Source organism: Hoplias malabaricus, chromosome 4 (assembly GCF_029633855.1).
Source record: "Hoplias malabaricus isolate fHopMal1 chromosome 4, fHopMal1.hap1, whole genome shotgun sequence".
NCBI lineage: Eukaryota > Metazoa > Chordata > Actinopteri > Characiformes > Erythrinidae > Hoplias > Hoplias malabaricus.
The window spans coordinates 8,064,661-8,297,613 of record NC_089803.1 but is presented as its reverse complement, the minus strand read 5'-3'; the positions used below and the strand labels follow the sequence as shown (position 1 = coordinate 8,297,613).

Sequence of the window (232,953 nt, the reverse complement as noted above, 5' to 3'; positions counted from 1 at the left end):
TTCGGCTCCTAAATGGCTCTTTGTTTTACCAATTATTTCCACTGGTACAGAACAATATTACCTACATTTTATATGACTATATGGACAAAATATTATTGTTCAATTTTAAAAATAATAAATAGTGTTGCAATGGCCAATTGTTTTTATGGCTGTCTTGTAATAACTCACTGATTGCACTCACACATTCAGTTGTATAAATAACTGGATTTTTATTTAAAGACCTTAATAAAATATCACTTGTAAACTCTGAAATACAGCCAATGGAACCCAAAAGGTAGGTATTACAAAATAGTTTATTAAAATAATAATCATCCATTTCTGGGAAATAAACAAATACTCTGCAAAGTGCAAAACAGCAGCACTCAACGGTAGTGATTAAAACACCCACAACTGTCAACAAACATTTAACTGATTTAACATTTTCTTCAACTATTTTTTGGAAGGCAGATTGACATTCAGGAAAACCAAGAGTCTCAGCTCGGAGGGTTGGAGGGTTGGAGCTTGCTTGTTGTTCTCTGATTGGTTGAATGACAAGCCTTAGAAAAAAAATGGCTCGGTCTTAGACGGGAACCGGCTCTCATCGTTCACTTACAAGAGCCGGCTCTTTGAACCGGTTCGTTCGCGACCGACACATCACTAGTCTTTATTGTCATTATACGTGAGTATAACGACAACTCGTTTACAGCCTTCCCAAGCAGCAGAGCGTTTATTTACACATTTACACGGACGGCATAATAGACAGCAATATAATATATAAGTCTTTGAGGTAGATATTACAATATAAATGTCAGTTTTACATAAACTGCAGGGTGGGTAGTGATTTCCAGATTCAACATGACAGCATATGTTCTGTACCAGTTCCCACCAACAGTTGAGAGTTGTGTTACTGTGTAAATAAGGGGCAGTCTGTATGTCCATCAGACAGTGCTAGAATCAGAGTACACACTGATAAGAGTTACGATTAATAAATACCACTGCTTTAAAGTGACGGTGCACTTACTGAGTGCTGACTAAGGCTGTAAAGATAAATAACGACTAATGTCAATTGCTATCAGTCACAACGCTGCAGGAGACACACGGTTGTTTACTGCTGCTGCAGCAACCAGCGTGACAGAAATATCCAACAGAAACAGAAAGTTTGACTCTATATTGACTCAGGTTACTAATCTTTATACCATACACAGATAGAGTAACATTACACATGTCCTTCCCTAGTAACAGGGCCCACGAACCCACCTTACAATACTTTATTTAGGTTCTTTTGGACTGAGTTAACAACAACAATTACTTTGCACAGTGCACGTTATTTCTTGTCTTTTGTAATTTGTGATTACTTACACATTTTTAATCGCACTGTTTTTGGTCATTACCTCCATAGTGTGTGTATTTTTATTTTTGTATGTTCCTCTAACATTGGTTTGTTTTGTATTTGCAATCAATGCATAAATAAACCTGACAACGGATGACCATAAGATCAGTGACCTCAGGAAAAGTCTGTAAGTATAATTTTATTGTTGTTTCATATAAATATAAATATAACTACCAATGTTCCACAGTGACAGCTTTTCTTTTTTCATCATGTCTTTTTTGTTGTGCTTGTGCTAAGTCATTATTTACACTGTTTACCCTTTCATTAAAATAAAACATTATAAAATATGAATTTCCCTAAAGCACTTTGTGTATGAAAGGTGCTGTACAATCCATCCATCCATCCATCCATTATCCACTGCTTATCCGGGTCCGGGTCGCGGGGGAAGCAGTCGGAGCAAACAAACCCAGACCTCCCTCTCCCCAGCCACCGACTCTAGCTCCTCCGGGGGTATACCGAGGCGATCCCAGGCCAGTCGAGACATATAGTCTCTCCAGCGTGTTCTTGGTCTGCCCCGGGGCCTCCTCCCCTTTGGACATGCCCGGAACACCTCTCCAGGAAGGCGTCCAGGAGGCATCCGAACCAGATGCCCGAACCACCTCAACTGGCTCCTCTCGACGTGGAGGAGCAGCGGCTCCACTCCGAGTCTCTCCCGGATGTCCGAGCTCCTAACCCTGTCTCTAAGGGAGAGTCCAGACATCCTGCGGAGAAAACTCATTTCAGCCGCTTGTACCCGCGATCTCGTTCTTTCGGTCACTACCCAAAGCTCGTGACCATAGGTGAGGGTTGGAACGTAGATTGAACGGTAAATCGAGAGCTTTGCTTTTTTGCTCAGCTCTCTCTTCACCACAACGGACCGGTACAGAGCCCGCATTACTGATGACGCTGCACCGATCCGCCTGTCAATCTCACGCTCCATCTTTCCCTCGCTCGTGAACAAGACCCCGAGGTATTTAAACTCCTCCACTTGAGGCAGGATCTCACTTCCAACCTGGAGAGAGCACTCCACCCTTTTCCGGCTGAGTACCATGGACTCGGACTTGGAGGTGCTGATCCTCATCCCTACCGTTTCACACTCGGCTGCAAACTGGTCCAGCAAGAGCTGGAGGTCCCGGCTCGATGAAGCCAACAAGACCACATCATCTGCAAAAAGCAGACATGGAATCCTGAGACCACCAAACCGGACACCCTCCGCCACTTGGCTACGCCGAGAAATTCTGTCCATAAAAATTGTGAACAGAACCGGTGACAACGGGCAGCCCTGACGGAGTCCAACTCCGACTGGAAACCAGTCGGACTTACTGCCAGCCATACGAACCAGACTCCTGCTCTGTTTGTACAGGGACTGGATAGCTTGTAACAAAGAGCCCAGTACCCCATACTCCCTGAGCACCCCCCACAGAGTACCCCGAGGGACACGGTCGAATGCCTTCTCCAGATCCACAAAACACATGTAGACTGGTTGAGCAAACTCCCATGCACCCTCCAGGATCCTAGCGAGGGTAGAGAGCTGGTCCTGTGTTCCACGACCGGGGCGGAATCCGCATTGTTCCTCCTGGATCCGAGGTTCAACTATCAGTCGGACTCTCTTCTCCAGTACCCCTGCATAGACCCTACCGGGGAGGCTGAGGAGTGTGATCCCCCTATAGTTGGAACACACCCTCCGATCCCCCTTTTTGAAAAGGGGAACCACCACCCCAGTCTGCCAGTCCAGAGGCACTGCCCCCGATGTCCACGCGATGTTGCAAAGACGTGACAACCAGGACAGCCCCACAACATCCAGAGCCTTGAGGAACCCGGGGTGAACCTCATCCACCCCCGGGGCCCTACCGCCAAGGAGTTTCCCTACCACCTTGGCCACTTCAGCCCCAGTGACAGACGAGCCCCCCCCCGGGGTCCCCAAGCTCTGCTTCCTCTGTGGAAGACGTGCTGGTGGGATTGAGAAGATCCTCGAAGTATTCCTTCCACCGTCTGGTGATGTCCCCAGTCGAGGTCAACAGTTCCCCACCCCCACCATATACAGTGTTGGTGGAAAACTGCTTTCCCCTCCTGAGTCGCCTGACGGTTTGCCAGAAACTTCTTGGAGCCGACAGAAAGTCGTTTTCCATGTTCTCACCGAGCTCCTCCCATACCCGAGTTTTTGCCTCAATGACTGCCGAGGCCGCAAGCCGCTTGGCTCCCCGGTACCTGTCGGCTGCCTCCGGAGTCCCCTGAGCCAACCAGGCTCGATAGGACTCTTTCTTCAGCTTGACAGCCCCCCTCACCCGGGGTGTCCACCACCGAGTGCGGGGATTGCCACCCCGACAGGCACCGACAACCTTGCAGCCACAGCTCCGTTCAGCCGCCTCAACAATGGAGGTCCAGAACATGGCCCACTCGGACTCAATGTCACCTGCCTCCCCCGGGATGCAGTCGAAGCTCTGCCGGATGTGGGAGTTGAAGATCTTTCTGACAGGTTCCTCTGCCAAACATTCCCAGCAAACCCTCAGCACACGTTTGGGCCTGCCAGGTCTGTCCGGCATCCTCCCCCGCCATCTGATCCTACTGTACAAATAAAGATTATTTTTATTGTTATTATTCCTCCTTTGTTTGTTGTGGCTTTACTACATTTTGGAAAGAAACCCTGGTTTGGACCTTTGTATTATTATTGAAGTATGGACCTAAATGGACATGATTATCATAATAAAAGGTGCAATCAAGTGTGTCTCTTCTGGAATAGGGGGACCATTTGTCGTATTTAGCATATGAACAAAACAAGCAGGAAGAGCTGCAAAGGTTTTCACTGTAGGACAAGGTAGGTAATCAATTTAAAGGGAATGTGATAGTGAGTGATCAGCGACCATCACAGTCAAAGGGAACTAGTCAAGACATGAAGTTAACACAGTTAGAACTGAGGTGGTGATTCCATATGAACTGCACTCAAACACAACTGACATCACATTGTTCACATTAGCTCAGGTGTAAGAGGGTTTTTTCAGTGTATGAATGGTGTGATCTATTAATCAAGATTCAGTCCAGCTCCACTGGATCTGTGGTACATTCATGTTTATTGTAATAAATATTTATTACAAGAACAGACCAGGCCGCACAAAACCTGGTGGAAGCTAGCAGTAAGTTTTGAACTTGATTGATTAATGCGTTATTTGTAAAAAAGTTGTTGTGCCTTTTCCTGGGGTGTTGTGTTGTGGGTGATGATGAAGAATCTCTGCCAGACACTGTCTAGAGTTTAAATACAGTTTTTATTTCACTTAAGAACAGCATCTTATCAGCCACAAGGAAGTATCTCTCCCACTATCTCTCTGTGTCTCTCTCCATATCTTTAGTCATCTCTCCCTGTCTCTCTAGTCGTCTCTCTCTCTCTAGTCTATATGGTCCTTTACCCTTCCAAATATGGTCACTTTGTCGCTGAAGAAGTCTGGTCTACATTTTCACATTCAAAAGCACAGAGAGAGAGAGAAAGATTGATAGTTTCCTGTCCTTACTGGTAGCTTATCCTAAACGTTTCCTTCTTCGTGACACAGACACATAACGTACATATAAACTCAAAAAGAGAAACATTTTTTAATGCTGCTCTTAATATCATATGTGCATAAAATACACATCATAATTTCCTCCTTTCAAGACTCGTTTAGAGTTTCGTAAATTTAAAAGTAACACATACCTGTTTATAGTTATAACAAATTAATGATATACCCTACACATAGTTCCTAAGTAGACTTAAGTAAATGTATATAGTGTATTTTTGTAGCTTCAGAAATTACTCTACTACTATTCACATAATGCTCTCTATTTAACACAGGCTTCTGAGTTATGTTTACTTCCTTTTGCAATTGAAAAGATGTTACTTCTGGAGTTGGGGTTACTTTTACAACATTCATAGGTGATATTGTTATTGTTTCCTTTATAAAGGTTGTAGTAGATTCAGATGTACTAGAAGCAGAATTTATCATCGGTAGTGTATTAACATTCATCTCCTTTAATGGCATAGTTAAAGTAGTAACCTGATTTGTTGCATTATTTCCTTTAAATATTTCTGGAGCTAATGTGATCAGCTTCATTTGTGTTTTATTAACCTTCAGAGTAGTTGATATAGTATATTGGTCCTGAACTCCTTTAGCAGCTGTATAAACTTCCATACGACTCAAGTCGTATTTTTTCCTAACTATAACTGTACGAGTTATAACTGTACCCTTCTCTCCACACAATAAGTACAAGTGTATTCCCCTTGGTCCTCCCATGTAACATTATGCAAAAGAACTGAACAATCATCTTTAACTTTGAACCATCTAAAGGCATTAAACAAAAGATACTTTCTCTGGTCACGAAGCAAATGATCTACTTCAGGTCCTGTTAACACCACATCCTCACCTCGACTACTTTCCCACTTAGGGGGACTAATACTCCCTGTATTAAATCTTTCACATTTACAGGTAAGGTGAACGGTTTTACCTAATTTAACTCTAATTATATCACCTTCAAAGGTGATGACGTTGCTGAAATCAACACTAGTGTATACTCCTACTTTGCTTTTCCAAGCTCTACGGCACCTCCTCTTTTTTTTGCTTGTCTGAAACTTATGTGGATATTCTTTTATTTAAGTTAGTTAGTTATAAGACATATGCCTGCATTTCATCTTCTAAAAGGGCTAAGCCTGGACACTTTCCACTTGTACGCAAATACGGTGATGGCATTCGTCTGCCCGTCATCAACTCATGAGGAGTCAATCACACAGCTCACTTGAGCGACACCCCATTAATGCTAATGGAAGTGCTGAAATCCATTTTAAACCCGTGTGCTGACAGATTTTAACAATCTGATTTTTCAAACACCATTCATTTTCCAAACACCGCATATTTTTTGCTAATTAATTTCACTGTTTAATCCACGAACTCTTTCCCATTATCTGAGGATATCCGATCTAGAAGTCCCCACCTGTTTACGACTTCTCTACAACAAAACTTGGAAACAGATTGTGCATCTTTACCCTTAGTTGGACAAGCCTCAGGCCATCATGAAAATCTATCCACATATACTTTTTACCTTCAAAATTTTTTATTTATTTCAGAATTCCATTCAAAAAGTGAAACTTGTATATTATACTCATTCATTACACACAGACTGATATATTTCAAGTGGTTATTTCTTTTAATCTGATAATAATAACAGACAACTAATGAAAACCCCAAGTTCAGGAAACCCCAAATTTAATTTGCCAACTTCAGAGAAATCAAACATTAATATGAAATATCAATTTACACCACTATTTCCCCCCATTTTTAGTAATTAAACCCTCTTTAAACTTGTCTATATTTAAGCAAGAATTGCTTAACTCTGCAGAGAAAGAAAACACAAACCCATATAAACTCAAAAGCACTCCTATAAGGGATAACTGTCACTGAATGTTTTTTCAACATAACCTATTTCCCAAGTGCACACTTCACCTCAAAACAGCAAAGATCACAACACTAAACTCCCAATTAAACCCCAGCTTAATCAGAACAAACCTTGCTCAAAGTAATAACCTCACAGTTTACAACTCTTAATGGAAATACAAACCTAATAAGTATATTATCTTAAATGAACTGCATGAGTCAACCTATTGCCAAATTTTAATAAGCACTTATTAATAAGCTATGTCATATAGACTCTCATATGCCCATACACAACTGTATATAGTCTATTAATATACAGTTGTGCAAATGTTTATTTAATCCCCTCCAAGTTTCACCACATGGCAATCCTCTCCATATAAGACCATCACCCAGTTCCACCGGCCAAAAACAATTACCCCAAACAATGTGCCTCTATTTTACCAAACTATTGAATTCAAAGAGAACACAAACAAATTACTGCTTCAAAAACTCACTCACACCCACTATGTTATATAAAAATGATCCTATATTTCCCATTTATTTCAGATTATTATACTTTTATGTCTACTATAATCACATACAACTCCAGGCAAGCACCACACCCACTGAGAAGCAACAGTTCAAACACAGACAGTCTTCTTAGGTGCCCAAACCTCTGCACAGCACTGCACATTATATATCTTTATATATATAGATATATACACACCCCTTTTTGGTGTCCTCCATAATAGTCAGCTTAGACCCAAACAGGCTGCTGTGATGTTCTTCCTAATATATCCTAAACACAACCCCAAGGAGTACATATATATATATATATATATTTTTTTTTTTTTTATTTGCCCCAGTAACTATTATCTTATACTCTCTATTTAAACCAAATGAATGTGGCTTTCATCAGTAGGTCACAAGTCAAATCCTGTCATCTCTCTGTCTTTATTTAAAATTTTCTCCTTTTTTCCCCCGAATACTTATTTTACCTTTAATGCCTGTGATTAAACCTTACTGTTATGGAGCTCATGTCACTAAATAGAGGCTTATAAAATCTCAAGTCCCCAAGAAGGCTCATAATGTTAACTTACTGTAATCACTTATGAATTGATTTTAAAAAAATCCTCTTTTCAAACTCATAATGGGTTAACGGAATCAACAAGGTCCCCACAAAGAGGCTCATTAGGGTTTAACAATTACAAATGGCTTGAAAAGAGGCTCATAATCATTACACCTATGTTTCATTATTTATTTATAAATCTCTTATTCATAATCACGACCCATACATTCTTATTCAGTCTCTTAGCTGAGACTTTCAGCACACACACACACACACACTCTCTGGACGGACAAAAAAGAAGGGAGGAGGGATGGTTTTCCACCTTTGCACTTCAGCACTTACAAACATAACTCTTCCCCCTTAATCGAAACAGTAAGCACACACACAAACACACACACACACACACACCATCCAACAAATTCTACAGCACCCCAAACCTCTGCACACACACAGGCAGACAAACCAATTGAACTCACACACAATACACACATCATTTTCAATATTTAAGACAAATCTTTCACAGTTGACACCTTCACACTTTAACAGCATGCTTTTATTTTCACTGCTGCTCCTTAATTTCATTTTTTAATTTATGTTACCCTAATGAATTATAATAATTCAAAGACAGGCAGCAGCAATACATTGTTTTGAGTGAGCACCCCAAATTAAATCTCAGTTTACACCTCCAGTCCCTTTGAACTGACACAGTAATCACCTAGGGATTTTTACTTAGTGATTTTTCAGGACTTAAGGCCAGTCTTACCCCGCCTCTATATAAAAATAGAGGGCTTTAAAAAAATTAGCTGCTTCCTAATCTCTGTTTAACTCACTTTTCTCTCTTTTTCTTTTATTATTTCCTCTTCAATTTCCTCTTTTCTCTTCTATTTCCCTTACATTCCTTCACTTGTAAGTTTACATCAATTTTAACCAAATGCCACTGAGCCCCAGGGCTTCTAACTATTTTAATATAATCCAATCCCACAATAACTCAAAGCTGACTTTCACAAAATGGCTAAAATACAGTTTTAAGCAAAAAAGGGCCTGTCTACTAAAACTCTCATGGCATTATTAGCACAGCTTATTGTTACTAATTATGCTATTCTTCATTTTTTTTGTGATAAATTTCTCATTGTTTTAACAAGGACAGTAACCAGTACTACAAAGACACATAACACAAACACAAATCTCACGTATACACACACACCAGAAACACGATTACAGACATCGACAGAAAAAAGAACATAACAGAGGGAAAAAAATGGAGAGGGGGGGTTGTTTTACAGCATATTCTTCAGGAAGGCAATTGCATCATACCAAATATTAACATATGCTTCATTAGCACCATTAATTCTGGCAATAGAGAGTTCCATATACATTATGTCCATGAAAGAAAAAGTCCAGGCTCTAATTGAGAGAGAATGAGGAAGTTTCCAATAAACTGCAACCAATTTCTTTGCTGCAGTGAGACCTGCTAGAATAATACATTTCTTACTTTAGAAAACATAGAGTTCTGAAAAGTTATTAAGCAGCAAAGTAGGTATGGTGGCAGGTAACTCCAGCGAAACAAGATTTGAAAGCCTAGAAGCAACCTTGCCCCAAAATGAAGCTACAGGAGGGCATTCCCAATACATGTGGAGAAATGTACCACAAGCCTTTGTAAAACACAGTGTGCACATAGGGTTATTAATGATATTCATAAAAGAGAGTTTGCAAGGAGTAAGGTAGGTTCTGTGTATATAGTTCCAATGAATTAACTGATGATCAGGGTTCCAGGAAGTTTCTTGAATATTAGACCAGACCTCAGACCAGTCAAAATCATCATCTAAATCAGAGCAATCCCATTTCCAAAGTGTGTATGAAGAAAGAGGTAGATAGGATGCTTCCAAAGAAAACTGATAAAGCCTAGATACTAGACCCTTAGTTTTATTAGAGGTACTAAAGATGTTGTGAAAAGGGTGGGTAGATAAACAATGTTGTAATGATATACCATTTGCTCTAAGGGCAGATCTAAGCTGTAAATAAAATAAAAATTACAAAGTGGCTAAATTAAAACTACATTGAATATCCTTAAATGGAAGTAAGCCCCTATCATCAAAAATGTTTCCTAAATGAAGAATACTCCTATCGGCCCAGTGAAACGCAGTAATAGGCCTTCCTCCAACTAACAGGCCTCTATTATTAAAAATTGTTATGCCACTTGCAAGATATATTAGGTAGTTTTTCCATGTCCCACCAAATCTGAATGAGATATGAAATAATAGGCCCAAACCGTAGTTGGCACTGTTTGTTACTAACTTTTGCGAAGAGAATATATTCCAGTTTCCAAGTATTTACAGCATTTTGCTCAATCGGGCGCCAAGTGACACTAATTTTAGAGTCCAACCAGGAAAACACTGGCCTCAGCACAAATGAACAGTGGTATAACTTAAAATTAGGAACTGCTAAACCACCTTCTTCTCACCGCCTTTATAAAATGGACATTTTTAGACGAGATCGCTTATTCCTCCAAATAAATTTAGATGTAACAGAATGAAGTTTTTCCCAGTAATCACAGGGAGGAGGAAGGGGAATCATTGAACTTATAAAATTAATTCTGGGAAGAAGATTCATTTTTACAATTGATACCAGGGGCTGCAATGAAAAAGGAAGATATGTCCAACTTTCCAGATCCTTACACACATTGCTGAGTGTGGTAGAGCAATTGTACTTGACAGTGTGATTAATGAAAGGGAAAATTTCCACACCTAAATAATTAAAATTCTGAACCACTGGAACATTGGCCACAGTAGGTGTATTGGCAGCCGCTTCATTTAAAGGTAGCAGAGCAGACTTAGACCAGTTGATTTTAAAACCAGAGATATGACCATTTTCATTACAGATAGACAGGAGATGAGGGACAGATTGTAACGTATCACCTATACAAATTAAAACATCGTCAGCATACAAGCTACATGATGTTGAGTATTGTGAATAGAAATGGGGATCACCTCAGAAGACTGATGAATCATTTGCGCTAGGGCAGGGGTCGGCAACCCACGGCTACTCTTTGATCCCTCTGATGTGGCTCAGCTTTTGAAAATAATTAATGAGTATTTAATTAAAATGTATTTTATTTTAGTTTGTTCATTTTCAAAATGTAATTCTATGAAGATTATGGCAATCTTGTAACATCTAAAATATTTAAAATATTACAGCCTCCCCTCAATAGGCACAATTTACATAAAAATAAAGACACCAGTTTAACAAGAAACCACAGATGGTCTGTGACCAAATTTGAATATGGGGCAGCAAAAGTGACTCCAGCTGGACAAAACTTGCAAAGTAACCAGAACAGAAAAAAAATTCCCATCAGGGTGTAAGAGCTGTGTGTTAACCAGTGTAGCCACAACCCAGAGATAGTGTAACATTAAATCCAAAGGTAAACTGACTCGTTAACTGGGGTGTAGCAGAAACAAGAATAACCAGTAACTACCGGTTAGTTAACACAAGTTAACTTCGCTTAACAAGGGCTTCAGTTTCACCCAGTGTCTGAAGTCAAGGGGGTGACAGCAGCAGACGAATTAGGTATTGTGTTCAGAAAGTCCTCTGCCTCCTTGGAAGACGTGAAGGAGCGAAACTAAGCTCATTCTTTAATCTTCAATGTGGCTGGGTAGAGCAGGAAGAATTCTACCCCCTTGGCTCCGGCTGTTGACATGGCAAGAGAGAAGGCATGCCGTCGCATCTGTGTGGTTACTGAAAGCTGGCGCAAAGTGGATGGTGCAGCTATTCAGCGTGAGGGGCTCCTTTTTGGCAGCATGCAGTATAGCTTGACGGGTGCGATCAACGTGCGATTCTCCCCACGTTTAGATGCTGTTTCTTTGTAAATCCGATGAGCACGCATAATCTCTATCGAGAGAGAGGCGAAACACTGCAGGAGTGAATGCATGAGGAACTGGGTAGCGTTAGCACCTTCAGTGTCTTATTTAGGCCGATGATTTGAATGTTGCACCTCCTGTTACGGTCCTCATAATCCACTAACTCGCATTCCATCACTTGAAGAGCTTTTTGATGACACTTAATGGCACTCGAGTCGGATTCCACCACAGTCTTCATCGCATTCACCTTGGAATTTATCGTTTCAATGCTAGCCGTTAGCATGTCCAGCTTAGCCTGAATCGCAGTTAGCTTAGCCTCAGTGTCCCCTGCCAACTGCTGTATCTGTGAGAGCCGTGGCTCCAGATAGTCCCGCTGCCTATCGAGTAACTTTTCCAACACAGCCTTGGTTATTGACTCAATGTCAGAGTGGGAGCTTTTAGATTTCGCTGCCATATCGACCCAAAAAATTGTACCAGCACTTGGGTGTAACCTAATATTGTCTGACAGGAGAAAAACAACAATTAGGTGTTGTTGAGCCGGGAGCCAAAAACATAAGTTGCCATCATATTCAGTCACTAACATGACTTCCAGCTATTCTACATTTATACTTCAACTTTTCCTTTCCTCTGTTACATGTTTATTTACCACTTTTACTTCATTGTTTCCTTTTTCTTTTATTTCTATTTTTTTGTACTTGAGTGTACCCAAATTTAGAACAGAGGATCTTCCCCAACAATCCACAACCCCACTGTAGTTGCACAAGTTCTTATACAGTACAACCCCACACCTAATCAGCTTAAACAGGCCCATGCTCACCGTATCTCTGCCGGCTTGAAGCGGGAGTCTGCTGCTCGTCAGCTAGTCAAGGTCACAACCTCTATACCATTCTTGTTACCATTTGCTGTTGTGCCTTTCTGGGGTGTTGTGGGTGATGAAGAAAAATCTCTGCCAGACACTGTCTAGAGTTTTAAATACATTTTTATTTCTTCAAAGAACAGCATCTGACCAGCCTTAAGGGCTGGGAGAGAATCAAGTCAATTCTCTCCCCATATGTCTCTCTCCCCTCACTTGTATAGGTTTTTTCTTCCCTTCCAAATACAGTGAATATGAAGTTTGGTTTACATTTTCACATTCAAGGGACTGAGAGAGAAAGATTTATAGTTTCCTGTCCACACAGGAAACTTACCCTGAACATTTACTTCTTCAGGCAACATCCATAGATCATATGTATAAACTCAGAAGAATGAACATTTCTTAATGCTGCACTTAATAACATATGTGCATAAAATACACATCAGTATAAAGTCCAGCCCCAGAAATAGGGAGGAATGGTGATGATGGAGGGAGCCGTCCAGGACTGTCTCCTCCCCGAGCTCCAGCAGAAGCTGCACTGAGTCAAAGCAATGCTCCAGAACCTCCTCAGAGTTGGTCAGCTGTCTCGAGCTGACATTCTCCAACTAGGTCTGACAGTAACATGAGACTTTGTCAGCTCCACACTGTACCTATGTACATATTTATAAAAACAATAATAGAGAATAAGAGGAGCTGCCATATCTGTCACCAGTGGGAGGAAAAAAAATTGTGTGCAATACTGCAATCAACTGCAACTCATAGGGTTCTTGTAAATGTAGGACTTATGTATCTGTTCTCTCAATGCTTCAATTTCCTGTAGCATGCCTTCGTAGTGTTTAAGGTCCACATAATGTTTACGACTACACTCTTAATCTGAACACAGTATTCATGGTACACAATGATTGCCACCACCTCCTCATCAGTTTGCTGGATTATCTCCTCTGGTTGAGCGGTGTGTTGGGCTGTGTCTGTGGTTTCATGTTGTTCATTCATTCATTGTCTGTAACCCTTATCCAGTTCAGGGTCACACCCTGGAGGGGGCGCCAGTCCTTCACAGGGCAACACACACACACACACACACACACACACACACACACCTACTGACACTGAGTCTCCAAACCACCTACCCAGAGGAAACCCATGCAGACACAGGGAGAACACACCACACTCCTCACAGACAGTCACCCGGAGGAAACCCACTCAGACACAGGGAGAACACGCCACACTCCTCACAGTCACCCGGAGTAGAACTCGAACCCACAACCTCCAGGTCCCTGGAACTGTGTGACTGCGATACTACCTGCTGCACCACCCAGTTGTAGTTGTTGTCATGTAGTTGTTCCACTGAAATAATGAGGGAACTGCTCCAACTTTCAGCATCCTCTTTCCATGTGATCTACTGATAATTTTGTCACTACTAAAATGTCTGCTGTATACATTTGTGTGACTTGTTACAGTGAAACAACCTCGTCTTTTTTGTTTAACAACTTGAGACAAAATTCAAGGTTTTTAAGAAAACAGTGGAAGCTCAGTACGGAGTTGAATCATCTGTAATCGGAGCATAGAGGAACATAACATTGACTGTGTAAATGAGGGGAAAAAGGGATCTGTAATAATTAATTCTGAGGCCACAACTTGAAAAAAATAAAATAATAATAATTCATAAGCAACATCTGATATCAGTTATACATTACATATTAATATTCACAGTTCAATCACATGTCTCCAAATCCACAAACACAATTCAGTTCTAAGGATATTTTTTACATTGAATGTGACCCAATAGAGTAATTAAATCAAAATCTCTGAAGGTAATCCCTTACTCAATGCTACTGCTTCTGTTCTGGGTGAACACAGTAATGTTTCTGGACAGAATTCTGATTAGTAAAATTCTTCCCACACTCTGAACAGTGATACGGTTTCTCTCCTCTGTGAATGCGGTTGTGTTTTTGGAGACTACCCATTCCAGTAAAACTCTTCCCACACTCTGAACAGTGATACAGGTACCGAGTCTACTGGGAATCACTGGGTGCAAGGCGGGGACAGACCCTGGAGGGGGCGCCAGTCACATTTACACACTCACAAATTCTCTGACATCTATGGGCACTTTTGAGTCACCAATCCAACTACCAACGTGTGTTTTTGGACTCTGGGAGGAAACCCACGCAGACACAGAGAGAACACACCACACTCCTCACAGACAGTCACATGGAGGAAACCCACACAGACACAGAGAGAACACACCAAACTCCTCACAGACAGTCACCCGGAGCGGGACTCTAACCCAGAAATCATAAAATCATGAATGAACATTATTTTCAATGTCAATTTCTGTATTTTGACACTGATTCAACATTTTAATAAAAAACAGGAACATGATGTAAAAAATTACAGCATATTAACCGTTAAAAAACCCCTCCTTGGATCACCACCTTAACGTGGTGGAGGGGTTTGTGTGCCTGCGTGAGCCTAGGAGCTATGTTGTCGGGGGCAATAGCCCCTGGTAGGGTCTCCCAAGGCAAATTGGTCCTAGGTGATGGGCCAGACAAAGAGTGATCTATAAAGACATGGATGAAAAAGAGAAAAACGTGGACACAGCCTCCCTTGCCCGGAGCAGGGTTACCGGGGCCTCACCCTGGAGCCAGGCCTGGGGGAGGGGCTCCTTGGCGAGCGCCTGGTGGCCGGACTTTCACCTATGGGGTCCGGCCGGGCTTAGCCCGAAGGAGATACATGGGTCCACTCTCCCATGGGCCCACCACCTGTGGGAGAGGTAGTAATCCGGGTCTGGTGCATTGTGGATCGGGTGGCGGTCGGGGTCGGGGGCCCTGGCGTTCTGATCCTCGGTTACTGAAACTGGCTTTTGGAACATGGAACGTAACCTCTCTGGTGGGAAAAGAGCCTGAGCTGGTGCATGAGGTTGAGAGGTACCGGCTAGATATAGTTGGGCTCACCTCGACACACAGTATGGGCTCTGGAACCAATCTCCTTGAGAGGGGCTGGATGCTCTTTCACTCTGGAGTTGCCCAGGGTGTGAGGCGTAAGGCAGGTGTGGGCTTACTCATAGCCCCCTGGCTTAGCGCCTGTACGTTGGGGTTTACCCCAGTGGACGAGAGGGTAATTTCCCTGCGCCTTCGGGTTGGGGAAAGGGCTCTGACTGTTGTTTGTGCTTATGCACCGAACAGCAGTTCAGAGTACCATGCCTTCTTGGGGACCCTAGAGGGATTGCTGGAGAACACTCATTCTGGGGACTCCATTGTTCTGCTGGGGGACTTCAACGCTCACGTGGGTAATGACAGTGAGACCTGGAGGGGCGTGATTGGGAGGAACGGCCCCGCTAATCTGAACCTGAGTGGTGTTCAGTTATTGGATTTCTGTGCTCGTCACAGTTTGTCCATTACGAACACCATGTTCGAACATAAGGGTGTCCACAAGTACACCTGGCATCAGGACACCCTAGGCCGCATTTTAATTATCGACTTTATAGTCGTATCATCTGACCTGCGGCCATATGTTCTGGACACTCGGGTGAAGAGAGGCGCTGAGCTGTCAACTGATCACCACCTTGTGGTGAGTTGGATCAGATGGCGGGGGAGGATGCCGGACAGACCTGGCAGGCCCAAATGTGTGCTGAGGGTTTGCTGGGAACGTTTGGCAGAGGAACCTGTCAGAAAGATCTTCAACTCCCACATCCGGCAGAGCTTCGACTGCATCCCGGGGGAGGCAGGTGACATTGAGTCCGAGTGGGCCATGTTCCGGACCTCCATTGTTGAGGCGGCTGAACGGAGCTGTGGCTGCAAGGTTGTCGGTGCCTGTCGGGGTGGCAATCCCCGCACTCGGTGGTGGACACCCCGGGTGAGGGGGGCTGTCAAGCTGAAGAAAGAGTCCTATCGAGCCTGGTTGACTCAGGGGACTCCGGAGGCAGCCGACAGGTACCGAGGAGCCAAGCGGCTTGCGGCCTCGGCAGTCGCTGAGGCAAAAACTCGGGTGTGGGAGGAGCTCGGTGAGAACATGGAAAACGACTTTCGGTCGGCTCCGAGAAGTTTCTGGCAAACCGTCAGGCGACTCAGGAAGGGAAAGCAGTTTTCCACCAACACTGTATATGGTGGGGGTGGGGAACTGTTGACCTCGACTGGGGACGTCACCAGACGGTGGAAGGAATACTTCGAGGATCTTCTCAATCCCACCAGCACGACTTCCGCAGAGGAAGCAGAGCTTGGGGACCCCGGGGGGGGCTCGTCTATCACTGGGGCTGAAGTGGCCAAGGTGGTAGGGAAACTCCTTGGCGGTAGGGCCCCGGGGGTGGATGATGTTCACCCCGGGTTCCTCAAGGCTCTGGATGTTGTGGGGCTGTCCTGGTTGACACGTCTTTGCAACATCGCGTGGACATCGGGGGCAGTGCCTCTGGACTGGCAGACTGGGGTGGTGGTTCTCCTTTTCAAAAAGGGGGATCGGAGGGTGTGTTCCAACTATAGGGGGATCACACTCCTCAGCCTCCCCGGTAAGGTCTATGCGGGGGTACTGGAGAAGAGAGTCCGACTGATAGTTGAACCTCGGATCCAGGAGGAACAATGCGGATTCCGCCGCCAGCTCTTTACCCTCGCTAGGATCCTGGAGGGTGCATGGGAGTTTGCTCAACCAGTCTACATGTGTTTTGTGGATCTGGAGAAGGCATTCAACCGTGTCCCTCGGGGTATTCTGTGGGGGGTGCTCAGGGAGTATGGGGTACTGGGCTCTTTGTTACGAGCTATCCAGTCCCTGTACAAACAGAGCAGGAGTCTGGTTCGTATGGCTGGCAGTAAGTCCGACTGGTTTCCAGTCGGAGTTGGACACCGTCAGGGCTGCCCGTTGTCACCGGTTCTGTTCACAATTTTTATGGACAGAATTTCTCGGCGTAGCCAAGTGGCGGAGGGTGTCGGGTTTGGTGGCCTCAGGATTCCATGTCTGCTTTTTGCAGATGATGTGGTCTTGTTGGCTTCATCGAGCCGGGACCTCCAGTTTGCAGCCGAGTGTGAAGCGGTAGGGATGAAGATCAGCACCTCCAAGTCCGAGTCCATGGTACTCAGCCGGAAAAGGGTGGAGTGCTCTCTCCAGGTTGGAAGTGAGATCCTGCCTCAAGTGGAGGAGTTTAAATACCTCGGGGTCTTGTTCACGAGTGAGGGAAAGATGGAGCGTGAGATTGACAGGCGGATCGGTGCAGCGTCAGCAGTAATGCGGGCTCTGTACCGGTCCGTTGTGGTGAAGAGAGAGCTGAGCAAAAAAGCAAAGCTCTCGATTTACCGTTCAATCTACGTCCCAACCCTCACCTATGGTCACGAGCTTTGGGTAGTGACCGAAAGAATGAGATCGCGGGTACAAGCGGCTGAAATGAGTTTTCTCCGCAGGATGTCTGGACTCTCCCTTAGAGACAGGGTTAGGAGCTCGGACATCCGGGAGAGACTCGGAGTGGAGCCGCTGCTCCTCCACGTCGAGAGGAGCCAGTTGAGGTGGTTCGGGCATCTGGTTCGGATGCCTCCTGGACGCCTTCCTGGAGAGGTGTTCCGGGCATGTCCAATGGGGAGGAGGTCCCGGGGCAGACCAAGAACACACTGGAGAAACTATATGTCTCGACTGGCCTGGGAACGCCTCGGTATACCCCCGGAGGAGCTAGAGTCGGTGGCTGGGGAGAGGGAGGTCTGGGTTTGTTTGCTCCGACTGCTTCCCCCGCGACCCGGACCCGGATAAGCGGTGTATAATGGATGGATGGATGGAACCATTAAAATACAGACATTTTTTATAGTGAACATTTATGTACATGGATATTCCATTATGCCACTGGGTTTAGTCCTGAAATCATATTTCATTAAGTAGTTAATATTGTAACAATTACCCTAAACGATATTGTTAGAATGTTTGCTACAAAAAATATATGAGGGGGATACCACATGGGACTGCATAAATGCCACAGTGTTAAATGAAGACAAGGTAGCTGAAACGAGACCTTTTATCTATTATAGTATTTACTAATTATTATACTCATTAACAACATTAATGATAAGCAAAAAAAAAATTATATATTCATATAGCATCAACATACAACAAAAAAACCTATACAAAACCAACCAATCAATCAAACAAACCAAAAGAAAAAACCCCCAAACAAATAACCCCTCAAAACACAGTCCTTTGTCTTTGTCCTTCCTTTTTCCTTTTTTTTTATCCTATAGGAACATGGGCTTAGTGGTAGATCCTTAATGGAAAAGAAGATAATTAGTCCCACCAGTTGTAATGCAGTCCAGAAAGGATGAGCAGCAGGCGGAAGATATAAACTTGAAGGAACTTGGGTACGGCAAAACCTCCAAGCAGTTCTCAAATCCCAGTCATTCGCACATTAAGAACCTCCTTCTGTATAAAAGAGTGAAAATGAATTCCCCAACTACCATGTTCTTAACACGTTATCATTAGCATAGTATACTCGTACTCCAAGCAGCGAGTACATGTGCCTGTAGGTCAACTCTCTCTCTCTCTCTCTTACCTAGCTTCCCCTATTTATACCCCTAGACATGTTAACCTCCCTCCTGCCCCCTAGAGGATAGGAGGAGGTATACCACAGTTAGTGACCAGGTTGGTTACATACCCCTCCCCCCAAGAGTCGACCCGGCCTGACCATAGTACCGCTTGAGGTGTTCTATATGGACGGTGTCGGCCTGTTTGGGATTATTAAGGTAAGTTACATGGTAGTTTACTGGATTGAGTTGTTTTACGATTTTGGCTGGACCTTTCCATTTTTCCGCTAGTTTGGCTGAAAACCCAGAACTGGCTCGAGATAAAGGATGGGACCTCACCCAGACCAGATCATGCTCACTGAACTCCTCTTTCTTACGGCGACGGTTGTAATATTTGGCCTGTTTATTCTGAGCTCTTTCCATGTTCGCTCGTACTTGCTGAAACAGTTTTTGTTGCCTTTGGATGACTTTGTAGGTGGCCTGTTCAGGGTCAGGTGGCTGGCTCAAAAGTCTTTCCAATGGTCCCTTGAGCTTCCTCCCTAATGCCACCTCAGCTGGAGTGAACCCAGTGCTCTCCTGCCATGCAGTATTAATAGCAAACCGAAACTCAGGGAGCCACTGGTCCCATCGTTGGTGCTTATCCCGTATGAAGGATGTGAGCATGGTTTTGAGGGTCCGATTGACTCGCTCAGTCAGGTTGGTTTGGGGGTGATAGGCTCTGGTGAGCTTCTGCATTATGCCCCATTGCTGACAGGTGGTATGGAGCAGGTGGGAGGTGAATTGAGCTCCTTGATTGGACATCAGATAGGCAGGTGTACCCCACCGGGTGAAGATCTCATCACTCAAGATTTGGGCGATTTGGGGTGCCTTAGCCACTCGGATAGGGAACCACTCAACCCATTTGCTACAGTAGTCCACCACAACCAATAGTTGTTCATTCTGCCGTAAGCTCTTGGGTAGAGGGCCCATGAGATTTACACCCAACATATATCCCGGCTCGACGACAGGAGTGGACTGTAACTATTCGCTAAGCTTGGAGATGCGTGGTTTGTACTTTTGGCAAATCTCGCAACCATGACAATAGGTCCATAATTCCTTCCGAATGGAAGGCCAATATGCTACCTCTAATAGCTGTAGAAGTGTCTTTAGTTGCCCCAAATGTCCACCCAATGGGTTGTCATGGGCGTATTAAAGAAAAGCTCTTCTGAACTGGTTTGGGACCACCACTTACCATGTTTGACCCTGATGTCGCTTGGGCACCTCCCTGAATAAAACACCATTCTTAAATACAAAACGGATCCGGTCTTGCCTCCCATGTGGGTTTTTTGCGTCGTCTCGTAGTGGCTGGAGAGAATCATCCATTTCTTGTTCCCTAGTGAGGTCTGTCCAATCTACTGGCAAGTCTTCCACCACCGCTCCAGCTACCTGGTAAGTGGCTACCATCCCCTCCACCTGACCAGTGTGGATGCGAGAGAGGGTATCTGGTACCATGTTGCACCTTCCTTTTCGGTAGCGGACAGTAAAGTCAAAACCTTGCAGACGTATGGCCCACCGGGTCAATCTTGATGATGGTTTAGGGTGGTTAAAAACCCAAGTGAGTGCGGCATGGTCGGTGATCACTTGGAAGTGTCGTCCCTCTAGGTACACCCTCCATTTTTCAACGGCCCACACCACTGCCAGGCATTCCTTCTCTGCAGTGGAGTAATGTTTTTCAGCCCTTCGCAGGAGTCTTGAGGCATAAGCAATGACATGCTCTTGCTCATCTATGTCTTGAGAGAGTACAGCACCAAGCCCCTCCTCACTTGCACCCGTCTGAATTTGGAAGGATTTACTGAAGTCTGGGGAGATCAGGACTGGGGCAGTGATCAAGGCTTGCTTGATGTCCTCAAAATCTCTTGAGCATTCTTCCATCCATATCCAGGTAGAATTCTTTTTCTTCAGGGCATTGAGTTAGAACACACCAAACTCCTCACAGACAGTCACCTGAAGGAAACCCACACAGACACAGAGAGAACACACCAAACTCCTCACAGACAGTCACCCGGAGCGGGACTCGAACCCAGAAATCATAAAATCATGAATGAACATTATTTTCAATGTCAATTTCTGTATTTTGACACTGATTCAACATTTTAATAAAAAACAGGAACATGATGTAAAAAATTACAGCATATTAACCGTTAAAATACAGACATTTTTTATAGTGAACATTTATGTACATGGATATTCCATTATGCCACTGGGTTTAGTCCTGAAATCATATTTCATTAAGTAGTTAATATGATTCATACACACACACACACACACATATACATTTTGCTGGTGCTCTTGAACCAGTCATCCATCAGAACCTGACCTCATTGATGTTTGTGAATGTGGTTGCTATCAAATCCTCACAGTAATGTTCTGACATTGTTTTCACAGTAATGTTCCGACGTCTTCTCAGAAGAGCAGAGACTGTTACTGCTGTACAGAGGAACACTCTCCTGATTAACACCCTTATGTGAACATAACACAGAAAGCAGGCTGAGTCCTATATTGATTAAATGAGCTGGTGATCTGAATCAGTTTTGGACACAGTATCGACAGAGCAGCAGCTCTCCAGAAACATAAAGAGACTTTAGCTGCACCATCTTGGTTATTAATTTCCACTCGTACAAGACCAGGCCTGTCTCTCTGAACAGAGACGGAGCTTTAAACCCGCAACTAAAAACACAGGATCAACTTTTACATTACTCTTCAAATCTGACAGAAATCTTAATAAGAGTTTGTAGCATTCGACTCCATCAGCGCTGAAGAGTTATTGTGTTAAACTAGTTCTGTTCACTACTCCACAGGGACAGTGTGTGTGTGTGGAGGGGTGGTGTGAGAAATAAACCTGTTTATTTGTGCACTGTAAGAGCAGATCTGAAATTTAACAGCTGCCTCTTGTGAAGGGAATTTTTAAACGCATGCTTCTTATCCTGCTCATTGAATCACCAGTGTTAAATGATAATCACTAATAATTAGTAGTAATCACTGACAATTAGTAGAAGTCTTTGTTTTATAGGAAGATGAGTTGTTTTATGAAATGTATGTTGCATTATTCTGTTGTCTCAATGTGTTTTATTAACTGAGTCTTTTGTAGAAAAGGAATGTGACGGGAGGATATGGGAGAGCAGCTTGAAAGAGTTACACTCCGGCACACAGGAGCTCAAGGACTTTTTTCATTCTAACGAGCACGGGATGTAGCTGGTTCTTAGAATTTAGTTTTTCCACAAAACTGTTATCTCTTTCTTCCCTTATAGGTGGTTCAGTTACAAAATAACTCCTTGTATGATGGTGTGTGTAGGTATAAAACAGGGTTTATTCCTTTTGATAGGGTAGAGGGTTAGTGCATGGTTTTAGCTGCTCTCAATAAAGGTTACTCAAAGACCACTTTCAGTCTCATTTTTTATTCGTTGATAATTTCCATGACACTCTTTAAACACTCTCTGTGATGTTTCTGATGATGAAATGGTGTGTGTGTGTATGTGTGTGTGTTGTAGTGCTGGAGAAAAATGTCTCCTCTGATTCTCAGTAAGACATTTCCAGCAAAATTCCCCACATGTTCTGCCACAGATTAGCTTCAATGTGGAAGAGGCTACGTAGGGATGTAGGGAACTAAAGTTACGTAGGGAAGATGTACTCTTGCTGGTACCACTACAGTGACAGTTTTTTCTGAGTTTAAAACACAAATATGTCACAGTGTAATACCAGGATCAGAGTACGTGAATTTAGCCAGATTTTGTCCTATTTCCAGCTTCCAGGTGGAAAAACAAAACAAAGTGTTAACACATTACCACAAGTTCTCTTCACAGAAGTCTTTTCTCTCCTCCTCAAGACACACAGGAACCGGTCCTCGCACAGTCATGTTTTCTTCTTCTTTTTGAACACAAAACCACCAGCACACACAGCTTCTGTAGCAGTGATTGACAGTTTCTTCCCAGTCTTCCCAGGAATCTCTGACCTCACACAATGACATGAATGAAGAATGGTCCGTCTCAAATGTGTAGTGTCCCCAGTCTCTGACCAAGACACGAAACAAATTTATGAAAGACAAACATATTGTGTAGTCTGATCTGAGCATAAGCTTTATTAAAGATAAAAGCCCAAAGATTTACAATATTGTGACTAAAGAACTGGACTGTATTTTGTAAATATAAACACACTGATAATTTGACAACTGCCCCACACAAAAAAAGAAGGAATGGAGACACATTCCCTGCTCTGTTACATTACATTTCCTTTGACTGACACTGTTTATGTGTTTGGGAACTGAGGAGACTAATCGCTGCAGTTCTGTGAGTGGAGTCCATTCTCTTGTTACAAGACTCCAGCTGCTTCACAGTCTGTGGTCTCCATCGTCTGTTTCTCGTCTTCATGATGAAGACAGGTCACAGATAAGGACAGCACCGTTGTAGCACCTGCAGAATAAGGCCTTGCACTGTCCTGCTGAGTGACAGAATTTTATTTTGTCTTCATTATTTCTCATTGCTTCTTAAGTTTTGATTTTATTTTCTCTTAAATTTGAGTTATTTAAAAATTGCCTGCTCTAGCACCCTAGATAATTGTAAATGAACAGCCTCTGTGGATATCAACCATTTAGAGTTCATTCGTATATATGTATTTATCAGACCTGTTTATTTTTCATCAAACATTGGATTCCACAGGAAAAGACATCAATCTGGTGGTAGATTCTGTGTCTAAAATCCCAATAAATGGGATTCCACAACAATATTTTCCCACATGCGTAAGTCTGCCAGGACTTAGACTTCTACATCTTTGGCTCGTAAGAGTCTGGACTGCTCTTTTCTTCTTTGGCACAGAACTCAGTGTCTACTTTTCACAAAAACAAACTTGAACATGTACTCACGTGATCACTGCCCAGGTTTCCACTGTGTTTTGGTCCGTCTGAGATCAGCTCAGGTCCAGAGAACTCTGTAGAATCTGATGGTTTTCACCGTGTGTAACAAAGTGTCAGGTTGCATTTATCAAACTATTTTAAGTGACACAGCAGCGTGATGATTTCCTATTCAGTGCAGTCTGAGGGCTCAAAGGTCATTCACCTTCACATGCACATTTTTAACTGATTGATTGACAATCCTCTTACCAAGTGTGGTGTCGTCTGAGGGGGAAACATGCCCCATTTTCACTGAAGTAGCTGAGCGTCTGATGGATGCTCCTTTTATACCTTTTATATTCTTCTGCTTATAGTGGGATGGTTCAAAATAGTGGAACATGAATATTCTGTAAAATATTCACTTGTTTGGCCTTTGTCTCAACTTCTGTGTTTCGCATATTATTTGTACAAGGTTTAGGGTTAAAGTTTTGCTGTACTTTTAGGATAAAAAGAAAGTAATGCCAGAATTTTCCTAATTTAGTTGAGTTTTTACAATGGAAGCTCTCATGTTTATATAATGCCTTCTGTCTGTTTATGTATAAATAGAGAATATTATGTGTTTCTTCTGTGTATTCCTTGTTCCTGTTTCAATAGCAGGTGAGTTTTTTTAATAAATAGAATTGTTGTGCTGGTCATTTCCCAGCTGCGAACATCAAATTCTCCAGAAACTACTGTTTTGTGTTTGTGTTGTGTGGCTTACAAATTGTATTTAGACTTCAGGCTGATCTCACATCTGTCTGTAAGAGGAGAACACACAGACTGGGAAAACTGAATATTCATGATTTTTTTAGGATTGTGCAGATTGTACATATAGATTTACAGATTCCAGATTCCCTCCCACTGTTCTGCAGACTGTGTGTTACTCTGAGAGGGAACAGACTCAAATCAGATGTGACTGAGACGAAGAGAAAGAAAAGTAAGCTCCACGTTGACAGTAATGATCTAAAACATAAACCTGGTTATGATCCAGATTCAGTAGAACTTCTGCTGAAATGTGAACAGTGCTAAAGAAAACAGAGTGGAGCTGAATACACTAGAGACAGAGTAAGATCAGAGCTGTGGATTTAATCTCTTCACAGATTCTGCTGTGAACCTACTGTAAACATGGTAAACCCAGTTTGCGTGTAAACTGTAAAATGGTCCATGGAGAAAGACATTTTGTTCCAAGTTAGTTGAATGTAAAAATAATAAATACTCACTTATGGTGTGTTACTTTTTGATATGCCCATGATTAATACGAGCAGCATGATGTTGAGGATGACAATGCTGATGATGTGTTACGAACCTGTCTAAGGGTAAGAGGGCCATAACACATGAAATAAAACAAAAATTGATGGTGTCATTGAAAAATACTAACCAGGAACATGCAGACAGTTTAGTTTCACAAATATTTTATTATATCCCAAAAAACCACAACCCCAGTAGAAATAAAAATACATCACCAAAAAGAAAACAAAAAAGAAAAACTACACTAAATACCTAACTAACCAACGAGAAAACCACAACCAATGAAAAAATATACACAGTGTATACATAAACAATATTTAAAACACACTCTCAGAAAAAAGGTGCAGTAGGGGTACAATGTCGGTCACTAAAGGTACAAACTGTAAATGTACCTTTAAAGGTACAACAGTGTTTAAAAATCCAGTTTTGTTCCTTAAAGGTACATTACATTCTCTTCTCTAGGAGGAGAGATATGTTTGTAATCTTTCATTATAAAACTGTGTCATATAAAAAAATTTTATGATGTCCCTCTCCTTCTGGAGAAGACAATGTAATGAACCTGTAACCAACCTTGTTACCAGTCATCTAGACTCTCCACAATTTTGGGTACAGTACAGAGGAATCTGTGTTTGCTGCCTGTTGTGTTTTTTGTTTATGTGTAAAAGTTGCACTGGTGCTTTTAATGTTAAAGTTAAGGAATTAGTTGCTAAAATGCTAAATATTGTGTTAAACTATACTGTATTAACTAATGTAACTGCTAAGCTAATGCTAGTAGTGTATTTGTTAAATGCTAATGCTCTAGGTGTTTATTGTTCTGTTTACTTACACTATCTGTAGAACTACTTGACTTTTGGTTTTAGACTGTTTTCTTTTTTTTACGCAAAAGGAGATGTTATTTACCATAACTCTGTGGACAACTCTGTGTTGGTGCTAAGCATTTGCTGATCTCCTAGTTCTCCACTCTACCTTCATTTGTCCACTCCTTCAGCTGCTACCACCTGGTGCTGTCTGTTTTCCCCCTATCTCAACTACTACAGGGGCCTCATACAATAACTGCTTACTGCCTGGTGGCAACAAGTAAAACATACTAGCCCTACAACACTGCAAAGTAACCTATGGACCTTATTCACTTTGTATATATTGGTTGTTTGTTGACTGGTTATTTGGGAGTTGTGTGGGTTGGGGGAGTATTGTGAATTACTTTATGTGGTGTTTCTGTTTGTATACCTGTACAATATATTCATACTCTGCATTTAATTGTCGTGTGGATGTCTATGCCTCAGTAGACTACTATAAAATACATCACTCTTAGCAGCCTCCATCCATACAACTTATACACAGTCCCAGGTGATACCCTCCCTCATAAAGTCTTTGAAGCTGGCTTAAGGGACATTAGACTAGCGGTTACAAACCTTTAGGGAACACAACTGAACTTTAACACCACTTGTGTACCTTTTAAAGATACAGTACACTGTGTGTACCTTTAGTGACAACAATGTACCTGTACCGTACCTTTTTTTTCTGAGAATGCTGAATGCAGGGAGAACAAACAGAGCACAGTGAGGAAATCTCCTTGTAGTGGTGCTTTTCCACTGCATGGTATTGCTGTAAATCTACTTGGCTCTACTCGCCTGATCAATGATTGGTTTAACAATATAAAGCCCGCTTGCCTCGAAATGTATCTGGTACCGTCTCAAAACCCTGTCTCTAGAGGGAACGGCAGGCTTTGGAAACCACAACGGCAGCAGTATCGTTAAGCGTTGTTCATTCACTGTATATTGGAGTGTTGTTGTTTGAGACCGCACACACTTTCCACATTCTTTCATCGGCCACCGATCAAAGGAGCGTTTGAACCTCTTCAAAGGACCAGGCTATCATTTTACGAGCTGCCGTCGCGAGTCGGATAAAAACAAATGTGATCTCTTCTGCAGCTGGATATTTTACAGATGGAGAGATTGTGCTGGATGTTTGTGATGTGACATGTAGAGCACTCTCACTGCCCAATCAACGCTCTACAATGTTTACATTCAATGGTGTGAGTTGGAACGTAAAAGTACATGCTTTCAGGGACCAGATTTGCTTCATGGGAAACAAAAGCAGGGCCCAGCCGAGAAGACACCATGCAGTGGTAAAAACACCATAGGTTCTCCTGCCATCTCGGACAGTACTCCTGCTTTTAAGTACAGGAAAATAGGAAATAAACCACAGAATGGAGTAAAGAACCAGAGGACAACCTGCACGGGAATATAGAACTGAAACACACACCAACAGAACAGTGCAGTATGTACACAGTGTGGTTTTATTTACAGTGACAATCAGTAGAAAAATTATAAAATCATTACTGAGGGTGACTCTATGACCACCCAGAAGTTAACAGCAGCTTAAGGATAAACAATAAACACCACAGAGAATCAAACTCCAGCACTTTGTGCTTAAACAGTAGAAACCCCACTCTTTCAGGGGATATACAAAATATAATGCCAAGCAATTTTAAACAATATCTTAGGTACACATTTAAAGCTTATCTTTTATGTTAATGTTATAAAAAACACTGAAATGTATCAAACGACAGAGAGAGAGAGAGAGATTTTATAACATTAACAAACTGTAAACATTAACCCTTGCAACGAAGAACCATTTGTGCAAAGTCTGAAATAACATTGTTCAAATCTATAAACAATAAGTTTAGTGTACAGCATTAGTGTATTTATTTAGTTCACTGGGCACACACCTACACACCTCCTCCATCACACACACACTCTCTAGGGCCAGTTAGCGCACACACACTCTGAGCAGTTAACTCACAAACTCTGTGCATTTACTGCACACACACACTCTCTCTGTGCATTTAGCATGCATGCACACACAAGCATTAGGGGGGCCTTGCTCAGGGCACCTCAGCCATGGATGTTGTGGGAGGAGACACTGGTGTTCCTCGCCTCCCCCACCCCCAAACATCCTGCCCATTATGGGAAAGGAACCTACGTTTTTACACCAATATTTACACCCTGGCTGCCCCCGTGGTATGGCTCTTCGTTGCAAGGACTCAAGCTTATTTTCAGAAACACTGGGTTGTATCCAGTTCATAAATTTAAAACATTTGCACTGAATACAACAACATTTTTCTTCATCATAACAACAACATAAATAAATAAATATCACATTTAAACAATAAATACTTCAATTATATCATCAACTGAATAATAATAATAATGTTCATCACATTTAAAAAACACTGTTGTGGTCTGAGTGCAGTACAATAATCTACAGTAACTTGAAAGCCCCCCCAACCCCCTTCTGATCCTGTTCTTCCTCCTTTTCTTCTGGACAGTGTTTTCTAAATGTGCTCAAATCTCATAAATACAGTACATTCCTTTTCTGTCAGAAAGTGATCAAAAAAAAAAAAAAAAAAAAAAAAAACCCACCACCAAAATAAAGCTTTTATCATGACACCTGCCTCAAGTTTAACGGTGACCATTTGGGAATCCGCTGTATCCCCATCACAACACTGGAATACAGACCTCATTTTCTTAGGCCGAATAAGACACTAATTAAAACCCTCCTCTAATATATTTGGGAGAATATAGGGTGTAATTTTAACATTTGTTCAAATAAACGTTCTACATCCTGGTGATATTGAGGGGTAAGGTGTTGGTGGCACTGACTATTCTTTATTAGTAAATTAGAGATTTAGTTTGTGTGATTTTTAGTTTACGTTTGTTAATTTTTTATATTTTCACATTTAAATGTATTTGTTTATTATTTAAATTAATGTTGTGTTTTGTTTTCTCTGTCTTGTGTTTTATATTAATCAAAATTGTCAGCTGTTGCATTTTATTTTTAAAAATCTAAAAGAAATACTTCATAAATCGCCCTTTTTCAGTTAATGACACAATTGAAGTATTTCTTCAGTGATCTTTTTAAATCTTTTTTTTCTTTCTTAGTGTCAAAATCTGTCAACGACCCTCATATATATCTCCACTCCCTGCACCCTTCTTCAAACCCCCCCCCCCCCCCACCCCTTATATCCTGCATTCTGGACCTAAGAGACTGGATGCATGCTGCTCATTGGTCGTAGGTCAACATTATAAAACCTCTCTGATCTTACACTTAACGCCAGTCATTTGCAGTTTCATTTTTCTTTGAACCTCATTAGAGTCCTGATAATTTTTTTAAAAATATAAACACCACCTTCACAATACTGCTTGCCTTTGTCCTACACTGTCAGAAAAACTGTCTGTGGTGGTACCCTCCAAGGTTCATCTTCATTACCTTTAATTAGGGAACATAAGAATTCTACTATTACCTACATTAATTGTTCATTTTTAATGTGTGGTAATTTCATACGCCCAATTCCATCTCCAGGACTTGTATTGTGTTCTTTTATTCTCCACAGTTGTATAATGAAAGATTACAGAGATCCCCCTCTGCTTCTGAAGAAGAGAATGTAATGAATCTTTAGGAAACACAACTGGACTCTAACACCACTGCTGTACCTTTAAAGATACACTACACTGTTCATAGCTTTAGAGACAGTAATGTACCTGTACTGTACCTTTATTTCTGAGAACGTATGCTCTCAACAACTGACTTATTACCAACTAAACCAGTATTATTACCAATGAGCTAAATCATAGCTAAAATACTGACTGTAAAGTGGACTTTTAACACTGGAGTAAAAAGGCAGGCTCTCAGAGGTGGTTAGATGACATTTCATTAATTGGAGTGACACTGAATTCTCATAGGATTCAGAGCTCAGTGAAATCCCAGAAACCAGACTGTTTTAGTCACAAAGAAGTCTCAGAATCAGGGATAGATCTAGGCCCTGGTTCTGCACCGAAATGTCTTCTTTGTGAAATGTATGGTCTACTGAGAGATGAATCAGGGACCCAACTGAACTCAGGGTTAAAATCAGACTAAAGTCACATAGCGTAACCTCAGCTTTAAAGGAAACTAACGCTCTCCACTCTCTGGTGTCTCTCCACAATTTTAAACTGAGTCTCTAACCAGGCTTCACTCTGTTACAGCTCATTTCACTCAGTTCTGGGTCGGTTCACTCAACGTTTGACTTTGTTATTTCAGTTTTATTTTGTGTTATTTTTACTTTGTCACTTTGTATTATTTTACTTCTTTTTAAATTCTCTTTTCATTTTCATAGCGTTTGTTTTAAAATTGCTCATTATACTTCTTTCCTTTAACTCTTTTGTTATTTATTTATAAAATCCTCTTTTTTATTCTTTTATCTGTTTCCTCTGTTTTCCTATTGTTTACCTTCATTCAGCTGCTTGTTTTCTCACTGTTGCCCTGTCACACTGAAACCCCTCCTCAGTGTATTTCTGAGTTGGGGGTTGGGGGTGGAGATGATTCAGTGTCTTTTGAGAGAACCTCCTCTTCCCTGCTGTTGACGAGAGGATCAGCCTCTGCTTCAGAACCAGTTTCTACTGACTGCTCTGACACTGCAAAAACACACACACACTTTAAATAATTACATTGAACAATCTCAGTGTACTCACATTACAGACTGTGTTCTTTAACCCCAGTTACTCCAGGATTCAGAGAGAAGTCTTTAACTACATTAGGGTTCAGTAGCTCTGTAGTAGTGCTGTAAAACCCTTGTACAGATGTCTGTAAAGTCACAGTAGGGTACTGAAGGTTTACCTTGTTCTCCTAGACCTCCAATTTCAGCTCTGGACACACACACTGACATGGCTGGTCCTTTTATTCTCTGTTCCTATCCACTGGGGGACGTCTCTGTTGTTAAACTGAGTCTAAGCCTTGTTAGTCTCTGTCCTGGTCCTGGTCTGGTTTAGTGGATTCTCCTGAACCTCACCTTTCTCTGTGTTCATGGTCTGCTTTTGTGTTGAGTCTCTAATCTCCTCTACACTTTAATCCTGACTCGCTGCCTCTAACTCTACAGCAGTGAGGTGACACTGAGTCTGAACTGTGTGTTTGATGAAGTCTTTCAGTGTGTATCAACAATCGCAAACATCTCTGAAGTTTATCTATGAACTCAGAGATGAAACATTGATTTCTGAGATCAGTCTCCTTGACAAAACGTGAATCTTGAAGGGTTCTAAGTATCAGTGAATGTAAATATGATCATTTCTGTTCAGTCCACCTTTCCTCCCCTTTCAGAAAGTACTTTACAGTGTAGTGTTTCTACTGTAGATCTGTATTTTCAGGTTTATAAACAATTACCATCATCTGTTCTGTGGGGGGTCATCAAACTATATCTCTCTGCTCTTCATTCTCCAACATTACTGTGTTTTCATCAGGTTTGTTCTCAACACTGGAACCTGAAAGAAGACGAGACGACGGTAGTAAAAATATCTACAGGGCTAGAGTTATTAAAAATCAGTGCTCTGTTCCAGAAACAATGTTTAAAGTGGGTTCAGTTTTATTTCATTTCACAGAGAACCGAGAAAAACAGCTTCACTAATAAACTGTTACGTTAACACTGTTGTATTACGCTCAAAAATGAAGCTGGAGCTGAAACAAGGACTTTACACTTTGTAGAGTTCACTCAGAGCTCAGAGGAGAAACAAACTATAACTCAACTCACAGTTTACTGCAGGCTTCAGAGGAACAGGACTCACACCTGAAAGAGCAGGATTTAGAGAGAGTTGAGTACAGATGTGCAGTAACATCTGCTGTGTCCTGATTGACTGGTTCCACATTCACTCATTAACCCTTCACTGACTCTAAACATGTTCAGCACAGTCTCAGTGTGAATGTGAAGGACTCTGATTGCTGAGGAAGCTCAGGCTGGAGTGGATCTCCAGCACTTTGAGGGAGATGAAGAAATAGATCACAAACAACAACTTGGAGAACTGGAGAAATCTCTGTGTTCAGATGAGGATCAGGAGAATTAATGATTTAGAAATGATACTAAACACAAACAACTCCATTTATCGTGGAGTACAGAAAACAACAGCTGAAATATTACAAAACACAGTTGTAAACTTAAAGCGTCAAGATCAGTTTTGACAGAGTAGTGTGTTCTTAAAAAAATACAGTAAATCACTTAAACTCATAAATAATAGCAATGCAGTGATGTGTGTGGCCTGATGTCATTAATGTTTTTCAACCATGAGAGACTCCACTTGGACTTGCACAAAATGACTTGTGAACGTCTGACACTCACCGCCTGCTGGAGGAGACTGGGGTGGACTTTTACTTTTTCTTCCTTTAAATACAGTTTAAAAATGAACATTATCACCTTTTATACAACAATGACCAGTAAATGACTGTACATTTAATATATTTATGTATTATGGAAATTCTGAGTGATTTATAAAACTAAAGTAAAATTATCATACTCACTTTTACAGACAATGATCCCAATCACGATAGACACCACCACCACCATCACTCCTCCAATGATCCATCCGTTAACACCTGAAGAGCCACCATATGTCCCGTCTGTAAACAGAAAAGTGAGGAATAATCTTCATAACTTCACTTTTTGTATAAGAATAAAACCCTACATTGAATTGAACAGAATACAGTAATAACACTGGGATATTCTCTACTCTTCTGGACTCTCTACTCTTCAGTGTTTCTGGATTAAAATAAACCCCTGTAAGAACTGTAACTACTGTAAGAACAGTGGGATATTCTGAGTCTAATGGAGGACTCTACTCTTCAGTGTTTCTGGATTAAAATAAACCCCTGTAAGAACTGTAACTACTGTAAGAACAGTGGGATATTCTGAGTCTAATGAAGGACTCTCTACTCTTCAGTGTTTCTGGATTAAAATAAACCCCTGTAAGAACTGTAACTACTGTAAGAACAGTGGGATATTCTGAGTCTAATGGAGGACTCTACTCTTCAGTGTTTCTGGATTAAAATAAACCCCTGTAAGAACTGTAACTACTGTAAGAACAGTGGGATATTCTGAGTCTAATGGAGGACTCTACTCTTCAGTGTTTCTGGATTAAAATAAACCCCTGTAAGAACTGTAACTACTGTAAGAGCAGTGGGATATTCTGAGTCTAATGGAGGACTCTACTCTTCAGTGTTTCTGGATTAAAATAAACCCCTGTAAGAACTGTAACTACTGTAAGAACAGTGGGATATTCTGAGTCTAATGGAGGACTCTACTCTTCAGTGTTTCTGGATTAAAATAAACCCCTGTAAGAACTGTAACTACTGTAAGAACAGTGGGATATTCTGAGTCTAATGGAGGACTCTACTCTTCAGTGTTTCTGGATTAAAATAACCCCCTGTAAGAACTGTAACTACTGTAAGAACAGTGGGATATTCTGAGTCTAATGGAGGACTCTACTCTTCAGTGTTTCTGGATTAAAATAAACCCCTGTAAGAACTGTAACTACTGTAAGAACAGTGGGATATTCTGAGTCTAATGGAGGACTCTACTCTTCAGTGTTTCTGGATTAAAATAAACCCCTGTAAGAACTGTAACTACTGTAAGAACAGTGGGATATTCTGAGTCTAATGGAGGACTCTACTCTTCAGTGTTTCTGGATTAAAATAAACCCCTGTAAGAACTGTAACTACTGTAAGAACAGTGGGATATTCTGAGTCTAATGGAGGACACTCTACTCTTCAGTGTTTCTGGATTAAAATAAACCCCTGTAAGAACTGTAACTACTGTAAGAACAGTGGGATATTCTGAGTCTAATGGAGGACTCTCTACTCTTCAGTGTTTCTGGATTAAAATAAACCCCTGTAAGAACTGTAACTACTGTAAGAACAGTGGGATATTCTGAGTCTAATGGAGGACACTCTACTCTTCAGTGTTTCTGGATTAAAATAAACCCCTGTAAGAACTGTAACTACTGTAAGAACAGTGGGATATTCTGAGTCTAATGGAGGACACTCTACTCTTCAGTGTTTCTGGATTAAAATAAACCCCTGTAAGAACTGTAACTACTGTAAGAACAGTGGGATATTCTGAGTCTAATGGAGGACTCTACTCTTCAGTGTTTCTGGATTAAAATAAACCCCTGTAAGAACTGTAACTACTGTAAGAACAGTGGGATATTCTGAGTCTAATGGAGGACTCTACTCTTCAGTGTTTCTGGATTAAAATAAATCCCTGTAAGAACTGTAACTACTGTAAGAACAGTGGGATATTCTGAGTCTAATGGAGGACTCTACTCTTCAGTGTTTCTGGATTAAAATAAATCCCTGTAAGAACTGTAACTACTGTAAGAACAGTGGGATATTCTGAGTCTAATGGAGGACTCTCTCTACTCTTCAGTGTTTCTGGATTAAAATAAACCCCTGTAAGAACTGTAACTACTGTAAGAACAGTGGGATATTCTGAGTCTAATGGAGGACACTCTACTCTTCAGTGTTTCTGGATTAAAATAAACCCCTGTAAGAACTGTAACTACTGTAAGAACAGTGGGATATTCTGAGTCTAATGGAGGACTCTACTCTTCAGTGTTTCTGGATTAAAATAAACCCCTGTAAGAACTGTAACTACTGTAAGAACAGTGGGATATTCTGAGTCTAATGGAGGACACTCTACTCTTCAGTGTTTCTGGATTAAAATAAACCCCTGTAAGAACTGTAACTACTGTAAGAACAGTGGGATATTCTGAGTCTAATGGAGGACTCTACTCTTCAGTGTTTCTGGATTAAAATAAACCCCTGTAAGAACTGTAACTACTGTAAGAACAGTGGGATATTCTGAGTCTAATGGAGGACTCTACTCTTCAGTGTTTCTGGATTAAAATAAACCCCTGTAAGAACTGTAACTACTGTAAGAACAGTGGGATATTCTGAGTCTAATGGAGGACTCTACTCTTCAGTGTTTCTGGATTAAAATAAACCCCTGTAAGAACTGTAACTACTGTAAGAACAGTGGGATATTCTGAGTCTAATGGAGGACTCTACTCTTCAGTGTTTCTGGATTAAAATAAACCCCTGTAAGAACTGTAACTACTGTAAGAACAGTGGGATATTCTGAGTCTAATGGAGGACTCTACTCTTCAGTGTTTCTGGATTAAAATAACCCCCTGTAAGAACTGTAACTACTGTAAGAACAGTGGGATATTCTGAGTCTAATGGAGGACTCTACTCTTCAGTGTTTCTGGATTAAAATAAACCCCTGTAAGAACTGTAACTACTGTAAGAACAGTGGGATATTCTGAGTCTAATGGAGGACTCTACTCTTCAGTGTTTCTGGATTAAAATAAACCCCTGTAAGAACTGTAACTACTGTAAGAACAGTGGGATATTCTGAGTCTAATGGAGGACTCTACTCTTCAGTGTTTCTGGATTAAAATAAACCCCTGTAAGAACTGTAACTACTGTAAGAACAGTGGGATATTCTGAGTCTAATGGAGGACACTCTACTCTTCAGTGTTTCTGGATTAAAATAAACCCCTGTAAGAACTGTAACTACTGTAAGAACAGTGGGATATTCTGAGTCTAATGGAGGACTCTCTACTCTTCAGTGTTTCTGGATTAAAATAAACCCCTGTAAGAACTGTAACTACTGTAAGAACAGTGGGATATTCTGAGTCTAATGGAGGACACTCTACTCTTCAGTGTTTCTGGATTAAAATAAACCCCTGTAAGAACTGTAACTACTGTAAGAACAGTGGGATATTCTGAGTCTAATGGAGGACACTCTACTCTTCAGTGTTTCTGGATTAAAATAAACCCCTGTAAGAACTGTAACTACTGTAAGAACAGTGGGATATTCTGAGTCTAATGGAGGACTCTACTCTTCAGTGTTTCTGGATTAAAATAAACCCCTGTAAGAACTGTAACTACTGTAAGAACAGTGGGATATTCTGAGTCTAATGGAGGACTCTACTCTTCAGTGTTTCTGGATTAAAATAAATCCCTGTAAGAACTGTAACTACTGTAAGAACAGTGGGATATTCTGAGTCTAATGGAGGACTCTACTCTTCAGTGTTTCTGGATTAAAATAAATCCCTGTAAGAACTGTAACTACTGTAAGAACAGTGGGATATTCTGAGTCTAATGGAGGACTCTCTCTACTCTTCAGTGTTTCTGGATTAAAATAAACCCCTGTAAGAACTGTAACTACTGTAAGAACAGTGGGATATTCTGAGTCTAATGGAGGACACTCTACTCTTCAGTGTTTCTGGATTAAAATAAACCCCTGTAAGAACTGTAACTACTGTAAGAACAGTGGGATATTCTGAGTCTAATGGAGGACTCTACTCTTCAGTGTTTCTGGATTAAAATAAACCCCTGTAAGAACTGTAACTACTGTAAGAACAGTGGGATATTCTGAGTCTAATGGAGGACACTCTACTCTTCAGTGTTTCTGGATTAAAATAAACCCCTGTAAGAACTGTAACTACTGTAAGAACAGTGGGATATTCTGAGTCTAATGGAGGACTCTACTCTTCAGTGTTAGTGGATAATCAAACACAGATAAATTTACCCCAGGGTTTAATCACTGATCCATTGAAGGCGTTGTGTTCCACAGAACAGTCGTATCCTGCTGTATCTTCCTCCTGGACGTCCACACTCTTCCTCAGCTGGTAGGTTCCATCACCATTGGGTCTGACTCCTGAGGATGTTAGTAGATGATCAGGGAGTGAAGTGGTGAATATCCTCAGTCTCATCTTCAGGTCTTTGGGGTAGAAGCCCGTGGCCAGGCAGGTCAGGGTCAGTCTGCTGGACTCAGTCTGAGATTTCTTCGCAAACACATACACATCTGGAACAGCTGCAGAGAGGAACAGTGTAAACACACAATGTGTTTCAGAATTCAGATCCATAAAAACAGCTGGTGTTCTTCCAGCTTTGATTCCATTTTGTGAATCCAGTATAAACACACTTAAAATTGGACTCCTGCAGCACTCCTAACGTTATTCAAAATGCTACAGGGATCGAATTCTAAATTTAGAGAGCTCTAATAACACAATTTTTATTCAAATACTCACTCAGTCTGGTGTCAGTGGTATTGTATTTTAAATAAATCCCCAGCCACTTCTCACAATCCTCAAATTTATAATGAAGAGCTTTCTGTAAATCTCCTTTTTCATTATTCCACCTCTTCTCCAGGTCACTGCTCTGAGAGGCTGAGACTGTCCACTTCCTCAGGGTCCAGTTATAAGAGATTAAATATTCTCCATCGTAGTAAAGATCATTAATGCGGTTTAAACGTGAAACTGATCCGTCAGGAAGTGTTTCCCCCTCACAGCCGTGTCTCCACTGAAGAACATGACGCTCTGAAACAGAGGAGAACACAGTCCACCAGGAATCATCACCAGACTCTACACTGTATACACACCTGAACACACACACACGTCACGATCATGAAATTTTAACTGACAATTATTTGTCATACAAGTAATTGCAATTAACGATTTAATTGTCCTTTAAATTACACCCCCAGTATTTTAATAGGCCTTTATTCTTAATGATAACATAATAATGTACACACACTATTATGGTAAAGAACGTCAGTTTATTGAACAGTTTTATTCATAAATATATGTAAAGATATTTGCCCCTTGTCCTGTTTTTAAATAAAGTTTGTTTGAAAAAGATATTTACAAATTGTCAAAATAAGCAAAAAATCAAATGTACTACGGCTTAAACGTGTGTTGTTTACTGGCTTGCCATATTCTGGGCAAGGAATACTAAGGCTACATTCACACAGAAGGTAAAGAGGCCCAGTCATACGTGACACGGATGTGTTGTACATGTGGCTGTGAGAACAGAACAAATCACACTGAATCTTACTTTTTCACATCAGATTTGGGACACTTTCATATGATCCATGTCCATCTGTGGAAATTTGACTCTGTCTGAAAAACCAGGTCAGAATTCATGTGACTTTTACATCACTTCAGCTGCTGAGAATAATCTCCGGACTATGGTCCAAAGCATTTATTTCATTTTAATTTGAGGTGTTTAGGAAGTGGAAATGACCTGGTGAAAGGATTTACGTTTTGTAAAAAATACTGGGAAATGAAAAACCTGTGAAACTCTTGAAACCAGGTTCCTATCTCTCATTTACGAGGAAATAAAACACGTGGAAATTTATATAAAGGTGTTTTTTTTAATAAAACAAACAATAGAAGACTTTTTAGTCGTTCTATATCAGGTTGATATTGTTGGTGTCGGTATGAAGCTGTATAAATGTGGCTCCTGAAACAATAAACTCATTATGTCTGTTCTCCTCTTCTCTCTTGAGGCTTGTGTTTGTGAGAGACCTGGGAAATGTGCTCTTAGAGTGAAAGAAAAATCATTTCATGTTTTAATATTAAATACATTCATTCATTCATTATCTGTAACCCTTATCCAGTTCAGGGTTGCGGTGGGTCCAGAGCCTACCTGGAATCATTGGGTGCAAGGTGGGAATACACCCTGTAGGGAGCACCAATCCTTCACAGGGCAACACAGACACATTCACACATTCACTCACACCTACGGACACTTTTGAGTCACCAATCCACCTACCAATGCGTGTTTTTGGACTGTGGGAGGAAACCGGAGCACCCGGAGGAAACCCACATGGACATGGGGAGAACACACCACACTCCTCACAGACAGTCACCCGGAGGAAACCCACGTGGACACGGGGAGAACACACCACACTCCTCACAGACAGTCACCCGGAGGAAACCCACGTGGACACGGGGAGAACACACCAAACTCCTCACAGACAGTCACCCGGAGCGGGAATAGAAATCACAACCTCCAGGTCCCTCCACAGATTCCAGGTTTGGAATAAAGAAAAGGGAGGTTCTGTGACACAGTTCTGTAGTAAAACACCAGTCCAGTCCCATTCCTTCATTTAAAATACGAAAGTGCTTTGTATGAAACAGACAGATATTTCCTTCTGGTCAGCGCCTGAAGCATCATTCTTTGTCGTGTGGCTCAGTTTAAAAAATCTGATTTGGTCACTTTCACCTGCTGTGTGAACGTAGCCTAAGATACTCAACTGAGAGCCTCCAGAAGAGCCAGCTGCCGGGAAGAATCTGTTGATGCCGTTGTCTTTCCAGGTTCAGCAAACTACGGTGGTGGCTCCACAGATGATTTCTCAGGTCTGTTTTAGTGGCACTTTTTACAGCCACCATTTTATAGCAAATAGCCACATAATGTACTTTTATAATTACAGTTGCTTAAATAAACCACATACTCTGATAAAGTGTATCAAAAAATAATAATAATAATAAATAAATAAATAAATATAACACATGCTGCCAACAGAAATATAAGCATGAGATGTGCACAGCCTAAATCTCCTTACTCATTTGTCTCACCATTTGTTAAAAATATACACGTAGTTGAAGTTCTGTTTGTTGTGATTTAAATAAAATATGATCGCAGTCAGAACAAATAATCCCGATCATGCAATTATGTAATAATCGTGACTGGTCTAACACACACACACACACACACACACACACACACACACACACACACACACACACACACACACACACACACACACACACACACACACACACACACACACACACACACACACACACACACACACACACACACACACACACACACACACACACACACACACACACACACACACACACACACACACACACACACACACACCTGTAATCATCATATACAGTGATTGTTGATAGTGAGAGCAGTGATGGAGTGTGTTGTGTTTATTCTGTGACTGAGATGAAGAAATGAAGAGCTCTAATCAGAGCAGTGTGTGTAAATCTACAGACTCTTCTTCCTCTGAGAGGAGGACGTACATCTTTAAAAAGGAGAACAGCAGCAGTTTCTCACCTGACGGATCATGGCCAGAGAACTCCATCTGTTTGTTGAGAAACTGGTGTAAAAGATACCCATCATGATACAGCTTCTCAGTTCCTGTTCTCCACTCCCTCTCCTTTATTTCCTTCACCCAGCTCTGTTTAGGAGTCCTGATACCGTCCCGACTGCTGTAGAAGTCCAACTGTGTGTCGTCCAGCAGAGTCTCTACACTGAACTGGTAGATGTTATTCACAGAGAGGTCTGACTGGACGATGTAGAGGAAAACCAGAGAGTGTTCATCTGTGGGAAATTAAAAAAAATAGTAGAACATTAAGCGTTGATAATTTAATAATGTGCAATTATTTGTCATTTGTGCAATGTACAGAAAAATGTGTGTTCCACATTTAACCCATTTGTGGCAGTGAACACACTCGTGTACTAGGGCCTGTGAACACACACCCAGAGCTGCAGGCAGCTATCCCCAGCACAGTTGTGGGTTCAGTGCCTTGCTTAGGGCACTTCAGCCATTGATGTTCCTATCAGTCCTGAAGACTGAACCTGCAACCTTCCAGTACCAAGCCCACACAGAGGGTGCCTTGTTCACCTGGCCACATCTGTAGATGGGGCTGCATGTGTGTGTGTGGATTGAGTGAAATGCAAAAGTAATTTAACCGAGTATCAGCGGTGATATCAGTCGCACTCGGCAGGCACTCGAGCAGAGTAACAGCGGGGAAGGCAGACCCACTCAGTCGGTGTCACAGCAGAGTAGCAGCAGGGGAAAGCACCAATTTGGAGACACTCTAAAAGGTTTCCCACTTGTACAATTATGTTAACAGAATAATAACACAAAACCTCACCAAAGACACAAAGACATGCATAGGTTCATATGCCGTGCCATTTTACTGTGTATCTTCTGTAAAATGACAACCACAGTTCAGAGTAAAACTAGCAAACCAGCAGTTTTAAAAACAGCAAACGGAATATAAAATAGAACTAAAAAGACAAAACATGTCAATAGTATTTTAATTAACCATTTGGTTTAAAACGTTAACCCTTTCTTAAATACATGGACTGAGCTTGATATTCTTATTGTAAGAGGTCCACAGTTTAGAAGCAGAAAATCCTCTCCACTGTCTCTGTAGTTGACTCTAAGGGTCTGGAGGAGTCCAGAGAATGCTAATCTAAGACTGCGTGTTTAAAGTGTTAGACATTCAGTTATGTACGCAGGTGCTAGGCCATTTAGCGCTTTAAAAAAATAATACAAATATTATAAAATATATCCTAAGATACAGGAAGCCAGTGCAGTTCTTTTAAAAGTGCGGTTTAAACTGCAGAGAACAGATTGTATTCTTAGGAAGCCCAGTAAAAAGAGCAACAGTCCGCATTATTAAAGAAGTTAAAACGTACATAACTTCTAAAACACTTCACAGTGCTCTGTGGTGTCTGGAAGATCTTGCTCAGCAATAATTAAAGCTCTCTAAACAAGACCAAAATGAGAATGCAAAATTAGCAGGGGTCCTACATTAATCTCAACAAACAGATACAAGTTGTTCTAGTTTTCTAATAAAGCGCGGGCATGTCATTTCTGAAACCGTAAAACTATACACAGTAGGGTCATAGCAGTGGGCTTCGCAGAGGTTAAGACGGAGCGGAAAACTCCAAGTTCAGCGTCGTCCATTTTAGCTCCTTCTGAAGGAAACTAGAATTCCTGCCTGGCGCTACATTAAAAATGAAAGACGACAGACAAACACTGAGTATTCACACCGGTTTTAGCTTTTTGACTTCAATATATCAAACCTGGGTTTAAAACTGACCTCATTTATTACATAATTATGAACTCCAAATAACTATAAATAACTATACATTGACGTTGGAGAGAAACTCACCTCCGAGGACCATTGGAAGAAACAGCAGGAACAAAAACATTGCTAAAATGGTCGAAGATACAGAGGTTTTACTAGATATCTCATTAATGCTAACCACTAAAATCTGTGCACAACTTGTCAAATAAGTCTACTAATCTACTACATTAAAAAACGTCCGCCTGGTCGTTGTAGAAATTGAAAACGGCGCACACATATGTAATAATAACACGTCACCGCGAACAGAGAGAACGATTGGCTTCTACAGCTGATCACAGCTGGAGGAAACTCTACGTCACCTGTGCCCAGTAGAAACTCGGTGTTTAAATCTGTCATCTGTTTCTAGGCAGATAACTTCGCCAAGGTTTCAGTTTAAACTGGGTCAATGGTCAGAGGTCCGGATAGGGCAGCGTGACTGATCAACTATTAAGTGCTGCTTAAATTTGAACACAGTGTTTTAAAATTATAAAAGCTCTTTTGGGACACTTTCGGGATGACGGTGTTTTGTGAGGAAAAATCAGAATCTTTAACAAGAAGGGTACGATTACCGTTTGAAATATTCTCAGGACACTGAACATGGATTCTGAAAAAGCCTCTTTATTTACAGTATTTGTTATTTGTAATTATTTATAAAGCAGCAGAATGCTGCAGCAGGTAGTGTCGCAGTTACACAGCTCCAGGGTCCTGTCTGTGAGGAGTGTGGTGTGTTCTCCCTGTGTCTGCGTGGGTTTCCTCCAGGTGACTGTCTGTGAGGAGTGTGGTGTGTTCTCCCTGTGTCTGCGTGGGTTTCCTCCGGGTGACTGTCTGTGAGGAGTGTGGTGTGTTCTCCCTGTGTCTGCGTGGGTTTGTAGGTGGACAGGTTGGTAGGTGGACTGGTGACTCAAAAGTGTCCATAGGTGTGAGTGTGTGAGTGAATGTGTGAGTGTGTGTCGCCTTGTGAAGGTCTGGTGCCCCCTCCAGGGTGTGTTCCTGACTTGTGCCCAGTGATTCCGGGTAGACTCCGGACCCACCGCGACCCTGAACTGGATATTAAATGATCTCCCTCCTTTAAAATAAACTGATGGGTCCCTCCTTTTGTTACATAGTGGTCCAGGAAATGTATACAATGCACAGAATTGTGTTTATAATGTGCGGCAGAGCAGGTTAATATTATGAAGCCACTGAGAAAGCAGCATATTTCTATTGCACTGGCTGTTTAAAGTTATTTAAAATGTGAAAAGTGTCATTTGTAGTCAATGTTCAGCAGTAAAAAAAAAAGACCTCTGCATTTACCCTGTCCATGGTAGAAACACACACACACAATTATGGGTAGTCAACACACAGTCAAACCCCTCTTGGCGCCAGGGGAGCAGTTGGGAGTTAGGGCTCCACTGTGTATTTGAGGGAGAAGACTGATTCTTCACTTGGTGATGTTCCTAATGCAGACAGAGATGTTTTCTTCTGTGGAGCTTTAATGATCATCATCTGCTGGTCCCTTTCTCAATCATTTCTCATCAATCTCTTTCTCACTCAGTTGTGTTGAGGTTCTGTTCATAAATGTCCCCCGTCTGTAGGAACACTGTGAGATGGTCCAGTTTACAACCGGTGGAGCCTGGAGAACTGAACACCAAACTTTAATTCTGATGAAGTACAGGTTCATGGAACACTTTAATTTGCCTTTAACAAGTTGATATTTCTGATTGCAGTAGTTTTGTTTCATTCATGTGAGATTATCATTATTATTACTACATCTCTGTGTGATTTAAACATTTCTAATGGAAGCTATTAGCTAGAAGTTATCATGGTGCAGTTTACATCATGAGAAACCTCCAGTTCCTTTAAAATAATAATTTGGCCAAAGCAACAAAATTAAAAGGGTGTTTTATGTTATGTTTAATGTATTCTTCTGTGTCATAAATTGGCACTAAGTTCTTTAATAACTTTCATAAATAAGTTTTGTTACTATGTGATTAGTTTAAAAATGATTTATCACTATTATTAGGAATAGAAAAAGGTTTATTGAAGTATTAATATTTACATAAGGGCAGTGCAATGATGATTCACTTAAGTTTTCAACATTTAAAAGACAATTTATAAATAAAATGTACACAATTTGTGAAACAATAGCAAAATCATAGCTTTGAGGGTGATTTGGTCATTCATTCATTCATTGATCATCTGTAAGTGCTTCCTGAAATCACTGGAGACAAGGCCAGGCATAAGGTGCACGCCCTGTAGAGGACACCAGTCCGTCACAGACATTCCAGCATTTCTATATTAAACAATTTATACAAAATATACATATTTCATACATAACATCAATAACATATTAACGCTCAAACATTTGAATACAGTTTGAAGTTTTTGTGCGTTCTTGTTGATTATCGCTGGTACTGAGACATGCGAGTTTGTACGGTCACCAATATGTACATGATCATCATTTATAACAAATGTAAAAACACTGCTTTACAAATGAAAGAGCAGATTTGTCCCAGACTCAGTTCTCCACCTCCCCTCAGTCTCATTAACACACAACACATCCAAACTCCATCATACAACAGACACAAAGAACACAGTCCAGAGAAATGTGTCCCAAACTCTTCCAAAAATGTTTGTGCAGCAAAAGAAAAGGCCTGATCTCCTTCAAGTTCAAAGTTCATGGAACTGTCAGCATTTCCTGAGAAGTTTTCCTGGGAAAGTACAGAAAAACAGGTCAGAATAAAGCTTAGATTTTTGCTTTTGTGACAGTGTTAAATTACACAGTTAATCTCTATACTTCTCTCAGCTAACGATAACTACACCTCAGAGTGTAATTTACTGATTATACATTTCAAAGTTTATAATGTTTGACCTAATTTATGACCTGAGATTCTAATACAGGGTTCTCATAAGTTTTCAGCTTAAATTAATGTAAAACACCAAAGTCTGGAGGCAATCATTTTAAACAACAGAGCAGTAAAAGCTCTCAAACTGCTCAGTGACAGTGTATGAAAATGACAGCATTCCTGTCCCCTCCATCTTGTCTGTCACTTTCAGAGAGATGTTTATAGTTTGACGCATGTCTAATGAATGTGTGTATTTTTAATTACATAGGAACAAGTTTATAAAACACTTACAATAAATCAACAGGGGTTTATACTGTAGGGGTCAGTGTCTGCTGTTCTTCTGGAAGCTGATCAGTTGTATCAGGATTATTGGAAGGTTCCTCCAGCATCACAGTGGTTTCATCACTTTTCCTCTCACGGAAACCTAAAAAATAATTAATTTGTTGTTAATATCAACAGAACAGTTAATATTTTTGGGGAATCAAAATAAAGGGGATCTAAGGGGACATAAAAACACACTTTTGAGTGCATTAAGACATTAATATGGGGATCTTGAGCTCACCAACCTACACACTATGAAACAAGACCACCCAGTCTTGTACAATGTAGCACAATAATGAGATCTCTGGATATATCACATGATCATTTTGTCACCACTTAAGAATGGCCCCACCCCCTCAACTAAGTCTCTCCAATCATAGCGCTGGACCAGCTTTTACTAACACAGTGAGAACGCAAAACTAACACAGTGATCACAGAGAAACTGGGTTTTAGTGAATTTTGCTTTGGCCTTTTTCCCAGTGTTTCTGCTCCTCACTCCTCAGTCCTGGGTGCCTTGTACTTGAAAGTAATGAGAGGCTCATTCTCAACAGGCACTGAAACTGGTCTTTCTGACCTGGGCTGTTTAGACAGAGAGAGAAAACGCTGTGTTGTTCTTTTTTTATGAATTTGAACAAAGCCACACAACTCCAAATCTGTCTTCACTTGTGAAATAAAGGGTATAATTTGTCCACTTTAAAAGGTAAAATATGTTTATCTTTTTGTCTCCTGATTGTTGGAATTCATCTTCAAGTTTGTAGATGTTGCTTGTGTAATGGAACAGCCCAGTTTCTCCTCTGTCCATATATATTTATTTATCCTCTGCTCCTCCCTTGCTCCACCCACATCATGTGCAGCACCTCAAAGCCCTTACAGAGATCTACCAATGATAAACAATGCACTGCCATTAAAATCTAATATGTTGTAACTTGAGTCTAGGAGAAAAGTGACCAGTGTCAGTTGATGAGTGAATTTCATCACTTTTATTGTTGCCGTTGTTTGATCCAACACTGTTTCCCACTCCTGAAATACAAACACAGCATAAAACTCTATCAGAGATGAGTTACAGTGAACAGCCACACATTTATACCAAATATTATCAAATCCACATGTTTTAAATATTAACTATTACCGGAGACATCACCAGAATCACCAGCCTCAGGATCTAGAGGAGAATCCAGTTAAATACACATTAAAATAAGGAAAGAGCAGAACAATGATCAGTAAAAAGAGCTGTATTTCCCTATCACTGCTCTATTCCAGAAACATTGTTGAGAGTTTAAATGGGGTTCAGTTTTATTTCATTACACAGAGAACAGAGAAAAACAGCTTCACTAATAAACCGTTACATTAACACTGTTGTATTACGCTCAAAAATGAAGCTGGAGCTGAAACAAAGATGATGAGAGAAGTTGAGAGTGGGCAGCCATGGCCTAATGGTTAGAGACCGAGCTTGGACTTGGTAGGTTTGATCCCCATGACCGACGGGAACATCCACGGATGAAGTTCCCCGGGACAATGCACCAAACCCACATCTGACCAGGATGACTGTCCCCCCCCACTCTGGGTGTGTGTTTACAGCCTCTAGTGCACTATAGTGTGTGTGTGTGGTTGGGGGGGGGGTGTATGTGTGTTTAATGCCACAGCTGGGTTAAATGAGGAAGACACATTTCGTTGTACATTGTACAATGATAAATAATGGCACATTGTTCGAATGAAACTTAAACAGATCTCACCATTTACGATGACCCATCGAACTTCAGAAACATGTTTCTTCACACCTGAAAAGAAATGTTAATAAAAAGTTGAGTACAGATGCGCAGTAACATCTGCTGTGTCCTGATTGACTGTTTCCACATTCACTCATTAACCCTTCAATGACTCTAAACATGTTCAGCAGTGTGAATTCTCAGTGTGAATGAAAAGGATTTCCAATGTTGTCCCTGATTAACGCTCTTGTATTTTGTAAAGTACAAGGAGACACTATCTGTATTTGGTTTTCAACCCATTGAGTTTTTGGCAGTTTTGAAAATGTGAATAAGAAAACGAAATGAACAAGGCCCAAAGTTCATTTAATGTAACACCGCTAAAGGCAACATTCATGATTCTAATGAAAAAAAAAATACTTTTTATAAAATTCAGAAGATATTTCTTCACTGTTTGCTGCTCTCCAGTCTCTTTGCGAGGTAGAAACTGGTCTAATATGTTTATGAAGCCCCAGTGTCAATAAATGAGTAAAAAAACAAACAGTCTCAGTCCGGTATGCAAGTCTTTCTCTCTCTCTCTGCTCACAACACAGAAAAGGCATCTGCAGTTCTTTTAGACAATGGAGAGAACTCCAAACATTGAAAAGCACAAACCAAGATGAAGATATTCCTCTGTTTCTGCTCCATAGGTGCCTAATATTGATTTATTTTTGTATCACTTAAGATGGAAATATCTCCAAACTTAGGAGATGGCTAAGTGCATTACCAAAAGTGCTACAAAACTAAACAACACGGGTTACAAATGAGATTCTGTGGTAATTCAAACAGTGAATAAAATCTTACAGAGAAATTAAACTTCAGCCACGTACAAACAACAGTTGTTTTTCTTCTCAAACATACCACTCCACCTTAAAAGACAGAGTGCTTCTGAACATAAACAAAACAGCATTTCCCCACAGTCGAAGACGTCCTCATTAAGTATTTACTTGTTGTCTGTTCACTTGAGGTCACAGTGCTGCCACGACATGGTCAAAAGAGAAATGTGTTTATTTTCTTTATTTTCTTGGAAATTCACACAGCATTTCATTTTTAAGCAATAAAATGGGGAGCGTAACTTTGGTTGGCCAGCTACTGACTTGCTTTCAGCTTCCAAAGAAGCATAGAAAACATATTAAAACATGGACTCCTCCAACCACAGCACACATTAATTTCTTTTTGAACATGTGAGATAAGCTTAGTCCCAGAGAATTTGTTAGAATTTACACATAGAATCAATGTATGGTTTCAGGTTGCTTTTCTTGATGCAGTGACAGACTCTGAAGTGACAGACGTACTCCAAGGATGATGTGTCTATATTTATCATTGTAGCATAACAGTTTCTTTCTTATGCAGTGCCATCTGAGGGCTCAAAGGTCATGCTGTTTCAAAACTAGCCTCTCACCTTACTCCACAGGTACTGGTATTTCTCCACAATTATTTCCTAAATGATTTCACGATATTAAAGGGATGTCTATAATTGTGAGGAACTTCAGTTCTCTCTGGTTTGTTTATGTTTAGAAGCTCTGCATCTTTTAAGGTGGAACGGTGTGTTTGAAGAGAAAAACAACCCTTGTTTGTACGTAGCTGATGTTATAACTTGTCTGTAAGTTTATATTCAATGTTTGAATTACCACAGGAACTTGTTTGTAACTTGATTTGTTTAGTTTTGTCGCACTTAATTGTTTACTTTTCAAGCTGATAATTAAGAGTGTGTTCCTATCTGAAACAGTAAAAAAATAGGTCAATATCACCCTCATATGAAGCGGGAATTAAGCAGTATCCTCATCTCTTTTCATGATTTTCAACAATTTGAGGGCTCATTGCCATTTCTCTGAGCAGATAGAGAGGAAGCCTAGTCTTTATTGGCACTGGGGCTTTGTAAAAACATTAGCAAATGATGATGAAAGAACATCTGATTTTTATAAAAGGTTTTTGATTACAATTGTGAATTTCATCTTTAAGGTGTGGTGCATGATGAAGGACCTAAATTCGTAGGAACTTACATTGAATAATGTTGCTTTAATGTTCTGAAAATTTCTTTCATGGAGTTTGGCATAATGAGGCCTATTTTACTACAAAACTGAGCCTTCAGAGGATGCTCCTTTTACATGTTTTACATTCATCTGCTTATAGTGTAATACTCTTCAAAATAGTGTGATATAAATTCTCTGTGAAATTTACATTCTTATGTTGCAGGCATGAGATATAAAAAGGTTGTATTTACAAAACACAATGGACTTATTCATGAAAAGTATGAAACCGAGAGAACTGCAAAAAAAAATCACAGTCTTATTTCATTTTACAAAATATTCTAACATTTCTGGAATAGGTGTTTGTATTGAAATTCTCATTTAGACTAGTAGAAAATATATTAATATATTTTAATAATCAATATTTTAAGTTTACAATGTTTAATAATATACAGAGTGTTCTGGACTATAGTATCTGATATTTATTTCCTTATATAAGTATCTGTATCATAACTTACTTATTGCTGTCTTATTTTTACGATCGAAAATAAGCCCAAACACATAAACCACCAACACCACCGGTCCAATCACCAGTCCAAAGGTCAAATCCTGAACACCTGAAGAGGCAAAGTGTATCCTGTCTGTAAGCAAGGAAAATAAGGAAAACAATAAGAAACACACAATTTCTGGATTAAAATAAAAACTGTAACAACAGTCAGAACAGTGGGATATTCTGAGTCTAATGGAGGACTCTCTACTCTTCAGTGTTTCTGGATTAAAATAAACCCCTGTAAGAACTGTAACTACTGTAAGAACAGTGGGATATTCTGAGTCTAATGGAGGACTCTACTCTTCAGTGTTTCTGGATTAAAATAAACCCCTGTAAGAACTGTAACTACTGTAAGAACAGTGGGATATTCTGAGTCTAATGGAGGACTCTCTACTCTTCAGTGTTTCTGGATTAAAATAAACCCCTGTAAGAACTGTAACTACTGTAAGAACAGTGGGATATTCTGAGTCTAATGGAGGACTCTACTCTTCAGTGTTTCTGGATTAAAACAAAACCCCTGTAAGAACTGTAACTACTGTAAGAACAGTGGGATATTCTGAGTCTAATGGAGGACTCTCTACTCTTCAGTGTTTCTGGATTAAAATAAACCCCTGTAAGAACTGTAACTACTGTAAGAACAGTGGGATATTCTGAGTCTAATGGAGGACTCTCTACTCTTCAGTGTTAGTGGATAATCAAACACAGATATATTTACCCCATGGTTTAATTTCTGGTTCTTGGAGGGAGCTGTGTTCTACAGAACAGTCGTATCCTGCTGTATCTTCCTCCTGGACGTCCACACTCTTCCTCAGCTGGTAGGTTCCATCACCATTGGGTCTGACTCCTGAGGATGTTAGTAGATGATCAGGGAGTGAAGTGGTGAATCTCCTCAGTCTCATCTTCAGGTCTTTGGGGTAGAAGCCCGTGGCCAGGCAGGTCAGGGTCAGTCTGCTGGACTCAGTCTGAGATTTCTTTTCAAACACATACACATCTGGAACAGCTGCAGAGAGGAACAGTGTAAACACACAATGTGTTTCAGTCAGAATTCAGATCTATAAAAACAGCTGGTGTTCTTCCAGCTTTGATTCCATTTTGTGAATCCAGTATAAACACATTTAAAATTTGACTTCTGCAGCACTCCTAACGTTATTCAAAATGCTACAGGGATCGAATTCTTCTTCCAGAAGCAGCACATCCTCCTCTGATCATACACACACAGGTTAAAACAAAAAAGTACTTTGTAAATACAGTATAAACACATTTACATTTTAACCACTGAAAATCTTTATTTAAATATATATATATTTAAAATTGTTGACTGAATTGGGAAAATTGGGACTGAATTCTACATTCGGTAAATTAGAGCTCTACTCACACACACACACACACACACACACACACACAGAATTAAAATATCCTAATACTCACTCAGGATGGTATCAGTGGGATTGTATTTTAAATAAATCCCCAGCCACTTCAGACAGTCCTCATATTTTTGACTGAGAGCACTGTGTAAATATGTATTTTCATTATTCCACCTCTTCTCCAGGTCACTGCTCTGAGAGGCTGAGACTCTCCACTTCCTCAGGGCCCAGTTATAAGAGATTAAATCTTCTCCATCGTAGTGAAGATCATTAAAGCCATTTAAAGGTGAAACTGATCCGTCAGGAAGTGTTTCCCCCTCACAGCCGTGTCTCCACTGAAGAACATGACGCTCTGAAACAGAGGAGAACACAGTTCACCAGGAATCACCATCAGAATCTACACTGTACACACACCTGATCACTCTCTCACACACACAAACACACACAAACACTCCTACTTCTCCTGAGCAATTTATTACTGTGTTTTTTTGTGGGTTTTGTTGTTTTTTGTATTTTGGTGTTTCTATTATTGGGTTTTATTGTGTAAATGTGTGAAGATTATTTGTGGTGGGTTGTATTTTTATGTATTTTTTGGTTCTTTTTTATTCATTGCTTGCCACCTCCAATGACCAATAGGGAAAGACCCCTTGCTTGGTTTAATGAAGTGACGTGACTTTGGGAGGAGGAGACTTTTGTTTTTAAGGAATTGCAGTAGACCAGAAGGAGAGAGCAGAAAGGAGCAAGGGAAGGCAGGAGAGAACGGAGAGACAATAACGGCAGAAACTTACACAGCGCTGGTGCTCAGCTGTAGGAAACAGAGGAAAGGATCAGAAGTGTAGTGATGGAGTGAGCTGGGGAATCAAGCCGCTGTGAGCGAACCTGAGGGTGACCAACGCAGCAGCTGCCTGAACGAGTGATAATGGAACTGGTGACACTAGGGGAGTGTCCAGACTCTCGCATAAGACGCGGGACGCAGCAGACTCCGAGGCTGGTTATGATCAGCCTCTGTACGGTGTGAGTACCACAGCCTTCAATTTTGTGATATGTGACGTGGCCTGAGTTGTCACCAGTTGCTATAGTAGTCGTTAGTTGTTCATGATAGCCTTTGGTTTTTGTTTCCTGCTCGGAAACCCCCTATTATACAGGATTAAGTAATTTTAGTTGTGCCTGTATTAAGGGCTAAGGGACTACTGGCCTTGGCCTACCAGAGTTTATCTCTCCCCTTTGCCCCTGCTTTGGACAGCTATAGTGACTTGAATGTATGAAATTCAAGATTTGATTAATAAATTAACCATTTTATTTTCATATGCCTATTTTAAATCTGAGACTGTTCATCTCAGTCACATTCTTCAAACCTCTCCTTACTCTGACCCTGAATCTACTCTGTAACTCACTTCAGAACTGAATCTGAGGAGGGGTCTGTTCTGTTCTGTAGTGACGGAGAGGTTTAATCTCTGTTAACTCTACTCTGTAACTCACTTCAGAACTGAATCTGAGGAGGGGTCTGTTCTGTTCTGTAGTGACGGAGAGGTTTAATCTCTGTTAACTCTACTCTGTAACTCACTTCAGAACTGAATCTGAGGAGGGGTCTGTTCTGTTCTGTAGTGACGGAGAGGTGTAATCTCTGTTAACTCTACTCTGTAACTCACTTCAGAACTGAATCTGAGGAGGGGTCTGTTCTGTTCTGTAGTGACGGAGAGGTTTAATCACTGTTAACTCTACTCTGTAACTCACTTCAGAACTGAATCTGAGGAGAGGTCTGTTCTGTTCTGTAGTGACGGAGAGGTGTAATCTCTGTTAACTCTACTCTGTAACTCACTTCAGAACTGAATCTGAGGGGGGGTCTGTTCTGTTCTGTAGTGACGGAGAGGTGTAATCTCTGTTAACTCTACTCTGTAACTCACTTCAGAACTGAATCTGAGGAGGGGTCTGTTCTGTTCTGTAGTGACGGAGAGGTGTAATCTCTGTTAACTCTACTCTGTAACTCACTTCAGAACTGAATCTGAGGAGAGGTCTGTTCTGTTCTGTAGTGACGGAGAGGTGTAATCTCTGTTAACTCTACTCTGTAACTCACTTCAGAACTGAATCTGAGGGGGGGTCTGTTCTGTTCTGTAGTGACGGAGAGGTGTAATCTCTGTTAACTCTACTCTGTAACTCACTTCAGAACTGAATCTGAGGAGAGGTCTGTTCTGTTCTGTAGTGACGGAGAGGTGTAATCTCTGTTAACTCTACTCTGTAACTCACTTCAGAACTGAATCTGAGGAGGGGTCTGTTCTGTTCTGTAGTGACGGAGAGGTGTAATCTCTGTTAACTCTACACTGTAACTCACTTCAGAACTGAATCTGAGGAGGGGTCTGTTCTGTTCTGTAGTGACGGAGAGGTTTAATCTCTGTTAACTCTACTCTGTAACTCACTTCAGAACTGAATCTGAGGAGAGGTCTGTTCTGTTCTGTAGTGACGGAGAGGTTTAATCTCTGTTAACTCTACTCTGTAACTCACTTCAGAACTGAATCTGAGGAGAGGTCTGTTCTGTTCTGTAGTGACGGAGAGGTTTAATCTCTGTTAACTCTACACTGTAACTCACTTCAGAACTGAATCTGAGGAGAGGTCTGTTCTGTTCTGTAGTGACGGAGAGGTGTAATCTCTGTTAACTCTACTCTGTAACTCACTTCAGAACTGAATCTGAGGAGGGGTCTGTTCTGTTCTGTAGTGACGGAGAGGTTTAATCTGTTAACTCTACTCTGTAACTCACTTCAGAACTGAATCTGAGGAGGGGTCTGTTCTGTTCTGTAGTGACGGAGAGGTTTAATCTCTGTTAACTCTACTCTGTAACTCACTTCAGAACTGAATCTGAGGAGAGGTCTGTTCTGTTCTGTAGTGACGGAGAGGTTTAATCTCTGTTAACTCTACACTGTAACTCACTTCAGAACTGAATCTGAGGAGAGGTCTGTTCTGTTCTGTAGTGACGGAGAGGTGTAATCTCTGTTAACTCTACTCTGTAACTCACTTCAGAACTGAATCTGAGGAGGGGTCTGTTCTGTTCTGTAGTGACGGAGAGGTTTAATCTCTGTTAACTCTACTCTGTAACTCACTTCAGAACTGAATCTGAGGAGGGGTCTGTTCTGTTCTGTAGTGACGGAGAGGTTTAATCTCTGTTAACTCTACTCTGTAACTCACTTCAGAACTGAATCTGAGGAGGGGTCTGTTCTGTTCTGTAGTGACGGAGAGGTTTAATCTCTGTTAACTCTACTCTGTAACTCACTTCAGAACTGAATCTGAGGAGGGGTCTGTTCTGTTCTGTAGTGACGGAGAGGTTTAATCTCTGTTAACTCTACACTGTAACTCACTTCAGAACTGAATCTGAGGAGAGGTCTGTTCTGTTCTGTAGTGACGGAGAGGTTTAATCTCTGTTAACTCTACTCTGTAACTCACTTCAGAACTGAATCTGAGGAGGGGTCTGTTCTGTTCTGTAGTGACGGAGAGGTGTAATCTCTGTTAACTCTACTCTGTAACACTTCAGAACTGAATCTGAGGAGAGGTCTGTTCTGTTCTGTAGTGACGGAGAGGTTTAATCTCTGTTAACTCTACTCTGTAACTCACTTCAGAACTGAATCTGAGGAGGGGTCTGTTCTGTTCTGTAGTGACGGAGAGGTGTAATCTCTGTTAACTCTACTCTGTAACTCACTTCAGAACTGAATCTGAGGAGGGGTCTGTTCTGTTCTGTAGTGACGGAGAGGTTTAATCTCTGTTAACTCTACACTGTAACTCACTTCAGAACTGAATCTGAGGAGAGGTCTGTTCTGTTCTGTAGTGACGGAGAGGTTTAATCTCTGTTAACTCTACTCTGTAACTCACTTCAGAACTGAATCTGAGGAGGGGTCTGTTCTGTTCTGTAGTGACGGAGAGGTGTAATCTCTGTTAACTCTACTCTGTAACTCACTTCAGAACTGAATCTGAGGAGAGGTCTGTTCTGTTCTGTAGTGACGGAGAGGTTTAATCTCTGTTAACTCTACTCTGTAACTCACTTCAGAACTGAATCTGAGGAGAGGTCTGTTCTGTTCTGTAGTGACGGAGAGGTTTAATCTCTGTTAACTCTACTCTGTAACTCACTTCAGAACTGAATCTGAGGAGGGGTCTGTTCTGTTCTGTAGTGACGGAGAGGTGTAATCTCTGTTAACTCTACTCTGTAACTCACTTCAGAACTGAATCTGAGGAGGGGTCTGTTCTGTTCTGTAGTGACGGAGAGGTTTAATCTCTGTTAACTCTACACTGTAACTCACTTCAGAACTGAATCTGAGGAGAGGTCTGTTCTGTTCTGTAGTGACGGAGAGGTTTAATCTCTGTTAACTCTACTCTGTAACTCACTTCAGAACTGAATCTGAGGAGGGGTCTGTTCTGTTCTGTAGTGACGGAGAGGTGTAATCTCTGTTAACTCTACACTGTAACTCACTTCAGAACTGAATCTGAGGATAGGTCTGTTCTGTTCTGTAGTGACGGAGAGGTTTAATCTCTGTTAACTCTACTCTGTAACTCACTTCAGAACTGAATCTGAGGAGGGGTCTGTTCTGTTCTGTAGTGACGGAGAGGTTTAATCTCTGTTAACTCTACTCTGTAACTCACTTCAGAACTGAATCTGAGGAGGGGTCTGTTCTGTTCTGTAGTGACGGAGAGGTTTAATCTCTGTTAACTCTACTCTGTAACTCACTTCAGAACTGAATCTGAGGAGAGGTCTGTTCTGTTCTGTAGTGACGGAGAGGTGTAATCTCTGTTAACTCTACACTGTAACTCACTTCAGAACTGAATCTGAGGAGGGGTCTGTTCTGAGTAAATCCCCAGTGAAGGTGATGACAGTCTCCAGGAGGAGAGACCACTGTTAGTCGACTGTGGGCTGATGGAGTGTGTTGTGTTTATTCTGTGACTGAGATGAAGAAATGAAGAGCTCTATTCAGAGCAGTGTGTGTAAATCTACAGACTCTTCTTCCTCTGAGAGGAGGACGTACATCTTTAAAAAGGAGAACAGTAGCAGTTTCTCACCTGACGGATCATGGCCCGAGAACTTCATCTGTTTGTTGAGGAACTCGTATAAAAGATACCCATCATCCTTGAGCCTCTCAGTTCCTGTTCTCCACACACTCTCCTCTATCTCCTTCACCCAGCTCTGTTTAGGAGTCCTGATACCGTCCCGACTGCTGTAGGAGTCCAACTGTGTGTCGTCCAGCAGAGTCTCTACACTGAACTGGTAGATGTTATTCACAGAGCGGTCCGAGTGGACGATGTAGAGGTAAAACAGAGAGTGTTCATCTGTGGGGATATTAAAAATTAGAGATATTAAACAATGAGTAAATTACAACACACGGTGTGGAAAATTTATTTAAATCATTCAAAGAACTGAACAGCTCTCTCATCTAATTAGTGTTAGTGTTAGTGTTTACTGCAGCAAATAGAAACAAACTCCTGGTTGGCTCCATTCATTTCATAAGAAATATTACATTACAAGGTGTGCACAAAATTTTTGTCCATGAAACATATGGTCCTAATATTACATCCCTGTGGGTGACCACCTCCCATTCTGTTCACCTTCCTTACCGCTGCTCACGGCTCTGATTATAAGAGTTTCATCATCTATTCTGATGACTTCTGAGACCAACTAGTGCTCCCTTTTCTTCAGCCTGGTCAACTGCCTTTTCAACCCTACATTTCATCCCTCATTTTGTTTTAAGTTAATTTTTGAAAACACATATATATTCCATATCTTTGTATATAATTAGTGTGGATTGATGAGTAAAAATGACAGTTGTATTCAAAATCCACAACACAATCAAGTTTGGAACAAGTAAATACTTTCAATACACTTTATTGTATTATTACACCCAGGGGTATATTCCACACAAAAAAGGTTTCTCACTTTAGCCAGATAAGTGAAGTCCAAATTTCAGCCTCTCCAATAGGAATAGACCTGAACAACTGAATCCCAGTTAGACAGATCTTAAATTTAGGTTAATCTGTTGAACTGGGAAATTATTCTTAGTGGAATACTCAATATTATCCAGAGCGACTTACAAAGTTACTGGTATTACAGGTAGGCCAGTGCAGTGTTAGGAGTCTTGCCCAAGGACTCATTAGTGTAGCACAGACTGGTTGCCCAGACCTGGGATCAAACCCAGGTCTGTCACATGGGAGCCAATGGTGTTACCAATGTTACACACCACCGTTTGTTAATATTTTATTTTTTTGTGTGCATGTGTGTGTGTTTGCGTGTGACCTGTTCGGTGTCTAGTGGAGGTGGACAATTGATACAACCCACCTACACCACATGCAGGACCTGAATATATCTCTCTCTCCTAAATTAATATAAAACAATAGAACCCCTTCTATGTTAGGATTATAATTCTGTGACACAGTGTCTGTAAAATGGTCAGAGGTTATTCAGTGATCAGTAATTTTATGTTAGAAGTAATTGGTTTTTAATGTAACTTACGTATGAGTCACTTTTTAGGGTGAAACACACAAACACTACACACTGAAACTGAGCAAAAGTCCTCACACAAGTGAAACTTATCCAAAGTGATAATAAGGAGGTTGTGTTTGTGTGAGTGTACCCATTTGTTTCATTGTATATTGTGAGCAGTGTGTTTGTGTTTGTGCCAACAGTGTTTCAGTGTATCACAAGCGGTATGGAGGACAAATAAAGGCACAAGAATAAGTGAATGGACGAATGAATAAGTAAATTAGCTTTTTACAACTGCTACCATGTGTTTACTGATACCAAGACAATTTTTCTAAACAACTGTAAATTGTTAAGTGTGATGTTCACAATTTTAGTTAAAAAAAAAACAGTGTATAAAACTCTGAGTGTGTATCCTCTCCATGTGCTGCTCTACAGTCAATTTGCCCTGGAAACCGCTCTAATGTGTTTACGAAGCCCTGTAAAAAAAAAATTTAAAAAATTTTTTAAAAACTGTCTGGGTCCGGTGCTAGGTTTTCTCTCTCTCTGCTCACGGCACAGAAACGCCATCTGGAGGTTTTTAGACAACGGAGAGACTCCAAACGCTGAAAAGCACCAACCGAGATGAGGATGTTGCTCTATTCCTGCTCCATAGGGGGGTAACACTGACTTATTTTTGCTGTAGATGGAACTAAAGCTAAATTCAGGAGAGCACTAACTGCATGAAAATAAATACAGAGTGAAAGTGTTACAAAACTAAACAGCTCTAATTTGTTTCTGTGGTCATCTTCAGCCACGTACAAACAACAGTCACTTTTCATCTCAAACACACCGTTCCACCTTAAAAGAGGCAAAGCTTCTGAACATAATCAAACCTGACAGATCAGCATTTCTCCACAAACATAGATGTTCCCTTTAACTTCCGACATTAGTCACAACCTATAACTCAACTTAGATCAGGTACTAAACAGAACCATCCCTAATTCATACTCCATCAATTTAAAGAACCATTTTACTCTGTAATGAGCCATGCAAAATGTTCTTTGAGTGTTCAGGGTTTGACATTAAATTATTTCTTTACTAAAGAACATAATTTTTAAGCATGTAGCAGCTCAGGGTAACGTTAACACTGGAGAAAAACTCACCTCCAAACTCCAAACACCAAGAAAAACAAAAGTTCAATGGGTCCCATCTTTAAACCTAGGGTAGGTGATTTTGTACAAACCAGTCAGTGTGGATGAGGTTGAAAAAGAAATCCTACTAAAAAGTCCCACCCCATTCTTTCAGCCCTCCTTCTAAATCCTCTCCCCCAATTTAAACGTGAATATATCCACAGAGATTAGTAAACACCGAGAGAGTGCTCCAGACAAAATCATCTTTATCGTACCTATAAACAGTTTTATACAGTCTATTACTCGTTTAAACTTCCTCAATCTCTGAAGTTCCTTAGTATTCCATTCCACCTTAAAAAATAACTAAGTTGAGTTCTTCAAAGTTTCAGTTCCACCTGCCGCTATATTCACACAATCACACTAACGCCAGCATATTTGAGGTTTAGACTAATGATTAATCCTGTCCTAGTCCTGTTCACTGTTCACGGTCCAAGAACTCAGGAATGTACCTATTGGCTGTTGTAAAAATCGCTAGATCTCGCTAAATGACGTCATCGTCTAATCTGCATAATTGTCCATTTTTAATTGACTGTAGAATACAGGAATAACATTGTGGGAGAGACAAAATTTGAGTAAAAAAACACTCCATATATGTTTAGATCTACAAATTAACTTTCTTCCGTTGATTCTTGGTTTTAATTTTGTCATTGTCATTTTGTCATCACTTCTCAAAATAATTTAACAAAAAAATTATATATATATATATAAACTCTTCCAGAGTGTCCCTTTTAACGTCACTTTGCCGGTCCCAAGTCCGGATAAAGGAGGAGGGTTCCACCCCATATGTATTGTGATTAAACGTAATGTTCCAACATTTAGCAGTCCAGTTTCAAACCAAATGTACACACGTCGTGCTGGTGTCCCAGTAAACATTTAGCCGTTGACTCAATGTTGAAATAACGTAATGACTGCCGTCGAATCTCTTAAGGTTGAAAATGAAAGTTGAAAAGACGTCCAAACACAGACATTGAAAAGACGACTATTAGACGTATTTTGGACGTCCATTGACGTTAATAATTGGTCCCGAAATAAATTACTTGTATAAAACGCCTTTTGGACGTCCACTGACGTTATTGATTGGTCACCACTTGATAACTAACTTATTAAGATGGATTTTGGAGGTCCATTGACGTTTAAAATATGTCCTCGACGGACAGACTACTTTTAGACCTATTTTGAACGTCCGGGGACGTTCCTTGTTTACTGGGGTAGGTCATCTGACGGAGTCTGTCTGAGTCAAATGCAGTGATATAGTGTCACACTAAAGAATCATTTACATCCCGCTCTGTAAACCAGGGCGGGATCTTTGGCGGCTTTGGGCACACGCGGTTCATCTGCACTTTGGACGCGGAGTTTAGAGTTTTTTTGGGGTGATGCTCTCTGCTCTGACTGCAGCTACTGGGAGACTGACCGCCTGTGAGTGCGTAGGGACGAGGGAGGGGCTCTCCTGCAGCACCCACCGCTGGTTGAGGACAGTAAATGCAGAACGATGTGCTGTCACCTCCGAGTCTCCAAAAGTCTACAATAACACCGGAAAAAGTCGCTAGAGTCGCTGAATACTCTCTGAATATAGCGGCATAGTTGGCAACACTGGAGCTCACACACGTGACACCGCCTTGTCGAGAGAACTACTATCGTATAGCTTACATTCACTTGCCTGCCGTCACAGATTAAATCTGTTCAGGAGTCAGAATGATCTAGGTTTCAGTCATCTGAGATGTCACCTCGTGAATTTATTAGTTTTCGAAAATTAAACTGAATTCTAATGGTGTGTTTGGTTTTGTATAAGTGAGTTCAGAAACCATTAAGAAGTTTCACTTATTGTAATCACAGAGAGACGTTGCATCAGCTGCACTGCTGAGAGCAACAAGGAAGCTTAAGGAAACGTCGTTTATCTGTGACGCTGATCAGCTGCTGTTTATTGTAGTAAAATAGTCTGTTTTCCAGATGTAATAAAACTGTCTGAGATAAAGAGTGTTGCCCATTCATTTTATTTCAATTAATGTAAAACACAAACGCTATATTCACAGATCCAGGGTTAAAAATGAAACCCGCCCTCTCTCTGTGCCAATGTATTTGTTTACACTCTTACAAATGATGTTCTTCAAGGGTTCTTAGTAAAGGAAGTGGTTCAATATTAAAGAGCTTTGTGAAAGCCTTCTTCAAAGTAATGGAAAATGTGCATCTACACATTTCTACATCGCACCAAAAGAGTTCTTCTGTAGTTAAAATGTCAAGCTTTTTACAATAGAAGCGCCATACAGAACCCATTTCTAAAAGGTACTTAATAGAACCATCTGTAGCACATTCTCCATCAGTCTGAAGAACACTGTCACTGTGCAAAAAAACTATTTAACCACGCGTTTTGAGTGTTCAGGGTTCACCATAAAACTAGTTCTTTCTAAAGAACATCATTTTTAAGCATGTAGCTGCTCAGGGTAACTTTAACACGGGAGAAAAACTCACCTCCGAGAGCTGGAAGAACTCCAAACACAAAGAAAAACAAAAGTTCAGCGGCTCCCATCGTGAACTGCTCACTGATCCAGAGATTTCCCTTCACATTTTGGGTCTTTAGAAAGTGTAATAGACTAAAGATTTAAAAACACCAGCTTGAGTCTGAGCTTGGTTCGTCCTAAAGGATCATGTAAACACTGACATCCGATGTTTCTTTCACCACACAACCACGTGACTGCTTTCGGGTCTGATTAAAAGTGAAACCTAGTGGTCTTTCGAAGAGAGCCAGTGAGAAAAAAAGAGGGTTTTCTGAACTTTGGGAACATTTTGAATTCCCATCACGTAAAATTTAATATTATTCAAATAAGGACTTGGACTTCCTTCAAATTTGTCACAAAATGTCCTTGTCTGTGTTTAATGCCTCAAACTGCAAGCCAACAAGGGCCTATGAAATAACAGGCAATAGACTGTGGCTGTGATCAGTAGGTTATAGACATGTTTGATGATCAATATAAGAGCTATAGATATATTAACAGAATTATTACCTGTCAGTCAGTGTCCACCAGTTGCAGTGTGAATGTTGTAGTATTTAGACCAACTTTCTCCAGTGTGCTTTCTGGAGTGTTGTGAGATTCTGAAGACATGTAACAAATGATTAAGTTTTATGAGTTCCCTTTATTTAAAAAATGTACTATTTTAATACACAGGAGCACGCTTATATAAATACATCTCTCCGTCAGATACACAAAGCGCTTCGTGATTTTGGCCACCAGATGACGCTACCGTGTCATGAAGCTTCGAGTATTGGAGCTTCTTTTATTTACACATATATTTTCTCTCTCTCTCTCTCTCTCTCTCTCTCTCTCTCTCTCTCTCTCTCTCTCTCTCTCCCCTGGTGGAGCCAGACTGAGACCATTACTCACACAGGGGTGGCACAAAAAATGATACCTTTTTTTTCTATGTGAAATTGCTGTGGATCTAGTAGTGTTTGTTGATCACGCATTCCACCATCTCTTTCTTCTGAGAAATACTTGTTTGAGGTGCGCTGTTAAGAAGCACCTCCAAGTGGGAGGGACAACCTAACCCTAACAATAACCACACACTTGTCGATATCCGCCCACACTTGTCGACCCCACACCCACCCACCCACCCCACATGCTGCTGTCCCGCCTGTATTTCCCGCCCACTTGCTGTTCTCCGTCCTGTAGAGATATGTAGCTGTGTGGTGTGGTGTGTGTTTGTACAGAAACGTTATGATTTGGTGACAGTGAAGGAGGAAGTGCATCTCTGTCTCCACCTCTCCACTCTCACAGTGACCACAACACTCTCCTCTCCTTTAGTCTGGCTCTGGTTCTCCCAGTGTTCTAGATACCTGTTCTTATTCTTAGTGAAGATCTGGTTCTCCCAGTGTTCTAGATACACTGTAAAAAAAATCAGTAAAATTTACGGTAAAATACTGACAGCTGTGGTTGCCAGAATTTCACCGTAAAATATACGGTCACGTTTTTGGCAATCATACATTTTACATTTAAGGACTGTTTTGTTTACAGTACATTTCTGTTAATAAAAACAGATATACACTGTAAAAAAAACATGGTATTTACAAAAAAATAACAAAGAAACATTGTTGTGCTATAAAATAATCTTCTTAGAGGTGGCCGTCCCACATCCTGTCCACTGGATCCCATTCCTACCACCCTACTGCAAACAATAGCCCCGTCCATTGTGTCCGCAGCCACTCATGTAATCAATTCCTCACTAACCTCTGGAACATTTCCAAACACCTTCAAGCAAGCTCAAGTAAGACCTCTACTCAAAAAACCTGCTCTTGCTCCTTCTATAGTAGAGAACTACCGACCAGTCTCTCTCCTCCACTTCCTGTCTAAAATCATTGAAAGAGCTGTCTTTAAGCAGGCAACAAAATTCCTCTCCCAACATAACCTTCTTGACTCGAACCAATCCGGCTTCAAGAGCGGCCACTCGACGGAAACTGCACTTCTGTCAGTAATGGAAGCTCTTAAAAATGCAAAAGCAACAGGTCAATCCTCAGTTCTCATTCTGCTCGACCTATCAGCAGCGTTTGATACGGTCAACCACCACATCTTACTAAACAAACTCACTGACATGGGCTTCAAGAACAGTGCACTCTCCTGGTTTGAGTCTTATCTCACTGGACGATCCTTCAGTGTGTCATGGCTTGGACAAACATCAGCGCGACACCACCTCACCACAGGTGTGCCCCAAGGCTCGGTGCTGGGACCCCTCCTCTTTGCCTTGTACACTACCTCTCTAGGCCCAATCATACATTCACACGGCTTCTCCTATCACTGCTATGCAGATGACACACAGCTCTATTTATCCTTTCCTCCAGGAGACACTTCAGTGGCAACTCGAATCTCTGACTGTCTCTCTGACATATCTACATGGATGAAGGAACATCACCTCCAATTGAATTTATCCAAAACTGAACTACTGGTCCTCCCAGCCAAGCAAGCTATTCTCCACAACATCAGCATCAAGCTAGGGTCCCTATCAGTGGCTCCCACCAAGGTTGTAAGAAACCTAGGTGTCATGGTTGATGACCAGCTGACCTTCGCAGATCACGTTACCGCTGTAGCTCCATCGTGCCGCTTCTCCCTATTCAACATAAGGAAGATTAGGCCATACCTAACTCAACATACAACACAGCTCCTCGTTCAGACGTTAGTAATCTCCCGTCTAGACTATTGCAACGCCCTCCTGACAGGTCTTCCGGCCTGTGCTGTGAGACCGCTACAGATGATCCAGAATGCGGCAGCACGCCTGGTCTTCAACCAACCAAAAAGAGCACATGTCACGCACCTATTAGTTGAGCTGCATTGGCTACCCTTAGCTGCTCGCATCAAATTTAAATCACTAATGATGGCCTTCAGAGTATTCACTGGTTCTGCTCCCATCTTCCTCAATAGACTCTTAAAACCATACGTTAGCGCCCGCCCTCTCCGTTCCTCAAAGGAGCGCCAACTAACACGACCAACCCCCCGTACAGGTCAGTTGAGGCTATTCTCATCTCTGGTACCACGCTGGTGGAACGAGCTTCCAAGCACCAACAGAGCAACAGAAACCCTCTCTGCATTCAAGAAATCATTGAAAACCCAGCTCTTCCGAGAGTATCTTTTGCACTGAATGTCTTTCTTTAATGCACTTATTACTTCCTGGAATATTGCACTTAATGTAAGGTATTTTGTAAAATTTGTGCTGTAGTTCGAATGTTAGCTCCTCTTTTGTAAGTCGCTTTGGATAAAAGCGTCTGCCAAATGCATAAATGTAAATGTAAATGTAAATGTAAAATTAACATGTAAATTGTGTGAGAAATTAGAGAAAGGAGACTGAGATATAGCCGTATTTAGATATAGCCATCCTGCATCCTGTATTCAGCCCTTAAAAGGAGATATTGCTGAAAGGACTAAAGAAATGTTCGGTATCTGGGTGCCACACGCAGAACAGAGGCTGATGGTGAACTTTCCTGACCAACACACGTCTCGACATAATATACACAGAAACACAAACACACACAGTGATCACCCCAATGCAACCCAAAATCAGTAAGTCTCAAAGACAGAAAAAAAACAAAGAAACTCTGAAATCACAGAAAATATGGAGAAGCAAAGCATGCTGGGAGCTCCCTAATGAGTCTCAGCTCTTCCCAGTCCTTGGACACTTGTACCGCCCCCTAATGGTTTGTGTGTTTAACAGTGAAAAAATGTATATTTTACAGTAAAGAGATGTAAAAAATTGTATTTTGGCTGATAAAAGTATTTACGGTATATCACTGTTACAGAAACTGTTTTCAACCTTTTTAGAGTTTACAGTCATTTACTGCCATGGTTTTACAGTTTTCCACCGTAAAATTCACAGACATTTTTTACAGTGTACCTGTTCTTATTCTTAGTGAAGATCTGGTTCTCCCAGTGTTCTAGATACCTGTTCTGTTTAGGATGATTCCAAGGGCCTGTGTCTGAGAGGGGCCCTAACACTGTAATAGTATTAAAAAAAAGTAAGTAACTATAGTAGTAAAATATTCATAGGACATTCCTTGTTTGGCAAAAAGTGAACCTCCAGAGCCTCTGCACTGCCTGATTTGTCACACACCTTTTTTCATGAAAACAATTCAACCTGATGGTATTACGAGAAAAATGTACAAACGACAAATCACAACATAAGTTTGAGGTGATGATTATGCTGTGGGGAGTTATTTAACCTGAGAACTAAGACGTCATGTTTCGGTCAGTTTGAAGAATGGAAGGAGTAAATGTGGACATATCTGAGACATCATGTTCTCCAGCACTGGAAAAGTCACAGGCTTGAGTTTCTGTCTGTCACACGATACAGGACCAAGAGAAGACATGATGAGGTGTAGTATGATTTAATAGTAATACAAAACACAGCACAGTGACAACAGACGAAAAGTACAGAGCTTATATAGAGAAACACAGCGGGAAAGAACCTGTGAGCAATCACCCTCAGGGCGCATATGTGCAGGGTGCGGCTGAACAGAACGGTTAGAAGTGCTTGTTATTTTTCTGATTAAATGTTCTAGTAAACTATCTTTATTGGTCATTTAGACTGTGTCTTTTCTATGTGGCAGAGCCTACAAACTAAAAGCATTTTAAATCAAATATATATATATTTTTTCTCTGAAAAACCTGATGTATAAAATCAGATACATTCTCTGCTCCTAGTGGATTGTCCAAGCACTGCAAACACCAGCCATGAAATCAGCCATGAGCCACCTGTGTATTTACTGTGTAACTGTGACAATTTTAAAAGAGTTAAACTAAGTAAGTAATAAAATAATAAACATTTAAAATTATACCTCAACATGAATATTTACTTGTTTGATGCAAACTGTATTTAGATCATGTTTTGGGATTTATTTTATTGTAAAATCATGTTAAAAATGGGTAAATCATATTTTATCTCGAAGATGTCATGTCCCGAAAGTAATTAGACAGTGATTGAAGTGGCACATAGGGAAGGATAAGTTCAAGTTGATAAGGAAACTGGGTAAGGACATTCCTTCACGGTGTCCTCCCAATGAATGATGCACTCCTGGGGGTTTCATCACGGTTCATAAAAAGAAAACAGGAAAAAACTGTTTGGATCAATTTTTGCCAAATTCAAAATCATGTCAGCACAATTACACCTTTAGCAGTTTGGGCCAACTAGGCTTTAAACTGCTCCTTAAGGAAAATGATCAATTTTACTGCAGGAAATAAAGTGTATAAGTAATCCAGTCAAAGTGTACTTCTTTTTTTCTAAGGCAAACTTGTAATAAGAACAAAGAATTGAACTGAGGACATTTCTAATGGGTCACTTCACCAACTACTGGATTTGAACTAACAGCTGTTAAGCTACAAAGTCAACAACTAACAGGGTGCTCCACCTATGGCAGGAGGCTTTTTTGTGGTGCTTTCTTTACAATGTTTGAATTGGGATCAATATGCAATCAAACATGAAACACACCAAACCAATCAGCCACTGGATTCAAGCCCGGTTCTTCTTGTTCCAAGGTCAAGCACTAACAGCATGCACCACACCATTCCTCGTGCTTTTTACATTTATTTTGTGATTTATTGATTCTGTAATATTATTATGAACATTAAAATACTTCTTTTTCAGTTTAACACACTTTGGTAACAGCCTCTGTGTACAAGGTTGCCAAGCCATTCATGAACACATTTTTCTGTGATCCAGCAAGGGGCTTGAACCCTGGACCTATGGGACATGAGAGCAGTAGCTTTCACGTTACTCCACAAGTGACTTGTGGAGCCCTGGCACATCTTGAGCCTCTATAACAAGTATTTCAACAACTTTGAATTGTTATCATTATAGCAAAATGTAAATATATTTAACATTCGGTTTAAGGTTGATATTGGGGAAAAATGTTTGATCACAATCTGAAAATCCATAATAAAGTTATAGAAAATATTATTTACAACAATGCTGCACTGCGCTGATTGATTTAGGTACTCCAGCCAAACAAAAGATGCAATAATTATTTTACTTTGAGACCCCACACATTACTCAGTAACGGTTTTGAGAAAATCTGGTTAAAACTCAGATATTAGTTTAAAATGGAGAATTTTCAAACTTTCATAAACTACACAAAAACTATCAACTATCATTATAACGGACATGTGTTTGTAAAAGTGTCAGGCTTGGGGTGCTGTATGAGTGATGCTTTAGCGCTACCTGGTGGCCAATAATATCACCATTAAATTACATCATTAATGATTACATGCATTCAGCTCAGAAATGCAAGTATGCTCATATTTGAATGGAAACTGCTCTGGGTTTTTATGTAACATGGACACGTGGTATTAGCAGATTCAGAAGAACCTGAACTTTAATAGTTATCAAAAACATTTAGACTTTCATCACTGTGTGGCTTGAAGGCCCCTCCTAGTGACCAGTGGAGCATGTATTCAATAAAGCACAACAATAAAGCTGTAACTCAGGAACCCTTTCCCCAAACATTACAAAACGTCATAGGCTTCATCCAAATATTTAATTCACCCTCAAGCTGTAGGTAGAGAATTAATTATAGGCATTCAGCTTAAAAATGCATACACACATATATTTGAATGTAAACTACTTTCTGGATCTTTACCAAACTTGGACATATGTGGATTTAGCAGAATCCTAAGGACCTGAACTTTTAGAATTATCAATAAAATGTTGAACTTTTATCACTGTGTGGCTTCCAGACCCCTTCCAATAACGGGTGGAGCATGTATTCAACAAAGCGCATAAATAAAGCTGTAATTCAGGAACGCTTTCCCCAAATGTTACACACATTTGTAAAGGCTTGATCTAAATGTGTATCAGATGACATGATTAAATTGTGGTGCAACTGCAACACTAGGTGGGGCTATAATACACAAAAAACTCATGCAATAATTTATTAACCAACCAATTAGCACCCGTTGCAGGTGGATCTTGTTCATATTTGACATGCATCCTCAGGGTATATATATATATATCAAGGTTGGTTTCAATTGGGCTTAATTTGTTTGAGTTACAGCTGGAAGAATGTATAAAGCTCTACCCACTTGGATTTATTGACATCTTGCAACGACAGCATGTTCAAAAGTCATACCTTTGGATAATAATTTACTTCCAAACTCTGCAGATTGCAGCAAAAACAATTATTTGTCTATTGCTTAAAAATAGTTCAAAAATCTCAGTTTTCTGATGACTTAGAAAAAAACATGCACTTTTTGACAACACATGTAATTGTAATGTTGTGAGACATTCTGCAGAGTATATTTTAATCTAAATTCCATATTATCATATTCGCTGAGATATTCCATATTTTCATTTTAAAAATCTGAATTGCGCCCCCTAGTGACTATCAACACGAAATTTCGTAGGTACATAGGAAGTGCCTCCATGGACATACCATTCAAATTTCATGACGATTGGCCAACGTTTAGCCTGTCAAACAGCTGCTGAAATCTGATTGGCCAATTACATTAACAATTTTGTGTGTATCGTGACATTCATAATTTCCCACTTATAGCGTCACCCACAAAAGCAGCATGCAAGACGACAGCTTTATCTGACATTTGGATGCTGAGGAAAACCTACCTAGCTATTACAGAGCCCCCCTTAGCACTTTGTGCGCCATCTTGGACATGCTACCTCAGAATCTACACTGCAGGAGGTTTCGTTCAATTTGAGTAAAATATGCAAAAGTTATAAGGGTTTAAGTAAAATATGCAAATGACAGAGGAGGTTTATTTCCATATGGTGGCCAACATGTTAACAAACCTTATCCAAAAGTTTTTTGGATAATTATTCAACGTCAGGTTTGTGCGAACATTTTGACACCAAGATCTATAGTCTATATTAAAATCCAGGGACTAGTTCACAAAAGTAGGTTTTGCATTTAATTAAAATTAGCTAATTTTAAATTAGACAGACATACATAGTCCAAGGTGCAAAGTTGTTTGCTTTCACAAAAGGAATCAGGAAAAAGCTACCAGCGTTTAGGAGTTATGAGGCAAAACATGTTTAGCTAAATTATAGCACTTCCCCCCATTGACCAATCAGTGTCATTTTTGTTATCCACTGAGATGCACACAAACTACAGCTACCCACCAGTTTTGGTGTCTGTAGCTGTTACAGTTTCTTCTGCAGGAGAAAAAGAACAATCCAAACAAAAGCAATAGGGTTCTATGCACTAGAGTGCTTGAACACAAATTAGAGGTGAACAGGAGTCATATCCTCAATATTATGGGCGGAGCAAGAACACATCCAGGGATTTGAACTGTACTTGACTAGATGTGGACTTTTAAATGGAACAGTACTTACATTTTCATAAAATAAATAAACAAATAAATAAACTGTAAAAGTGATGCTAGAAATATTTTTATTGTAGAAATGATTTTGGTGTGTATGAAAGGCAGAATAATAAAGTGCAACTTAGTCTCAGGAACATACTTTGAACATGTTTCCCATCATGCCACAGGGCTTCATTATTTCACAGATTCTGAACTCAATTTTAAACATGGCCACTCCAGTTTGGCCATTATTTTCAGCTCTTTGGAAGACTACATTCACAACAGTGCCCCTTTCTTTAGGGAGATCAAGTACACGCATCATTAAAAGACTAAATAATTGTTTTCTCTGATATTTTTTCACAGAATGATAGTTTACTGACATTATATTGACACCTAGTGATCTGAATATACACAGGGTCAACCCAGTGTGGAGACCAAAATAAATAATAAATACCAAAATAATAATAATTATTATTATTTCACATCATTTCTGGACTGAAAACTGATTACCCCTTTAATATATTTTCAGTGTCAAATATTTGTGCATTTATGTCTGTTTCAGTGTAGACTTTGGGCATGGTTCTACTGAGCAGCCATCATCATCGTCATTGTCATCACCACCATCTACTGACCCAAAGATACTGCATTTTACAGCGATCCCAAGAGTGAAATCACTGACCCTAAGAGACCTCTGAGTGACCCCAAGATACAGCACTTTACACTAATCCAGCTCCAGTGTAACTTTCATATGAGAAGGTAGGAAACATCCTGAATCTGGAGACTGTTCATCTAGAGAGATACAGAAACATTACACTGAGTGCAGTAAAGTTCTCCCAGATTGTTTATGTATATAAAAGGCTGAGAGAGTGATCTCCAGCTCCAGTGGGGGACAGTGGGAGTTGATATAGAGGAGGAAGTATGGAGATGATTCAGTGATGGCTTTAAGAGTCAGACTGACAGGATCTTCTCTTTTTCCTGTTGTTGATCACAGGAACGGCTCCCGGTGCAGAAACATTTTCTGAGCCTTTTCCCTCTGATTCTGCAAGAAATACACACATACGTCTAACTCAGGAAAAGCAGGGTTGGATCATAATAAACTGATATTTTTATTAATTCTGTACGACATGTTTGTAAGTAAATATGTTGAATCACAAAAAGATTTATACAAACTTAAATTCAGTGAATTCATTTTCACATGAGAAATATTTTAAAACTCATACGTATTGGGTAGCACTTAATGTGTGAGGGTCAGTGATATGGGCTGAGCTAGTCCCCTCATATTTCAGTCCTGCTCTGCCTCCTCCCTGACCTCTGTGTGTGTGTGTGTGCCAACAATCAAAAATCTAGTCTTAATTAATTTTAAGTACAATAAACCTATCTCAGTTTACAGAGCAGTAAAGGACACACTGCTGAAAGGTAGTGAATTACACCATTCCCCTGTCCTGTCAAAGTAGTCTTTGTCTTTCAGAAAGTAGTTTATAGTAATGCCCTGTATGTAACAGTTTTAATTGTACATTTATAGCATGTGTCCAGAGACAATGTATGGTATAGACACAATATATGAACAACCCATCTGCACATGTACAGATATCACTCATCCACTTCAGCCCCCTGTACATGACCTTTTTACTCTTTTTTCTTTATTCTATATTCCCTTAGTTTGATACTTAGTACAGACAAGACTAAGTTAGTTAGTCTCGTCTGTGCCTCTCTGGTCTGTTTTGTATGTTACACGTGTTCACTCCTCAAGACAAATTCCTTGTGTGTCTAACATACTTGGTGAAATAAAGTGATTCTGATTATGATTCTGGGTTTTTTTTTTCCAGTTACATAAACACTTACGATTATTCATCTTCCTGTCGATCATCCTCCAGCATCACGGGGTCCACGTCTTTTTTTTTTTCCTAAATCTGAAATCAGCAAAATGTGTGTTAAGAAATCTTCACAGCAGTTCATTCATTTAGAATCACAAATGAGGTTCAAGTCTCTTAGATTTTTAAAGATGTTTGGCTTTCTTTTTTTCCTCTGTATGTTTGGACTTTCTTAAATGTTTATGATGGAGTTGTTGCTGGTGTGTGTCGTTGAGCCTCGCTGTGGGTTTTACTCCTTTCCTCTCAGTGTGGGGTACAGTGTGAAACTTTACCAGAGTTGAATGATGAGCGAGTATTAACACTTTCAGTGCTTCCCATTCCTGAAAATAAAAAATAAAGCCACATCAGAACTGAACAACCATCATTTATTCCAATGATTTTCAAGTCGAAAGGTTTTAAAATGTGGATCTTTACCAGAGTCAACATTGGAGTTACGATCACCAACCTTAACCATAAGCCCTAAAGGAGAACAAAATAAAACACAGATTTAAATATGGAAACAACATCTGGATACAGAGAGTAAAGTTACAAATCCCAAAGTGTAGAAGCGTAACACCGCTGTTTATTAATCAGTGCTCTGTTCCAGAAACAATGTTGAGAGTTTAAACTGGGTTCAGTTTTATTTCATTTCACAGAGAACAGAGAAAAACAGCTTCACTAATAAACTGTTACGTTAACACTGTTGTATTACGCTCAAAAATGAAGCTGGAGCTGAAACAAGGACTTTACACTTTGTAGAACATCTATGTTCTTGTAGTGGAGTATGAGCCAAATATGAATATCGGACAATCAAGAAATGAAAAGTTTTGAACTAAAACTTTTCCAGTCTGCAGAAGACTTTTCGTCTGCAACATAGCAGCCCCCACACACACACAACCAATCTAAAGACATCAAAAGAACCCTTTTAAGTAACACATGGCCCCAACACCCCCCTTCTCTCTTTTAACTAACAGGAACTGTCGAGATAACTAACTTAAAGAGACAGGAACCTCAAACAAAGAAGAGAGCTTTTACGGCCCGTTTTTATGACAATGGCACCTAAATGTCTAATCCTTATCTTTCACGGAGATCAACAGATGTTCAAACCAAAGTGACCTCGAGTGAACTCCCGTGAACCAACAGCTGAAACACGGATTAACAACGACACCAAATGGACACTGGCGGAACTACACCTCGCTCGGAGTCGCCGCAAGACAATAGCGAAAATAGCCGATCTCTGAGTTATTTGTGTATAAACGAACGTATGAATGTCACTTTCTGTACCCTCAGATGAATGCCTACCTTCTAATGAAATGATGTATAATGCCGATTGTTTCTATTACAAAGATCAGTTTTGTCTCTGAATGAGAGAAAATGGATTAATGTTTTATTTTTCAGCGTATCATCACGAATTGGACGTGAACAATGTACTCAAGATGGGACCTTATGTAAATGTCTGATATTAATAGTCCAATGTACTCATTGTTATAGGTTGATAACAGGTATAAGAATTTTGATACGAGAAACTCATATTCCTTATGTATGAATCACAGAGTCAAAACCCCCTCCTCCTACTCTCTCTCTCTCTCTCTCTCCCTCACGAGAGTCACGTGAGTCTGGACTCGCGTCCAATCAGAAAGAGGACGCCTCCCATTAGGGCGTGACCGCGCCAGCCTTGAAAAGGACAAACAGTAAGACAGACAATGAGTTCGAAGTTTGAAGAGTCGCGAGGACTCTGCAGAAGTAACGGACCACGAAAGGAACTGGAAAAGAGAGGACGCCGACAACAAACAAAGGAACCCTCTCAGAGACTTCAGAAAGCTTACGAGAGACGTCTCGAAATTAGCTAAGAGTATGAAGTTTAACTAATAAGTCGAATAATTTGAATATCTTTCTTTTCCTTTAATCTTGTTTATGTTTATTACCTATCGAAGTGTGATCTCACGAATGATCAAGGCGGGTGAAACTTATTTGTGGCCAAAGTAAGGTATCAACCGTTTGAGTAATCGATAACAGATATATTAACGTTATAAGCTGATTCCTGAAGACATCAATCCTGGAAAACCAGCTACGCCTGTGAAAAACCGAAGAAGGGAAATCTCGATCGACGCAGCTCAGCTCGGAATCGAGGGTCTTCAAATCGACTGTAAAGAGATCCTCCATAAGCGGGCCTGCTTCTCACCACGTGGGAACGACGAGAACACCCCGGGACACGGAGATTAAACAACAGGACGCGACGGCTCGGTGAAACGGCGAACGAGTAAGCTAGCGTATTTAACACCTTTTCAGTAGCTGATGTCTAAACAAACCCTCTTTATAATTTACCATTTAATTAAACCTTAGTTAGTAACCTTAGTCACAAGTTAGAAGTGCCTAGCTCACCTTAAGGTCAAAATCAGTTCCCCCTGCCGGACACCGTGAGATTACAAGGTTGTGCTATGTTAACTAAATATCTTCTTTTTATTAATAAAACTCTCATTATTTGAAGTCACAGTGTTTGCAATTTATTCATTAGAATTTCTGAAAATCCTGAAGAACTCATTTAGCATGATTATTATTCATTCTCAAACTAATTATTAATGTTCTAATTGCTTAAACCAATTATAAATCTTAATTAATATCATTAAGTCAAATATCAGAGGTTGGAGGAGTTTGAATAAGGTCAAGGCTATAAAACAAATTATAAAATTATATATATATGTATCGGGGTGTATGACCAACATCCACTACATATAAAATATATATATTTTATTGGCGCCCACGCGAGGCCGGAAAAAGGCTTTTAATGAACAAACTGCAAAACACTGAATATCAGCTTGGGTTTATGAAATACTTTCCGCTGTTTGTGTTGCTGAATAACGATTGAGATTCAAAGCTTGATGTGGGTAATTTCGTGTTGTGTTTGTTACTGCTGAAAAACTGTTCTGTGATATATACCGGTTAGAAAATAAGCTTGGTTGTTTTTGAAAGAGCGCGGCTCTGCGCCATTTTGCATGCATTAAATTGAGGCCTGGGCACGTCTGAACTGCGCGAAATTCCGCTGTGAGACTTTGCCGTCGGATTCGACCTCCCGCCGCGAAATCCCGGCGAAGAGAGACCACCGAACCGAATACCCCCGTTCGTTTTAAACTGGGTCGCTACCAGCGTTAATAACGAGATCGCGCGCTAGGCGATTGGGAGGTTATTAAACAGCCGAAAATACGGCTTGTATGAAGAGCAGTCTGCTCTCGTCAGCTGTTCCTGTTAAACTGAAATCATATTCAGAAAGGAACGAACCCCTTTGAAGGGGCGGAGCTGAAACTAAGGAGGGAAATTCAAAACGCCCCCAAAACAGAGGAAGACAAATTCCCTCTTGTGGTATAAGTGCGTAATTGCAGGGAAAAATACTTCATAACTAGCGTCTATTGAAGCGTGTCCTCCCTTGCTCCTCCTTGTGGTCAAGTGGTGCTACCCTTGACGTTTGATTCCCGTACACCCTCTAGTGGTTGGGAGGTTGTCCGCCGAGACAACATAAGTGTTTAGCAGCCCTCTGGTGTTTAAAAGTTGTCATTACAGATGAAATTCTTTTAAAATACCTTAGTGTAAAATCTCTGTTCCCCTTTTAAAATTTTAATTTTTATTTTTTGATAGAGTATCTGAGCGTTTAAAATCTTTATTCCATTTTAGATTTTAATCTGATAACACCCTCTAGTGTTGAAACTTCCCGCTACAGTGGAAATTCCCATTTGTGTTAGTGTATCTGCTGGTACCGTGTCTATTGGGACTCTCACCAGCGCCGACTGGTGTCCATTGCTGCTATTGCATTGTAACTTGCTTGTCGCCCTCTGGTGTCCTAGTCTGGTATTACAATTTAAGTTCAACTTAAATACTGAAGCTCGCTGTTGCCATTCAGACTTACCTTCAGTACCCTCTGGTGGAGAAAACTTGCTATCGCAATTGAAATTGTCGACCAGTTCACACTGATAAGACCTGGTATCACAGCTCTAGTGGCTGTCTCTAAACTCTGCACATCTGAATAATTACAAGTAAAGGCTTGGAAGCATAATAAGTTGATACAACTACAGCAGACAGTGTGCAGTAATTAGAGATTGACACTTTAACTTGATACCAGATCACAAACGCAGTTAAAAGAGAGAGTCTTTTAATCTCGCTATTCTTAATAATTCTTTAATTCGGAAAATTCTTTTACTTTCATAATTCCTTAATTGGAAATTATATCTAATAATAAAACTCACTTAATATTAAAATTCCTTCATCCAAATTTTTCGACAATTCTTTAATTCAAAATTTTTAATAATTTTAATTATTGAAAAATTTTTTTTTCTCTTTCTCTCTTCTTTTATTCACTCGCGCATAGCAACTTTCACTCCACCCTCTCCTACTAATAGACTTCCCTTAGAGATTCACAAGTGAACTCTAACACCATACATACTAGCAGTTACTCTTAGAGCACTCGATACAGGTGAATTTAGTTCAGATTTAGTTAAGAAAAGGGATTAGCGGAATTAATCCTAACTAAATAGAAGTAAGTTACACCTCGCGGTTAAAACACAGCTAACATGGCAGAAGGGACTTTTTCCTCGGAAGTATATATAGAAGGTTTGTGGGATGAGGCATTCTCTGTTCTGACCAGCATCACCAGTGATGTGATGCCGGGACTCGCAGAAACTGTGCAGAAAACCTCACAGGCCCATCGTGACCACATGGTGGCTAAGTGGGTAGAGAACCACTTAACCGACATCCTCAAGGGCAAGCCCCTAACTGAGGCCTTAGGTCAAATAGCCCTCCTCGCTGTAGTACAGCTCAGAGCCAGCGAACGTGAGCTTGACGTGTCACGGCGACAGCAGGCAAAGGTAGAGGCAGAGCTAAGTCGACTTCAAAGCGAAATAGCTGAAGGGAACACGCTGCCCCAGGTCACACCCGATGTGCCACCTAGTGCCGCTACAGAAAGACAAGGCCAGCAGGAAGATAGTGAGGATCAGGAACCAGACTCAGGGACCGTAACCTTTAGAGCTGCTGCAGCACCTCCTCTGGTATCAACGGGTATTTCCCCTTCCCTTGTGTCTCCTGTCAGTCGTCCCTTACAACGCCCTGCTAGACCCAGAGCACTGCAACCCAGTGTCTGGTCCCCTCAACCTTTACCCTCTCATGGTCCCTCATACAAGGACCTAGATAAAATCGCGCGTAATATAACCCGCTTTGATCCCAAACCTGACGGTTCTAATGATATCTTTTCCTACCTAAAAGATATTGACTTCTACCTCCAAAGGTTCCCCGGGATCACCATAGATGACAGACTATATGTGATTAAACTGACCTCCAACCGAGACGTCAGTAACTTCATTGAACGTCAGCCAGACTATGTAAAAGCGCGATATGATGTGCTGTGCCAAGCATTGGAGGAAGAATTCTCCAATCACCTGTCACAGACCGGACTGGCCGCTGCTTTGAACATAAAACAGCAACGCCAGGAATCCCCTCAGCAATATTATAATCGACTCAGACAGGCGTACTTCGGACCTAGAAATGACTCCGGAATGGAGGAAGAGTTAAATTTCAAATCACTATTTATCCAAAACCTCCATCCCCACACCAGTCATCAGTTGGGAGTCTCAGCTTGCCCTCGCACCCTGTCTAGCAGGCAGCTGCGTGATTTAGCACTCAGAGGTTTCCTAAAATCCCAACAAATCCCCAACAGGCGGTCCGAAACACCCCAAGTCTTCAACGTCGACTCCAACTCCCCACATTTAGAGTTAGAAGGTGCCACCCAGGCCGATCCACAAAGATCCGCCCTGGACCCTTCCTCCACTCCGTGGACCAGTGAGGGCCCGAAACCTCATCCGCCCTCACACCAATACAAGCGCTACCCTCCTCGCAGGCCAGACAGAAATCACGACAAAGATTTCTGGAACCCTCGGGACAGGGCTGGGTATGGTCGTGACTATTACCCTGTAGAAAACCGCGGTGCGGGCCGTGGAAAACCATCACATCCCCATAAGGGATATGAGCGAACAGCTCCGAACCAGCTTTCTAATTCCTATAGAGAAAAGAAAGAAAAATACTGGTATCAAAATAAAGAAAATCACGCTAAAGACAAGCTTAAAGACAAGGAACTCAGCTCTAAGGAGTTAGAGGACATCCGCCGAATGCTTGTAATGATTTGCAAAGAGAAAAAGAAAAAACCTGACGTTCTTTCTATCACCTCTTCGCGGTCTAACCCAAAGCCATCCTCTAACACCCCAGAAATGTTAGAAAGTTATGTAGGAGAAGTGACAAGCGAAGCTCCGTCTTCTAGCGCACCGTGCAATCTCCTCGTGACCCAAACAAACACTGAAAACCCGATGATACAGGGGGGTGACTCGCAACCACCCTCCAGTGCTGTTTTAGTTGTTCAGTTAGACGGTAAAGAAGGTTTAACGCCAAATGACCCTTCAGTCATTGAAGGCGACACACCCGTCCGACAATTCATGGGACACTTAACTGAGAAAGGGGTTGCACGCAAATTCTACTTGTCCACCATTGTGGAAAGAAGGCTAGTACATGAGGCCCTATTGGACACTGCATCAGATGTCACGCTCATGTCTTCCGCCTTATTCCACCAGGTTCGAGCCATTGCGCGGCGTGAAAATCGCGAGATACAGCTCCAAAACTGTTCTCTTAAAATTCAGCCGTATTCACATGCAGGCCTCACTATCCAGTCTATGGCACTAATACACTTAGCCATTGGACCAATGACCTTAGTGCATCCAGTCCATGTGTCTCCTCTCGAAACAATTCCCTTCCTCATCGGCAAAGATCTCCTTAATCGCTTCGAACCACTGATTGACTTCAAAAGGTCAAAGATCTGGGCACAAGTGCGTGAGCCTTTACCCATCTGCACCCCACACCACCGGGAAGCTCAGTGTTGCCGTCTCGAAATCCGGCCTGAATCAATAGGAGATCCACCAAGTCAGATCCCTCACTTCGAGGAAGAGGAAACTGAGCCCATGGCAGCCACACCAGAGACAGCAGTCTCTCCCTGGCCCCCTAGTGCCATGTTAGAACAACGGAACACATTCCTGTGCACTTTCACACAGCCGTCCACAACAGACGCTCCAGGCCTTCCCATCGTGAATGGTCTCACAATGCAGGACTATCGTGTAGACAATGCAGTTCTGGCTCTATGGGCCGACCAGTCCGCCATAAGCCAAACCCTCTTTAACACTCTGCGCCTCACTCAACCAAATATTCCTTTGGTGAGCAGTCCTTGTCGCTTTCCTCTTAACCTGGCATCAAAAGCAATGTCACCCACTGATGGAATTTGCGCTTTAACCGTCCAGTGGAACAAAAGGGTAATCACCCATTATTTCTTAGTCGTCCCTAACTTGCCGCACGACGTTTACATTGGTAGTGACTTCTTGGTGCGCCTCGACGTCCACGTAGACACCCTCAATAGTGTACTGTGGTCTTTGACTGATGTTTCAACGGAAACCTGGTCCTCCGATCTCAGCAACCTAGGCTCAGGACAAACTATTCCCGAGGTATGTCAGGTCGCTAACCAAGGTTCACTTGTGGTACCTGCGAACGCAGCAAATGTACCCATCCGCTTAGTCATGCGACCTGGCCAACACTTAAGCCACGCGCATGCACTTTTCCAACCGTCACCTCAGTTCTTCGAACTAGGCCTCACCCTCGAAGCCACACCTTTGGTGGAGACGCGAGCAAGATCCACCTATCTATTCGTACGGAACGAAACCACTCAACCCTTGACGATCCCTCACTCATCTCCTCTGGGTTGGTTAGTCAGTACGAAATTCCATGACTTCGAGTTGCGAATTCCGATCATAGGACCAATGCCTGAATCCCTGCTTCTTGATCATGCAGAATCAAAGGTGTTCTACACTCATCCGACACGAGCTGTTGCTCTCTTCTCAGCTCTGGACATGAGTAATGATGCCATTTGCAGGATAGATCTCGCTGACGACAATCAAATGACGATCACGGTCCTTTCCATAGATTCATCCCCGGAATCCTCCCGGGAACCATCTCTTCTTCCCGAAGCGGGAGAAAACACTTCAAATCCGCGTACTTCGAAAGAACTATCTGACTCCGAATTTCGTATCCAAGTCGAACAAGTTCTAAAGGAGGCCGACGCCCTCCAAAGCAAAGAAGAACGTGAGAAACTCTGTGAAGTGCTCCTTAAATATCAAAAATCTTTTTCCAAAGATTCAACGGACTGTGGTCTCACTGACATTCATTCAGTACGTATTCCCACTCGTCCGGGAGCACCACCCACGTTTGTCCGCCAATACAAAATTCCGTTGGCATCCTATGAACCGGTACAAGAAATCATTAATGACTTGCTGGAAAAGGGCATAATTCGACCCTGTAACAGCACGTACTCGGCACCATTATGGCCCGTCATAAAACCAAATGGTAAATGGCGCTTAACCATCGACTATCGGAAACTAAATCAACAGGTTCCCTTGTCTCGATGGCCGATGACACAATTGGAGCAAGAGCTTCCCTCGGTCCGAAACGCTAAATACTTTTCCACCATCGATGTAGCCTCTGGCTTCTGGACCATCCCGGTGCAAGCAGAAGACCAACACAAGCTCGCTTTCACTTTCGCAAACCGACAGTACACATTCACTAGGTGCCCTTTTGGATATGCCAACTCACCCGCGGAGTTTAATATTTTCTTAAACAAAGCATGCCCTGATGCCCGCGAGCGAGGCACCCTCATATATGTGGACGACATACTCATGCGTAACCACTCCCTACGGGCACACATTGACGAGATTGATCATGTTCTTGACCAGCTTACAACAGCAGGTGCGAAAATATCACTCTCCAAATGTCAGTGGTGCAGAACAAAAGTGAATTACGTCGGTCTGCTCGTAAGCACTGATGGTGTTGAACCACAAGTGAGTCGAGTGCAAGGGGTAACAAACCTCGCAGCACCCACCAATCTTAAGGAACTCCGCAGTTTCTTAGGAGTATGCAACTACTCACGACAATTCATAGAGAACTACGCGGACCTAGCTCGTCCACTTTATGACCTCCTGAAAAAGGACACTCCGTTCACCTGGGGCGAAGCCCAGGAACACGCCATGCAGGCACTAAAATCGAAACTGTGCACGGCCCCATGCCTTGCCTACCCTGACAGTAGCAAAGAATTCTACCTAGAAGTAGGGTTCTCGGACCACTGTCTCAGCTCCGGTCTGTATCAATTACACGATAGAGACAAACGTGTCATAGCCTATGCTAGTAAAACTATGCTGGCTGCCGAAAACAAATACAGTGACTGCGAAAAAGCACTACTAGCAACAGTGTGGGCAGTCAAACATTTCTCCAACTACCTAGGTGGTCAGAAGGTGATTGTTGAAACTCATCATCAACCAGTCACTTTCCTAAACAGCCAACGAATTCGAGAGGGTGTAGTAACTAACGCTCGAGTAGCGTCATGGCTAATGGCTCTCCAAAGCTTTGACTTAGAGGTGCGTTACGCGCAAAACTACAAGAGCCCCCTAGGCACAGGCCTTGCTTCCTGCAGGCGATGCGAAGGAAACATTCCTTCCCAAGTGCCACAAACTCCAGAAACCCTCTTACCCACCGTGGCTAACCACCACTATTTCGATCCTAACACATGCAAAGACCTTGTCACTGCGTATGTAGATGGTTGTTCGTTCCGCCGAGAACACACCCTGATGGCAGGGGTGGGTATTATCGGAATAAACGGATGGCCTCACGAACCCCTAAGTTTCAAATTGGGTGCTCAGTCCTCCCAATATGCTGAAATAGCAGGAATTCTTATCACAATCCAGTCTGCAGTCCAGAAAAGCATAAAAACGTTGGTGATCTGCACAGACTCCAACTACGCGCGCCTAAGCTTCACATGCCACTTGAGACTGTGGAAAACCAACAACTACACCACGTCAAACAAAAAGCCAGTTAAACACAAAGAGCTTTTCGCGGCATGCGAACACTTGGTAGACACACATGACCTGCAGATCTACTGGAAGAAAGTGAAGGGTCACTCCCGAGTCCCGGGAAATGACAAAGAATTCAATGATCAAGCAGATAGCTTAGCCAAGCAAGGGGCCCGCGAAGGCACATTGTGGACATTCGATCCCTCCCTTTTTCCAAACCCACCCGACATCGAAGTCCTAGCTGTCACACGGTCTCGAACTGTAACAAAGGCGTCGCCTGACAATGCCAAAACTACCATTGTCTCTATTAACCCCGCTTTTTCGGACGCTGACTTAGTTACTCTCCAAGCTCGAGACCCATCCATTTCGAAAATGCTTAGCCATGTCTCTGACCCATCTACTAATCCCATTACAGCACAAGATCTTGACACCATACCAGGCCTTAAAGACCTATACGGCGCCAGGGCGTCCCTCCAAGTCGTCAAAGGCTTGCTAGTTCATGCCACTGACTCGCACACTTCACCTACGTTCGTGGTTCCTCAGTGCCACAGGGGGGTGATGCTGATGCACGCCCATGACTCCCCATCTGCGGGACACAAAGGGGTCAAAGCAACACACCATGCGCTCAGGCAGGTGGCATATTGGCCCCACATGGTAAAAGATGTGGCTGACTACATTAAAGGCTGTCTGGTATGTTGCCAATTTCAACCCTCGAATCCTCTTCATAGAGCCCCCTTGCAAAAGAAAGGAGTATCCTTCCCTTGGTCAAACCTCCAGATAGACTGGGTTGGACCACTCACTCGAACAGTAAGAGGTAACAAGTACTTCCTCACAGTCACGTGTGCATTCACTAAATGGGTAGAATGCCTCCCCGCACCGAATGACACAGCGCTAACCACTGCATACTTACTGATGAACCATGTCTTCTCACGGTTTGGCCTACCCAGCCGTGTCGACTCTGACAGAGGGACACATTTCACAGCTGAGGTCATGCAGCAGCTCTGGCAACTCTTAGGAGTAAAAGCCAGCCTTCACATTAGCTACCATCCTCAAAGCTCAGGTCAGGTAGAGCGAGCCAACCGAACTGTTGTTAGCATACTGAAAAAGTACGTAGCAGCAAACCAACGAGACTGGGATGTCAAACTTCCCCTCGTACTGATGGCCATACGGGCGACCCCACACGACGCGGTCGGGGTCTCACCCTTTGAGTTGATGACAGGGAGACAAATGACTCTGCCTCTACATCTGTTATATCAGCCAGGTGAAGCTAGCATAGCCGTAGCCTACACCACTCATCAGTATATGGAGGACCTACAGAAACACCTCAAAGCTACTTTCGCCTTTGCCCAGCAGAAACTGGAAAGAAGTGCAGAAGGTCGCAAAGCGTACTACGATCACAAAGCATCCCACGATGAACTCCAAATAGGGGACAAGGTATGGTACTACATCTTTGTCCAACCTGTTGGAAGGTCGCGAAAAACAGGGGGGAATTTGGCCCGCAAATTCCTACCCCGATGGTCCGGTCCCTACAAGATAACAGACAAACTGTCCCCCGTTGTTTACAGGATCAAAATAAACAAAGCTCGGGGCAGTACTGAATTCAAATGGGTCCACCGCAACCAAATCCGACCACACATAACCCCCATGGGACTTGTAGGGGATACTAACGCTTGTGTTAGATCATAAACGGCAGAACCAAAGGCAGGGAGGGTGTTAGTTAACAAACAACTATAACCTTCTACTCACACCTTAGTTCTCCTATCCCTTTTCCCTTTTTCTCTCACTCTTTAACAGGCAACGAGCTTCTAACCAGACTGAGGACACTCAGGGTGCAAGACCCTAGTCCCTCATCGTCAATTATTATAGAGTGCTTACCCTAGGAAAATTTTATCAAAAGGGGGGTACCGTGAAAAATTTTATAATTTGTCTAAACGACTCGCCATAAATACCCTAAATCTAACCATGAGCATCTCTTCCGGTAGGATGGCCCCGCTGCTCATTCTCCTGATCGTCGGCTCCCTAGGAACCGCCGTGCTCCCTGAAGTGATTGAACCAGGTCCTGACTCAGGAATAATACTGAAAGACCAGCCGGGACTGCTAATCACTAATTGCCGCCTCCATACCCAGAGAGTATTTGTACGGTTGAATCCCGCCGAAGCGTGTAGCAAAAACCTACCGATAACCACGCTGCAGACTGGCCGGAATGGAGTTAGATGGACTGAGGAAGCTATCAGCCATGCTGAAGCCGACGTAACTCACATGCTCCGCCAGTTACAAAAGTTTACCGTAACGCAATCAGAACTAAATGGTTTTAATAAACGACCTAAACGCCTCATAGGCGGATTGTTAATGGCAGCTGCAACTGTGGGATCACTACTGAGTCTCGGAACGTCCGCCGTCAATGCCGTCAATGTAGCCACTGTTAAACGTCAAGTAGGGGAATTGCAAGCGGAAATTCCGAACATTAAAACCCAATTAGACAAACAACAGCAGCACCTGCAAACCATTGGGCAAACCCTACGTGACACCGTCGTAGTGCTCAACGCTCACAGTGTCGCTTTGAACAAAACGCTCCAGACTGTTAACTCCATGCTCTCAGTAGTACAACTTGACCTTGCCCACATCCAGCTTGTGAATATGTTATTGTCTGATATGCTACAAGAAATCAGCTCCTCTGTAGATAGCCTAGCCATGGGGAGAATCCCTCCCTACTTGGTGCCCCTATCCTTAGTACAGGAGATTTTATCCACAGCAACTCGAGAAGTAGTTACTGATCTCCAGGCCCACCTAGCCTATACCTTAGGTAGCGCCATCCCAATTTATGTTAATCCTCAAGACCGAGAATTAGCATTCATTATTAACCTTCCCATAATGGCGCCTGAAAACATATACCGTTTGAAAGATGTTGTCAACGTTGGTTTCTGGCAAGATTCTGCCTACGTTCGTGTGAAAACAACATCTCTTGTAGCATACCAAGACGATAACCCTGACCTATATCTGGTACCCAATTTGCTTATGTGCACACTCACTAAAGACATTCACTACTTGTGCCCTAGCAAACCTTTCATTCGTGACAGCGCAAATGGGATCTGTGGCCTTAAGCCTATGATGAGTAATACTCAATGCCCGGTAGTCGTCACGCCCCGACGTTTGGTAACCAGTACTCAAGCTGAAATTGTTGGAAATCGTTGGTTGGTTAACACCCCCTTTAGAGAGGCCCTACTAACCTATGATCAACATGACACCTCAGAAAGGGTACTCCTTCCTAGCCAAACCTTCTGGGTAGACGTCCCCGTAAACGCAATCTTACATGTAGGAGACCTGGCCCTGTATCACCTAAACCCTGACCAATATGAGAGCGACATAGAAATCTCAGAGTTCTTCTCCAAACACACCATCGAGCTAGATACTAAAACCCTAACTCGCCTAGAATATGAGGGAACCCAAGTCATTGACCTGACCCCCATAGATAACACTCTTAGAGAACTGTCGTCTCAACCCCTATGGCCAGTTCAGCCTGTCACCTATGCATGGTCCACCCCGGACACCTTACTAGTTACCCTGGTAGGATTAGGATATCTTTTGACCTTTGGTATAGCTTGGTTCTATTTCAAACGCACTCGAGCCCTCCAGAGCAGGTTAGAAACTTGGTCTAATAAAATGGTCAAATTCGTTAGACATAAGAGAGCCCAGAGAGGTGAACCCCCAAGTTTTAGATATGAAGCCGAAGGCCATGTCGAAGAATCAGCTCTCGAGGTTGCGTTTGAACAAGACCTGCCCCTAAATAATTAGGATCCCTTCAGCATGCAAACATACACATTCCATATACACCCATACACTAATAGGAATACATCAGCTCTGGAAATGTGTTTGAATATGCTTGCTGACCTCACCTTCCTCCACAGCAAAAGTTCTTTTCAGCTCCATGATCCCTGACGAACCATAAACTGAAAAGAAAGGGGGGAATGTAGTGGAGTATGAGCCAAATATGAATATCGGACAATCAAGAAATGAAAAGTTTTGAACTAAAACTTTTCCAGTCTGCAGAAGACTTTTCGTCTGCAACATAGCAGCCCCCACACACACACAACCAATCTAAAGACATCAAAAGAACCCTTTTAAGTAACACATGGCCCCAACACCCCCCTTCTCTCTTTTAACTAACAGGAACTGTCGAGATAACTAACTTAAAGAGACAGGAACCTCAAACAAAGAAGAGAGCTTTTACGGCCCGTTTTTATGACAATGGCACCTAAATGTCTAATCCTTATCTTTCACGGAGATCAACAGATGTTCAAACCAAAGTGACCTCGAGTGAACTCCCGTGAACCAACAGCTGAAACACGGATTAACAACGACACCAAATGGACACTGGCGGAACTACACCTCGCTCGGAGTCGCCGCAAGACAATAGCGAAAATAGCCGATCTCTGAGTTATTTGTGTATAAACGAACGTATGAATGTCACTTTCTGTACCCTCAGATGAATGCCTACCTTCTAATGAAATGATGTATAATGCCGATTGTTTCTATTACAAAGATCAGTTTTGTCTCTGAATGAGAGAAAATGGATTAATGTTTTATTTTTCAGCGTATCATCACGAATTGGACGTGAACAATGTACTCAAGATGGGACCTTATGTAAATGTCTGATATTAATAGTCCAATGTACTCATTGTTATAGGTTGATAACAGGTATAAGAATTTTGATACGAGAAACTCATATTCCTTATGTATGAATCACAGAGTCAAAACCCCCTCCTCCTACTCTCTCTCTCTCTCTCTCTCCCTCACGAGAGTCACGTGAGTCTGGACTCGCGTCCAATCAGAAAGAGGACGCCTCCCATTAGGGCGTGACCGCGCCAGCCTTGAAAAGGACAAACAGTAAGACAGACAATGAGTTCGAAGTTTGAAGAGTCGCGAGGACTCTGCAGAAGTAACGGACCACGAAAGGAACTGGAAAAGAGAGGACGCCGACAACAAACAAAGGAACCCTCTCAGAGACTTCAGAAAAGCTTACGAGAGACGTCTCGAAATTAGCTAAGAGTATGAAGTTTAACTAATAAGTCGAATAATTTGAATATCTTTCTTTTCCTTTAATCTTGTTTATGTTTATTACCTATCGAAGTGTGATCTCACGAATGATCAAGGCGGGTGAAACTTATTTGTGGCCAAAGTAAGGTATCAACCGTTTGAGTAATCGATAACAGATATATTAACGTTATAAGCTGATTCCTGAAGACATCAATCCTGGAAAACCAGCTACGCCTGTGAAAAACCGAAGAAGGGAAATCTCGATCGACGCAGCTCAGCTCGGAATCGAGGGTCTTCAAATCGACTGTAAAGAGATCCTCCATAAGCGGGCCTGCTTCTCACCACGTGGGAACGACGAGAACACCCCGGGACACGGAGATTAAACAACAGGACGCGACGGCTCGGTGAAACGGCGAACGAGTAAGCTAGCGTATTTAACACCTTTTCAGTAGCTGATGTCTAAACAAACCCTCTTTATAATTTACCATTTAATTAAACCTTAGTTAGTAACCTTAGTCACAAGTTAGAAGTGCCTAGCTCACCTTAAGGTCAAAATCAGTTCCCCCTGCCGGACACCGTGAGATTACAAGGTTGTGCTATGTTAACTAAATATCTTCTTTTTATTAATAAAACTCTCATTATTTGAAGTCACAGTGTTTGCAATTTATTCATTAGAATTTCTGAAAATCCTGAAGAACTCATTTAGCATGATTATTATTCATTCTCAAACTAATTATTAATGTTCTAATTGCTTAAACCAATTATAAATCTTAATTAATATCATTAAGTCAAATATCAGAGGTTGGAGGAGTTTGAATAAGGTCAAGGCTATAAAACAAATTATAAAATTATATATATATGTATCGGGGTGTATGACCAACATCCACTACATTCTATTACGAATGAAATATTGACATTTGCCACCTCCACATCATTGCATTCAGTTTTTATTCACAATTTGTTTAGTGTCCCAACTTTTTTGGAATACGGTTTGTAATATTTAAATTGAGTGATTTATAAAACTACAGTGAAAGGATCATACTCACTTTTATAGACAATAATCCCAATCACGATAGACACCAACAACACCACCACCACCACCACTCCTCCTCCAATGATCCATCCGTTAACACCTGAAGAGCCACTGTATGTCCCGTCTTTAAACAGAAAGTTAGGAACAATCTTCACAACTTCACTTTTGTATAAGAATAAAAGCCTACATTGAAATGAACAGAATACTGTAAGAACACTGGGATATTCTGAGTCTAATGGAGGACTCTCTACTATGGAGTTCTATTTGGTGCAAAACCTCTGGGCACCTGTGACAGTGAGATTGGTAGTTGTAGAAACTAGTCACACATGTGTATCAGTAAATTTGAAGTCACAAAGAAAATCACTTCAGGAATTGCAAACCTGCACAAACACAAGTCAGTGACTGCACCTGCGAGTCTCGAAAATGCTGTTTCCTTCACTCACACGTGACTACTTCCACGTACTCTCACATTTGCATCAAATATATCAGATGGAGCGCGGCGCAGAGCTGATCTGTGCATCTGTAGAACTGGAAGGAGGGCACTGTTCGGAGTTTAACCCTTCTGACCAATCAGAGGAGGACGTTTGTGTGCATGTCCCTTGGCGCCAAATACAGGGGGGGGGGGATCATTCGGCATTGCTGTAATTGAGGAATGCAGTGTGTTGCTGAAGTCATACTATGGGATAGATTTCAGGAATAAACACTCAGTTCTCTTCCACATCAGGACCACAGTGTAATTAGTGTTTAAACCCTGAATTGGTGCACGAACCCTTTTATTAAGAAGAGGGCATGTAGTTTCATAGGATACAATTAATGATCACGAAAGTGACTGATCCAGAGCAAGTGTAACTCCGGCGTGCCCACGAGGCTCCATCGCGTTACGGCTCCGACTCGTACAATAAACTAAAGCCTTATGCATCGCAGTCAGGGGCTGCACTGATGGGGTCATCATGTCGTGTGAATACATTTAATAAATAATTCTGTTCACTTCACTGACTGGTTCTTTCTTTCAAATAAATAATAATAAAACAAAACTGTTTCTCTAAATTTTCTGACTATATTCTCGGAATGATACAGACATTTTTTACTCAATAATTCCAAGAATTTTCTCAGAATTCTGACTTTATTCTTGGAATCATCTTCTTATTTTTTTTTCCTATGCCGCGACCCTAAAACCCCATCATAGGTGTCAGCAGCAATGTCGAATAATTTTTTTCCCCTTCTTTATTTGGCGCCAAAGGACATTCGCACCAACGTCCTCCTCTGATTGGTCAGAAGGGTTAATCTCTGAACAGTGCCCGCCTCCCAGTTCTACAGATGCACAGATCAGTTCTGCACCACGCTCCATCTGGTCATTTGGTGCAAATGTGAGAGCGCGCAGAAGTAGTCACGTGTGAGTGAAGAAGACAGCATTAGAGACTCGTAGCCGCAGATTCGAGCAGGTACAGTCATTGACTTCTGAGGAGACTTTCTACAGGAGTGTAACTCACTCTGCACAGATTCACATGTTGGTTTGCGAATATGCAAGTTTTATATGAGTGTGCGAATGTGTTATGCACCATATTTACTGCTACAACTGGAGCAAAACTGTGAGCGTATGATATTTTGTGCTTGGGTGTGAAGAACTGGATTTGTGCAGCTGCAGTGAAGGGTGTGTGAAGGTGTAACTGTTAAGCTGTACTTGTGGGAGAGGAAACAAATCCACAGGTTTGTAACTCCTGAAGTGATTTTCTTTGTGACTTCAAATTGATACAAGTGTGACTATTTTCTACAACTATAAATCTCACTGTCACAGGTGCCCAGGGGTTTTACACCAAACATACCTCCATACTCTACTCTTCAGTGTTTCTGGATTAAAATAAACCCCTGTAAGAACTGTAACTACTGTAAGAACAGTGGGATATTCTGAGTCTAATGGAGGACTCTCTACTCTCCAGTGTTTCTGGATTAAAATAAACCCCTGTAAGAACTGTAACTACTGTAAGAACAGTGGGATATTCTGAGTCTAATGGAGGACTCTACTCTTCAGTGTTTCTGGATTAAAATAAACCCCTGTAAGAACTGTAACTACTGTAAGAACAGTGGGATATTCTGAGTCTAATGGAGGACTCTCTCTACTCTTCAGTGTTTCTGGATTAAAATAAACCCCTGTAAGAACTGTAACTACTGTAAGAACAGTGGGATATTCTGAGTCTAATGGAGGACTCTCTCTACTCTTCAGTGTTTCTGGATTAAAATAAACCCCTGTAAGAACTGTAACTACTGTAAGAACAGTGGGATATTCTGAGTCTAATGGAGGACTCTACTCTTCAGTGTTTCTGGATTAAAATAAACCCCTGTAAGAACTGTAACTACTGTAAGAACAGTGGGATATTCTGAGTCTAATGGAGGACTCTCTCTACTCTTCAGTGTTTCTGGATTAAAATAAACCCCTGTAAGAACTGTAACTACTGTAAGAACAGTGGGATATTCTGAGTCTAATGGAGGACTCTCTCTACTCTTCAGTGTTTCTGGATTAAAATAAACCCCTGTAAGAACTGTGACTACTGTAAGAACAGTGGGATATTCTGAGTCTAATGGAGGACTCTCTCTACTCTTCAGTGTTTCTGGATTAAAATAAACCCCTGTAAGAACTGTAACTACTGTAAGAACAGTGGGATATTCTGAGTCTAATGGAGGACTCTCTCTACTCTTCAGTGTTTCTGGATTAAAATAAACCCCTGTAAGAACTGTAACTACTGTAAGAACAGTGGGATATTCTGAGTCTAATGGAGGACTCTCTCTACTCTTCAGTGTTTCTGGATTAAAATAAACCCCTGTAAGAACTGTAACTACTGTAAGAACAGTGGGATATTCTGAGTCTAATGGAGGACTCTCTCTACTCTTCAGTGTTTCTGGATTAAAATAAACCCCTGTAAGAACTGTAACTACTGTAAGAACAGTGGGATATTCTGAGTCTAATGGAGGACTCTACTCTTCAGTGTTAGTGGATAATCAAACACAGATAAATTTACCCCAGGGTTTAATCACTGATCCATTGAAGGCATTGTGTTCCACAGAACAGTCGTATCCTGCTGTATCTTCCTCCTGGACGTCCACACTCTTCCTCAGCTGGTAGGTTCCATCACCATTGGGTCTGACTCCTGAGGATGTTAGTAGATGATCAGGGAGTGAAGTGGTGAATCTCCTCACTCTCATCTTCAGGTCTTTGGGGTAGAAGCCCGTGGCCAGGCAGGTCAGGGTCAGTCTGCTGGACTCAGTCTGAGATTTCTTCACATACACATCTGGAACAGCTGCAGAGAGGAACAGTGTAAACACACAATGTGTTTCAGTCAGAATTCAGATCTATAAAAACAGCTGGTGTTCTTCCAGCTTTGATTCCATTTTGTGAATCCAGTATAAACACATTTAAAATTGGACTCCTGCAGCACTCCTAACGTTATTCAAAATGCTACAGGGATCGAATTCTAAATTAGAGAGCTCTAATAACACACAATTTTTATTCAAATACTCACTCAGTCTGGTGTCAGTGGTATTGTATTTAAAATAGGTCTTCAGCCACTTCTTACAATCCTCACATTTCTGAGGAGGAGCTTCCTGTAAATCTCCTTTTTCATTATTCCACCTCTTCTCCAGGTCACTGCTCTGAGAGGCTGAGACTCTCCACTTCCTCAGGGTCCAGTTATAAGAGATTAAATCTTCTCCATCGTAGTGTAGATCATTAATGCAGTTTACAGGTGAAACTGATCCGTCAGGAAGTGTTTCCCCCTCACAGCCGAGTCTCCACTGAAGAACATGACGCTCTGAAACAGAGGAGAACACAGTCCACCAGGAATCACCATCAGACTCTACACTGTATACACACCTGATCACACACACACACGTCACGATCATGAAATTTTAACTGACAATTATTTGTCATACAAGTAATTGCAATTAACGATTTAATTGTCCTTTAAATTACACCCGTATTTTAATAGGCCTTTATTCTTAATGACAACATAATAATGTACACACACTATTATGGTAAAGAACGTCGGTTTATTGAACAGTTTTATTCATAAATATCTGTAAAGATATTTGCCCCTTGTCCTGTTTTTAAATAAAATTGTATGTTTGAAAAAGATATTTACAAATTCTCAAAATAAGCAAAAAATCAAATGTACTACGGCTTAAACATATGTTGTTTACTGGCTTGCCATATTCTGGGCAAGGAATACTAAGGCTACGTTCACACAGAAGGTAAAGAGGCCCAGTCATACGTGACACGGATGTGTTCTACATGTGGCTGTGTGAACAGAACAAATCACACTGAATCTTACTTTTTCACACCAGATTTGGGCCACATTCATATGATCCATGTCCAAACGTAGACTTTAACTTTTAACTTCGGCTGCTGAGAATAATCTCTGGACTATGGTCCAAAGCATTTATTTCATTTTAATTTGAGGTGTTTAGGAGGTGGAAATGACCTGGTCAAAGGATTTACGTTTTGTAAAAACTACTGGGAAACGAAAAACCTGTGAAACTTCTAAAATCAGGTTCCTATCTCTCATTTACGAGGAAATAAAACACGTGGAAATTTATATAAAGGTGTTTTTTTTAATAAAACAAACAAAAGAAGACTTTTTAGTCGTTCTATATCAGGTTGATATTGTTGGTGTCGGTATGAAGCTGTATAAATGTGGCTCCTGAAACATTAAACTCATTATGTCTGTTCTCCTCTTCTCTCTTGAGACTTGTGTTTGTGAGAGACCTGGGAAATGTGCTCTTAGAGTGAAAGAAAAATCATTTCATGTTTTAATATTAAATACATTCATACATTCATTCATTCATTATCTGTAACCCTTATCCAGTTCAGTGTCGCGGTGTGTCCAGAGCCTACCTGGAATCATTGGGCGCAAGGCAGGAACACACCCTGGAGGGGGCGCCAGTCCTTCACAGGGCAACACAGACACATTCACTCACACCTACGAACACTTTTGAGTCGCCAATCCACCTACCAACGTGTGTTTTTGGACTGTGGGAGGAAACCGGAGCACCCGGAGGAAACCCACACAGACACAGAGAGAACACACCACACTCCTCACAGACAGTCACCCAGAGCGGGAATAGAAATCACAACCTCCAGGCCCCTGGAGCTGTGTGACTGTGACACTAACTGCTGCGTCACTGTACCGCCCATATTAAATACAGTCTTTAATTAATACTCTGTTTTTAACACAGAACTCATTTGGAAAAAAGAAAAGGGAGGTTCTGTGACACAGTTCTGTAGTAAAACACCAGTCCAGTCCCATTCCTTCATTTAAAATACGAAAGTGCTTTGTATGAAACAGACACCTTTCACCTGCTGTGTGAACGTAGCCTAAGATACTCAACTGAGAGCCTCCAGAGGAGCCAGCTGCCGGGAAGAATCTGTTGATGCCGTTGTCTTCCTAAGTTCAGCAAACTGCGGTGGTGGCTCCACAGATGATTTCTCAGGTCTGTTTTATCTGCACTTTTTACAGCCACCATTTTATAGCAAATAACCACATAATGTACTTTTACAATTACAGTTGCTTAAATAAAACACATACTCTGATAAAGTGTATCAAAAAAAATAATAAAATAAATAAATAAATAAATAAAACACATGCTGTCAACAGAAATATAAGCAGGAGATGTGCACAGCCTAAACCTCCTTACTCATTTGTCTCACCATTTGTTAAAAATATACACGTAGTTGATGTTCTGTTTGTTGTGATTTAAATAAAATATGATCGCAGTCAGAACAAATAATCGCGTTTAGCTCAAATAATCCCGATCATGCAATTATGTAATAATCGTGACTGGTCTACCACACACACACACACACACTCCTGTAATCATCATATACAGTGATTGTTGATAGTGAGAGCAGTGATGGAGTGTGTTGTGTTTATTCTGTGACTGAGATGAAGATGAAGAAATGAAGAGCTCTAATCAGAGCAGTGTGTGTAAATCTACAGACTCTTCTTCCTCTGAGAGGAGGACATACATCTTTAAAAAGGAGAACAGTAGCAGTTTCTCACCTGACGGATCATGGCCAGAGAACTTCATCTGTGTGTCCAGGAACTTCTTTAAGAGTTTCCCATCGTACTTCAGCTTCTCAGTGCCAGCTTTCCACTCCCTCTCCTCTATCTCCTTCACCCAGCTCTGTTTAGGAGTCCTGATACCGTCCCGACTGCTGTAGGAGTCCGTCTGTGTGTCGTCCAGCAGAGTCTCTACACTGAACTGGTAGGTGTTATTCACAGAGAGGTCTGACTGGACGGTGAAGAGGAAAACCAGAGAGTGTTCATCTGGGGGAAATTAAAAAAATAATAGAAAATTAAACAATGATAATTTAATAATGTGCAATTATTTGTCACGAAAAATGTGTGTTCCACATTTAACCCATTTGTGGCAGTGAACACACTCGTGTACTAGGGCCTGTGAACACACACCCAGAGCTGCAGGCAGCTATCCCCAGCACAGTTGTGGGTTCAGTGCCTTGCTTAGGGCACTTCAGCCATTGATGTTCCTATCGGTCCTGAAGACTGAACCTGCAACCTTCCAGCCCCAAGCCCACACAGAGGGTGCCTTGTTCACCTGGCCACATCTGTAGATGGGGATGCATGTGTGTGTGTGGATTGAGTGAAATGCAAAAGTAATTTAACCGAGTATCAGCAGCAATCTCAGTCGCACTCTGCAGGCACTCGAGCAGAGTAACAGCGGGGAAGGCAGACCCACTCGGTCGGTGTCACAGCATAGTAGCAGCAGGGGAAAGCACCAATTTGGAGACACTCTAAAAGGTATCCCACTTGTACAATTATGTTAACAGAATAATAACACAAAACCTCACCAAAGACACAAAGACATGCATAGGTTCATATGCCGTGCCATTTTACTGTGTATCTTCTGTAAAATGACAAACACAGTTCAGAGTAAAACTGGCAAACCAGCATTTTTAAAAACAGCAAACGGAATATAAAATATACCTAAAAAGACAAAACATGTCAATAGTATTTTAATTAACCATTTGGTTTAAAACGTTAACCCTTTCTTAAATACACGGACTGAGCTTGATACTCTTATTGTAAGAGGTCCACAGTTTAGAAGCAGAAAATCCTCTCCACTGTCTCTGTAGTTGACACTAAGGGTCTGGAGGAGTCCAGAGAATGCTAATCTAAGACTGTGTGTTTAAAGTGTTAGACATTCAGGTATGTGCGCAGGTGCTAGGCCATTTAACGCTTTAAAAAAATAATACAAATATTATAAAATATATCCTCAGATACAGGAAGCCAGTGCAGTTCTTTTAAAACGGGGCTGAATCTGTGCTGCTGCGGTTTAAACTGCAGAGAACAGATTGTATTCTTAGGAAGCCCAGTAAAAAGAGCAACAGTCCGCATTATTAAAGAAGTTAAAACGTACATAACTTCTAAAACACTTCACAGTGCTTTGTGGTGTCTGGAAGATCTTGCTCAGCAATAATTAAAGCTCTCTAAACAAGACCAAAGTGAGAATGCAAAATTAGCAGGAGTCCTACATTAATCTCAACAAACAGATACAAGTTGTTCTAGTTTTCTAATAAAGCGCGGGCATGTCATTTCTGAAACTGTAAAACTATACACAGCAGGGTCATAGCAGTGGGCTTCGCGGAGGTTAAGACGGAGTGGAAAACTCCAAGCGTCGTCCATTTTAGCTCCTTCTGAAGGAAACTAGAATTCCTGCCTGGCGCTACATTAAAAATGAAAGACGACAGACAAACACTGAGTATTCACACCGGTTTTAGCTTTTTGACTTCAATATATCAAACCTGGGTTTAAAACTGACCTCATTTATTACATAATTATGAACTCCAAATAACTATAAATAACTATAAATAACTATACATTGACGTTGGAGAGAAACTCACCCCCGAGGACCATTGAAAGAAACAGCGGGAACAAAATCATTGCTCCCATGGTAAAATGGTCGAAGACGCAGAGGTTTTACTAGATATCTCATTAATGCTAACCACTAAAATCTGTGCACAACTTGTCAAACAAGTCTACTAATCTACTACATTAAAAAAACGTCCGCCTGGTCGTTGTAGAAATTGAAAATGGCGCACACATATGTAATAATAACACGTCACCGCGAACAGAGAGAACGATTGGCTTCTACAGCTGATCACAGCTGGAGGAAACTCTACGTCACCTGTGCCCAGTAGAAACTCGGTGTTTAAATCTGTCATCTGTTTCTAGGCAGATAACTTCGCCAAGGTTTCGGTTTAAACTGGGTCAATGGTCACAGGTCCGGATAGGGCAGCGTGACTGATCAACTATTAAGTGCTGCTTACATTTGAACACAGTGTTTTAAAATTATAAAAGCTCTTTTGGGACACTTTCGGGATGACGGTGTTGTGTGAGGTAAAATCAGAATCTTTAACCAGAAGGGTACGATTACCGTTTGGAATATTCTCAGGACACTGAACATGGATTCTGAAAAAGCCTCTTTATTTACAGTATTTGTTATTTGTAATTATTTATAAAGCAGCAGAATACTGCAGCAGGTAGTGTCGCAGTTACACAGCTCCAGGGTCCTGTCTGTGAGGAGTGTGGTGTGTTCTCCCTGTGTCTGCGTGGGTTTCCTCCGGGTGACTGTCTGTGAGGAGTGTGGTGTGTTCTCCCAGTGTCTGCGTGGGTTTGTAGGTGGACAGGTTGGTAGGTGGACTGGTGACTCAAAAGTGTCCATAGGTGTGAGTGTGTGAGTGAATGTGTGAGTGTGTGTAGCCTTGTGAAGGTCTGGTGCCCCCTCCAGGGTGTGTTCCTGACTTGTGCCCAGTGATTCCGGGTAGACTGCGACCCTGAACTGGATATTAAATGATCTCCCTCCTTTAAAATAAACTGATGGGTCCCTCCTTTTGTTACATAGTGGTCCGGGAAATGTATTCAATGCACAGAATTGTGTTTATATTGTGCGACAGAGCAGGTTAATATTATGAAGCCACTGGGAAAGCAGCATATTTCTATTGCACTGGCTGTTTAAAGTTATTTAAAATGTGAAAAGTGTCATTTTTAGTCAATGTTCAGCAGTAAAAAAAAAAAAAAAAAAAGACCTCTGCATTTACCCTGTACATGGTAGAAACACACACACACACACACACACACACAATTATGGGTAGTCAACACACAGTCAAACCCCTCTTGGCGCCTGGGAAGCAGTTGGGAGTTAGGGCTCCACTGTGTATTTGAGGGAGAAGACTGATTCTTCACTTGGTGATGTTTCTAATGCAGACAGAGATGTTTTCTTCTGTGGAGCTTTAATGATCATCATTTGCTGGTCCCTTTCTCAATCATTTCTCATTAATCTCTTTCTCACTCAGTTGTGTTGAGGTTCTGTTCATAAATGTCCCCCGTCTGTAGGAACACTGTGAGATGGTCCAGTTTAGAACCGGTGGAGCCTGGAGAACTGAACAGCAAACTTTAATTCTGATGAAGTAGAGGTTCATGGAACACTTTAATTTGTCTTTAACAAGTTGATATTTCTGATTACAATAGTTTTGTTTCATTCATCTGAGATTATTATTATTATTACTACATCTCTATTACTACATATGTAATTTAAACATTTCCAATGGAAGCTATTAGCTAGAAGTTATCATTGTGCAGTTTACATCATGAGAAACCTCCAGTTCCTTTAAAATAATAATTTGGCCAAAGCTACAAAATTAAAAGGGTGTTTTATGTTATGTTTAATGTATTCTTCTGTGTCATAAATTGGCACTAAGTTCTGTAATAACTTTCATAAATAAGTTTTGTTACTATGTGATTAGTTTAAAAATGATTTATCACTATTATTAGGAACAGAAAAAGGTTTATTGAAGTATTAACATTTACATAAAGGCAGTGCAATGATGATTCACTTAAGTTTTACATTAGTTAAGTTTTTACACTATATTTAAAAGACAATTTATAAACAAAATGTACACAATTTAGGGGCGGCACCGTGGTGCAGCAGGTAGTGTCGCAGTGTCGCAGTCACACAGCTCCAGGGACCTGGAGTTTGTGGGTTTGATTCCCGCTCCGGGTGACTGTCTGTGAGGAGTGTGGTGTGTTCTCCCTGTGTCTGTGTGGGTTTCCTCCGGGTGACTGTCTGTGAGGAGTGTGGTGTGTTCTCCCTGTGTCTGTGTGGGTTTCCTCCGGGTGACTGTCTGTGAGGAGTGTGGTGTGTTCTCCCTGTGTCTGCGTGGGTTTCCTCCGGGTGACTGTCTGTGAGGAGTGTGGTGTGTTCTCCCTGTGTCTGCGTGGGTTTCCTCCGGGTGACTGTCTGTGAGGAGTGTGGTGTGTTCTCCCTGTGTCTGTGTGGGTTTCCTCCGGGTGACTGTCTGTGAGGAGTGTGGTGTGTTCTCCCTGTGTCTGTGTGGGTTTCCTCCGGGTGACTGTCTGTGAGGAGTGTGGTGTGTTCTCCCTGTGTCTGTGTGGGTTTCCTCCGGGTGACTGTCTGTGAGGAGTGTGGTGTGTTCTCCCTGTGTCTGCGTGGGTTTCCTCCGGGTGACTGTCTGTGAGGAGTGTGGTGTGTTCTCCCTGTGTCTGCGTGGGTTTCCTCCGGGTGACTGTCTGTGAGGAGTGTGGTGTGTTCTCCCTGTGTCTGTGTGGGTTTCCTCCGGGTGACTGTCTGTGAGGAGTGTGGTGTGTTCTCCCTGTGTCTGCGTGGGTTTCCTCTGGGTGACTGTCTGTGAGGAGTGTGGTGTGTTCTCCCTGTGTCTGTGTGGGTTTCCTCCGGGTGACTGTCTGTGAGGAGTTGGTGTGTTCTCCCTGTGTCTGTGTGGGTTTCCTCCGGGTGACTGTCTGTGAGGAGTTGGTGTGTTCTCCCTGTGTCTGTGTGGGTTTCCTCCGGGTGACTGTCTGTGAGGAGTTGGTGTGTTCTCCCTGTGTCTGTGTGGGTTTCCTCCGGGTGACTGTCTGTGAGGAGTTGATGTGTTCTCCCCGTGTCCGCGTGGGTTTCCTCCGGGTGCTCCGGTTTCCTCCCACAGTCCAAAAACACACGTTGGTAGGTGGATTGGTGACTTAAAAAAGTGTCCATAGGTGTGAGTGTGTGAGTGTCTGTGTTGCCCTGTGAAGGACTGGCGCCCCCTCCAGGGTGTATTCCCGCCTTGCGCCCAATGATTCCAGGTAGGCTCTGGACCCACCGCGACCCTGAATTGGATAAGGGTTACAGATAATGAATGAATGAATGAAAGAATGAATGTACACAATTTGTGAAACAATAGCAAAATCATAGCTTTGAGGGTTATTTTCTCCTTCATTCATTCATTCATTGATCATCTGTAAGTGCTTCCTGAAATCACTGGAGACAAGGCCAGGCACAAGGTACATGCCCTGGAGAGGACACCAGTCCGTCACAGACATTCCAGCATTTCTATATTAAACAATTTATACAAAATATACATATTTTATACATAATATCAATAACATATTAACGCTCAAACATTTGAATACAGTTTGAAGATTTTGTGCGTTCTTGTTGATTATCGCTGGTACTGAGACATGTGAGTTTGTACGGTCACCAATATGTACATGATCATCATTTATAACAAATGTAAAAACACTGCTTTACAAATGAAAGAGCAGATTTGTTCTAGACTCAGTTCTCCACCTCCCCTCAGTCTCATTAACACACAACACATCCAAACTCCATCATACAACAGACACAAAGAACACAGTCCAGAGAAATGTGTCCCAAACTCTTCCAAAATGTTTGTGCAGCAAAAGAAAAGGCCTGATCTCCTTCAAGTTCAAAGTTCATAAAACCGTCAGCGTTTCCTGAGAAGTTTTCCTGGGAAAGAACAGAAAAACAGCTCAGAATAAAGCTTAGATTTTTGCTTTTGTGACAGCGTTAAATTACACATTTAATCTGTATAGTTCTCTCAGCTAACGATAACTACACCTCAGAGAGTAGTTTACTGATTATACATTTTAAAGCTTATAATGTTTGACCTAATTTATGACCTGAGATTCTAATACAGGGTTCTCATAAGTTTTCAGCTTAAATTAATGTAAAACACCAAAGTCTGGAGGCAATCATTTTCTGGGCTTATTCTGAATAAACAACAGAGCAGTAAAAGCTCTCAAACTGCTCAATGACAGTGTATGTAAATGACAGCAAAATCACAGTTTTATTTAATTTTACAAAATATTCTAACATATCTGGAATAGGTGTTTGTAATAAAATTCTCATTTAGACTAGTAGAAAATATATTAATATAGTTTAATAACCAGTATTTTAAGTTTACAATGTTTAATAATATACAGGGTGTTCTGGACTATAGTATCTGATATTTCCAGAAAATTTTATTCCATATATAATTATCTGTATCACAACTTACCTATTGCTGTCTTACATTTACGATCAAAAATGAGCCCACACACAAAAACCACCAACACCACCGGTCCAATCATCAGTCCAAAGGTCAAATCCTGAACACCTGAAGAGGCAAAGTGTATGCTGTCTGTAAGCAAGGAAAATAAGGAAAACAACAAGAAACACACAATTTTTGGATGAAGATAAAAACTGTAACTACTGTAAGAACAGTGGGATATTCTGAGTCTAATGGAGGACTCTCTACTCTTCAGTGTTTCTGGATTAAAATAAACCCCTGTAAGAACTGTAACTACTGTAAGAACAGTGGGATATTCTGAGTCTAATGGAGGACTCTCTACTCTTCAGTGTTTCTGGATTAAAATAAACCCCTGTAAGAACTGTAACTACTGTAAGAACAGTGGGATATTCTGAGTCTAATGGAGGACTCTCTCTACTCTTCAGTGTTTCTGGATTAAAATAAACCCCTGTAAGAACTGTAACTACTGTAAGAACAGTGGGATATTCTGAGTCTAATGGAGGACTCTCTACTCTTCAGTGTTTCTGGATTAAAATAAACCCCTGTAAGAACTGTAACTACTGTAAGAACAGTGGGATATTCTGAGTCTAATGGAGGACTCTACTCTTCAGTGTTTCTGGATTAAAATAAACCCCTGTAAGAACTGTAACTACTGTAAGAACAGTGGGATATTTTGAGTCTAATGGCGTGCTTCTGGCTCAAACTCGGCCGTGGTTCGGTTATCGCGGTTTAGTTATGGCTTGACGGACTAGGGCCAAGTCATTTGAGTTGCGCCTCAGCCACAACACTCGGCCGAGTCTGGGCTGAGAGTTTCCCAGACTCGGGCCAGAACTATCGGCCCACTCTACGGCCGTACATCACGGCCGAGACAATGTCAACTTCGCGTGCCGGCATTGGGCCGAGTGTTTTTATTCCGCCGTGTGTGATTCGGCCTGAGGGTGGGCCGATACAATTTTGCTAGCTGGGAATAATGCTAAATAAATGTTTACTTAAGTTCAGCAAAAAAAGTTTGAAAATAAGAAAAATAAGACGGTGTACACTGTTTAGAAGCCCAGCTCACGCTAACAGGCACTTGTGGATTTTTCAGAGAACTGAGGCTCAACACACACATATTTAGAGGATAAAGAGGATAAATTTTATATATATATCTATTTGGCATATATACATGATGATTTGGCATTGTTAAGCCTGTCAATCCTCAGCAATCTCCGACCATTATCTAATTTCATATGAGCTACGTCTTAGCCATAATATATGTAAGACCCCTCGCTATTCTACAAAGCGTATAATAAAACCATCTACCGCCCTACAATTTATAGAAAACCTCCCAGAAATATCAACACCAGTTCCCACTCCATCAGACCCAATGGACCACTTAAACATAAAAGTATAAGACAGAAAAAGCTCGCACCTTGGTATAATGATAAAACCCGTACTTTAAAACAAACATTACGGACTAGTAACAACTAGAGCGGAAATGGCGATCAACCAAGCTTGAAGTGTTCCATTCTGCCTGGAAGGACAGCCTTATAGAGTATAGAAATGCCCTCACTAAAGCTCACTCAGCATATTTGGCCTCGCTGATCTCCAATAATAAAAATAATCCGAGGGCACTGTTTAGTGTGTTTTCTAGAATTACAAAAAATCAAGCAGGTTCCGAACAACTAATTCCAGCAACTCTCACCAGTAAAGATTTTAAGGACTTTTTTAATAATAAAATTGATAATATTAGACAACAAACTCAAGCCACAGGATTAAAACCGTCCTGGCTGCCACCCGATGTGACTGATATAAAACATAATGTAATTGTAAAAGGAAGACTTGAAACCTTTTACCCACTCCCACGGTTAGAACTAGAGAAGATTATCACCTCCGCAAACTGTACAACTTGCACACTTGATGCAATTCCCACAAAATTGCTCAAAGAAGTACTACCAGCTATTATTGATCCTCTTTTAACAATAGTAAACTCATCCCTTAGCCTGGGCCATGTACCCAAAGCTTTTAAACTAGCAGTTATTAAACCTATGATCAAGAAACCAAATCTTGATGCTAGTACACTGTCTAATTACAGGCCTATTTCTAATTTGCCATTTCTGTCCAAGATCTTAGAAAAAGCCGTGGCCCAACAACTTAATTCATATCTACATAAGAATCATATATATGAAAAATTCCAATCTGGATTCAGGCCACATCATAGTCCAGAGACAGCTCTAGTCAAGATAACAAATGATCTTCTTCTTGCCTCTGATCAAGGCCACATATCCCTGTTGGTGCTTCTTGACCTAAGCGCAGCCTTCGATACAATAGACCACAATATTCTCCTAGAAAGGTTAGAAAACATGGTTGGAATCACAGGGACAGCCCTATTATGGTTCAAATCTTACTTAACGGAACGTTATCAATTCATAAAAGTAAACAATCTAAATTCAAATTATTCTAAAGTAAGATTTGGAATTCCACAAGGCTCTATTTTAATAATAATAATAATAATACATTTTATTTTTGGCGCCTTTCAAGACTCTCAAGGTCACCGTACATAAGAAAATCAAAGCAAAACAACAGGTATAACCAAAGCCAATTAAAGCAGGCTAATTAAAGTTACATAAAATCAAAAATCAAAGGACTAGGCTAAAGACTATATGCTGTCCTGAACAGGTGGGTCTTGAGGCATGATTTAAAAATGTCCAGGGAGTCAATATTACAAATGTCCGGTGGGAGGGAATTCCAAACATGGGGGGCGGTGCGGCTAAAAGCTCTAGACCCCATGGTGGTCAGACGGGCCACGGAGGGACAGTGAGACTGATGGATGAGGAGGATCTAAGAGTCCGGCAGGGTCTGTTTATGTGGAGGAGCTCTGTGAGGTATGGTGGGGCAAGGTGATGGATGGCCTTAAAAGTAAGCAATATGAGTATAAAGTCAATGCGAGATTTAACAGGGAGCCAGTGGAGCTGTTGAAGAACAGGGGTGATGTGATCAATGGATGGAGTTCTAGAGATAATACGGGCTGCAGCATTCTGAACCAGTTGCAACTTATGAAGGGTCTTGAAGGGGAGACCAGATAAAAGAGAATTGCAATAGTCCAGACGGGATGTGACCAGGGAGTGGACCAGGATGGCAGTATTGTCAGGAGTGAGGGAAGGACGGAGGCAGTTGATATGATGAAGATGGAAGTATGCAGAGCGAGTGATGTTATTTATATGGGTTTGGAAAGACAGAGTGCTATCAAGGACGACACCCAGACTCCTTACCTGAGGGGAGGGGGAAACAAAAGTATTGTCAATGGGGATGGAGAAACTGTTTACTTTTGCAAGAGTGGATTTTGAACCAATGAGGAGAACCTCTGTTTTATCACTGTTGAGTTTGAGAAAATTGGAGGAGAACCAAGACTTGACTTCCTCTAAGCAATTGCATAGGGAGGTGGGAGGGAGAGAGGAAGTGGGTTTGCTAGAAAGGTAGAGCTGGGTGTCGTCAGCATAGCAATGAAACTGGATGTTGTGTTTACGGAAGATATGACCAAGGGGGAGAAGATAGATTATGAAGAGAATGGGACCAAGGACAGAGCCTTGAGGAAGACCGGAAGTGAGAGGAGATGGCTGGGATGTGAATGTCTTTAACTGAATAAACTCAGTGCGGTCAGAAAGATATGAGGTGAACCAGTCCAGTGGTGTGTTGGAAAAACCGATGGCTGATAGTCTATGGAGGAGGATAGAATGGGAGATGGTGTCAAATGCTGCACTCAGGTCAAGAAGAATGAGTATAGATAAAACACCAGAGTCTGCTGCAGTCAGAAGGTCATTTGTTATTTTGAGGAGAGCTGTTTCTGTACTGTGATGAGGACGAAACCCAGATTGAAACTGTTCATAGTGGTGGTTATTAGAGAGATGGGAATGAATCTGAGAGGCAACTGTCTTCTCTAGGATTTTTGAAAGAAAAGGTAGGTTAGAGATGGGACGGAGGTTATTGAAGTTGTTAGGATCTAGACCGGGTTTCTTAAGAATAGGGGTGACTGCAGCAGACTTTAAAGACGAAGGGACAGATCCAGAAGTGAGGGAAGAGTGAATAATGGCAGTTATCAGAGGCAATAGTGAAGATAAACATGCTTTAACCAGGGGTGTTGGGAGAGGGTCGAGTTGAGAAGTGGAAGGTTTCGATTTATGGATGAGATCAGAGATATTGGAGATAGTTGGAAGTTGAAATGTAGTAAATGGGTGAATATAAGGGGCTGGAACTGGAGACAATAATGTACAGAGAGTGTCAGGAAGCAATTGTTGGTGTATCAGATCTATTTTGGTATTGAAGAATGACATTAGTAAGTTGCAATGGTCGGCAGAGTAGAAATGTGAAGGTAAAGAGTCTGGTGGGCGGAGAGTGGAGGTGACCAAAGAAAACAGGGCCCGTGTGCTTCCATCACCAGCTCTAATTAGTTGGGAGAAGTATTGGGATTTTGCTGTGCGAAGTTTGTCTTTATATAGAAGGAGATGGTTATGATACAGATCCTTGTGGATTGTGAGTCCAGTTTTCTTGAAGAGGCGCTCCAGCTGGCGTCCAGTAGCTTTGAGCTGACGTGGGTAAGATGTGAACCAAGGAGCTGAATGGGTGAAAAAGACAGTCCGGGTTTTCAAAGGAGCGAGTGAGTCCAGTAGAGAGTGAAGTCCAGTGTTATAGAGTTGAACCAAATCATCAGTAGTGGCTGAATTACTCGGATTAGGAAGACTGTCAATACCTGATAAAAGTGAGGTTAGATTAACATTTTTGATATTCAGCTGGGAAAAGTCCCCTGGTTGTTGCCACGTCTCAGTAAGACAGAGAATGTCAAACTTACGGTCGAAGAGGATGTCCTGGAGGAGAAGGCTTTTACCCGTGAGGGACCAAGTGCTGAGAAGCCCGACGTTAACATCACAATGGTCCGTGGATTCAATGAAGTTAGCCGACCTAGCTATCCTGACTAAGACAGCACGGTCCACTTTCCTGTCAGGGTTTCTCCAAGGGCAACGAGATTTAGACCAGATGGTATTTATGGCCAAGGAGTCGTCAAGGTGGAAGTTCCGTCGGGATCCGCGGTGGATGTATCTGCGTCGAGGAGGCCGGGCGATGTCCGGGTAGATGTGAAGTACTGGCGGCACAAGGGGCAGGTTGAACCGCAGCCTGAGAAGTTCAGCAGCTGAATACTGGTGTAAGGTTGCAGATGGATGAATTACTGTGGACAATACAGCCCAAGCGAAGACAAACCTTACAGCCAAGTCATTAATCCACATGGTGAAAACGTAGAGATAGGAGACAGCAGACAAATAAATATATAAATAAATAAATAACCGGAGAGCAGCGGCAGCTACACGCGCCAGCGTTCACTCTCTCGCACTGTGATTCTCTTTAGGACCATTATTATTTACATTATACATGTTACTGCTAGGCACAGTTATAAGAAACCATGACATTAAGTTTCACTGTTAAGCAGACGACACGCAGTTGTATATTTCAGCCAAGCCCCATGACAAACACAGATTAAAGAAAATAGAGGACTGTGTAAAAGACATGAAAGGCTGGATGTTGCGTAACTTCCTCCTTCTAAACAGCAACAAAACAGAGGTCCTGCTTTTGGGTCCAAAAGTGGCAAGAAATAAATTATCAGATTTAATTTTAAATCTCGCTGACTTTCCAGTTAAACCTGGTTCAGCAGCAAAAAATCTTGGTGTCATAATTGACCCGGAATTATCATTTGATCAACACATAGGCAGTAATCACTAGGACAGCTTTTTTGCATCTTCGCAATATTGCTAAGATTAGAAATGCCTTATCCCTTCAGGACGCAGAAACATTAGTACATGCCTTTATTACTTCAAGGCTTGACTACTGTAACGCACTACTGTCAGGATGCACCAGCAGCAATTTAAGAAAACTTCAACTAGTTCAAAATGCTGCAGCCAGGGTCCTCACTAAAACTAGAAATTTTGAACATAGCAGTCCTGTTCTGTCATCACTTCATTGGCTGCCTGTTAAATTCCGCATCGACTAAAAACATATAAAGCTCTACATGGGCTCACTCCTGAATACCTTCAAGATACAATTTCCTATTATGAGCCTCCACGTTTACTCAGATCACAGAGTACTGGATTTTTAATTGTTCCCAGAATTCAGAAGGCCTCAGCTGGGGGAAGAGCCTTTTCTTATAAAGCCCCCAAACTCTGGAATGATCTTCCAGAAAATGTTCGGAACTCAGACACAGTCGCAATCTTCAAATCTAGGCTAAAAACACATTTGTTTAGTTTATCTTTTGGTAGTTAATGCTCCCCCATAGATAAAGGCGGCAGATCCGGGGGGTCCATGGACACAGGGAATTATAGTAAACTGATAATTATAGTAAACTGGTGTCGGCCCACCGCTTCACGCGATCACTCAGGTTTGTTGATGGTGGAGCGGAGGGATGCCAGTGTTTCAGGATGCTCCCGTGTCTGTGTGTCCTTCTGGTTCTCTCCTTTTAGTTAAAGCTGTCATAGTCAGATCTGCCGGAGTCATTAGCCACACTCTGTAAATGTTCACATCACACCAGAGGAGGATGGGTCACCCCTTGTGAGCCTTGGTTCCTCCCAAGGTTTCTTCCTCAGCTGGGGGAGTTTTTCCTTGCCAAGCCCCTGGCCTCGCTCACTTGAGGGTTTTTACGTTTTTTTTTTTACATTTCATGTCATATCTTTCCTTTACTGGAATTCTGTGAAGCTGCTTTGTGACAACATCAGTTGTGAAAAGCGCTATACGAATAAATTTGATTTGATTTGATTTGATTTGTCAAACACCTACTGAAATTTGATTGGTTGATGACATTAATCATTTTGCTCGTATTGAGTTGTCCTTAACCTTCCAAGTGTATGCTTGCTCACAGAACCAGCATTCCAATGTCAACTTAATACACCTGATGCTACAATATTGCCAAAAAAACATAACTATTATAGCACACCCTATAATATTCCATGCACCAACATATGCCTGCTACCTCAGAATCACGTCTTGAAGCAATATCTGAAATCTTATCTGATTTGAGTACAGTATTTAGGAGATACAGGGGTTAAAGTAAAACATGCCATTAACGGTACAGGTTCATTGGCATATGGCAGCCATCTTGATTTGAAAGCTCCTGATTGTTTTGATAAATATTGACTGGAATGCATCTGCAAACGTTTTGACACCAAGTTTTTGAGAATTATGAAAATTGGTGCAAACTAAACTTGGCAGAGCTTAGTGATTGTATCAATATTTTTGATTTATTGAGAACCAAGGATTATGTAGAAAAAAGAATTAATCTCTACACCACGGTTTGGGCTGTGTGACTCGTTTAAGGTAGATTATTTATCTTTTTGCAGCAGAACAATAAAACCCTGAACAATTACAATAGGTTTCCTTGCACTGTAGTGTTCAGAACACTAATATTAATGTGCAGTGATTTCTCATTGTACAACTCACAATATAATGTGCATTCCACATTTAACCCATCTGTGGTAATGGACACACACACACACACTCTGTGTGCCATCAGCAGCAGCCCTTGGATAACATAATTTACACTCACCAAATGCCAAAATCATTCCACAGATAAAGACTCCCACAGTCATGAAACACAGCAAGAGCCCAATCAGCAGTTTAATGAATGAAGAGTCAATTCTTCCGTGGCCTGTAAACAGAAAAAGTGTAACAACTATTAAAAATACTAAAAGATAAACAGACCGTTTGGTGAAGTAGGAAACAAGAGAAACAGTTAGAAAGAGAAATTTACTTTGGGAGTATTAGGACATTTTGGTATAAGATTGTATGACTTTATTTTCTGTAAATAAAAAACACCTACACTCACCTTTTATAAACTTCTTTAGGATGAGCCCGAACCCAACCCCAGTCACCAACAACACTCCAACCACTGCTCCAATTAACACACCCCGAACACCTGAATAATCACTGTGTTTATCCTCTGTAACCAGAAAAATGAGACAGTGTTTCTAGATTAAAATAAACCCCTGTAAGAACTGTAACTACTGTAAGAACAGTGGGATATTCTGAGTCTAATGGAGGACTCTCTACTCTTCAGTGTTTCTGGATTAAAATAAACCCCTGTAAGAACTGTAACTACTGTAAGAACAGTGGGATATTCTGAGTCTAATGGAGGACTCTACTCTTCAGTGTTTCTGGATTAAAATAAACCCCTGTAAGAACTGTAACTACTGTAAGAACAGTGAGATATTCTGAGTCTAATGGAGGACTCTACTCTTCAGTGTTTATGGATTAAAATAAACCCCTGTAAGAACTGTAACTACTGTAAGAACAGTGGGATATTCTGAGTCTAATGGAGGACTCCTTCTACTCTTCAGTGTTTCTGGATTAAAATAAACCCCTGTAAGAACTGTAACTACTGTAAGAACAGTGGGATATTCTGAGTCTAATGGAGGACTCTCTACTCTTCAGTGTTTCTGGATTAAAATAAACCCCTGTAAGAACTGTAACTACTGTAAGAACAGTGGGATATTCTGAGTCTAATGGAGGACTCTACTCTTCAGTGTTTCTGGATTAAAATAAACCCCTGTAAGAACTGTAACTACTGTAAGAACAGTGGGATATTCTGAGTCTAATGGAGGACTCTCTACTCTTCAGTGTTTCTGGATTAAAATAAACCCCTGTAAGAACTGTAACTACTGTAAGAACAGTGGGATATTCTGAGTCTAATGGAGGACTCCTTCTACTCTTCAGTGTTTCTGGATTAAAATAAACCCCTGTAAGAACTGTAACTATTGTAAGAACAGTGGGATATTCTGAGTCTAATGGAGGACTCCTTCTACTCTTCAGTGTTTCTGGATTAAAATAAACCCCTGTAAGAACTGTAACTACTGTAAGAACAGTGGGATATTCTGAGTCTAATGGAGGACTCTTTACTCTTCAGTGTTTCTGGATTAAAATAAACCCCTGTAAGAACTGTAACTACTGTAAGAACAGTGGGATATTCTGAGTCTAATGGAGGACTCTCTACTCTTCAGTGTTTCTGGATTAAAATAAACCCCTGTAAGAACTGTAACTACTGTAAGAACAGTGGGATATTCTGAGTCTAATGGAGGACTCTACTCTTCAGTGTTTCTGGACTAAAATAAACCCCTGTAAGAACTGTAACTATTGTAAGAACAGTGGGATATTCTGAGTCTAATGGAGGACTCTCTCTACTCTTCAGTGCTTGTGGATAATCAAACACAGAAAAATTTACCCCAGGGTTTAATCACTGATACATTAAAGGAGCTGTGTTCTACACAACAGTTGTATCCTGCTGTATCTTCCTCCTGGACGTCCACACTCTTCCTCAGCTGGTAGGTTCCATCACCATTGGGTCTGACTCCTGAGGATGTTAGTAGATGATCAGGGAGTGAAGTGGTGAATCTCCTCAGTCTCATCTTCAGGTCTTTGGGGTAGAAGCCCGTGGCCAGGCAGGTCAGGGTCAGTCTGCTGGACTCAGTCTGAGATTTCTTCTCAAACACATACACATCTGGAACAGCTGCAGAGAGGAACAGTGTAAACACACAATGTGTTTTAGTCAGAATTCAGATCTATAAAAACTGATCACAAACTACAGTGTGGGCCATTTATATGGATACACCTCAATAAAATGGAATGGTTGGTGATATTAACTTCCTGTTTGTTGCACATTAGTATATGGGAGGGGGAAAACTTTTCAAGATGGGTGGTGTCCATGGCATCCATTTTGAAATCGGCCATTTTGGATCCAACTTTTTGTTTTTTCAGTGGGAGAAGGGTCATGTGACACATCAAACTTATTGGGAAGTTTTAACGTAACTTTATTATTTCACGAGTTATTTACAAGTTTCTCTTTGTTTACAGCCACTGACATGTCACGGAGGTTAACACGTGAGGAGAGGATAGAAACTGTGTTGATGTCTGGTGAATGCAGTAACCGGGTCATTGCTGCAGATTTCAATGAAAGACACTCTAAGAGACCACACATTTCCCATGCTACAGTTAGCAAACTGCTTGCCAAGTTTCGTGAAACTGGTTCAGTGTTGGATTTGCCAAAATGTGGATGCATGAAAAATGTCACTAATGAAGAAACATCAGTGGCTGTCCTAGCTTCATTCAGCAAGAGCCCACAGCGTAGCATTCGCCGCATGTCACTGGACAGTGGCATCAGTCAAGCATCCCTTCGGCGAATATTAGCTACTCACAAATGGCACCCTTACAAACTCCAGCTGCTGCAGCATCTTAACGAGGATGACTCAGATTGGTGCACTGAATTTGCAGAATGGGCAAAACAAAAATTCAAACAGAACCCTCAGTTTACACAGAAGATTTTGTTCAGTGATGAGGCAAACGTTTATGTGAATGGTGAAGTTAAACAAAACCACCGCTATTGGTCTAACCCACATTGTATAGATCCCTCCAAGACTGTTGCACACCATTGTTTTTCTTGTGAAATTCCCAATAAGTTTAATGTGTCACATGACCCTCTTCCCATTGAAAAAACAAAAGTTGGATCCAAAATAGCTGACTTCAAAATGGCCGCCATGGTCTCCACCCATCTTGAAGTAAAAACTTCAGTAAAAACAGAAGTCTGTTCTGAAGTTTAAATTAATGATAATAAAACAAAGTAAAAATTTCCAGTGTTTTCACTGAACAACTCCGTTGTGTTTGTGAGTAGTGTGGCCCATCTTTTTTTTTTGTGGAAGTGTGATTATAGGCACGGCGGCATGGTGGTGCAGCAGGTAGTGTCGCAGTCACACAGCTCCAGGGGCCTGGAGGTTGTGGGTTCGATTCCCGCTCCGGGTGACTGTCTGTGAGGAGTGTCCGCGTGGGTTTCCTCTGGGTGCACCGGTTTCCTCCCGCAGTCCAAAAACACACGTTGGTAGGTGGATTGGTGACTCAAAAGTGTCCGTAGGTGTGTGTGTGTGTTGCCCTGTGAAGGACTGGCGCCCCCTCCAGGGTGTATTCCCACCTTGCGCCTGTAGTGGAGTATGGACCCAGGTCAAGAAATGAAAAATTAAGACTCTGACTCTCCACTCTGATGATAAGTTTTGGAACAAGACCTACATTCCACAGAGTGTGTGTGTGTGCTGAGAGACTCTGCATCCCCCCCCCCCCCACACACACACACACACCTATGTCTGACAACAAAGGCTAAGCAGAACACTTTTCAGTGACCCCCTATTTCTTCTGGAATGTAAAGTGAAAACACCAAGTTTATGGCCCCACTAAGCCTAAAAGATAAATCAGAGCCTTAGAGACCAGAATTAAAGAACCCCCAGCTTTATTACCATCAGCGTCGGGATGGCGACCCCTATCTTATCCAGAAACAGATGGCCCAGGACTGCCAATGGTGACCTCCAACGCGAGTTTAAAGTAGACAAACAGCATGGACCAACAGTGCCCCCAAGTGGACATTTGCGAAATCACTTTTCGCCCTATCTCCCTCTAAACACATAACGGACGCATATGGGCCACTGTTTATAAACATGTTTTATGCAATGTGTATTAATGTTATCCTCTGTTATTCTCAGGTGACTGTCTACTAACTAACCGAGTGATGTGAATTACTGTTTCAATCATGAGGAAAAATTCCTGTCTCCATTTAGGAAGATGAATTAATTTCTAACATCTAGAATAGTTGGTAATGTACTCAATATATATATATATATATATATATAGCCGACTCTTCAAAGACTCTTAAAGAAAAGAACTTCACGCAACTTCCAAGGGATGCCTTGTGTCAGTTAGCAGTGCAATACAGAAACTAAAAGAGTAAACGTTAATTAATTGTCAGTAATCTTTTCTTTCTTTTTATTTGTGTTCGTGTTTGTAGCCCAATCCAAGTTTAATTTTACGACCGATCAAAGCAGGTGAAACTTATTTTGGCCAGAATAAGGGCCACCGTTTAAATCGTAAAATAAGCTAATTAATTCATAAAACAGCTTCTGAAGATCAGAGGAAAAGAGCAAACTTATTCTGACGTCCTTTCATCGGGAAGGAGAATACCAATCCCGAAAACCAGCCAGGCCAGCAGCTCTCTGTGAAGGGAATCCCAGACTGACGTCACACCGTCTAAAGGACGCAGAAAGTGGCTGACTCATCCTGGAGGGACTTTCCCCCACTAAGCAGCCTAACTTCAGCCGTGACAAGTCAAACACCGTAAGAACAGAGCGAAAATCTGCTGGACCCATCGGCTAAGTGATCATAACGGAAAAGGTTGAATCGTGGAAAAAAGTAAGCTAAATTCCTCATTTTCAGAGCTGAGATCGAATTAAATCTCTTGGTAAAATTATACCCTAATTAAATCATTTAGCAACACCTCACTCACAAGTCATATAGCCTAGCCAATTACTAAATTCAAACTGGTTTCACGAGCGTTGATTCCGTGAGACTTTGATGATTGTGCTATGTTTATCAAACTATTAACTTTCTTTTAATAAAGTGTTTCCATTATTTGAAATAATACAATGTGTGGAGTTTGTTCCTTAAGAGTCTGAAAATCCTGAGAACTCACCTAGCGGTGACAGTATTTCCCTCTCTAATTAATTGTTAATATTTTTGTCATTTAATTCAGTAATAATAACTATTATAAGTGATAATCACCATTAAGCATAACCAACTCGAATACTGTTACTCCGCTACACGCCCAATGATTCCAGGTAGGCTCTGGACCCACCGCGACCCTGAATTGGATAAGCGCTTACAGATAATGAATGAATGATTATAGGCATCAATTCTAAATTTTCTTAATCTCTCTCACACACACACACACACACACACCAAATACTCACTTGGTTTGGTTGGAGTAGGATTATATCGCAAATAGATCCTCAGCCACTTCAGACAGTCCTCATATTTTTTACTGAGAGCACTGTGTAAATATCTATTTTCATTATTCCACTTCTTCTCCAGGTCACTGCTCTGAGAGGCTGAGACTGTCCACTTCCTCAGGGTCCAGTTATAAGAGATTAAATCTTCTCCATCGTAGTGAAGATCATTAATGCAGTTTAAAGGTGAAACTGATCCGTCAGGAAGTGTTTCCCCCTCACAGCCGAGTCTCCACTGAAGAACATGACGCTCTGAAACAGAGGAGAACACAGTTCACCAGGAATCACCAGACTCTACACTGTACACACACACACACACACACACAGTGTAAAATATACACACAGCGCAATGGTTCACACCAAATGGTACTCTCTCCTCACCCACACACCTTTTATTTTAGATTGTAAACACAGTGATGATTACTTTGGCAGTAACTAGGGTTATAACGATGCACTCTGCTCAAGATTCAATGTAACACTCTGGATTCATGATTTTCTTTTCTAATAATTCCTTAACAATTTGATCCTCACTATATTTGATTTAATCTGATTGCTGTGTTTCTCTTCTCCTAGCGGCGTGTTGGTTATGGTTTGGGAAGACAGCTCAGTGCTCAAATCATCAGCTCTCAGTGCCTTTAGGTTTCAGTAGATGGCGCTTCTAGTGTTAGCTAACCCCCTGAAGTCTGAGCTCCTGCAGCTGAGATAAAACAGATTCTTTTATACAAAATATTTAAATACATTTGTGCATTTTTGTCCTAGGGCGGCACGGTGGCGCAGCAGGTAGTGTCGCAGTCACACAGCTCCAGGGGCCTGGAGGTTGTGGGTTCGATTCCCGCTCCGGGTGACTGTCTGTGAGGAGTTGGTGTGTTCTCCCCGTGTCCGCGTGGGTTTCCTCCGGGTGCTCCGGTTTCCTCCCACAGTCCAAAAACACACGTTGCAGGTGGATTGGCGACTCGAAAGTGTCCGTAGGTGTGAGTGAATGTGTCTGTGTTGCCCTGTGAAGGACTGGCGTCCCCTCCAGGGTGTATTCCCGCCTTGCGCCCAATGATTCCAGGTAGGCTCTGGACCCCGCGACCCTAAATTGGATAAGCGGTACAGATAATGGATGGATTTTTGTCCTAGAAACATATTAAATATATCCCTAGAAACCTTGAACAGCCCACATTTCAAATCGATTCAGACTGAACTCAATGTCTTTAGGACGTTGTGAGTTAAACTGAAGTAACAAGAGTTTTTTGTTTCTGGAAACGGGGAAATCTAAATGTTGCCACACTTCAAAACACGACTGGGCATCCTCAGTCTCCCCTCCCCCAGGTTCCTCTGCAGTGCTAACAAGGGCAGGAGTGTGGTGTGGGATGTGTGAGTTTGAATAATCTTCTAATGTTCAAACAATGCAATTCACATTTGTGCATCTTACATTTTGTGATGTTGCTTGTTGAAACCCTCTCTTTAACTGGTGTTTTACAGTAGAGTGTGTGTGTGTGTGTGTGTTAAAATGTTTCTTTTGTGTGAAATTAATGTTCTGGTTTTTTACTTCAAATACGTTACTGCTGTTAATTTATTTAATAATTTCAGAACTGAATCTGAGGAGGTGTCTGTTCTGTTCTGTAGTGACGGAGAGGTGTAATCTCTGTTAACTCTACTCTGTAACTCACTTCAGAACTGAATCTGAAGAGAGGGCTGTTCTGTTCTGTAGTGACGGAGAGGTTTAATCTCTGTTAACTCTACTCTGTAACTCACTTCAGAACTGAATCTGAGGAGGGGTCTGTTCTGTTCTGTAGTGACGGAGAGGTTTAATCTCTGTTAACTCTACACTGTAACTCACTTCAGAACTGAATCTGAGGAGAGGTCTGTTCTGTTCTGTAGTGATGGAGAGGTTTAATCTCTGTTAACTCTACTCTGTAACTCACTTCAGAACTGAATCTGAGGAGGGGTCTGTTCTGTTCTGTAGTGACGGAGAGGTTTAATCTCTGTTAACTCTACTCTGTAACTCACTTCAGAACTGAATCTGAGGAGAGGTCTGTTCTGTTCTGTAGTGACGGAGAGGTTTAATCTCTGTTAACTCTACACTGTAACTCACTTCAGAACTGAATCTGAGGAGAGGTCTGTTCTGTTCTGTAGTGACGGAGAGGTTTAATCTCTGTTAACTCTACACTGTAACTCACTTCAGAACTGAATCTGAGGAGAGGTCTGTTCTGTTCTGTAGTGACGGAGAGGTTTAATCTCTGTTAACTCTACACTGTAACTCACTTCAGAACTGAATCTGAGGAGAGGTCTGTTCTGTTCTGTAGTGACGGAGAGGTTTAATCTCTGTTAACTCTACACTGTAACTCACTTCAGAACTGAATCTGAGGAGGGGTCTGTTCTGTTCTGTAGTGATGGAGAGGTTTAATCTCTGTTAACTCTACACTGTAACTCACTTCAGAACTGAATCTGAGGAGGTGTCTGTTCTGTTCTGTAGTGACGGAGAGGTGTAATCTCTGTTAACTCTACACTGTAACTCACTTCAGAACTGAATCTGAGGAGAGGTCTGTTCTGTTCTGTAGTGACGGAGAGGTGTAATCTCTGTTAACTCTACACTGTAACTCACTTCAGAACTGAATCTGAGGAGGGGTCTGTTCTGTTCTGTAGTGACGGAGAGGTGTAATCTCTGTTAACTCTACACTGTAACTCACTTCAGAACTGAATCTGAGGAGGGGTCTGTTCTGTTCTGTAGTGACGGAGAGGTTTAATCTCTGTTAACTCTACTCTGTAACTCACTTCAGAACTGAATCTGAGGAGAGGTCTGTTCTGTTCTGTAGTGACGGAGAGGTTTAATCTCTGTTAACTCTACTCTGTAACTAACTTCAGAACTGAATCTGAGGAGGGGTCTGTTCTGTTCTGTAGTGACGGAGAGGTGTAATCTCTGTTAACTCTACACTGTAACTCACTTCAGAACTGAATCTGAGGAGAGGTCTGTTCTGTTCTGTAGTGACGGAGAGGTGTAATCTCTGTTAACTCTACTCTGTAACTCACTTCAGAACTGAATCTGAAGAGAGGGCTGTTCTGTTCTGTAGTGACGGAGAGGTGTAATCTCTGTTAACTCTACTCTGTAACTCACTTCAGAACTGAATCTGAGGAGAGGTCTGTTCTGTTCTGTAGTGACGGAGAGGTTTAATCTCTGTTAACTCTACTCTGTAACTCACTTCAGAACTGAATCTGAGGAGAGGTCTGTTCTGTTCTGTAGTGACGGAGAGGTGTAATCTCTGTTAACTCTACACTGTAACTCACTTCAGAACTGAATCTGAGGAGAGGTCTGTTCTGTTCTGTAGTGACGGAGAGGTTTAATCTCTGTTAACTCTACTCTGTAACTCACTTCAGAACTGAATCTGAGGAGGGGTCTGTTCTGTTCTGTAGTGACGGAGAGGTGTAATCTCTGTTAACTCTACTCTGTAACTCACTTCAGAACTGAATCTGAGGAGGGGTCTGTTCTGTTCTGTAGTGATGGAGAGGTTTAATCTCTGTTAACTCTACTCTGTAACTCACTTCAGAACTGAATCTGAGGAGGGGTCTGTTCTGTTCTGTAGTGACGGAGAGGTGTAATCTCTGTTAACTCTACACTGTAACTCACTTCAGAACTGAATCTGAGGAGAGGTCTGTTCTGTTCTGTAGTGACGGAGAGGTGTAATCTCTGTTAACTCTACACTGTAACTCACTTCAGAACTGAATCTGAGGAGAGGTATGTTCTGTTCTGTAGTGACGGAGAGGTTTAATCTCTGTTAACTCTACTCTGTAACTCACTTCAGAACTGAATCTGAGGAGAGGTCTGTTCTGTTCTGTAGTGACGGAGAGGTGTAATCTCTGTTAACTCTACACTGTAACTCACTTCAGAACTGAATCTGAGGAGAGGTCTGTTCTGTTCTGTAGTGACGGAGAGGTTTAATCTCTGTTAACTCTACTCTGTAACTCACTTCAGAACTGAATCTGAGGAGAGGTCTGTTCTGTTCTGTAGTGACGGAGAGGTGTAATCTCTGTTAACTCTTTACTGTAACTCACTTCAGAACTGAATCTGAGGAGAGGTCTGTTCTGTTCTGTAGTGACGGAGAGGTATAATCTCTGTTAACTCTACTCTGTAACTCACTTCAGAACTGAATCTGAGGAGAGGTCTGTTCTGTTCTGTAGTGACGGAGAGGTTTAATCTCTGTTAACTCTACTCTGTAACTCACTTCAGAACTGAATCTGAGGAGGGGTCTGTTCTGTTCTGTAGTGACGGAGAGGTGTAATCTCTGTTAACTCTACTCTGTAACTCACTTCAGAACTGAATCTGAGGAGGGGTCTGTTCTGTTCTGTAGTGACGGAGAGGTGTAATCTCTGTTAACTCTACTCTGTAACTCACTTCAGAACTGAATCTGAGGAGGGGTCTGTTCTGAGTGAATCCCCAGTGAAGATGATGACAGTCTCCAGGAGGAGAGACCACTGTTAGTCGACTGTGGGCTGATGGAGTGTGTTGTGTTTATTCTGTGACTGAGATGAAGATGGAGAAATGAAGAGCTCTAATCAGAGCAGTGTGTGTAAATCTACAGACTCTTCTTCCTCTGAGAGGAGGACGTACATCTTTAAAAAGGAGAACAGCAGCAGTTTCTCACCTGATGGATCATGGCCAGAGAACTTCATCTGTTTGTTGAGAAACTCGTGTAAAAGATACCCATCATCCTTCAGCTTCTCAGTTCCTGTTCTCCACACACTCTCCTCAATCTCCTTCACCCAGCTCTGTTGAGGAGTCCTGATACCGTCCCGACTGCTGTAGGAGTCCAACTGTGTGTCGTCCAGCAGAGTCTCTACACTGAACTGGTAGATGTTATTCACAGAGAGGTCTGAGTGGACGGTGAAGAGGTAAAACAGAGAGTGTTCATCTGTGGGAAATAAATAAAACACATGAAGCAATGACTAAATTAAACACACAGAGGATAATGAATGTAAATCAATCAGAGATAAAGATCTGATCAGTTTCTCATCTGAGCTACAAGTGTCCTCTGGAGAAAACAAGGAAATTAAATGAAATGAGGAGCTGTGTTTTCTGGAGAAATGGAGCTCCCTCCAACATCTGGAGAGAGTCAGAGTGGTGTCTGTGATCCACAAATAAAACCAGCTCTTACTGCAGCAAAGAGAAACACTCTCCTGATTAGCAGCATTTTCAGAAGAAACACTGCTTTAGCTGTGGACAGCTCCATTCATCGTATCGTGTTTGTGTTCAACTTTCATTTAAAAATGAGAAGAAAAAAACATATGAAAATCATATAAAAATAAATTAATTATTTTTTTGTTTTATTTGAAAATAGTTTATAAATCTACTGTACACTGCCAATTACCTACAAAGCTGAATGCATTCTGTTACATTTTTATATAATTCATTTCTATTTTATTTTCAATTACACTGCAACTCTGAAATGGATCAAGCGAAAAAAAGAAGAAGATTTTAAAGCACATATTTTATGTTTGTATCTGGACTGATGAGCAAAACACCAGTTAATTTAAAATCAAAACCACAACACAATGAAGAGTGGAACAAGTGAAGGGTGTAAATCCACTGTAAAGTAGAGACCTGTAAATCTAGACCTAGTGACTGTATCAACATGATTTTTATTGTAGGGACTGAGGAGAGACTCTAGTGTCTCACACACACTGTAAACTCTTCTTACTCTGTGTTACATTCACACACCACCAGCAGAGACTGTAGCTACTGTTCTGTCAGTTCACCTCAGAACACACACACAGCCTGAGACAGGTTCAAATGAAGCTCATATGTCAATATGTTCAAAAAGACCTAGGCTTTCATGGGGCGTCCTAACTTTTTCACATGACTGTATACCCAAAGTTCATGTTTTCACATACTCTAACATGTCACATGCCATATTCACAGGGCCATGACAAAAAAATTCCACAGTAAAATTTCTTCATCTTCAGGATATCAATAGTCTGTTATATTGTGTCTTCAGTGAGCCTTTCAGATTTTTGAGACACTTAGAAATTAAAGAGATAATGTACAATGAATTAGGCCAAAAAAGCAATTTCCCCACATTCTATCATGTCCAGTGCCATTTCAGTCCGAAAACCTGTCCTTCCTCAGTGTTAAACTTCCTTACTACCTGGCAAATATAATAAACATATGATTAATATTTTTTATATAATTGTAAATATCAATTTATAGCATTTTTTCATAGAGTATTGAGCTGCTGTGGACTAGTTATGTTCAAACCATTCTAATTCTAATAATCTGTTATCAATATTATGAAGATCATTTACAGATTCTCAGGATATGATACACAAATGGACTATAACACTGGTGGCAGGTGTGTTCCTTTTATTTTAAACGTCTTATCAGCAGAACTGATAATAAACTGCTGGACACACAAACACATATTTTAGATAATTGTTCCTACCACAGTCGCAGGTACATTCTCTATTATCTGGTTCAATTTTTATTATAATCATACACAAAAGAAGATGTAAAATATTCTACGCCAATCCATTAGAGCTGCACATAAGGCCCACCACACTCTCTTCCTACCTGCAGCCACAGAATTTCTATTGTTCCTATCTTACAGCTACACCCCAAAGTTGCTGTGGCCATTTATGATCCGATCAGCAACCAGCTCTCCTTAACAACTACGGTTACTCATTGAGCCCAGCCCATGTGCATGCTCTCAAATACGTTCCCCCTCAGGCACAAACATAATCACTTTATTACTACTACCACTCGTCAATACATTTACCTCTAAGCGTTAGCTGTCCAACAAACATGCTAAAACTCTTAGCACCTGATTATGTCTCCATGTATACCGACGCTGTGACAAACTAACTTTATATAACTGTACATCATCTACAACTAGGATCTTCACCTACCCACTATCCAAGATTTTGCGGTGTTGGAAGGACGTCATAAGTTGCTCCCAGCAAAAACTTAATGATTTGTCTCCATCACACACAGTTCTTGCCAAGTGATCTTCTGGCCCCATTTTGCCTGTGCCGCTGCTGTTGCGCCTCATATTCCTGCTCGCGAATAAATCTAGTCATCATTTGCCTTCTCTCTGTGGTCTTACTAAAAGATTTCCATGTATCACCTGACCCAAGGCCTGCTCTTCCACATTACATTTGGCCAATCACATACCTTAGTTCTAATGAGCTCCTAGCTACCTGCACTGCCACTCGTGGGTTCCACTTCCTTCCTGCTTTTGTGACTGGCACTGCTGCTTTTACCACTGTATCCTTTGATCCTGACAAAGCCATCTCACGACTCACCTTTGCACATTTAAATTCCTCAACTAAACTTGTGAGTGGTAACTACAGTACCCCTCTCCCATACCATAACATGCTACTTAAAGACTGTTGCACCTCTAGCCACTTCCTTATGGCCTTGTTTATAACCCTTTCCATCCTCCCTACTTATTTGATCGAAATGTCATAAGCTGTCAACGGCCATCTAATATGAGGCAGTAAGCCAAAATGCAGACAACACAATTTCAACTTCCCTGGCAGACATGATCTATCACTGCTATTAATAGCCTCCACCAAATCAGCCTTTATTCCCACAACTTGGTCGGTGTCATTTAGTCCTGCACTATACCATCCACCTAAACTCTTCACTGGTATCTCCAGTACTGTAGGGATCATTTCTCCTTCTATCACAAAATTTTCCTGTACAAGTTTTCCTTTGACAATCGACAGACTTCTAGACTTGCTCAGTTTAACATTCAGCCTAACCAACCTTAGATTATCATTTAAATTCCTCAGCAACTGCCGTATGCAAGCCACAGTAGTCGTAAGTGTCGTCCATGTAAGCCCTGATTGGGGAAGCCGAATGCCATCATGCACCCTCTCCCCCCCTACATCCCACTTAGAGGCCCTGATTACTACCTTTATCACCATTGTAAATGCTAATGGTGAAATCCAGCCATTACACCTATTTCTAACCGCTGCCATGATGTAACAAATTCCCCTTTAACAAGCCTAGTAACCTTATCTGTCACCTGGATAAATTTAAAAGCTGTCCACATGAGTTTATGTGGCACTGAGCCAAATGTATTTGCTAAATCTAGGAAACCAACATGTAGAGCTCTACCCTCTTTCTCTGCTGTATAAATATAAATAAATAAACCCAGAAATCACTGTCTACGGTCATTTCACTACAGTACACAGACAGCTTTCCTCTCAGTCTGTTCATCTGCGCTATTCTACAGATAAAGCAGTTATTGATTAAGAAGAATGAGTTCAGCATTTAGGACTACTCAAATTTAATTTTTTAAAGGGCCTCTGGTCACATAGTTTTCATCTTTCTCTCTCACCTGAATCTGGCTGTTTTTTCCTGAAAAACAATAGAATGTCCATAGCTTCCTGGCTGACCACACACACACAAGACACGTCAAGAGTTGGGAGAGGGCATTTTTGTGTGCATGGATGTGAAAGTAGTGAGAATGCTTGTGAACAGAGCAGTCAAGGTGCTTTTATTGTGGGCAGTGATCATTTAATTTAATGGATGTGATTATGGACTTGTAAATGTGTCATTCAATTTTTGTTTAGGACTAATCTATTCCCCACAACTTTTAAACCATATCATACATTTAAAATAGTGCACATCTTTGCATTAGAACAAATTCAAAATATGTTTTATCACAGGACAAGCTTGGTTTTATAACGACACTATACACAGGAAAAATATTAAACTGCAAAAAAACTTTTATATATTTAAATAAGTTCTGAATGGTGCACATCCTATCATTTAACAGAACTGATAACATGCCTTCAGTTTATAAGACAGTGATAAAATGATAAAATGATGATATATCTATGAAAACCAAACCCCTTTTTTGTGAATGTAACTGTATTTGTACAAACTGCAGACTGTGAGACACAGAATGTGATGTATTCATTGGTGAACAGTGAAACATATTTGTGACTTGTGTTTAATTAATGTGTTTTACGCATTTGTAAAGTATTTTGAGACTAATCTCTCTCCATACTGTGCTCCCAGATCTCACAGTTCACAGATCAAAATGAGTTGTGAAAGTACAAATTGTGCTGCTAAAGACATGTTTGCTTTTTTTTACCTTTCATTTATTCTTTTTTTCTGAACTTCTGAACTCTGATCACATACTTAATTGAGACTTTCAGGTTTATTCAAACAGTGAACACATATTGTTACACCAAATTCTGTGACCCTAGAGGGCGCTACTTTATAGTCTTGGCACTGAATCTCCATATAAACATTCATGTTTAAGTATATTCATGCAATTAATATTCTGTGGTGTCACAAATTCTGACGGCAAGCCAAGGCTATGAAGTAGCACCCTCTAGGGTCACAGAATTCGGTGTAACACTTAACAAGCAGATTAGTGAGAACAAACACCCTGACAGCAAGGAGACTGCGGACCACTGTTGTCCCACTGATGGCAAATTTGGAGGTCCACTAGTGTTTTACACAGCGTTTTCTGGGCGGACCGCTGGTGATTAAACAGAATTTTAGACAAAAATTACACATTTTAGCACTTTTCCATTCACAGTCCAATTTACATTTTTTTTTCTTCATTAGGTTCTTTTTGTTATTCTTTATAAATAAGATTAGTAAATAATTTTAATCAGCACAGTGTCAACATTTTTATCATTTAATCATGTTATATCAGTCTTATACTCATTATTATATCTCTCATAGTTGTTGGTAATATTTGTATTAGTGTGTTTTCCAGAATAAAAGTCTCTGTGAATGTAAAATCTGTTGGAGGAGATTATAAATGAGTTCTATCCTGTACAGGACAGTAATCTGAGTGGTCCTATGGTGGACCAGCAGTGGTCTACAGTCAGTGGGGTGCCAGCCTTTTTATGCCAGTGGACCGATCCCAGTAAACAAGGAACATCCCTGGACGTTCAAAACAGGTCTAAAAGTAGTCTGTCCGTCAAGGACATATTTTAAACGTCAATGGACGTCCAAAATCCATCTTAAAAAGTCAGTTAAGTGGTGACCAATTCATAACGTGAGTGGACGTCCAAAATACGTTTTAAAAAAGTCATTTATTTCAAGGCCATTTAATAATGTCAATGGACATCCAAAATACGTCTAATAGTTTTCTTTTCATTGTCTGTGTTTGGACGCCTTTTCGACTTTCATTTTCAACCTTAAGAACACGTTGATTAGACGGCAGTCATTACGTTATTTCAACATTGAATCACTTGCAAAACTTTTACTGGGATATATGCTTGCTGTCTGACTGCGGTGAAGTTGGTTTCATATTTGACATTGGTTTGAGATTCGGAATTTCACTTTTTTTTGCCAGTTACCAAACGTATATTCACCAGTACAGTTGCAGATTCCTAATGTAACAAAGGAAACAAAAAAATGACATCCATAGCCTTTATTTACTAAACTGTACTTGCTGAGATTAAGCCAGAAACGCACATCTGTGGAGGCACTGTTAATGCTGAACGATATTTAAAAATTTTGGAGCAACATGCTGTCATACAGACAACATCTTTATCGGTTGAAGGCCTTGCTTATATCAGTAAGACAAGGCCAATGAGCAGCATGGCTCCTTAATAAAAGAGTCCAGGAGCTAAACTAGTTCAGACCTGTCACCAATTGAAATCATCTGCTGCATTATCAAATGAAAAACGCTATAACTAAGACCCTGAGCTGTTGAGCAGCTGAAATCTTGTAACAACCAAGAATCAGAAACAGTTCACTTTCAAAACTACAACAACTGGTCTCCTCAGTTCTTAAACACTTACAGAGTGTGATGTAGCACAGTGGTAAACATGCCCCTGTCCCAACCATTTTGGAACGTGTTGCTGGAATTATATTCAAAATGGGCAAATATTTTTCAAAAAGCCATAAACTTCCTCAGTTTCAACATTTAAAATGTTGTTTTGCACATCATTGCATTTTGTTTTTATTTACGTTTTGCACAATGTCTCAACTCTTTTGGATTTGTAAATTCATTTGGATATTAACATCATTGTAAATCAAATAATCTATAAATTAAATAAGTCTTGTAGTGTGTAAAGAATAAATGTTGTTCTGTGTTGGTTTGACACCATTAGGTCCAATAACGTGAGAGATTAATAGATTTTAATCATTATAAAATGAATGCCTGAATTTTTCACCAAAACAAATCAAATCAAAATCAAAATCAAATTTATTTGTGTAGCGCTTTTTACAACTGATGCTTTCAAAAAGCAGCTTCACAAGAAATCCGGTATGTAAAGAATGTAAAAATCCTCAGGTGAGCGAGGCCAAGGGCGACAGCGGCAAGGAAAACACCCTCAACTGAGGAAGAAACCTTGCGAGGAACCAAGGCTCACAAGGGGTGACCTATCCTCCTCTTGTCAATCTACTGGTGATAATAGATATCACTTTGTTCTAACTCCAGTTAAACAGAACAAACTCTATATGAACCAGGTTTTACATTAGTTTAAATGTAACCACTCATTTAACTTGTCCTAGTCGTTGCACAATTAGATTCACTTCAGAAACAGCGGATTAATTCAGAAAATAAAACTCACCTCCGAGAACTGAGGGAAATACAGACAGAAAAAGAACTAAATATGTAACAGTGCCCATCTTTTGTCAGTTCATAATCCAGGTTTATTCCATATTCTAGTTGCTGATGATCTTTCCCTGTACGTTCTACACCGCGTGTCAGGTCATTGCAGGAACTTGTGTGTTTTAATAGCTGAAAAAAAATTCTTTCAGACCTTTGCCCCTCCTTCTGCTCTCTACATGTTTATCTCTGCTGAAATACCGCACTGTTTCCTGTGGCGCTCTGCGGTGGGGCGGGTCTTCTCTCTCTGCACAGTGTTTACAAACACATTCGTGTCACGTGAGTTTGTTTTGAAACAGCGAACAGTTAAGGTCGGGCCGAAAGGTCTTAACTAAATAAAGAATAGACTGAAACATCCTGACAATTTTTAATGCATTAGTCTAATAAAGGGATTTTTAAGGAGTGAGAGTTGCGCATTCCTGAGATTATTTTAAACAGATTGGACACGGACTTTAAAGACCATCGTCAGCAAAATGTGAAGTAAACTGTGGATCAGTGACAAGTTGACGATGAGAGACGCTGAACTTTGTGTTTTTGTGCTGTTTGGAGTTCTTCCAGCTCTCGGAGGTGAGTTTTCTCCAAAGTTAAAGTTAACGCACAGCTCTTTGTCTGAGACAGTTTTACTGCATGTGGAAAACCGAGTGAGTGTCCTTCGTTTTACAGCAACAACCAGGACCCCGTCAGCATTTCAGATAAAAGGCTTCTCGTTGGGTTTTCTGCTTCTTGTTTTTGCTGCGGTCAGCGCTTCCTGTTTATGTTCATCGTGTGTTCATCTCCTCAAAACCAAACGTACCATTACCATTCAGAGTTTTGTTTTCGGGATCAAAGAGACTCATTAATATTCATTCATTGTCTGTAACCCTTATCCAGTTCAGGGTCGTGGTGCGTCCAGAGCCTACCTGGAATCACTGGGCGCAAGGTGGGAATACACCCTGGAGGGGGCGCCAGTCCTTCACAGGGCAACACAGACACACACACACACACCCCTACGGACACTTTGGAGTCGCCAATCCACCTACCAACGTGTGTTTTTGGACCGTGGGAGGAAACCGGAGCACCCGGAGGAAACCCACGCGGACACAGGGAGAACACACCAACTCCTCACAGACAGTCACCCGGAGGAAACCCACACAGACACAGGGAGAACACACCACACTCCTCACAGACAGTCACCCGGAGGAAACCCACACAGACACAGGGAGAACACACCACACTCCTCACAGACAGTCACCCAGAACGGGAATCGAACCCACAACCTCCAGGCCCTTGGAGCTCTGTGACACAACCTGCTGTGCCACCGTGCCGCCCACTCATTAATATTGAGCTTGTAAAATGATTTTCAGAAATAATTTCCTTTTGTGTGTTTGTGAAACCAGTTTGTGAATGTGTAATAATGAAACATGTCCAGTGTATAATGTTCTGAACAATGTCTTTTGGGAAATTTTGTATAAAATAAATACATTATATTGTTGAACAGTTAAGCATGTATTATTTTGGTGACTGTCTGTGAGGAGTGTGGTGTGTTCTGCCCGTGTCCGCGTGGGTTTCCTCCGCGTGTTCCCGTTTCCTCCCACGCTCCAAAAACACATGTTGGTAGGTGGATTGGTGACTCAAAATTGTCCCTAATGTGTGTGTGTATGTGTGTGTGTTGCCCTGTAAAGGACTGGCGCCCCCTCCAGGGTGTGTTGCTGCCTTGCAACCAATGATTCTGGGTAAGTTCTGGACACACCGTAAAATGACATTTAAGGTTAAACAGAGCGTGGAATTTAATGTGGAATGGGCGGCGGGTTTGTAATTCAGGCTAGAATGCATTATTTTTGACATGCCACATTTTATTTGTTGTTAAAATGAAATGACGTGACTAAAGCAACACATTTATACAGTCACACGTGCCTACAACAGCATAAACAGTTAATGTTAGTCCATTAACAACTCCTCAGTCTTCACTCACTCCAGTGTGGTTCCAAGTCTCACCTCCCATGGTTTTGAGAGGTTCCCAGAACGTCCTTGGAGAATGAAATCAGGACGGGGAGGTGAGATTTGTCACTGCACCATGTTTCCCCTGACCAACCAAAAAAAAAAAAAAAAACATGTCACATGCGGCGTGGCACTGTGGCCACTGGGAATCTGTTCCTAAATTAACTTAGGGCTAAAAAGAGAATCTCCCTGTAATACTGCCCCAGACCTACTTCCCAAAGTTCATCACTAACGGACTAGTTACATTTCACCAAACACTCCCTAAAGAACTCTGAATGAGCTCAAACAGATTAGATCAAGTGTTGACAGTTTGATTAAAAATGGGAATACAGGTTTGTGCACTATTAATTCAGAACATACTTTTAAACGATTCATGTTTATCAACTAAATAAGAGGATTATGTCACACCATATTGCATTTACTATGAATGTGTATGTAAAGAAAAAGAATAGTATTCTAACTTTTTCAAGATAATTCAGGCAATAGAAAACCTCAGCTCTATCCTATACTGGAGAAGTAATGTCAACACATAACCCTTCAGCAGCAAGGTGAGTTGCTCTCTCGGGATTATCTGCAGGGTGAGAAAGACAACATTTGTTCATTAATTAAGATTCCCATTACTAGAATACACCCTGGAGGGGTGCCAGTTCTTCACAGGACCGTTATAATAATAATAACAACAACAACAACAACAACAATAATAATATGTTAGTGTGGTTCATTGGGGTCATGTACTGTGTGAATCTAAAACAGTATATTTGACAGTAAGAACCTTTCAAATGTAAGGGGTTTTGCATTTTTTACCAAAGTGAATTCTACCTGATTAATAAAGCTTCTTCAACAGTTCTTTAACACAGTGGATTTAAATATCCAGAGGTCAGTATTACACATAAAACACCACTCCTTTTGTTCCTCTCCTTTTTTAACCACAATAATTAGTGTGACCAGTCTCTACAATGCCCCGGTTCTTTAAATGTTTCATGCAACTTGGCTGAAATATTACTGATTTTTAATTTTTTAAAAATTCAACAAAAAACAAGAATTTTCCATCCATCCATTAATTTATTGCTCCAATAAATAATGTGCATGGTGCTAAACAGTGTACAATTTATATAACAAAAATAATAATAAAGGATTAAAAATAAACAGGTTCCAAAAACAGAATTGAACAGATAAATGTGACATATGATCTTTATTCTCCTAAAATACAAAGGAAATTATACTTAGTCTTTCTGCTTCACTACTTCTTTCAGTCTCTTGTAGTGTGATATGATGAATGTGTATTAATTTCTAATAAGAAATTGTGACTTTCTGAGAGTTTATTTTAAATACACAAACTTTAGCTGGTTTCAGAGACATCTCCACACAAGCCCAGATGGGAATTTCACATAACACAGAGCAGGCTCGTAAACCACTCTCCAGGGACCTTTTTTATGACCCAAGGCCAAGCAGGATCAAGAGAAGAATCTTTTGGGAGACACTTCTGAGGATCAGTTTGTGCTCTGTATGAACTGCTTAATGAAGAACTTCTCAAACTATAGAATTAAACCTTAATTCCCATTGGTTTAAAACTATTTGAAGTTACATATGTGTACCACTGTGTGAAATTAATTCCATTTGGACAATCAAAATGGGTGGGATTAATTTACATGTGTTTAAAGTCAATTTTGTTTTATATGAATTTATGTAGAACCAAGGTAAACACATACTACCAAGGTACAGGAAGCAGCCAATCAGGAGCAAGAGAGGCTCCAATCTTATCCAATTGGTAGTAAAGGCAGGTCTTCTAAACTCTGGTTAAAAACCCAGTGGAGCCAAATGACACTCCCTTCTCTTCTGCCCTATTTCTTCTCTATGCTTCTTCACTTCACTTCGCACTTTTTCTCTTTTAGTCTTTTTCAAGGCTAAAGAGGAAAATGACTCTGCAGGCATCAGACTCATGGCTTTTTTAAACAGTCGTGGGCCCCACAAGCGTGGTCCAGACAGAAGCTCTATTGTAATTTTATCTCTTGTAGAAACGTATAGATTAAGAAAAGCTATAGTTTAATTCTAGCAAGAACTGAACGCCACACCCAGAGCCTGAAGGAAACCTTACACCTCTGACCCTCAAAAGGACGACAAAGCTTCCAGACCGGCAATGAAGAAGACAGCCGCACGCACCCTTAGCATGACCTTCAGAGACGAGGCCCCAGGAGAGACCTGCTTGGACTGTCTCTCATAAGGCGGCAGATCAGCGATGACGGAGAATCCCCACAGAGACCTTCAGAACACCACCAGCTCCATCAGAGGGGTCGCCGTGTCTGAAAGTGTCGGGAGAAAAGGAACCCCCATGGCTGCAAACTGCATGGCCCACATTTGCAAATCTCCAGGAAGTCTCACCGGAAAGCACCGTGCGTCAGCAACATACTCCCCGCTATCTTCAGTCCATCTCCACGGATACGTAAGGTCACATGGTCTCATGTCTCTCATGGCTCATGGGTTGGTACTGAAAGTTTGCTGGGATCAACAATAGCCTTTTCTAGAACTTAGGGCAATAATTATCATAGAGAAATTCCCTCATATATTAATTTCACTGTTCCCTTATATATCGCAGTAATCCATTTTATTAAATGAATGTATAATCAATACACATTATTTGATATTACAATTAATAAACCAGTGTGTGATAAAACAAATCCTTAGTTATTTGTTTGTGTGTGCACCTTTCTTGTATGGAATTATAACTTCTAGTTCAGATTCCATTTCAGAGTCAAGAACCCACGGCGGGTCAATGAGCATTATTCATTAATAATAGTTATTTCTATCTAATTCTGCTGTATAATATGTGAAGATGGCCTTCTTGTCTGAGCTAAAATTAAGACAGATAAAGACACTACATATTAGTTAATGGCTCCCAAACATGGAGCTTAGCAAAATGAATTAAATAATTAATTATTAATAAAATAATAATAATTAATTATCATTGACTCCGCTATGTAGTGCTTATGCCACCGCAATGTGTGCATAACTATTTCCACTACACTCTGCTACATTTCAGTGTATCCACCATCCTACCTGACTCTTCTTTGGTGAATCAGATCAGAGAGAGAGAGAGAGACCTAAATCCTGAAGACTACATTTAACTGTTTATGAGAGGTCAGTATGAAAACTGAGTTAGTGAACATTCTTCCCCATGACTCTGAGTAACTAACACAGACAAGCTGTTTATAAACACAATGAGAACAAAGCTATTGAGGATTGTCGGTCATCTGTTGTCAACGGCAACAGGAGAGTATGTATTTTATCATATTAAACCAAATTAGGCTGAAAGACAGGGGTGTATTTTAGCTTTTGAAAGAAAAAGGAGAACATATAAATGCATCAGAGGGTGTATAAAGACAGGGGGTGTGGTTCTATGTGTTCGTACCATTCAGAACATAACCCTGTGGCAGATATAATCTCCTTTTGAAAGGTTATTGATGCTGGAAACCAAATATAGAAAAGAAAATTACGTTTACCGCGGTTATCCTGTGAGGTTTTGTTTCTGCCAGGCTTTTCAGGTTTGAAACGTGCATGCACAACATCATGACAAATTTGGAAAGTGGTAAAAGGTTGTTTATACCTCACATTTCACATAACTCCTGTATCATCTTAAATCTTGTGTTTATCATTGTTAAATAACTTTGTCTACATTTTGGACACAATTTATGTGTGGAAGCATTTTTTTACCAGTTTCTGACAGCACTCAAATGCAGCAGAACTCAGTCTTATTATTGACTGCACATGTTCACAAACATGTCTTTCAGTGGCGGATGCTGGTCTTTCAAGGAGGGGAAGCTCAATTTCGGCCTACATCATAAAATGTGTCGGTTTATTTATACATAAATTCTACCCTCTGTTCCTTTTTAAGAAAATGATCTGTGACCCTGTCGTACCAACAAGGCGTCTCTTCCAGGGACTTGACTAGTGTTCTCTCAATGGCCAGCAGAGCTAGGCTTAAACGGCCCTGGCCCATGTGAAGTGTGTCCGCCTGTGAGTGCTTTGTGACGGTGGAGGGGCTCAGCAGCACCCGCTGGACAGAAACTGTGATAGAAGTCAGAAAGAGTGATAGAAGTCAGTCTCCAAACACAAGCAGCTACAAAAAAACACCAGAAATAGAAGCTCGATTTGTCACTAGTCGTTTTTAACAAAGAAAATGCTGCTAAGAGGATTAAGAAAGTCTCAGGTTCAACTCAGAACAGAATGAAAATGTAATGCTCCCACGGATCTTTACACCAAAGGATCGCTGATTCGCTCATTTCGCTGTCAATCAAAAAGGGATTCAGCCTCAGACAGATCATTCAATCATCATGCAGAAGCTGAGCGTCCGGGCCAGCCGAGGCCCGCCCACTGCCCCATAGACCCCCAGAGACGCTGAGCGTCCGATGGGTGGGACAAAGCCCAGCATTTATCCAATGACTCATCTCGTTTCGCTGCACTTCACTGCTTCGCTATTGAGCTCTGTAGACGCTCAGCGTCCTCACTGTTTAAAGCACTGTGAAGCTGCGGGAGTGACTGAGAGGAAAGCCGTGTCTTTACCAGTGATAAGAAGCTGATTCTGAACAAAAGTTGAGCGCGTTGTAGTGCATATTTATTCAATGACATGTACACACAACAGAATATATTTGATCACCTATTTTTTGACATTTTAGGAGAAGCTGAGCTTCCCTTGCAGTCTTAGAGCAATCGCCACTGATATTTTTAGTTTTCATTTAGTTTTCTCCACATACCTGAGCCCTCAAAAGACGTGATGGTAAATAAAACAAAATGGTGGACAAGCACATTATTCATTCTGAAACTATAAACTACTTAAGGGTCTGTGGATTAACAGCTTTACAAATATATTGTGATGTTACGCCAATTTACATAATTTCCCAATGTTAGCATCATTTTAGAATCATATTCTCATCTCTCTTATTAGGCTTCAAGCATTCTAGTGCATAGAACCCTATTGCTTTTGTTTGGCTTTTTCTTTTTCACCTAAAGAAATATATCTGCAGAAGAAACTGTAACAGCTACAGACACCAAAATTGGTGGGTTGGCGTGGCTTGTGTGCATGAAGTTGAATAATTATCCAAAAAACTTTGAAATTTGTTAACATGTTGGCCACCATATGCAAATTAACCTCTCCCATCATTTGCATATTTTACGAACGAAACCTCGAGTTTTATTACAGTGTAGATTCTGAGGTAGCATGTCAAAGATGGCGCACAAAGTCCTATAGGAGGCGCTGTAATAGCTAGGTAGGTGTTTCTCAGCATCCCAATGTTGGACAAAGTTGTCGTCTTGCATGCTGCTTCTGTGGGTGATGCAATAAGTGGGAAATTATGAACGTCACGATACACACAAATGGCCAATGGAGGCACTTCCTATGTACCTAAGTAACTTTGTGTTGATAGCCACTAGGTTAAAAATTCAGATTTTTAACATGAAAATATGGAATATATCATGTAACATACTGAGATGGAATTTAGATTAAAATATACTCTGCAGAATGTCTCACAACATTACAATTACATGTGTTGTCAAAATGGTCATGTTTTTTCTAAGTCGTCAGAAAACTGAGATTTTTGAACTAGTGGATTTTTAAGCAATAGACAAATAATTGTTTTTGCTGCAATCTGCAGAGTTTGGAAGTAAATAATTATCCAAAGGTATGACTTTTGACTGTCGTTGCAAGATGTTGATGAATCCAAGTGGGTAGAGCTTTATACATTCTTCCAGCTGTAACTCAAACAAATTAAGCCCAATTGAACCTTGGTAGATGTGTGTATATATATATATATATATATATATATATATATATATATATATATATATATATATATACCCTGAGGATGCATGTCAAATATGAACAAGATCCACCTGCAATGGGTGCTACAATTGATTAATTGTTTTTGTGTGTTACAGCCCCACCCAGTGCTGCAGTTGCACCACAATTTAATCATGTCATCTGATACACATTTAGATCAAGCCTACAAATGTGTGTAACATTTGGGGAAAGGGTTCCTGAGTTACAGCTTTATTGTTGTGCTTTATTGAATACATGCTCCACTGGTCACTAGGAGGGGCCTTCAAGCCACACAGTGATGAAAGTCTAAATGTTTTTGATAACTATTAAAGTTCAGGTTCTTCTGAATCTGCTAATACCACATATGTCCATGTTACATAAAAACCCAGAGCAGTTTCCATTCAAATATGAGCATACTTGCATTTCTAAGCGGAATGCATGTAATAATTAATGATGTAATGTGATATTATTGGCCACCAGGTAGCGCTAAAGCATCACTTATACAGCACACCAAGCCTGACACTTTTATAAACTCATGTCCATTATAATGATAGTTGATAGTTTTTGTGTAGTTTATGAAAGTTTGAAAATTCTCAATTTTAAACTAATATCTGAGGTTTAACCAGATTTTCTCAAAACCGTTACTGAGTAATGTGTGGGGTCTCAAAGTAAAATAATTATTGCATCTTTTTATTGGCTGGAGTACCTAAATCAATCAGCGCAGTGCAGCATTGTTGTAAATACTTTTTTCTAAAACTTTATTATGGATTTTCAAATTGTGATCAAACATTTTTCCCCAATATCAACCTAAAACCAAACGTTAAATATATTTTCATTTTGCTATAATGATAACAATTCAAAGTTTTTGAAAAGCTTGCAAGTCTGGTGCTTGAGTCCATATTACTTCTCCATTTCAAGAGGCTCAAGATGTGCCAGGGCTCCACAAGTCACTTTTGGTGTAATGTGAAAGCTACTGCTCTCATGTCCCATAGGTCCAGGGTTCAAACCCCTTCCTGGTTCGCAGAATATGTGATCATGAATGCCTTGGGAACCTTATACACAGGGGCAGTTACTAAAGTGTGTTAAACTGAAAAATAATTATTTTAATGTTCATAATAATATTGCGAAATCTGGATCAATAAACACAAATTTACAAGAAAAAGCTTGACAAAAGGAATGTTGTGGCGCATGCTGTTAGTGCTTGACCTTGGAACCAGAAGAACTAGGTTTGAATCCAGTGGCTGATTAGTTTGGCGTATTTCATGTTTGACTGCATATTGATCCCGATTCAAATGGTGTAAAGAAAGCACTAAAAACCTCAAGCCATTGAGTTTGTAGCATTTGACTCGTTCAGTGCTGAAGAGTTATTGTGTTAAACTAGTTCTGTTCACTGCTTTAATCTCCACAGGGACAGAGAGTGTGTTTGTGACACATTCGCTATAAAAAGATGTACATATGTATATGTATATATATATATATATAAATTCATTCATTCATTATCTGTAACCTAGCGGTGGCTTGTTCGCCTGCTGGCCACATTTGTGGATCAGGCTGCATTTGTGTGTGAATACTTATATATTCATTCATCCATTCATTATCTGTAACTGCTTATCCTGTTCAGGGTCCAGAGCCTACCTGGAATCATTGGGCGCAAGGCGGGAATACACCCTGGAGGGGGCGCCAGTCCTTCACAGGGCAACACAGACACACACATTCACTCACACCTACGGACACTTTAGAGTCGCCAATCCACCTACCAATGTGTGTTTTTGGACTGTGGGAGGAAACCAGAGCACCCAAAGGACACGGGGAGAACACACCAACTCCTCACAGACAGTCGCCCGGAGCGGGAATCAAACCCACAACCTCCAGGTCCCCGGAGCTGTGTGACTGCGACACTAACTATATATATATATATTGTTACGCTGCGCTGTGTATATGTGTGTTTTTGTATTAATTTCAACCCATTCCTCATTCTGTTACGGCTCAACCCTAGACTGGGTCGTAACAATATATATATATATATATATATATATATATATATATATATATATATATATATATATATATATATATATATATATGTGTGTGTGTGTGTGTGTGTGCTGGTCATAAAATTAGAATATCTGAAATATCGGAATATATGAAAAAGTTGATTTATTTCAGTAATTCCATTCAAAAAGTGAAACTTGTATATTATACTCATTGATTACACACAGACTGATATATTTCAAGTGTTTATTTCTTTTCATTTGATGATTATAACTGACAACTAATGAAAACCACACTTTCAGTATCTCAGAAAATTAGAACATTGTGAAAAGGTTCAATATTGAAGACACCTGGTGCCACACTCTAATCAGTGAATTAACTCAAAACACCTACAAAGGCCTTTAAATGGTCTCTCAGTCTAGTTCTGTAAGCTACACAATCATGGGGAAGACTTGACAGTTGTCCTAAAAATGACCACTGACACCTTACACAAGCAGGGCAAAACACACAAGGTCACTGTAAAGATGTTGGCTATTCACAGAGCTCTGTGTCCAAACGACACATATGTAAGACATGGGTTCTAAAAATCCTTTTTTTTTGTCTTTGTCTTAAGTAATACTGTAGTTAAGTAGTACTGAATTTAGGGTTTTCATTAGTTGTCAGTTATAATCATCAAATTAAAAGAAACTTCTCATTGAAAAAACAAAAGTTGGATCCAAAATGGCCAACATCAAAATGGCCACCACCCATCTTGAAAAGTTTCCCCCCTATCATATACTAATGTGCCACAAACAGGAAGATAATATCAACAACCATTCCCATTTTATTAAGGTGTATACAAATAAATGGCTCACACTAAAAAAAACATTAAAAAACATAAACATACAAAGCCCATTTTCAGAAAAGTTGTGACATTCGGTTAAAGGCAATAAACAGGAATTCATTTCGGTCAGTAAATAAATACCAAAACACAAAACAGTGTTACATCACATTTCCTTTGACTGACACTGTTTGTGCTTGGGAACTGAGGAGACTAATCGCTGCAGTTCTGAGTTTTGTCCATTCTTTTGCTACAAGACTCCAGCTGCTCCACAGTCTGTGGTCTCCATCACCTGATTCTCCTCATTATGATGACCACAGGACACAGATAATGACGACAGGCCGGTCAGTCTCACACACTGTGTGTGTGTATAAAGTCACACTGTTGTAGCACCAGCAGAATGAGGCCTTGTCCTGTGGTATCATTATATTTTGTGATATTATTTGGAAGTCTTCTTCAACCCATAGACTTCCCATGAAAAGATGTGACTTTAGGGGCAGCTTATTTCCCTAAAATCCCAGTACATTTCTCCACATCAGAGACAAGTTCAGACACACATAGGTCCCAGACAAACATGACCCATGCTGTGTCACTGATGCCTCCTTAATTCCATGAGAGAAGTGTGTTTCTTCAGCTTTAGCTGATAAAAGTCTGGACTATACCTTTAGTCTTTGGTAAAGAGAAATCTCAACATGTGTTTTTCCCAAAAACAAACTCAGTCGTCTGAACACAGCACAGGTTTCCACTTTGTTCTGCACTGTTTGAGATCAGCTTGAGTCCTCAGATGGTATTGCGTAAGAAATGGTCATGCTACTGTGATAAACATTGCTAAACAGAGGGTCAGAAGTCCTTTGGCAAATGGTTTGTTTCTTCAAACAGTTTGACAAATACAACTTGAACCACTTCTACAAGGAGAAACCTTACATCAGTTCAATGCAAAAATGCTGCTGCGTTCTAGGGTTCAAAGTTCCTGCACAGTGAAGGACATCTTTGTCAGCCCTTTGTGATTAAACAGTAGAAACACCGCTCATACTGGGGTTATACCATTTATAACACTAAAAAAAAGTATTAAACTAAGTAACATCATGTTCATTTGTGACCATGTTTAGTTCACTACATCATTTGAACAGCTGTCCTTCAATAGAAACGCTCCAAAATTGCTCTGAATAAAACCTTTTTACATTCACTTCCACTGAAAGTTAAGGTTTTTTTTCCTATGCCATTTTATATTAAAGTAATATTTACAAATAATATCATTAAATGGTAACATATCTACAGCTTGACACGCAACTATACCCCTTCCTTGATCTTTGTGTTGCCCAAGTTGGCCACTCCTCTAGTGTGAGGAAGGACAAGAAGCTGATCCTTTTTTGATGATAATGAAGAGAAAACTGATTTAAATGATCAGACTCATGGTGTAAGACTATAGAATAAAACTGGATTAATGAAGAGATTAAGATGGGCACTGTTACACATTTAATTCTTCTGTTCTTTGATTTTCCCTCAGTCTTCGGAGGATGAAACTATCTGCTCTTCATCCCCCAACATCACAGTGATTTCATCAGCTGTTTTCCCAACACTGGAACCTGAAAAAACAATGGATTTGTTAAATTACAGCTGGTGTGTGATGCTGAGTTTTGCTGTGTTTTAACTCTTCATCTTGGTGTTGAGACTTGGTCTTTCTCCTCTACTTTTACAGTGTTTGTGTTTGTCTCTGGGTGAAGTGGATGGTGTGCTGTGAACATTTATCATTTCAGAATAAACTCTGCAGGTGAATCCCTCTCTCCACTCGTCTGTTTTTAATCTCAGTTCAGGATCAGAGCCTCAGACACTACAGACGTTTACAGAACTATACACAAGTGGATTCAGGAGGAGTGTCACCACAGAGGGATGATGAGGCTTTATTAACTTTATAATACTCACTTCTGCTTTTGTTTGATTCAATGCTTCCACATCCTGAAAAAAGTGAAATATAAAGTCAAGTCAGGACTAATATATGGTGGAATCACTGAAACCAATAATAATTATTCACTCCAAACAGTGTAAATACCAGACATTTTAAATATGGATTATTACCAGAGTCTGAACCAGAGTCAGGAACACACTCCTTGTTCCCTAAAGGAGAAAGCAGTAAAATAAAGAGAAGATCAGAGCACAGAGAAAATAAACAGTAGAAATTTAAAAAGTAGAAATGAATCAGTGCTCTGTTCCAGAAACAATGTTTAAACTGGGTTCAGTTTTATTTCATTTCACAGAGAACAGAGAAAAACAGCTTCACTAATAAACTGTTACATTAACACTGTTGTATTACACTCAAAAATGAAGCTGGAGCTGAAACAAGGACTTTACACTTTGTAGAGTTCACTCAGAGCTCAGAGGAGAAATAAACTATAAATCAACTCACCGTTTACCACAGACCTCAGAGGAATCTTCACACCTGAAAAAGAAAGATTTAGAGAGAGGTGAGTACAGATGTGCAGTAACATCTGCTGTGTCCTGATTGACTGGTTCCACATTCACTCATTAACCCTTCACTGACTAAACATGTTCAGCACAGTCTCAGTGTGAATGTGAAGGACTCTGATTGCTGAGGAAGCTCAGGCTGGAGTGGATCTCCAGCACTTTGAGGGAGATGAAGAAATAGATCACAAACAACAACTTGTAGAACTGGAGAAATCTCTGTGTTCAGATGGGGATCAGGAGAATGAACAGACAGTGACACTCACCAATGACCTGAGGAGACGGGGGAGGAGTTCTTTTTCTTCTTCCTTCAAATACAGTTTAAACAACGATACATTATTAACTTTTATATATTTTTTATTTTTTATATAACAATGAATAGAAACATACTGTAGATTTATAATATTTGTGTACAATTAAAATTGAGTGATTTATGAAGTATATTAGGAATATCATCATACTCACTTTTCACCCTCTGTTTATAGACAATGAACACACACACTACAGCCTCCAACACCACCACCACCACTGCTCCAACCACTGCTCCAATCATCACACCATTAACACCTGAAGAGTCACTGTGTTTCCTTTCTGTAAACAGAAAAGTGTTTGGAATAAAATAAACCCCTGTAGCCCTGTGAAGGACTGGCGTCCCCTCCAGGGTGTATTCCCGCCTTGCGCCCAATGATTCCAGGTAGGCTCTGGACCCCCCGCGACCCTAAATTGGATAAGCGGTTACAGATAATGGATGGATAAACCCCTGTAAGAACTGTAACTACTGTAAGAACAGTGGGATATTCTGAGACTAATGGAGGACTCTCTACTCTTCAGTGTTTGTGGATTAAAATAAACCCCTGTAAGAACTGTAACTACTGTAAGAACAGTGGGATATTCTGAGTCTAATGGAGGACTCTCTACTCTTCAGTGTTTCTGGATTAAAATAAACCCCTGTAAGAACTGTAACTACTGTAAGAACAGTGGGATATTCTGAGTCTAATGGAGGACTCTACTCTTCAGTGTTTCTGGATTAAAATAAACCCCTGTAAGGACTGTAACTACTGTAAGAACAGTGGGATATTCTGAGTCTAATGGAGGACTCTCTACTCTTCAGTGTTTCTGGATTAAAATAAACCCCTGTAAGAACTGTAACTACTGTAAGAACAGTGGGATATTCTGAGACTAATGGAGGACTCTCTACTCTTCAGTGTTTGTGGATTAAAATAAACCCCTGTAAGAACTGTAACTACTGTAAGAACAGTGGGATATTCTGAGTCTAATGGAGGACTCTCTACTCTTCAGTGTTTCTGGATTAAAATAAACCCCTGTAAGAACTGTAACTACTGTAAGAACAGTGGGATATTCTGAGTCTAATGGAGGACTCTACTCTTCAGTGTTTCTGGATTAAAATAAACCCCTGTAAGGACTGTAACTACTGTAAGAACAGTGGGATATTCTGAGTCTAATGGAGGACTCTCTACTCTTCAGTGTTTCTGGATTAAAATAAACCCCTGTAAGAACTGTAACTACTGTAAGAACAGTGGGATATTCTGAGTCTAATGGAGGACTCTACTCTTCAGTGTTTCTGGATTAAAATAAACCCCTGTAAGAACTGTAACTACTGTAAGAACAGTGGGATATTCTGAGACTAATGGAGGACTCTCTACTCTTCAGTGTTTCTGGATTAAAATAAACCCCTGTAAGAACTGTAACTACTGTAAGAACAGTGGGATATTCTGAGTCTAATAGAGGACTCTCTACTCTTCAGTGTTTCTGGATTAAAATAAACCCCTGTAAGAACTGTAACTACTGTAAGAACAGTGGGATATTCTGAGACTAATGGAGGACTCTCTACTCTTCAGTGTTTCTGGATTAAAATAAACCCCTGTAAGAACTGTAACTACTGTAAGAACAGTGGGATATTCTGAGACTAATGGAGGACTCTCTACTCTTCAGTGTTTCTGGATTAAAATAAACCCCTGTAAGAACTGTAACTACTGTAAGAACAGTGGGATATTCTGAGTCTAATAGAGGACTCTCTACTCTTCAGTGTTTCTGGATTAAAATAAACCCCTGTAAGAACTGTAACTACTGTAAGAACAGTGGGATATTCTGAGTCTAATGGAGGACTCTCTACTCTTCAGTGTTTGTGGATTAAAATAAACCCCTGTAAGAACTGTAACTACTGTAAGAACAGTGGGATATTCTGAGTCTAATGGAGGACTCTCTCTACTCTTCAGTGTTTCTGGATTAAAATAAACCCCTGTAAGAACTGTAACTACTGTAAGAACAGTGGGATATTCTGAGTCTAATGGAGGACTCTACTCTTCAGTGTTTCTGGATTAAAATAAACCCCTGTAAGAACTGTAACTACTGTAAGAACAGTGGGATATTCTGAGTCTAATAGAGGACTCTCTACTCTTCAGTGTTTCTGGATTAAAATAAACCCCTGTAAGAACTGTAACTACTGTAAGAACAGTGGGATATTCTGAGTCTAATGGAGGACTCTCTACTCTTCAGTGTTTCTGGATTAAAATAAACCCCTGTAAGAACTGTAACTACTGTAAGAACAGTGGGATATTCTGAGTCTAATGGAGGACTCTACTCTTCAGTGTTAGTGGATAATCAAACACAGATAAATTTACCCCAGGGTTTAATCACTGATACATTGAAGGAGCTGTGTTCCACATAACAGTCGTATCCTGCTGTATCTTCCTCCTGGACGTCCAAACTCTTCCTCAGCTGGTAGGTTCCATCACCATTGGGTCTGACTCCTGAGGATGTTAGTAGATGATCAGGGAGTGAAGTGGTGAATCTCCTCAGTCTCATCTTCAGGTCTTTGGGGTAGAAGCCCGTGGCCAGGCAGGTCAGGGTCAGTCTGCTGGACTCAGTCTGAGATTTCTTCTTCAACACATACACATCTGGAACAGCTGCATAGAGGAACAGTGTAAACACACAATGTGTTTCTGTCAGAATTCAGATCTATAAAAACTGATCACAAAGTACATAAAGAATCATTATAAAATGGTAATAAACACTAACACTGTTTCTAAAATAGTGAAGTGTTGTGAACTGAAGCAAAAGCAGGAGACTCACTTGGTTTGGTTACAGTAGGAACATACGGCAAATAGATCCTCAGCCACTTCACACAGTCCTCACATTTCTGATTAACAGCACTGTGTAGATATGTATTTTCATTATTCCACCTCTTCTCCAGGTCACTGCTCTGAGAGGCTGAGACTGTCCACTTCCTCAGGGCCCAGTTATAAGAGATTAAATCTTCTCCATCATAGTGAAGATCATTAATGCAGTTTAAAGGAGAAACTGATCCGTCAGGAAGTGTTTCCCCCTCACAGCCGAGTCTCCACTGAAGAACATGACGCTCTGAAACAGAGGAGAACTCAGTTCACCAGGAATCACCATCAGAATCTGCACTGTACACACACCTGATCACACACACACACACACACACACTCTGTAAAATACACACACACTCTGTAAAATACACACACAGACACTGAACTAACTCTTCCTGAACGTTATACAGCACATCAACTCTTACAGACTCTGGGTAAAACACACCAAAGTTTATAAACACACTGATGACGACTGTGTCTGTAATAGGATTATAACAATGCACTCTGCTCAGGATTCGATTTAACACTCTAGATCTGATCTGGATCTAAAATACCCGTAATATTTTAACAATTCAATCCTTACTATATTTGATTTAATCTGATTGCTGTGTTTCTATTCTCCTAGCGCTGTGTTGGTTATGGTTTGTGAAGAGAGCTCAGTGCTCAGAGTTACAACGCTCAAATCAACAGCTCTCAGTGCTTCTAGGTTCCAGTAGATGGTGCGTCTAGTGTTAAACCCCTAACCCACTGAAGTCTGAGCTCCTGCCGCTGAGATAAAACAGAGTATTTAAAATACCTTTGTGCATTATTAAACATATTAAACATATCCCTAGAAACACTGAACAGTCCACATTTCAAACAGATTCAGACTGAACTAAATGTGTGTGTTTAGGACGTTGTGAGATAAACTGAAGTAACAAGACAGTTTCAGTTGAATATTTTCTTTCAGGAAACAGGGAAAACACTAAATGTTTCCACACTTCAAAGCACACATTGCATCCTCAGTCTCCCCTTTTGCCCAGGTTCCGTTGCAGAACGAAAGCAGCTGCAGTGCTAACAAGGGCAGGAATGTGGTGTGGGACATGTCAGTTTAAACAATAGCGACCTCTAATGTTGCTTGTTGCAACCCTCTCTTTAACTGGTGTTTTACAGTAGTGTGTGTGTGTGTGTGTGTGTGTGTGTGTTAATAAATGATTCTGTTGTGTGAAATAAAAGTTCATTTTTATTTAAATTCATTGATTCATTCATTCATTCATTATCTGTAAGCGCTTATCCAGTTCAGGGTCACGGTGGGTCCAGAGCCTACCTGGAATCATTGGGCGCAAGGCAAGAACACACCCTGGAGGGGGCGCCAGTCCTTCACAGGGCAACACACACACATTCACTCACACACTCACACCTATGGACACTTTTGTGTCACCAATCCACCTGCAACGTGTGTTTTTGGACTGTGGGAGGAAACCGGAGCACCCGGAGGAAACCCACGCAGACACAGAGAGAACACACCACACTCCTCACAGACAGTCACCCGGAGGAAACCCACGCAGACACAGAGAGAACACACCACACTCCTCACAGACAGTCACCCGGAGCGGCAATCGAACCCACAACCTCCAGGACCCTGGAGCTGTGTGACTGCGACACTACCTGCTGCACCACCATGCCGCCCTATGTTTAAATACGTTACTGTTATTAATTTATTTAATAATTCAGAAAGACTACAAAACATGCAGAACACAGGTCAGTAACGTTGCTGCTTTTAGACCCTCTGCTGTTTTAAATCTACGAAAGAAAATTGGCTCAACTAATAAATGTTTGGTTTGACTAAAATTTTTTATTTTATCTTTTTATAATCCCTCACAAGAAAACAATGACTCATACAGTGCCAACAGCCAACTGCTAACTCAACTGTTCTGAGTGAATCCCCAGTGAAGATGATGACAGTCTCCAGGAGGAGAGACCACTGTTAGTCGACTGTGGGCTGATGGAGTGTGTTGTGTTTATTCTGTGACTGAGATGAAGATGAAGAAATGAAGAGCTCTAATCAGAGCAGTGTGTGTAAATCTACAGACACTTCTTCCTCTGAGAGGAGGACGTACATCTTTAAAAAGAAGAACAGCAGCAGTTTCTCACCTGACGGATCATGGCCAGAGAACTTCATCTGTTTGTTGAGGAACTCATTTAAAAGATCCCCATCAAGCTTCAGTTTCTCAGTTCCTGTTCTCCACTCCCTCTCCTCTATCTCCTTCACCCAGCTCTGTTTAGGAGTCCTGATACCGTCCCGACTGCTGTAGGAGTCCAACTGTGTGTCGTCCAGCAGAGTCTCTACACTGAACTGGTAGGTGTTATTCACAGAGAGGTCTGAGTGGACGGTGAAGAGGTAAAACAGAGAGTGTTTATCTGGGGGAAATAAATAAAACACATGAAGCAACGACTAAATTAAACACACAGAGGATAATGAATGTAAATCAATCAGAGATAAAGATCTGATCAGTTTCTCATCTGAGCTACAAGTGTCCTCTGGAGAAAACAAGGAATGGAGTGTCTGTGATCCACAAATAAAACCAGCTCTTACTGCAGCAAAGAGAAACACTCTCCTGATTAGCAGCATCTTCAGAAGAAACACTGCTTTAGCTGTGGACAGCTCCATCCATCGCATTGTGTTTGTGTTCAACTTTCTTCTTATTTAAAAATATATATACACAAAGTAATAAAAATAAGTTCATATTCTTGGTGTACGATATGAAAATAGTTTCTAACTCTATTGTATACAGCCATTTACCTACAGAGACCCTGTAAATCTAGTCCTAGTGACTGTATCAACATGATTTTTATTGTAGGGACTGAGGAGAGACTCTAGTGTCTCACACACTGTAAACTCTCCTTACTCTGTGTTACATTCACACACCACCAGCAGAGACTGTAGTTACTGTTCTGTCAGTTCACCTCAGAACACACACACAGCCTGAGACAGGGCGAGTGACACCAAGGAGGATTACATTAGAGTTCAGAGCTCAACAAGGAACCGTTCTTCAAAGTTTTACTTTAACTGCAGTCAGGGCTGGACTGGGAACTAAATTCAGCCCTGGACTTGTTTGTAGACCAGCCGACTACAACCACACTACAACACCAAAGTAAAAACATTTAGCACTCCCCCTACGTTCATGTTCCACATGTGAGGAAGACTCCAGTCTAGAACGAGTAGAACACAAGTAACCAGTAAGATGTCAAATAATGTTAGACACTAACACATGTAAAGATATAATATTCTCTCTGTGTTCTGAGCAGAGTCTGAGATTCCACAGAGCAGCACTGAGGTTTACTCTTTTGTTTTATAGACAGAGTCCAATGATGAACAGGACTTCAGTACACTTTGAGTTCTGATGTCTTTATTTGTAATAACACGGGGTTGTTCTCTGATAATAATTCTCATATCTGAAACGTACAGCTGTAGTGTTCAGAAATGAAGATTATGTCATAAGTATCCAGTCAAAAGCGGTGCTGCTATGTGTTATATTCTGATACCCAGAGGATCTTCTGTTTATTGTTGTCTACAGACATCTTTGGGCACTGGAGAGAGGGGAACTTTTGATGTTCAACACTGATACACCAGGGATCTGCGGCTCATTGTTCAGAGAAATTTATGAAGACTTGATTGTGTGAATGAGGGGTTGATTGGGGTGTGGGTGCATATATATATATATATGTGTGTTATAGGCTTAACATTTAAAAATAATAATGTTAACAATGCTATACGTAATAGCACTGGACTGTAACACCACATTAGTAACTAACCAGTACATCACAGCTGCACAATGCAGCACTGCCTTGTCTGCCTCTACTACCCAATCAGATCAAAGAACCACGCAGTGTTCAATAAAAGTGCAAAGGACTGTGTAAGGAACTGGGAAACAGTCATAAACCAATCAGCTTCAAAGAGACGAAAAGAAGAAGGGTCATAGCTGATGAAATAAAGAGTACTATAAAACTTTACATTTTGAACAAGTTATTAACTGAATGAAGAAGAACATTCAAATGAAAGTGAAACCTCTGTATAATCTACAATGTATAACTGTAGTCTACCAGTCATTCACAACAGTAACATACACAGAGAACCTCGATGGAAAATAAACAACAACATACAGCTGAAAAATGAGGGAGAGTCGTATAAACCCTGTCAATAGGTTACGAGGCAGATTTATATCAAACACTTTAAAGTATTTCTTTAAAACCTCAGAGTTATATGCTCAGTTCCAGTGCCACACTGTGCGCCTTGAAATGCCGGAGTGTGGAGTGGGCGGTGTTTTGTGGGCGGAGCGTGGAGTGGGCGGTGTTTTGTGGGCGGAGTGTGGAGTGGGCGGTGTTTTGTGGGCGGAGCGTGGAGTGGGCGGTGTTTTGTGTGGGCGGAGTGTGGAGTGGGCGGTGTTTTGTGTGGGCGGAGTGTGGAGTGGGCGGTGTTTTGTGTGGGCGGAGTGTGGAGTGGGCGGTGTTTTGTGGGCGGTGTTTTGTACACTGTTTGTCCTAATTTCTAATTCCTAATATGTTTAATACTGATGTTATTATAAAACACGGTTTACTTTTTACATGTTCATGACTCAAAATGAATAAAAATGCTGTGCTCTAAACGATATGAAGAGAACAATGTTGTAATAAAGCTAAAACGAAGGGTGTGTGTGTGTGTGTGTGTGTGTGTGAACAGAACCGAACAGAAGTGAGAAACCACAGATGGTGGTGGTGGGGGTTGTTTGTTCTAACTCCAGTTAAACAGAATAAACTCTATTAGTTTAAATGTGACCCAATGTAGGATCAAACACCTCGTTTATTTGTAACATTTCCTAGTCGTTGCGCAGTTACATTCTCTTCGGTTGGTGTTAGTTAGTGACTTCTGTTCCTCCGCGATTAAGAAAATTACATTTCAGAAATTTTAGGACGTTGTTTGTGAGCGAAAGGAGGGTCGAAACCCGACTATCATCCTAACTTTACCGACCTTATTTACTTCAGAAACAGAGGATTAATTCAGAAAAACTCACCTCCGAGGACTGACGGAAATACAAACAGCAAAGCAGCAAAATGTGTAACAGCGCCCATCTTTATCTCTTCATTAATCCAGGTTTATTCCATATTCTAGTTGCTCATGATATTTCCCTCTATCCAACACAGTGAATCTGATAATTTCAGGCAGCTGTTTTTTCATTATCGTCAAAAAAGGACCAGCTTCTTGTCCCTCCTCACAGCGGAGAGTGAACTAAATATGCGCAGAGATCAGGAAATGTATAGACGCGACAAGATTTTCGGTTGTTTAAACCACGCCCGTCTTGTTCTCAAGGACGAAATGTTCTCCAGGACGAAAAACAGGAAATGACGTTGCACATGGTGTTTGTCTCTGTTCACAACGGTCCACACACAGACATAAGACATTAGAGCTATAGATAACAACAATAAAGATTATAACCTCTACAATTATATACTTCAATAGTAAATGTAAATAGTAAATGAGTAATAATTCCTGAGTCATTGTAGTGTGTTCTGTTACTGGTAAATGGTTTGCTAGAACAGGGGGTAAACACTGAAATGTGAGTGTACTCCACAACCATCTCATCTTCTCTTGATCTAATTCAGGGACTAGGTACAGGACAAACACAGAGGACCACACCTCTCTCTTCCCCCACTGCTCCCTCTAGTTCCTCCTGAGAATCCTCTGACATTGGTGAAGTAGTAGCTGACACTTTCAGACAGATTAGTCTTGGTGTCGCTGTTGCAGGGTCCTACGGTGGGACCGGAGCCTACCTCTAATCATTGGGCGCAAGGCGGGAATACACCCTGGAGGGGGCGCCAGTCCTTCACAGGGCAACACAGACACACACACATTCACTCACACACTCACACCTACGGACACTTTTGAGTCGATCCACTTACCAACGTGTGTTTTTGGACTGTGGGAGGAAACAAGAGCACCCAGAGGAAACCCACGCAGACACAGAGAGAACACATCAACTCCTCACAGACAATCACCCGGAGGAAACCCACGCAGACACAGGGAGAACACACCACACTCCTCACAGACAGTCACCCGGAGGAAACCCACGCAGACACAGGGAGAACACACCACACTCCTCACAGACAGTCACCCGGAGGAAACCCACACAGACACAGGGAGAACACACCACACTCCTCACAGACAGTCACCCGGAGGAAACCCACGCAGACACGGGGAGAACACACCACACTCCTCACAGACAGTCACCCAGAGGAAACCCACGCAGACACAGGGAGAACACACCACACTCCTCACAGACAGTCACCCGGAGCAGGAATTGAAACCACAACCTCTAGGCCCCTGGAGCTGTGTGACTGCTGCACCACTGTGCTACCCAGTTTAAATGATTTTACTTAAGTCAAATTAAAGTGGACTAAACACCTCAGATAAATGAATCCTATATTTCTCTCAGTCCAGATGAAAGACCATTTAAAACATTACACTTCCTGTTCCATTTTTCACACTTAAAGACTAAAATGATGGTTCTTCAGTGGTTCTTTTTTAAATGGTTCTGTATAGACTCTGAACACTCAGAACCTTGTGTGTGATTAACTGGTTCTCTGTACTGTGAAGGGGTTCTGATGGAGAATGTGCTATAGATGGTTCTATACAGCACCTTTTAGAAAAGGGTTCTCTATTGTTACAGTGTCAGGTTTATTACAGACACATTGTCAGATATCTTTAATCTCACAAAGGACGTGCTGTAAAATTGAGACTCTCAGCTTGAAGCTGTATTTCTAGTATATTCTGAGCTGTTTGGAGCTAGTTCCACCTAGAGTTCTGGTTCCCCATAATTGTGTCTGCGGAAATACCCTTCTCGAGTTTTTCATTTTGAAAGCAGGTCTACATCACCAGTGTCCAGTAGAAAATCGGGATTGTCCTCTGTCATCTGTTTCTAGGCAGATTACACAGTCTGAGGTTGTGTCTGTTTACTGCAGTATTTCTCAGTCCTGGTCCTGGTGGGACATGGCACATTTTAGAGATTCTAATGCTTCCAAGAACCCTGATATGACATAATGAGCTCAATAACCCCTTCAGAAGATGAAGTGGGTGTGAATGAGTGAGGAGTAAAGTATAAACAGAACAGAGAACTTCTGGTTTACTGTCATGTGTAGGCACAACAGCAAAACCTTTACAAGAATTATTAATAATAATATAAATTATAATAACATTATTGTTGTTATAATTATTAATAATAAAACCTGCGGGCGAGGATATTATTTAAAGAAAAATAATAAATTATTAAAACATCAATAACTTATGTTTATAACCAACTTATAAATAATAATTGTGTATATTAGTAAACCATATACCCTTAATATTTTTCATCAGCAAGTTTCAGCTATATAAGAAAGACTGCACGAAATGGATGGGCAAGTTTTTGAGCTAGAGATGAAGAATAGTTGGCTAGCTACAGAGTTGCAGAAGAGAGCCATACAGTGTGAAGGGCTCGAGAGAACAGTACAGGATTTGGTAAATCTGGACAGGCATCTTAACCTACGGTTGATAGGAGTCAAAGAGAGGCTTGAAAGAGAGTGCATTAGGCAGCTGAAGTGCTAGGAGTTGAACTAGTGGAGAACAAGCTCCAGTGTGTGCACAGAGACTTGGTTCCCTTGCTGGAAGATTGATACCCTCCAAGGCCAATAATTATGTGATTCCAACAAACCTGAGAGTGGGAAAAGGTCGTAGAGTGGGAAAAGGTGATCTCTGCAGTAAGGCAGAAAGTTAAGAAGAAGACTGAGCCGAAATGGCAAGGTTGCCAAACCTCCTTTACCCCAGACATCACCAAAGACAAGCCAGGTAGAAATTCACAAACTGGACATTCGTGAGTAAAAAATATGGAATGATCAAGAAAGCCAACCTGGACCTGGGGGGATCACAGGGGAAGGGTGTTTAAAGGCAGTAGAAACATGACCTCAGCACCAGCTCAAGAATGAAAAAAAACGGTGCCTCTGCTGCAGCTGAAGCCGGAGACCATCACATTTCCCCCTGCACCTGAGAGAGGCTGGGATCACCCGCTCCAAAAAGGAAAAGTTTTCTCTACATATCTGTGTGATTTGAGCCTCAGTTCGCTGGAAAATAATCTGCTGTGGTGTACAAACCCCAAGTGTCTGTTAGCTGGCCAGCTATGTTTCTAAACAGTATAGAACGTCTTATTTTACTTATTTTATAACTTTTCTGTTCCTCCAACACCAGTCACTGAAATTTACTCTCTCAGGATTTTTATCATCAACATCATAACAAATAATAATAATAATAATAATAATAATAATAATCATAATAATAGTAATAAAACTTTTTTGGTGCTGTATAGAACCGTTTTTAAAAAGATGCTGTATAGAACCATTTAAAGCACATCTGAAGAACCCCTTTCATGATGCAAAGAACACTTTAATCATGCAGAAGGTTCTTCAAGTGTTCAAGGTTCCATACAGAACCATTTTCTTTAACAAAGAACCCTTGTAGAATCATCATTTTTAAGTGTGTGCTTATAGTTTATCTTAATCATTTGTAAAAACCTTAAAAGTCAATAAGAATCATTGTTTTTTTGTCTAATAGTGGAAGTGTCAGAGATCTTACTGAAAATGTTCCTGTAAAGAATAAGCGCAGACCTGAGAATGTGAATTCAGTTGTTTCACATGTTAAGGTCCACACCACATTATCACTGTTTTATATAAAGACACTCTGTTGATTCATTCATTAAATGGTTAAACTTATCAATAAATATATTATGAAGACAAAGCTAAATGCCGACTAATGTAGAAGACAAAGTAAGGTGAGTATCCAGCAAGATCTGAGGTTTAACAGTGAAGATGGATGTGGGGGTCACTATTTGGCAAATAATCTTTCTATCTATGTGTTATAACTAATTATTAATGTTTATTAATGTATTAACTAAAAAATAACTTTAAAAATGATTTTAAAACATTTATAAAGGTCTTTTTCTGAAGTGGTACCGAAGCACAACATTCAGAACCAGGCTTTTTGGGCCATGTATGTTCACATGCATAAGGAATTTGTTTTTGATTCTAGTAGCTCACAGTGCACAGATTTCTCAGGTCTCTTTAAATAAAGCCACACACATTACAGACAGCTAAAACAGATATGTATGAATATAGACAAACAGATCAGAACAAAGGCTGTAGCTGATCTAGTATCTACTTGCTTTCATAGATATTTCACATGCATCAGGGGAGTGCAGAGTGTTACTAAATTATCCATATGAACCTCATACATGGCCAGTTATTTACATGTGCTGACTTCACTAACAGAGGATTTTAGGATCCATTTTCCACAGTTTGTTATAAAATGGTCCATCCTTAGCTGTTATGTGAATGTAAGCCTTTACATTACATAAATCTTTTAGTTACTTGGATGCTCCTGTGGATATTTGAAATTGACAATATAATATTTTTATCATATAAATAAGATCAGATAGTGTGGTTTCTGGAGTTCTGAACTGGAAACCCTAGTCACGGTTCCCTGCTGCTGCTGATACACTCTAAAACCTAGACCTAGTTTCTCCTTCTAGGTTTGAGCACTGACTGCATGCTGTGTATTGCACTTACTATGTTTTGTTCTTTCTCTTTATCAGCACTGGGCCTTGTTCTGACAAGTGTCTGAGCTCAGAGTGAGTATGGACTCTAACCTATTTGTACGAGCGAGGACACACACTCTGTCTGAACACTGCATAAGATCGCTCTGCTAAATGCTGTAAATGTAAATGTAGAATAAACACAATTAAGTGAATAATTTAAGAGTTCTTGTTGTTTTGATGTTGTGCTCTGTGCTCCAGAACATTAACAGTCTGTCTTTTAAAAAAAGTAATCACTTATTCTTCACTGTTGTTTAGGCTGTAAATCAGGTTTTTAACCACTCTGATAAACCGCAGTGTGTTGTTTGGGGACAGACACTGAGCACATGACCACCAACCTTAGACTGTGCTCTCTGCCTAGCAACAGGTGAGAGAAGAATAATCGTGAGTTTCCATTGGTTACATTAAGCTTCTGAAAGCGTATGTACTGCCTGTGTCTCTGCTTGTGCCTCATCTTCCCAGATCTAGTTCTCTACAAACATCCAGACTAAAACCAGGGTGTCTGTAGATGTAAACAAGTTATTAATTCAAGAGTTTTAACAGCTTTTTACTAACACAGCCTCAGCCCTATATATATATATATATATATATATATATTCCCTGCGAACTCATGTAATTTCCGTGTTAGACGGACAAACTCACTCCCACCTGCACGGTCTCAACCCTTTTTTTTATTCATCTATTCAGCTGGGGTTTATAACGTTTACACAAATTATAAGGTCACATTAAACTTAGGAATATAAATATAATATAAAGGAATATAAAGAAACAGATTTCTGTAGGGGGAACACTTTTAGACAGGTGAAATTTCTCACTTGTACTTAGTTCAGAAAGCTTTTTTTTAAATACATATAATAAGGATAAACCTTTTCACCTTTGATCAGCATAGTTCATATATGTACATTTTTATTTTATTTCCAGGTCTTATTTAGAACAGCAATATGTCCAGTGTTATAGGAACAAAACAAAAAAAACAACAGTATTAACAATACACTATATACAGAATTAACAGTATTAAATTAGTAACAATTAAAACTATTTCATTATATTATTATTTGTTTTAGTTTTCTTATACGCATGCTGTGCACATGTATTCTTTATCCAGTGCTGGATTATCAACACAGCTGGTATGGAACCACCTTCCACATCTGTCACAGGCAATCTGTGTAACACATTCATGTTCAAAACATCAACAACTGTCTGATATATTTATTGGTCTTTATGCTAATTTTTGATAAGTCATCAATTTATTACTTACCCACAAATCTTCTGCAGCTGACTTATCATTTGTTGCTGTCTCCCCACAGACCTGGCATAAACTGCTAATGTCATCTAATGATTTATCACAGTGTTAATCCATGTCCATATACATTTTTAATGTTTTCAACAAACTGATTTTTTAAGTAATTTAACATCTCTTAAGAGGAAGTCTAGTGGGATTTATTTTAACTACATTATGAGTGATTAAAGTGATTATGACAGGGGAACAGATCTGGACAGATGTTTTTCACCTGTCTAAAAGTGTTCCCCCTACAGAAATCTGTGTTTTTATATTCACTTACATGAATAACAGTGTATTATTAATTAATAATGACTAAATGTCTCACACACATCAGTACTAGATCACAAAAGACTACTTTAGAGTGATTATGACAGGGGAACAGATCTGGACAGACTATTTCACCTGACTAAAATCCAGCCTCCTTTTTGTTTGTGTTTTATTTTATTTTAATGATAATAATTTCACTGTCTCCATAAAATGTCTTTATAGTACTTAATAAAACACACAAATCATTCCGTTAGCTTTTTAAATTATATTAGACAATATATTATTAAGAAAAGTCTGCATAAATCATCTTTTTTTTTTTCAAAGCGGATTTTGTTATCCGTTATTTAGTACTTCTTGTTGTGTTTCTGCTTCCGTAGATGTAGGACTCGGTCGCGCGCAGGGTGATTTCTCGAATGCGCGTTCTTGCAGACTCAAGAAACTTGAACTGGACGGGGAAGTGAATCGGCCACAACACCGGACGTGGCGTTTTTAAGGGCGTCTTCTGACGCGTATGCGCTCTTCGCTCTGAAAGAGGAAACGAAGCACGTTTAACACTGAGGACGGACGGGGTTTGGACTGAACTCGCCACAGGACGAACAAAGGAACACAATCACTAAATAAATATGGACTAAATCTGCGGAGTATTTAGGAGTTGACCATGGAGTCTGTTCCACCGTGGATTTTACTGCTCTTTAGATATCTACCAGTTCTCGGAGGTGAGTTTTTCTCTGAATTAATCCGCCGTTTCTAAAGTGAAACTAAGCAAGTGGAACGAGTCGGAAATGTTACAGTTTAATAAAATAATCACAGGTTAAATTTAAGCTCTTGGTTGGTTGTGTTTGATATCATTTTATTGATAAAATAAATCATGTGCATGATTTCAAACACAATGTACACTTTATATTAAAAAATAAAGGCTTAACATTTAAAAGAACAGATTCCACAAACAGAATTACAGTTAGAACTTTAACATGCTCTTTAAATAAAGCTTTCTGCTTCACTACTTCTCACAGTCTCTGGTTTTCTTCACTGTGTCCACAGTCCTCACCACCTGACCCCTCCTGGGTGAATCAGATCAGACAGACAAACAGAGTGAGAGACAGACTGAGAGTGAGACAGACTGAGTGAGTGAGTGAGTGAGTGAGAGTGTGTGTGTGTGAGTGAGAGTGTGTGTGTGTGAGTGAGAGTGTGTGTGTGTGTGTGAGTGAGAGTGTGTGTGTTTGTGAGAGAGAGAGAGAGTGGTGACAGTAAAGTACGTGTTTAATCGTATTTAAGCAAATTAGGCTGAAAGACGATGGTGTGCAGTGTTGTAGACAGAGTCTAGAAACGAATGCACTTTGCTGCGATGTCAAAAACGGTCTGTGTTTTCAGCTGTTGAAAGGAAAAGGAGCATTTATCAAATGCACCGGAGCGTCCATAAAAACAGTGTGCGTTGTTCTCTGTGTCTGTACCGTTCAGAATCTGTAACACTGTGTCAGATATAACCTTATTTTGAAAAGTTATTGACGCCGGAAAACCGAACATCGAAAAGAAAACTAACTTTACCGTGGTCATCAACATTCCCCACAGTGAAAAACTTCAAATACACAAAGTTAGTGTTAACACGTTCGAAACGCATTAACCCGTAAGTACATTAGCATGTTAACACAAAATTAACACAGAGAATCCAACACGTTTAGAGCCCAACCGCGTTTCATATTTCACTGCCGTCTGCCCTTTGTTCGGTTCTCTTCAGAGGAAACACGAACTCTGCTTATTACTATTTTATCTTAGTTATATTTCAACATTGTTCTTTTACATCGTTTATATCACTACATTTATAGACTTCAGACATGATTTTTATGTTAATATCTACAATGTGTGTATATATATATTTAGTGAATACTGAGTAGTAATAGTAACAGTGATAATTTTTAGTTCTTTTAAGAAAATAAGGTCAAATATATACACCATCCAGCCATAACATTAAAAACATTGCCATGTTTCTACACTCATTCTCAGCTCCACTGTCCACAGGATCACTTTGTAGTTTCACAATTACACACTGTAGTCCATCTGTTGTTCTGCATACTTTGTTTGCCCCTGTTCTTCAATGGTCAGGACCCCTACAGAGCAGGTGAGATTTGGGTGGTGCATCGTTGTCAGTGGTGGTGTGTTGGTGTGTGTTGTGCTGGTGTGAGTGGATCAGATCAGATCAGTACCGCTGCTAAAGTGAGAATTCATTTATGTATCTAACTAACTCACTGTAGTAATTAATTTAAAGTTTTATAAGATCATGTATTCTGGCTGTTATGTATTCCTGGTGGTTGCTAACAACATCCCAGCACCACCTTGCAATATCCTAAAAATTATTATTATTTGAATTATTACAGCAACCAACTATAACACCACCCTAGCAACAACCCTGGGATATCAATGCTACTACCAAACATAAACATATCAGATGCCATAGCAACCACCTGGAAAATGCAAATACACTTTTAATCCTCAATTTTATATCACCATATTTTAAATGTACATGTATTTTTATGTAGTGACAACTTTTAATTTATTTTTTAAAAATATTTTATTCCCTAGTCTTTGTATCTGCAGAACCACCAATCAACATCACTGTCAGTGTGGGTTCTACTGCTGTTCTCCCTTGTGATTGGAGTCATGTATCCAGCACACTGTCGTCCAGTGTGAGTCCTCAGGTGGAGTGGCGTATCTCCTCTGGAGTTGTGTTTGAGAGACTCCCACAGAAGCTGTTCCAGGGCGAGGGGTATGAAGGGCGTGTGGATGTTCCTGAAGATCAGCTGCTGAAGGGGAACTGTTCTCTGGTTCTGAACAACGTTAGACCTGAGGATGAAGGAGAATATGAATGTAACCTGCTGCTCCAATCTAAACGTGTCTTCCTCCAGAGGGTGAAGCTCTCAGTTGTTGGTGAGGAGATCAGACCTGGTGTTTATAGAGGGTGTTTTTTAATGATATTTTTTTATCCCAAAGACCCACCTGACCATGAAAAAGGATAAGGGAATGTTTCCATTAAATAATGTTATATATATTCTTATAAATAAATATTGTTGCTGTCCAATAGAAAACATGTACCTGCCAAAATAATAATGGAAGTCAGTGTAAAAAAGATTTCTATTGGTCATTCATCAGGAAATGTACACACAGTGTGAAGGACAGCTGCTGTGTTCAGATGATGTGGTGAACTAAACATCCTCAAACACAGAGAGATGTTTTTTTTTTTAATTGGACAGGGATGATATATTAATATATATATATATAATATAATAAAATAATATATAATGTAATTCAGTTAGTTCATCAGTAGAGTTATTAGTGTAATGTGTAAGATTCTGTCTAACACATAGAAATAATGTTTCTATTTTCTCTACAGTTAATACAGACAGGAGCCACAGTGCAAGGAGGGGTTCTTCTGGTGAGTCCATTACTGACTTAGATTTGTGTTTCTAGGTTATTAGAAATGGACTTGTTTATAAATGATCTGATGGGGTCTGATCTGTTTGTCTCTAGGCCAATCGCCACTAAACACTGTCCTTTTCTGATCCACCGTATTTAGAAACACGTTCGTAATGAGTTAAAAGAAGTGAGAAAGATCTCAATAAACCACACAGACAGAAACACTGAGTCTTGGCCACATCCTCAGAGCATCATCCAGAGGGAGGGGGACACAAAGAAGAGGCGTAACACACAACAGAAACCTGAGGCACAAAAGTAGTGATCGACCGATACATCATTTTTTTTATAAAATCGGCACCGGACGATATATTAGCGCAAGAGGCCGATATTTACACAATGCACACAGGCAATACTGTGGGCAGCTCCGTCATTCTGGCTGTTAGAGCGCCCCTTGTGTTCATTTTGCCATCTTACAGACAGACATCACTGTGCACTAGTACAGGAGTACAGGCCTCCAACCTGTAGCTGCATGTGTCTCATCAGAGAAAACGGTCTGAATTATTTTCTCTTCTTCAGCTCTCACTATTTGTTACTGGCTGCTCTTTGTAACATACACTCAATAATCTGCATCATAAATGACTGAGTGGATAGTTGTAACCTAGAAACCCAGCATTATTTAGCCTCTTATTTCACTCATTGGTCAGCGGTGCCTATAAAAAATAATATCACTCATTGTTTTATCCGTCAGTATGTCTCAAGTACTACAAGTCCAAAGTCGACAGTTAATGTACCAAATTAAATCTTAAAGTCACTGATTTTCATTGATTTAATCATTTTATATATAATCCAGTGATAAATAAGTATTTTTGGTCGAAATATACCTTGCCAGGAAATTGTTATGAAAAAATATTAGTAACAGTACATATTTTCAGATTTTTCACAGTGCCATATTTGAGTAATGAGTAAATATCATACACCAATCAAACAGTCAGACTCTCAGGATCACGAGGATATACACTAAAATGTAGGACTAAGGATTTAAAGCTGAAAAAATAAGATATTCAAAACCGCTGCGTCTCGAAGCCTGAAGAGCAACACAAGCGGCTCACACACAAAGTTAGCACAGCAGCGCTTACCTTAGATAGTCCCCTTCAAAACGAGACTAAATCTGAGTAATCCTCATGTTTGTGTCAAGAGTGCTGGCCAAAAAAAAATAATACACATTTTCAAAAAATAATTAAAATATGATCCCCATGGCTTCTGCGTAGAATAGACTCAGCTTTCCAACGACATGTCAATCAAGTCTGTAGACCAATCAGGGGCAGAGTTATGGCGATGTGCACCCAAGGAGGAGGGACAAACACGCAGCAGAGCGTATGTTTTCAGCTCCTAACGGACCCAGACACGGCGAGAGAGACTCACGGTTCTGTTTAACAGCCACAAGCTCCACAAACAATAATCAAGTCAATAAACATGTTCCAAAGCTTAGATGTCTTTTACTAGTTACATTTCCCCACTGAGGACATTTAGATGCAGCGGGGGTGTGGAGGAGGTTGCCTTGCTCTACAGCCAATCACAGCGCAGCTCTCGCCTTTTAACACGTCAGTCATTTAAAGGGACACTGTAGTCAGTGAGAAACAAGTGTAAACATCAGAAATAAACTCAGTAATCAGAATAAAACACACCATGACTAAGGGTTTTTACTGATTGGTGAGGGACAGGAGATGAGTTTCTCACAGAAAGTAAAGAGAAACACTGAGATGTTGACATTAGGTCTAGACCAGATATATACACTGTATTACTGCAGTAAAAGTAATCATTTTCCTTATGGAGAGCTTGGGGTCTAAAGAGACACTTGGAGAGGCCATCTGTCCACTGTCTGCTCCAGCTTCAATAACTTCAAATCAGTAGGAGGTATCAACTCCACATTTTACCTGATACAAGTTTAAAAAGAAAAATGTAACAGGACTCATGAACGCTTCATTTTTTTTTCATAACTAAGACAAGCGCCTACATTTTTTTTGTGGTTCTCTAAGCTTTTGGCTACTTCATATGTATTTCAGGACTCTAAATGGTTTCTTTTACAAATTTTAAGTTTTTTTTTGTTTTTTTTTTTTTTTTAAATAAATCATGATAATGCGTCTAGTTTATTCACTGCCTGAGGAATGGGAATATCGGCTTTATACATATTGGCCACTACAGCTGTCTAAATATCAGCATCAGCATCGGCCATCAAAAAACCCTTAACGGTCGATCACTACACAGAAGACATAACACAAAGAAGAGGCCAGACATAACACACACAGAGCGGCTTAACTCTTTAATGTCATCTTCTGCAGAGAGAGGGAGACGACTGCCCATCTCCCAGAGTCTCAGCCTCTCCACTAATGTTCCCTCTGATTAATAAACAGTCATTGCTGAAAGTGTTGGGAGCCCTGAAATTCTCCAGATAATGAAGTATTTCTCCCAGACAATTATTGCAAATACATGTTTTGTTTTACACAGGATTATTTCCTTTGTGTGAATTGGAACAACACAAAAAAAACTGTTTTTCCTGTTTTTGTGTTGCTCCAATTCACACAAAGGAAATAAACACGTGTTTAACAAAATATAACAAGACATGTAATTGCAATAATGTTCTGGCAGGAATACTTTCAGAAGTGCCAACACTTTTGGCCCTGAGGGTATGTGTAATTCCACATTTACAAACCGGATTCCAAAAATGTTGGGACACTAAACAAATTGTGAATAAAAACTGAATGCAATGATGTGGAGATGGCAAATGTCAATATTTTATTCGTAATAGAACATAGATGACAGATCAAAAGTTTAATCTGAGTAAATGTAACATTTTAAAGGAAAAATATGTTGATTCAAAATTTCACAGTGTTAACAAATCCCCAAAAAAGTTGGGACAAGTAGCAATAAGTGTCTGGAAAAAGGAAACTGAGCATATAACGAAAAGCTGAAAGACCAATTAACACTAATTAGGTCAATTGACAACATGATTGGGTATAAAAAGAGCTTCTCAGAGTGTCAGTGTCTCTCTGAAGCCAAGATGGTAAGAGGATCACCATTTCCACCATTGTTGCGCAGAAAGATAGTGCAGCGATACCAGAATGGTGTTACCCAGCGTAAAATAGCAAAGACTTTTAAGTTATCATCATCAACCGTGCATAACATCATCAAAAGATTCAGAGAATCTGGAACAATTGCTGTGCGTAAGGGTCAAGGCCGTAAAACTCTACTGGATGCTCATGATCTCCGGGCCCTTAAACGTCACTGCACCTTAAACAGGAACGCCACTGTCAAGGAAATAACAGAATGGGCTCAGGAATACTTCCAGAAAGCATTGTCAGTGAACACAATCCACCGTGCCATCCACCGCCGCCAGCTGAAATTCTACAGTGCAAAGAGAAAGCCATTTCTAAGCAAGCTCCACAAGCTCAGACGTTTGCACTGGGCCAGGGGTCTTTTAAAATGGAGTGTGGCAAAATGGAAGACTGTTCTGTGGTCAGATGAGTCACGATTTGAAGTTCTTTATGGAACACTGGGACGCCATGTCATCCGGACCAGAGAGGACAAGGATAGCCCAAGTTGTTATCAACGCTCCGTTCAGAAGCCTGCATCACTGATGGTATGGGGTTGCATGAGTGCTTGTGGCATGGGCAGCTTGCATGTCTGGAAAGGCATCATTAATGCAGAGTACTATGTTCAGGTTCTAGAACAACATATGCTCCCATCTAGACGTCATCTCTTTCAGGGAAGACCCTGCATTTTTCAACAAGATAATCCCAGACCACATTCTGCAGCAATCACAACATCATGGCTACGTAGGAGAAGGATCCGGGGACTGAAATGGCAGCCTGCAGTCCAGATCTTTCACCTATAGAGAACATTTGGCGCATCATAAAGAGGAAGGTGCGACAAAGAAGGCCCAAGACGATTGAACAGTTAGAGGCCTGTATTAGACATGAATGGGACAGCATTCCTATTTCTAAACTTGAGAAACTGGTCTCCTCTGTCCCCAGACGTCTGTTGAGTGTTGTAAGAAGAAGGGGGGATGCCACACAGTGGTAAAAAATGGCCTTGTCCCAACTTTTTTGGGATTTGATGACGCCATGAAATTTTGAAACAACATATTTTTCCCTTAAAATGATACATTCTCTCAGTTTAAACTTTTGTTCTGTGGTTTGTGTTCTATTCTGAATAAAATATTAGATGTTGGCACCTCCACATCATTTTATTCACAATTTGTTTAGTGTCCCAACTTTTTTGGTATCCAGTTTGTAAATTAATACATACATAAATATAAAAACACATTAAATGAAAACTGATATAAATATATAACAATAATATTTGTAATTTATTATGAATAATTAGTGTTAATATACGTCATTAAATATAAAATGTAATTTAAATGTAACCATATCTGTGGTTAATTTATATCCAGAATTTTTAACCAAAGCTGAAGACCTTCTTCACTGTTGGAGGCAGATGGAGCTTGTACGAAGTAATTATCTTGTTTGTGCCAGTGATTATCCAGTTATTGTCCGGGCTGCATTTATATATTTATTCCTTTTTTTATGAACACACACACACACACACACACAAAATAAATAAATGAAAGTAAAAAACACAAACCGTGTTGGAGATATTAACTCTGGAATTTAATCCTGGATATTTTATCACACAAGCGCTGAGTGCTGTGATTTTACTCAGAGGAGGAGTGAGAAAACACTGCAATGCAGATCTGGATGGAAATAAAACACACTAAAATACAACAATAAAAATATCTTCAGGATGTAATCCCACCTGAATTGGGAATTAACTGCTAATTAATTGTGAAAAATGAAACACAAGGCGGCACATTGGCGCAGCTGGTAGTGTCTCTGTCACAGCTTCAGGGACCTGGAGGTTGAGGGTTCGAGTCCCGCTCCAGGTGACTGTCTGTGAGGAGCGTGGTGTGTTCTCTCTGTGTCTGCGTGGGTTTCCTCCGGGTGACTGTCTGTGAGGAGTGTGGTGTGTTCTCCCTGTGTCTGCGTGGGTTTCCTCCGGGTGACTGTCTGTGAGGAATGTGGTGTGTTCTCCCTGTGTCTGCGTGGGTTTGCTCCAGGTAACTGTCTGTGAGGAGTGTGGTGTGTTCTCCCTGTGTCTGCATGGGTTTGCTCTGAGTGACTGTTTTTGAGGAGTGTGGTGTGTTCTCCCTGTGTCTGCGTGGGTTTCCTCCGGGTGACTGTCTGTGAGGAGTGTGGTGTGTTCTCCCTGTGTCTGGGTGACTGTCTGTGAGGAGTGTGGTGTGTTCTCCCTGTGTCTGCGTGGGTTTCCTCCGGGTGACTGTCTGTGAGGAGTGTGGTGTATTCTCCCTGTGTCTTTGTGGGTTTCCTCCGGGTGACTGTCTGTGAGGAGTGTGGTGTGTTCTCCCTGTGTCTGCGTGGGTTTCCTCCGGGTGACTGTCTGTGAGGAGTGTGGTGTGTTCTCTCTGTGCCTGCGTGGGTTTCCTCCGGGTGACTGTCTGTGAGGAGCGTGGTGTGTTCTCTCTGTGTTTGCGTGGGTTTCCTCCGGGTGACTGTCTGTGAGGAGTGTGGTGTGGTGTGTTCTCCCTGTGTCTGTGTGTGTTTCCTCCGGGTGACTGTCTGTGAGGAGTGTGGTGTGTTCTCCCTGTGTCTGCGTGGGTTTCCTCCGGGTGACTGTCTGTGAGGAGTGTGGTATGTTCTCCCTGTGTATGCGTGGGTTTCCTCTGGGTGACTGTCTGTGAGGAGTGTGGTGTGGTATGTTCTCCCTGTGTCTGCGTGGGTTTCCTCTGGGTGACTGTCTGTGAGGAGTGTGGTATGTTCTCCCTGTGTTTGCGTGGGTTTCCTCCAGATGACTGTCTGTGAGGAGTGTGGTGTGTTCTCCCTGTGTCTGCGTGATTTTCCTCCGGGTGACTGTCTGTGAGGAATGTGGTATGTTCTCCCTGTGTCTGGGTGGGTTTCCTCCGGGTGACTGTCTGTGAGGAGTGTGGTATGTTCTCCCTGTGTCTGCGTGGGTTTCCTCCGGGTGACTGTCTGTGAGGAGTGTGTTGTGTTCTCCCTGTGTCCACGTGGGTTTCCTCCGGGTGACTGTCTGTGAGGAGTGTGGTGTGGTGTGTTCTCCCTGTGTCTGTGTGTGTTTCCTCTGGGTGACTGTCTGTGAGGAATGTGTTGTGTTCTCCCTGTGTCTGCGTGGGTTTCCTCCGGGTGACTGTCTGTGAGGAGTGTGGTGTGTTCTCCCTGTGTCTGCGTGGGTTTCCTCCGGGTGACTGTCTGTGAGGACTGTGGTGTGTTCTAACTGTGTCTGCGTGGGTTTCCTTCGGGTGACTGTCTGTGAGGAATGTGGTATGTTCTCCCTGTGTCTGCGTGGGTTTCCTCCGGGTGACTGTCTGTGAGGAGTGTGGTGTGTTCTCCCTGTGTCTGCATGTGGGTTTCCTCTGGGTGACTGTCTGTGAGGAATGTGTTGTGTTCTCCCTGTGTCTGCGTGGGTTTCCTCCGGGTGACTGTCTGTGAGGAGTGTGGTGTATTCTCCCTGTGTCTGCGTGGGTTTCCTCTGGGTGACTGTCTGTGAGGAGTGTGGTGTGTTCTCCCTGTGTCTGCGTGAGTTTCCTCTGGGTGACTGTCTGTGAGGAGTGTGATGTGTTCTCCCTGTGTCTGCATGGGTTTCCTCCGGGTGACTGTCTGTGAGGAGTGTGTTGTGTTCTCCCTGTGTCCACGTGGGTTTCCTCCGGGTGACTGTCTGTGAGGAGTGTGGTGTGGTGTGTTCTCCCTGTGTCTGTGTGTGTTTCCTCTGGGTGACTGTCTGTGAGGAATGTGTTGTGTTCTCCCTGTGTCTGCGTGGGTTTCCTCCGGGTGACTGTCTGTGAGGAGTGTGGTGTGTTCTCCCTGTGTCTGCGTGGGTTTCCTCTGGGTGACTGTCTGTGAGGAGTGTGATGTGTTCTCCCTGTGTCTGCGTGGGTTTCCTCTGGGTGACTGTCTGTGAGGAGTGTGATGTGTTCTCCCTGTGTCTGCGTGGGTTTCCTCTGGGTGACTGTCTGTGAGGAGTGTGGTGTGTTCTCCCTGTGTCTGCGTGAGTTTCCTCTGGGTGACTGTCTGTGAGGAGTGTGGTGTGTTCTCCCTGTGTCTGCGTGAGTTTCCTCTGGGTGACTGTCTGTGAGGAGTGTGATGTGTTCTCCCTGTGTCTGCGTGGGTTTCCTCCGGGTGACTGTCTGTGAGGAGTGTGGTGTGTTCTCCCTGTGTCCACGTGGGTTTCCTCCGGGTGACTGTCTGTGAGGAGTGTGGTGTGGTGTGTTCTCCCTGTGTCTGTGTGGGTTTCCTCTGGGTGACTGTCTGTGAGGAGTGTGGTATGTTCTCCCTGTGTTTGCGTGGGTTTCCTCCAGGTGACTGTCTGTGAGGAGTGTGGTGTGTTCTCCCTGTGTCTGCGTGGGTTTCCTCTGAGTGACTGTTTTTGAGGAGTGTGGTGTGTTCTCCCTGTGTCTGCGTGGGTTTCCTCCGGGTGACTGTCTGTGAGGAGTGTGGTGTGTTCTCCCTGTGTCTGGGTGACTGTCTGTGAGGAGTGTGGTGTGTTCTCCCTGTGTCTGCGTGGGTTTCCTCCGGGTGACTGTCTGTGAGGAGTGTGGTGTATTCTCCCTGTGTCTTTGTGGGTTTCCTCCGGGTGACTGTCTGTGAGGAGTGTGGTGTGTTCTCCCTGTGTCTGCGTGGGTTTCCTCCGGGTGACTGTCTGTGAGGAGTGTGGTGTGTTCTCTCTGTGCCTGCGTGGGTTTCCTCCGGGTGACTGTCTGTGAGGAGCGTGGTGTGTTCTCTCTGTGTTTGCGTGGGTTTCCTCCGGGTGACTGTCTGTGAGGAGTGTGGCGTGTTCTCCCTGTGTCTGCGTGGGTTTCCTCCGGGTGACTGTCTGTGAGGAGTGTGGTATGTTCTCCCTGTGTCTGCGTGGGTTTCCTCCGGGTGACTGTCTGTGAGGAGTGTGGTATGTTCTCCCTGTGTTTGCGTGGGTTTCCTCCAGGTGACTGTCTGTGAGGAGTGTGGTGTTTTTCTCTCTGTGTCTGCGTGGGTTTCCTCCGGGTGACTGTCTGTGAGGAGTGTGGTGTGTTCTCTCTGTGTTTGCGTGGGTTTCCTCCGGGTGACTGTCTGTGAGGAGTGTGGTGTGTTCTCCCTGTGTCTGCGTGGGTTTCCTCCGGGTGACTGTCTGTGAGGAATGTGGTGTGTTCTCCCTGTGTCTGCGTGGGTTTGCTCCAGGTAACTGTCTGTGAGGAGTGTGGTGTGTTCTCCCTGTGTCTGCGTGGGTTTCCTCTGAGTGACTGTTTTTGAGGAGTGTGGTGTGTTCTCCCTGTGTCTGCGTGGGTTTCCTCCGGGTGACTGTCTGTGAGGAGTGTGGTGTGTTCTCCCTGTGTCTGGGTGACTGTCTGTGAGGAGTGTGGTGTGTTCTCCCTGTGTCTGCGTGGGTTTCCTCCGGGTGACTGTCTGTGAGGAGTGTGGTGTATTCTCCCTGTGTCTTTGTGGGTTTCCTCCGGGTGACTGTCTGTGAGGAGTGTGGTGTGTTCTCCCTGTGTCTGCGTGGGTTTCCTCCGGGTGACTGTCTGTGAGGAGTGTGGTGTGTTCTCTCTGTGCCTGCGTGGGTTTCCTCCGGGTGACTGTTTGTGAGGAGCGTGGTGTGTTCTCTCTGTGTTTGCGTGGGTTTCCTCCGGGTGACTGTCTGTGAGGAGTGTGGTGTGGTATGTTCTCCCTGTGTCTGCGTGGGTTTCCTCTGGGTGACTGTCTGTGAGGAGTGTGGTATGTTCTCCCTGTGTTTGCGTGGGTTTCCTCCAGGTGACTGTCTGTGAGGAGTGTGGTGTGTTCTCCCTGTGTCTGCGTGGGTTTCCTCCGGGTGACTGTCTGTGAGGAATGTGGTATGTTCTCCCTGTGTCTGGGTGGGTTTCCTCCGGGTGACTGTCTGTGAGGAGTGTGGTATGTTCTCCCTGTGTCTGCGTGGGTTTCCTCCGGGTGACTGTCTGTGAGGAGTGTGGTGTGTTCTCCCTGTGTCTGCGTGGGTTTCCTCCGGGTGACTGTCTGTGAGGAATGTGGTATGTTCTCCCTGTGTCTGCGTGGGTTTCCTCCGGGTGACTGTCTGTGAGGAGTGTGGTGTGTTCTCCCTGTGTCTGCATGTGGGTTTCCTCTGGGTGACTGTCTGTGAGGAATGTGTTGTGTTCTCCCTGTGTCTGCGTGGGTTTCCTCCGGGTGACTGTCTGTGAGGAGTGTGGTGTGTTCTCCCTGTGTCTGCGTGAGTTTCCTCTGGGTGACTGTCTGTGAGGAGTGTGATGTGTTCTCCCTGTGTCTGCATGGGTTTCCTCCGGGTGACTGTCTGTGAGGAGTGTGTTGTGTTCTCCCTGTGTCCACGTGGGTTTCCTTCGGGTGACTGTCTGTGAGGAGTGTGATGTGTTCTCCCTGTGTCTGCGTGGGTTTCCTCTGGGTGACTGTCTGTGAGGAGTGTGGTGTGTTCTCCCTGTGTCTGCGTGAGTTTCCTCTGGGTGACTGTCTGTGAGGAGTGTGGTGTGTTCTCCCTGTGTCTGCGTGAGTTTCCTCTGGGTGACTGTCTGTGAGGAGTGTGATGTGTTCTCCCTGTGTCTGCGTGGGTTTCCTCCGGGTGACTGTCTGTGAGGAGTGTGGTGTGTTCTCCCTGTGTCTGCGTGAGTTTCCTCTGGGTGACTGTCTGTGAGGAGTGTGATGTGTTCTCCCTGTGTCTGCGTGGGTTTCCTCCGGGTGACTGTCTGTGAGGAGTGTGGTGTGTTCTCCCTGTGTCCACGTGGGTTTCCTCCGGGTGACTGTCTGTGAGGAGTGTGGTGTGTTCTCCTTGTGTCTGCGTGGGTTTCCTCCGGGTGACTGTCTGTGAGGAGTGTGGTGTTTTTCTCTCTGTGTCTGCGTGGGTTTCCTCCGGGTGACTGTCTGTGAGGAGTGTGGTGTGTTCTCCCTGTGTCTGCGTGGGTTTCCTCCGGGTGACTGTCTGTGAGGAATGTGGTGTGTTCTCCCTGTGTCTGCGTGGGTTTGCTCCAGGTAACTGTCTGTGAGGAGTGTGGTGTGTTCTCCCTGTGTCTGCGTGGGTTTCCTCTGAGTGACTGTTTTTGAGGAGTGTGGTGTGTTCTCCCTGTGTCTGCGTGGGTTTCCTCCGGGTGACTGTCTGTGAGGAGTGTGGTGTGTTCTCCCTGTGTCTGTGTGGGTTTCCTCTGGGTGACTGTCTGTGAGGAATGTGTTGTGTTCTCCCTGTGTCTGCGTGGGTTTCCTCCGGGTGACTGTCTGTGAGGAGTGTGGTGTGTTCTCCCTGTGTCTGCGTGGGTTTCCTCTGGGTGACTGTCTGTGAGGAGTGTGATGTGTTCTCCCTGTGTCTGCGTGGGTTTCCTCTGGGTGACTGTCTGTGAGGAGTGTGATGTGTTCTCCCTGTGTCTGCGTGGGTTTCCTCTGGGTGACTGTCTGTGAGGAGTGTGGTGTGTTCTCCCTGTGTCTGCGTGAGTTTCCTCTGGGTGACTGTCTGTGAGGAGTGTGATGTGTTCTCCCTGTGTCTGCGTGGGTTTCCTCCGGGTGACTGTCTGTGAGGAGTGTGGTGTGTTCTCCCTGTGTCTGCGTGAGTTTCCTCTGGGTGACTGTCTGTGAGGAGTGTGATGTGTTCTCCCTGTGTCTGCGTGGGTTTCCTCCGGGTGACTGTCTGTGAGGAGTGTGGTGTGTTCTCCCTGTGTCCACGTGGGTTTCCTCCGGGTGACTGTCTGTGAGGAGTGTGGTGTGTTCTCCCTGTGTCTGCGTGGGTTTCCTCCGGGTGACTGTCTGTGAGGAGTGTGGTGTTTTTCTCTCTGTGTCTGCGTGGGTTTCCTCCGGGTGACTGTCTGTGAGGAGTGTGGTGTGTTCTCTCTGTGTTTGCGTGGGTTTCCTCCGGGTGACTGTCTGTGAGGAGTGTGGTGTGTTCTCCCTGTGTCTGCGTGGGTTTCCTCCGGGTGACTGTCTGTGAGGAATGTGGTGTGTTCTCCCTGTGTCTGCGTGGGTTTGCTCCAGGTAACTGTCTGTGAGGAGTGTGGTGTGTTCTCCCTGTGTCTGCGTGGGTTTCCTCTGAGTGACTGTTTTTGAGGAGTGTGGTGTGTTCTCCCTGTGTCTGCGTGGGTTTCCTCCGGGTGACTGTCTGTGAGGAGTGTGGTGTGTTCTCCCTGTGTCTGTGTGGGTTTCCTCTGGGTGACTGTCTGTGAGGAGTGTGGTATGTTCTCTCTGTGTCTGCGTGGGTTTCCTCCGGGTGACTGTCTGTGAGGAGTGTGGTGTGTTCTCTCTGTGTCTGCGTGGGTTTCCTCCGGGTGACTGTCTGTGAGGAGTATGGTGTGTTCTCTCTGTGTCTGCGTGGGTTTCCTCCGGGTGCTCCGGTTTCCTCCCACAGTCCAAAAACACACGTTGGTAGGTTGATTGGAGACTCAAAAGTGTCTGTAGGTGTGAGTGTGTTGCCCTGTGAAGGACTGGCGCCCACTCCAGGCTGTATTCCTTCCTTGCGCCCAATGATTCCAGGTAGGCTCTGGACCCATCGTGAACCTGAACTGGATAAGGCTTACATATAATAAAAGGATGAATGAAAAACAAATGAAACATCTGGATGGAAATAAAACAGTGGAGCTCCAGGATATTTAATCCCACCTGAATTTGGAAGTAACTGCAAATTCACTGTGAAAAATTAAACACACATGCTGCTGCCACACTGAGTATTAGCAGTTAGAACTCTCTCTCACTCTAAGAGCACTGAAAATAAGGTGGATAGAGCTGTGTAAAATAAAAGAACATAATAAAATTCATGGAGGTGCAATCGGGCGTATGAAATAAACACAACTTTAAAATCTACAGTTAATACAGAATTCTACCCTGACTAATGAATTTTATGTGTCCATGGTGGTACAACAACAGGGGCAGGGTTTTCTGAGTGTGTGCTGATTTAGTCTGATTTCATGCTTCGTAATAAACTGAACACATGGCACATTCAGCAATAGTGCACACAGGTAAATGAATGAGACTGAAATACAACAGGGATTTTGAAGAATTTCCTCATGTTTGGCCACAGCAAATATCCATCCTAAAGAGTTCTACTCTTCCACTTAAAATCCCTACAGCTTGGGCTTAGTCTGTGTAACGTGTTTGGTTCTGTGCTGTATTCTTTTCAGTTTTGGTTCCTGGTTGTTGATTGTCATGTGATTTTCCTGCCCTCATGTTTCCTCTAGTCATGTGATTACTCCTCCCTCGTGTTTCCCGTGTCTGTTTTTTGATTAGTCCCCAGGTGTTTCTTGTCCGTGGTGTTTTTCTATAACCTATTGTCTGTGTGTGGGTAATTGTTTGCTGTCATGCTTCATGTTTCTGTTTCATTGTCTCTGTGTTGTATTTTGTTCTATGTGAAAGTCTTCTAGTTCTTCTTCTAGCCCAGTGTTGTTCTGTGTCTAGCTCCTTGCTCAGTGTTTAGACTCTGTGCTCAAAGTTTGGTTCCCGAGCCTTTGTGCTTTTAGCCCTTAGTCTTTGTGCGCTTGGCCCCTAGTCTTTGTGCCTTTAGCCCTTAGTCTTTGTACGTTTAGTCCTTAGTCTTTGTGCGCTTGGCCCCGAGCCTTTGTGTGTTTAGCCCTTAGTCCTTGTGCATTTAGCCCTTAGTTTTTGTGCGTTTAGCCCTTAGTCTTTGTGCGCTTGGCCCCTAGCATTTGTGTGTTTAGCCCTTAGTCTTTGTGCGTTTAGCCCTTGGTCTTTGTGCGTTTAGCCCTTAGTCTTTGTGCACTTGGCCCTTAGTCTTTGTGCGTTTAGCCCTTAGTCTTTGTGCGCTTGGCCCCGAGCCTTTGTGTGTTTAGCCCTTAGTCTTTGTGCGCTTGGCCCTTAGCCTTTGTGCGTTTAGCCCTTAGTCTTTGTGCGTTTAGCCCTTGGTCTTTGTGCGTTTAGCCCTTAGTCTTTGTGCACTTGGCCCTTAGTCTTTGTGCGTTTAGCCCTTAGTCTTTGTGCGTTTAGCCCTTAGTCTTTGTGCGTTTAGCCCTTGGTCTTTGTGCGTTTAGCCCTTGGTCTTTGTGCGTTTAGCCCTTGGTCTTTGTGCGTTTAGCCCTTGGTCTTTGTGCGCTTGGCCCCTAGCCTTTGTGCGTTTAGCCCTTAGTTTTTGTGAGCTTGGCCCCTAGCCTTTGTGCGTTTAGCCCTTGGTCTTTGTGCGCTTGGCCCCTAGCCTTTGTGCGTTTAGCCCTTTGTCTTTGTGCGCTTGGCCCCTAGCCTTTGTGGGTTTAGCCCTTAGTCTTTGTTTGCTTGGCCCTGAGCCTTTGTGAGTTTAGCCCTTAGTCTTTGTGTGCTTGGCCCCGAGCCTTTGTGTTCAGTTCATCAGTTACCATAGCAATCAGGTTAACAGACTCTAAAATGGAGAACCCCTGATGTGTTGGGGACATGCAGTCTGTCTGAAGCTTGGCCCAAATGGTTGGAACAAAAGGCACCTCGTGGTAATTACATTATACAAATCACCAAGGTGGTTGCATCCTGAATTATCTTAGAGTTCATGTTAGAAAGAGTGTAAGAAAAATTATTTACAACATTTGGCCCCTAGCCTTTGTCTTTTCCTCTCCTCCTCATGTTTCCCTTAATCACGCCCCTCCACCTGTGCGTTAAGGTCATGTGACCCAGTTCCCAGGTGATCCTTATGGTGTAATCTTGTCTATTTAAGGTTTGTCTAGGTGTCTCTGTTCATTGTAGTTTTGTTTTGAGCTTTTACAGTCTTCTGTTCCTGTGTGCATTAATGTTTACTGCTTTTGTTTATTAAAATGGTAACTCACCTCAGCAGTAGCTTTCTATTCTCAGTGTGTCCTGCACTTGCTGTGTTCATTTTCTCTGTGTCTTTTCTCTGTTCCTGGTTTCCATGTGTTTCCTTCGCTGTGTTCATTACATCATCTCTCTCTTATTCACACAGTCACTCCTTTATCAGGTAAAAACCCTCTTTGTCAGGAGTCTCTTCTGAGTGAATTCCAGGCCTCTGTCATTATCTAGTGTCCTTCAGTGTGTGTCTGGAGCTCTGTGTGTGTTGTTGTCTGTGTTAATGTGTGTAGTGTTTCTCCGTCACTGAGCACAGTCAGAATTAACAGTAAGTCCAGGGTTTCTCTGGAGATTCTCCTGGAGAACCACAGCAGATCTGTTAGTCCATGTTTAAAATGAAGATGTGCAGCACACTGCAGTTGAAGTAAAACTTTGAAGAACAGTTCCTTGTTGAGCTCTGAACTCTAATGTAATCCTCCTTGGTGTCACTCGCCCTGTCTCAGGCTGTGTGTGTGTTCTGAGGTGAACTGACAGAACAGTAACTACAGTCTCTGCTGGTGGTGTGTGAATGTAGCACAGAGTAAGATCAGTTTACAGTGTGTGTGAGACACTAGAGTCTCTCCTCAGTCCCTACAATAAAAATCATGTTGATACAGTCACTAGGACTAGATTTACAGGTCTCTACTTTACAGTGGATTTACACCCTTCACTTGTTCCACTCTTTTAACTCTTCAGTCCAGATACAAACATTCAAAATGTGTTTTTAAAATGTAATTTTCCATTTGATCCCTCTCAGAGTTGCAGTGTAAGTGAAAATAATATGGAAATGATGTACGTAAAAAAAAATGTAACAGAATGTATAGAATTTTCTAGGTAAATGGCCATATACAATAGAGTTAGAAACTGTTTTCATGTTGTACAGCAAAAAACATGAACTTATTTTATAAGATTTTTATTCTTTTTAATAAACATTTCTAAATGAGAAGAAAGTTGAAAAACAAACACAAGTTAAAGCAGTGTTTCTTCAAACTGATCAGATCTTTATCTCTGATTGATTTACGTTCATTATCTTCTGTGTGTTTAATTTTGTCATTGCTTCATGGATTTTATTTATTTCCCCCAGATGAACACTCTCTGTTCTACCTCTTCACCGTCCAGTCAGACCTCTCTGTGAATAACACCTACCAGTTCAGTGTAGAGACTCTGCTGGACGACACACAGATTGACTCCTACAGCAGTCGGGACGGTATCAGGACTCCTAAACAGAGCTGGGTGAAGAAGATAGAGGAGAGTGAGTGGAGAACAGGAACTGAGAAGCTGAAAAACGATGGGTATCTTTTACACGAGTTCCTTGTCACTCAGATGAAGTTCTCTGGCCATGATCCGTCAGGTGAGAAACTGCTGCTGTTCTCCTTTTTAAAGATGTACAGCCTCCTCTCAGAGGAAGAAGAGTCTGTAGATTTACACACACTGCTCTGATTAGAGCTCTTCATTTCTTCATCTTCATCTCAGTCACGGAATAAACACAACACACTCCAGTGTAGTGTAAACTTACAGTGTAGAGTTAACAGAGATTAAACCTCTCCGTCACTACAGAACAGAACAGACCCCTCCTCAGATTCAGTTCTGTAGTGAGTTACAGAGTAGAGTTAACAGAGATTAAACCTCTCCGTCACTACAGAACAGAACAGACCTCTCCTCAGATTCAGTTCTGAAGTGAGTTACAGAGTAGAGTTAACAGAGATTAAACCTCTCCGTCACTACAGAACAGAACAGACCTCTCCTCAGATTCAGTTCTGAAGTGAGTTACAGAGTAGAGTTAACAGAGATTAAACCTCTCTCTCACTACAGAACAGAACAGACCCCTCCTCAGATTCAGTTCTGAAGTGAGTTACAGAGTAGAGTTAACAGAGATTACACCTCTCCGTCACTACAGAACAGAACAGACCTCTCCTCAGATTCAGTTCTGAAGTGAGTTACAGTGTAGAGTTAACAGAGATTAAACCTCTCCGTCACTACAGAACAGAACAGACCTCTCCTCAGATTCAGTTCTGAAGTGAGTTACAGAGTAGAGTTAACAGAGATTACACCTCTCCGTCACTACAGAACAGAACAGACCCCCCTCAGATTCAGTTCTGAAGTGAGTTACAGAGTAGAGTTAACAGAGATTAAACCTCTCCGTCACTACAGAACAGAACAGACCCCTCCTCAGATTCAGTTCTGAAGTGAGTTACAGAGTAGAGTTAACAGAGATTAAACCTCTCCGTCACTACAGAACAGAACAGACCTCTCCTCAGATTCAGTTCTGAAGTGAGTTACAGAGTAGAGTTAACAGAGATTAAACCTCTCCGTCACTACAGAACAGAACAGACCCCTCCTCAGATTCAGTTCTGAAGTGAGTTACAGAGTAGAGTTAACAGAGATTACACCTCTCCGTCACTACAGAACAGAACAGACCTCTCCTCAGATTCAGTTCTGAAGTGAGTTACAGAGTAGAGTTAACAGAGATTACACCTCTCCGTCACTACAGAACAGAACAGACCCCTCCTCAGATTCAGTTCTGAAGTGAGTTACAGTGTAGAGTCAACAGAGATTAAACCTCTCCGTCACTACAGAACAGAACAGACCCCTCCTCAGATTCAGTTCTGAAGTGAGTTACAGAGTAAACAGAGATTAAACCTCTCCGTCACTACAGAACAGAACAGACCTCTCCTCAGATTCAGTTCTGAAGTGAGTTACAGTGTAGAGTCAACAGAGATTAAACCTCTCCGTCACTACAGAACAGAACAGACCCCTCCTCAGATTCAGTTCTGGAGTGAGTTACAGAGTAAACAGAGATTAAACCTCTCCGTCACTACAGAACAGAACAGACCTCTCCTCAGATTCAGTTCTGAAGTGAGTTACAGAGTAGAGTTAACAGAGATTAAACCTCTCTATCACTACAGAACAGAACAGACCCCCCTCAGATTCAGTTCTGAAGTGAGTTACAGAGTAAACAGAGATTAAACCTCTCCGTCACTACAGAACAGACCTCTCCTCAGATTCAGTTCTGAAGTGAGTTAGTGTAGAGTTAACAGAGATTAAACCTCTCCGTCACTGCAGAACAGAACAGACCCCTCCTCAGATTCAGTTCTGAAGTGAGTTAGTGTAGAGTTAACAGAGATTAAACCTCTCCGTCACTACAGAACAGAACAGACCTCTCCTCAGATTCAGTTCTGAAGTGAGTTAGTGTAGAGTTAACAGAGATTAAACCTCTCCGTCACTACAGAACAGAACAGACCCCTCCTCAGATTCAGTTCTGAAGTGAGTTACAGAGTAGAGTTAACAGAGATTAAACCTCTCCGTCACTACAGAACAGAACAGACCCCTCCTCAGATTCAGTTCTGAAGTGAGTTACAGAGTAAACAGAGATTAAACCTCTCCGTCACTACAGAACAGACCTCTCCTCAGATTCAGTTCTGAAGTGAGTTAGTGTAGAGTTAACAGAGATTAAACCTCTCCGTCACTGCAGAACAGAACAGACCCCTCCTCAGATTCAGTTCTGAAGTGAGTTACAGAGTAGAGTTAACAGAGATTAAACCTCTCCGTCACTACAGAACAGAACAGACCTCTCCTCAGATTCAGTTCTGAAGTGAGTTACAGAGTAGAGTTAACAGAGATTAAACCTCTCCGTCACTACAGAACAGAACAGACCCCTCCTCAGATTCAGTTCTGAAGTGAGTTACAGTGTAGAGTTAACAGAGATTACACCTCTCCGTCACTACAGAACAGAACAGACCTCTCCTCAGATTCAGTTCTGAAGTGAGTTACAGTGTAGAGTTAACAGAGATTAAACCTCTCTGTCACTACAGAACAGAACAGACCTCTCCTCAGATTCAGTTCTGAAGTGAGTTACAGAGTAGAGTTAACAGAGATTACACCTCTCCATCACTACAGAACAGAACAGACCTCTCCTCAGATTCAGTTCTGAAGTGAGTTACAGTGTAGAGTTAACAGAGATTAAACCTCTCCGTCACTACAGAACAGAACAGACCCCGCCTCAGATTCAGTTCTGAAGTGAGTTACAGTGTAGAGTTAACAGAGATTACACCTCTCCGTCACTACAGAACAGAACAGACCCCTCCTCAGATTCAGTTCTGAAGTGAGTTACAGAGTAGAGTTAACAGAGATTAAACCTCTCCGTCACTACAGAACAGAACAGACCCCTCCTCAGATTCAGTTCTGAAGTGAGTTACAGAGTAGAGTTAACAGAGATTATACCTCTCCGTCACTACAGAACAGAACAGACCTCTCCTCAGATTCAGTTCTGAAGTGAGTTACAGAGTAGAGTTAACAGAGATTACACCTCTCCGTCACTACAGAACAGAACAGACCTCTCCTCAGATTCAGTTCTGAAGTGAGTTACAGAGTAGAGTTAACAGAGATTAAACCTCTCCGTCACTACAGAACAGAACAGACCCCTCCTCAGATTCAGTTCTGAAGTGGGTTACAGAGTAGAGTTAACAGAGATTAAACCTCTCCGTCACTACAGAACAGAACAGACCCCTCCTCAGATTCAGTTCTGAAGTGAGTTACAGAGTAGAGTTAACAGAGATTAAACCTCTCCGTCACTACAGAACAGAACAGACCTCTCCTCAGATTCAGTTCTGAAGTGAGTTACAGAGTAGAGTTAACAGAGATTAAACCTCTCCGTCACTACAGAACAGAACAGACCCCTCCTCAGATTCAGTTCTGAAGTGAGTTACAGAGTAGAGTTAACAGAGATTAAACCTCTCCGTCACTACAGAACAGAACAGACCTCTCCTCAGATTCAGTTCTGAAGTGAGTTACAGAGTAGAGTTAACAGAGATTAAACCTCTCCGTCACTACAGAACAGAACAGACCTCTCCTCAGATTCAGTTCTGAAGTGAGTTACAGAGTAGAGTTAACAGAGATTAAACCTCTCCGTCACTACAGAACAGAACAGACCCCTCCTCAGATTCAGTTCTGAAGTGAGTTACAGAGTAGAGTTAACAGAGATTACACCTCTCCGTCACTACAGAACAGAACAGACATCTCCTCAGATTCAGTTCTGAAGTGAGTTACAGAGTAGAGTTAACAGAGATTAAGATTCCTGCTCTGCCTTCTCTCCTTTCTTACCTCTCCATCTCTCTCCATGTCCTCTCTAAGGGGGCATATAAGGGTTCCCAGCCTATTCCTTCCTCTCTTTCTCAGACAATGGAGAAGCCAGAGCAGAAGATGGTCCTGGTTCCTCCTCATTGGATAAGATTATTAATAAATGTGGTGAAATGAATTGGCGGTTAGCACATGCCTCATCCATGAGGTTGAGGTTGAACAAGGACCAAGTAGCTGCAGTGGCTTCCCTCTTTTTTTTTTTATTGCACTCCCTGTTGTTGGAAACGTCAGTTCCTAAAATCAGTTGAAACATGTAATTTAACTGTAATGTGATATCTTTGTCTACCTGTCTACTTACTCAAGCATGTACACATTTTTAAATTTCTAAACTATACTCAATTAAATAAACAAATCATTCATTATTCCATTTATTCAGTTTTGGGTCTATTTTGAACTTGTTTGTAGTTCCATTTTAAATTTTCTCACTTCTTATGGGCTTGTTGAGGGGTAACCTTGTCATGGAGCCCCAATTCCAAAGGAATAGTCCTATCAAAAAGCAAACATAAATCATTGTCACTAACTTTCTCACATTACAGTTAAACAAATTAAGTTATTTTTCAGGAGCATACACACTGTGACATAAAATTCTCTTTATGTAGACAACTGTAGACAATGTAGATTCATTATTTATGACATTTGACAAGACGAAGGGACCCAAAAATGTTCACATATCTGAATCCTTTGCAGATATGAAAAAAAAACATTTTAATTTTCTAATCACATGAGACCCTCAGAATGAGTGTAGGTATTTCCAGAGTACCTAGAACAAAGTAATTACATTTGAAAAAATATTAATTAGGATTCAATATAAAATATTAACACAAATGTATATAATTTAGTGTCAGGATCGCGGGGCGGACTGACGGAGGCGGGCGCACACGCTAAAACACAACAAACTTTATTTATAAAAGAAGAACAAAACAGATGGACTTCAAAATAAAGGAAACACGATGACTGAGAAACAAATCACGACGGAGGAAAGGAAACGAGGAACAGCAGAGACAGAATAGATTTGGAAATGAAACGACAACATGGAAAACAATGACGAAGAAACAGCGGAGACAGAAAGACTTGATAACATGACAGAGGTAACAACAAGGACCGAAACAGTACAAATGACCGACAAACGGGAGAGACACAAGGGATCTTAAATACCAGACACAGACAAGATACACCTGGAACAGATAATGAGAGGGCAGGGTAACAAATGAGACACAGACGAGGAGGTGGAACAAAGGCGGGACTAGGGCAACAACAAACAGAGCCATGTGCTAAGAGAACACATGGCAGGGAAAACAGACATGACAGGACGAGGGCGTGACATTTAGACTAAACATAATAATTTACACAATGGTTAACCAAATGGTGCACACACAATATCGATAGCTGCCATGTGGAAATGTTGGTGATTCATGATTAAAATGCCATGTTAAATACATAATTATAATTCCATTTTTGCTTGTCCAAATGAAAATATTTATTCAACATTTTATACCATGTGAAACTTGAGAATAGTTTTATAAACCAATGGGAATTAAGGAATGTTTCATTCTGTGCTTTAAAAAGCTTTTGAGTAGTTTTGAGTGGTTTTACAGAGGAAATAAGTTGATCCATGTGTCTCTGGTTTCACCAGATTCCTTTCTCCCATCTGCAAAGTGAGGGTGGGGGTTGGGGCAGGAAGTGGAGATCCTGAATCCAATTAAATTATATTCAATTCATCTTTATTGTCATTATACAAGTACGGGGTATACAGTATAGCAAAATGCGTTTAGTTACATTTTTGGTGCATAAACGTAGGACTTGACACAATGCAATAGACAACAAGTGTGTACTAAACAAAACCCAGTAAACAAGGAACATCCCTGGACTTTCAAAATAGGTCTAAAAGTAGTCTGTCTGTCAAGGACATATTTTAAACGTCAATGGACATCCAAAATCCATCTTAATAAGTTAGTTACGTGGTGACCAATCGATAACGTCAGTGGACATCCAAAATGCGTTTTATACGAGTAATTTATTTTGGGACCAATTAATAACGTCAATGGACGTCCAAAATACGTCTAATAGTCGTCTTTTCAATGTCTGTGTTTGGACGTCTTTTCAACTTTCATTTTCAACCTTAAGAGAACGTTGATTAGATGGCAGTCATTACGTTATTTCAACGTTGAATCAACGGCTAATTGTTTACTGGGAAGACAATAAACAGACAGTACAGTAGGCTATGGACGGAGTAAGAGTAAGCACTATACAATAGATGTAGGTGGAAGTGGTGCACAAGTATCTGTGCATATGTGCATAATATTGTAGTATGAGAGAGATTTCTGTAGACTTGAGTGTTGGAATGAAGTCAAGTAATAGTAATAATAATGATCAGAGCAGATGGCAAATCAGAGAAAATTTAAAGTGCAGTGTGCACGGTTCTTATAGTGTTCATGGTCAGAGAATGTAAAGTGCAGTATGTAACAGCACAGGGGTAAAAGCTGCTTGTTCTGGCTCGGATGTTCTGATATCTCCTGCGAGATGGCAGTGGGTGAAACAGTAGGTGTCTGGGATGTGTGGGGCCTGTGGTGATACTGCTGGCTGTCCTCAGGCATCATTTGTCATAGATGTCCTTTAGGGGTGGGAGGACAGCTGCTATGATGGACTGTGCAGTTTTCACCACCATTTCCTCAGCCTCCTCAGGAAACGAATATGTTGTTGGGCCTTTTTGATGAGGTGTGCTCAGTGTCCAGGTATCCTCAGATATGTGAACTCCAAGGAATTTAAAGCTGCTCACTCTTTCAACCATGGTCCCCTCGATGAGCGTGTGCACTCTGCCCCCTTTTCTGATATCTCTTTGGTTTTGTCTCTGTTGATGGCAAGATTGTTGTCTGTGCACCATTCTGTGAGGAGTTTCACCTCCTCTCTGTACACTTCCTCATTGTTAATGCTAATGAGGCCCACTACTGTTGCATCGTCAGCAAACTCAGCGAAGGTGTTGGAGTTGTGCTTGGCGATGCAATCATGGGTGTACAGGGTGTAGAGCATCAGTGATAGAACACAGCCTTATGGACAGTCTGTGGTGAGGGTGGGAGAAGTTTGGCCGATCATCCTAACAGAGGCTGCCATTGAGGAAATCCAGAATCCAGCTGCAGACTGAGTGACTGATTCCAAGGGTCTTGAGCTTGGAGATCAGTCTAGTGTGGATGATAGTGTTAAATGATGAACTGAAATAGATAAACAACATTCTTACATAGGTGTTTTTGCCTGATGTGTGCGCTGAAAGTGACCTGCCTAAATTTCTCAATATTAAAGTCGCAAAATTAAAAATTTTTATAAGATAAATTAAATCATATTCATCTCAGACTACATTGGCTGATTGACCATCTGCTTGATAGATTAAAAACAAACAAATAAAATCATATTGTGAATTTCTATCTAAAAATAGCATCATAAAAAGTGCTCTGTGCTTCAGTGCAGTACAGATGAGGACTGTTGTTAATGACTGTAATGTGCTGTTGCTGAGTTGTAGGGCTGTTGCTGTCTTTTCATTTTTAATATATGACCATATATTTTTTAAGTTTTTAACATTTTTTCAGATACAACCTTAGGTTTTTTAAAAGAACAAAACCCTTGTCTTTGACTCCTATTTTTAGACATGCTGGGATGTACAGTGCTGAATGTCTTGATTCCTGGTGAACTGTGTCTCTGTTCTCTTCTGTTTCAGAGCGTCATGTTCTTCAGTGGAGACTCGGATGTGAGGGGGAAACACGCCCTGACGGATCAGTTTCACCTTTAAACTGTTTTAATGAATTTGCCTATGATAATTTCATCTTTTATAACTGGACCTCAAAGAAGTGGTCAGCCTCATCTGGTCAGGGCAGTGAGCTGCTGAAGTGGTGGAGTCCTGAACAAACAAACTTACACAATGCTCTTACTGAGAAATGTGAAGACTGTTCGAAGTGGCTGGGGATTTATTTCAAATACAATGTTACTGGAACAGAAATAAGTGAGTATTTGGATATATATATATATATATATATATATAGGTAATGGAAAACAGTGGGAAACTCAGATCAAATCACATGTATTTCTCTTTGTGATTATATATAAAGAAAGCAATGATGATGATCATAGGTATAATAATAATAATAATAGTAGTTTGATTTGATCATTTCTAACTGTGAAATTCTTTTCATTGTGGTTTTGTCATTAAATACTGCTTCAAGATAATTTTCAAATCACAGATTCCTGCTTTCACTGCATTTTACAGAATGTCACAGCTGTTCAGGATATGTAGTTTGTACAACACCACGCTTTGTGGTGTGAATTTGAATGGTTTTGTAGTATTTCTGAGAGGGCAATCATTCAAACAAGTGATGGGCAGGATGAGACAAATCTCTTAGAATATTATAGGTCTTCTGCAGGCAATGAGAAGTGAAGATGTCACCCAGAGCTGGTACCATCTGCTTTACAATCTTTGCAGTCCTAATGAATGAATGAATGAACCTTAATTGTCATTGTACATTTTACTTATACAATGAAATTGGGTTACTTGGTGCAATTAAGAGAGAAAAAGGAGTTAAAACAAGGAAGAATTAAAAGAACATTATTTAAGGAAACAGTAAACAGATTTAAGAGCCTAACATAAATGATTAACTATGAGTTATCCTATGTACACCAATCCACAACTGCAGCATCGCTTATTGCACAATGTAACTTTTACACAGTCCTTGATAATAGTGTAAGCCCTTCTGAGGCAACAAGTGCTGTAGAGGTCCTCCAGGGAGGTGAGAGAGTGTCCAATGATTTTCTGTGTCGTGTTGATGACCCTCTGTAAGGTCTTTTTATGCACTGTGGTACAGCTGGAGAATCACGCAGAGATGCAGTATGTCAAAACGCTCTCCACGGAGCAGACAGTTAGCAATTTCTTATCCAGATTCAGCCTCTTAAGAATCCTCAGGAAATAAAGACGTTGCTGAGCCTTCTTCACCACCGCTGAAGTGTTAGAACCCCATTGGAGATCTGTGTCCATATACACCCCCAGGAACTTGAAGCTGGACACCCTCTTCACATCCTGTCCATCGATGCAGATTGATTGCAGGTTGGACTTCTTCCTTCTGAAGTCTACAACCAGTTATTTGGTCTTGGAGGTGTTAATGACCAGGTTGTTCACTGAGCACCACTCCACTAGCCTTTGAACCTCTCCCCTGTATGCCGTTTCATCGCCCTCAGAGATCAGTCCAACCAGAGTAGTGTCGTCAGTGAATTTGATTGTGACGTTGTCTGAGTGGCTGCTGATGCAGTCATACGTGTACAGTGTATAGAGGAGTGGGCTCAGCCACAATCCTGTGGCGATCCAGTGTTGATGTTGAGGGCTGTGGAGAGATGTGAGCCAACTCTAACTCTCTGTACACAGTCTGTGAGGAAGTTCCTTAGCCAACTGCATATAGTGTATGGAAGACCAATGCCCATTAGCTTAACCATCAGCCTGTCTGGAAGTATGGTGTTGAATGCAGAGCTGAAATCAACAAAGAGCAGTCTGGCATAGCGCCCCTGCAGTTTCAGGTGGGAAATGGTGGTGTGGAGCGCTGTTGCTATGGCATCTTCTGTTGACCTTTTCGCTCTGTATGCAAATTTAAATGAGTCGAGGGTGGCTGGGAGGCAGGACCTGATGTAACGTCTCACCAGTTTTTCTAAACACTTCATGATAACTGGTGTCAGGGTGACTGGTCTAAAGTAATTTAGGCTGCAGATGCTGGTCTTTTTTGGTATCGGCACAATTGTGGCTGACTTCAGACATGTTGGGATGAAGGACTGGGAAAGTGAAGCATTGAAGATCTTGGTGAAGACTCCAGCCAGCTGGGCTGCACATTCTCTGAGGACCCATCCAGTAACTCCATCTGGTCCAGCAGCCTTCCTGGGATTTACCGCCTTCAGTGTGCTTCTCACCTCATGTTCTTTCACCATGAAGCTGTAGCCATTGCAGTTGGATGGTGGAACTGCTGCTGTTCCTGATCTATCCACTTCAAAACGTGCAAAGAAGTGGTTCAGCCTCTCTGCCAGAGTTGGATCATCATCTGCCTTTGTGATGTTGCTGGGCTTGTACTGAATGGGATGCTGGACCCCCTGCCACACTTGCCTTGTGTTGTTGGTGCTGAAATGATTATCTATCCATCTTTTGTATTCCAATTTGGCTTTCCTGATTCCCCTTTTTCAGGTCAGCTCTGGCGGCACTGTACTGCGCCTCATCACCAGACCTGAAGGCTGTGTCGTGTTGCTTCAGAATAGCCTGGACTTCTTTATTCATCCAGGGTTTCTGGTTGGAATACACCCAGCAAAGTTTGTCCACAGTGACATTTTCCACACAGAAGTTGATATAGGAAAGCACAGAATTGGTGTACACCTCTAGATCCTAATTTTTCTCTGCAGGATTTTTTCCCTCCGCTGTAGAGCTGTAGAGCCAGACCACAACAAGAACACACGCAGTGGAGCAGCGGTAGAATAGCAAGAGCTGTTATGGCCGCCTTAACTAATACTGTTGTGTTAGTTATCCTTGAGAGGTTCTCCACAATGTGTGTGCCCAGATATTTAGGCCCTGTCCACATGGCTTTGTTTATTATTTAAAAATGTAGGTTTTTGTCTGTTTTTTCCTCCCGTCCACACAAACATGGTGTTGTATGTCACTGAAAACTGAGGTTTTTGAAAGCGCTCTCCGAGGTGGAGATTTGTGAAAACGCGACATTCGCAGCCTCACATGCACTGCCAGCCTATTCATGATGTCTGTGCACTCTCTGCCACGGAAACTGAATTACGTTGTGTCTGTTGAGGAATACATTTGTGCTTGATGTGCGAGGCTGGCGTAAGAGACTACACTGATTAAAGCAGTGTATCGTCTGGTGTGAAGTCAGTCTTATGATCAAAGGGTTGTAATATGTGTCTAACATGTTTTGCAACTTTGGAATTTTTTTTGGCACATTTATTTTAATGTAAGTTACATTTAATTTTAGGTTTTAGCTATTTTTATTTGTTTTTTATTTTTATTTTAATATAAAAAGGTGTCAAAATTGTGGTTTAATAAAGTGAAGAATTTGACTGACCCCAAGATTTAGCAATGTTTAAATTTACGAGGTTGGAGACTAACCCTAGCTGTCTAGGGTGCAAGTTTTTACTATGTTTGTGAACACAGCCTGCATAACAACCAATCAAATAAAAGCATCAGCAAAACAGAGACCTGTCACACCTACAGGCGTTGGACAATGAAACTCAAACACCTGTCATTTTAGTGTGGGAGGTTTCATGGCTAATTGGACCAGCCTGGTGGCTAATCTTCATTAATTGCACATTGCACCAGTAAGAGCAGGGTGTGAAGGTTCAATTAGCAGAGGGTAAGAGCACAGTTTTGCTCAAAATATTGCAATGCATACAACATTATGGGTGACATACCAGTCAGAGTTTAAAAGAGGACAAATTGTTGGTGCACGTCTTGCTGGCGCATCTGTGACCAAGACAGCAAGTCTTTGTGATGTATCAAGAGCCACGGTATCCAGGGTAATGTCAGCATACCACCAAGAAGGACGAAACACATCCAACAGGATTAACTGTGGACGCAAGAGGTAGCTGTCTGAAAGGGATGTTCGGGTGCTAACCTGGATTGTATCCAAAAAACAAAACCACGGCTGCCCAAATCACAGCAGAATTAAATGTGCATCTCAACTCTCCTGTTTCCACCAGAACTGTCCGTTGGGAGCTCCACAGGGTCAATACACACGGCCGGGCTGCTATAGCCAAACCTTTGGTCACTCATGCCAATGCCAAACGTCAGTTTCAATGGTGCAAGGAGCGCAAATCTTGGGCTATGGACAATGTGAAACATGTATTGTTCTCTGATGAGTCAACCTTTACTGTTTTCCCCACATACGGAAGAGTTACGGTGTGGAGAAGCCCCAAAGAAGCGTACCACCCAGACTGTTGCATGCCCAGTGTGAAGCATGGGGGTGGATCAGCGATGGTTTGGGCTGCCATATCATGGCATTCCCTTGGCCCAATACTTGTGCTAGATGGGTGCATCACTGCCAAGGACTACCGAACCATTCTGGAGGACCATGTGCATCCAATGGTTCAGACATTGTATCCTGAAGGTGGTGCTGTGTATCAGGACGACAATGCACCAATACACACAGCAAGACTGGTGAAAGACTGGTTTGATGAACATGAAAGTGAAGTTGAACATCTCCCATGGCCTGCATAGTCACCAGATCCAAATATTATTGAGCCACTTTGGGGTGTTTTGGAGGAGTTAGTCAGGAAACGTTTTTCCTCCACCAGCATCACGTAGGGACCTGGCCACTATCCTGCAAGAAGAATGGCTTCAAATCCCTCTGACCACTGTGCAGGACTAGTATATGTCATTCCCAAGACGAATTGACGCTGTATTGGCCGCAAAATGAGGCCCTACACCATACCCCTGTATGTAGGGGTGGGGAAGAGAACACTGATGCAACAGCAGAATATATGTTTATTTAAAGGTGAATGAATGTGAATGGAAGTGCGTTTTCACAAAAGACTAGGAAAATAGGCATCCCGAGAAGGAAGATTATTTTTCCGGAATAGACAATCCCAGGAAAACCAGGATGTGTGGCAACACTAAGTAGGGTACATACTGCAAAGTGCACATGTCTAATAAACACACCATATACCCTACTCTACACTGATAATAATGGGATGAAATAGTGATTATGGTGCCTTAAAGAAACAAACAACCCTATGACAATGATAATGCGTATTTTATTAGCAGAAACAGCAAGCTACTGCTCAGCTGCATGAAGCACATTTAGTGGAAGCTGTTATCACATATATCACCAGAACTCACTACACTAATTATAGGGTCGTTATATATAGCACCTTTTAGGGATGGGCGGTATCCACATTTTTCATACCGTCTCAATATATTATCTCAGTATACTGTATTACTGTAGGGAGGGGGTGATCGGTCAGACTACGCTGAGCCTTATTTCTGTGAGCACAAAGTCAAGTGAATTTAGCTAAACACAGCCTGTTGATGATAAAAACCCGTTTTTGTGAGAGCAAACTTCAGCAACTGGTGCTGGAGGAACAGAAAAGTTTGAAAACAATCGAAATAAGTCGGTTCTACACTGTTTACAAGCAAAGCTGGTGCTAACCGGCACTTGTGGTTTAGCACACCACAACAGACTTTTCAGAGAACTGAGGCTCAACACACACATATTTACAAACTGGATTCCAAAAAAGTTGGGACACTAAACAAATTGTGAATAAAATGATGTGGAGGTGCCAACATGTAATATTTTATTCAGAATAGAACACAAACCACAGATCAAAAGTTTAAACTGAGAGAATGTATCATTTTAAGGGAAAAATATGTTGTTTCAAAATTTCATGGCGTCATCAAATCCCAAAAAAGTTGGGACAAGGCCATTTTTTACCACTGTGTGGCATCCCCCCTTCTTCTTACAACACTCAGACATCTGGGGACAGAGGAGACCAGTTTCTCAAGTTTAGAAATAGGAATGCTCTCCCATTCATGTCTAATACAGGCCTCTAACTGTTCAATCGTCTTGGGCCTTCTGTGTCGCGCCTTCCTCTTTATGATGCTCCAAATGTTCTCTATAGGTGAAAGATCTGGACTGCAGGCTGCCATTTCAGTCCCCGGATCCTTCTCCTACGTAGCCATGATGTTGTGATTGCTGCAGAATGTGGTCTGGGATTATCTTGTTGAAAAATGCAGGGTCTTCCCTGAAAGAGATGACGTCTAGATGGGAGCATATGTTGTTCTAGAACCTGAACATAGTTGTCTGCATTAATGGTGCCTTTCCAGACATGCAAGCTGCCCATGCCACAAGCACTCATGTAACCCCATACCATCAGTGATGCAGGCTTCTGAACGGAGCGTTGATAACAACTTGGGCTATCCTTGTCCTCTCTGGTCCGGATGACATGACGTCCCAGTGTTCCATAAAGAACTTCAAATCGTGACTCATCTGACCACAGAACAGTCTTCCATTTTGCCACACTCCATTTTAAAAGACCCCTGGCCCAGTGCAAACGTCTGAGCTTGTGGAGCTTGCTTAGAAATGGCTTTCTCTTTGCACTGTAGAATTTCAGCTGGCGGCGGTGGATGGCACGGTGGATTGTGTTCACTGACAATGCTTTCTGGAAGTATTCCTGAGCCCATTCTGTTATTTCCTTGACAGTGGCGTTCCTGTTTAAGGTGCAGTGACGTTTAAGGGCCCGGAGATCATGAGCATCCAGTAGAGTTTTACGGCCTTGACCCTTACACACAGCAATTGTTCCAGATTCTCTGAATCTTTTGATGATGTTATGCACGGTTGATGATGATAACTTAAAAGTCTTTGCTATTTTACGCTGGGTAACACCATTCTGGTATCGCTGCACTATCTTTCTGCACAACAATGGTGGAAATGGTGATCCTCTTACCATCTTGGCTTCAGAGAGACACTGACACTCTGAGAAGCTCTTTTTATACCCAGTCATGTTGTCAATTTACCTAATTAGTATTAATTGGTCTTCCAGCTTTTCGTTATATGCTCAATTTCCTTTTTCTAGCCACTTATTGCTACTTGTCCCAACTTTTTTGGGATTTGTTAACACTGTGAAATTTTGAATCAACATATTTTTCCTTTAAAATGTTACATTTACTCAGATTAAACTTTTGATCATTTATGTTCTATTACAAATAAAATATTGACAATTGCCATCTCCACATCATTGCATTCAGTTTTTATTCACAATTTTAATATCCCAACTTTTTTGGAATCCGGTTTGTAGAGGATAAAGCCGTATACCTGTGAGCAGCACAGTGTTGAGTGAAGGATTTTCTGAGAATTATGTCTGTTTACAGCTTTCTTCCTCTCTCTTTTAACCCAAACTCAGTGCTAAACTTACAACTGCAGTGGGCTACGGGGCTTGTATTTTCTCCACCTTTCTTCAGACCGTGACATCAGCAGTCATTGAGCTCCCACAGCGCCACCTCCCTGTGGCTCTCTTAAATGCATGTTTTAGTTGATTTTAAATGACACAACAGAAATTAGACACCACACACACGTCAAAAATACCGCCCTCATTTTGAGCTACCATCCACATTTTTAAATACCGCGGTATATGGTATTATAGTTATACCGCACAACCCTAGCATCTTTGTCTTTTATATATAGACAAAGATTACACCATATTATGATATCTCTTGACCCGTAAAGCAGAAACAGCAAAACAGAACCATTCCACTGTGCCATTTCTGTCACATGACATCGCGGAGGCTGAGTGTGCATGTCTGTAGCCAGACTCTATTGGGAAAACGTCATTGTCTCTGTTCTCAAGTAGATGAGGAAAACTGATTTTTTCTGAAACATTGATGTCACACAGTGTGTCTATCTCACTCCCTCTACAGTGAACTACGTCAGTCACAAACTACACCATACACACAGCTCCTCACTCCCTCTACAGTGAACTACATCAGTCACAAACTACACTGTACACACACAGCTCCTCACTCCCTCTACAGTGAACTACATCAGTCACAAACTACACTGTACACACACAGCTCCTCGCTCCCTCTACAGTGAACTACATCAGTCACAAACTACACTGTACACACACAGCTCCTCTCTCCCTCTACAGTGAACTACATCAGTCACAAACTACACTGTACACACACAGCTCCTCACTCCCTCTACAGTGAACTACATCAGTCACAAACTACACTGTACACACACAGCTCCTCACTCCCTCTACAGTGAACTACATCAGTCACAAACTACACTGTACACACACAGCTCCTCTCTCCCTCTACAGTGAACTACATCAGTCACAAACTACACTGTACACCCACAGCTCCTCACTCACTCTACAGTGAACTACATCAGTCACAAACTACACTGTACACACACAGCTCCTCTCTCCCTCTACAGTGAACTACATCAGTCACAAACTACACTGTACACACACAGCTCCTCTCTCCCTCTACAGTGAACTACATCAGTCACAAACTACACTGTACACACACAGCTCCTCGCTCCCTCTACAGTGAACTACATCAGTCATAAACTACACTGTACACACACAGCTCCTCTCTCCCTCTACAGTGAACTACATCAGTCACAAACTACACTGTACACACACAGCTCCTCTCTCCCTCTACAGTGAACTACATCAGTCATAAACTACACTGTACACACACAGCTCCTCGCTCCCTCTACAGTGAACTACATCAGTCACAAACTACACTGTACACACGCAGCTCCTCGCTCCCTCTACAGTGAACTACATCAGTCATAAACTACACTGTACACACACAGCTCCTCGCTCCCTCTACAGTGAACTACATCAGTCATAAACTACACTGTACACACACAGCTCCTCGCTCCCTCTACAGTGAACTACATCAGTCACAAACTACACTGTACACACGCAGCTCCTCGCTCCCTCTACAGTGAACTACATCAGTCATAAACTACACTGTACACACGCAGCTCCTCTCTCCCTCTACAGTGAACTACATCAGTCACAAACTACACTGTACACACGCAGCTCCTCGCTCCCTCTACAGTGAACTACATCAGTCATAAACTACACTGTACACACACAGCTCCTCGCTCCGTCTACAGTGAACTACGTCAGTCACAAACTACACCGTACACAGACAGCTCCTCACTCCCTCTACAGTGAACTACATCAGTCACAAACTACACTGTACACACACAGCTCCTTGCTCCCTCTACTGTGGACTACATCAGTCATAAACTACACTGTACACACACAGCTCCTCGCTCCCTCTACAGTGAACTACATCAGTCACAAACTACACTGTACACACACAACTCCTTGCTCCCTCACACAGATTAATAAATATAAAGGATGCTGTATTAGAAATATATACTGCACTTTTAGGATCTAGATTTAGTAATTTCATGACTAGTGTAGTGCACTACAGAGGGAGTATGGAGTGATTTGTGATTAAACTTCTGCTTCTCTCATGCATGGTGGTGCTTTGATGCCTCTTTTTAAGAGGTACTATGACCACCCCCCCACCCCACACCGGACTGGCATGATATTGCAGATGTTTTGTATTCATCTGGAAGGGAATATTTTCAGAATCGGAGAAAGGAATAGGTCGGTTTTTATAAACTGGGTACTTTAGAAACAGAAGATGGGTACTTTAAGCTAGGCACTCTCTCCTTTTTGATGTATAATGGAGGATGAATTTGTTTCTCTCTGAAATGAATTTTTCATTTGTTTTGTTCATGTTTAGAATTAGATTTTCCGAGCACTATACCATCAGCTTCTGCCCCACACTTCTGTAGGCAGATTTGTCACCCTTGGTGATAAACCCAGACTCAGTTGTGTCATCTGCAAACTTGACTCTCGCTGGAATGAACTATAAAGGGAACTCAACTGCTCTGGGTCTCCATTATAATTTTTCCTTTCATAATTCACCAGTTGTTTTCAGTAGGGGGACGGGTCTGGACTAGTTTAGTTCCTGGGCTCCTTTACTAAAGGAGCTGTTTTGTTGTAATCCATGCAGACTGTGTACTTGCCTCATCCTACTGAACAAGGCCTTCCCTGAAAAAGATGATGTCTGGATGGCAGCATGTTTCTTCTAAACCTGTGTATATCTTTCAGCATTAACAGTGCCTTCACACATGTGACAGTCACCCATGCCCTGTGCATTAACCCCGCCCCCAAGCTCACACACACTCATGGATGCTGGCTTTTGAACTGTGTTTATAACAAGCCGGGTGGTCTCTCTCTTCATTAGCCCGGAGGAAGCAACATACATGATTTCCAAAAAGATTTTGATTTGTCAGACACAGGACACTTTTCCAATACCCCTCATTCAGTTTTAAGTGACTTCTGGCCCAGAGAAGGTTGTGGCATTACTAGAGCCTGTTTATATCTGGTTTCTTCTTTGCATATGTGAGTTTTAACTTGTGGATGTGGATGTGGTGATGAACTTCGTTCACAGACAGTGGTTTTGGGAATTTTTTGGAAACACTATTTATGAAGCCTGTATTTATAATCCTTCATTACTGCAGCTATAAATCTTTGTAAATTGGTAATAATGCTTTGTAAACATACTTATAAACTCCAATAATTCTTCATAAGTCTCTTCTAATGAGCTATAATTTATTATTTTTTTTAACTAACAAACATATAATAATACAAGTGGCACTATTTGTTATAATGCCTTTAAAATTAAGTTTTGTAAAGCACTTATAATGCATATTAAGTATTTTAAACACATTTAAATATGTTTAAAAGGCCATAATTGATTTCAAATAAAATGTATTCTTCATTTTCATTTTAACCATATAACAATGTAAACCATCAGTCACTTTATTTGAAGCCCTCAGTGATGGCATTTTAAACGTTTCTAATCTATTTATAATCATTAATATGTATTAAAGGCATTTTTATAAATATGCACAGGTCTTTATCCATTTAAAAGGCTTTATAATGAGCAGTGACACTTGCGTATGTCTTTAAAAAAAGTATCCTATACCATCACATTGGTCTGCTGTTTGTAATATGTAGTGTCTTTACCTGTCCAATTTTAGCTTAGACAAGTAGGTCATCATGTTGGATGACTTTACATATTATACAGCAGAATTAGCTAGAATTAATTATTAATGAATTATGCTCATTGACTCGCTGTAGGTTCTTGGCTCTGAAATTGAATCTGAACTAAAATTAATAATTCAGTACAAGAAAGGTGCACACACAAACAAATAACCAAGGACTGGTTTTATCACCCAATTGGTTTATTACATTTAATATCAAATAATATTGATTATACGTTCATATAATGAAATGCATTGCAGTTACATGAGGGAGCAGGGAAATTAATATATGAGGGAATTTCTCTATGATAATTATCCTTAATTCTAAAAAGGCTAATAGTTTATCCCTGCAAAGCACCCCAGCTGAGCTATGAAAGAAATGAAACCATGTGACCTTACGTATCCCTGGAGATTGCTGGCAGGGCTTTCTGGTGCATTGTAGACCCAGGCCTTGTAGCATGCAGCAGTGGCCGTTCCTCTTCTCCCTTCTGGCTTTGGTCAGAGACACTGTCTTAGATACGGTGACCACTCCGTCGGAGCTGGTGGTGTTCTGTAGGTCTCTGTGGGGATTCTCCGTTATCGCTGATCTGCCTCCTGGTGAGAGACACGTCCATACAGGTCTCTCCTGGGCCTTTGCTCAGAAGATCATTCTGAGGGATCATGTGGACTTCTCCATCGCTGATCCTGAAGCTCTTGTAACCACTTTGAGGGTCAGAGGTCTGGAGGCTGGATTTAAACTATAGTTTTTCTACTAGAAATAAAAATAAAACTTCAGGTTGGAATTTCTGGGCTCTCTTAGCTGAGCTTCTGGGCTGGGAGCAGATTTAAGTTTCTCCTTCATTCCGCCCCCCCTCTTTTCTTCTTTCTCTCTCTACATTTTCTTCCTCTGTTCTGGGTTTGATCTGGGTGAAGAGAAGAGAGCTATCGAGAACCTGAAACTCTGAAGAGCATTCTGAAGTAAGAAGAAGATAGCTGAAGAGCTTTCTCTAGAGCTGAACTCAGAAGAGAAGAGCTAAGATGAAACACCCTGAACTAAGAATTCTAACTTAGAAATCTGCGCCACTGGATTTTAACCAGATTTTAGGAAACCCGTCTTGAATGCCTAATTGGTCCTCAGGGATTGAGGATTGGAGCATCTCTTGCTCCTGATTGGATGTTTCCTGTACCCAATTTATGACACTTAACAGGACAAAGATTTCTGAATCATACTTTTGCATTATAAAATGTTAGATGTTAACACAAAGTACTATCATTCAGACAAAACCATGTTTTACATAATTCTTAACCAAATAACACAGAGTATGCGGTTTCCTTGGTTCCTACATAATTTCATATAAAAGGTGACTTTAAACACATGTAAATTAATTAATTTCAACAATAATATTTTGTCATTTTATTATTTAATGTAAGATTTAATGGATTGAACATCATTACATTTTGTTTTTATTTACATTTTGTTAAGTGTCCCAACTTTTCTGGATATCTGTTTTTTTTTAATTTATCACAATTATAATTTTATTTAGTTAAAAAACAACCCAGTAACTTTGACACTTTTTCTCAGGAGCTAAGCACAATGGTGAAGGAACAATGTGTAGAACCAATTTCTCAAATTATTAATAATAATGAAAAAAAAGTGATAGTTTGTACCTAAGTGTATGAATCTAAGAACAGGTGACTTCTCCATGATAAGAGGAGGATGTGCCGCTTGAAGAACACCAGCTGTTTTTATAGATCTCAATTCTGACTGAAACACATTGTGTGTTTACACTGTTCCTCTCTGCAGCTGTTCCAGATGTGTATGTGTTTGAGAAGAAATCTCAGACTGAGTCCAGCAGACTGACCCTGACCTGCCTGGCCACGGGCTTCTACCACAAAGACCTGAAGATGAGAGTGAGGAGATTCACCACTTCACTCCCTGATCATCTACTAACATCCTCAGGAGTCAGACCCAATGGTGATGGAACCTACCAGCTGAGGAAGAGTGTGGACGTCGAGGAGGAAGATGCAGCAGGATACAACTGTTATGTGGAACACAGCTCCTTCAATGGATCAATGATTAAACCCTGGGGTAAATATATCTGTGTTTGATTATCCACTAACACTGAAGAATAGAGAGTCCTCCATTAGACTCAGAATATCCCACTGTTCTTACAGTAGTTACAGTTCTTACAGGGGTTTATTTTAATCCAGAAACACTGAAGAGTAGAGAGAGTCCTCCATTAGACTCAGAATATCCCACTGTTCTTACAGTAGTTACAGTTCTTACAGGGGTTTATTTTAATCCAGAAACACTGAAGAGTAGAGTCCTCCATTAGACTCAGAATATCCCACTGTTCTTACAGTAGTTACAGTTCTTACAGGGGTTTATTTTAATCCAGAAACACTGAAGAGTAGAGAGTCCTCCATTAGACTCAGAATATCCCACTGTTCTTACAGTAGTTACAGTTCTTACAGGGGTTTATTTTAATCCAGAAACACTGAAGAGTAGAGAGTCCTCCATTAGACTCAGAATATCCCACTGTTCTTACAGTAGTTACAGTTCTTACAGGGGTTTATTTTAATCCAGAAACACTGAAGAGTAGAGTCCTCCATTAGACTCAGAATACCCCACTGTTCTTACAGTAGTTACAGTTCTTACAGGGGTTTATTTTAATCCACAAACACTGAAGAGTAGAGAGAGTCCTTCATTAGACTCAGAATATCCCACTGTTCTTACAGTAGTTACAGTTCTTACAGGGGTTTATTTTAATCCAGAAACACTGAAGAGTAGAGAGTCCTCCATTAGACTCAGAATATCCCACTGTTCTTACAGTAGTTACAGTTCTTACAGGAGTTTATTTTAATCCAGAAACACTGAAGAGTAGAGAGTCCTCCATTAGACTCAGAATATCCCACTGTTCTTACAGTAGTTACAGTTCTTACAGGGGTTTATTTTAATCCAGAAACACTGAAGAGTAGAGAGTCCTCCATTAGACTCAGAATATCCCACTGTTCTTACAGTAGTTACAGTTCTTACAGGAGTTTATTTTAATGCAGAAACACTGAAGAGTAGAGAGTCCTCCATTAGACTCAGAATATCCCACTGTTCTTACAGTAGTTACAGTTCTTACAGGGGTTTATTTTAATCCAGAAACACTGAAGAGTAGAGTCCTCCATTAGACTCAGAATATCCCACTGTTCTTACAGTAGTTACAGTTCTTACAGGGGTTTATTTTAATCCAGAAACACTGAAGAGTAGAGAGTTCTCCATTAGACTCAGAATATCCCACTGTTCTTACAGTAGTTACAGTTCTCACAGGGGTTTATTTTAATCCAGAAACACTGAAGAGTAGAGTCCTCCATTAGACTCTGAATATCCCACTGTTCTTACAGTAGTTACAGTTCTTACAGGGGTTTATTTTAATCCAGAAACACTGAAGAGTAGAGAGTCCTCCATTAGACTCTGAATATCCCACTGTTCTTACAGTAGTTACAGTTCTTACAGGGGTTTATTTTAATCCAGAAACACTGAAGAGTAGAGTCCTCCATTAGACTCTGAATATCCCACTGTTCTTACAGTAGTTACAGTTCTTACAGGGGTTTATTTTAATCCAGAAACACTGAAGAGTAGAGTCCTCCATTAGACTCAGAATATCCCACTGTTCTTACAGTAGTTAAAGCTCTTACAGGGGTTTATTTTAATCCACAAACACTGAAGAGTAGAGAGAGTCCTTCATTAGACTCAGAATATCCCACTGTTCTTACAGTAGTTACAGTTCTTACAGGGGTTTATTTTAATCCAGAAACACTGAAGAGTAGAGAGTCCTCCATTAGACTCAGAATATCCCACTGTTTTTACAGTAGTTACAGTTCTTACAGGGGTTTACTTTAATCCAGAAACACTGAAGAGTAGAGAGTCCTCCATTAGACTCAGAATATCCCACTGTTCTTACAGTAGTTACAGTTCTTACAGGGGTTTATTTTAATCCAGAAACACTGAAGAGTAGAGAGTCCTCCATTAGACTCAGAATATCCCACTGTTCTTACAGTAGTCACAGTTCTTACAGGGGTTTATTTTAATCCAGAAACACTGAAGAGTAGAGTCCTCCATTAGACTCAGAATATCCCACTGTTCTTACAGTAGTTACAGTTCTTACAGGGGTTTATTTTAATCCAGAAACACTGAAGAGTAGAGTCCTCCATTAGACTCAGAATATCCCACTGTTCTTACAGTAGTTACAGTTCTTACAGGGGTTTATTTTAATCCAGAAACACTGAAGAGTAGAGAGAGTCCTCCATTAGACTCAGAATATCCCACTGTTCTTACAGTAGTTACAGTTCTTACAGGGGTTTATTTTAATCCAGAAACACTGAAGAGTAGAGTCCTCCATTAGACTCAGAATATCCCACTGTTCTTACAGTAGTTACAGTTCTTACAGGGGTTTATTTTAATCCAGAAACACTGAAGAGTAGAGTCCTCCATTAGACTCAGAATATCCCACTGTTCTTACAGTAGTTACAGTTCTTACAGGGGTTTATTTTAATCCAGAAACACTGAAGAGTAGAGAGTCCTACATTAGACTCAGAATATCCCACTGTTCTTACAGTAGTTACAGTTCTTACAGGGGTTTATTTTAATCCACAAACACTGAAGAGTAGAGTCCTTCATTAGACTCAGAATATCCCACTGTTCTTACAGTAGTTACAGTTCTTACAGGGGTTTATTTTAATCCAGAAACACTGAAGAGTAGAGAGTCCTACATTAGACTCAGAATATCCCACTGTTCTTACAGTAGTTACAGTTCTTACAGGGGTTTATTTTAATCCAGAAACACTGAAGAGTAGAGAGTCCTCCATTAGACTCAGAATATCTCACTGTTCTTACAGTAGTTACAGTTCTTACAGGGGTTTATTTTAATCCAGAAACACTGAAGAGTAGAGTCCTTCATTAGACTCAGAATACCCCACTGTTCTTACAGTAGTTACAGTTCTTACAGGGGTTTATTTTAATCCAGAAACACTGAAGAGTAGAGAGTCCTCCATTAGACTCAGAATATCCCACTGTTCTTACAGTAGTTACAGTTCTTACAGGGGTTTATTTTAATCCAGAAACACTGAAGAGTAGAGAGTCCTCCATTAGACTCAGAATATCCCACTGTTCTTACAGTAGTTACAGTTCTGACAGTGCTATATTTTAAAAGAAACATTTTTCTGTTTACAGAAGGGAAACCCAGTGTTAAAGGTGTGATCATTGGAGCAGTGGTTGGAGCAGTGATGGTGGTGTTGGTGGTGGTTGTAGTGTGTGGGTTCATTGTCTATAAACAGAAGGAGAAAAGTGAGTATGATGATTCTCCTAATATAGTTTATAAATCATTCATAATTTATATAATAACTATTTTAAATCTACAATCTGTTTCTATACATCGTTATATTAAAGATAACAATGTTTCTTTTTAAACAGTAATTGGTGGAAGAAGAAGAAGAAGAAGAAGAAGAAGAAGAAGAAAAAGGACACCCCAGGTTCCTCAGGCCATAGGTGAGTGTCACTGTCTGTTCATTCTCCTGATCCTCATCTGAACACAGAGATTTCTCCAGTTCTACAAGTTGTTGTTTGTGATCTATTTCTTCATCTCCCTCAAAGTGCTGGAGATCCACTCCAGCCTGAGCTTCCTCAGCAACCAGAGTCCTTCACATTCACACTGAGACTGTGCTGAACATGTTTAGAGTCAGTGAAGGGTTAATGAGTGAATGTGGAACCAGTCAATCAGGACACAGCAGATGTTACTGCACATCTGTACTCACCTCTCTCTAAATCCTGCTCTTTCAGGTGAGAAGATTCCTCTGAGGTCTGTGGAAAACGGTCACACATTTGTCCAGATTCCTGATCCACTGATGAAACTAAACTGTGAGTTGAGTTATAGTTTATTTCTCCTCTGAGCTCTGAGTGAACTCTACAGAGTGTAAAGTCCTTGTTTCAGCTCCAGCTTCATTTTTGAGTGTAATACAACAGTGTTAACGTAACAGTTTATTAGTGAAGCTGTTTTTCTCTGTTCTCTGTGAAATGAAATAAAACTGAACCCAGTTTAAACATTGTTTCTGGAACAGAGCACTGATTAATAAACAGATGGGATTCATTTCTACTCTTCAGCTAATGTTTTTATTTCTTATTTTAATCTGTTTTTTTTGGTTCTCCTTTAGAGTTCTCACTAAGAATAATTCACTAGTAATAATCCATATTAATGTTTTCACCTGAAAATATTTGGAATAAATGGAGGTTGTTCACTGTAACACGACTTATGTTTTTCTTTTTACAGGAAGAGGAATTACAAGTACTAATTTTTCATCAGACTCTGGTAAAGTTTCTCCTGAAGCCACTTTACTCTGTTTTAGTTTTTAATGGCAGTGTAAAATGTGTAAGTGTCTGCAGTGTCTTTGAGAAAATGTCGTTTAGTTAATGTAATGGGACAGCTATCTGGATACAGATAGTTGTTGACTGATTGTTAAGAACCCAAAAGCAAATAGAATAACTTAAATACGTATTGGGGCTTGTGACTACCAGGGAACCAAAAGAGGAGCATAACAGATGTAAAAGGAAAGGAGAGGAGAGAGAAAAATAGTTTTTTATTTTTTTTGTAAAAGTACAGGAGAAAGCAAATCAGCGAGACAAAAAGTTCCAACAGGAAAATGCTCTCCAGACTCCTGGAGGATAGAAAGAAAAGGGCTTGTGAGTAGAATTAACTCCAAGGGTTGAAAAGACTCCTTTTGGAGAGAAATACCAAATTACAGCAAGGTCTGGCTTTTGCAAACTCAAGACTCTGCACTTAAGACAGACTGAAGGCTTGATAAAGGGTAAGCCCCAGCTGTTGTCAATCCGGCTGATTAACACGGTTCCTGAGATGTAGTCGCTCCTTGTTGGTGGGAGGCCCACAGCGCGGGCGGTCCCTTACAGTTTAAACCTAGAGTTTATAAACAGACGAATGGAGAGAGGGAAACATCTGATTCTAAAAGAATGATCTGCTCTGGTTTTGTTTTGTTTTTTAGATTCCAGTGTTAGACGTAGAACTGATGAAAAATCACAAAACTGGAGGATAACCCCCTGAAAGACGAATGATCTGATGATGTAAGTGTTTATTCACCTGAAGATACAGACACACACTAAACTCTAAACTAACTTTCAGAAAGTGGACCGGACGGGAACGGTGGGATTCACACACACTGACCTTCAACAGTTTGAGTTTATTCACTGCTCTTTAACCTGGGAGGGGTTTACTTCACTTAGAAAAGTCAGGACAGTGATTTCCCTCAGACTCTGGAGCAGGTGATTAGTGTTGAGTTGATGAACTTCACAGATCTCTGTGTTAGAGACTAATGACAGTAAAAGTGCTGCTGTTAGACACTAATCTGGAAGATAAGAAAACAGGTTTAATTCTGTGTTCAGTAACTAGTCAGAACAACGTTATTGTAGTACACACACACACACACACACACCTGCCTTACAGTGTCAGTGCAGGTGTAGAGTTAAAGATTATAGCTGTAGTGTTCTGTAGTGTGTCCAGGCTCCTGAGAGGGGAGACACTCTGACATGTCCATGTACTCTGTGTGTGTTTGTGTGTGTGTCTCTGCTCAAATATCTTCTGTGTTATAATTATTTTGATAAGCACTGTAGATGAACTGTAGTGTCCTGTCTCTAATGTGACTCAGTTACAAACAACATGAAGTCAAAATACTATCTTCTAAGTATTTAAATAAAGTTTAGGTTAAAGCTCGTTGGCTGCTTTGGAGAACAGCAGAAATGGTTGTGTGTGGCCTGGTTTGGAAATACTGTACTCTGATGTAATCTGACTTGTGTAGACGGTGTTGAGGGTTCAGGGAGTGTACACACTGCCTCTGAACTTTCTGCCTGAAAACCTACAGGAGTCTGTAAAAAACTAATTATTTTTCCCTTTAATCCCTGTGTAGTCATAATCACACAATGAGTTCTGTGTGTCATACGGGTAAGTTACATTTAGAAAAGATGATTTGATGTCACCAGAGGCAGGGCACACAAAACATCACTATTTACTCACTACATTATTCACTATATAGTGCACTATTATAGTGAAATTAATTCAGTGGCCGGGAGCACGGTGGTGCAGCAGGTAGTGTCTCAGTCACAGCTCCAGGGACCTGGAGGTTGTGGGTTCAAGTCCTGCTCCAGGTGACTGTCTGTGAGGAGTATGGTGTGTTCTCCCTGTGTCTGCGTGGGTTTCCTCCTGGTGGCTGTCTGTGAGGAGTGTGGTGTGTTCTCCCTGTGTCTGCGTGGGTTTCCTCCTGGTGGCTGTCTGTGAGGTGTGTTCTCCCTGTGTCTGCATGGGTTTCCTCCGGTTGACTGTCTGTGAGGAGTGTGGTGTGTTCTCCCTGTGTCTGCATGTGTTTCCTCCGAGTGACTGTCTGTGAGGAGTGTGGTGTGTTCTCCCTGTGTCTGCATGGGTTTCCTCCTGGTGGCTGTCTGTGAGGAGTGTGGTGTGTTCTCCGTGAGCCTGCATGGGTTTTCTCCGGGTGACTGTCTGTGAGGAGTGTGGTGTGTTCTCCCTGCGTCTGCATGGGTTTCCTCCTAGTGGCTGTCTGTGAGGAGTGTGGTGTGTTCTCCCTGTGTCTGCATGGGTTTCCTCCTAGTGGCTGTCTGTGAGGAGTGTGGTGTGTTCTCCCTGTGTCTGCGTGTGTTTCCTCTGGGTGACTGTCTGTGAGGAGTGTGGTGTGTTCTCCCTGTGTCTGCGTGGGTTTCCTCCTGGTGACTGTCTGTGTGGTGTGTTCTCCCTGTGTCTGCATGGGTTTCCTCCAGGTGACTGTCTGTGAGGAGTGTGGTGTGTTCTCTCCGTGTCTGTGTGGGTTTCCTCCGGGTGACTGTCTGTGAGGAGTGTGGTGTGTTCTCCCTGTGTCTGCGTGGGTTTCCTCCGGGTGACTGTCTGTGAGGAGTGTGCTGTGTTCTCTCTGTGTCTGCATGGGTTTCCTCCTAGTGGCTGTCTGTGAGGTGTGTGGTGTGTTCTCCCTGTGTATGCATGGGTTTCCTCCGGGTGACTGTCTGTGAGGTGTGTGGTGTGTTCTCCCTGTGTCTGCATGGTTTTCCTCCGGGTGACTCTCTGTGAGGAGTGTGGTGTGTTCTCCCTGTGTCTGCATGGGTTTCCTCCTAGTGGCTGTCTGTGAGGTGTGTGGTGTGTTCTCCCTGTGTCTGCATGGGTTTCCTCCTGGTGACTGTCTGTGAGGAGTGTGGTGTGTTCTCCCTGTGTCTGCATGGGTTTCCTCCGGGTGACTGTCTGTGAGGAGTGTGGTGTGTTCTCTCTGTGTCTGCATGGGTTTCCTCCTAGTGGCTGTCTGTGAGGAGTGTGGTGTGTTCTCCCTGAGTCTGCATGGGTTTCCTCCGGGTGACTGTCTGTGAGGAGTGTGGTGTGTTCTCCCTGTGTCTGTGTGGGTTTCCTCTGGGTGACTGTCTGTGAGGAGTGTGGTGTGTTCTCCCTGTGTCTGCGTGGGTTTCCTCCTGGTGACTGTCTGTGTGGTGTGTTCTCCCTGTGTCTGCATGGGTTTCCTCCAGGTGACTGTCTGTGAGGAGTGTGGTGTGTTCTCCCTGTGTCTGCATGGGTTTCCTCCTAGTGGCTGTCTGTGAGGAGTGTGGTGTGTTCTCCCTGTGTCTGCATGGGTTTCCTCCTAGTGGCTGTCTGTGAGGAGTGTGGTGTGTTCTCCCTGTGTCTGCATGGGTTTCCTCCTAGTGGATGTCTGTGAGGTGTGTGGTGTGTTCTCCTTCTGTCTGCTTAGGTTTCCTCCGGGTGACTGTCTGTGAGGAGTGTGATGTGTTTTCCCTGTGTCTGCGTGGGTTTCCTCCGGGTGACTGTCTGTGAGGAGTGTGATGTGTTTTCCCTGTGTCTGCGTGGGTTTCCTCCGGGTGACTGTCTGTGAGGAGTTTGGTGTGTTCTCCCTGTGTCTGCATGGGTTTCCTCCTAGTGGCTGTCTGTGAGGTGTGTGGTGTGTTCTCCCTGTGTCTGCATGGGTTTCCTCCGGGTGACTCTCTGTGAGGAGTGTGGTGTGTTCTCCCTGTGTCTGCATGGGTTTCCTCCTAGTGGCTGTCTGTGAGGAGTGTGGTGTGTTCTCCCTGTGTCTGCGTGGGTTTCCTCCGGGTGACTGTCTGTGAGGAGTGTGGTGTGTTCTCCCTGTGTCTGCGTGGGTTTCCTCCGGGTGAATGTCTGTGAGGTGTGTGGTGTGTTCTCCCTGTGTCTGTGTCGGTTTCCTCCGGGTGAATGTCTGTGAGGTGTGTGGTGTGTTCTCGCTGTGTCTGTGTGGGTTTCCTCTGGGTGACTGTCTGTGAGGAGTGTGATGTGTTCTCCCTGTGTCTGCGTGGGTTTCCTCCTGGTGACTGTCTGTGTGGTGTGTTCTCCCTGTGTCTGCATGGGTTTCCTCCTAGTGGCTGTCTGTGAGGAGTGTGGTGTGTTCTCCCTGTGTCTGCGTGGGTTTCCTCCTGGTGACTGTCTGTGTGGTGTGTTCTCCCTGTGACTGCATGGGTTTCCTCCGGGTGACTGTCTGTGAGGAGTGTGGTGTGTTCTCCCTGTGTCTGCATGGGTTTCCTCCTAGTGGCTGTCTGTGAGGAGTGTGGTGTGTTCTCCCTGTGTCTGCGTGGGTTTCCTCCTGGTGACTGTCTGTGTGGTGTGTTCTCCCTGTGTCTGCGTGGGTTTCCTCCGGGTGACTGTCTGTGAGGAGTGTGGTGTGTTCTCCCTGTGTCTGCATGGGTTTCCTCCTAGTGGCTGTCTGTGAGGAGTGTGGTGTGTTCTCCCTGTGTCTGCATGGGTTTCCTCCTAGTGGATGTCTGTGAGGTGTGTGGTGTGTTCTCCTTGTGTCTGCTTAGGTTTCCTCCGGGTGACTGTCTGTGAGGAGTGTGATGTGTTTTCCCTGTGTCTGCGTGGGTTTCCTCCGGGTGACTGTCTGTGAGGAGTGTGGTGTGTTCTCCCTGTGTCTGCATGGGTTTCCTCCTAGTGGCTGTCTGTGAGGAGTGTGGTGTGTTCTCCCTGTGTCTGCATGGGTTTCCTCCTAGTGGATGTCTGTGAGGTGTGTGGTGTGTTCTCCTTGTGTCTGCTTAGGTTTCCTCCGGGTGACTGTCTGTGAGGAGTGTGGTGTGTTCTCCCTGTGTCTGCATGGGTTTCCTCCTAGTGGCTGTCTGTGAGGTGTGTGGTGTGTTCTCCCTGTGTCTGCATGGGTCTCCTCCGGGTGACAGTCTGTGAGGAGTGTGGTGTGTTCTCCCTGTGTCTGCGTGGGTTTCCTCCTAGTGGCTGTCTGTGAGGAGTGTGGTGTGTTCTCCCTGTGTCTGCATGGGTTTCCTCCAGGTGACTGTCTGTGAGGAGTTTGGTGTGTTCTCCCTGTGTCTGCGTGGGTTTCCTCCGGGGGCTCCGGCTCCTCCCACGCTCCAAAAACACACATTGGTAGGTGGATTGGAGACTCAAAAGTGTCCGTAGGTGTGTGTGTTGCCCTGTGAAGGACTGGCACCCCTCCAGGCTGTGTTCCTGCTTTGTGTCCAGTGATTCTGGATAGACTCCAGACCCACCGCGACCCTGAACTGGATAAGGGTTACAGACAATGGATGAATTATCATGTTCTATTCAGGAGATTTTTCTTAAGAATATAACTCTGTTTCATGTCTAACTCTGTAGATACATCACAGAGATGTTTATGACTGTTGATGCACACTGACAGACTTTATCAGACACACACCTCATAGGTGTAGAATGGAGCCAGACATACCATTAATACACAACAAACCCCTCAAGATCCATCCATCCATTATCTGTAACCGCTTATCCAATTTAGGGTCGCGGGGGGTCCAGAGCCTACCTGGAATCATCGGGCGCAAGGCGGGAATACACCCTGGAGGGGACGCCAGTCCTTCACAGGGCACCCCTCAAGATCCTCTCATGTAATTAATTAAGTGATCATTAACACTTTAATGATTAAAGAAGTCTCTCGTATGAAAGTCGGAATAACTGAAGTTAACTGAACTCAGTCTGCAGTATGAGTACCCTGAGCTTTCTAAGTATGTGTGTGTGTATATGTGTGTGTGTGTGTGTGTGTGTGTGTGCTTTGCAGTATCAGAGGAACACGACTCGGTATAAACTGGCTCTGAAGTGGAATGCGTCTAGCGTTTACCAAAAAAAATTCAGATTTCTCTCAGGGTCTTGATTATTGAACACAGCAGGACATTCTTCTCTGAAATAATATGGTGCCAAGTGAGTGTCTGGGATTTCACTGAGTTTGGATCCTACAGGAAGTACTACAGGATCCTACAGAGTTCTACAGGAAGTCCTACAGGATCCTACAGAGTTCTACAGGAAGTCCTACAGGATCCTACAGAGTTCTACAGGAAGTCCTACAGGACCCTACAGAGTCCTACAGGAAGTTCTACAGGGTCCTACATAATCCTACAGGAAGTACTACAGGGTCCTACATAATCCTACAGGAAGTACTACAGGATCCTACAGGGTCCTACAGGAAGTACTACAGGATCCTACAGGGTCCTACAGGAAGTACTACAGGATCCTACAGGGTCCTCCAGCAAGTACTACAGGATCCTACAGGAAGTACTACAGGATCCTACAGGAAGTCCTACAGGATCCTACAGGGTCCTACAGAATCCTACAGGAAGTACTACAGGATCCTACAGGGTCCTCCAGGAAGTACTACAGGATCCTACAGGAAGTACTACAGGATCCTAGAGAGTTCTACAGGAAGTCCTACAGGATCCTACAGAGTCCTACAGGGTCCTACAGGAAGTCCTACAGAATCCTACAGGAAGTACTACAGGAAGTACTACAGGATCCTACAGGAAGTCCTACAGAATCCTACAGGAAGTCCTCTGGGTCCTACAGGAAGTTCATGACATTTTTACTAATTACCTCAGAGAGCCCGACTTTTTACTCCAGGGTTTCTCAACGTTAATCTTGAACCTAGTGCCATGTTAAAGTTGAAATGTCTTTTTGTTTGTTTTATTGTTAATTACCACCCTCTGACCCGTGTTTTTATGAAAAAGGTTTATTTGTTTGTTGATGTATGAATTTAACCAGTACAAGGGGAACATGCTGTAGGTACTTTTCTGGAAAAAAAAGCTGCTGAAACAATGCCAAAATGTTATCAAATTACAAATATTTATAAGGTTTGAGCACATTTTAAAAAACACTGTGAAACAGGGAAGGAGGAAGCACATGATTGGGGGACAGCTGTGGCCTAATGGTTAGAGGAGAGGGTTTGTAACCAGAAGGAAGACACTGGTAGGAAAATTGGGGGAGACTCCTCCCTCAAACCATAGCTGAGGTGCCCTTCAGCAAGGCACGCAACTCCCAACTGCTCCCCGGGTGCCAGTGATGCATTAGTGTGTGTGTGTGTGAGAGAGAGAGAATGTGTGTTCACTGCCACATAGACATTTTAGTTGACACATTACAGTAACCAGTAATAGCACATTTCAGTCATAAGTGAAGTATTTAATCAGAGTTTGTGTAAATGTACTGACTATAGCCCCTTTCACTCATGCACCGTGACCCAGGAATGTCCCGGAGTTTCCCTGGAGGAACTGTGTGTGTGTGAACACAAACACCCACAATATTCGTCCCTGACATTACCGGGACTTCTTTCTCCTAACTCCCTAGTAGACACTCCAGATAAAGCCCATGCCTAAAGCATGCGGAACAAAAGACCTCTCACACAGAGAATCTCCCGCTGTGCACTACATGTGTGAAATGACCACTCGGGGACATCTGTCCTGATACTCCAGCGCTTCTCTAGGGATTCTCTGGAGTTCATGTGTGAAAGGGGCTTAAGACTCATTATTTGTGTGTGTGAGTTTACTGTGTTAAATGCAGAAACACAATCTCTTTTTTGTATTTTGTCTTTGTAGTTTTATTGTTTACATGAATCTAATCAGCCAGTCATTTCCATGTTGTAGTAACTGCTCCCTCTTCCAGTCGGAGCTGTGGAGATCAAGTGTTTCAGTGTGAACAGTAGTTTAAATAGAAAAATAAATATAAAAATGAACAGAAAAAAATGCTTTTGGATCTGCTTTATTGTAAACCTACGTCACATCTCGTAAACTCCTGTATCATCTAGAATCCAGAGTTCACCAGCGGGAAATACGACTGTCCGCTGGAGGTGCAGGTCTTTATTTCCTGTTTGGATTTGTGACCAGTTCATTAAGTAAATGACGCGAGACTTCTTTCACAATGTTGACTCTTTACTAAACCAGAAATGTTAAGATTACAGATATAAAGTCGTGAATATATAGTTCCTTCAGAACAGACAAGAGATCAGTGTTAGTTCAGTGTAGTCACGGTCAAAGACTGTTGAACTGTGACCCTCTACGTCACTCACGCAGCTCACTGCTTCAGCAGAGTGATGTCCTGCATCAATTAATATAATACCACGGTAAAGTTAGTTTTCTTTTCGATATTCGGTTTTCCGGCGTCAATAACTTTTCAAAATAAGGTTATATCTGACACAGTGTTACAGATTCTGAAGAGTACGGACACAGAGAACAATGCACACTGTTTTTATGGACGCTGCGGTGCATTTGATATATGCTCCTTTTCCTTTCAATAGCTAAAAAAACAGACCGTTTTTGACATCGCAACAAAGTGCATTCGTTTCTAGACTCTGTCTACAGCACCGCACACCATCAGTGAAAAAATTCAATAAAAACCAAGAATTTAATTTTACAGAAAAACCAAAGGGTGTGCATGGTTAGTGTGATTAATGTCTACACTGCACAGCTGTATTTAAAGTCTTATGTAACTTGGTTGAAAAGTTATTAAAAAATAAATTTAAAAATTCATTAAAAAAAAAGATTTTTCCATCCATCAATCATTTTACTGATAAAATAAATCATGTGCATGATTTCAAACACAATGTACACTTTATATTAAAAAATAAAGGCTTAACATTTAAAAGAACAGATTCCAAAAACAGAATTACAGTTAGAACTTTAACATGCTCTTTAAATAAAGCTTTCTGCTTCACTACTTCTCACAGTCTCTGGTTTTCTTCACTGTGTCCACAGTCCTCACCACCTGACCCCTCCTGGGTGAATCAGATCAGACAGACAAACAGAGTGAGAGACAGACTGAGAGTGAGACAGACTGAGTGAGTGAGTGAGTGAGAGAGTGTGTGTGTGTGTGAGTGAGAGACAGACTGAGAGAGAGTCCTAAATTCTGAATTTAACTGTTAATGAGAGGTCAGTATGAAAACACATTGCTGTGCATTCTTCCCCATCACTCCTAGTATCTAACGCGGCCAATCTGATGTTTATAAACACAGTGAAAACGAAGCTATTGAAGATTGTCTTCTGTTGTTAGCGGTGACAGTAAAGTACGTGTTTAATCGTATTTAAGCAAATTAGGCTGAAAGACGATGGTGTGCAGTGTTGTAGACAGAGTCTAGAAACGAATGCACTTTGTTGCGATGTCAAAAACGGTCTGTTTTTTCAGCTGTTGAAAGGAAAAGGAGCATATATCAAATGCACCGCAGCGTCCATAAAAACAGTGTGCATTGTTCTCTGTGTCCGTACCGTTCAGAATCTGTAACACTGTGTCAGATATAACCTTATTTTGAAAAGTTATTGACGCCGGAAAACCGAATATCGAAAAGAAAACTAACTTTACCGTGGTTAATATAATTAAGTACGATTAAAGTAACAGTTAACATTATTAAATAAGCAACAGACATCACACATTTACATTATAATTCATTATTTCCTCTAATATCCACTGTTTACAAGTCGGAAAAAAGTGGTATTTCCCAGTTTCTGACATCACTCAAACAGAAACTAGTGCTCTGTGTGTGTGTGGTCAGCCAGTGAGACATGGATATTCATCGTCCACAGTGGGGTGACTGAGTTCATAAAAACAAACTAAAACAGTCCTAAATGCTGAAGTCCTTCTTCCTGAACAGTAACGGACAGTATTTATCTGTAGAGTCGCTCAGATGAACAGACTGAGAGGAGAGCTGTGTGTGAGCTGTAGTGAAATGACCGTGTAGACAGTGATTTCTGGGTTTATTTGGTACTGATACATCTCTCTGTCTGCTGTACCTCCATTCAGTTGCTGGGGTTTGTGTGGGGAACATAAAGTTAAACTTGCTCTATTCAGGGGCAGTTATTCCTTGGGTGAAATTCCCAGGGTGGTGTAGTCACCAACTTTATTATCCTCTAGAGCAGCTGAGTCCACTGCAGTGTGTGGTGTGAGAGACATTGCTGAGCAGGTCATCACACATTCATCATTATCTACAACACCATTACACTGTTACACCGTTCCCTTCGGCCATCGCTACAGCAGAAGGGTTTGGGGTTTAAGACATCTGTCCAAATTAAGAATTCCTGTTTTAGGAAACACTCCATCTCCTGGACAATACGTGTCATTACACCAACTCCACAAGTCCATCTGCTGGATCATATTCTTTAACACACACACACTGGCCCTTTGTGGACAAGCCGTGGGCACTGTGGGCAGGGGCAGGGCCACTCAGACCCCAACAGGCCACTGTGGGTGACCCCAGCTTCAGCCAGAAACACTTTATACCCTGGATGTCCACTTCTCGTTATATGTGGGCAGTCTGGACTTGGCCGTGTCCACACAAATCCCACCGAGGGCCTCTGTGGGGAGCACCATTATTTTCAGTGGGTTTTATGGGGACATTAACATCTTAATGGTATGTTCTACACAGTTGTACAAATGTATTCTGTGTAAAACGTGGAATTTTACTGTTGCTTCATGGACAAGGGCTTCACTTCATTCCTAGACAATCTTACCTTTTAAAACGGGTGAACTGACAACTACAGTCAGACAAAAAGATCCAAATCACCGAGCTCCCATTGTCACCGTGTCACCGTTATCCACAGCTTTAGTGGAAGTTCACTCCTGAGTGGATCAAGTCTCCGGAGACCTGAGGAAGTGTCCAATAGGAAATCAGGATTTTATTTTGTCTGTCACCTGTTTCTAGGCAGAAATCACAGTTCAGTTTAAACGAGCAGTGGCCGAGTTTGAACAGATAAAACTGAACTTTGTTTTCACCGCCATTTTGTAGGTGTTTCGTGTTCAAGGCTGTTCTGTAATGACTCTGAGATTCTCCCTTCTCCTTCCTTTATTTTCACTGGAGAAATGGTTAAAGAAAAGAACACAGGTCAGGATTTTAAACCCCGTTAATCTAGCTCCTAAATTTGCTTCATCCTTAGAGCGTCAAATATGTATAAAAATATAGAATAAAAATGAGGAATAATTAATAGTTGATTTTAGTACTAGTAAGGTGAAGTGAAGTGAAGGTGATATTCACTCATCCATAAATTCTTCATTAAATAATCATCCATTTCTGGGTAATAAAATAAACAAATAATCTGCAAAGTTCAGAACAGCAGCATTCAACGGTAGTGATTAAAACAACCACAACTGTCAACAAACATTTAACTGATTTACACGTGGGGGTTCGATAAAGGGTGGTTGGATCATTCTTCTTTCAAAAAGAGACCAGATGGAGACGGATAATTTCCTGGCAATGCTCTTTTATTTTTTTTCCCCCGTTAGAAGCCACACTCTCCCTCTCTACGCACTTCCCCCTTTTTTCTTATATCACATGACTTCTTCCACCAATCATAAATCAGGATGAATATTTGTGATAGTAAACAAAGAACATTTATTCCCTTAAATATTTGGACTTAATTTCTGCCAGCATAAAACTTTAAACTATAAAAGGTAAAACAGTTTAAACTATAACATTTATTCTATCCATTAGCCTAATTTAATCCTTACACTGAGTTAACGTTTTCTTCAACTATTTTTGGAAGGCAGATTGGCATTCAGGAAAACCAAGTGTCTCCGCTCGGAGGGGTGGAGGTTGCTTGTTGTTCTCTGATTGGCTGAATGACAAGCCTTAGAAAAAAATAGCTCGGTCTTAGACGGGAACCGGCTCTCATCGTTCACTTACAAGAGCCGGCTCTTTGAATCGGTTCTTTTGCGACCGACAGAAGGAAGAAGGAAGTTTAACACTGAGGACGGACGGGGTTTGGACTGAACTCACCACAGGACGAATAAAGAATCACAATCACTAAATAAATATGGACTAAATCTGCGGAGTATTTAGGAGTTGACCATGGAGTCTGTTCCACCGTGGATTTTACTGCTCTTTAGATATCTACCAGTTCTCGGAGGTGAGTTTTTCTCTGAATTAATCCGCCGTTTCTAAAGTGAAACTAAACCTGTGAAAAGAGTCGGAAATGTTACAGTTTAATAAAATAATCACAGATTAAATTTAAACTAATCTCATAGTTGATATAGAGAGTTTATTGTGTTTAAATGAAGTTAGAACAAAGTGAGTTCCAGCTCTTGTTTGGTGTTTTCTGCTCAGAGGGTCTGTCTTTAGTGGGAGAGGAACAGTTCACGGAAGTCGCCTCGGCTCCATTTCACTGCACTCAGTCATAGTGGGTGTATATGACAGTAGAGTCAGTGCATGTAGCTACAAGTGAGGTGAACGTAATAAGATGGAAATTCACTGTAATGTAGTTATGGTTTAATGAATTCCAAGATAGTGGTGCACCCTTTCAGGAAATTTGGCTCAACTTAAAACTAAGAATTTAAACAGACATTCAGAGAAGTTCACTGTACTTCATTTAGTTCCTTGGTTTTAAATGATTCTTTATAGAAGTATGTCCTTGTTGTAGAGTATTGTGTGTTACTCTTTGTGTTCAGATGATCACACATGCTTTGATTTGGCATCAGAACCAGGTCCTGGAACACCCTACTCACAGAATTAGTTGGATCAAGTTTGTTTGAACAGGTAGAATAGGATCAGAGTTGGATAACACTGGCTCAGACTGTCAGAAAGACTCCCTTTTTTCTTTGTGCATGTGAATTTGTAGAAGGACTATCATTCATTCATTCATTTATTCATTCATTGTCTGAAACTGCTGATCCAGTTCAGGGTCGCGGTGGGTCCAGTCCGGAGTCTAACCGGAATCACTGGGTGCAAGGCAGGAACACACCAGTCCCTCACAGGGCGACACACACACACACACACACACACCACACTACCAACTCCTCACAGACCGTCACATGGAGTGTGGCTCAAACCAACAACCTCCAGGTCCCTGGAGCTGTTTGACTGCAACACTACCTGCCCCACCACTGCGCCGCCCGAAGGGCTATCAATTTATTTTTATATAGTTAATTTTTTCAGTTTAATTTATTTCAGAAACACACCATATGTACAAATATTTGAGGACAAATGTGTAACGAATATATTCTACATTAAGTTGCACCCATTACTAACACAGATGTGCACACACTGCCTCTCTAATCCCTGTAGAGAAACACTGACAATAGAATTGGATTCTCTGTAGAGTAGAGTAGAGAAACATGAACCTAATGCCAGGCGAGGAATATACAGCATAGGGCTGCAACTAATGATTATTTTGATAATCGATTAATCTGTAGATTATTTTTTTCGATTAATCGGGTTAAAAGGAAGACAAGACAAATTTGGTTTCCTGTCTGTTACTCGCATATTCAGGATTCCATCAGTGAGAACAGCTGCTTGATGTGGTGCGTAGTATGTGGTGTCTTCTTCAAAACACAGTCAGCAATGCTGGGCTGTTTTTATCTGAGGTGAGAGAGAAAGTGTAGATATGAACATACACCTTTTTAAGTTAATAACTACTGATCTAAAATGCAGACAACAATGCAGGCAAATTGAATTTAAATAAATTGATATTGTGTGAAGCTGCCATGTGCTGAGAATAAAAGGGAAATTCATCTAACACGTTAAGATATTTAAGATTTTAGAGAACTAATGTTGTAATCGTATAAGGAACACACAACCTACCATTATTAAAAATTAGTGTTTACGTGAAGAATTAACCCAACCGTTACATTAATTTTATATTTATCAATATTTAACACAGAGTATGTAATGTAATACACACTTATAATGTAATAAACACTTGGCTGTGAGACTCAAACACTAACACGCAGCGCCAGTCAGAAAAGACCTTGAAAAAGGCTTTAAATATAATATATATATATATATATATATATATATATTATTTAAAAAAATGTTTGGATTGATTTTTTTTTTTTAACTCTGAATGTAACTGCCGCCACATTTAAGGTGGAACGGAAAACTCGCTAAATACAAGAGTGATATAAATGTATTAAAAATGAGACATCTTGTTTGACTGCTCTAGCAGGCTCTAGTGACATTGAGTGAGAGAAAAACTAACGTCACTAACGTTAGCTCCACTAAAACTATGGCCTGTTGTGGAACTGCTGGTCGCGCTGACACATTTAAGGTGGAAGAGAAAACTCGGGGGGTGCTAAGGCTTGTTCGCTAAACGCGACTGTAATATCAATGTACTAAGAAAAACAAATGTTGTTTAACTACTCTAGCAGGCTCTAGTAACATTGAGTGAGAGAAAAAGTAGAACTAACTTACTATACTTCATCTCTTTCACACACAGCTCCAACAGGCTTCCTTTTCCCGTGCTCGTGCCGTGATGTTGTGCTGCCGTGCCATGCGAGGTCAGCTGTGCACATATTGCACCTAACGCTGTTCCTTGAAGGCGTTAATGTAAAGTGTTCCCATACTTTTGATGACTTGGGTCGTACGTTTTTCTCTCTGCTTGTGCTAACATTATCCTCTGCTGTGACCGCCTCCGCCATTTTTCAAACCCTTCTTTCAGAGTTCGTCACGTGTAGCAACTGTACCTATGTGTATAATCACTTAGACCCAACTAATCGATTATTAAATTAGTTGCAAACTATTTTAACACTTTATTTTAATCGATTAGTTGTTGCAGCCCTAATACAGCACCCCAGCACTGAGCTGTGCTGATGAACCCATGTTTACTGTGATGTCTCTTGTTAGGTAGTGAGTAGTAGCCTCTATGTGAGTAAACATTATCATTCTCAGTGTGGTCTCAGTTAAATGGTTATTCTCTTTATTTCTCTTTATTCTCTTTATATAAGTATTTCACATATTAAGCCAAACACAAACAAGTCTGTAAGTCACATGATGCTGAAAATGTACTCCATATAATGTACTTAGTGTTTACAAGGTACAATATTAACACTGAAAACAAAACAGTTATTACATCGTCACCAGGTATACAGCTGTACTACAAAATACACAATAATCTAACACAATGTCCCAAAGAACTCACTGACATTCTCTTAAACTTCCAAACACTGCTCAAACAGAGCAATCTGAGCTGCATTAGTTACAGAAATCTGTTAGAAGAAAGAAAATAACTAGGATCCCTATTTTGTGCAGGGCATTTTACACAGAGCAGGACGTCACAGTGAACCAGAGAGCCTAGGTTTCTAAAAGTATAAGACTATACACACTGTCTGAACTGTGGTGTATAAGGTGCCCTGCAGTCTGTATCCGTGCCTTAAGAATTGAGGTGAGGGCCCTACAGTCCAGTTTCCATGCGAGGGGCATGGTGTAACCACAAACATCACATTGACCCTGAGACCCTGCTCATCAACACAAGCTTTTAGAAACAGCCCCATATCAGCCCTGTTTTCAAAAACAAATAAAAAGTTTTCTTTAGCCTCTGGGTCATCTCCAGAGCCTTTATGACAACTACATATCTCGAAGCCTGCGACGTGCTTGAGTCATGTTTAAAATGTTCTTCCGCGCTCACTTGGAGCTGTATGGCCCACTTGGAGCTGTACCACCCACTTGGAGCTGTACGGCTCACTTGGAATTCATTTATGTAACACGCTGTATTAATTAATTTCAAGTTGTTATAAGATCATGTATTCTTGATGTTATCTATTCTTGGTGCTTGCTAACAACATCCCAACAGCACCTTGCAAAATCCTAGAAATATCCACCTACTTGAAATATTACAGCAAACACTTAGCAAGAATTTAGCAAACAACTGTAACAACACCCTAGCAACCACCTGGAAGGTCAATGCTACTGCCACAGACATCAAGTCTCCCGCATATTATATGCTGCTCCCTGATGCCCTCAAATCAGATAAAATCTCCCGGAATCTAGAGCGTGCGGCCAAGAGCGCACATGTTTTCTCGTTAGTGTGGGAAAGAGAGGAAGAGAAGAGAAAGGCCGTACTTGCTGTGGTAGCCCTCCCTTGTGTTAACACGCTCCCCTCGTGCAAATATTCATAAAGCACATGCTAAACAGAGAGGGTTGTGGTTGGGCTGTTCACTGCAAAGTGTCTGTCAGCCAGCCAATCAGTGTTTAGTGTGGGGTGATTCACTGAGTGAGAGGATGAGGTTTTTATGCACAGTCCAGTATCAAAAAGTAAACTTGCGTTATAATCCATAACCTTTGGCGTGAGTTTTTTTTTTTTTTTTTTTTTTTTTTTTTTTTTTTAAATAACCATATCAGACAAATCGGTTGCGCCATAACCACCTGCAAAATGCTTAAACTGCCCAGTCATTTGCTAAAGAAATTAACATTTTTTTTTAATACTGATAACTTTGAATTAATTTTTTAAATTATTGTATTCCCCAGGCTCCGTATCTACACAAACTCCCATCACCATCACTGTCCGTGTGGGTTCTACTGCTGTTCTCCCTTGTGATTTGAGAGATGTATCCAGCACATCGTCGTCCAGTGACAGTCCTCATGTGTTGTGGCAGATCTTCTCTGGAGTTGTGTTTGAGAGACTCCTGCAGAAGCTGTTCCAGGGCGAGGGGTACGAAGGGCGTGTGGATGTTCCTGAAGATCAGCTGCTGAAGGGAAACTGTTCTCTGTTTTTGAAGAACGTTAGAAAGGAGGATGCAGGAGAATATAAAAGCTTTCTGCTGGAGAAACAAACAGAAAGTTCTCTTCCATCTAAACGTGTCTTCCTCCAGGGAGTGGTGCTCTCTGTTGTTGGTGAGTAGATCAGACCTGGTGTTTTTAGAGTTACACAGAGAATGATTTTTTTTATCCCAAAGACCCTCCTGACCATGAAAAAGCATGATGGAATATTTACAAGTCCATACTGGTCCCCGGCCTCTGCTTTCCTTAATTTGATTTCAGAAAGTTGGTGACCCTATGCACACAATGTCTACAGGGAGAAGATAGTGAGGTTCCTGACAGTGAGTGTCAAGACTAAAATGCAGAAGAAAAACATTTAATTGAACGCCTGTTTTAATCTTTAATGAACCAAACTGAAACGCCTCTGATGTTGAAATAGCGTAATGTAGCAGAGGAACCCTGATCATTGATGAAGAAAAGGGAAGCTGCTGAAAAACCTGTTAAAATATAAATGCATTAAACGCTGCAGTATTTAGAGCAGACTGAACTGATGTTTCTGATCTTTCTGACGTTATGATCTGTGTATTTCACAGAGACCTGTAGATAATCAGTTAATAGTTGTTCACAACTTTTTGTAATGCAATATTAGGATGCAGCTCTGTGAAGGACTGGCGCCCCCTCCAGGGTGTATTCCCGCCTTGCGCCCAATGATTCCAGGTAGACTCTGGACCCACCGCGACCCTGAACTAGATAAGTGTTACAGATAATGAATATTAATGAATGCACAAAAGCAAAAGGCAGCGGCAGATAGACTCCTTTTTCAAACAAGCCCAAGTAAGTGGAGTTGACAGTTTGCTGCCACAGGCTTGCAGTGTTTGTCCGCTTTGTGGTTTTCACTCAAAGATCTAGGAGACGTGGTTTTATTCACCTCTCACAAACAATAAAAGGTCAGGACTCCACACAAGGCAGCCTAGGTTGATATGTATGGGCCATGCTAGTATTGGGAGAGTAGGAATATTAGATATCCTCATGTGTGATTTCAAAACATCGACAAAAACCGCAGTATTTCCATACTCTAGGCCTAGATGTACATTAAATATAGAAATTCCAGAAGTTATAATTGGTCATGATTGTAATTATAATTTGGCTGTGATAATTACTTCCCCATCCCAGAACACCCCCACTTTTGAAAAGTTTTATACACCCCTGGGAGACAGACACAAAGAAGAGGCTGGAAATAACACATGCAGAGCGGGTTAACTCTTTAAATGTCGTCTTCTGGGAGACGACTGCCCAAATCCCAGAGTCTCAGCCTCTCCACTAATGTTCCCTCTGATTAATAAGCAGTCATTGCCGAAAATGTTGGCACCCCTAAAATTTATTCATTCATTCATTATCTGTAACCATATCCAGTTCAGGGTCGCGGTGGGTCCAGAGCCTACCTGGAATCATTGGGCACCAGGCAGGAATACACCCTGGAGGGGGCGCCAGTCCTTCACAGGGCAACACACACACACATTCACTTACACACACTCACACCTACGGACACTTTTGAGTCTCCAATCCACCTACCAATGTGTGTTTTTGGACTGTGGGAGGAAACCCACACGGGGAGAACACACCACACTCCTCACAGACAGTCACCCGGAGGAAACCCACACGGACACAGGGAGAACACACCACACTCCTCACAGACAGTCACCCGGAGCGGGAATCGAACCCACAACCTCCAGGTCCCTGGAGCTCTGTGACTGCGACACTACCTGCTGCACCACCATGTCGCCCACCCCTATTCTCCAGAAAATATAGTATTTCTCACAAAATGATTGTAATTACACACATATTGCTGTACAGGTGTATTTCCTGTGTGTGTACCGGGAACACAAAAAAAAACCCACAAAAAATGGCAAAATTGATATAATTTAACAAAAAAAAAAAAATGAGCTGGACAAAATTAGTGTCAGCGACATTTGAATGTAATGAAACGCTACGACAGGAGACCCAGGAGAACCCCACTGCTGACACAGAGACATATAAAACCTAGATTGCAGTTTGACAAAATGCGTGAGTAAACCCTTCTGGGAAGACGTCTTGTGGACAGATGAGATATTTTGGTAAAGCACATCATTCTACTGTTCACTGAAAACGACACAAAGGACTCATGAAATCTGAAGATCACCAAAGGATTTTAGTGTACAGTGTTTTGTGTGAAATTATATCAACCTTCGCATATTTTTCTGTTTTTTGTGTTGTTCCGAATCACACAAAGGAAATAAACATGTGTTTAACAAAACATGTATTTGCAGTAATATACTGAGAGAAATACTTCATTTTCTGGAGAACTTTCAGGGGTGCCAACACCTTCAGCAACTGTATGTATTATTATACATAAAAATTAATACATATGTAAATACAAATACACACTAAATGAAAACTGATAAATATAACAATGATATTTGTAATTTATTATGAAATGTTAGTGATAATATACATCATGAAATATATAGTTGTGTAATTAATATAAATGTAATTATACGTATAGTGATTATTTAAAAAAAATTAATAGCAGCCGTAATAATCACCAACACACATTTGTAAAACTATTATAAAGCATTAATAGACAGAGGGGCTCGGTCACGTCTGTGGTTATTTTACATCCAGAGATTTTAATCAAAGCTGAAGGGCTTCTTCACTGTTAGAGGCAGATGGACCTTGTACAAAGTAAATGTCTTGTTTGTGCATTTAAATAATTATTATAAATAATTATATGACCCGGTTCACAGGTGATAGTGTTATCTCGTCTATAACGATGCTTCATGAAACAATGGGGTTTTCCAGCACAAAGGTTCACCTAAAGGTTCATTACTCGAGGCCTCATTGAATCGTTCTCACTAGTGACACCTGCTGTACAAAGGGATATATGACACACTAAATTAACCCTGAGCCAGAGTATACTGGAATGTCTGTGTATAAAATTAACAAAGCCACTCTGTCTCAGTGAATATAAAAGTGTGTGTTTGAATGGACATATTATTAATTTGGTGTTGTGAGGGTGAACACTCAAAATAAATACACCAATGATATACACTGACTCTGACTGTGAGAGTGCTTATGGAACTAGGAGTGAAAGACAGTAAACTGCAACAGAGCAGTGTGGGGAAAGGGACAAATAACTTATTGATTTTTATTCAAAACTGTTTTGGGTTTAAGGCAATTCCTTTCCTACAAATAACCTATGATAATAATAATATAGATGTATATTATTATACATATGATATCCAAATCTCCCCTTGTGGCGGTCTGTATTATTGAGGATATCATCCATTACCTAGTTTTAGTGGTTAATGATTATTTTATTATATTAAAGTGTGTGTAAATATATTTACTAAATTTATACAAACATAATTATCTAAGACAGTTGCACAGTATATACACTTTGCACTGTATATATATTTAGTGTTAAAATTAATTTTAAAGTCAAGTGGCCTAAACACTAACCTAATAATATAGTAGTCTAATGTAGTATAATAATAATAATAATAACTGATATAATCTGATATAACAAATTTTAACCACTAACTCTGACTAGCTCCAATAGCCTACCTCTCACCAACACCAAACGGCAACTCAAACCACCACCCCCCCACCCACCCTTCCGTGAGTATGCAGCAGCGACACTCAAACTGAAACGATCACCTGTCCCACTGAATCCGAGGCCTCGTTTGTCATCAGTCATGTGATTTTTACAGTAACAATACAGGCCTCTAACCAGGGCTTCATCTGACACACCCTTTTTTGCTCGACACAGGCTCCTAAGTCTCGTTTAAAATGTCCCATCACTATCATCACTGTTCATTGTAGTTTTGTTTTGAGGTTTTACAGTCTTCTGTTCCTGTGTGCATTAATGTTTACTGCTTTTGTTTGTTACAATGGTAACTCACCTCAGCAGTAGCTTTCTATTCTCAGTCTGCCCTGCACTTGCTGTGTTCATTTTCTCTGTGTCTTTCCTCTGTTCCTGGTTTCCATGTGTTTCCTTCGCTGTGTTCATTACATCATCTCTCTCTTATTCACACAGTCACTCCTTTATCAGGTAAAAACCCTCTTTGTCAGGAGTCTCTTCTGAGTGAATTCCAGGCCTCTGTCGTTATCTAGTGTCCTTCAGTGTGTGTCTGGAGCTCTGTGTGTGTTGTTGTCTGTGTTAATGTGTGTAGTGTTTCTCCGTCACTGAGCACAGTCAGAATTAACAGTAAGTCCAGGGTTTCTCTGGAGATTCTCCTGGAGAACCACAGCAGATCTGTTAGTCCATGTTTAAAATGAAGATGTGCAGCACACTGCAGTTAAAGTAAAACTTTGAAGAACGGTTCCTTGTTGAGCTCTGAACTCTAATGTAATCCTCCCTGGTGTCACTCGCCCTGTCTCAGGCTGTGTGTGTGTTCTGAGATGAACTGACAGAACAGTAACTACAGTCTCTGCTGGTGGTGTGTGAATGTAACACATAGTAAGAAGAGTTTACAGTGTGTGTGAGACACTAGAGTCTCTCCTCAGTCCCTACAATAAAAATCATGTTGATACAGTCACTAGGACTAGATTTACAGGTCTCTACTTTACAGTGGATTTACACCTTTCACTTGTTCCACTCTTCATTGTGTTGTGGATTTGATTTTGCTCATCAGTTCACACTCATTACATTCATAATAATGAACTGAGGATGTAATTAATTTGAAATGATCTAATTAAAATGTAATAATTCATTCAGTTCTGTAGGTAAATGGTCATATACAATAGATTTAGACTATTTTCAAATACTACACCAAAATGTTTTTTTTTTTATTACAGTGGCTTGCAAAAGTTTTCATCGCCCTTGAACTTTGTCACCTTACAACCACAAACTGAAATGTATTTTGAGATTTTAAGTGATAGCCCAACACAGTCGCACAATTGTGAAGTGGTTTGAAAGTGATACATGGTTTTCAACATTTTAATCAAATACAAATCTGAAAAATGGTGTAAATGTATTCAGCCCCTATATCAGTACTTTGTAGAGCCACCTTTTGCTGCAGTTACAGCTGCAAGTCTTTTGGCGTATGTCTCTACCAGTATTGGGCATCTAGAGACTGAGTAGTGTTCGTGTCCTGCTACAGATGCTCAGTGGGATTTAGGTCAGGACTTTAACTGAACCATTCTAACACATGAATATTCTTTGATCTAAACCATTCCACTGTAGCTCTGGCTGTATCTTTAGGGTCATTGTCTTGCTGGAATGTGAATCTCCTTCCCAGTCTCAAGTCTTTTGCAGCCTGCAACAGCTTTTCTTCCAGGATTCTCCCTGTATTTAGCTCCATTCATCTTCCCATCAACTCTGACCAGCTTCCCTGTCCCTGCTGAAGAAAAGCTTCCCCACAGCATGATGCTGCCAACACTATGTTTTAAAGTGGGGATGGTGTGTTTTTCCACCACACATAGCACTTTGCAATTAGACCTGCATTAAATTTGCATTAAATTCAACTTTGGTCTCATCTGACCAGAGCACATTCTTCCACACGTTTGCTGTGTCCCCTACACGGCTTGTGGCACTTCTTATGTCTTTCTTTCAAGAATGATTTTTCTTCTTGCCACTCTTCCATAAAGGCCAGATTTGTGGAGTGCACGACTTATAGTTGTCCTGTGGATCTCTGCAGCTCCTCCAGAGTGACCATGGGCCTCTTGGCTGCATCTCTGACCAGCGCTCTCCTTGCTCGATCAGTCAGTTTAGGTGGACAGCCATGTCTTGGTAGGTTTGCAGTTGTAGAATGAGTTTTCCATTTTTAGATGATGGATTGAACAGTGTTCCTTGGAATATGTTTTCATGACCTAACCCTGCTTTAAACTTCTCCACAGCTTTCTCTCTGACCTGTCTGGTGAGTTCCTTGGTCTTCATGATGCTGTTTGTTCACTAGTGCTCTCTAACTGAGGCCTTCACAGAACAGGTGTATTATACTGAGACTAAATTACACACAGCTGGACTCTAAGTGACTTCTGAATGTAATGCGATAGCTTGCACAGGGATGGGTTAGAACCAGGAAATCTGAGTGAGCTACCAGTGGAGTAGTTGGTTAATGGACTCAAGTGCAGAATAACCAGAAAACTAAAGATTAACAAAAGGTACCAATAAGGGGTTGGAGAGGACCAACAGAGGGAAAGAGAATAATCTGAGAAATACTCTGCACAAGATTAGAACTGCTAAACTCCTGGTGCAGTGTGAGAGAGCCTTGTTTTTTAGTTCTATCAGGGGAAGACTGAATGGCTCAAAAGCTGAGAGCAAAAGGCAACTTATAATAAAAGGGCCTTCCTAAATTAAAGAGGGAAAAGATCACTAAATAAACAACGAGGCAAAGATGGCAAACCAAAAAGATGTGTGAAAGGAAGAAAAGCTATAAGCTTAGATCTGAGAAAAGGGTTTTAAGAGATAAACAAAGAACAAAAGGCTTAAGAAGATTAAGAAAGAACTGGAGTAAAAAATGAGTTCACAGGAGAGACCCAGGGAACACTCTAGGGACCAGCCAGGCTTGTGTGGCACTCTTCAAAAGAGAAACCCAAAACTGAGCACTGAGATGTGTGATGGCTTCCCTTAAGTAGGAGAGGAACAGGAGCTGATGATTTCTCCTAATTAAGGTGTGGTGGCTCCATGACTTGCTCCAAATAATGTCTAGTGGCCTGGGGGTAGCCGGGCCCCTCTCTGAACCCTTACACTGAGGGCTGTTGATTACACTGGATGTTATTTAGGGGAATCACAGTAAAGGGTGTTGAATACATTTACATATCACACTTTTCAGATTTTATTAGATTTTTATTGTGAAAACCATGTATCATTTTTTTCCACTTCAAAATGATGTGCTACTTTGTGTTGTCTATCACTTAAAATCTCAATGAAATACATTTAAGTGTGTGATTGTAAGGTGACAACATGTGAAAAGTTCAAGGGGCATGAATACTTTTGCAAGCCGCTGTGTGTTTGTTAATAAAACCTCAGGAACTGAAAATGTTTCTGTTTGGATAAATATGGAGTTACTTTAGTCATTGCTTCATGTGTTTTATTTTTATTTCCCACAGATAAACACTCTCTGTTTTACCTCTTCATCGTCCAGTCAGACCTCTCTGTGAATAACATCTACCAGTTCAGTGTAGAGACTCTGCTGGACGACACACAGATGGACTCCTACAGCAGTCGTGACGGTATCAGGACTCCTAAACAGAGCTGGGTGAAGGAGATAGAGGAGAGTGTGTGGAGAACAGGAACTGAGAAGCTGAAGCTTGATGGGAAACTTTTAAACGAGTTCCTCGTCACTCAGATGAAGTTCTCTGGCCATGATACGTCAGGTGAGAAACTGCTGCTGTTCTCCTTTTTAAAGATGTACGTCCTCCTCTCAGAGAAAGAAGAGTCTGTAGATTTACACACACTGCTCTGATTAGAGCTCTTCATTTCTTCATCTTCATCTCAGTCACGGAATAAACACAACACACTCCATCAGCCCACAGTCGACTAACAGTGGTCTCTCCTCCTGGAGAATGTCATCGTCTTCACTGGGGATTTACTCAGAACAGTTGAGTTAGCAGTTGGCTGTTAGCACTGTATGAGTCATTGTTTTCTTGTGAGGGATTATAAAAAGATAAAATAAAAAAATTTAGTCAAACCAAACATTTATTAGTTGAGCCAATTTTCTTTCGTAGATTTAAAACAGCAGAGGGTCTAAAAGCAGTAACGTTACTGACCTGTGTTCTGCATGTTTTGTAGTCTTTCTGAATTATTAAATACATTAATAACAGTAACATATTTAAATAAAAATTAACATTTATTTCACACAACAGAAACATTTATTAACACACACACACACACTACTGTAAAACACCAGTTAAAGAGAGGGTTGCAACAAGCAACATCTCAAAATATAAGATGCACAAATGTGACGATATGCATCATGAGGAATATCACATTTTAATGCAGTTGCATTGTTCGAACATTAGAGGTCGCTATTGTTTAAACTCATATCCCACACCACACTCCTGCCCTTATTAGCACTGCAGCTGCCCCTATTCTTCAGAGGAACCTGGGGAAGGGGAGACTGAGGATGCAATGTGTGCTTTGAAGTGTGGAAACATTTAGTGTTTTCCCTGAAACAAAATATTCAACTGAAACTGTCTTGTTACTTCAGTTTATCTCACAACGTCCTAAACACACAGAGTTCAGTCTGAATCTATTTGAAATGTGGACTGTTCAGTGTTTATAGGGATATGTTTAATATGTTTAATAATGCACAAAGGTATTTTAAATACTGTTTTATCTCGGCGGCAGGAGCTCAGACTTCAGGGGGTTAGCTAACACTAGAAGCACCATCTACTGAAACCTAAAAGCACTGAGAGCTGATGATTTGAGCGCTGTAACTCTGAGCTCTCTTCCCAAACAAAACCAACACAGCGCTAGGAGAAGAGAAACACAGCAATCAGATTAAACCAAATATAGTAAGGATTGAATTGTTAAAATATTACGGGTATTTTAGATCCAGATCAGACCTAGAGTGTTAAATCGAATCCTGAGCAGAGTGCATTGTTATAACCCTATTACAGACACAGTCATCATCAGTGTGTTTATAAACTTTGGTGTGTTTTACCCAGAGTCTGCGAGAGTTGGTGTGCTGTATCATGTTCAGGAAGAGTTAGTTCAGTGTCTGTGTGTGTATTTTACAGAGAGAGAGTGTGTGTGTGTATATGATCAGGTGTGTGTACAGTGTTGAGTCTGGTGGTGATTCCTGGTGAACTGTGTTCTCCTCTGTTTCAGAGCGTCATGTTCTTCAGTGGAGACTCGGCTGTGAGGGGGAAACACTTCCTGACGGATCAGTTTCACCTTTAAACTGCATTAATGATCTTCACTACGATGGAGAAGATTTAATCTCTTATAACTGGGTCTGGGGGAACTGGACAGTCTCAGCCTCTCAGAGCAGTGACCTGGAGAAGAGGTGGAATAATGAAAATAGATATTTACACAGTGCTGTTAATCAGAAATGTGAGGACTGTGTGAAGTGGCTGAGGATCTATTTGCCGTATGTTCCTACTGTAACCAAACCAAGTGAGTCTCCTGCTTTTGCTTCAGTTCACAACACTTCACTATTTTAGAAACAGGGTTAGTGTTTATTACCATTTTATAATGATTCTTTATGTAGTTTGTGGTCTGTTTTTATAGATCTGAATTCTGACTGAAACACATTGTGTGTTTATACTGTTCCTCTCTGCAGCTGTTCCAGATGTGTATGTGTTTGTGAAGAAATCTCAGACTGAGTCCAGCAGACTGACTCTGACCTGCCTGGCCACGGGCTTCTACCCCAAAGACCTGAAGATGAGACTGAGGAGATTCACCACTTCACTCCCTGATCATCTACTAACATCCTCAGGAGTCAGACCCAATGGTGATGGAACCTACCAGCTGAGGAAGAGTGTGGACGTCCAGGAGGAAGATACAGCAGGATACGACTGTTATGTGGAACACAGCTCCCTCCATGAACCAATAATTAAACCCTGGGGTAAATATATCAGTGTTTGTAGCAGGTTGAAGATCAGCCTTGTTCACGTTCCTCACAGAGTTTACAGTTAATTACTGAATTCATGTCACTACAAAAAAAACTCCTGAACAGAACGATAGAGACCGGAATGTAGATCGTAAACTGGTTCTAACTCTGACTTTAACAACATTTAATAACTTTAACTCATTTTACTAGTTCTGAATAGAGAGGAAATATCAGTAATTGTGATTCTGATTCTTGATTTTTTTTTATTTTTATTAATTTTCATTGTAACAAATACAGTGAAAAGTAAGCCTTTTCAGTGCAGGTAAATAACCAAAAACTTAAAAGAAACATGGCAGTGGAGATTGCACATTGACAGATATTGCACTTATTTCAGAGTGGCTTATGACATGGCTATTTTATTTCCATGGCATTCAAACCTCTGATGGTGGATCACTGATTAAACCCTGGGGTAAATTTATCTGTGTTTGATTATCCAGAAACTCTGAAGAGTAGAGTCCTCCATTAGACTCAGAATATCCCACTGTTCTTACAGTAGTTACAGTTCTTACAGGGGTTTATTTTAATCCAGAAACACTGAAGAGTAGAGTCCTCCATTAGACTCAGAATATCCCACTGTTCTTACAGTAGTTACAGTTCTTACAGGGGTTTATTTTAATCCAGAAACACTGAAGAGTAGAGTCCTCCATTAGACTCAGAATATCCCACTGTTCTTACAGTAGTTACAGTTCTTACAGGGGTTTATTTTAATCCAGAAACACTGAAGAGTAGAGTCCTCCATTAGACTCAGAATATCCCACTGTTCTTACAGTAGTTACAGTTCTTACAGGGGTTTATTTTAATCCAGAAACACTGAAGAGTAGAGAGAGTCCTCCATTAGACTCAGAAAATCCCACTGTTCTTACAGTAGTTACAGTTCTTACAGGAGTTTATTTTAATCCAGAAACACTGAAGAGTAGAGAGTCCTCCATTAGACTCAGAATATCCCACTGTTCTTACAGTAGTTACAGTTCTTACAGGGGTTTATTTTAATCCAGAAACACTGAAGAGTAGAGTCCTCCATTAGACTCAGAATATCTCACCGTTCTTACAGTAGTTACAGTTCTTACAGGGGTTTATTTTAATCCAGAAACACTGAAGAGTAGAGAGTCCTCCATTAGACTCAGAATATCCCACTGTTCTTACAGTAGTTACAGTTCTTACAGGAGTTTATTTTAATCCAGAAACACTGAAGAGTAGAGAGTCCTCCATTAGACTCAGAATATCCCACTGTTCTTACAGTAGTTACAGTTCTTACAGGGGTTTATTTTAATCCAGAAACACTGAAGAGTAGAGTCCTCCATTAGACTCAGAATATCCCACTGTTCTTACAATAGTTACAGTTCTTACAGGGGTTTATTTTAATCCAGAAACACTGAAGAGTAGAGTCCTCCATTAGACTCAGAATATCCCACTGTTCTTACAGTAGTTACAGTTCTTACAGGGGTTTATTTTAATCCAGAAACACTGAAGAGTAGAGTCCTCCATTAGACTCAGAATATCCCACTGTTCTTACAGTAGTTACAGTTCTTACAGGGGTTTATTTTAATCCAGAAACACTGAAGAGTAGAGTCCTCCATTAGACTCAGAATATCCCACTGTTCTTACAGTAGTTACAGTTCTTACAGGGGTTTATTTTAATCCAGAAACACTGAAGAGTAGAGTCCTCCATTAGACTCAGAATATCCCACTGTTCTTACAGTAGTTACAGTTCTTACAGGGGTTTATTTTAATCCAGAAACACTGAAGAGTAGAGTCCTCCATTAGACTCAGAATATCCCACTGTTCTTACAGTAGTTACAGTTCTTACAGGGGTTTATTTTAATCCAGAAACACTGAAGAGTAGAGTCCTCCATTAGACTCAGAATATCCCACTGTTCTTACAGTAGTTACAGTTCTTACAGGGGTTTATTTTAATCCAGAAACACTGAAGAGTAGAGTCCTCCATTAGACTCAGAATATCCCACTGTTCTTACAGTAGTTACAGTTCTTACAGGGGTTTATTTTAATCCAGAAACACTGAAGAGTAGAGTCCTCCATTAGACCCAGAATATCCCACTGTTCTTACAGTAGCTACAGTTCTTACAGGGGTTTATTTTAATCCAGAAACACTGAAGAGTAGAGTCCTCCATTAGACCCAGAATATCCCACTGTTCTTACAGTAGTTACAGTTCTTACAGGGGTTTATTTTAATCCAGAAACACTGAAGAGTAGAGTCCTCCATTAGACTCAGAATATCCCACTGTTCTTACAATAGTTACAGTTCTTACAGGGGTTTATTTTAATCCAGAAACACTGAAGAGTAGAGTCCTCCATTAGACTCAGAATATCCCACTGTTCTTACAGTAGTTACAGTTCTTACAGGGGTTTATTTTAATCCAGAAACACTGAAGAGTAGAGTCCTCCATTAGACTCAGAATATCCCACTGTTCTTACAGTAGTTACAGTTCTTACAGGGGTTTATTTTAATCCAGAAACACTGAAGAGTAGAGAGTCCTCCATTAGACTCAGAATATCCCACTGTTCTTACAGTAGTCACAGTTCTTACAGGGGTTTATTTTAATCCAGAAACACTGAAGAGTAGAGAGTCCTCCATTAGACCCAGAATATCCCACTGTTCTTACAGTAGTTACAGTTCTTACAGGGGTTTATTTTAATCCAGAAACACTGAAGAGTAGAGTCCTCCATTAGACCCAGAATATCCCACTGTTCTTACAGTAGCTACAGTTCTTACAGGGGTTTATTTTAATCCAGAAACACTGAAGAGTAGAGAGTCCTCCATTAGACTCAGAATATCCCACTGTTCTTACAGTAGTTACAGTTCTTACAGGGGTTTATTTTAATCCAGAAACACTGAAGAGTAGAGAGTCCTCCATTAGACTCAGAATATCCCACTGTTCTTACAGGGGTTTATTTTAATCCAGAAACACTGAAGAGTAGAGTCCTCCATTAGACCCAGAATATCCCACTGTTCTTACAGTAGCTACAGTTCTTACAGGGGTTTATTTTAATCCAGAAACACTGAAGAGTAGAGAGTCCTCCATTAGACTCAGAATATCCCACTGTTCTTACAGTAGTTACAGTTCTTACAGGGGTTTATTTTAATCCAGAAACACTGAAGAGTAGAGTGTCCTCCATTAGACTCAGAATATCCCACTGTTCTTACAGTAGTTACAGTTCTTACAGGGGTTTATTTTAATCCAGAAACACTGAAGAGTAGAGAGTCCTCCATTAGACTCAGAATATCCCACTGTTCTTACAGTAGTTACAGTTCTTACAGGGGTTTATTTTAATCCAGAAACACTGAAGAGTAGAGTCCTCCATTAGACTCAGAATATCCCACTGTTCTTACAGTAGTTACAGTTCTTACAGGGGTTTATTTTAATCCAGAAACACTGAAGAGTAGAGAGTCCTCCATTAGACTCAGAATATCCCACTGTTCTTACAGTAGTTACAGTTCTTACAGGGGTTTATTTTAATCCAGAAACACTGAAGAGTAGAGAGTCCTCCATTAGACTCAGAATATCCCACTGTTCTTACAGTAGTTACAGTTCTTACAGGGGTTTATTTTAATCCAGAAACACTGAAGAGTAGAGTCCTTCATTAGACTCAGAATATCCCACTGTTCTTAAAGTAGTTACAGTTCTTACAGGGGTTTATTTTAATCCAGAAACACTGAAGAGTAGAGTCCTCCATTAGACTCAGAATATCCCACTGTTCTTACAGTAGTTACAGTTCTTACAGGGGTTTATTTTAATCCAGAAACACTGAAGAGTAGAGAGTCCTCCATTAGACTCAGAATATCCCACTGTTCTTACAGTAGTTACAGTTCTTACAGGGGTTTATTTTAATCCAGAAACACTGAAGAGTAGAGTCCTTCATTAGACTCAGAATATCCCACTGTTCTTACAGTAGTTACAGTTCTTACAGGGGTTTATTTTAATCCAGAAACACTGAAGAGTAGAGAGTCCTCCATTAGACTCAGAATATCCCACTGTTCTTACAGTAGTTACAGTTCTTACAGGGGTTTATTTTAATCCAGAAACACTGAAGAGTAGAGTCCTCCATTAGACTCAGAATATCCCACTGTTCTTACAGTAGTTACAGTTCGTACAGGGGTTTATTTTAATCCAGAAACACTGAAGAGTAGAGAGAGTCCTCCATTAGACTCAGAATATCCCACTGTTCTTACAGTAGTTACAGTTCTTACAGGGGTTTATTTTAATCCAGAAACACTGAAGAGTAGAGTCCTTCATTAGACTCAGAATATCCCACTGTTCTTACAGTAGTTACAGTTCTTACAGGGGTTTATTTTAATCCAGAAACACTGAAGAGTAGAGTCCTCCATTAGACTCAGAATATCCCACTGTTCTTAAAGTAGTTACAGTTCTTACAGGGGTTTATTTTAATCCAGAAACACTGAAGAGTAGAGAGAGTCCTCCATTAGACTCAGAATATCCCACTGTTCTTACAGTAGTTACAGTTCTTACAGGGGTTTATTTTAATCCAGAAACACTGAAGAGTAGAGAGTCCTCCATTAGACTCAGAATATCCCACTGTTCTTACAGTAGTTACAGTTCTTACAGGGGTTTATTTTAATCCAGAAACACTGAAGAGTAGAGTGTCCTCCATTAGACTCAGAATATCCCACTGTTCTTACAGTAGTTACAGTTCTTACAGGGGTTTATTTTAATCCAGAAACACTGAAGAGTAGAGAGTCCTCCATTAGACTCAGAATATCCCACTGTTCTTACAGTAGTTACAGTTCTTACAGGGGTTTATTTTAATCCAGAAACACTGAAGAGTAGAGTCCTCCATTAGACTCAGAATATCCCACTGTTCTTACAGTAGTTACAGTTCTTACAGGGGTTTATTTTAATCCAGAAACACTGAAGAGTAGAGTCCTTCATTAGACTCAGAATATCCCACTGTTCTTAAAGTAGTTACAGTTCTTACAGGGGTTTATTTTAATCCAGAAACACTGAAGAGTAGAGAGAGTCCTCCATTAGACTCAGAATATCCCACTGTTATTACTGTATTCTGTTCAATTCAATGTAGGGTTTTATTCTTATACAAAATTGAAGTTGTGAAGATTGTTCCTTACTTTTCTGTTTACAGACGGGACATACATTGGCTCTTCAGGTGTTAACGGATGGATTATTGGAGGAGGGGTGTTGGTGGTGGTGGTGTCTATCGTGATTAGGATCATTGTCTGTAAAAGTGAGTATGATCCTTTTACTTTAGTTTCATAAATCACTCCGAATTTCCATAATACATAAATATATTAAATGTACAGTCAGTTACTAGTCATTGTTATATAAAAGGTGACATGGTTCTCTTTTAAACAGTATTTAAAGGAAGAAAAAGTAAAAGTCTACCCCAGTCTCCTCCAGCAGGCGGTGAGTGTCAGACGTTCACAAGTCATTTTGTGCAAGTCCAAGTGGAGTCTCTCATGGTTGAAAAACATTAATGACATCGGGCCACACACACATCACTGCACTGCTATTATTTATGAGTTTAAGTCGTGTACTGTACTGTCTTTATTTAAGAACACACTACTCTGTCAAAACTGATCTTAAAGCTTTAAGTTTACAACTGTATTTTGGAATATTTCAGCTGTTGTTTTCTGCACTCCAGGACACATGGAGTTGTTTGTGTTTAGTATCATTTCTAAATCATTAATTCCCCTGATCCTCATCTGAACACAGAGATTTCTCCAGTTCTCCAAGTTGTTGTTTGTGATCTATTTCTTCATCTCCCTCAAAGTGCTGGAGATCCACTCCAGCCTGAGCTTCCTCAGCAATCAGAGTCCTTCACATTCACACTGAGACTGTGCTGAACATGTTTAGAGTCAGTGAAGGGTTAATGAGTGAATGTGGAACCAGTCAATCAGGACACAGCAGATGTTACTGCACATCTGTACTCAACTCTCTCTAAATCCTGCTCTTTCAGGTGAGAAGATTCCTCTGAGGTTTGTGGAAAACAGTGACACATTTCTCCAGATTCCTGATTCACTGATGAAACTAAACGGTGAGTTGAGTTATAGTTTATTTCTCCTCTGAGCTCTGAGTGAACTCTACAAAGTGTAAAGTCCTTGTTTTAGCTCCAGCTTCATTTTTGAGCGTAATACAACAGTGTTAACGTAACAGTTTATTAGTGAAGCTGTTTTTCTCTGTTCTCTGTGAAATTAAATAAAACTGAACCCAGTTTAAACATTGTTTCTGGAACAGAGCACTGATTCATTTCTACTTTGTAAATTTCTACTGTTTATTTTCTCCGTGCTCTGATCTTCTTTTTATTTTACTGCTTTCTCCTTTAGGGAAGAAGGAGTGTGTTCCTGACTCTGCTTCAGACTCTGGTAATAATCCATATGTAAAATGTTATGGTATTGACACTGTTTGGAGTAAATTAGTGATTGTGGTGATTCCACTGTGGCTCAGTTGTGAAATGACTGTATTTTGTTTTTCTTTTTTCAGGACGTGGAAACACTGGATCAAACAAAAGTAGCAGTGAGTATTGTAAAGTTAATAAAGCCTCATCATCCCACTGTGGTGACACTCCTCCTGAATCCACTTGTGTATAGTTCTGTAAACGTCTGTAGTGTCTGAGGCTCTGATCCTGAACTGAGATTAAAAACAGACGAGTGGAGAGAGGGATTCACCTGCAGTTCATTCTGAAATGATAAATGTTCATAGCACACCATCCACTTCACCCAGAGACAAACAGAAACACTGTAAAAGTAGAGGAGAAAGACCAAGGTAAAGTGAATAAAACAATGTAAATCCACTGTGTAATAAAGTAAAAGCAGCAGAGCTCAACATCACACACCAGCAACATCCTCATTCTAAAGTAACGACACGCTCTGTATTTATTTTAACCACAAACCCACTGCTTTTTCAGGTTCCAGTGTCGGGGACAGACCTGATGAAACCACTGTGATGATGATGAAGGACGAACAGCAGACAGATTCAGAATGAAGAATGATGGTGAGTGTTGACGTCTCTGAAAACACAGAGTCCATTAGAAACACACAGAAGTATGAAGTGTGTTCTGAAAGGGGCAGGAGTGGAGGGCTGACAGTGAGAGGGAGGAGTCAGGGAGGAGGGTAAACAGGACTGAACCATTCCCTCAGTGGAACAGTCCAAGTCTAGACTCCTCAGATTGGAGACAGAGTGTGTGTGTGTGTGTGTGTGTGTGTGTGTGTGTGTGTGTGTGTGTGTGTGTGTGTGTGTGTGTGTGTGTGTGTGTATGTGTGTGTGTGTGTGTGTGTGTGAGTGTGTGACTTCTTTACAGAGGGTTTTACAGCACCGTAACTGATAAAACACTCACATTTATTCACTGAGAGAAGCAGTTACACACATCATTATCATAACCTCACTGTGTCATTGACCATCTTCACTCAGGATATTGATCTCTAATGTGTTTAACTAAGTGCTACTTAAAGATAATTAATGATTAAACACTGAGTACACTGACATTTTTAAATCCACTGAGTAAGTAGTGTGTGTGTGTGTTCTCTTGCAGTCTCAGAGAGAAACAACAGCAGCAAAAACAAGATTTCTCTCAACAGCCACCACTGAATCAACACCTCCACAATGGAGTCTGCTGCTGCTGCTGAGCTTCTGAATCATTTAAGGTGGAATGTAGTCTCCAGTTAAACTGGAGTTATTAAATACACTGCTCTGAATTCAGGGGAGGAGGACCTCTGCCGGACAGAGTAGGAGTTTACCACTGGTTTAACAATCTCTTGTCCTGCTGTGGACTGGGAAACACCTTTTATTTTGATACAGGAACCAGTCTCCTGTCTCAGTTTATCTACAAACACAAACTAATTTAAAGTACAGTCACACTGCACATAAGACAAATGCCAAAGTGATTTATATTCAGTGACTCTCTCAGTGTTGGATCACTTCAGATTATTCAAGGTGTTCTGATCAATATCAGAGACTCTGGAGAACAGGGTTAATGTTCTGTAAAACAGTAGTATATTATTATTATTATTTTTATTATTATTAATTAATGTAGATTTCAGAGCTGTGTTGATGTCATTCGTCCTGTTTATCTGCAGGAATATTATTAATGACTGTAACTGGTCTGAAAGTGTATTACCAATCATTTCAGGGTTCAGCAGTTAAATATGATCAGGTGATAATAAGGAGATAATATTCCAGGATTTAACTTGAACATGTCTTTTTATGTGTATGTATGTGTAAGTATGTATATAATACAAGTATGTAAGTACTTTTTTGTTTTTATTTTTATGTTTGTTTTATTGTTTGCACACTTTCCACTTAGTGGCAGAAATTATAACGACACACAAAACATTAAGTAATAATAAATAAATAATAAATAAGTGAAGTATTTACTCGGAGCTTGTGTAAATCTATGGTTCTTTGTTACAAAGGTTAATGTGATGATCCGTATAAAAATGTAAATCTATATTTTAAAATAGCTTTGTATTAAACTTCTGTTCTAGTGTTGAATGTAATGCTGTTTTGAGCTCAGCTTCTACTGTTTAATCACAAAGTGCTGAAGGAGATGTTCTTCTCTGAGGTGTGTATTGATCCTGATCCTGATGTTGATGTGATGTCGTCTAGAGTCGAGGTCCATAGAGTCACTCTCAGAGAATATTGCTTCTGTTCATTGGTCATAATTTACATGTATTTTACACTGTGAATAAAAACACTTTTACATCGTCACTGAGTCGTGCTGCTCTTGTGTTTTCTATGAAACAGTTTACACTTCACAGACAGGGCTCACCACATGGGGGCGCTCATGTTTACAGTAGGTTCACTGCAGAGTCTGATTCACTCAGGCCACTAGGGGTCAGTGTAATGAGTGTTTAATAATGACTCACTGGAGAAAATGACTGACTGCTCCTCTACAGTGTTCTCCTCTGTGAAGAGACTAAATCCACAGCTCTGATCTCACGCTATCTCTAGTGTAATCAGCTCCACTCTGTTTTCTTTAGCACTGTTCACATTTCAGCAGAAGTTCTACTGAATCTGGATCATAACCAGGTTTATGTTTTAGATCATTGCTGTCAATGTAGAGCTTACTTTTCTTTCTCTTTGTCTCAGTCACATCTGATTTGAGTCTGTTCCCTCTCAGAGTAACACACAGTCTGCAGAACAGTGGGAGAGGGGTGGGATTCTGAGACACAGTCTACATTTACAATCTGCATACTCATGAATATTAATGAACACTCAGACTCTTAATCATTATTGAAGTGTGTAATATTTCTAACTAATTAGCAGTAATAATTTTAATAGTAATATGTTTATTTGAATGCCTCCTGTGAGTTCTGTTGAGCCTATGGTTGTACTGTGGAAGCAAATCTGTCTCATCACTTTGAAACATTACCACCTTTGAATTTGTAGCACTGATAATACTTTAGTTGTGACTTTTTATACATTTATAACATATTTAAAGCTGTCCATCTCACACTATCAAATGCTATCACTTATTTACAATAATTAATTCAGAATTTATTATAATTGTTTATGAATAGAGAATTTAGATTTTACTGATGACCACCACACGTGCACTGCACTGCCAACATTGTTGCTCTCACACTACCGAGGGAGCATGGAGGGAAGTGGAACACAGCTGTTACCTGCTGGCCCTTCGCTAATGGCTAAAGCTTTGACAACACAATCAAACAAACTGCTTTTAAACACACTAAACTAAGACAGTAGACAAAGAGAATTGTATTATTTTTATTGTTAAATTTGTAACGTTTTTATTTTCTCCCCCTCACCCTACAGGTATATTAGATATTGTTAGCAAGTTAGCTAAGTGGCTAAGATAAATAACTCTTACTGGCACTTAAACAGTAATTTGGCAGATTGACTAGTGTACAGCACCAAAATCAACCCAAATGTTTTTTATTCTAACATCTTTATAAACATTGCGCCCAATGATTCCAGGTAGGCTCTGGACCCACCACGACCCTGAATTGGATAAGGTACAGGTTATTAATGAATTAATCTTTATAAACATTAATCTATCACAGTAAATTGGAAGCACTCCCCATGTAACATAGCATTGCTCTCTGTGGCTCACATTCAAACTGAAGAGTGGGAACCACTGTGATGGGGAAACCGACCCAGCGCTTGGATAAACACATAGTAACAATAAACCTGCTGCTGGGTCACTTTTAACCCAAACGCTGGGTAGTATAGAGACCCAAAAACCCAAAACTCTAGCTACCCAACTCACTCAACCCAGCAACTGGGTAGGAAAATAACCCAGTGTTTTTTAGAGTGAAGATATTGTATTGTGATTCACAACAGAAATATCTCTGACAGCAAGGAGACGGCGGACCACTGTTGTTCCACTGAGGACAAAGTTGGAGGTCCACTAGTGTTTTACACAGCGTTTTCTGGGCGGACCGCTGGTGATTAAACAGAATTTAAGACAAAATGCCACATTTTAGCACTTTTCCATTCACAGTCCAATTTACATTTTTTTCCTTCATTAGGTTCTTTTTGTTATTCTTTATAAATAAGATTAGTAAAAAATTTAAATCAGCACAGTGTCAACATTTTTATCATTTAATCATTTTATATCAGGGCGGTATGGTGGCGCAGCAGGTAGTGTCGCAGTCACACAGCTCCAGGGACCTGGAGGTTGTGGGTTCGAGTCCTGCTCCGGGTGACTGTCTGTGAGGAGTTGGTGTGTTCTCCCCGTGTCCGCGTGGGTTTCCTCCGGGTGCTCCGGTTTCCTCCCACAGTCCAAAAACACACGTTGGTTGGTGGATTGGCGACTCACGAAGTGTGAGTGAATGTGTCTGAGTTGCCCTGTGAAGGACTGGCGCCCCCTCCAGGGTGTATTACCGCCTTGCGCCCAATGATTCCAGGTAGGCTCTGGACCCACCGCGACACTGAATTGGATAATGGTTACAGATAATGAATGAATTTTATATCAGTCTTATACTCATTATTATGTCTCTCATAGCTGTTGGTAATATTTGTATTAGTGTGTTTTCCAGAATAAAAGTCTCTGTGAATGTAAAATCTGTGTGAGGAGATTATAAATGAGTTATATCCTGTACAGGACAGTAATCTGAGTGGTCCGATGGTGGGTCAGCAGTTGTCTAATAATACACAGTCAACACACAACAAACACAGAATCTAGCATGTAACTATTGAGTTTATTCATTAATTCATTCATTGTCTGTAACCCTTATCCAGTTCAGGGTCGCCGTGGCTCCAGAGCCTACCTGGAATCATTGGGCGCAAGGTGGGAACACACCCTGGAGGAGGCACCAGTCCTTCACATGGCAACACACACACACTCGCACCTACGGATACTTTTGGGTTGCCAATCCACCTACCAACGTGTGTTTTTGGACTGTGGGAGGAAACTGTCGTTACCACGACGTATTAATCTTATATCTAATCTAACTATAATACTTGAAAGAATAAGTTCTAATAAAAGTTTCTAGTTCTTACAAAATAAGATGAAGACGACTTCTTGGAAGATCAGCAGGCTCTTTATTTTCTTAAAGCATTGGAGAGCAGTCTCAGAAGCCTCCTGCAGACTCACTCACAAAGACAAACTGGAAACCACAGTTTACATACACTTTTTGGGTGAGATCATCTCGCCCCTCCCATTTTTTTAATTAGGTTGTATTCCATAGGACCCCAATTAAATGGTACCCTTGTCTCCTTAAGGATGCAGTGTATCATAAAAGTCCAACTAAGAAGGTATCCTTATCTTCTAAAGATGTCGTATATCACACCGTACCAGACAGTCCCATGCTACACCATTCTCCTTCTTTTCTACAGAGTTCAGGCCTAAGTTATGCACTCAAGTACCTTTGACCATTCTAATATCCTCTGCCACAAAACTCATTTGTTTAAAATAATTCTCATGTCTTTATATTATTTGTTTATTGCAGTCACATGTTTCTATATCATTTGTTTATTACAGTCATGTGTTTTCTATATTATTTGTCTATTGCAGTCACATGTCTGTACATCTTTGCCTCTAATGAAATATCCAATGCCTGATCTATGAATAAGTGAATTCTCCATCATTCCCTCCTTTCACGACTACTAGTCGTGAACCACTGCATCTTCTTATAAGTGTAAATAAAGGTACATATATGCATTTATATAGTTGTTAATATATACTGTGTATAATAGTTGGATATATGTGTCTGAATAATGCAAAGTATTGAACTAAAAATATTAAAATAATATATCATCATTCCTCCCCAGACAGGTCATACTATTGTATGATAGAATATTAGGCAGGTACCCTTAATAAGACACGTCCCAGCACGGAGGGCTGTAACAACTTTTAGAAATGTCGACTGTCCTTGGACAAACTGTCCTGGGTGACTTTAAGAGTCAGTCAACACTGGAGTCTGACACAGCTTATATACATAGACCATGTTCATCAATCGAGCACAAACCGTCCTTTGGGTAATAGGTCCATAATGCTGAATCGTCAGGTCCTCCTTTCACCCATTACATGGGTGTTCCACGACTGCTCAGGCCTTATAGCCCTGTCTTCACACCCTTTCACAGTCTTTGGGGCTAATCAGCCAATACCCAATAGGTCAAATTACATCCTAATATTGACTACCATACAATACAGAGTCTATCTGGGAGTAATGTATATGTAAATATTTAGCAAGCTTAACTATCCCTGTTCCTAATAAACAAGAATGGCACGTGCAACTGCATTTTCTCATGAGTAAATACAAATGAATATATGGATAATTGAGTACAGCAAATAATAACAAAAGGAATAACATATGAGTAAATACATGAATAACATAAAATATGCAACGAAGCTGTTTGCTCCTGAAGATGTTGTGTTCCACCTATTGTGATTTTACATCACGTAGATGGGCACGTTGCTGACTA

The 232,953-nt window shown here is 41.3% G+C and overlaps 5 protein-coding genes and 1 long non-coding RNA gene across 12 annotated transcripts; 1 reads left to right on the top strand and 5 right to left on the bottom strand.

Annotated features, from left to right (window-relative positions):
* Window positions 1-30,415: 30,415 nt before the first annotated feature.
* On the bottom strand, window positions 30,416-36,613 carry LOC136693687 (uncharacterized). The gene is made up of 6 exons (XR_010802086.1): window positions 36,522-36,613; window positions 32,450-32,548; window positions 32,271-32,312; window positions 31,689-31,724; window positions 31,325-31,422; window positions 30,416-30,582 (listed from the first exon to the last, which is right to left on the bottom strand). It is a non-coding gene; the product is annotated as an uncharacterized lncRNA (long non-coding RNA).
* Window positions 36,614-36,952: 339 nt separating this feature from the next.
* LOC136694886 (H-2 class I histocompatibility antigen, D-37 alpha chain-like) lies at window positions 36,953-41,816 on the bottom strand. The gene is made up of 4 exons (XM_066668714.1): window positions 41,707-41,816; window positions 39,854-40,120; window positions 37,078-37,311; window positions 36,953-36,960 (listed from the first exon to the last, which is right to left on the bottom strand). The coding sequence occupies exons 1-4, from the start codon at window positions 41,744-41,746 to the stop codon at window positions 36,953-36,955; spliced, it is 549 nt and encodes a 182-aa protein (XP_066524811.1). The 5' UTR covers window positions 41,747-41,816.
* A 1,852-nt stretch (window positions 41,817-43,668) lies between these two features.
* On the bottom strand, window positions 43,669-60,721 carry LOC136695134 (zinc-alpha-2-glycoprotein-like). Of its 3 annotated transcripts, none has more exons than XM_066668970.1 (10): window positions 60,517-60,721; window positions 55,468-55,734; window positions 50,498-50,785; window positions 49,785-50,069; window positions 49,038-49,160; window positions 46,541-46,585; window positions 45,937-45,969; window positions 45,756-45,827; window positions 44,778-44,910; window positions 43,669-44,351 (listed from the first exon to the last, which is right to left on the bottom strand). In XM_066668970.1, exons 1-9 carry the CDS (start codon window positions 60,572-60,574, stop codon window positions 44,795-44,797), a joined length of 1,287 nt encoding a protein of 428 aa, XP_066525067.1. In that variant the 5' UTR covers window positions 60,575-60,721; the 3' UTR covers window positions 43,669-44,351; window positions 44,778-44,794. The 3 variants fall into 3 exon arrangements, with proteins under 3 accessions (XP_066525067.1, XP_066525068.1, XP_066525069.1); XM_066668971.1 differs by having other exon boundaries at window positions 45,786-45,827; XM_066668972.1 differs by lacking the exon at window positions 43,669-44,351 and having other exon boundaries at window positions 44,780-45,684; window positions 45,786-45,827.
* Window positions 60,722-68,918: 8,197 nt separating this feature from the next.
* Window positions 68,919-123,525, bottom strand: LOC136695093 (uncharacterized). Of its 2 annotated transcripts, XM_066668916.1 has the most exons (15): window positions 123,395-123,525; window positions 116,491-116,757; window positions 111,830-112,117; window positions 108,271-108,555; window positions 106,879-106,992; window positions 106,600-106,701; window positions 92,710-92,976; window positions 90,175-90,462; window positions 89,674-89,952; window positions 86,673-86,783; window positions 84,486-84,539; window positions 71,117-71,161; window positions 70,975-71,022; window positions 70,674-70,741; window positions 68,919-69,870 (listed from the first exon to the last, which is right to left on the bottom strand). In XM_066668916.1, the coding sequence occupies exons 1-14, from the start codon at window positions 123,450-123,452 to the stop codon at window positions 70,695-70,697; spliced, it is 2,253 nt and encodes a 750-aa protein (XP_066525013.1). In that variant the 5' UTR covers window positions 123,453-123,525; the 3' UTR covers window positions 68,919-69,870; window positions 70,674-70,694. The 2 variants fall into 2 exon arrangements, with proteins under 2 accessions (XP_066525013.1, XP_066525014.1); XM_066668917.1 differs by lacking the exon at window positions 84,486-84,539.
* Window positions 123,526-133,370: 9,845 nt separating this feature from the next.
* Window positions 133,371-144,906, bottom strand: LOC136693969 (zinc-alpha-2-glycoprotein-like). The gene is made up of 10 exons (XM_066667269.1): window positions 144,655-144,906; window positions 141,758-142,024; window positions 139,584-139,871; window positions 139,133-139,417; window positions 136,956-137,081; window positions 136,757-136,798; window positions 136,435-136,467; window positions 136,107-136,145; window positions 135,954-135,986; window positions 133,371-135,616 (listed from the first exon to the last, which is right to left on the bottom strand). Exons 1-10 carry the CDS (start codon window positions 144,710-144,712, stop codon window positions 135,534-135,536), a joined length of 1,254 nt encoding a protein of 417 aa, XP_066523366.1. The 5' UTR covers window positions 144,713-144,906; the 3' UTR covers window positions 133,371-135,533.
* Window positions 144,907-151,266: 6,360 nt separating this feature from the next.
* On the top strand, window positions 151,267-228,765 carry LOC136694830 (BOLA class I histocompatibility antigen, alpha chain BL3-6-like). Of its 4 annotated transcripts, none has more exons than XM_066668656.1 (13): window positions 151,267-151,521; window positions 153,398-153,727; window positions 154,191-154,232; window positions 169,097-169,363; window positions 219,292-219,579; window positions 219,746-220,030; window positions 225,191-225,292; window positions 225,421-225,471; window positions 226,025-226,102; window positions 226,392-226,430; window positions 226,549-226,581; window positions 226,973-227,058; window positions 227,597-228,765. In XM_066668656.1, the coding sequence occupies exons 1-12, from the start codon at window positions 151,464-151,466 to the stop codon at window positions 227,047-227,049; spliced, it is 1,650 nt and encodes a 549-aa protein (XP_066524753.1). In that variant the 5' UTR covers window positions 151,267-151,463; the 3' UTR covers window positions 227,050-227,058; window positions 227,597-228,765. The 4 variants fall into 4 exon arrangements, 3 of the variants coding, with proteins under 3 accessions (XP_066524753.1, XP_066524752.1, XP_066524754.1); XM_066668655.1 differs by having other exon boundaries at window positions 153,383-153,727; XR_010802249.1 differs by lacking the exons at window positions 219,292-219,579; window positions 219,746-220,030; window positions 225,191-225,292; ... (4 more) ...; window positions 226,973-227,058; window positions 227,597-228,765 and adding exons at window positions 176,855-177,136; window positions 189,526-189,810; window positions 192,943-193,056; ... (3 more) ...; window positions 194,763-194,841; window positions 199,824-201,725 and having other exon boundaries at window positions 153,383-153,727.
* The last annotated feature ends 4,188 nt before the right edge of the window (window positions 228,766-232,953 follow it).

Excerpts from the sequence above, each read along its gene's own strand:
- LOC136694886 (XM_066668714.1), bottom strand. The coding sequence starts at position 41,746 with ATGTTTTTGTTCCTGCTGTTTCTTCCAATGGTCCTCGGAG. Across the intron at positions 40,121-41,706 it reads TCTTCCAATGGTCCTCGGAG|ATGAACACTCTCTGGTTTTC; the intron begins GTGAGTTTCTCT and ends AATTTCCCACAG. Across the intron at positions 37,312-39,853 it reads CTCTGGCCATGATCCGTCAG|AGCGTCATGTTCTTCAGTGG; the intron begins GTGAGAAACTGC and ends CCTCTGTTTCAG.
- LOC136694830 (XM_066668655.1), top strand. The coding sequence starts at position 151,464 with ATGGAGTCTGTTCCACCGTGGATTTTACTGCTCTTTAGATATCTACCA. Across the intron at positions 219,580-219,745 it reads TCCTACTGTAACCAAACCAA|CTGTTCCAGATGTGTATGTG; the intron begins GTGAGTCTCCTG and ends TCCTCTCTGCAG. Across the intron at positions 225,472-226,024 it reads CCAGTCTCCTCCAGCAGGCG|GTGAGAAGATTCCTCTGAGG; the intron begins GTGAGTGTCAGA and ends CTGCTCTTTCAG.
- LOC136695134 (XM_066668970.1), bottom strand. The coding sequence starts at position 60,574 with ATGGGAGCCGCTGAACTTTTGTTTTTCTTTGTGTTTGGAGTTCTTCCA. Across the intron at positions 55,735-60,516 it reads AGTTCTTCCAGCTCTCGGAG|ATGAACACTCTCTGTTTTAC; the intron begins GTGAGTTTTTCT and ends ATATCCCCACAG. Across the intron at positions 46,586-49,037 it reads TAAAAATAAGACAGCAATAA|GTGTGAAGAAACATGTTTCT; the intron begins GTAAGTTATGAT and ends ATTTCTTTTCAG.
- LOC136695093 (XM_066668916.1), bottom strand. The coding sequence starts at position 123,452 with ATGGGCACTGTTACATATTTAGTTCTTTTTCTGTCTGTATTTCCCTCA. Across the intron at positions 90,463-92,709 it reads CTCTGGCCATGATCCGTCAG|AGCGTCATGTTCTTCAGTGG; the intron begins GTGAGAAACTGC and ends CCTCTGTTTCAG. Across the intron at positions 89,953-90,174 it reads TACCACTGACACCAGACTGA|CTGTTCCAGATGTGTATGTG; the intron begins GTGAGTATTTGA and ends TCCTCTCTGCAG.
- LOC136693969 (XM_066667269.1), bottom strand. The coding sequence starts at position 144,712 with ATGGGCGCTGTTACACATTTTGCTGCTTTGCTGTTTGTATTTCCGTCA. Across the intron at positions 142,025-144,654 it reads ATTTCCGTCAGTCCTCGGAG|ATAAACACTCTCTGTTTTAC; the intron begins GTGAGTTTTTCT and ends TATTTCCCCCAG. Across the intron at positions 139,872-141,757 it reads CTCTGGCCATGATCCGTCAG|AGCGTCATGTTCTTCAGTGG; the intron begins GTGAGAAACTGC and ends CCTCTGTTTCAG.